Here is a 265,339-nt window from a genome sequence, read left to right on the forward strand (position 1 = left end):
GACGGGTGGTGCTGAGTGCAGCGGATGACGGGTGGTGCTGAGTGCAGCGGATGACGGGTGGTGCTGAGAGCAGCGGATGACGGGTGGTGCTGAGAGCAGCGGATGACGGGTGGTGCTGAGAGCAGCGGATGACGGGTGCTGAGTGCAGCGGATGACGGGTGGTGCTGAGTGCAGCGGATGACGGGTGGTGCTGAGAGCAGCGGATGACGGGGGGTGCTGAGAGCAGCGGATGACGGGTGGTGCTGAGAGCAGCGGATGACGGGTGGTGCTGAGAGCAGCGGATGACGGGTGGTGCTGAGAGCAGCGGATGACGGGTGGTGCTGAGTGCAGCGGATGACGGGTGGTGCTGAGAGCAGCGGATGACGGGTGGTGCTGAGAGCAGCGGATGACGGGTGGTGCTGAGAGCAGCGGATGACGGGTGGTGCTGAGAGCAGCGGATGGCGGGGGGTGCTGAGTGCAGCGGATGACGGGTGGTGCTGAGAGCAGCGGATGACGGGTGGTGCTGAGAGCAGCGGATGACGGGTGCTGAGAGCAGCGGATGACGGGTGGTGCTGAGAGCAGCGGATGACGGGTGGTGCTGAGTGCAGCGGATGACGGGTGGTGCTGAGAGCAGCGGATGACGGGTGGTGCTGAGAGCAGCGGATGACGGGTGGTGCTGAGAGCAGCGGATGACGGGTGCTGAGAGCAGCGGATGACGGGTGGTGCTGAGTGCAGCGGATGACGGGTGGTGCTGAGAGCAGCGGATGACGGGTGGTGCTGAGAGCAGCGGATGACGGGGGGTGCTGAGTGCAGCGGATGACGGGTGGTGCTGAGAGCAGCGGATGACGGGTGGTGCTGAGAGCAGCGGATGACGGGTGGTGCTGAGAGCAGGGGATGACGGGTGGTGCTGAGTGCAGCGGATGACGGGGGGTGCTGAGAGCAGCGGATGACGGGTGCTGAGTGCAGCGGATGACGGGTGGTGCTGAGTGCAGCGGATGACGGGTGGTGCTGAGAGCAGCGGATGACGGGTGGTGCTGAGAGCAGCGGATGACGGGTGGTGCTGAGAGCAGCGGATGACGGGTGGTGCTGAGAGCAGCGGATGATGGGTGGTGCTGAGTGCAGCGGATGACGGGTGGTGCTGAGAGCAGCGGATGATGGGTGGTGCTGAGAGCAGCGGATGACGGGTGGTGCTGAGAGCAGCGGATGATGGGTGGTGCTGAGAGCAGCGGATGACGGGTGGTGCTGAGAGCAGGGGATGACGGGTGGTGCTGAGTGCAGCGGATGACGGGGGGTGCTGAGAGCAGCGGATGACGGGTGCTGAGTGCAGCGGATGACGGGTGGTGCTGAGTGCAGCGGATGACGGGTGGTGCTGAGAGCAGCGGATGATGGGTGGTGCTGAGAGCAGCGGATGACGGGTGGTGCTGAGTGCAGCGGATGACGGGTGGTGCTGAGTGCAGCGGATGACGGGTGGTGCTGAGAGCAGCGGATGATGGGTGGTGCTGAGAGCAGCGGATGACGGGTGGTGCTGAGAGCAGCGGATGACGGGTGGTGCTGAGTGCAGCGGATGACGGGTGGTGCTGAGTGCAGCGGATGGCGGGTGGTGCTGAGAGCAGCGGATGACGGGTGGTGCTGAGTGCAGCGGATGACGGGTGGTGCTGAGTGCAGCGGATGGCGGGTGGTGCTGAGAGCAGCGGATGACGGGGGTGCTGAGTGCAGCGGATGACGGGTGGTGCTGAGTGCAGCGGATGACGGGTGGTGCTGAGAGCAGCGGATGACGGGTGGTGCTGAGTGCAGCGGATGACGGGTGGTGCTGAGTGCAGCGGATGACGGGTGGTGCTGAGTGCAGCGGATGACGGGTGCTGAGTGCAGCGGATGATGGGTGGTGCTGAGAGCAGCGGATGACGGGTGCTGAGAGCAGCGGATGACGGGTGCTGAGAGCAGCGGATGACGGGTGGTGCTGAGAGCAGCGGATGACGGGTGCTGAGTGCAGCGGATGACGGGTGCTGAGAGCAGCGGATGACGGGTGGTGCTGAGTGCAGCGGATGATGGGTGGTGCTGAGAGCAGCGGATGACGGGTGCTGAGTGCAGCGGATGGCGGGTGCTGAGAGCAGCGGATGACGGGTGGTGCTGAGTGCAGCGGATGGCGGGTGGTGCTGAGAGCAGCGGATGACGGGTGCTGAGTGCAGCGGATGACGGGTGCTGAGAGCAGCGGATGACGGGTGGTGCTGAGTGCAGCGGATGACGGGTGGTGCTGAGAGCAGCGGATGACGGGTGGTGCTGAGTGCAGCGGATGACGGGTGGTGCTGAGAGCAGCGGATGACGGGTGGTGCTGAGAGCAGCGGATGACGGGTGGTGCTGAGAGCAGCGGATGACGGGGGTGCTGAGAGCAGCGGATGACGGGGGGTGCTGAGAGCAGCGGATGACGGGTGGTGCTGAGAGCAGCGGATGACGGGTGGTGCTGAGAGCAGCGGATGACGGGTGGTGCTGAGAGCAGCGGATGACGGGTGGTGCTGAGTGCAGCGGATGACGGGTGGTGCTGAGAGCAGCGGATGACGGGTGCTGAGAGCAGCGGATGACGGGGGTGCTGAGAGCAGCGGATGACGGGGGGTGCTGAGAGCAGCGGATGACGGGTGGTGCTGAGAGCAGCGGATGACGGGTGGTGCTGAGAGCAGCGGATGACGGGTGGTGCTGAGTGCAGCGGATGACGGGTGGTGCTGAGTGCAGCGGATGGCGGGTGGTGCTGAGAGCAGCGGATGACGGGTGGTGCTGAGTGCAGCGGATGACGGGTGGTGCTGAGTGCAGCGGATGGCGGGTGCTGAGAGCAGCGGATGACGGGTGGTGCTGAGTGCAGCGGATGACGGGTGGTGCTGAGAGCAGCGGATGACGGGTGCTGAGAGCAGCGGATGACGGGTGGTGCTGAGTGCAGCGGATGACGGGTGGTGCTGAGAGCAGCGGATGACGGGTGGTGCTGAGAGCAGCGGATGACGGGTGGTGCTGAGAGCAGCGGATGACGGGTGGTGCTGAGAGCAGCGGATGACGGGTGGTGCTGAGAGCAGCGGATGACGGGTGGTGCTGAGAGCAGCGGATGACGGGTGGTGCTGAGTGCAGCGGATGACGGGTGGTGCTGAGAGCAGCGGATGACGGGTGGTGCTGAGTGCAGCGGATGACGGGTGGTGCTGAGTGCAGCGGATGACGGGTGCTGAGAGCAGCGGATGACGGGTGGTGCTGAGTGCAGCGGATGACGGGTGGTGCTGAGAGCAGCGGATGACGGGTGCTGAGAGCAGCGGATGACGGGTGGTGCTGAGTGCAGCGGATGACGGGTGGTGCTGAGAGCAGCGGATGACGGGTGGTGCTGAGAGCAGCGGATGACGGGTGGTGCTGAGAGCAGCGGATGACGGGTGGTGCTGAGAGCAGCGGATGACGGGTGGTGCTGAGAGCAGCGGATGACGGGTGGTGCTGAGAGCAGCGGATGACGGGGGGTGCTGAGAGCAGCGGATGACGGGTGGTGCTGAGTGCAGCGGATGACGGGTGCTGAGAGCAGCGGATGACGGGTGGTGCTGAGTGCAGCGGATGACGGGTGGTGCTGAGAGCAGCGGATGACGGGTGGTGCTGAGAGCAGCGGATGACGGGTGCTGAGAGCAGCGGATGACGGGTGGTGCTGAGTGCAGCGGATGACGGGTGGTGCTGAGAGCAGCGGATGACGGGTGGTGCTGAGAGCAGCGGATGACGGGTGGTGCTGAGTGCAGCGGATGACGGGTGGTGCTGAGAGCAGCGGATGACGGGTGGTGCTGAGTGCAGCGGATGACGGGTGGTGCTGAGTGCAGCGGATGGCGGGTGGTGCTGAGAGCAGCGGATGACGGGTGGTGCTGAGTGCAGCGGATGACGGGTGGTGCTGAGAGCAGCGGATGACGGGTGGTGCTGAGTGCAGCGGATGACGGGTGGTGCTGAGTGCAGCGGATGACGGGTGGTGCTGAGAGCAGCGGATGATGGGTGCTGAGAGCAGCGGATGACGGGTGGTGCTGAGAGCAGCGGATGACGGGTGCTGAGTGCAGCGGATGACGGGTGGTGCTGAGAGCAGCGGATGACGGGTGCTGAGTGCAGCGGATGACGGGTGGTGCTGAGAGCAGCGGATGACGGGTGGTGCTGAGTGCAGCGGATGACGGGTGGTGCTGAGTGCAGCGGATGGCGGGTGCTGAGTGCAGCGGATGGCGGGTGGTGCTGAGAGCAGCGGATGACGGGTGGTGCTGAGAGCAGCGGATGACGGGTGGTGCTGAGTGCAGCGGATGACGGGTGGTGCTGAGTGCAGCGGATGACGGGTGCTGAGAGCAGCGGATGACGGGTGGTGCTGAGAGCAGCGGATGACGGGTGGTGCTGAGAGCAGCGGATGACGGGTGGTGCTGAGTGCAGCGGATGACGGGTGGTGCTGAGTGCAGCGGATGACGGGTGGTGCTGAGTGCAGCGGATGACGGGTGCTGAGAGCAGCGGATGACGGGTGGTGCTGAGAGCAGCGGATGACGGGTGGTGCTGAGTGCAGCGGATGACGGGTGGTGCTGAGAGCAGCGGATGACGGGTGCTGAGAGCAGCGGATGACGGGTGGTGCTGAGAGCAGCGGATGACGGGTGGTGCTGAGAGCAGCGGATGACGGGTGGTGCTGAGAGCAGCGGATGACGGGTGCTGAGTGCAGCGGATGACGGGTGGTGCTGAGAGCAGCGGATGACGGGTGGTGCTGAGAGCAGCGGATGACGGGTGGTGCTGAGTGCAGCGGATGACGGGTGGTGCTGAGAGCAGCGGATGACGGGTGCTGAGTGCAGCGGATGACGGGTGGTGCTGAGAGCAGCGGATGACGGGTGGTGCTGAGTGCAGCGGATGACGGGTGGTGCTGAGTGCAGCGGATGACGGGTGGTGCTGAGAGCAGCGGATGACGGGTGGTGCTGAGAGCAGCGGATGACGGGTGGTGCTGAGTGCAGCGGATGACGGGTGGTGCTGAGAGCAGCGGATGACGGGTGGTGCTGAGAGCAGCGGATGACGGGTGCTGAGAGCAGCGGATGACGGGTGGTGCTGAGTGCAGCGGATGATGGGTGCTGAGAGCAGCGGATGACGGGTGGTGCTGAGTGCAGCGGATGACGGGTGGTGCTGAGTGCAGCGGATGATGGGTGGTGCTGAGTGCAGCGGATGATGGGTGGTGCTGAGAGCAGCAGATGACGGGTGGTGCTGAGAGCAGCGGATGACGGGTGGTGCTGAGAGCAGCGGATGACGGGTGGTGCTGAGAGCAGCGGATGATGGGTGCTGAGAGCAGCGGATGACGGGTGGTGCTGAGTGCAGCGGATGATGGGTGGTGCTGAGAGCAGCAGATGACGGGTGGTGCTGAGAGCAGCGGATGACGGGTGGTGCTGAGAGCAGCGGATGACGGGTGGTGCTGAGAGCAGCGGATGACGGGTGCTGAGTGCAGCGGATGACGGGTGGTGCTGAGTGCAGCGGATGACGGGTGCTGAGTGCAGCGGATGACGGGTGGTGCTGAGTGCAGCGGATGACGGGTGCTGAGTGCAGCGGATGACGGGTGGTGCTGAGAGCAGCAGATGACGGGTGGTGCTGAGTGCAGCGGATGACGGGTGCTGAGAGCAGCGGATGACGGGTGGTGCTGAGTGCAGCGGATGACGGGTGGTGCTGAGAGCAGCGGATGACGGGTGGTGCTGAGAGCAGCGGATGACGGGTGGTGCTGAGTGCAGCGGATGATGGGTGCTGAGAGCAGCGGATGACGGGGGGTGCTGAGAGCAGCGGATGACGGGTGGTGCTGAGAGCAGCGGATGACGGGTGGTGCTGAGTGCAGCGGATGATGGGTGCTGAGAGCAGCGGATGACGGGTGGTGCTGAGAGCAGCGGATGACGGGTGGTGCTGAGTGCAGCGGATGATGGGTGCTGAGAGCAGCGGATGACGGGTGGTGCTGAGTGCAGCGGATGACGGGTGGTGCTGAGTGCAGCGGATGACGGGTGCTGAGAGCAGCAGATGACGGGTGGTGCTGAGTGCAGCGGATGATGGGTGGTGCTGAGAGCAGCGGATGACGGGTGGTGCTGAGAGCAGCGGATGATGGGTGGTGCTGAGTGCAGCGGATGACGGGTGGTGCTGAGTGCAGCGGATGATGGGTGGTGCTGAGAGCAGCGGATGACGGGTGGTGCTGAGTGCAGCGGATGACGGGTGGTGCTGAGAGCAGCGGATGACGGGTGGTGCTGAGTGCAGCGGATGACGGGTGCTGAGTGCAGCGGATGACGGGTGGTGCTGAGAGCAGCGGATGACGGGTGCTGAGTGCAGCGGATGACGGGTGGTGCTGAGTGCAGCGGATGACGGGTGGTGCTGAGAGCAGCGGATGACGGGTGGTGCTGAGAGCAGCGGATGACGGGTGGTGCTGAGAGCAGCGGATGACGGGTGGTGCTGAGAGCAGCGGATGACGGGTGGTGCTGAGTGCAGCGGATGACGGGTGGTGCTGAGAGCAGCGGATGACGGGTGGTGCTGAGAGCAGCGGATGACGGGTGGTGCTGAGTGCAGCGGATGACGGGTGGTGCTGAGAGCAGCGGATGACGGGTGGTGCTGAGAGCAGCGGATGATGGGTGCTGAGAGCAGCGGATGACGGGTGGTGCTGAGTGCAGCGGATGACGGGTGCTGAGTGCAGCGGATGACGGGTGGTGCTGAGTGCAGCGGATGACGGGTGCTGAGAGCAGCAGATGACGGGTGGTGCTGAGTGCAGCGGATGACGGGTGGTGCTGAGAGCAGCGGATGACGGGTGGTGCTGAGAGCAGCGGATGACGGGTGGTGCTGAGTGCAGCGGATGACGGGTGGTGCTGAGAGCAGCGGATGACGGGTGGTGCTGAGTGCAGCGGATGACGGGTGGTGCTGAGAGCAGCGGATGACGGGTGGTGCTGAGAGCAGCGGATGACGGGTGGTGCTGAGTGCAGCGGATGATGGGTGCTGAGAGCAGCGGATGACGGGTGGTGCTGAGAGCAGCGGATGACGGGTGGTGCTGAGTGCAGCAGATGATGGGTGGTGCTGAGTGCAGCGGATGACGGGTGGTGCTGAGTGCAGCGGATGACGGGTGGTGCTGAGAGCAGCGGATGACGGGTGGTGCTGAGTGCAGCGGATGACGGGTGGTGCTGAGTGCAGCGGATGACGGGTGCTGAGAGCAGCGGATGACGGGTGGTGCTGAGTGCAGCGGATGACGGGTGGTGCTGAGAGCAGCGGATGACGGGTGCTGAGAGCAGCGGATGACGGGTGGTGCTGAGTGCAGCGGATGACGGGTGGTGCTGAGAGCAGCGGATGACGGGTGGTGCTGAGAGCAGCGGATGACGGGTGGTGCTGAGAGCAGCGGATGACGGGTGGTGCTGAGAGCAGCGGATGACGGGTGGTGCTGAGAGCAGCGGATGACGGGTGGTGCTGAGAGCAGCGGATGACGGGTGGTGCTGAGTGCAGCGGATGACGGGTGGTGCTGAGAGCAGCGGATGACGGGTGGTGCTGAGTGCAGCGGATGACGGGTGGTGCTGAGTGCAGCGGATGACGGGTGCTGAGAGCAGCGGATGACGGGTGGTGCTGAGTGCAGCGGATGACGGGTGGTGCTGAGAGCAGCGGATGACGGGTGCTGAGAGCAGCGGATGACGGGTGGTGCTGAGTGCAGCGGATGACGGGTGGTGCTGAGAGCAGCGGATGACGGGTGGTGCTGAGAGCAGCGGATGACGGGTGGTGCTGAGAGCAGCGGATGACGGGTGGTGCTGAGAGCAGCGGATGACGGGTGGTGCTGAGAGCAGCGGATGACGGGTGGTGCTGAGAGCAGCGGATGACGGGGGGTGCTGAGAGCAGCGGATGACGGGTGGTGCTGAGTGCAGCGGATGACGGGTGCTGAGAGCAGCGGATGACGGGTGGTGCTGAGTGCAGCGGATGACGGGTGGTGCTGAGAGCAGCGGATGACGGGTGGTGCTGAGAGCAGCGGATGACGGGTGCTGAGAGCAGCGGATGACGGGTGGTGCTGAGTGCAGCGGATGACGGGTGGTGCTGAGAGCAGCGGATGACGGGTGGTGCTGAGAGCAGCGGATGACGGGTGGTGCTGAGTGCAGCGGATGACGGGTGGTGCTGAGAGCAGCGGATGACGGGTGGTGCTGAGTGCAGCGGATGACGGGTGGTGCTGAGTGCAGCGGATGACGGGTGGTGCTGAGAGCAGCGGATGACGGGTGGTGCTGAGTGCAGCGGATGACGGGTGGTGCTGAGAGCAGCGGATGACGGGTGGTGCTGAGTGCAGCGGATGACGGGTGGTGCTGAGTGCAGCGGATGACGGGTGGTGCTGAGAGCAGCGGATGATGGGTGCTGAGAGCAGCGGATGACGGGTGGTGCTGAGAGCAGCGGATGACGGGTGCTGAGTGCAGCGGATGACGGGTGGTGCTGAGAGCAGCGGATGACGGGTGCTGAGTGCAGCGGATGACGGGTGGTGCTGAGAGCAGCGGATGACGGGTGGTGCTGAGTGCAGCGGATGACGGGTGGTGCTGAGTGCAGCGGATGACGGGTGCTGAGTGCAGCGGATGACGGGTGGTGCTGAGAGCAGCGGATGACGGGTGGTGCTGAGAGCAGCGGATGACGGGTGGTGCTGAGTGCAGCGGATGACGGGTGGTGCTGAGTGCAGCGGATGGCGGGTGCTGAGAGCAGCGGATGACGGGTGGTGCTGAGAGCAGCGGATGACGGGTGGTGCTGAGAGCAGCGGATGACGGGTGGTGCTGAGTGCAGCGGATGACGGGTGGTGCTGAGTGCAGCGGATGACGGGTGGTGCTGAGTGCAGCGGATGACGGGTGCTGAGAGCAGCGGATGACGGGTGGTGCTGAGAGCAGCGGATGACGGGTGGTGCTGAGTGCAGCGGATGACGGGTGGTGCTGAGAGCAGCGGATGACGGGTGCTGAGAGCAGCGGATGACGGGTGGTGCTGAGAGCAGCGGATGACGGGTGGTGCTGAGAGCAGCGGATGACGGGTGGTGCTGAGAGCAGCGGATGACGGGTGCTGAGTGCAGCGGATGACGGGTGGTGCTGAGAGCAGCGGATGACGGGTGGTGCTGAGAGCAGCGGATGACGGGTGGTGCTGAGTGCAGCGGATGACGGGTGGTGCTGAGAGCAGCGGATGACGGGTGCTGAGTGCAGCGGATGACGGGTGGTGCTGAGAGCAGCGGATGACGGGTGGTGCTGAGTGCAGCGGATGACGGGTGGTGCTGAGTGCAGCGGATGACGGGTGGTGCTGAGAGCAGCGGATGACGGGTGGTGCTGAGAGCAGCGGATGACGGGTGGTGCTGAGTGCAGCGGATGACGGGTGGTGCTGAGAGCAGCGGATGACGGGTGGTGCTGAGAGCAGCGGATGACGGGTGCTGAGAGCAGCGGATGACGGGTGGTGCTGAGTGCAGCGGATGATGGGTGCTGAGAGCAGCGGATGACGGGTGGTGCTGAGTGCAGCGGATGACGGGTGGTGCTGAGTGCAGCGGATGATGGGTGGTGCTGAGTGCAGCGGATGATGGGTGGTGCTGAGAGCAGCAGATGACGGGTGGTGCTGAGAGCAGCGGATGACGGGTGGTGCTGAGAGCAGCGGATGACGGGTGGTGCTGAGAGCAGCGGATGATGGGTGCTGAGAGCAGCGGATGACGGGTGGTGCTGAGTGCAGCGGATGATGGGTGGTGCTGAGAGCAGCAGATGACGGGTGGTGCTGAGAGCAGCGGATGACGGGTGGTGCTGAGAGCAGCGGATGACGGGTGGTGCTGAGAGCAGCGGATGACGGGTGCTGAGTGCAGCGGATGACGGGTGGTGCTGAGTGCAGCGGATGGCGGGTGCTGAGTGCAGCGGATGACGGGTGGTGCTGAGTGCAGCGGATGACGGGTGCTGAGTGCAGCGGATGACGGGTGGTGCTGAGAGCAGCAGATGACGGGTGGTGCTGAGTGCAGCGGATGACGGGTGCTGAGAGCAGCGGATGACGGGTGGTGCTGAGTGCAGCGGATGACGGGTGGTGCTGAGAGCAGCGGATGACGGGTGGTGCTGAGAGCAGCGGATGACGGGTGGTGCTGAGTGCAGCGGATGATGGGTGCTGAGAGCAGCGGATGACGGGGGTGCTGAGAGCAGCGGATGACGGGTGGTGCTGAGAGCAGCGGATGACGGGTGGTGCTGAGTGCAGCGGATGATGGGTGCTGAGAGCAGCGGATGACGGGTGGTGCTGAGAGCAGCGGATGACGGGTGGTGCTGAGTGCAGCGGATGATGGGTGCTGAGAGCAGCGGATGACGGGTGGTGCTGAGTGCAGCGGATGACGGGTGGTGCTGAGTGCAGCGGATGACGGGTGCTGAGAGCAGCAGATGACGGGTGGTGCTGAGTGCAGCGGATGATGGGTGGTGCTGAGAGCAGCGGATGACGGGTGGTGCTGAGAGCAGCGGATGATGGGTGGTGCTGAGTGCAGCGGATGACGGGTGGTGCTGAGTGCAGCGGATGATGGGTGGTGCTGAGAGCAGCGGATGACGGGTGGTGCTGAGTGCAGCGGATGACGGGTGGTGCTGAGAGCAGCGGATGACGGGTGGTGCTGAGTGCAGCGGATGACGGGTGCTGAGTGCAGCGGATGACGGGTGGTGCTGAGAGCAGCGGATGACGGGTGCTGAGTGCAGCGGATGACGGGTGGTGCTGAGTGCAGCGGATGACGGGTGGTGCTGAGAGCAGCGGATGACGGGTGGTGCTGAGAGCAGCGGATGACGGGTGGTGCTGAGAGCAGCGGATGACGGGTGGTGCTGAGAGCAGCGGATGACGGGTGGTGCTGAGTGCAGCGGATGACGGGTGGTGCTGAGAGCAGCGGATGACGGGTGGTGCTGAGAGCAGCGGATGACGGGTGGTGCTGAGTGCAGCGGATGACGGGTGGTGCTGAGAGCAGCGGATGACGGGTGGTGCTGAGAGCAGCGGATGATGGGTGCTGAGAGCAGCGGATGACGGGTGGTGCTGAGTGCAGCGGATGACGGGTGCTGAGTGCAGCGGATGACGGGTGGTGCTGAGTGCAGCGGATGACGGGTGCTGAGAGCAGCAGATGACGGGTGGTGCTGAGTGCAGCGGATGACGGGTGGTGCTGAGAGCAGCGGATGACGGGTGGTGCTGAGAGCAGCGGATGACGGGTGGTGCTGAGTGCAGCGGATGACGGGTGGTGCTGAGAGCAGCGGATGACGGGTGGTGCTGAGTGCAGCGGATGACGGGTGGTGCTGAGAGCAGCGGATGACGGGTGGTGCTGAGAGCAGCGGATGACGGGTGGTGCTGAGTGCAGCGGATGATGGGTGCTGAGAGCAGCGGATGACGGGTGGTGCTGAGAGCAGCGGATGACGGGTGGTGCTGAGTGCAGCAGATGATGGGTGGTGCTGAGTGCAGCGGATGGCGGGTGGTGCTGAGAGCAGCGGATGACGGGTGGTGCTGAGTGCAGCGGATGACGGGTGCTGAGAGTAGCTGAGTGCAAACCCGAAGATGGAATGCTAATTCGTGCTCTGGCGGGAAAAGCCAGTCTAGCCAAGTCGCACGGTCCATTGCATTGTCCGTCACGGCATCTCACGTTACCTTCCCGCACGGCGAAACGATTACAGTTCTCTCCTTTCACGGCCTAGCTGTTGGCAGCTGGGGCTGGGTCCTGGCGGAGCTGCGGCCTCTCTGCCTTTCTCGGGGCAGCGGGGGCTTTTCCAGCCTGGCTCTCTGTGGCGGGCCTGCCACGGGAGGTGACCTGCTGGCCAGCCCCACCACACCGCAGGTGGAGGCCTGCCCGGGGCTGGGAAAGGTAAGCTAATGCTTCTCCGCTAGCCAGCACCTCCCTCCCTGTAAAATGTGCCTTGTTCTGCTCTCAGTTGGTCTGACTTCAGCTTGTGACCATTGATCGTGTCCTGCCGCGGCCTCCTGGTGTCCACTCCCCTCCCCACAGGTACTGACAGACACTGGTGCTGGGATGGGGGGAGAGGAGGCCATGGGCCAGCCCGCCCCCTTTTTGCCAGGCCTCCCGCCTCCCACGCCAGCTGGCAGCTGGAGCCCAACCTGAAGAGCTGCCCTGCCTGTGCTGCGGTGGGCCCAAGGGTAGGCGAAACGTCTGTGACTCCTCAGAGCTGCCTGGCCACAGGGTCTGACCATGGCTGGGCTGCAGCTCCAAGGCCGGAGCCAGGTCAGGGTAAGAGCCGTGTGGACAGCCGTGGGGAGCCATGAACCCTGTGGTGACCCTCAGGACAGGGACCTGGGCCAGGGGCTGCTCCCGGCCCCCCACCCTGCTGGCTCCCAGCTTTGTGGGGTGAGGCCTCAGGCTGAAGGGGCATGTCAGGGGGCAGGGTCCCCGGCTCCCTCACCCTGCTGGGGCTGGGCTTCTGGATTTTCCAGAGCTCGGCCTGTTCCTGTAGCTCTGTTCTGACCCCTTTCCAGTGGGGCCGTGTCCTGTTGGAAATGTGGGCCCCAGAAACGGGCACTGTCCGTGAGCGAGCTCAGTCCTGCCAAGCAGTGCGGAGTAACTCCGCTCCCGCCACTCCCCACGGCCTCCTGCGGCCACTCTCTGTTCTGGGACTGCGGCTTGAGCATGTAACCCAGGACTCCCAAATCCTTCTCCGAGCCATTGCTTCCCAAAACGCACCCCCAGCCATTGGGGGCCCACCGCTGCTTTTGTAATGTTAAGCTGCGTGAAAACGCGGGTCATTCTCGCGAGTCCTGCTCCGGCTGGCTTGGTAGCACTGAGCAGTGGAGTTTTGTCTTGTGCACCAGGACTGAGGCCCCGTGGCACCCCCAGTTGCTAACAAAGCTTTTCTATAGTTTGAAATGACTTTTCCCGCATCCAGAAGCAAAGCTAGCCCTGTAGCTCACACCCCGCTTTACAACGGGGCCACGGCCAGCTCCACCTCCAGGGCTAGAACCCAGCTCTCCTAAGCCACCAGCCCATGCAGCACCATTGGGTGGAGCTTTGTGGTGTAGTGGGGGGCTGTCTGCTCTGTAACCCCGTGTCCCCTGCTCTGGGATGTGAGATTCTCACTGACTCACCCACATGTGTAGTAACCCAGACACCTGAGCTCAGCCTCCCAGGGAGAGAGGCAAAGGCAGGGAGGTGGAGACCAGCACCAGGTTTCGGGTGAAGGGGCAGTGGCAGTCTGGGGCTGGAACCATGAGGGAGAGAAACTGAGGTTGTGGGGCTGAGGGCTGGGGGTGATGGACCCCTAACCCAAGGGGTCTGAAACACCCTGGCCCTGTATCACACCATGTCTGTGCTGGGCTGTATCCTGGAGGGGCCATACACCCCCCTATTCTACTGCTGGCGGAGTCTGTTCTGGCTGCCATGGTGGTGCAGGACCGGGGGGATCCTGACGTGCCGTCACAAGGTTTTCAAAGTCAAATGACTGAATCCAGGGATGTTCAGAACCCGCATCTCCCCCTGATTTCCGTTCCTGTGTTTTTCAGAGGCTCCCTTTCCCTGCCTGCCAGTGCCAGGTTCTTGTGACCAAAGCACAGTGGGTCTGTCTACACTAACACCCTAGTTCGAACTAGGGTGGTAATGTAGGCAACCGGAGGTGCAAATGAAGCCTGGGATTTGAATTTCCTGGGCTGCATTTGCATAAAGCCGGGCGCCGTTGTTTTTAAATGTCTGCTAGTGCGGACTCCGTGCCGCGCGGCTACATGTGGCACAGACTAGGTAGAAGTCTAGTCCGAACTACCTAGTCCGTGCCGTGATTTGAAATGTGCAGTGTTACCTGCTTTCACTAGGGGTTGCAGCTCCTTTTCCTGGGGGCGGTGGGTGCTTTCAAAACCACCCATGCCAATGAATTAACCCTGTGTCCTCCCAACCCGGCTCGGCATCAGCTTATGCTATATTTCCCACGCCAGCCCCTGCCTTTCCCCTTGCAGCATCTTTCATGGGCGTGCTTAGCATTGCTGCACTCCTGCACAGCTCAGCTAGCATCGAGACTGTCATGTGCACTGCATGATTCACACTGCATGTGCGACTTGGCCAGTGGCACGTACTAGCACCACCCCATTTCCCCAGGCGCCCAAATGTTTGGAAGAAAGTCAGTTACCTGTCTGCACAACCAGCTGTCACATGGCCGCATGAAACCGGGGCTCCCCTTGGCTGCAAATGGCAAACCGGAGCCGCAAGGCTCCATGGCCAAGGTGCTGCTAAGTAAACAAACCAGCGCAGCCAGTTAACAGGTTTCTCAAAGGGTATCCCGATACCAGAGGTATCCTGAAATAGCTACCCCACGCCTGAACAAATTCGAAATGCGCTATTTCGGAATCCCCATAACCCTCGTTCCACCAGGGTTAAGGCATGTCTCGAAATAGAGCGTTATTTCAGAAGTCGGTGCTGTGTAGCACACCAAATTGCAAATAAGCTAATTCGAAATAGAACCAAAATAAGAGACGCAATTTGTGTTGCTCAGTGGTTCTCAACTTGTTTCAGTCCATGGACCACCAGGCCAATCAAAAACTGTTCGTGGACCACCTCCTTTTGGAGACACAATGAAAAAGAGCAGACAACAAACATTTTGGTTTGAAGTTTATTTCTTACTAACAGATTTTTGGATTCTCTTCTCACTGACAAGCTTTTCAAAGTTTGGCGTGGTACTTGCTAATGCCCAATGAAGATCACTTTCCACTGCAAGCCGATTCCTCTGTTTGGACTTAACGTGCAACAAACACGAAAATCCAGTCTCACACATAGAAGTTGATGCAAATTGCAAAAGAAATCTGAGTGCGTGTGCTGACAGATTTGAGTAACTCCCAGTCACGCTGACCCAAAATTTCTCTATGGGAGACGGCTGGTACATGTCTTGAGCCGCAAAATCATTTTTCAGATCCAAGAATTCCTCCTGCAGGTCACGCTATGGATGACGCGCTGCGTGCTTGTGAACACGGCGTAAAACAGCCCAACGGCAGCGCTTGCTCATGCCGTGAGACTTTGGACAATGTTCCTGTGGACCACCGAAAAAGTCACCATGGACCACCAGTTGAGAGCCACAGGGGTAGCGCAACGTGCACATCTTATTTTGAGATGCACCCAAAGTGGTTTCACGGACTCCAGCGGACGTTGTAGGTTTCACTCTCCCCAGGCACTCCCTCAAGGACGTTCAATTCACTTAGCAGGCTCCCATAGGCAGACAGGCTGAAAAGGCTCAGACAGGGTCTGTCCATGGACTGGTCCCCCCCAACATGACAGCACCTCACACTTGATTTCTTTGGCGTGTCATTTGGGGTGAAAGGAACTGACATTTCCCTCAGGTACTGTTCTAGTCCCCTCTGCGGGGCGCAGGGTCAGAGCAGGGGGTGGGGGGTTGCAATATGACAGTACCTTTCAGAAATGTAAGTGTGGGGTGTAGTGTGGGAGACTCAGGGCAGGGGACTGGGGTGTGCATGGGTGTGGGGGGCTCAGGGAAAGGGTTGGGGTGTGCGGGTGTGAGGAGGGACATGGGCAGGGGGTTCAGATGTGGAATACAGGAGGCAGGGTTGGGGGTGCGAGGAGAGGATCCGGGCAGGGTTGGGGTGCAGGAGGCAGGGTTGGGGTGCAAGGAGGCATAGGCAGAGGGTTGGGGTGTGGGGGTGCAGGGGGCAGGGTTGGGGTGTGAGAGGATCCAGGCAGGGTTGGGGTGCAGGAGGCAAGGTTGGGGATGCGAGGAGAGGATCCGGGCAGGGTTGGGGTGCAGGAGGCAGGGTTGGGGTGCAAGGAGACATGGGCAGAGGGTTGGGGTGTGGGGGTGCAGGGTGCAGGGTTGGGGTGCGAGGAGAGGATCCAAGCAGGGTTGGGGTGCAGGAGGCAGGGTTGGGGTGCGAGGAGGGACATGGGGGTTGGGGTGTGGGGGTGCAGGAGGTAGGGTTGGGGTGCAAGGAGGGACATGGGCAGGGGGTTGGGGTGTGGGGGTGCAGGAGGCAGAGTTGGGGTGCAAGGAGAGATGGGCAGGGGGTTGGGGTGTGGGGGTGCAGGGGGCAGGGTTGGGTGCAAGGAGAGGATCCGGGCAGGGTTGGGGTGCAAGGAGGGACATGGGCAGGGGGTTGGGGTGTGAGGGTGCAGGGGGGCAGGGTTGGGTTCAAGGAGAGGATCTGGGCAGGGTTGGGGTGCAAGGAGGGATGGGCAGGGGGTTGGGGTGTGGGAGTGCAGGGGGCCAGGGTTGGGGTGCAAGGCGGGATGGGCAGGGGTTTGGGGTGTGGGGGTTGTCAAATTACCGAATTGGGGGGAAGCAGCCAGATCGCTGCTGCACCCGTAGGTGGGGGTATTGGCCCCAGAAATTGGAATAAAAGGGAGCCATGTGGGGTATTGAATGGGAGCTTGTTGTTTTCTGATCCTGTGTACACTGTTTATGTGAGTGTATAATGTCTGTGTGTGTAGGTAGGAATCTGTAATCTGTGTGGAAGCTGAATATTTCTTGGAATGTGGTTAAGCATGGCTATGGACAGGCTGAGTAGCGAAGCCCTGTGGAACAATGGCTCTCAATAGGCTATGGACACACCCAAAGAATGGGGTTTGTCACCTGAGGGCGGCCAGCAGAGAGAGGCTGAGGACCAGGTGACAAGCTGCATACCAGAAGAGGCCAGGAAGGGGGTATAAAGAGGCCATGTGGTTGATGCCATTTTGTTCTCAGCTCAGCACTTCATCCCAGAGGCAGCACTGCAGGGATTGAAGAGCCCGGAGGACCTGTGAACCCATCCTGATCGTAGGATGTGCAATAAGAACTTTTAAACCAGCAGCTGCAACATCTCTGCTAGAGCCTGCATCGAGAACTGGGAGATTCGGTGCATGTAACGTACTGTACTTTAATAACCTTACTCTCATGCTTTTCTTTCTTGTGATAATAAACCTTTAGATATATATCCTAAAGGATTGGCCCAGCGTAATTTGTGGGTAAGGTCCAGAGGGTAAATTGACCAGGGATTTGTGGCTGGTTTCTTGGAACCGGACAGGACTTGTTCGGGGTAGGTGGGATTGGGTGTTAGGACCCCCCACCTGTGTATGAGGCCCGGGGCCATCTGGGGCACGGATATTGCTGGGGTGTCGGAGGGGTTTTGCTCGGGAGGCTTCAGGCAGGCAGCTGAAGCGCTCTGTGAGACTGGTTTGTGGCCTATTTGGAGAGGTCACCAGCCACGGGGGGCTGTAAGGAGCCCCGGATTTGAGCAATTCGCCCTGACCGGGCGCCCTCAGCTGTGCCCAGACACGGCCCGGTCCGTCACAGTGGCGTAGTCGGCAGGATCCACAGATCTTGGTCAATTGAGCTTTGGGATCAGGACCCCACGCTGTCTAAATTTGATTTTTGGTGTTGAGAGTTTGGTTGATTAAAGAGCCGCTGCGATGATCCCGGAATTATATGAGAGTCTGAGCAAAAGTGCTCTGAAGGATTTGTGCGTGGGGAGAGGCATTGCCTTTAGGAAAAGGGCCTCTAAACTAGATCTGGTAGTGTTGTTATTAACCAGAGATGTGGATGAAAAGGAGCAGAAGCAAGCCAAGGAGGCTGCTGAAAGAAGGAGGAAGGCAGATGAAGAAATTGCTAAGAGAAAGCAGGAGATGGATCGGGAACTTGAGATGAGAAAAGCAGAACATGCAGAGAGAATGGCAGAACATGCAGAGAGAAGGGCAGAGCATGCAAAGAAGATGGCCCTAGCCAAGGAGGAACATGCTAGACTTGACCTCCAGCTTAAGAGACTAAAAGAACAAGAGAGACTGTATTCTCCTGAAGGTTCAATGTATAACTCTGTGGGTGTGCGGTGTGCTTATGATATGGCAGACGTATTTTACCCAGCTGATGTGAAAACCCAACCCCAAAGCATGTGTAAATGCAAACCTTTTGTGTTACCTGTAGCTAGCAGGGAGGTTTGGGAAGGGGGTGCATGTGGGTATGGAAAGTTTCCTGGAGCTGGTCAGTCTCCCTGTAACCAAGGGGAAAGTGTCTCTGCATGGGTGCCTGTGGCAGATGGCTGTGTGTCTGTGCAGGGGGGCGGTGAGCCTGGGGGTGAGGGCCCGTCTGATGCCTCAAAGGTGAGGCTGGAATCAGAACCGGGGCAGGAAGAGCCCAGAAGTCAGGGAAATGTTTCTCTGGGGCAGCCTGGAGTGGCTGGCCAGAGTGAAGTCTTAGTTGAGGAGTTGGTGGCTGGTGAGGTTTGTGGAATTGAACCTGCACAAGCTGAAAGTGATTTGTGTGAAGCACAGTGTGTGCAAGCTGGCGATTTGGCTGGTGGAAGTAGCAAGGGGGCAGTAAAGGAAGCTGTCCCAGTGGCTAGCTGTATGCCTGGGATTAGCCAGGAGTGTTGGGACAAGGGAGAAGCTGTCTCTGGTTGTCTGTCCGTGTGTGGGGAAGAGTTTCTTCCTTTGTCTGAGGAAGGTGCCCCACAGCCTGTGAAGGCTGAGAGCAGGACTGTTGTCCCAGAGTGGGGTCTGGATATGGCAAAGGCCCAGGAAGGGGGTGGCCCAAGGTTTGTGTCTGCTGGGGAGAGGGATGAGGTGACTCAGGTAGAGTCAGTCAGTGTTTTGCCAGAACCCCAGAGACCAGACAGTGGTGACCCTGATATTGTGCCTGATACTGCTGTGTTGCTGGAAGAGGGGGGAGCAACTCTGTGGGACCAGGGTGACCCCTTAGCCCAGGCACAAGGAGAGATTGAGGGCATGTTAACTCTGGAGCCTAATGATGGTGTGGAAGTTTACAGCCATCTAGAGAGTTGCACAGGGAGTGAAGGTGCTTCTGACCCTGTCTCTTGTGGGTCTGTCTGTGTGCCTGAGAGGGGATTATCTGTGAATCCACCTGAGGGGCCAGAGATAACTCAGGGAGTAAGGGAATTGCGGGAGGAGTTGGTTGTGGCTCAGCAGAGTAATGCTGCTGTGCAGCCAGAGGAAGGTGAACTGTTTCCTAAGGAAGCTCATAGGGAAGAGAGTCCTGGCAGTGCTTGTAGAGAGCAGTTTGCTGTGACTGAGGGAGGTGACAGGGCCTTGCTGGGAGAAGGCATTCAGGAGAAAGCTCTCCCTGTAAAAGGCAGCAGCTTGTTGTGTGAGGCACTTGTTGCAGTGCCTGGCAAACAGAACTTGTCTGTTAGCAGTGACTCCACTGACTTGGGTTTAGGGAAACCCAGTGTGGATGGTGGTGGAGAAGTCTCGGAGCGACTGAGGGTTGTTCCAGAGGAGGCAGGAACAGCCAGAGAATTGGAGCAGGCTGCTAACCCACTGACTGTGTGTGACCAGCTTGCTGGGAAGTCAGTGTGTGTGGGACAGGATTGTTCCCAGGTGAAGGAGGAGAGTGGGAACTTAGTGTCTCAGATTCAGGAGAAGGGCTGGGTAGCTAAGTATGCAGAGCAGAACAGCTGTGTGGTCACTCTCCCTAGGATGCAGGAGATGGCAGTTATGCTCCCATCTCTGGACACGGTGGACACTCATACTTAATCAGGGAAGTGGATAGCTGGTTCCATGTGGAAACAGAGGTTAGAGAGGGACAGAGGAGAGACTTGGGAGTCTACAGCTCACTGCTGTTACCCCACTGAGTGGGGGAAGGGGGAGAATTCCAGGGCCATTGTGAGCCAGGGAGTCACGCCCAGCCAGCCCTTTGTCTTGGGCAGGCCAGAGGTTTCAGGCCTGGAGCCCAGAGGACAAGGGGGAGGGGCAGGACTTGCTTTGGCCAAGAAGATTTGCAGTTTAAACCTGAAGGGCCAAAACTGCAATGGTGTGGGGCCAGAGAAGGGGCCTGACGGAGAATTTCAGTATACACCTGAGATAGGATTGTTCTTGTTACTGATGTTAATTCTTGTAACCAATGTATTATTGTTGCAGAGAATTGTAACGGTTTACAGGGTGCATGAGCTTATGAAAATACCATGTAATCTGTCTGGAGATGTACCAAACGACAGACAGTATGTAGGGGGACATTGTGATGTTGCTACTTCGTGGTTAACACTTGTAACTGGTCTTGGAACTTCTTACAGGACAAACAGGGTTCCCGCCAGAAGGTCCTGTATGAGAAGGGAAACTGAGGCACGCCACCATTTTGGTTGGGGAGGCCTGTGATGCCCTCAGTGATGTTACTGGCATCACTTCCTGCATCAATTTTGCGTTGGGGGTGTCACATTACCGAATTGGGGGGAAGCAGCCAGATCGCTGCTGCACCCGTAGGTGGGGGTATTGGCCCCAGAAATTGGAATAAAAGGGAGCCATGTGGGGTATTGAATGGGAGCTTGTTGTTTTCTGATCCTGTGTACACTGTTTATGTGAGTATATAATGTCTGTGTGTGTAGGTAGGAATCTGTAATCTGTGTGGAAGCTGAATATTTCTTGGAATGTGGTTAAGCATGGCTATGGACAGGCTGAGTAGCGAAGCCCTGTGGAACAATGGCTCTCAATAGGCTATGGACACACCCAAAGAATGGGGTTTGTCACCTGAGGGCGGCCAGCAGAGAGAGGCTGAGGACCAGGTGACCGGCTAAGACCAGAAGAGGCCAGGAAGGAGTATAAAGAGGCCATGTAGTCGATGCCATTTTGTTCTCAGCTCAGCACTTCATCCCAGAGGCAGCACTGCAGGGATTGAAGAGCCCGGAAGACCTGTGAACCCATCCTGATCGTAGGATGTGCAATAAGAACTTTTAAACCAGCAGCTGCAACATCTCTGCTAGAGCCTGCATCGAGAACTGGGAGATTCGGTGCATGTAACGTACTGTACTTTAATAACCTTACTCTCATGCTTTTCTTGCTTGTGATAATAAACCTTTAGATGTTATATCCTAAAGGATTGGCCCAGCGTGATTTGTGGGTAAGGTCCAGAGGGTAAATTGACCAGGGATCTGTGACTGGTTTCTTGGAACCGGACAGGACTTGTTCGGGGTAGGTGGGATTGGGTGCTAGGACCCCCCACCTGTGTATAGGCCCGGGGCCATCTGGGGCACGGATATTGCTGGGGTGTCGGAGGGGTTTTGCTCGTGAGACTTCAGGCAGGCAGCTGAAGCGCTCTGTGGGACTGGTTTGTGGCCTATTTGGAGAGGTCACCAGTCACGGGGGGCTGTAAGGAGCCCCGGATTTGAGCAATTCGCCCTGAGCGGGCGCCCTCAGCTGTGCCCAGACACGGCCCGGTCCGTCACAGGGGTGCAGCTAGCAAACTCCATCCCCAGTCCTGTTTGTGCCCCCCCCCCCGCTCTGTGGGGACCGGAGACGGGGGGGATCCCTCCTCTGCCCGGCCCAGCAAGCAGGAGGCTCCTGTGAGTCAGATTTGGCAGCTCCAAGGCAAAGGGTAGGAGGTGCACAGCAACGGGGGGACGGGGCAGCTGACGTGCCATCACTTGACAGGCTCTTGGCCAAACCAGTCAGGCTCCCCTAGCTTGGGGCGGGGGCAGCTCAGAGGTTGGAGCACTGGCCTGCTAAACCCAGGGCTGGGAGTTCAACCCTGGAGGGGCCACTTAGGGATCTGGGGCAAATCTGCCAGGGACGGTGCTGGGTCCTGCCATGGGGGCAGGGGCTGCACTCGATGACCTCTCGGGGTCCCTTCCAGCTCTAGGAGATGGCTGCATCGCCACCTGTCAGAGGCTCCAAGCCCTGCCACTAGATCCCCATCCATCAGGGGTGAGCACTGGCCTACAGGGCCTCTGCTCCATGCCCAGAGCTCCAGCCCCAGTCAGCTGTGTGGGTGCTGGCCTCTGCACTGTGGGGGGTGAGTGAGCAAGGGGCAGGGGCGGATCCCAGGTCAATTTACCCCCTGGATCTTACCCACAAATCCCGCTGAAAGAAAAGCAGGAGCGTGAGGCTGGTAAAGGATCACACGTTCCATGCACCGAATCTCCTAGTTCTCCTAGTTCTCCATGCAGGCTCTAGCAGAGATCTTCCAAAGTGCTGGCTCACAAGTCTCTGGTTACATCCCATGTCAGGAGGGGCCAGCGGGTCTTCCTGGCTCGCTCAAGGCTGCATCTGGGATCAGGAGCTGAACTCGAGACCAGACGGAGGGGGCCACGTGGCCCCTATATACCTCCCCTGGCATCCTCCCGGCCAGAGCAGGTCACATGGTCCAGGGCCCGACCCTGCCAGCGTCTCACTCCACACACAGCCAGCGTACAAGTACACGAGGCGCACACCCAGAATCAGCACCGCACACGGCCCCCGTGCACGGCCCTTTGGGGTACCCCATACGCGGCAGTCCCCTGGCTGAGCCCTTCGCCACCATACGCGGCAGTCCCCTGGCTGAGCCCTTCGCCACCCACCAGGGCTCGGCCACTAGGGGCCTCCCCGCCCTCTGGCAGCCCAAGCGCCTGCACCCGGCCCGCAGTCAGCAGAGGTCCCAGCTCACGGCCTTTGCCCTGAGGGGCGGGACGGCAAGGAGGCCCTGACCGGCCAGCTACTGTCAGCTGCAAGGGCAGCAAGAGCCCCCCAACCCTCCGCCCTGAGCCCCTCGCCCCCACCTGGACTCCTGCCCCCCAACCCTCGCCCCTCACCCACACCCGGACTCCTGCCCCCTAACCCTCCGCCCTTAGCCCCCTTCACTCCACCCTGACTCCTGTCGTGATGGCGCGTTGGGGGTCCCCCGTCTCCTGCACCCCGAAATGGCACGAACAGACTGCCCCAGCCGGTGGAATAGAGGAAGTTTATTGCCTCTCCAGGATACAGCACAGCACAGATGGAATCTGGTCACAGAGCTGGGCTAGGATGCCTCAGGCCCCCTTGAGATGGGGGAGACTGGGCCCCTAAACTCCAGCCCCTCTCCCTAGGCTGTCTCCTCCATGCTCCCAGCCTGCAACCCAAAAACCCTCTCTTCCAGCCCTGCCCCCCAGCCAGGGCAGCCTCCACCTTCCTTTGTTCCTCTCCATGGGGGGTGTGTGGTTCAACCAGTTTGGCATCACCTTTGCATAGTGAGGTTTTCCCTGCTGGGTCTTGCTCCAGACAGCAGGGGTCACCACAGCCCAGCAAGTACCCCCACTACGTCACAGTTCTCACCCCTCCGAGAGTGAACTGAGCAGGGTCACTCCGCTCGTGACCTGGGGAAGTTCGGGCCCCTCGCTACGGGACAGCGCGTCGGCGATGATGTTGGCCTCCCCTTGACGTGGATCACTTCCATGTCGTAGTCCTGCAGGAGCAGGCTCCACCGCAGCAGCTTGGCCTTGGTCCCCTTCATCTGGTGCAGCCAGGTCAGGGGGCAGTGGTCGGTGAACACCGTGAAACGCCGGCCAAACAGGTACGGCTGCAGCTTTTGCAGGGCCCACACCATGGCCAGGCATTCCCTCTCTACGGTCGCGTAGCTCCGCTCCTGGGGCAGCAGCTTCCTGCTCAGGTACACGATGGGGTGACGTTCCCCTTTCTCATCCGCCTGCATCAGCACCGCCCCCAGCCCGGTGTCCGAGGCGTCCGTAAACACGATAAAGGGCTTGTCGAAGTCTGGGTTTACCAGCACTGGAGCCTTGGCCAGGGCTTCCTTCAGTGCACAGAGAGCCCTCTGGCACTGCTCCGTCCAGACCACCCTGTCTGGCCTCCCCTTCCTGCACAGCTCTGTGATCGGGGCAGCGATGGAGCTGAAGTTGGGCACAAACCTCCGGTAGTACCCGCCATCCCAATGAAAGCCTGGACCTGCTTCTTGGTCTGGGGCACAGGCCAGTCCCGGATGGCCTCCACTTTGGCTGGCTCTGGCTTCAAGCAGCCGCTTCCCACCTTATGTCCCAGGTAGGACACTTAGGCCATTCCAACCTTGCACTTCCCAGCCTTTACGGTCAGCCCAGCCTCCCTCAGCCGATCTAGTACCTGGCTGACCTGGGCCACATGGTCCTCCCAGGACTGGCTGAAGACGCAGATGTCATCGATGTACGCTAGGGCACAGTTCTCCATTCCCCGCAGCAGCTGGTCCACCAGGCGCTGGAAGGTGGCCGGCGCCCCTTTGAGGCCAAAGGGCAGGACCAGGAACTCATAGAGCCCCAGCGGCATGATGAAAGCCAATTTCAATCTGGCCTCCTGGTCTAGCGGCACCTGCCAGTAGCCCTTGGTGAGGTCCAGGGTGGTGAGGTAGCGAGCTCCCCCCAGCTTGTCCAGGAGCTCGTCGGGCCTTGGCATCGGGTAGGCGTCAGACACCGTGATGGCGTTGAGCTTCCGGTAGTCCACGCAGAACCGGATCGACCCGTCCTTCCACGGGTGAGGCCCAGGGGCTGGAGGACGGCTGGATCACCCCCAGGGCCAACATGTCCTGGACCTCTCTCTCCAGGTCCTGGGCTGTTTTCCCTGTGACCCTGAATGGGGAGCAGCGCACCGGGGGGTGAGTGCCCGTCTGCACCCGGTGGACAGCCAGGCTGGTGAGACCCGGCTTGTTGGAGAACAGCTGCTGGTGGGAGCGCAGCACCTCCCGGATCTCGGCCTGCTGGGCCGGGGTGAGCTGGTCCGAGAGGGAAATTGACTCCAGCGAAGAGTCCTCTCCGGTCCCAGGGAACAGGCCCACCAGGGGATCCTCCCCCTGCTCCTCCCAGGGCTTACACACGGCCAGCACCAAGTTCTCCCTGTCCCAGTACGGCTTCATCATGTTAACATGATATACCCGCTGGCCGCACGTCCGGCCCGTCAGCTCCACCACGTAGTTCACCTCGTTCAGCTGCTTAACCACCTTGAAGGGGCCGTCCCAGGCGGCTTGCAGCTTGTTCTTCCGCACGGGGATCAGGACCATCACCTGGTCCCCAGTAGCATAGGCGCGAGCCCGTGCATTGCGGTCGTACCAGACCTTCTGCTTCCTCTGGGCCCTGCTCAGGTTCTCTCTGGCCAGGCCCATGAGCTCAGCAAGTCTTTCCCGGAATGTCAGGACGTATTCCACGACCGGCTCACCCTCTGGGGAGACCTTCCCCTCCCACTCGTCTTTCAGTAAGTCCAGGGGGCCCCTCACTCGCCTCCCATATAACAGCTCGAACAGCGAGAACCCCGTGGACTCCTGGGGCACTTCCCTGTACGCAAACAGCAAGTGGGGTAGGTACTTGTCCCAGTCCTGCGGGTGTTTGTGCATAAAGGTCCGTAGCATCTGCTTCAGAGTCCCATTGAACCTCTCCACCAACCTGTTGGTCTGGGGGTGATACGCTGAGGCCCAGGTGTGTTGCACCCCACTCTTCTCCCACAAGCACCGGAGCAGGGCCGACATGAAGTTGGATCCCTGGTCCGTGAGAACCTCCTGGGGAAACCCCACCCTGCTGAAAATGGTCAGCAGTGCGTCTGCCACCGTGTCTGCCTCGATGGAGGGCAGGGCCACGGCCTCGGGGTAGCGGGTGGCGAAGTCCACCACCACCAGGATGTATTTCTTCCCTGTCCGGGTCGCTTTGTTGAAGGGCCCCACAATATCCATCGCCACCTTCTGGAAAGGCTCCTCTATGATGGGCAGGGGTCTCAATGCAGCTTTCCTCCTGTCTTGGGCCTTCCCCACTCGTTGGCAGGAGTCGCAGGACCGGCAGTACCGCTGGACAGCTGCAAACATCCCCGGCCAGTAGAAGTTTTGGAGCAGCCTCAGCCGCGTGCGCCGGATCCCCTGGTGTCCCGAGAACGGGATGTCATGGGCCAGGTGTAGCAGCTTGCGGCGATACCTTTGGGGAACCACCAGCTGCCACTGGAGCCCCCACTTGCCTACCGTCCCGGGGGAAAGCCATTCCCGGTACAGAAATCCCCTCTCCCACCGGAACTTCTCCTGGCAATCTCCTCCTAGGGGTTGAGCGGCACCCAGGTCAGCCCGGTCCCTCAGGGCCTCCAGGGAGGGATCCGCCCGCACCTCCGCCTGGAATTCAGCGGCTGGGGCTGGGACAGGGCCGTGGTTCCCCCCACTGCCTAGGTCCAACTCTAGGTCTGCTGGGACGGGGCCCTGGGCCCCCTGTTGGGGAACCTCCTCGAGTTCCAGGTCGCCAGCCCCTCGCTTGCTCTGGCTACGGGTGGTGACCAGCGTCCTGTGGGGTCCGTCTGGCCACTCCTCTAGGTCACTCCCCATTAGCACGTCGGTGGGCAAGTGCGGGTGCACCCCCACTTCCTTGGGGCCCTCCTTGGCCTCCCATTTCAGATGCACCCTTGCTACGGGTACCTTAAAGGGGGTGCCGCCTATGCCCCTCAGTGTCAGCTGAGTGTCGGGTAGTATCCGCTCTGGGGCCACTATGTCGGGCCGGGCCAGCGTCACCTCCGCCCCCGTGTCCCAGAAACCCGTCACCTTCCTACCATCCACCTCCAAGGGTATGAGGCAGTCCCTCCGTAGGGGCCGCCCCGCCCCCACCCGGTGCACAGATAAATCTGTCTCCCGAGTGTCAGACCTCCCAGGGGAGGGGCACTGAGCATCCTTCCCCCCTCCCCGAGCGGAGGTTTGCCTGCCAGCCCCTGCCTCTGGGGCAGCCTGCCCTTCCTCCCGCCCCAGCCAGTTAACCCTGGAAAGTCCCAGGTCATGGGACCTGTTCTTGCGCCTGGTGCATTGAGCCCTCTTGTGGCCTTGTTGCCCACAGCGATGGCAAGTTAGGTTCTGTGGGCCCATTCGGGTCGGCTCTGCCCGGGCCCTGGCTGGTTTTCTGGGGCATCGATGACTGGTCCTAGTCCCTGGGGCTCGCCTCGGAGGTGTCTCCCTCCGTTGCTCAGCCGAGATCCGGTCTCTGCGCGATTCTCTTTCTCTCCGGGACTCCCGTTCACACCTGGACCGGCTCTCCGTGAACTCATCCGCCAGAGGCCTCCTGGGAGTTCTCTGGTCTCCGGTCCTTGAGCCACAGCCTCAGTTTGGGTGGGCACGCTTCATAGAACTGCTCCATCATGACCAGCTGGAGTAGCTCCTCTGGGGTCTGGGCTCCGACTCCAGACACCCACTTGCGGCAGTATTGCGCCAGGCGGGAGGCCAGGTCCACATAGGTCTCCCGTGGCCCTTTCTGTACCCCCCGGAACTTCTTCCTGTACATCTCGGGGATCAGCCCGAACTTGTGCAGCAGGGCCTCCTTGACTCAGTTGTAATCCCCTGGCTGTAGGTCCTCCAGCTGACTGAGCACTCCGGCCGCCTCCTGGTTCAGTGCGGGGATGAGCTCCTGCAGCCAGTCAGCTGGGGGGACCCGCTGCAGTCCACAGGCCCCCTCAAAGGAGCTGAGGAACCCGTCTATGTCACCCATGTCCTTCAATTGAGCCACCGCGAGCCTCTCCAAGCGTCTTGCAGCCCCGGGACCCTGGGGCCCATCCGCACTTGGCGCAGCCGGGGCCCCGCAGGTTCTCCGCTCTGCCATGGCCAGCTCATGCTGTCGCTGCCTCTCTCGATCCTCGCGCTCCTTCTCTCGATCCTGGCGCTCCTTCTCTCGATCTTGGCGCTCCTTCTCTCGGTCCTGGCGGTCCCTCCCTCGGTCCTCTACTTCCAATTCCTTGATCCGCAGCTGGATCTCCAGCCGCCGCAGCTCCGCTGGGCTGGCCTCTGCCCTAGATGGGCTACGGCTTGCAGGCCTCCCGGGAGACGCTGTCTCATCTCTCCGGTGGGTTCCAGCGCTCCTCCTCCTCTCTGAGACTGACACACTCTCAGGGGGGGTCTGGCTGCCTCCCCTGGGGACAAGATCCTGGCCCTGTGGCTGGTCATTCTCTTCCAGCTGGGCAATCAGCTGGGCCTTGGTTGCTTTCCGCACAGGCAAGCCCCTTTCTCTGCACAGCCCCACCAGCTCTGCCTTCAAGAGTCGGGCGTAGGCCATCTGCCCACTGGGCCTCTTGGTGCAGACTCACCAGTCTAGTGCTGCAGCGCCCACGATCCCCAGGAACCGCTTTGCTCTGTCTCCAGCACACCTGGCTCCAGGGCTCTTGCTTCTACAGCGCCTTGTCGCTCGCCGCTGGAAGCTCCATCCACGGGGTGTAGTGCATCCCACTTCTGACACCAGTGTGACGGCGCGTTGGGGGTCCCCCGTCTCCTGCACCCCGAAATGGCACAAACAGACTGCACCAGCCGGTGGAATAGAGGAAGTTTATTGCCTCTCCAGGATACAGCACAGCACAGATGGAATCTGGTCACAGAGCTGGGCTAGGATGCCTCAGGCCCCCTTGAGATGGGGGAGACTGGACCCCTAAACTCCAGCCTCTTTCCCTAGGCTGTCTCCTCCATGCTTCCAGCCAGCAACCAACTAACTCTCCTCCAGCCCTGCCCTCCAGCCAGGGCAGCCTCCACCTTCCTTTGTTCCTCTCCATGGGGGGTGTGTGGTTCAACCAGTTTGGCATCACCTTTGCATAGTGAGGTTTTCCCTGCTGGGTCTTGCTCCAGACAGCAGGGGTCACCACAGCCCAGCAAGTACCCCCACTACGTCACAGTCCTGCCCCCCAACCCTGCACCCTTAGCCCCCTTCACTCCACCCTGACTCCTGTCCCCCAACCTCCACCCTGAGCCCCCTCACCGCCACCCTGACTCCTGCCCCCCAACCCTCCGCCCTGAGTCCCCCTCACCTCCAATCCTGACTTCTGCAGGCCCACACTCCTGAGCACCACCCCCGACACTCCCCAGCCCCCAGCTTTGAGCCGTCTGTGCTCCACCTGCGTTATGACGTCCCTGCCACCTGCTGCCGGAGGGCCCTGGGGGGCGTGGGTAGGAGAGCGCGTGGAGAAACCAGGCACCTTGCCCTGGTTGCTGGCAGGAACGAGCTGATGTCGGTTTCCTTGGGCTGCGTGAGCGTGCAAGCGCGCTTGGCTCGTTAGTGCCGGAGGCGCCTCTAGTCGTGCTGGTGCCATTGCTACCTAGTGAGTTCCCGAGGTGGCGGTGTTGGCTGCGGTTCTCTTCAGGGCCGGGCCGCATGAGGCAGCATTGCTCAAGGCCGTCGCCACCTTGGGAATTGCGGAGCGGGGCGTGCTGGGACGCCCACAGCCCCGGCACGGCGCAGAGCTGAGCCAGGGCCCGCTGCGGCCCTGCTCCTGTGGGCCACAGGCCTGCGTGCCTGGGGCTCCCAGCTACGGAGCCATGTGGCATGAAGGACGGGGGTGTGGGGGGGGGGGTGTTTGCACCATGCAGCCGGTCTCTCTGTGCTCCGGCTGGCTGGGGGCTTGGGGCGGCCCTGCTGTGTTAGTGCAGCAGGCCCAGGTCTACCTCCTTCCCGTCCCCTGCCCCCTCAGAGCCCCACGTGCCCCCCGGGGCACACCCCTCTAGCTCTGCTCCGGGAGTCCTGTGCTAACCGGGGCGCTGCTAGCCCCCTGCCTGCTCCTCTGCCCCCCGCCCCTTTCCTGCAGCCGCTCACACCACGCCCTCTGCCAGGGCTTGCCCGCCCACCTCCCTGTCGGCTGGAGGCAGCCCGGGCCGGCGGCGAGAGCTCACCTGAGCGAGCAGCACCTGCACAATGAGCGTCGCTCGCGCCCAAAAGCCGGCTGGAGATACCCAAGTGTGACTTAGCTCGGCTGCCCCATGGGCCCCTCTGACGGATGCGTCTGCCTGCGGTGACCCCTGGAAGCATCAGTCAGCCCCCCGGGTGCTCTCCTTCCCTCCCCCGCCAAGTGGGGCAGGGCCATGGGGCCTTGTCTGAGCGGCAGGCTCGGGGTGGTGTTACCCACCAGCTCTGTGATTCTTGGGGAACCAGAACATGGTCGCCTGTCAGCCTTGTGCTCTTGGGGAGTCAGGGAGTGACATTCATGGAAAACCATCCCCCTCCCTCAGGCCTCTGCTAGAATCAAAGACAAAGCAAAGAAAAGGCCGGGGAAGACACACCTAAACTGCTTCAGACAAGGGTGATACAATTAAGGAAACACCCCAGCCTCATTTGCATTAAAGATGGAACAGAGGGACATCTCATTAGCATACAGAATGGAGAGCAGCTCTTCCAAGGCAGGAACCGCACTGAACTATGGGACACCGAAAGCAGAGAAGCACTGCCTGATGGGAAATCCCTGCTCCAGATGCTAATGAACCTAGGCCTGCTCACACCCAAATTAGTCATTATCAGACCAATTCTAGTAACGATCCTATTGACATCTAAAATACTGAAACTGCCTAGTTGCATTGTGAGCTCGTTCAAGGAACATCACCCATAACCAGGGGTGATCAGTCTCTATTGTCTCTCCTCTTTCTCTTTGAACTATCCCTATAAAACTCCTATCCTTGCCCCAAGAAAACTGTTCTGATACCTGGACTTAAACTGCATCAGTTCCATTGAGACTTCTTCATCTCCTGTCTGATCGTGCTGGGGGCTCTGTCCTGCTTTTCTCCTGCCCTCTGGACCCCCGGCTACCATCATCATCTGGGAACCCCGATCAGTGCAAGCTCCGTGGAGTGGTGAGGTCTCTCTCTCTCTCTCTCTCTTTTTCTCTCTCTCTCAACTATCTCTCTAAGCATAGCCTCCTGACCCTGCCCTGTGTAAACTGTTATATGGTTACCTAACATTTGTAAGCAGCTTCAATTTAGATTTAATATTGTAATTGTTAGATTTAATATTGTAACTGTTTGATATCTATTCACTACTCAGAAATAAATCACTTTCATTGTTAAGCTGGTTGCTTCTCTCTCTTTCTTTCTCTTTTGCTCACTCTTCCTTAAGGGGTGTTGTTTTGGCTTCCCCATTCGCTCTGCAACAACGCTTCTTGTACCCAAGCAAAAGATCCCTGTAGTGCCCAAAATCCTGTGGGGTTTGCTCATCGTGTGGTTTACCAGTGAATGACTGTGGTGTGAAAGTGGGGATAGGGGGTGCTGAACCTGGGGGCTTATGAGGATGGCAGCTTAAAGTGCTGTTTAATCCAGCCCACGGAGTCCAAAGGCACATGAGGGTGCAGTGTGGCATTGCTGTGAAACCCAGCCAGCTGAGTCCAGGGACATATGAGGGGGTCAGCTTGTGAGTGCTGAGTACCCAGTCCTCTCAGACGTGCTCTGACTAGTGTGTGTGAGTGTCTGTGTGTGTTGCTAAGGTGGGAAGAACCCCATCCTGAGGAACCTAGTTCCTGCAGGAGAGCTCCAGTGGGAGGGGGAATTGGCAGCAGGGAGAATTCAGCTCCATATGAGAGCCCCAGTAAGCACCAACAGCACACTGATAGAACTGTTAACCTTCCCCCAGTCCCATAAGGGTAACCCTGATAAATGAGCATACCCCAGAGTATTGGGCAAATCTGGTAACAAATTGGTGGAGAATGCGGGCAGCACGTGATCCTGATCACGGGGTACTTGTTGAGTAGTTGCTGCAGAGTGGGGAAACTGAGGCACAGGTTTTTTTTTTTTTTTGTTTCCTCTTTTCTCTTTCCTTTTTGTTGTTGTTGTTGTTTTTTAGTGAGCTGCTTCTATCATTTCTATAGACTACTTGGTAAAGTTCTGAGTAGTTGCTCCAGAGTGGGGAAACTGAGGCAGGGGCCGGAGTCAGTTTTTTTTTCTATTTTTTTTAAGCCTTTTATTGAGCTCCTTCTATTATTCACATAGAATACTTGAAAAAGTTCTGAACTATGCTTGGAATTATTGTAGCTGAACTGTGCTTGGAATTAATGTGGTAACTGGTCAGAATTGTGCTTGGAATTATTGTAGAATTATTGCAGAGTTGTGCAAATAGGACTTAATGTGGTAAAGTTTCTGAATTGTGCTTGGAATTATTGTAGAACTGGGACTAGGAATTAATGTGGTAACAGTTCTGAATTGTGCTTGGAATTTTTGTAGCTGAACTATGCTTGGAATTATTGTAGTACTGTGCATTTAGGAATTATTGTAGAACTGGAACTAGGAATTAATGTGGTAACAGTTCTGAATTGTGCTTGGAATTTTTGTAGAACTGTGCGAATAGGAATTAATGTGGTAAAGTTCTGAATTGTTCTTGGAATTATTGTGGGACTGTGCAATTGAAAGTTAAATATTGGGCTTGAAAGTAAATATTTTAGAGTTATATTGACTGCAGGTAAAAGATAACTAGTGCAGTAAGGAAAGTAGAGATGTCTGAGAGAACCCCTTTGGCTACTCGCTTGAGACAGGAGAAAACCAATAGGATAGAGAGATGGGTAATGAAGAAGGGGAAATGTCCCTGGGAGAGGGGGTGCTTTAAGGGTGAGGATCCCCTGCTTGAAGCAAGTTTGAGCTTTGAACAATACTGCACAACCATTAAGCCACGAGGTAGTGCAAAAGATGCAGCTGCTGCATGGGCATTGTTTTATGCATGTCTAGACATGGCTGAAATGGTAAAGGGAAGGCAGGAACTGGAGCTGGAGAAAAAGCAGTTACAACAGTGTTTGGATAAAAGTGAGATGGATGGATGTGAATTTATAGCAGAAAAGCTTAAAATGGTGACTTTACTTAGAAATATGCAAGAGGAAAGGGACAAGGCTAATATGGCTGCAGAACAGTACAGAAAAGAGTTGTCTCACACTAAAATGTTGTTAGAGGAAGCACGAGCAGCAACTCGCTTTCTAGCAGATGAGAACAAGGCAGCTAAGGCAGCAGCCAGCCATCAGAAGTGTGAGGCAGAGATCAGTAAACTGCATGCCCAACTTAGTGCCCATAAGGGGGTGGTAGCAGCTGTAAGGTTAAGAGAGGACTGTGATTGGGAACCTCCTACAAAAATAGAAATACTCCCTGATACTGAACCCCAAGCCCCATTTAACCCTCAGTGGTCTCACAGGCACAATGTTGCCCCTGTTTCCACAAGGGAAGTTAAACACATAGTTGCAGGAGCTGACCTTCCCACAACAGAGCTGGTCACCGATGTAACAAGGTGGTCTCCTAGCCAGGCCAAGGCTATTGCTGAGAGGCTGGGACCACTGAACCGTGACACGGCTGTGGCATGGTTGGCTCGCATTTGGCAAATGTACCCCTCTGCTGATGGCATGGACCTTACCCAGTTGGCCCAGTTATGTGCTTCTCCTGGTGATGCAGATGCTCTGGACATAGGCATAGGTTCATGGGAGCGGACTGCCCCTGGGCCCCGGGAATGGATGATAAGTGCTCTCAAAATATTACTGCCTGCTTCTTCCCTTAAAAAACTCTATATTCTGGAAGAGCAGAAACCTGGAGAGGCCCCTGAAGCTTACCTAATTCGCAAAAAGATGCTGGCAGCTCTCTCTGATTCATTGCCCCAGACAGAAGAGAACGGAATTATCACTTACCAGTATCAAGGACATGAATTGGTACAGAGCACATATGCAGGTCTGAATTCCCAGGCAAAAATGACCATGGGGGCTGTGGATTTGGAACACCTTACATGGAATGAGCTAGTGGCAAAAATTAAACAGGTAGGAGATTTGTTAAGAGAGACTGGTGTTTTAAAAAAACAGATCAGCAAAAAGACTAACTGTGAGCCTGTACAGGCTATTACTTTTGCAAATAATGGTCCATATTCTGCCAGTCGCACTCCCAGTGGTAGTCCCCCTACTTCCCACCGTATTGGGCAGCGCCGACCCAAGGAGACCCTTAGGAATGTGATCTGGATGGAGCTAGTAAAGTTAGGGGAAGACATGAGGAAATATGACCGCCAGCCCCTTAGCACTCTAATTAATGCTTTGTCTCAGGTTACGCGGAGAACAGAGTTGATGGAGGGAGCCCCACCTCGGCCCACTGCTCCAGTGAGGAGTGAGTCCCCAACACTCACTCCCTGTCAAAACCAGAATCCTGCCTCCTCTTCTGAGTGCAGGCTTTCAAGGGAGTCAGCTAATCAATAGAGGTGCCCTGTTCCCCGTGGGCCTCCCCAGCTGATTGCAAGACTTCATTGTGACAGGTGGGGGAGACCAACTGTAAGGGCTACAGTGGGGAATCCAGGGACGTTAGCCCAGCTGCTAGTGGACACAGGAGCCTCAGTAAACATTCTGAGTCCTCGGTGGATCTCGGGAGGGAGACCCACCACTACACAGGCTCAGCTCAGTGGGTGTGGGGGAGAAATCCAGGAAGCACCTGTTTGGCAGGATGGTCCCTTGCTAGTAGGCAGACTACAGGGACAAGTAGAATGCTGTGCTCAGGAGGGAAAGGACATGGAAAGAACTGGAGACACTTGGGTGATTCACACAAAGGAGCATCAGAAAAATCCCTCAGAGGAAGCACACTGGAACAACAGAGCTGTTGCCTTAGCCAAAGCTGCTGCTATCAGTGACCATACCAAAGACACAGACCAGGTGGAACAAACAGAGGCAGGAACTACTCAGGGAAAACCTTTAGGCCACGGAATAGATGCCTTAGAGTTAGGTACTTTTCAAGATGGGGATACAGAAATTCAGTCCTTAGCCAGGAAAAGGAAAGAGCACACAGGAAAATCCAGGATGGAGCAGGTTGAAGATGTCTGGTGGGCAGAGGGTGCAGGCAGTGAAAGGCACTGGATAGTCCCCAACCAGATACAGTGGGACCTGATTCAATTTGTGCATGATCAGGGACATAAAGGGAAACAAGACAAAAAAGTACATTGGGGAAAACCTCTGGTAGTATGGGAATTAGGCCAACCAGTAATGTACAGAAAGTTTTCAGCAAAACAGCATTCTCTGACACACACCCTCTGCAGGATTGTGAATTGGGCTAGCCCCAGTGTTGACCAGGTAGAAATTCTGAATTGGAAAAATGGGAAACCCTGGCAGAAATGGTTTCATTCTTCACAAATCAAAGAGTGGAAAGATAAACCACCTGACCTGCAAGGAATAGCATAACTGACTTCTCCGTCCTGCCAGCCACCCTTCTTGACTAGCAAGAAGGAACAGCTTGGGGCTGTTAAAAAAAAATACATGTCAGCTAGGCTTGTCAGTGCCTACCCTGATGCTGAAGCAGGAACAGGCCAAAGAAGTACTGGACTTATTATGGCCATTCTTATATAGGCCACTATTTCATGTTCACTCTGTAATAATAATTCCCGATTCTCCCCGTATATACGGGGGGAGTGTGGAGTTTGTTTTCTCTTTTCTGCCCTTTCACAGATCCTGAACAAGAGCCATGACAGCCCACTGTTGCCCCAGCACTCTGCTGGCCCTAAGTATCTGGAGTCTGATGCTACCCAAGCTCTATGCTGGACCTGTGATCCCCCTGAATCTATGGAGGTGCCTGCCTGCTGAAATGGGAGCAACCCCCTGGCCCTGCAGTGTCACTATCAAGTCCATGCTATTGGCAACTCCTCAGGGTACTCCTGGGAAAGTATGGCCAATTGTACACAGGTTGCCACCGGAAAGTCACTCAAGTTTTGCTATGAAACTAAGACCACACCGGACTCCATCCCCTTACTCTGTAAGCCGTTGTGGTCTCGAAAGGGACACCTACCATCTGATGCCACTAATGACAGCCTTCCAGGTGGTGAAAGGTACTGAATAATCCTGGTTTCTTCAGAAGTTTGGGTACTAGCCATGCTGCAGCTGTCTCTAATCACACCCATCAGCAAGAATATCACACGGTCCCTTGTAAACTGGGAACCACTGAACTGGACTGTAGCGGGGCATGACCTCATTCAGCAAGGTCCCCCAAACGGGGTTGTGGAGACCAAGCATTGGAGGAACATGATTGTTTCTTCCCACAACTGGGAAATAAAATCTCACTGTTCCTTTGATGTTATCTAGAAAGATGGGTTTGTTATTGTCTATTGTTAAAGCATGTGTGCGTGTAAAAACAAGACTGTACTAATTACTTTTGTAATTATGGTACTATTGTATTAATTAATGGACATTGGATCCAACTCATGGTGCCTTACATTAATCACCATTTCTGTGATATAACCACAATTGTTAGATGTAACCACAATGGTTAGCTGCGATAGCAAGTTTACTGTGCCTATATGGACTGTACAGCATCTCAAAGCCTACCCTGAGTTATACAAGGAGATCTCTCCCATTGCACTGGGAATGGGTCTCAATGTTATTAAGGTACTATTAAATCATCTCTCCTTACAACACAAGCTTCAGAAGCTCCAAACTCTGGATATCTCTAGGCTAGCAGCTGCAGCTGCAGACACAGGCCATCACTCCTGGTCGGAGACATTGCTTGGGTGGAGCCCCAGTGCAACTGGTCTTTTAAATATTATGCTTCACCCCATTGTGGTGATCATTGGTTTCCAAATTATACTAGTAATTGGTCTGATTCTACTGGTTTGCTGGATCCAACGACTGATGCGACAACTACAATGGATTGAAGACCAGACTCACTACCATGGACTAAGGATGTGATGGGGATACTTGCTCAGCGCAAGCACCCCATCAACGGGGGGACTTGTTACCCACCAGCTCTGTGATTCTTGGGGAACCAGAACATGGTCGCCTGTCAGCCTTGTGCTCTTGGGGAGTCAGGGAGTGACATTCATGGAAAACCATCCCCCTCCCTCAGGCCTCTGCTAGAATCAAAGACAAAGCAAAGAAAAGGCCGGGGAAGACACACCTAAACTGCTTCAGACAAGGGTGATACAATTAAGGAAACACCCCAGCCTCATTTGCATTAAAGATGGAACAGAGGGACATCTCATTAGCATACAGAATGGAGAGCAGCTCTTCCAAGGCAGGAACCGCACTGAACTATGGGACACCGAAAGCAGAGAAGCACTGCCTGATGGGAAATCCCTGCTCCAGATGCTAATGAACCTAGGCCTGCTCACACCCAAATTAGTCATTATCAGACCAATTCTAGTAACGATCCTATTGACATCTAAAATACTGAAACTGCCTAGTTGCATTGTGAGCTCGTTCAAGGAACATCACCCATAACCAGGGGTGATCAGTCTCTATTGTCTCTCCTCTTTCTCTTTGAACTATCCCTATAAAACTCCTATCCTTGCCCCAAGAAAACTGTTCTGATACCTGGACTTAAACTGCATCAGTTCCATTGAGACTTCTTCATCTCCTGTCTGATCGTGCTGGGGGCTCTGTCCTGCTTTTCTCCTGCCCTCTGGACCCCCGGCTACCATCATCATCTGGGAACCCCGATCAGTGCAAGCTCCGTGGAGTGGTGAGGTCTCTCTCTCTCTCTCTCTCTTTTTCTCTCTCTCTCAACTATCTCTCTAAGCATAGCCTCCTGACCCTGCCCTGTGTAAACTGTTATATGGTTACCTAACATTTGTAAGCAGCTTCAATTTAGATTTAATATTGTAATTGTTAGATTTAATATTGTAACTGTTTGATATCTATTCACTACTCAGAAATAAATCACTTTCATTGTTAAGCTGGTTGCTTCTCTCTCTTTCTTTCTCTTTTGCTCACTCTTCCTTAAGGGGTGTTGTTTTGGCTTCCCCATTCGCTCTGCAACAACGCTTCTTGTACCCAAGCAAAAGATCCCTGTAGTGCCCAAAATCCTGTGGGGTTTGCTCATCGTGTGGTTTACCAGTGAATGACTGTGGTGTGAAAGTGGGGATAGGGGGTGCTGAACCTGGGGGCTTATGAGGATGGCAGCTTAAAGTGCTGTTTAATCCAGCCCACGGAGTCCAAAGGCACATGAGGGTGCAGTGTGGCATTGCTGTGAAACCCAGCCAGCTGAGTCCAGGGACATATGAGGGGGTCAGCTTGTGAGTGCTGAGTACCCAGTCCTCTCAGACGTGCTCTGACTAGTGTGTGTGAGTGTCTGTGTGTGTTGCTAAGGTGGGAAGAACCCCATCCTGAGGAACCTAGTTCCTGCAGGAGAGCTCCAGTGGGAGGGGGAATTGGCAGCAGGGAGAATTCAGCTCCATATGAGAGCCCCAGTAAGCACCAACAGCACACTGATAGAACTGTTAACCTTCCCCCAGTCCCATAAGGGTAACCCTGATAAATGAGCATACCCCAGAGTATTGGGCAAATCTGGTAACAGTGGGCCCCGTCTCTCCTGCCTCCTTCCTTGGCTCCAACCTGCAAGGGCCCTTCCTCCTGGGGTCGGCTCCGGGCGGGTCCTGAGGCTGGGGGTGCCGGGACTCACAGGCCCGTGGGGCTCTCGGCCCTGCCCCGCCCCCGCGCGACAGCAAAAAGGACCAGGTGTCGCTATCGCGTGGCAAGACCTACAGGACAGCGGTGCTGAAGCCGGAGAGATTGGCTGCGGATCCGTTTGCTCACTCGGCCACTCGCGAGAAGCCCACTTCAGACGTGCATGGAGCTGAATCTGGACTCTAACGAGTTCTCAGGCAGCGGTTTCCTTGCTGTCCCTGTCTGTGCACTTCACTCGTTACTGATGCAGGCTGCTCGTGGGTTTGTGCGCCACCCCGGGGCTGTCTGAGCCCACGTGTGCCCTGGAGTCACCGCGAAGGGCCCCATCCGAAATGGCACCCGGCGAGCCCAGAGCCAGAGGGCCGTGGGCCCTGGCTCGGTGTCGCTCCGTCTGACAGCCGCCAGAATGGACCAGGCACGGGGAACCCCACACCGAGCACCGGCCGCCCATGTTCTGCGCTGCTGCGGGCAGGGGCGGTGCCCTCAGAGCTAGGTGCCTGGCTGGTGCACACGGGTGTCGGGTCGTCCTGCCAGGCCTTGTGCCAGGGCTGAGCTCTGGCGTCGCTCTCGATACAGATGAGGGAGGCGGTGGAGCCCAGTGGGGAAGCCCAGAGGCCCTTGGAGCCCCGGAGTGAGGGGGGGCATCAAAATCCAGGTTCATGGGGGGTGCATTTTCCCTAAGGCCGGCCCTGGCTTGGCCAGCTGCTTTCTCCGCAGCTGTGCTCCGGCTGGGCTGGGTCTCTGCGGCGGCTGACGGTGCGTGACTGCTCCAAAGCTCCCTTCTCCGTGGGCGGAGACGCGCAGGAACAGCCGCAGGCTCCTCTGCGTGCACAAGGCGCCGCGCCGCAGTCCCTGACAGTGCCTTGGGCGTTCCCATGCATGGGGCCTGCCAAGGGGCATGGCTGCGTCCATCCAGTGCCGGTCGGGCTGCACGCGTGAGCAGCTGGGCTCTGTCGCTCGCACCAGAGGCGCTGAGGCCAGAAGCAGGGAGCCGTGGCCAGCGCCCTGGCTGGACGGGCCCGTTTGAGTCTATGGAGGCTGCGCTCTCAGGCTCTGCTCCTTACCCCCAAGCCGTGCAGGCACCAACCTGTCCGACCTGTTGAGCCGCTCTGCTCCCTCCCACTCGCAGGTGCCCTGGAGCCGAAACCGGAGCCGCCGAGATCCTGTTCTGGGGTTTGCAGGAGGGGAGGGAGCCTGGTGGCCGATCTGGGCTCGTGGCTCCTTGCCGGGTAGGCCGGGCCCAGGTGTGGCCTCCCTGCCTGATTGTTCCCAGTGCTGGGCGCGCTGGCCCTGCGCCTGCCTGGCCTCAGGTGGGGAGTCCCATTTCTGCACCTGTGCGGCCTAACCCGCCCCACCGTGCAAGGCTCCTGGCCCAGGCAGAGACCACGTCGAGCCCTCCGGGGCCGTGCGAGGAGGTGGCTGGGCGCAGAGGTGGCACATGGCAGTGACAGGGCACACCTGGGCACTTGTGCTCCCAGCGACTTCATGGGCACAAGGGAGCATCACGCCCCGGTCTGACCTGCTTCCCCCCACAGGCTACAGACCCCGCCCCCGGTGCCAGACCCCGTCGCCGGCTGCTATCGAAACCCTCCGTTGGGTCCCGGACAGGCGCCAGGGAGCAGAGACGCTGCCCCTCATCCCAGGAACCCTCCAGTGCCCCCTGTCCCCTGGGCCGAGTCCGGCGAGAAACCTCCAGAGTCCCTGCCAATCTGATCCGAGGGAAATTCCTTCTCGCCCCCAAATGCCTCCCCTACTGGGCTCTGGGCCGTCAGTGGAAGCAAGCCCCCTGCCACGTGGATTGGCCGGACTGGAGTCTCTACGGGAGTGTGAACGGACACAGCTCAGACATGCGAAAGGCTGGAGCATGTCACCCTGCCTGGCGCTCACTAACGGGTCTCCAAGCCACGGGGTTGTTTCAGGCCAATTCCACAAGCCAAGCACACAGGGAAGGGTTGGAACTTAGCTTCATTCACAAGTCTGGGATCCATCACAAAGGCGTGAATGAAGACAGCCCCTGGCTCGCCCACGCCCTTCCGCATCCTGATGACTTAACCGACCAACCAACGGGTACGTCAGAACAACTTGCACCTTCTCTATCTGCTTCATGCAACATGCAGGCTCTACCTCTCTGCTTCTCCCTTCCTCCTCCCCATCTCCTATTTATTTTGGAACTGGACTTGCAATACTCCAGTCAACTGAAGAGGTGGGCCGTGCCCAGGAAAGCGCATGATCCCAGCCTCGTGGGCTGTTAGTCCTTGAGGTGCTGCAGAACTATTCCTGGGCTGTGTCTAGACTCGTCAGTTTTTCCGGAAAATCAGCCACTTTTCCAGAAAAACTTGCCAGCTGTCTACACTGTCCACTTGAATTTCCGCAAAAGCACTGACTTCCTACTGTCTGAAATCAGTGCTTCTTGCGGAAATACCATTCTGCTCCCTTTTACAAAGCTTTTGCGCAAAAGGGCCAGTGTAGACAATTCAGATTTGTTTTCCGCAAAAAAGCCCCGATGGCAAAAATGGTGATCGGGGCTTTTTTGCGGAAAAGCACGTCTAGATTGGCCACGGACGCCTTTCCTCAAAAAGTGCTTTTGCGGAAAAGCGTCCTGCCAATCTAGACGCTCTGTTCCGAAAATGCTTTTAACGGAAAACTTTTCCGTTAAAAGCATTTCCGGAAAATCATGCCACTCTAGACGCAGCCCTGGTGTTTTAAGTTTTTCCAAATAGGATGGGTAGTTGGACCCTGAGCGTGTCAGCAAGGCCCCCGGCCAGCCCCGGGGAAGGGTTCTCAGCAGTAATTGGCCATCACTGGCCGTCGGAGCTCTTTGCTGCTGGCATTCACAGCTAGGCGTTGCCCGTGGAGCTGACCGGCTTGCTGCCTCTATGGTTTCTCTCACAGAGTTCTTGTTTCCATCCGGCTTTGATGCGTTTGCTCCATTCTATGAGCTTTCCATGAAAGCCCTTTGGCTGTGACGCAAAGGGCTTGGAAGTCCCCTCCCGCAGGCGGAGCTAGGGAAAGTCTGGGCCCTTCTCCCGGGGGCACATTGGGCGCGCGCCTGTCACCCTCGTGGCTGTTGATGAGCGCAGGGCTGTGGCCAAGCCGCGTTCCCAAGGGCGTACCCGGCTACGCTGGGCAGGAACCGGGCGGGAGGGACACAGCGCGGCGCAGAAGGGCCGTGAGCTGAGAGCGGCGATGGCGGGGGACAGGCGCCCGCAGCAGCGAGGTGAGGGAAACCCCTGCAGAGCGCACATCACCCTGAAGGGCACCAGCGCAACCTCGGCTCCGAGTGGCGACGCGGTGGGATCCTGGGGGTGCTGGGCGCGTGGGCAAGGCCACGTGCTGAAGAAGATGGTGACTAACACCTCCGGTCAGAGCTGCTGACTTCTCACCTGCCCCCCTCCCCTCCAGGCCCTTGGCCTGGCCCCTCGGGGGTCTCAGTGCCTCCGGGCACAGACTAGCCACAGCCGAGGAAGCGCATCCCATGCTTCAGAGACCTCCCAGATGTTCATTCCGGGCAAGCCCCCACTTGTAGCGCCCACAGACCCAGATCCTCACAGGCAGGATTGAACCAGGGACCTTAGGGGCTAAAGGCTTGAGCCTCTACCATGGGGTGGGCACAAGGGGCCCCACGGGCCACATTCAGCCTGGCAAGCGGGTTGATCTGGCCCACGGAGGCCCTGCTGCTCCCCTGCCCCGAGGGCAAGTAGGGCCTGGGGCAGGGGGAAGCGCACAAAGCTTCCTCCACCCACGAGCCCTGATGGGCCTGGGGGCAGGGAAGTGCACAACCTCCCCCCCCCCCGCCCTCCCCCCACCTCCACCATGCAAGGACCACGCAGCACTTAGAAGTTCCACGTGCTCCTGGCAGGGCAGAAGGAGGCTTCGTGTGCTCCCAGGCCCTGATCTGCCTGGGGGCAGGGGGAGCGCATGAAGTCTCCCCCCACTACCAGGGGCCTAGGCTCCCCCACCCCTAGGCCAATCAGGGTCTGTGGGTGGGGAAGCAGGGAAAGGTCCTGGCCCCGCCCCTTGGGGTGCAGCCCCCAGGAGGGCCTCTTGCCCACCCCTGCTTGCCACGGGCAAGTAGGTCGCCTATTTGTCGAGCCCTGCTAATAACACCACAGCGTCTATTTACGCTAGTGATGAGCTCTGCGCCAGCAGCCACGCGGAGTGAACCCGTAAATACGGTACGTGCCAAAGCAAGTCAGAGACGATTTAGTATGTTACAGTCATTAAGCCTCGTTCACTCACTTCACCGTGTGCCACCTGCAGTGCCCGGCGGGAGAGCGCAGTCCCTTGGATTCCCAGCTGCTGGGACGCCAGGCGCTGGGGTCGCCCGTGGGAACGGTCTATCACTTCTAATTACCTGGAGCAGGACGCGAGGGTCGACCCTGCCCATTCCCTCCCACCCATTATTCTTACTGAGCCCATTTTAGAGCCAAGCGAGCCTGGGTCCTTCCGATGATAGTTGCCAATTGATGGCGTGTTGGGTACGATCCCTACAATGCCCAATGCCCCCGCTTGGGGTACATCCTGCTACTCAGGGTGGTGCACAAGCTACGTGTGGGTCCCTGTCCCAAGCAGTGGCACCTACACCACGGCAGCAGATAAGAACAGGAGACCTCCAGTCTACAGCATGGGCTGAGAGCCAGCAGGCTTTATAGCTCCAGCTGCAGAGGCTCCTATACGAAGGCGATGTCTAGACTGCAGGCGTCTTTTGGAAGAAGCTTTTCCGGAAGAGATCTTCCAGAAAATCTTCTTTTGAAAGAGAGCATCCACACAGCCAAAGCACATTGAAAAAGCCATCTACTTTCTGCAAATGTCATTGAGGATGTGACGGACCGCGCCGTGTCTGGGCACAGCTGAGGGCGTCCACTCAGGGTGAATTGCTCAAATCTGGGGCTCCTTACAGCCCCAGACTGGTGACCTCTCCAAACAGGCCACACACCAGTCCCACAGAGCGCTTCAGCTGCCTGCCTGAAGCCTCACGAGCAAAACCCCTCCGACACCCCAGCAATATCCGTGCCCCAGATGGCCCCGGGCCTATACACAGGTGGGGGGTCCTAACACCCAATCCCACCTACCCCGAACAAGTTCTGTCTGGTTCCAAGAAACCAGCCACAAATCCCTGGTCAATTTACCCTCTGGACCTTACCCACAAATCACGCTGGGCCAATCCTTTAGAATCTATAGCTAAACGTTTATTATCACAAGAAAGAAAAGCCTGAGAGTAAGGTTATTAAAGTACAGTACGTTACATGCACCGAATCTCCCAGTTCTCGATGCAGGCTCTAGCAGAGATGTTACAGCTGTTGGCTTAAGTGTCCTTGTTGCACATCCTAGGATCAGGATGGGTTCGCAGGTCTTCCGGGCTCTTCAATCCCTGCAGTGCTGCCTCTGGGATGAAGTGCTGAGCTGAGAACAAGGTGGAGACCACCACATGGCCTCTTTATCCCTCTTTCCTCGTCTCTTCTTGGCTATCGCAGGTCACCTGGTCCCCGGCTTATTCCTGTGTTCACTGCTGGTAGCCCTTAGGTATGAGTCACCCTCATTCTTTAGGTGTGTCCTTGGCCCATTGAGAGCCATTGTCCCACAGGGTCTTGCTGATTAGCATGTCCATAGACCGGGCTCTGCCCACTGCTCAACCACATGCAGGGAAATATTCAGTGTCCATACAAGTACATGCTTATAATTGCACACACAGGCATTATACAAACACATAAACAGTGTACACAGGATCAGCAGACAGGGAGCTTCTATTCAACACCCCACATGGCCCCCTTTATACCATTTTCAGGGGCCAACACCCTCACCTATGGGTGCAGCAGCAATCTGGCTGCTCCCTTCAAAATCCAGTAACGTGACACCCCCAACGCAAAATTGATGCAGGAAGTGATGCCAGTAACATCACTGAGGGCATCACAGGCCTCCCCAACCAAAATGGTGGCGTGCCTCAGTTTCTCTTCTCACACAGGACCTTCTGGCTGGAACCCTTTTTGTCCTGTAAGAAGTTCCAAGACCTGTTACAAGTGTTAACCACGAAATAGCAACATCACAATGTCCCCTTACATACCGTCTGTCGTTTGGTACATCTCCAGACAGATTACATGGTATTTTCATAAGCTCATGCACACTGTATACCGTTACAATTCTCTGCAACAATAATACATTGGTTACAGGAATTAACATCAGTAACAAGAACAATCCTATACCAGGTGTATACTGAAATTCTCCGTCAGGCCCCTTCTCTGGCCCCACACCATTGCAGTTTTGGCCCTTCAGGTTTAAACTGCAAATCTTCTTGGCCAAAGCAAGTCCTGCCCCTCCCCCTTGTCCTCTGGGCTCCAGGCCTGAAACCTCTGGCCTGACCAAGACAAAGGGCTGGCTGGGTGTGACTCCCTGGCTCACAATGGCCCTGGAATTCTCCCCCTTCCCCCACTCAGTGGGGTAACAGCAGTGAGCTGTAGACTCCCAAGTCTCTCCTCTGTCCCTCTCTAACCTCTGTTTCCACATGGAACCAGATATCAAACTCCCTGATTGAGTATGAGTGTCCACCGTGTCCAGAGATGGGAGCGTAACTGCCATCTCCTGCATCCTAGGGAGAGAGACCACACAGCTGTTCTGCTCTGCATACTTAGCTACCCAGCCCTTCTCCTGAATCTGAGACACTAAGTTCCCACTCTCCTCCTTCACCTGGGAACAATCCTGTCCCACACACACTGACTTCCCAGCAAGCTGGTCACACACAGTCAGTGGGTTAGCAGCCTGCTCCAATTCTCTGGATGTTCCTGCCTCATCTGGAACAACCCTCAGTCCCTCTGAGACCTCTCCAACACCATCCACACTGGATTTGTCCACATCCAAGTCAGTGGAGTCACTGTTAACAGACAAATTCTGTCTGTCAGGCACCAAAACAAGTGCCTCACACAAGAAGCTGCTGCCTTTTACAGGGAGAGCTTTCCCCTGAATGCCTTCTCCAAGCCAGACATTGTCTCTTCTCTCTCAGTTACTGCAAACTGCTTGCTACAAGCACTGCCAGGACTCACTTCCCTATGGGCTTCCTTCGGAAACAGTTCTCCTTCCTCTGGCTCCACAGCAGCATTACCCTGCTGAGCCACAACCAACTCCTCCCGCAATTCCCTTACTCCCTGAGTCATCTCTGGCCCCTCCGGTGGATTCACAGACAATCCCCTCTCAGGCACATAGACAGACCCACAAGAGACAGGGTCAGAGGCACCTTCACTCCCTGTGCAGCTCTCTAGATGGCTGTAAACTTCCACACCATCATTAGGCTCCAGAGTTTACATGCCCTCAATCTCTCCTTGTGCCTGGGCTAAGGGGTCTCCCTGGTCCCACAGAGTCGCTCCCCCCTCTTCCAGCAACACAGCAGCATCATGCACAATATCAGGGTCACCACTGTCTGGTCTCTGGGGTTCTGGCCAGACACTGCCTGGATCTACCCAAGTCACAGCATCCTCCTCCCCAGCAGACACAAACTTAGAGCCACCTCCTTTCTGGGCCTTCTCTGTACCCAGACCCAACTCTGGGACAACAACACTGCTCTCAGCCAACACAGGCTGTGGGGCACCTTCCTCAGACAAAGGCAGAAACTCTTCCCCACACACAGACAGACAACCAGAGACAGCTTCTCCCTTGTCCCAACACCCCTGGTTACTTTCAGGCATGCAGCTAGCCACTGGGACAGCTTCCTTTACTGCCCCCTTGCTACTTCCACCAGCCAAATCGCCAGCTTGCACACACTGTGCTTCACACCACTCACTTTCAGCTTGTGCAGGTTCAATTCCACAAACCTCACCAGCCAACAACTCAACTAAAACTCCGTTCTGGCCAGCCACTCCCGACTGCCCCAGAGAGACATTCCCCTGACTTCTGGGCCCTTCCTGCCCTGGTTCTGATTCTAGCCTCACCTCTGAGGCATCAGACGGGCCCTCACTCACAGGCTCACTGCCCCCCTGCACAGACACACAGCCATCTGCCACAGGCACACATGTAGAGACACTTTCCCCTTGGTTACAAGACTAACCAGCCTCAGAGAACTGACCAGCCTCAGAGAACTTCTCAGAGTCACCTGTACCCCCCTCACAGCCCCCATACATGCTTTGTGGCTGGGTTACAACATTAGCTGGGTTACAACCATTTGCCATGTCATAGTCACACCACATACCCACAGAGTTATACATCAAACTTTCAGGAGGATACAGTCTCTGTTGTTCCATTAGTCTCTTAAGCTGAAGTTCAAGTCTAGCATTTTCCTCCTTGGCTAGGGCCATATTCTCTGCATGCTCTGCCATTTCCTTCAGCTGACGTCTGGCCCTCTCTGCCCTTCTCTCTGCATACTCTGCTTTTCTCTTTTCAAGTTCCCGATCCATCTCCTGCTTTCTCTTAGCAATTTCTTCATCTGCCTTCTGCCTTCTTTCAGCAGCTTCCTTGGCTCGCTTCTGATCCCTTTCATCCACATCTCTGGGTAGTAACAATACTACCAGATCTAGTTTAGAGGCCCTTTTCCTAAAGACAATGTCTCTCCCCAAGCACAAATCCTTCAGAGCCTCTCTACTTAGGCTCTCAGACTGGTGCTGACTCGTTTCAGCTGCCCTTTAACCAACCGCACTCTTAGTACCACAAATCAAATTTAGACAGCGTGGGATCCTGATCCCAAAGCTCAATTGACCAAGATCTGTGGATCCTGCCGACTACTCCACTGTGACGGACCGGGCCGTGTCTGGGCACAGCTGAGGGCGTCCACTCAGGGCGAATTGCTCAAATCCGGGGCTCCTTACAGCCCCCAGACTGGTGACCTCTCCAAACAGGCCACAAACCAGTCCCACAGAGCGCTTCAGCTGCCTGCCTGAAGCCTCACGAGCAAAACCCCTCCGACACCCCAGCAATATCCGTGCCCCAGATGGCCCCGGACCTCATACACAGGTGGGGGGTCCTAGCACCCAATCTCACCTACCCAGAACAAGTTCTGTCTGGTTCCAAGAAACCAGCCACAGATCCCTGGTCAATTTACCCTCTGGATCTTACCCACGAATCACGCTGGGCCAATCCTGTAGCATCTAACAACTAAAGGTTTATTATCACAAGAAAGAAAAGCATGAGAGTAAGGTTATTAAAGTACAGTACGTTGCATGCACCGAATCTCCCAGTCCTCAATGCAGGCTCTAGCAGAGATGTTACAGCTGCTGGCTTAAGAGTCCTTGTTGCACATGCTAGCATCAGGATGGGTTCACAGGTCTTCCGGGCTCTTCGATCCCTGCAATGCTGCCTCTGGGATGAAGTGCTGAGCTGAGAACAAGATGGAGACCACCACATGGCCTATTTATCCCTCCTTCCTGGTCTCTTCTTGGCTATCACAGGTCACCTGGTCCCCGGCTTATTCCTGTGTTCACTGCTGGTAGCCTTTAGGTATGAGTCACCCTCATTCTTTAGGTGTCCCCTATAGAGGGGTCTGGTATTTGGACCCAGGCTGCAGGGCCGTATTAATCCCTATAGAAGGGCTGGTATTTGGACCCAGGCTGCAGGGCCGTATTAATCCCTATAGAGGGCTGGTATTTGGAGTTCCATTGAGTGCCATTGTCCCACAGAGTCTTGCTGATTAGCATGTCCATAGTCCGGGCTCTGCCCACTGCTTAACTACATGCAGGGATATATTCAGTGTCCATACAAGTACATGCTTATAATTGCACACACTGGCATTCTACAAACACATAAACAGCGTACATAGGATTAGCAGACAGGGAGATTCTATTCAACACCCCACATGGCCCCCTTTATATCATTTTCTGGGGCCAACACCCTCACCTATGGGTGCAGCAGCAATCTAGCTGCTCCCCTCAAAATCCAGTAACGTGACAGAGGAGCCTTTGGCCATTATTTTTGAAAAGTCGTGGAGATCAGGGGAGATCCCGGGTGATTGGAAAAAGGCAAATGTAGTGCCCATCTTCAAAAAAGGGAAGAAGGACGATCCAGGGAACTATAGACCGGTGAGTCTTACCTCAGTCCCTGGAAAAATCATGGAGGGGATCCTCGAGGAATCCAGTTTGAAGCACTTGGAAGAGGGGAAGGTGAATAGTCACATGGATTCACGAAGGGCAAGTCGTGCCTGACCAATCTGATTAGCTTCTGTGATGATGTAACTGGCTCTGTGGACATGGGGAAGTCAGTGGATGTGATAGACCTTGACTTTAGCAAGGCTTTTGATTCGGTCTCCCACAATATTCTTGCCAGCAAGATAAGGGATTGTGGATTGGATAAATGGACGGTAAGATGGATAGAAAGAGGCTAGAAGGTCGGACCCAGCGGGTAGTGATCAACGGCTTGGTGTCAGGATGGCGGTCGGTTTCTAGGGGAGTGTCCCAAGGTTCGGTTCTAGGACCGGTTTTGTTCAATATCTTTATTAATGACCTGGATGAGAGGATGGATTGCACCCTCAGCAAGTTTGCGGATGACACTAAGCTAGGGGGAGAGGTAGATACGCTTAAGGGCAGAGATAGGGTCCAGAGTGACCTAGACAAATTGGAGGATTGGGCCACAAGAAATCTGATGAGGTTCAACAAGGACAAGTGTAGAGTCCTGCACTTGGGACGGAAGAATCCCAAGCATAGTTACAGGCTGGGGACCGACTGGCTAAGCAGCAGTTCTGCAGAAAAGGCCCTGGGGGTTACAGTGGATGAGAAGCTGGATATGAGTCAACAGGCGCCCTTGTAGCCAAGAAGGCTAATGGCATATTGGGTTGCATTAAGAAGAGCATTGCCAGCAGATCCAGAGAAGTGATTATTCCTCTTTACTCGGCTCTGATGAGGCCACATCTGGAGTATTGTGTCCAGTTCTGGACCCCCCACTACAGGAGGGATGTGGACACATTGGAGAGGGGACAGTGGAGGGCAACCAAAATGATTAGGGGGCTGGAGCACATGACCTACGAGGAAAGGCTGAGGGACTTGGGTCTGTTTAGTCTGCAGAAGCGAAGAGTGAGGGGGGATTTGATAGCAGCCTGCAACTCCCTGAAGGGAGGTTCCAAAGAGGCTGGAGAGAGGCTGTTCTCAGCAGTGACAGATGGCAGAACAAGGAGCAATGGTCTCAAGTCGTGCTGGGAGAGGTCCAGGTTGGATATTAGGAAAAACTCTTTCCCTAGGAGGGTGGGGAAGCGCTGGGATGGGTTCCCTAGGGAAGTAGTGGAGTCTCCATCCCTAGAGGTGTTTAAGTCTCGGCTTGACAAAGCCCTGGCTGGGTTGATTTAGTTGGGATTGGTCCTGCCTTGGGCAGGGGGCTGGTCTTGATGCCTTCTGCGGTCTCTTCCAGCTCTGTGGTTCTGATTCTATGCTTTTTCGACAGAAAGTGTCCACAATCATTGGACACTATCTCACATTTTAGTTGTGATTACTGTGGACGGAGTGGTCACCAGGGCACCTGTGCATTTTCCTGGAGGCCACTTCTTTTGAAAAACCCCTCTTCCCCATCCACACGCGCCTTTCCCCAAAAGAGCGCTTTCCGAAAAAGGCTTCTTCCTCCTAGAACGAGGTTTACCGCTGTGCTTTCGACTGTCTGACGCAAGAAGGCAATAGCGGTGTGGACATGAGTGTTTTCCAGATAAACTCTGCAGCGTAGACATTCCCTAAGCTGCAGCAGCGCCAGGTTCAAATCCGCCTGCTGCGGTGATGTGTAGTTGTGACGGGGCGGTCCAGCCCCGCACCGTAGAACAGACTGTGGGCGGGGCCCCTCCCCCACGGCCCTGCTGGGCATGCTCGCAGCTGAGCCTGAGTATAAAAGGCCCGGAGGCGGCTCATTCCGGGTGGGCTGCTGAAGGAGAAGGACCTGCAGAGAGCGCTCCAGAGCTGGAGGAGCAGGCCAGCCCGACCCGATGCGGCAGCCACGGCCAGGGGGGCAGGCTGGAGGTGGGGGGATGCGCAGGGCGGTAGCAAGTGACCCAGGGCAGGGGTCAGACCCCCGAGTGCTCAGCATGTTGTGGTGGGATTCCCCGCTGAGCAAGCAGTGGGCTCAGCCACTGCCTACAGGGCCCTGGGCTGGGACCCGGGGGAGTGGGAGGGCCTGGGTTCCCCTCCCCAGCGCTCCTGGGCAGAGATAATTTCCTAGAGGCCTGTGGGTTGGGCCTCAGGGCTGCATTTAGCTCAGCACAGGAGGAATTGCTACTGTGCACTAGGCCACTAGACCATATTGACCCTAGAAGGGCTGGTATTTGGACCCAGGCTGCAGGGCCGTATTAACCCCTAGAGAGGGGACTGGTATTTGGACCCAGGCTGCAGGGCCGTATTAACCCCTAGAGAGGGGACTGGTATTTGGACCCAGGCTGCAGGGCCGTATTAACCCCTAGAGAGGGGACTGGTATTTGGACCCAGGCTGCAGGGCCGTATTAACCCCTAGAGAGGGGACTGGTATTTGGACCCAGGCTGCAGGGCCGTATTAACCTCTATAGAGGGGACTGGTATTTGGACCCAGGCTGCAGGGCCGTATTAACCCCTAGAGAGGGGACTGGTATTTGGACCCAGGCTGCAGGGCCGTATTAACCTCTATAGAGGGGACTGGTATTTGGACCCAGGCTGCAGGGCCGTATTAACCCCTAGAGAGGGGACTGGTATTTGGACCCAGGCTGCAGGTCTGTATTAACCCCTAGAGAGGGGACTGGTATTTGGACCCAGGCTGCAGGGCCGTATTAACCTCTATAGAGGGGACTGGTATTTGGACCCAGGCTGCAGGGCCGTATTAACCCCTATAGAGGGGCTGGTATTTGGACCCAGGCTGCAGGGCCGTATTAACCTCTATAGAGGGGACTGGTATTTGGACCCAGGCTGCAGGGCCGTATTAACCCCTAGAGAGGGGACTGGTATTTGGACCCAGGCTGCAGGGCCGTATTAACCCCTAGAGAGGGGACTGGTATTTGGACCCAGGCTGCAGGGCCGTATTAACCTCTATAGAGGGGACTGGTATTTGGACCCAGGCTGCAGGGCCGTATTAACCCCTATAGAGGGGCTGGTATTTGGACCCAGGCTGCAGGGCCGTATTAACCCCTAGAGAGGGGACTGGTATTTGGACCCAGGCTGCAGGGCCGTATTAACCCCTAGAGAGGGGACTGGTATTTGGACCCAGGCTGCAGGGCCGTATTAACCCCTAGAGAGGGGACTGGTATTTGGACCCAGGCTGCAGGGCCGTATTAACCCCTATAGAGGGGACTGGTATTTGGACCCAGGCTGCAGGGCCGTATTAACCCCTAGAGAGGGGACTGGTATTTGGACCCAGGCTGCAGGGCCGTATTAACCCCTAGAGAGGGGACTGGTATTTGGACCTAGGCTGCAGGGCCGTATTAACCCCTAGAGAGGGGACTGGTATTTGGACCCAGGCTGCAGGGCCGTATTAACCTCTATAGAGGGGACTGGTATTTGGACCCAGGCTGCAGGGCCGTATTAACCCCTATAGAGGGGCTGGTATTTGGACCCAGGCTGCAGGGCCGTATTAACCCCTATAGAGGGGCTGGTATTTGGACCCAGGCTGCAGGGCCGTATTAATCCCTATAGAGGGGCTGGTATTTGGACCCAGGTTGCAGGGCCGTATTAACCTCTATAGAGGGGACTGGTATTTGGACCCAGGCTGCAGGGCTGTATTAACCCCTATAGAGGGGACCACTATTTGGCACCCTGGCGGTCATGCCGTATATACCCTGGTAAGGGGGAACTGAGACTTGGATTCTGGCCATTGGGCCGTACAGGCCCATGGTGGGGCTTTGATCATGGGATCCCGCTCGAGGGGAGAGGTCCAGGTTGGATATCAGGTGGGGAAGCGCTGGGCTGGGTTCCCTAGGGAGGGGTAGAGTCTCTATCCCTAGGGGTAGCTGAAGCAAAATGCAGGACAATGTAGCACTTTAAAGATGGTTTATTAGATGATGAGCATCATCTAATAAACCATCTTGTTAGTCTTTAAAGTGCTACATAGTCCTGCATTTTGCTTCAGCTACCCCAGACTAACACGGCTCCATTTCTATCATACCTAGGGGTGTTTCAGTCCCGGCTGGACATAGCCCTGGCTGGGCTGGTTGAGTTGGGCTGGCCCTGCTTTGGGCAGGGGCTGGACTGGATGATGCCTGAGGTCTCTGCCAGCCCCGGGTTCTCTGATTCTAGCAGTTGTCAAAGTTAGACAGGACTCACAGATTTGTCAGACCGCTCTGTTTATTCAGCAAAGCTCTGCTAAAATGCATCCAGAAAATGTGAGCACCATAAAATGTTTAAACCCCTTGATTTATACAGTCAAAAAAAGTCAAGTTAACAGGATTAAAAGAAGGGGCAAAACTTCACATGATTAGTGTGAGACTTAGTTAAGTATCTTCATTTCCACATCAAGCACACAGCAATCTCCTGTCCATATCTACTTGGTTCTCAATTGCTTTCTCCCTAACACCTAATGTTCCTTTTCCTATTAACTCTGGCTAGCACATTGATCTGCATACCTACAAACAACATTAACATACTTTTCTTCTTCCTGTTCAGAGACAAACAGTATTCCTTCAACTTATTCAATTATTACAGCACAATTCATCTTTCTCTTACAGTATAATTCTTTCTACTTTCACAATCCCTCCTTTTGGTCAAGCCACGCCTATGACCAACAATTACTGGGTTCCTTGCATTAACCGTTCTTTGTCTCTCTGTTCGTCAGTGATATTTAAAATCATCAGATTAGCACTCTGGTGAGGGGACAGGTCTGTGACATGTCTTGCACAGTTTTGGATACAACAGGAGATTAACTGAAAACATACAAAAATCATTAAGATCCCAAATAGGATAGTCAGGGCTCCCTGAAACAGCCAGTTTCCTATGCCAGAGAAATTGGACAAGTTACTTAGCCATTTCCACAGGGAACTTGGCTCTTCGTGGGAAGATATGCAATCTGTTCCAAGTGGCTAGCGCGGTCTATTACATCATTGGTGTTATCAGGTATATACACACAACATTCTTTGCCAATGAGAGCACAGGTCCCTCCTTTTGCTGCCAGGACTATATCCAATGCCTGACGGTTTTGGAGGGCCACCTGTCGGATCGCTCCTGGTTTTTTTTTGGCCAGGGCCCTTAAACTTTCTCCAGTTTCATTTGCCATGATTTCAACTACTGCTTGTAACCTTAGAAGCCTTTTTGCATGATGTATTACTCCCCCAAGTGGGATAAAGGAACCACCAATAGTCTCTTCCCAAGTTAAGGGGCTTATGTGATTCACATACCATTGGGCATCTGACAAATCCCTTTTTTTTCGCCTAAAATGACGGAGGCGTTCTCGTGGGAAGGACTCTAACACTCGGAATTGTGGGAAGAGTTGGGCGGGATAACAGATACCTGACCAGTTAACTGGTAACGCAGTATAGGCTTTTGTCCCGCAGACCCACTGAGGCCCTATCAAAGCTGGGAAGGGTCGGTTGCACCCCTTTGCCATATAGGTGTCTACAAAGGAGGAGTAATATCCCCCGAAGGGCACACGGTGATTCTCCTTACGGGGAGTGGTGTTATTTGCATGGCATTGAAAGAGTGTACTGTTCTCACTAGGGTGGCTGTAGGGGGAGCATGAGAGTGATTTTATTTTCCGATCTTAGACAACTGCTCCTCCCCAGATTCAGCCCCGTCCCATTACACACCCAACACCAGTGACCTTTTCCCTCCTCCACACTTATCCATTTAGATACAATTATTCCCACTGCTTCCCAAGTGTCATTACTGTTCCATGTCTTGTTAAACGGATGAGGTCCTCCGGTGAGGCCTGGGGAATTAAGTGGGATTGCCAAGACAGGAACCAGCTTGCGAGTGGGCTGGGATGTGGCTGCAGACCCAGCAATTAGAGATATTAAGGGTCTGAGCGATCCATACTTGCTGGTGGATAAAAGAATTGTCATTGTCATTGTGGATTCCCCAGACCACCAGTGGCCGAGGAACAGGCCCCTCCAGAGGCACATGTTGGAGGCAAGACCCTTTTTGGTTCTGGCAACCTCAGCTGAGGGAACCGCAGTCACGGTTTTATGTCCACCAGGCAGCAGGCGCTAGGCTCACTACTGCTTCTTCTTGGGCCTTGCTTTTGGTCCTTGTCTGCTTCAGGCAACCCTTACGTGAACGTAGGTTGTAAGGTATTGCAGGCTGTTCCTCTACGTCTTCTTCTGGAGTCAAAACTGACTCTGCGTGGTCCTGAGGCGATGATTGGTCTGCAGGGGGTGGTGCCTTCTTACACTGAGAAGCCTGTATCCATGCTGCTATGCCGGATAGCTTAACAGCCGTCCGGGTAGTGAGCAGCACCTGATGCGGGCCCTTCCACCAGGGTTCCAAGGCGAGTTTGATGGTGATGTCGTACGTAGACCCAATCATCTGTCTCGAGAGCGTGGCAGGCATCCGAGGTGGGTTCCGTCAGCCAGGCAGCTTGAACCTGTGAATGGAAGTGACTTATAGCTTGCATTAGTCCCTTGCAGTACTGAAGGAGTGTACTGTGAGTCAAGTTCAAGTCTGAGACTGGAGTAATGGTAGCCATTGTTCGCATAGGGCGCCCCATAACAATTTCAAAAGGACTTAATTTATGTCTTTGGGATGGGGTGGATTGAATTTCCATAAGGGCCAACGGTAAGGCTGCTGGCCAGCTTAACCCTGCAGAGTCACAAATTTTTGCAAGCTTAATTTTTTTTTTGCACACCACTCCATTTTTCAACTGCACCTGCGCTCTGTGGTTGGTAGGGACAGTGCAGCAGGTGCATGACATGTAATACACGATCCAGGCGCTGAACAAGTTGTCCAGTGAAATGTGTACCCCGGTCACCGGACAGAGTGGCAGGAATTCCTTTGGCAGGCATAATATGATTTAACAAACATTTGGCAACAGACAGTGAATCAGCTTTGCGACAAGGAAAGGCTTCAATCCAATCTGAAAATAAACATACCATAACCAAAATGACTTAGGTATTTGTACAGAACCCCTGAGCTACCTTTACAGGTTTGCCAATATTGTAGCTTTGGCAAGTGGTACAGGCGGCACAGTGGTGGGCTGCAAAACAGCTGAAATGTGGGGCTCACCGTCCTGCCTTAGTTACAGCAGAGACCATCCCCTCCTTTTCGACATGCGAAACATCGTGAAGCAGGGCGGCCAGAGAGGGGTAGAGTGAAAAGGGGGCCACAAAGGCAGCAGTAGGTGAGCACCAAAGGGAATCAGGGTATAGAGAGCAACCCTGGGCGATCCAGGAGTCTTTTTCTGCTTCTGGGGCAGAGTCTTGGAGCAGGGTGAGGTCAGAAAGGGACGGCGGTGGTACAGAAACAGAAAGGGAACCGAGAAACGCACCTGGGGAAGGTTCTATGGCAGCATTACCCTTAGCAACATCAGTATCTGCTGTGGAGTGGCCAGGGCACTTAACAATAGCTAATGCAGATGGGAGTGCATACAGGAGAGCAGCAATGTACAACCCCAAAAGCATAACGAGAATCAGTAGAAATGGTGGTGGAGTGCCCCTCAGCCAGAAAGCAAGCGCGGGTTAGGGCAACTAGTTCAGCGACTTGCGCTGTCACAGAAGGTAACGGCGCAGCTTCTAGGGCTTCAGAGAGCGATACCGCAGCATATCCTGTGAGGAGACGACCTTGTCTATCTCGAAAGCAGGAACCGTCAGTGACTAACACAAGGTCGGAGTTAGAGAGAGGGACATCAGAAAGGTCAGGGCATGAGACGGTGACAGCAGAGACAGTTGCAAGGCAGTCGTGGGGTTCACCGTCATCGGACAGAGGAAGGAGAGTGGCAGGGTTCAACTGAGAACAGCGCTTTATGGTGATATGCGAAGCCGAAAGCAGTAAAAGTGAGGCGGGCGGAGGAAAGGTGAGCTGTGTTACATTGTAGCAGGAGAGTTTCTATAGAGTGAGGGACCATGAGAGAAACAGGAGAGCGGAGGACAAGGGACTCAGACATTTCAATTAGGCGTGCCGCGGCAGCCACAGCACGCAGGCGGGGTAGACCTTGGGCAACAGGATCCAAGGTGGCAGAGAAATAAGCTACTGGATGATTTTTGTCACCATGCTCCTGAGTAAGAACCCCAAGTGCACAACCAGATTGCTCGTGGCAGAGAAGGGTAAAAGGCTTAGAGTAGTTAGGTAACCCTAAGGTGGGGGCAGAGAGAAGCACTAGAGGGTCGGTTTCTGAGGCCGATAATGAAGGGGAACAGAGGAGTAAATCATTTACACATTGGACCAATGTGGACCCAGAGGGGAAGACCAGGTCAACGAGGTCTCTGGCTAATGCTTGGGAAAAGAAAGACGGGCTTTCTGTGTACCCCTTGGGAAGCATGGTCCATGTGTACTGCTGCCCCTTGTAAGAAAAGGCAAAAAGATAGTGGGACTTAGGGTGAACCGGGACAGAAAAGAAAGCAGAACACAGATCAACAACAGTAAAATGAGTTGCATCTGGCAGGATAGAAGCCAGAATAGTTGCTGGGTTAGGGACTACAGGAAAGGTGGGTACAACAATGCAGTTAATGGCTTGTAGGTCCTGAACAAACCGCCATGATTTACCATCAGCTTTTCGAACTGGGAGGATAGGAGTGTTACAGGGGCTGGAATGCCTTGTTCCCACAGGGTGGATATGACCGGAGCTGAAACCTTTAAATCCCAAAAATCCGGTGCCACGACCCCTTCTCCGACCTCATTCCCATTCTTGGTACCCTCCCCGTTCCCGGTACTGTCTGCCCTGCCCTGAATAATGCTGTATTTGCAGAGCCATTAACTTTTGTGAGGACTGCTTCTCTTTCCTTTTAGAGTGCAGTGGCAATGCTCTGCCACTGCTTGCAATTTGTCCATGGTCTTGGCCTCCCATCCAACACTTATTTGCTTTAACATACTGCTAATAGCAGATAGGCGCCCTGTCCATTTTTACCTGATTGCTGTATACCAGAATGTTGTAAAAAAAAAAAACGTCAGTCAGTCTGTGTGATAGTTGCCTGGGTTTTTTTTTTCTCTGTTGCTGTGTGATAGTTGCCCCAGGTTCTCTGATTCTAGCAGTTGTCAAAGTTAGACAGGACTCACAGATTTGTCAGACCGCTCTGTTTATTCAGCAAAGCTCTGCTAAAATGCATCCAGAAAATGTGAGCACCATAAAATGTTTAAACCCCTTGATTTTTACAGTCAAAAAAAGTCAAGTTAACAGGATTAAAAGAAGGGGCAAAACTTCACATGATTAGTGTGAGACTTAGTTAAGTATCTTCATTTCCACATCAAGCACACAGCAATCTCCTGTCCATATCTACTTGGTTCTCAATTGCTTTCTCCCTAACACCTAATGTTCCTTTTCCTATTAACTCTGGCTAGCACACTGATCTGCATACCTACAAACAACATTAACATACTTTTCTTCTTCCTGTTCAGAGACAAACAGTATTCCTTCAACTTATTCAATTATTACAGCACAATTCATCTTTCTCTTACAGTATAATTCTTTCTACTTTCACACAGTTAACAGTTTTATGGCTGCATCTGGAATTTCTGTTGATGAGACATAGAAGGGGCAGTCCAAGGTTCCTCCCGATGTCCTTGGCGTGGTCTCACAGTACCCTGCTGCATCTGCATGATTGTGCAACCCCCCATCCCTGCGTCTCGGCGCTTCCCCACAAGCCATGCCGTGGTGCTAGGTGCGCCAGACTGGAAACAGGCCTGGCTCTGCTTTCAGAGCGCTGTGCTTTGGGCGAGGCAGACACTATTATAATTGTCACGGCAGGGCCATCTGGGCTCCCTGTAGTGGGGATATCTGAAAACAGGGGAAGGTGGGTGGACGAAGCCCCTCCTCCAGCCTTACGGGAGGGACCCGTGTCCAACTAATTACTGGGGACAAATAATGACAACCGGGGGCAAGGGGTGCAGGCTAGAGGTTTATAACAAGGGAACCGGACAGGGACACCGAGCAGAGAACCCCGCCAGCGCCCACTGCTCCTCAAAGCTGTCCATGGAGCCAGCGGACACCGCCCGGAGGAACTCTGCTCGGATACGTGAAACCAGGGAGGAGCGGAAGTAGGCCCCACAGTCGCAGAGCCCCCCTCGCCCAGCATCCTCCTCCTGGTGTTGTATATTGCGGTTTTTGCCAGGGCCAGGCGCAGGCTGACGAGGTCTCGCGACTCTGTGGGGCCACGGATGGGGTGTGCGTACAGGAAAAGGGGAGGGGAGAAGTGCAGCCAGAACCTCAATAAGAGGTTCTGGAGAAGCCGGAATAGGGGCTGCAGCCCGGGGCGTTTAAGATAAGTGTGCGCCAGGTTTTCCCTTGCGCCGCAGAAGGGGCAGGTGTCTGGGATGGGGGTGAACTGCCCCATGTACACGCCCGTGCTCACGGCCCCGTGAAGGAGCTGCCAACTGATGTCCCCGAAGGGCCGTGGGATTAGACTGGAATACACGCTGGCCCATCGGGGTTCCCCGCCCTCTCTAGGTCTCAAATAGTCCTGCCATGTAGTGTCGGGGCAGGACGCCAGGGTGGGGAAATGCAGGGTGTGGAGCACGAGCTGTGACGGGCCGGGTCTGGGCACCCCTGAGGGCGTCCACTCAGGGCGAATTGCTCAAACTAGGGGCTTTGTACAGCCTTGGACTGGAGATCTTCCCAAACAGGCCACAACCAGTCCCACCGAGCGCTCCTGCAACCAGCCTGGCCAGCCAGAAGCCTCACGAGCAAAACCCCTCTGATACTCCAGCGCTCTCCCTGCCCCAAACAGCCCCGGCCTGCCCACAGGTGAGGGGTCTTAGAACCCAACTCACCTTCCCCGAACAAGTTCTGTCCGGTTCCAAGAAACCAGCCACAGATCCCAGGTCAATTTACTCCGCTCTACTCTGCACTAGTTAGGCCTCAGCTGGAGTACTGTGTCCAGTTCTGGGCGCCACATTTCAAGAAAGATGTGGAGAAATTGGAAAGGGTACAGAGAAGAGCGACAAGAATGATTAAAGGTTTAGAGAACATGACCTGTGAAGCCAGGCTTCATGAACTGGGCTTGTTTAGTTTGGAAAAAAAAGATCAAGGGGGGCCATGATAGCAGTTTTCAAATATCTAAAAGGGTGTCACAAGGAGGAAGGAGAAAATTTGTTCCTCTTGGTTTCTGAGGACAGGACAAGGAGTAATGGGCTTAAAGTGCAGCAGGGGAGGTTTAGATTGGACATTAGGAAAAAATTCCTAACTGTCAGGGTGGTCAAATATTGGAATAAATTGCCAAGGGAGGTGGTGGAATCTCCCTCTCTGGAGATATTTAAGAACAGGTTAGATAGACATCTGTCAGGGATGGTGTAGACGGAGCTTGGTCCTGCCTTGAGGGCGGGGGGCTGGACTTGATGACCTCTCGAGGTCCCTTCCAGTCTTATGATTCTATGATTCTATACCCTCCGGATCTTCCCCCCAATCACACTGAGCCAATTCTTTAGCATCTAACATCTAAAGGTTTATTGCTACAAGAAAGAAAAGCCTGAGAGTGAGGTTGTTAAAGGATAGTACATTACATGCATTGAATCCCCCAGTCCTCGATGCAGGCTCTAGCAGAGATGTTACAGCTGCTGGCTTAAAAGTCCTTGGTGCACATCCTATGGCAGGACGGGTCCACAGTTCTTCTCGGCTCGTGATTTCCTGTGAGGCCGCATCTGGGATCAGGAGCAGATCTGAAGACAAAATGGAGGATGCCACATGGCCCCTATATCCCTCATTCCTGGTCTCTTCTTGGCTGCAGCAGGTCACCTGGCCAGCGTCTTATCCCTGTCTTTCCTGCTGGTAGCCCTTAGGTATCAACCACCATTCTTGAGGTGTGTCCTTGGGCTATGAAGGGCTGTTGTTCCACAGAGACTTGCTCATTAGCATGTCCATAGGCCAAGCTTCCTCGCCCGTTGCTCAACCACGTACAGAGAAACTTTCAGTATCCACAAAAAGGGCAGACAAATAAGCAGTGGCAAATTTTAAAGTGCTTCTACACAAATGCTAGGAGTCTGACTAATAAGATGGGTGAACTAGAGTACCTCGTATTAAATGAAGAGATTGACATAATAGGCATCACTGAAACCTGGTGGAATGAGGAAAATCTGTGGGACACAATCATAGCGGGATATAAAATATATAGAAAGGATGGAGCAGGCCGGGTGGGTGGCGGAGTGGCACTGTATGTGAAAGATAATGTAGAATCAAATGAAATAAAAATATTAAGCGAATCAACATGTTCACTAGAATTGCTATGGATAGAAATTCCATGCTCCAATAATAAGAAATTAGCAGTAGGGATATATTACCGACCACCTGACCAGGACAGCGATACTGACATAGAAATGCTGAGGGAGATTAGAGAGGCTACCAAAATAAAGAACTCTCTAATAATGGGGGATTTTAATTACCCCCATATTGACTGGGTACATGTCACCTCAGGAAGAGAAGCGGAGATAAAATTTCTCAATGGCTTAAATGACTGCTTCCTGGAGCAGCTGGTACAGGAACCCACAAGGGGAGAGGCAATTCTCGATTTAGTCCTGAGTGGAGCGCAGGATCAGGTCCAGGATATAACCGTTACAGGACCGCTTGGGAATAGTGACCATAATATAATAACATTCAACATTCCTGTGGTGGGAAGAACACCTCAGCAGTCCAGCACCCTGGCATTTAATTTCAAAAAGGGGAATTACACAAAAATGAGGAGGTTAGTTAAACAGAAATTAAAAGGCACAATGACTAGAGCCAAATCCCTGCAAACTGCATGGAAACTTTTTAAAGACACCATAATAGAGGCCCAACTTAAATGTATACCCCAAATTAAAAAACATAGCAAGAGACCTAAAAAAGAGTCACTGTGGCTTAACCGCCATGTAAAAGAAGCAGAGAGAGACAAAAAGGCATCTTTTAAGAAGTGGAAGGCCAATCCTAGTGAGATAAATAGAAAGGAGCATAAACACTGTCAAATCAAGTGTAAAAATGTAATAAGAAAAGCAAAAAAAGATTTTGAGGAACAGCCAGCCAAAAACTCAAAAAGAAATAACAAAATGTTTTTTAAGTACATTAGAAGCAGGAAGCCTGCTAAAAAACCTGTGGGTCCCCTAGACGATCGAAATATAAAAGGAGCAATCAAGGATGATAAAGCCATTGCGGAGAAATTAAATGAGTTCTTTGCTTCAGTCTTCACAACTGAGGACATTGGGGAGATTCCCAAATGTTCACTGTCCTTTGTGGATGATGAATCTGAGGAACTGTCCCGGATTGAAGTGTCATTAGAGGAGGTTTCAGAAGAAATAGAAAAACTTAATGTTAACAAATCTCCGAGACCGGATGGCATTCATCCAATGGTTCTAAAAGAACTCAAATGGGAAATTGCTGAGCTATTATCTGTGGTTTGTAACCTATCCTTTAAATCGGCTTCCGTACCTAATGACTGGAAGGTAGCCAACATGTCACTAATATTTTAAAAGGGCTCTAGAGGGGATCCTGGCAATTACAGACCGGTAAGTCTAACTTCAGTACCAAGCAAATTAGTCAAAACAATAGTAAAGAATAAAATTGTGACGCATGTAGAAGAACATAATTAGTTGGACAAAAGTCAACATGGTTTCTGTAAAGGGAAATCCTGTCTTACTAATCTATTAGGGTATGTCTACACTAGCTCATTAGTTCGAGCTAGGTAGGCAAATGAGGGCAACCTTAAATATCCTGGGCTTCATTTGCATCTTGCCGGGCACTGCCATTGTTAAATCCCCCTTAGTCTGAACTCTGTGCCCGCGGCTACACGCGACACAGAGTAGGTAGTTCGAATTAGGATCTCTAATTCGAACTACCATTACTCCTCGTGGACTGTCATTATGCCATCACTTTATTAGACTATTTCAGTAAATGGCCTGAGGTAGCGTTTACGTTGCAAATCTCTTCTGCTACAGTAATTAAGTTCTTCTCTACAGTTTTTAGCAGGGAAGGAAACCCCAAAGAACTGGTGTCAGATAATGGTAGTCAATTTACTTCCCTGGAATTTGAAACTTTTCTAGCAGAGAGGAACATTTTACATAGAAGATCATCCCTGTATTACCCTCAAACCAATGGGGAAATCGAAAGGTTTAACAGAAGTTTGAAAGAGAGTTTGCAAACGGCTAAACTGGAAGGGCATTTGTGGATAACCTTCACCACTGATTTCTTGCAAGCTTACAGGGCTACCTGACATGCCATAACTCAAAGATCACCCGCAGAGTTACTGCATGGAAAACAGATGAATACTAAACTGAACATTGCTGGATTGTTAAAGGCAAGACCCGATGAATCAAAAGAGGATGTTGTGAGAAAAACAGTTGAACAGAAGCAAGCAAAGTACAAGGCTTTCACAGACAAACGGTGGGGTGCTAGGGAACTGAAGTTTGAGTGTGCTTCCTTCGTTAGAGTAAGAAAACCTGAATTTTATGCAAAGGGGACCATAAATTCACATCTCCTCTTAAAATCATAGAGAAGAAGGGACCTTACGCCTATCGACTTTCTGATGGGGGGTATGGAATGCTTCTTATCTTGCACCTGCCTATGCACCAAGTGGAGATGAAGCCAACACCCAGCCCGCACTGCACTGGAACTGGGGTTTGAGAGACGGTCTGTCAGACCCAGACGACCACCTGTCTGGACTAGAGACTATGTCATGAGGTATTGACAGTGTTCTCAGTGTCATATTTCTGCCAACAGTCTAGTGGCTTGTTCCATATTTGTTGCTGTGGTTAGAACAACAATGTTTATTTTATAATCGGGAGAGCTTCTTAAGAGAGGAGGGAATGTGGTGTTTTCGATGCTGCTTGTGAGGATTAGAACTGGAGCATTGGCTGTTGGGAATCTGGACGCACAGGAAACAGGAAGGATGGGGGAGGAGATGGGCCAGGCTGAGTGAGAGCTACAGAGGGAGCAGCAGCTTTGTGAAGAGGTTTCACCTTTGGTAAATCAAGGCGTCGTCACAAGAGGCTGAGGGATTGGGGCTTGTTCAGTCTGCAGAAGAGCAGAGTGAGGGGGGATTTAAGAGCAGCCTGCAGCTCCCTGCAGGGGGGTTCCCAAGAGGCTGGCGAGAGGCTGTTCTCAGTGGGGGCAGATGCAGAACAAGGAGCAACCCCGGAGGTGTTTAAGTCCCGGCTTGACAAAGCCCTGGCTGGGATAATTGGGTCGGGGTTGGTCCTGCCTTGATAGAATATCTGGACTCAGTGGATCCTGAGTGCTCTGCCAGCCCGGGGATTCCATGGGTCTAAAGCAGGGGTCGCCCACCAGTGGGTCGGGATCTACTGGCAGGTCTTGGAGCCCCTCCTACAGCCTCTCCCTCAGTCCAGAATCTCTTGCACCCATAGCCTCTCCTGGACTTTGCACCCCAAGCTCTGTCCCAGATAACAACCCCCTTCACCCACTGTGACAGTGCGTTGGGGGTCCCCCATCTCCTGCTCCCCTGAAATGGCACAAACAGACTCCACCAGCCAGTAGAACAGAGGGGGTTTATTGCTTCTCCAGGATACAGCACAGCACAGATGTAATCTGGTTACAGGGCAGGTTTAGGATGCCTCAGCCCCCCTTGAAATGGGGGAGACTGGGCTCCTAACCCCCAGCCTGTTGCCTAGGCTGCTTCCTCCATGATACCAGACAGAGACTAACTAACTCTCCTCCAGCCCTGCCCCCCAGCCAGGGCAGCATTCACCTTCCTTTGTTCCTCTCCCTGGGGGGTAGCTGGTCAGACAGGTTTGGAGCCCTCTTTGCATAATGACTCATCCCCTGCCCTGCTGGGCCGCGCTACAGCCAGCAGCCAGTGGGGGTCACTCACAGCCCCAGCAAGGTACCAACACTACATCACACCCACACTCCCCCTCAAACTCCACACCCCTTCCTGCACCCAGTCTCCTACCCTAAGCTCCCTTCTGCACCCAACCTCTGTCCCAGACCCCAAACCCCCTTGACCACTTGCTAAAATCTTGGAGTGGCCCCTCCATTAAAAATTATTGTATGCCCCTGGCCTAAGGCTAGTGTGGGGGAAGACCCTGCATATGAATCACATTATGCAAAACAATTCTGAAATCATCAAACATCCATCTATATATTCACATGGAATTCATGCATTTCTTTGACTCTCACCACTCAAACCTGTTTCCCCAGTTCAGCTGGGGCAAAGTCACAGGTGCGGTCATCACCGTTCAGCGACTTGCCAGTTACATTCTCAGCGACCATGAGGGACAAGTGCGGAGCTGCTCCGCAGTGGTGGTGGACAGGAGAAAGTCGTGACCTTGGTTAGAAGAGAAAAGGAACGCTCTCCTCTCTAGTCAGCATCACGCTCTACACCAGGGAGTTATTTTGAAATAACCCCCTCTAGGCTGAATTTACAAGTGGAGTGTCCACATGACCACGCCCGTTCTTTTGAAATCTGCACTCCTGCTTTCCTCAAAACACAAGGCTAATTTGGAAATAGCAGCAGTGTGCTCCGGTGTTGCAATTTCGAAACCATGACTCCCCAGCGCCACCGGAACTAACCCTCCCCACAGCCACCGGAACTAACCCTCCCCAGCGCCACTGGAACTAACCCTCCCCAGGGCCTCCGGAACTAACCCTCCCCAGCGCCACTGGAACTAACCCTCCCCAGAGCCACTGGAACTAACCCTCCCCAGAGCCACTGGAACTAACCCTCCCCAGGGCCTCCGGAACTAACCCTCCCCAGAGCCACTGGAACTAACCCTCCCCAGAGCCACTGGAACTAACCCTCCTCAGAGCCACCGGAGCTAACCCACCCCAGAGCCTCCAGAACTAACCCTCCCCAGAGCCACTGGAACTAACCCTCCCCAGAGCCACTGGAACTAACCCTCCCCAGAGCCACCGGAACTAACCCTCCAGAGCCACTGGAACTAACCCTCCCCAGAGCCACCGGAACTAACCCTCCCCAGGGCCACCGGAACTAACCCTCCCCAGAGCCACTGGAACTAACCCTCCCCAGAGCCACTGGAACTAACCCACCCCAGGGCCACCGGAACTAACCCACCCCAGAGCCACCGGAACTAACCCACCCCAGAGCCACCGGAACTAACCCTCCCCAGAGCCACCGGAACTAACCCTCCTCAGAGCCACCGGAACTAACCCTCCCCAGAGCCACCGGAACTAACCCACCCCAGAGCCACCGGAACTAACCCACCCCAGAGCCACTGGAACTAACCCTCCCCAGAGCCACCGGAACTAACCCACCCCAGGGCCACTGGAACTAACCCTCCCCAGAGCCACCGGAACTAACCCTCCCCAGCGCCACTGGAACTAACCCTCCCCAGAGCCACTGGAACTAACCCTCCCCAGCGCCACTGGAACTAACCCTCCCCAGAGCCACTGGAACTAACCCTCCCCAGAGCCACCAGAACTAACCCTCCCCAGAGCCACTGGAACTAACCCTCCTCAGAGCCACTGGAACTAACCCTCCTCAGAGCCACCGGAACTAACCCACCCCAGAGCCACCGGAACTAACCCTCCCCAGCGCCACTGGAACTAACCCTCCTCAGAGCCACTGGAACTAACCCTCCCCAGAGCCACTGGAACTAACCCTCCCCAGAGCCACCGGAACTAACCCACCCCAGAGCCACTGGAACTAACCCTCCCCAGCGCCACTGGAACTAACCCTCCTCAGAGCCACTGGAACTAACCCTCCCCAGCGCCACTGGAACTAACCCTCCTCAGAGCCACTGGAACTAACCCTCCTCAGAGCCACTGGAACTAACCCTCCTCAGAGCCACCGGAACTAACCCACCCCAGAGCCACTGGAACTAACCCTCCCCAGCGCCACTGGAACTAACCCTCCTCAGAGCCACTGGAACTAACCCTCCCCAGAGCCACTGGAACTAACCCTCCCCAGAGCCTCCGGAACTAACCCTCCCCAGCGCCACCGTAACTAACCCTCCCCAGCGCCACTGGAACTAACCCTCCCCAGAGCCACTGGAACTAACCCTCCCCAGGGCCTCCGGAACTAACCCTCCCCAGAGCCACTGGAACTAACCCTCCCCAGAGCCACTGGAACTAACCCTCCCCAGAGCCTCCGGAACTAACCCTCCCCAGCGCCACTGGAACTAACCCTCCCCAGAGCCACTGGAACTAACCCTCCCCAGAGCCACTGGAACTAACCCTCCCCAGAGCCACCGGAACTAACCCTCCCCAGCGCCACCGGAACTAACCCTCCCCAGAGCCACTGGAACTAACCCTCCCCAGAGCCACCGGAACTAACCCTCCCCAGAGACACTGGAACTAACCCACCCCAGAGCCACTGGAACTAACCCTCCCCAGAGCCACCGGAACTAACCCTCCCCAGAGCCACTGGAACTAACCCTCCCTAGAGCCACCGGAACTAACCCTCCCTAGAGCCACCAGAACTAACCCTCCTCAGAGCCACTGGAACTAACCCTCCCCAGAGCCACCGGAACTAACCCTCCCCAGCGCCACTGGAACTAACCCTCCCCAGCGCCACTGGAACTAACCCTCCCCAGCGCCACTGGAACTAACCCTCCCCAGCGCCACCGGAACTAACCCTCCCCAGAGCCACTGGAACTAACCCTCCCCAGCGCCACTGGAACTAACCCTCCCCAGAGACACTGGAACTAACCCTCCCCAGAGCCACCGGAACTAACGCTCCCCAGAGCCACCGGAACTAACCCTCCCCAGAGCCACCGGAACTAACGCTCCCCAGAGACACTGGAACTAACCCTCCCCAGAGCCACCGGAACTAACCCTCCCCAGAGCCTCCTGAACTATCCCACCCCAGGGCCACTGGAACTAACCCTCCCCAGAGCCACTGGAACTAACCCTCCCCAGGGCCTCCGGAACTAACCCTCCCCAGAGCCACTGGAACTAACCCTCCCCAGAGCCTCCTGAACTATCCCACCCCAGGGCCACTGGAACTAACCCTCCCCAGAGCCACTGGAACTAACCCTCCCCAGAGACACTGGAACTAACCCTCCCCAGAGCCTCCTGAACTATCCCACCCCAGGGCCACTGGAACTAACTCTCCCCAGTGTCCCTCGGGCTCTAAGTCCTCATCAGGGCTGTCTGCCCCAGACTGATTTCGAGCCCCCCCGTAGCGGGGACACGCCCATTGGCATTGGTGCAATGGGGAGTTAGGTCGAGGGTGGCTGTTTGGAAGTGGGTTGCTAGTGTAGACACAGTCTTAGTGGCCGCGAGTGGCAAGAGCAGCTGTCCTGCGGTCAGCGTTTGGGCCAGTCCCCTGGAATTCAGCCAGACCGAGCAGCTTTCGGCGTCTTTTGTCTCCGAGAGGGAGACGAGTCGAAGGCGCTGGAGAGATTCTTTAGCAAAATCTCCCTGGGAGATCACCTGGGCACTTGTGACACGGACGTTTGGTGTAGACACTGGGCTCTGTGCGGGGACCCACCTGGTGGCTTTTGGTTAGTGTGGGAGCTAGAAAACCAGGGGGTCCTAAAACCAGTGGGGCGGGGAGGTGTGCGGAGCAGGGGGCAGGGTGGTGCCAGGGGCGGCCGGCGGGGCGGGGAGGTGTGCGGAGCAGGGGGCAGGGTGGTGCCAGGGGCGGCCGGTGGGGTGGGGAGGTGTGCGGAGCAGGGGGCAGGGTGGTGCCAGGGGCGGCCGGCGGGGCGGGGAGGTGTGCGGAGCAGGGGGCAGGGTGGTGCCAGGGGCGGCCGGCAGGGCGGGGAGGTGTGCGGAGCAGGGGGCAGGGTGGTGCCAGGGGTGGCCGGCAGGGCGGGGAGGTGTGCGGAGCAGGGGGAAGGGTGGTGTGCGGAGCAGGGGGCAGGGTGGTGCCAGGGGCGGCCGGCAGGGCGGGGAGGTGTGCGGAGCAGGGGGCAGGGTGGTGCCTGGGGCGGCCGGCGGGGGGGGGGGGGGGGGGAGGTGTGCGGAGCAGGGGGCAGGGTGGTGCCAGGGGCGGCCGGCGGGGCGGGGAGGTGTGCGGAGCAGGGGGCAGGGTGGTGCCAGGGGCGGCCGGCGGGGCGGGAAGGTGTGCGGAGCAGGGGGTAGGGTGGTGCCAGAGGCGGCCGGCGGGGCGGGGAGGTGTGCGGAGCAGGGGGCAGGGTGGTGCCAGGGGCGGCCGGCGGGGCGGGGAGGTGTGCGGAGCAGGGGGCAGGGTGGTGCCAGGGGCGGCCGGCGGGGCGGGGAGGTGTGCGGAGCAGGGGGCAGGGTGGTGCCAGGGGCGGCCGGCGGGGCGGGGAGGTGTGCGGAGCAGGGGGCAGGGTGGTGCCAGGGGCGGCCGGCGGGGCGGGGAGGTGTGCGGAGCAGGGGGCAGGGTGGTGCCAGGGGCGGCCGGCGGGGCGGGAAGGTGTGCGGAGCAGGGGGTAGGGTGGTGCCAGAGGCGGCCGGCGGGGCGGGGAGGTGTGCGGAGCAGGGGGCAGGGTGGTGCCAGGGGCGGCCGGCGGGGCGGGGAGGTGTGCGGAGCAGGGGGCAGGGTGGTGCCAGGGGCGGCCGGCGGGGCGGGGAGGTGTGCGGAGCAGGGGGCAGGGTGGTGCCAGGGGTGGCCGGCGGGGCGGGGAGGGGAGGTGTGCGGAGCAGGGGGCAGGGTGGTGCCTGGGGCGGCCGGTGGGGTGGGGAGGTGTGCGGAGCAGGGGGCAGGGTGGTGCCTGGGGCGGCCGGCGGGGCGGGGAGGTGTGCGGAGCAGGGGGCAGGGTGGTGCCAGGGGCAGCCGGCGGGGCGGGGAGGTGTGCGGAGCAGGGGGCAGGGTGGTGCCAGGGGCGGCCGGCGGGGCGGGGAGGGGAGGTGTGCGGAGCAGGGGGCAGGGTGGTGCCAGGGGCGGCCGGCGGGGAGGGGAGGTGTGCGGAGCAGGGTGGTGCCTGGTGCGGCTGGTGGGGTGGGGAGGTGTGCGGAGCAGGGGGCAGGGTGGTGCCTGGGGCGGCCGGCGGGGCGGGGAGGTGTGCGGAGCAGGGGGCAGGGTGGTGCCAGGGGCGGCCGGCGGGGCGGGGAGGTGTGCGGAGCAGGGGGCAGGGTGGTGCCAGGGGCGGCCGGCGGGGCGGGGAGGGGAGGTGTGCGGAGCAGGGGGCAGGGTGGTGCCAGGGGCGGCCGGCGGGGCGGGGAGGTGTGCAGAGCAGGGGGCAGGGTGGTGCCAGGGGCGGCCGGTGGGGCGGGGAGGTGTGCGGTGCAGGGGGCAGGGTGGTGCCAGGGGCGGCCGGCGGGGCGGGGAGGTGTGCGGAGCAGGGGGCAGGGTGGTGCCAGGGGCGGCCGGTGGGGCGGGGAGGTGTGCGGAGCAGGGGGAAGGGTGGTGCCAGGGGCGGCCGGTGGGGTGGGGAGGTGTGCGGAGCAGGGGGCAGGGTGGTGCCTGGGGCGGCCGGCGGGGCGGGGAGGTGTGCGGAGCAGGGGGCAGGGTGGTGCCAGGGGCGGCCGGCGGGGCGGGGAGGTGTGCGGAGCAGGGGGCAGGGTGGTGCCAGGGGCGGCCGGCGGGGCGGGGAGGTGTGCGGAGCAGGGGGCAGGGTGGTGCCAGGGGCGGCCGGCGGGGCGGGGAGGTGTGCGGAGCAGGGGGCAGGGTGGTGCCAGGGGCGGCCGGCGGGGTGGGGAGGTGTGCGGAGCAGGGGGCAGGGTGGTGCCAGGGGCGGCCGGCGGGGCGGGCAGGGGAGGTGTGCGGAGCAGGGGGCAGGGTGGTGCCAGGGGTGGCCGGCAGGGCATGTCAGCCCTGCCCATCCCCTGGTGGATTGTTCTTGCTCAGCCCGGTCTCTGGCACAGCGAGCCTGGGGTGCTCGCTATCTGCCCGTCGGTGGCCTGTTGGGCTCGGTGTGCCAGAAGCCCAGGCCTGGCTTGGGGTCCGCCCGACGTGCACCGTTGCGGTTGCATGGCTGAGTCTCACAGACAGACGTAGCAGGCCGGGTGAGAGTGCCAGGGTGGGTGAGATTCTGTGGCCTGCACTGTGCAGGGGGTCAGACTAGATGATCATAATGGTCCCTTCTGACCTTAAGGTCTATGGGTCTGTCTACACTACAAAGTTAGTTCGAACTAACTTTCCTAGGCGCTACACTAGCGCTCCGCTAGTTCGAATTTGAATCAAACTAGCGGAGCGCTTAGTTCGAACTAGGTAAACCTCATTTTACGAGGATTAAGCCTAGTTCGAACTTACTAGTTCGAATTAAGGGCTGTGTAGCCCCTTAATTCGAACTAGTGGGAGGCTAGCCCTCCCCAGGTTTCCCTGGTGGCCACTCTGGCCAACACCAGGGAAACGCTATGCCCCCTTCCCGGCCCCGGACCCCTTAAAGGGGCACGGGCTGGCTACGGTGCCCATGCCAGGTGCAAGCCTGCCAGCACCCAGCCAGCAGACCCTGCACCTGGCACGGCACAGAGCCACCCACCCGATGTCCCCCAGCCCACCCCCTCTTCCCGGGACCAGGCTGGCAGCTCCCGGGAGCTTGCCCTGGACCGCAAGAGGCGGGCACCTTCCTGGTCTAGTGCGGACATCGTGGACCTCATCCACAATCTCCGCACTAGGCACAGGAAAGTGGCCATCTAGGGCAGGAGAGCTGCCAGCCTGGCCACCCAGGAGCAGGTTGGCATGAAAATCAAGGGGGTCCACTGAGACCCCCGACCCTGAGCCCTGAGCTTACAATGGCCGTCCTGGGTCAGACCAAAGGTCCATCTAGCCCAGTAGCCTGTCTGCCGACAGCGGCCAACCCTAGGGACCCTGGAGGGGATGGACCGAAGACAGTGACCAAGCCATTTGTCTCGTGCCATCCCTCTCCAACCTTCCACAAACTTTGGGCAGGGACACCACTCCTACCCCCTGGCTAATACCACTCCATGGATCCAACCTCCATGACTTGATCTCACTTCCCTTTCAACTCTGTTCTAGTTGTAGCCTTCACAGCCTCCTGCATCAAGGAGTTCCACAGGTTAATTATTTGCTTTGTGAAGAACAACTTTCCCTTACTAGTTTGAAGCCTGCTACCCATTCCTTTCCTTTGGTGTCCTCTAGTCCTTCTTTATGGGAACTCAGGAAGAACTTTTCTGAATACACCCTCTCCACCCAACCCCTGCTTTTAGAGACCTCTATCCTGTCCCCGCTCCATCTCCTCTTCTAAGCTGAACAGTCCCAGTCTCTGTAGCCTCTCTTCATCTGGGACCTGTTCCCAACCCCTGATCATGTTAGTTGCCCTCCCCTCTCCCAGCCTTTCTCTTCCCCTCTCCCACCTCCTTTTCCCAGTCTCCCCCAGTTTTGTTCAATAAAGACAGAGTCAATGTTGGAAGAAACATTATCTTTATTTTGTACATCAATAAGAAGCGGGGCTAGGGATGGGTAAGTGGAAGGAGGTGAGGGAGGAATGGGGTACGAGCCCCCGATGGGGAGGACTGGGCTGGCTCTGTGGGCTTCTGGGGGTGGAAGCTCTCCTGCAGCCCCCCAATTGCCCCCTCTCCCCAGATGGCAGCCTGCGGCAAGTACAGCCGGGCTGATGGCCGAGTGGTGTGATGTGCCCAGTGTGGGCACTCTGGGCACTCCAAGCCAGGACTGCTTTGCAAGCGGGGCACCCCTGAGAACTGTGTGTCCGGGGTGGGGGTCGGGACCCTTTAAGCGCAGCCCTCGGCTAGCCTGAGACAGCATCTCCACGCTCTAAGTCCTCCTCTGATGCCCTGCCGGCACTGCTTCCGGCCATCCTTAACCTCTGTTCAGAGTCCACTTAATGTGGACTTGCTAGTTCGAATTAGCAAAACGCTAAGTCGAACTAGTTTTTAGTTCTAGACGCGTTAGTTCGAATTAGCGCTGTAGTGTAGACGTACCCTTTGAGTCTATGAGTGTGCGTCGCAGCCCTGCCCGGCGCCTTGTCGCGCCAGGCTGGAGGGGCCGCAGAGCCCCGTGGAGAAGGCCGACCTCCCCAGTGGCTGCCGCGGCTCGGTGTCCAGCCTCGCTCTCCCACAGAAGCGGACGCGATCCAAGCCCCTCGGGGTGCGGCTCTTGCCCCAGCTTGGGGTGGCCGAGTCCTGGACGGGAGGTTTCCCGAATCAACGCCGAGTTCCTCCCCCCTCCCTCCGGCTCCCGGGCAGGATTCCACACCCAGCTCACCGAGCCGGCGCGGCTGGCAGGGATGGAGAGCGGCCCCTGGCACAAGGCCACCCACAGGAACTGATTAAGAGGGGAAGGGCCGGGGCCTGTGCGCTCCCAGAAGGGGGCTAAGCTGGCTGGGAACCATCCCCAGGGGAAGGGCCGGGGCCTGTTCTCCCAACCGGAGGGGCAGGGGCGAGCTGGGAGACGTCGGTGGGCCCTTTGTGTGGGGCAGGGGCTGAGCCGGGGGACCTGCGTGCGGGGTGGGGGCCGGGCTGGGGGTGGCCGTGGGCCGTGCGGGGCGGAGCAGGGGAGGGCCGGGGGCCCGGCGGGCGGGCGGCTATGGCAGAAGGCCGGTGTAGAGCTGAGCTCGGCTGCCGCCTGCCCTTTGCCCCCCGACGGCCCGGCACTTCCCTCGCGGGGCGGGGCCGGGGCCGCGGCCGCGGGGAGGCGGCGCTGGGTGCAGCAGGGGAGCGGCGCTCCCGGCTCCAGACGGCCGGAGACCCGAGCGCGGCGCTGCCATGGAGCTGCTCTGCTGGGGCTGCGCCCTGGCCCTGGCCCTGGCCCTGCTGCTCCGCGCCCGGAGAAGCGGCTCCTGGCACCCCCGCCTGTGCCCCGCCGACCTGAGCGGCAAGACGGCGCTTGTCACCGGAGCCAACTGCGGTGAGCGCCCGGCGTCGGGCGGGGCTGGCGCTGCTCGGTGCTCGGCGCTGTACCGGCTCTGCGCACGGCCTGCCGGGGCGCGCGGGAAGGGCTGGCGGGGGGCGCAGCGGAGTCTCCCGACGCGGCGAGCGGGGCACCCGGCGGACTCGGGCTGGGCTCCGAGCGGCTGCGGGCGGGCTTGGGGAGCGGGCAGGGGGCGGTGCCGTCGGGCGGGTGCAGCGGGGTCGGGGCTGCTCCTGCCTCCGGCCCCGGGTCTCTGCACGGCGGGGACAGAGCAAGCCGCGAGGGGTGCGCGGCGGGTCCCTGCGCTGCGGGGCCGGCCGGCTCACGAGGGCTCTCGCCCCGCAGCTGCCTCTTCCGGCCGGCCGGGAGCCCCGGGAGCCCGAGGCCACTTTCACCTTCCCCCAGGGACCCAGTGAGCGACCCCCCCCCCCCCGCGCCCCGCAAAGGCTTGTCCTGTGGTTAATGACTGACTTGCTAAGGCCATTGCCCGGCCGCCCGGCTCTGACCTCCACGGGCAGGGCCCCCCCCGGCTCTGACCTCCACGGGCAGGGCCCCCCCCCCCCGGGCTCTGACCTCCACGGGCAGGGCCCCCCCCCCCGGGCTCTGACCTCCACGGGCAGGGCCCCCCCCCCCGAGCTCTGAAGTCCACGGGCAGGGCAGGACCCCCCCCCCCCCCGCAGGATCTGAACTCCACGGGCAGGGCCCCCCCCCGCAGGATCTGAACTCCACGGGCAGGGCCCCCCCCCGCGGGCTCTGAACTCCACGGGCAGGGCCCCCCCCCCGGGCTCTGAACTCCACGGGCAGGGCAGGACCCCCCCCCCCCCGCAGGATCTGAACTCCACGGGCAGGGCAGGGCCCCCCCCCCGCAGGATCTGAACTCCACGGGCAGGGCAGGGCCCCCCCCCCGCAGGATCTGAACTCCACGGGCAGGGCAGGGCCCCCCCCCAGGCCGCCTCTCCACCTACGCCCCAAGCCTCGTGTTGGTCTCCACCTCTCTCCCTTTGTCTCTCCCCCGGGAATCCCCCGTTATCGCCTCAGGCTGGGCCCCGGTGCCTGGGTTAGTGCACACGTGGGGGAGTCAGTGGGGCTCACACAGTGCAGCGCAGGGGCCCCGGGTTACAGAGCAGACCCCCCCGCTACGCCACAGCGACGAAGGGGCCGATTTGCGCGGCTACAGGAAGAGACCTGAGACAGAAGGGCTTATGTCATGGGGTGTTCCCTCCACAGCGGAAGAGAAGGGGTTAACAGGGCCCTGGAGGCAGTCCAGGAAGCAGCCAATAGAAGAGGGGCTATGAGAGGTGCGGGGCCAATCAGGGCCCAGTTGGTCCAGATAAAAGGGAGCTGCAGGGCCAAACAGGGTCAGTTGCTGCTGGGAGTCCAGGGAGGAAGGAGTGACCCCGACCTGCCCCTGAGAGTGCCGTGCCCCCAAGTGTGCCCCGGCCCCACCTCATCTGCCGCTGAGCATGCCCCGGGCCTGCCCTGCCTGCCCCATAGCGCCACCGTGCCCCTCCCTCCCAGAAGTCCTGGCATACAAGCACCTGTGCCGGCTTGGGGGCCCCAAGCTTTGAGAGCTGGATCAAGCCAAGGCCGGGGGTGCAGGAAGGCCCCTGGCAGGGCGAGGACGTGTCCGTCCCTGCGCTCGTGTGCCAGCCCCGCCCACTGGCCGGGGCGTCCCCGTCCCCCCCCAGGGCCCCTCGACTCGGAATTCCACGGAGCTTCAGGGGAGCCGAGTGAGTCCGAAGAGGAAAAGCCGCCAGTGGGCTGGTAGCGCTTTAGATGGACCGAGCGTGTCGATGGGATCCTGAGCTCTCGTGGGCACACGTGGCCCCTCGGCTCCGGGGCGGGCCCCCCCTCCAGTGCGGCAGTGAGATGGCCCCTTCCCAGAGAGTCCACTCCAGCGCGGCGACCCTCGGGGGGGGCCCACTCTCGCCGGGGGGTCTGCCCCCCACCTCCAGGACGGCACCTCTCAGGGCCTCCAGCCGCCTGCTTCTGCCGTGAGCCCCCTTGGGGGTCCCCTCCCTCGGCCCCCGGGGCCTCCCCTCCCAGAGGGAGCAGGGCCCCCGTTCTCTAGAGCAGAGCGACTCAGCCAGCACCCAACAGGAGGGTCTATGGGGCTTTGAACAGCAACGGACCCTCAGCCTGGGCCCCAGCCCCCGTCAGTCTCCCCCACAGCCGGCTGAGTCCTGCCTGCCCTGCCCTCAGTCCCCCAAAAAACCACCCCCCGTCTCCCAGCAGAGCCTCAGTACCCCAGCCACAGCCCCTCCCCCGCCCATTCTCTCTCCCCAGGTAAGAGGGTCGCCTGGGCCCCTCTTCTCCCCCCTCCCCGTCCAATGTTCCCCCCTCGCTGGGCTCAGCTGGGCCGGTCGCCGGGTTCCCTCTGCAGCCCCTTGTCTGTCTGGCCAGAACCGGCCGTGTCCTCTGAGCAGGGCCGGGGCACCAGGGCACCAGACCCCCCGGCTCCAACTCTGGGCTGTTCTCTGACACCACAAACTGCCCCCCCGGTCACATTGAACCAGTAACCGCTGGGCACTGAGCCCCCCCCCCCCGTGTGCAACCCCCCTTTGAACCCCAAAACTCCCCATTCCTCACACAGCCCACTTGTTCAGATGCCCGGAGTTTTGAGTTCAGGACGTCCAGACCCGAAATCAATAGGAGAGAGGTGGGGGGATCCTTCCTGACACAGGAGCTAAGTATCAGAGGGGTCGCCGTGTTAGTCTGAATCTGCAAAAGCGCCGAGGAGTCCTGTGACTAACTGAAGTGTAGGAGCATCTGACCAAGTGGGTCTTTGCCCTCGAAAGCTTCTGCTCCTGCACTTCAGTTAGTCTCTAAGGTGCCGCGGGACTCCTCGCCGCTTACACAGGAGCTGTTTGCACCGTCGCTGTACTGTTAGGTAGCCAGTGTCCCAGCCATCCCTCCTCGCGACTGAGTCCGGTAGCGTGAGAACTGAATGTGCGGATGAGCTCTAATCCCAGTGCGTCTCTGTGCATCTGGCTGGTAGAACTGGTCTGTGACAAGATCTTTTAAACAGCGATTGGGAAGATTAAAGCGTCCCGGGCAGGTTTCTGTGCTCCCTTTACGTGTCTGATTTGTGAGAACCTGAGAGCATCAGACCAGCCGGGCTGGGTCAGGCCAACGGTCCATCCAGCCCGGGGTCCTGTCGCCCACAGCGGCCAACGCCAGGTGCCCCAGAGGGAGGGAACAGAACCGGGAACCAGCCAGTGACCCCTCCCCCGTCACCCATTGTTTTAAACCTATTAATTTCATTTGGTGACCCCTAGTTCTTTTATTATGGGAACAAGTCAATCACTTTTCCCTATTCGCTTTCTCCACCCGTCGTGAGTTATAGCCTCTGTCCTAGCCCCCTTTAGTTTCTTTTCTAAGCTGAGAAGTCCCCGTCTTTTTAATCTCTCTGCATATGGGCCCCTTCCAAACCCCTCATCAGTTTTGTTGCCCTTTCCTGAACCTTTTCCAAGGCCAAAATATCTTTTTTGAGAGGAGGCGACCACATCTGTGCGCAGGATTCCAGATGTGGGCGTGCCATGGATTTATGGAGGCAGGAAGAGAGTCTCCGTCTTATTCTGTCCCTGTTTTAATGCCTCCTAACACTTTTTGCCTGCTGCTGCCACTGAGAGGGTTTGCAGAGAACTCTCCACAGTGACCCCAAGATCTCGCTCCTGAGTAGTTGTAGCTGAATTAGCCCCCATCGGATTGTCTGTACAGTTGGGTTCCACTCTCCAACGTTCATCACTTGACATTTACCAACATCCAGTTTCATTTGCCATTTTGTTGCCAAATCACCCACTTTGGTGAGATCTTCTTGAGGCTCTTCACAGGCTGCTTGGGTCTGAATGATCCTGAGCCGTTTGGGATCATTGCAGATTTTGCCACCTCCCTGTTTACTCCTTTCTGCAGATCGTTTATAAAACATTTGACTCGGATGGGTCCCAGGACAGCCCTAGTTACCCCTCTCCACTGGAAAACTGGCCATTTATTCCTCCGACCCTTTGTTTCCTGTCTAACCAGTTACCAAGCCACGAAAGGACCTTCCTTCCCTCCAATACAGGCAGTCCCCGGGTTACGTACAAGATAGGGACTGTAGGTTTGTTCTTAAGTTGAATCTGTATGTAAGTCGGAACTGGCATCAGCCGCTGCTGAAACTGATCAGTTTCAACAGCCACTGAATCTGGACACCAGTTCCACTTACATACAGATTCAAGATAAGAACACCAGGCGTCCCCAAGTCAGCTGCTGCTGAAACTGATCAGCAGCTGATTCCAGGAAGCCCAGGGCAGAGCAACTCTGCCTCGGGCTTCCTGTAGTCAGCGCTGGTCAGTTTCAGCAGCGGCTGACTTTGGGACGCCTGGGGCAGAGCAGCTCGGGTGCTGCTGGCTTGGTCCAGTAGCAAGGCTGCTCCTCGGAGCTACTGGACCAACCCAGCAGCACCCCAGCTGCTCTGCCCCAGGCATCCTGATTCAGCCACTGCTGAAACTGATCAGCAGCTGAATCAGGACGCCTGGGGCAGAGCAGCTGGGGTGCTGCCGGGTTGGTCCAGTAGCGCCAAGAAGCGGTGCTGTGGGACCAACCGGCAGTGCCCCACCTGCTCTACCACAGGCCCCCGGCTTTGCTCCACGTCTCCCTGGTCTGCTGGGGGGGCACTAGCTGCGTCCGCCCCCAGCAGACCAGGGAGACGTGGAGCAAAGCTGCGGAGGACCCGGGCCGAACCGTGGCGCTTCCAGATCAGCGCCGCGGTCCGGCCCGGGTCCTCCGTGGCTTTGCTCAGTGTCTCCCTGGTCTGCAGACCAGGGAGACGCTGAGCAAAGCCACAGAGGACCTGGGCGGACCCGCAGCTTCCAGATCAGCTGAAAGCGCTGCAGGTCCTGCCCGGGTCCTCTGCTGCTCTGCTCAGCGTCTCCCTGGTCTGCAGACCAGGGAGACGCTGAACAGAGTGGCGGAGCACCCGGCAGGACCCGCACTGCTTCCAGCTGATCTGGAAGCGGCCGTGGGTCCGGCCTCCGGTGCTCCGCTGCTTTGCTCCCGTCTCCCTGGTCTGCTGGCTCCGCCAGCAGACCAGGGAGACGGGGAGCAGATTTCTTGCCCCGGAGAAGGCGGGCGGCGGGACCAGGCGTCCCGCTGCTCTAGTTCTCCGGGGCGAGAAATCCCCGTTCGTAACTACGGATCCGACATAAGTCGGATCCGCGTAACTCGGGGACTGCCTGTACCTTACTTAAGAGCCTTTTGGGAGGGGCCTTGTCAAAGGCTTTCTGGAAATCTAAGTGCACTGGATCCCCCTTGTCCACATGTTTGTTGACACCCCCAAGAGGCCTAGCAGATTGGTGAGGCAGGATTTTCCTTTACAGAAACCATGTTGACTTTTCCCTCGCAATTTATGTTCATCCATGTGTCTGACAACTCTGTTTACTGAAGTTTCAACTCAGTGGTCCCCAACCATTTGGGGTTGCCAGGCGCATGGGGGCGTGGCCGTTCGCCCACCGGGCGCCCGGGGGGCAGGGCCCCCCCGAGCAGGGCCCCCCCCATAGCCGCATTCCCGGGGCCGGTGCTGGCGCTCTCCCCCCCACTCACCCATGCGCCGCGGGGGATCAATCCGCGGCGCCCCCGGGGCGGGCGCTCACCATGCGCCACGTGCCCGGGGCCGGCTCTGGCACCGCGCATCCGCCACGTGCCTGGGGCCAGGCCAGCCCTGAGCACTTGGCGGGCGCAGACAAATGCCCCCGCGGGCACCGTGTTGGGGACCACGGTTGCAACTAATTTGCCCAGAATTGACATCAGACTTACCGGTCTGTAATTGCCGGGATCGCCTCTAGAGCCCTTTGTAAATATCGGCGTCACGTTGGCGTCCGCCAGTCGTTAGGTACGGAAGCCGATTTAAAGGACAGGTTACAAACCACAGTTAACAGTCCTGCAATTTCCCATCTGAGTTCTCAGAACTCCTGGGTGATGCCATGTGGCCCCGGGGACTCGTCACTGTTCAGTTCATCAGTTTGTTCCAAAACCTCCTCTAATGGCACCTCAATCTGGGACAATTCCTCAGATTTGTCACCTACAAAGACTGGCTCCCGTGTGGGGATCTCCCCAATGTCCTCAGCCGTGAAGACGGATACAAAGAATTCACTGAGCTTCTCCGCCATGGCCCGATGGTCTTTGAGTGCCCTTTGGCATCTCCATCGGCCAGGGCTCCCACTGCTTGTTCAGCAGCTTCCTGCTTCTGATGGGCTGAACGTTTTGCTGATACTTTCTGAGGTTTTGGCTCGCTGCTCTTCAGACGCCTTTTTGGCTTTTCTTATATTTTTACACTTCACTTGGCAGAGTTTCTGCTCCTTTCTCTTTTCCTCACTAGCATCTGACTTCCGCTTTTTAAACGATGCCTTTTTATCTCTTACTGCTTCCTCTACTTAGTTCTTTTTACTCCCCCCTGCCTTCTGGGGACCCGTCTGGCCGTCCTCTCCCCCCACCCTCAGGGCCCCGTCTGGCCGTCCTCTCCCCCCACCCTGCAGGGCCCCGTCTGGCCGTCCTCTCCCCCCACCCTCCAGGGCCCCGTCTGGCCGTCCTCTCTCCCCACCCTCCAGGGCCCCGTCTGGCCGTCCTCTCCCCCCACCTTCCAGGGCCCCGTCTGGCCGTCCTCTCCCCCCACCCTCCAGGGCCCCGTCTGGCCGTCCTCTCCCCCCACCCTCCAGGGCCCCGTCTGGCCGTCCTCTCCCCCCACCCTGCAGGGCCCCGTCTGGCCGTCCTCCCCCCCCCCCGCCAGGGCCCCGTCTGGCCGTCCTCTCCCCCCCCCCCCGCCAGGGCCCCGTCTGGCCGTCTCTCCCCCCACCCTCCAGGGCCCCGTCTGGCCGTCCTCTCCCCCACCCTCCAGGGCCCCGTCTGGCCGTCCTCTCCCCCCACCCTCCAGGGCCCCGTCTGGCCGTCCTCTCCCCCCACCCTCCAGGGCCCCATCTGGCCGTCCTCTCCCCCCCCCCCGCCAGGGCCCCGTCTGGCCGTCCTCTCCCCCCCCCGCCAGGGCCCCGTCTGGCCGTCTTCTCCCCCCACCCTCCAGGGCCCCGTCTGGCCGTCCTCTCCCCCCACCCTCCAGGGCCCCGTCTGGCCGTCCTCTCCCCCCACCCTCCAGGGCCCCGTCTGGCCGTCCTCTCCCCCCACCCTCCAGGGCCCCGTCTGGCCGTCCTCTCCCCCCACCCTCCAGGGCCCCGTCTGGCCGTCCTCTCCCCCCACCCTCCAGGGCCCCGTCTGGCCGTCCTCTCCCCCCACCCTCCAGGGCCCCGTCTGGCCGTCCTCTCCCCCCACCCTCCAGGGCCCCGTCTCGCTGTCCTCTCCCCCCACCCTCCAGGGCCCCGTCTGGCCGTCCTCCCCCCCCGCGCCAGGGCCCCGTCTGGCCGTCCTCTCCCCCCACCCTCCAGGGCCCCGTCTGGCCGTCCTCTCCCCCCACCCTCCAGGGCCCCGTCTGGCCGTCCTCTCCCCCCACCCTCCAGGGCCCCGTCTGGCCGTCCTCTCCCCCCACCTTCCAGGGCCCCGTCTGGCCGTCCTCTCCCCCCACCCTCCAGGGCCCCGTCTTGCCGTCCTCCCCCCCCCACCCTCCGGGGCCCCGTCTGGCCGTCCTCCCCCCCCCCGCCAGGGCCCCGTCTGGCCATCCTCTCCCCCCACCCTCCAGGGCCCCGTCTGGCCGTCCTCCTCCCCTCCCCCGCCAGGGCCCCGTCTGGCCGTCCTCTCCCCCCACCCTCCAGGGCCCCGTCTGGCCGTCCTCTCCCCCCACCCTCCAGGGCCCCGTCTGGCCGTCCTCTCCCCCCACCCTCCAGGGCCCCGTCTGGCCGTCCTCTCCCCCCACCCTCCAGGGCCCCGTCTGGCCGTCTTCTCCCCCCACCCTCCAGGGCCCCGTCTGGCCGTCTTCTCCCCCCACCCTCCAGGGCCCCGTCTGGCCGTCTTCTCCCCCCACCCTCCAGGGCCCCGTCTGGCCGTCCTCCCCCTCTCCCCCGCCAGGGCCCCGTCTGGCCGTCCTCTCCCCCCACCCTCCAGGGCCCCGTCTGGCCGTCCTCCCCCTCTCCCCCGCCAGGGCCCCGTCTGGCCGTCCTCTCCCCCCACCCTCCAGGGCCCCGTCTGGCCGTCCTCCCCCTCTCCCCCGCCAGGGCCCCGTCTTGCCGTCCTCCCCCCCCCCACCCTCCGGGGCCCCGTCTGGCCGTCCTCTCCCCCCACCCTCCGGGGCCCCGTCTGGCCGTCCTCTCCCCCCACCCTCCAGGGCCCCGTCTGGCCGTCCTCTCCCCCCCCCCCGCCAGGGCCCCGTCTGGCCGTCCTCCCCCCCCCCGCCAGGGCCCCGTCTGGCCGTCCTCTCCCCCCACCCTCCGGGGCCCCGTCTGGCCGTCCTCTCCCCCCACCCTCCGGGGCCCCGTCTGGCCGTCCTCTCCCCCCACCCTCCAGGGCCCCGTCTGGCCGTCCTCTCCCCCCACCCTCCAGGGCCCCGTCTGGCCGTCCTCTCCCCCCACCCCTCCGGGGCCCCGTCTGGCCGTCCTCTCCCCCCACCCTCCGGGGCCCCGTCTGGCCGTCCTCTCCCCCCACCCTCCGGGGCCCCGTCTGGCCGTCCTCCCCCCCCCCCCTCCGGGGCCCCGTCTGGCCGTCCTCTCCCCCCACCCTCCGGGGCCCCGTCTGGCCGTCCTCTCCCCCCACCCTCCGGGGCCCCGTCTGGCTGTCCTCCCCCCCCCCCGCCAGGGCCCCGTCTGGCCGTCCTCTCCCCCCACCCTCCAGGGCCCCGTCTGGCCGTCCTCCCCCCCCCCCCGCCAGGGCCCCATCTGGCCGTCCTCTCCCCCCACCCTCCAGGGCCCCGTCTGGCCGTCCTCTCCCCCCACCCTCCAGGGCCCCGTCTGGCCGTCCTCTCCCCCACCCTCCAGGGCCCCGTCTGGCCGTCCTCCCCCCCCCCGCCAGGGCTGACTTTACCATGGGGCAAACTGAGGCAGCCGCCTCAGGTGCCAGACTGTGTGTGTGTGGGGGGGGGGCACCGCTAGGACCCAGAGTGGAGAAAATTGTGTCTGTGCTGGTGCAGATGGATTCTCTCTGCTCTAGAGTAGAACAGGAAGGAGGCCTTGAGACCTTTCAAAGTTTTGGCCCAAAGTTTTGGCGTCATTTGAGCTCCCCGCCTCAGGTGCCCCAATGTTGTGGGCCAGACCGGCCCTGCCCCTTGTGTTCCGGGGTCCCTAGGGTCTGCGGAGCTCCAGCTACTCCGGCCCCTCGAGTCAAACCCTTCCTGCAGACCCAGGGCTGCTGCAGGAAAACAGCTACCCCCCCCCCCCGTCCGTCCGTCCGTCCGTCCGGCGAGGCCCTGGTCCTTTCCCTGGGGATGGGGCAAGAAATGGGCAGCCGAGGGGCTGACCTGGGGAGGGAGAAGGGGCAGTCGGCGTGTTGCATGTACCCAGCCTGCAGCCGGCATGACACTGGCCTGTGTGCGCAGGAATCGGGAAATGCGTCGCCCTGGACTTGGCGCGCCGCAACGCCCGCACCATCCTGGCCTGTCGCAGCAGGGAGCGGGGCCAGGCGGCTGTGGAGGAAATCCGCCAGGCCACCGGCAACCCGCACGTCAGGCTGTGCATTGTGGACACCAGCAGTATGGCCTCCGTCCGGCGCTTTGCTCAGCAGATCCAGCAGGAGGAGAAGCGGCTAGACATCCTGGTGAACAACGCTGGAGCCACAGGTGGGTGGGGACAGGCCTCAGCTGAGTGTGCCACGTCCCGCCTGCAGAGCCATCTTCCCTGTGCCACGTGCCAGCCACGTCCCGCCTGCAGAGCCATCTTCCCTGTGCCACGTGCCAGCCACGTCCCGCCTGCAGAGCCATCTTCCCTGTGCCACGTGCCACCACGTCTGCCCCGCCCCGCCTGCAGAGCCATCTTCCCTGTGCCACGTGCCAGCCACGTCCCGCCTGCAGAGCCATCTTCCCTGTGCCACGTGCCAGCCACGTCTGCCCCGCCCCGCCTGCAGAGCCATCTTTCCTGTGCCTTGTGCCAGCCACATCTGCCCCGCCCCGCCTGCAGAGCCATCTTCCCTGTGCCACGTGCCAGCCACGTCTGCCCTGCCCCGCCTGCAGAGCCATCTTCCCTGTGCCTTGTGCCAGCCACATCTGCCCCGCCCCGCCTGCAGAGCCATCTTCCCTGTGCCACGTGCCAGCCACGTCTGCCCTGCCCCGCCTGCAGAGCCATCTTCCCTGTGCCACGTGCCAGCCACGTCTGCTCCACCCCACCCCACCTGTAGAGCCATCTTCCCTGTGCCTTGTGCCAGCCATGTCTGCCCCACCCCACCTGTAGAGCCATCTTCCCTGTGCCACGTGCCAACCACGTCTGCCCCACCCCGCCCCGCCTGCAGAGCCATCTTCCCTGTGCCTTGTGCCAGCCACGTCTGCCCCACCCCACCTGTAGAGCCATCTTCCCTGTGCCACGTGCCAGCCACGTCTGCCCCGCCTCACCCTGCCTGCAGAGCCATCTTCCCTAGTTGGAGCCTGTGACGGCGCGTTGGGGTTCCCCGTCTCCTGCACCCCCGTAATGGCATGGACAGACTCCCCCAGCCAGTAGAACAGAGGGAGTTTATTGCTTCTCCGGGATACAGCACAGCACAGATGGAATCTGGTTCAGGAACTGGGGCTAAGAGGCCTCGGTGCCCCCCTTTGAGAAGGGGGTGGCTGGGCCCTACAATCCCAGCCCCCCTCCCCAGCTCCTTCTCTCCTGATCCCCAGACAGAAACTACCTAACTCTCTTCCAGCCCTGCCCCCAGCCAGGGGCGGCATCCCACCTTCTTTTGCTTCTCTCCTTGGGGGGTAGCTGGTCAGACAGGTTTGGAGCCCCCTTTGCATAATGACTCACCCCCTGCCCTGGTGGGTCGTGCTACAGACAGCAGAGGTCGCCCGTAGCCCCAGCAAGGTCCCAACACTACGTCACAGAGCCCTTGGCGTCACTCAGAGTATGAATGAAGGCCAGGAGGCCTGGGCGGGACAGGTATTAGCCACACCAGGGAGCACGTTCCCGATTGGCAAGGATGCTGCAGGAGGTCCCCAGCAATGGCCTGAAGGCATCCCTAGGAGTGGGACAGGCCCACGGACAAAGGGGGCAGCAGGCTAATGGGTGGGCGTTTTCCCCAGGCATGAGGTGCAGGGCAGGGGTGCAGTCCGGCCCTGCTGTATCCTTGTCTCTAGGAGGGATGGGGCCAGGGCTGCGGTGTCCTGACTGAGCCGGCCCCACTGGTGCAGGCATGCATGCGTCAGGGCCCTGTGGCTCCAAGGGGGGCTAGCGCCGTGCTCCAGTGGCCACGCGCCCGGCTGGGCGCCTTGGCTGCTGAGCTCAGCCCGTGTCGTCCTGTGCCGGGGCGGGGAGGCCGGCGCGCCATGACCCGCCGTACTAACCCTGCTGGGCAGGGACCCGGCCGATGGTCTTGACAGCCCCGATTTTCCACAGAGCCACTAGCTGCTCTCTCTCCAGCCTGGCCCAGCATCACCGCCAACAGGTGGGTGCTGGAAATGAGCAAGACGGGTTCCTGCCTCCCGCCGCCAGTCATCCCCGCTTCCCGGGACCCCCGAGCCGGCACTCAGACGAGAGACGCCCGGGGGACGGCCCCTCATTCGGCCCATTCTTCTCCCTCTGCCGCGTGACTCGGTTTTTAGAGCCAAGGGAAATCGGAACAGTCCAGAGAGACGGAACCGGCTCCTCGCGTATTGCCAGCTTTAAACAGTTCAGTTATGGAAGGCTGACAAGCAATCACCAGACAATTTAAAATATGTAAGGGTTAAAATCGAAAGCAATAATAAAGCACAAAGCAAGTCCTAGAAAATGATTCTAATACAGTAATTAACCCTAGTTCACTCGCCCGTCGCCCGTCCGCCACCGCCAGGGCCTTTGTTTCCCGTGCGTCAGAACGCCAGGCACTGGGCTCGCCGGCGGGAGGGGTCCGTTCCTGCTTGTTACGCCGAAAGCAGGGCCTGTGGGGCAGTGCTTCTCGCCTCCCACGGATTGTTCTCACTAGATCCCCCCAGCCCTGATCACCAGAGACACTGCCCAGCGCCCACGGACCAGGCAGTACCCCCCCCCCCGGCCCTACTCACCAGAGACCCCGCCCAGCGCCCACGGACCAGGCAGTACCCCCCCCCCCGGCCCTACTCACCAGAGACCCCGCCCAGCGCCCACGGACCAGGCAGTACCCCCCCCCCGGCCCTACTCGCCAGAGACCCCGCCCAGCGCCCACGGACCAGGCAGTACCCCCCCCCCCGGCCCTACTCGCCAGAGACCCCGCCCAGCGCCCACGGACCAGGCAGTACCCCCCCCCCGGCCCTACTCACCAGAGACCCCGCCCAGCGCCCACGGACCAGGCAGTACCCCCCCCCCCCCGGCCCTACTCACCAGAGACCCCGCCCAGCGCCCACGGACCAGGCAGTACCCCCCCCCCCCGGCCCTACTCACCAGAGACCCCGTCCAGCGCCCACGGACCAAGCGGTACCCCCCCCGCCCCTACTCGCCAGAGACCCCGCCCAGCGCCCACGGACCAGGCAGTACCCCCCCCCGGCCCTACTCACCAGAGACCCCGCCCAGCGCCCACGGACCAGGCAGTACCCCCCCCCGCCCCTACTCGCCAGAGACCCCGCCCAGCGCCCACGGACCAAGCGGTACCCTCCCCCCGGCCCTACTCACCAGAGACCCCGCCCAGCGCCCACGGACCAGGCAGTATCCCCCCCGGCCCTACTCACCAGAGACCCCGCCCAGCGCCCACGGACCAGGCAGTATCCCCCCCGGCCCTACTCACCAGAGACCCCGCCCAGTGCCCACGGACCAGGCAGTACCCCCCCCGGCCCTACTCACCAGAGACCCCGCCCAGCGCCCACGGACCAGGCAGTACCCCCCCCGGCCCTACTCACCAGAGACCCCGCCCAGCGCCCACGGACCAGGCAGTACCCCCCTCGGCCCTACTCGCCAGAGACCCCGCCCAGCGCCCACGGACCAGGCAGTACCCCCCCCGGCCCTACTCGCCAGAGACCCCGCCCAGCGCCCACGGACCAGGCAGTACCCCCCCCGGCCCTACTCGCCAGAGACCCCGCCCAGCGCCCATGGACCAGGCAGTACCCCCCCCCCGGCCCTACTCACCAGAGACCCCGCCCAGCGCCCACGGACCAGGCAGTACCCCCCCCCCGGCCCTACTCGCCAGAGACCCCGCCCAGCGCCCACGGACCAGGCAGTACCCCCCTCGGCCCTACTCGCCAGAGACCCCGCCCAGCGCCCACGGACCAGGCAGTACCCCCCCCCCGGCCCTACTCACCAGAGACCCCGCCCAGCGCCCACGGACCAAGCGGTACCCTCCCCCCCCGGCCCTACTCACCAGAGACCCCGCCCAGCGCCCACGGACCAGGCAGTATCCCCCCCGGCCCTACTCACCAGAGACCCCGCCCAGCGCCCACGGACCAGGCAGTATCCCCCCCGGCCCTACTCACCAGAGACCCCGCCCAGTGCCCACGGACCAGGCAGTACCCCCCCCGGCCCTACTCACCAGAGACCCCGCCCAGCGCCCACGGACCAGGCAGTACCCCCCCCGGCCCTACTCACCAGAGACCCCGCCCAGCGCCCACGGACCAGGCAGTACCCCCCTCGGCCCTACTCGCCAGAGACCCCGCCCAGCGCCCACGGACCAGGCAGTACCCCCCCCGGCCCTACTCGCCAGAGACCCCGCCCAGCGCCCACGGACCAGGCAGTACCCCCCCCGGCCCTACTCGCCAGAGACCCCGCCCAGCGCCCATGGACCAGGCAGTACCCCCCCACGGCCCTACTCGCCAGAGACCCCGCCCAGCGCCCACGGACCAGGTTGCTTGGGGCTAGTGGGCCCCGGGGAACAGCATGCGGCATCCCAACCTCTCGTGCTCAGCGCCCGCGCCCCCATGCTCCCAGAGGTCCTCACCTAAACGCTCGGCCACTCTCGGCCGCCATCTTGCCGACGCAGGGCAGCCCAGTGCTGTCAGCGCTGCCGGGACGTGGGTCATGGAACAGTCCACAAAACATGGTGGCAACCTAGCTCCCTGGCAGACAGCCGCAGCAGCACTGCCCTCGGCAGCTCCCCCATGGTGACGCAGGTCTTCCTCAGGTCGGGTTCCCCGCCGGGGACCCGTGTGTGTCGGGCCGGGGCTGGGCACCGCTCAGGGCGAATTGCTCAGACTCAGGGCTCCTTACAGCCCCGAACTGGAGACCTTCCCAAATAGGCAACAAACCAGTCCCAGAGCGCGTCAGCTGCCTGCCTGGCCAGGAGCAAAAACCCCTCGACACCCCAGCTCTCCCTGTGCCCCAAACAACCCCTGGCCTAACAGAGGTGCGGGGTTCTAGAACCCGATCTCACCTCCCCCGAACAGGTCCTCCCGGTCCCAGAGAACCAGCCCCAGGTCCCCGGTCCGTTTACACTTCAGGTCTTACCCACAAGAGCGCGCCGGGCCAGCCCTCTAGAATCTCACTTCTGAAAGCTGATTAACAGGAGAAGGAAAAGGCTGAGTGAGGCTGTTGAGGGTACGTCCCACGCACCCGTCCCCACGGTCTCGCTGTAGCTCTCCGCAGATGTTCCACACGGGCAGCTGCACAGCAGCGATTTCTAGCCTGTACGAGGACGGGCCAGCGACCCTTCCCGGCTCTCCCTCGCGAGGCTGCGAGAATGGAAGACAAGCTGGCGTCCGCCTCCTGGCACTTTCTGTGCATCCCTGTGTCCCAAGCGGGAGCGGGTTAGCACAGCCCTTCGCCGGACAACCCTCCTCACAGCAGGCCGGCCAGGCCGCTGCTCTCAGGCAGAGCGTTCACAGCACGCACCCAGAGCCCACTCAGACCTCGCACCCGCACGATCCGTGGGACCTGTCTGCCCCCTTAAAATCCAGTCACGTGACACCCACGGACACTCGTTGCCGCATCCGCCCCGTTCCCTGGGGACGGGCCCCTCCGTGCACATTCCCACCTGCCCCACGCGAGTCTCAAACTCGTACCGGGCAGGGCCAGGTCCTGTGCGTGGCCCCAGAGCGGTGACAGGCGGGGCCCGGGCCCCCTGCATGTCAGAGCGTAGCCAGCGTCTCAGCTCAGCCGGGACTGTGGGGGCCTGTGAGCATGGATCCAAATGGCCCCCCCGCTGCCCTGCCAGGGCCTGCTGCACCAGCCCTGCCTTCTCTTCCAGGCATCCCCTTCTCCATCACCGCCGAGGGGCTGGAGCAGATATTTGCCACCAACTACCTGGGCCCTTTTCTTCTTACCAATTTGCTGCTGGGTAAGGAAGGGCTCCCTGGGCTGGGGGAGGGGCCGCCCCGGGTTGTGGGCGCTGGCTGGGCTGGGGGAGGGGCCGCCCCGGGTTGTGGGCGCTGGCTGGGCTGGGGGAGGGGCCGCCCCGGGTTGTGGGCACTGGCTGGGCTGGGGGAGGGGCCGCCCTGCTCCTCCTCGGCCATCTGCCCCTGGGGCTGGCTGAGCTGGGGCTTCTCCCTGCCCCCCCTTGCCATGTGGGAGCCCCCTGCACCACTGCCAGGCTCTGCCCCTCCCCCCAGACACCATCAAGGCCTCGGCCCCCGCCCGCATCGTGAACGTCTCGTCCTTCCGGCACGTGGGCGGCAAGGCCGACGTGAGGCTCCTGACGGGGCAGGAGAAGACCCGGGGCTTTGACCAGACCTACTGCAGCACCAAGCTCATGAACATCCTCTTCACCCAGGAGCTGGCCAGGAGGCTGCAGGGCACAGGTGAGGCCCCCGCGGAGCCCCCAGCCGCCCCCGCCCGAGTTCCCTGCCAGGCCGGCTCCTTTCCTCGCAAGCTCTGCTGAGCCCGAGGGCCTGCCCCGCAGCCGGGCGTCTTCTAGGGCGGGGGGAGGGGTTGCCAGGGGCTGGGCTGCTCCGGCTGTCCCCGGGCTTGTTCCCAGCGGCGCGTGACGCTCCGGCCCGTTCTCCATGCCCCGCAGAAGTGGAGGCCTGGCCCCGGCTGAGCTCTGGACCCGGAGGACCCGGACGTCAGAGGAGCCGGGGCGTCGGGGTTTCTTTGGGGCTGACGCGGCGCAGCCTGTGGGCTTGGCAGAGCCGCGGGGAATGGTTCACTGGCGGCAAAGGGAGAGTCTCTGTGTGGAGGGGCTGGGTCTCAGGTGGCTCCCCAGGGCTCCGGCCTGGGCCGGGTGTTGAACAGGCGGCAGGACTGGAGAGCACCCTTGTGCCGGGGAGGCTGCCCCGCCCTGGCGTGTGAAGGGTTAAAGCAGTCCTAGGCAAGGGAGCCAATCGGGAGAGGGCTGGTGGCAGCCAATCAGAGCCCAGCAAGGCTGCATATAAAGGTGGCTGGCCAGGGAGTGCTGGAGGCAGAAGGAACCTTGGACAGAGCCGTGCTAGGGGAAGGCAGGGAGCCCGGGGCGCTCAGGCCGGGATAGCCCCGGGGCGAGGCCCAGCGACAGAGCCCAGGGAGGCCGCAGGTCCACCCGCCGCTGTTTGCCCTGAGTGGAGCGAGATGGCCACTGAGGTGGGTGGGATCCCTGGGGGGGGTGACCCCAGAGTGTGGGGCACTGCCCTGGGGAATGGGGGTCTGGACGAGTAAGGCACCTGAGAGTGGAAGAGGGAGAGGGAGGGGGTGGTGCTCTCCAACGGGCGCGGGTCCGGGTCCCGGTCGCAGTCGGGAGATGGGGCAGAGCGCGTGGGAGCCGGAGGGCGGGCCGAGAGAGAGAAGGGGTGTGGTGGTGCAGGGGTGTGTGAATTGGCTGGAGGGGTGTTGACTCACCATGCTGCTTCCCTACGCACTGGAGGCTCTCCGGCTGTTCCTGCATCCCCCTGGCCGTGCGCTGTGGGGCCTGCAGGCCTGGCCACGCTCAGCTCCCGCGCCCAGCAGGTTCCCAGGGCCTGCACTCGCCTGTGAACCAAAGCTGCCTCCTTTCCCGGACCCCTCCCTACTCCGCCGTGGTCCGTGGCGGGGCGGCGGGTCCCTGCGTTCGGCACAGGGCGCCCAGGGGATCGGCACCGTCGAGTGCTCCGCTGGAGCATTTCACCGCCGCGCCCCTTTCCAGCCGGCCCCCTCGCTTCCCGCGGACCCTGGCGCGGGCGCTCTCCGCGAGCAGCCGAGGGAGGCCGGCGCTTGTGCATCCGGACAAACGACACTCCGGCCGCGGGCTGACAGTGCCCTGGGCGGGGTCGCAGCCACAGTGATGCCGCACTCCCCCCAGGAGGGGAACGCGCTGGCTGACCCGCTGCTCAGGGCCCATTGTCTCCCGGCTCGTGGCTTCCCCCTGCCCCTCGTGCAGCCTGCCTGCCTGCCACTGTGGTGCCTGCGCGAGCGCCCGGTGAACGGGCCAGCGCCCTGCACGGGGGGCGGACAAAGCGGCTCGGCTGTGGAATCTGCGGCAGAAATACCAGCAAGTCCCTCTCCGGCAGCCTGTCTCTGTGGCATTCCCTCGGACCGCGGGAGCATCAGCCTCCCGCTTGGCCAGCTGGACTAGCTACGCCGGGCTGCGCGCAGCTCCTGGGAACCCAGCCAGCCCTCCGCTCTCCCGTAGCCCAGCCCTGCGCGCCACGAGCCATGGCCACCTCCCGGTGCAACGGGGCACCGCTCCCCTCCCGCAGCGCCCGCCCGGCCGAGTGCCCGTGCTCCCCGAGGCCGAAGCCTCTTCGGCGACTCGCTCAGAGCCCCTTCCGGGCTCCGCCCTCTCGGTGCCTCGCAGTGTCCCTCCTGGCACAGTGGGGCCTTCAGGGCGCTCCCCCCTTACCGCCAGCCTTGCTCCAGCTGGCCCTGGGAGCTCTCCAAGGTGCTGCTGCGCTCTCAGCCAGCCAGTCACCCTGGTCGTCTTCTGCTCTGCACTGCAAGGAACGCTGCTGGGCTTTGCGGTGCCTTTTGCAGCCGGCCGGGCCCTGGCTGACTGGTGCCTCCCACGGGCCTTCTGCCTGGCTTGTCTCGGCTCTTTGCCCAGACGCCGATCGGACCCAGCGGCTCCCCGAGGGCCCAAGCGAGGGGGCCTCTGGGCGACGGCTGTGAGACTGCTGTGCACTGAGCCTGCCCGGAGTACCCAGGGGCTCAGGCAGATGGAAAAGGGATTTTATTTTCATGGGGCAGGTAGCTGGTCCCCCGTCCTCCCTGGCTGCTCCCCTTGGCGCTGCCCGTTGGCTCCCTGGTGAATGCCCCCCGCTCAGGCGCCGCCTGACTCCGTAGGCAGAGGAGAAGCCGACGGGGCTCTAGGTCATTGTCACGGGCTGCGGGGGAGTCCCCAGCCCTGCCCCCCTCCGCAGCCAGTGGACTCTCGGCAGCTGGTAGAACGGGAGGGTTATTGGTTCCCAGCATGGCGTGGGACGCTGCCAACACAGGGACCGAGAGAAGCCTCAGGGGAAGGGTCCCGGGCCCTTCTCCCCCCTTTCCTGCTCTAAGCCCCCTCTCCTCCAAGCCCAGCAGAGAATAACCCTCCCCTGGGGCCCTACTGCCCAGCCTGGAGTCAGCCCCGCCTGCCCTTTGTCCCCCGGCCCTCGGGCTGCACATTCCTCCCCAGTGAGTCCTGCCCGGCCTCCCGCTCCTCATCCAGACAGTGCTGCAGCGCCGAGGGCAGGGCACCGAGGCGCCCCCCCCACCCAGAGTCATTACAGCCCAGGACAGCAGCATCCCACACACCCCACAAGGCAAACACAATTTGGACCCTCGCAGGGAGCCACGTCTCCAGCCCCCGGAGTGTCCTGGGCGCGCAGGGCCCTGCTTCCCAGCCTGTCTCGGTGGCACCGGGCAGGAGAGCCCCACCATCGGCCTCTCTAGCCAGAGAACTGCCAAGAGCGTGTCACGTTACTGGATCTTGAGGGGAGCAGCCAGATCACTGCTACACCCATAGGTGGGGGTGTTGGCCCCAAAAATGGTATAAAAGGGGCCATGTGAGGTATTGAATAGGAGCTTACTGTCTGCTGATCCTATGTACACTAGTCAAGTGATTGTATAATGTCTGGGTGTGGAGTTAGGAGTCTGTGTAGATACTGAATATTTCCCTGCATGTGGTTGAGCAGTGGGCAGAGCCCGGTCTATGGACATGCTAATCAGCGAGGCCCTGTGGGACAATGGCGCTCAATGGGCCAAGGACACACCTAAAGAATGAGGGTGACTCATACCTAAAAGCTACCAGCAGGGGCACAGGAATAAGCTGTGGACCAGGTGACCTGCTATAGCCAAGAAGAGACCAGGAAGGAGGGATAAATAGGCCATGTGGTGGTCTCCATCTTTGTTCTCAGCTCAGCACTTCATCCCAGAGGCAGCACTGCAGGGATTGAAGAGCCTGGAAGACCTGTGAACCCATCCTGATCGTAGGATGTGCAATAAGAACTTTTAAACCAGCAGCTGCAACATCTCTGCTAGAGCCTGCATCGACGACTGGGAGATTCGGTGCATGTAACGTACTGTACTTTAATAACCTTACTCTCAGGCTTTTCTTTCTTGTGATAATAAACCTTTAGATATAGATTCTAAAGGATTGGCCCAGCGTGATTTGTGGGTAAGGTCCAGAGGGTAAATTGACCAGGGATCTGTGGCTGGTTTCGTGGAACCGGACAGGACTTGTTCGGGGTAGGTGGGATTGGGTGCTAGGACCCCTCACCTGTGTATGAGGCCCGGGGCCATCTGGGGCACGGATATTGCTGGGGGGTTGGAGGGGTTTTGCTCGTGAGGCTTCAGGCAGGCTGCTGAAGCGCTCTGTGGGACTGATTTGTGGCCTGTTCGGAGAGGTCACCAGTCTGGGGGCTGTAAGGAGCCCCGGATTTGAGCAATTCGCCCTGAGCGGACGCCCTCAGCTGTGCCCAGACACGGCCCGGTCCGTCACAGTGGTGTAGTCGGCAGGATCCACAGATCTTGGTCAATTGTGGTTTGGATCAGGACCTCACGCTGTCTAAATTTGATTTTTGGTGTTGAGAGTTTGGTTGGTTAAAGAGCCGCTGCGATGAGCCCGGGATTATATGAGAGTCTGAGCAAAAGTGCTCTGAAGGATTTGTGCTTGGGGAGAGGCATTGTCTTTAGGAAAAGGGCCTCTAAACTAGATCTGGTAGTGTTGTTACTAGCCAGAGATGTGGATGAAAGGGAGCAGAAGCGAGCCAAGGAAGCTGCTGAAAGAAGGCAGAAGGCAGATGAAGAAATTGTTAAGAGACAGAAGGAGATGGATCGGGAACTTGAGGAGAAAAATGCAGAATATGCTGAGAGACGGCGGAGGCAAGAGGCAGAACATGCAAAGAGAATGGCAAGCCTTGAACTTCAGCTTAAGAGAACAAAAGATCAAAAGGGACTGTATCCTCCTGAAAGTTCGATGTGGGTATGTGGTGTGACTCTGACATGGCAAAACAGGTATGGGGGCTGTGATGGGGGTATAGGTGACTCTGGGAAGTTTCCTGGAGCTGGTCAGTCTTACTGTAACCAAAGGGAAAGTGTCTCTACATGTGTGCCTGTGGCAGATGGCTGTGTGTCTGTGCAGGGGGGCAGTGAGTCTGTGGGTGAGGGCCCGTCTGATGCCTCAGAGGTGAGGCTTGAATCAGAAACAGGGCAGGAAGGGCCCAGAAGTCAGGGGAATGTCTCTCTGGGGCAGTCGGGAGTGGCTGGCCAGAACGGAGTTTTAGTTGAGTTGTTGGCTGGGGAGGTTTGTGGAATTGAACCTGCACAAGCTGAAAGTGAGTTGTGTGAAGCACAGTGTGTGCAAGCTGGCGATTTGGCTGGTGGAAGTAGCAAGGGGGCAGTAAAGGAAGCTGTCTCAGAGTCTAGCTGTATGCCTGAGATTAGCCAGGGGTGTTGGGACAAGGGAGAAGCTGTCTCTGGTTGTCTGTCTGTGTGTAGGGAAGAATTTCTTCCTTTGTCTGAGGAAGGTGCCCCACAGCCTGTGTTGGCTGAGAGCAGTGCTGTTGTCCCAAAGTTGGGTCTGGATACAAAGAAGGCCCAGAAAAGAGGTGGCTCTAAGTTTGTGTCTGCTGGGGAGGAGGATGCTGTGACTTGGGTAGATCCAGGCAGTGTCTTGCCAGAACCCCAGAGACCAGACAGTGGTGACCCTGATATTGTGCCTGATGCTGCTGTGTTGCTGGAAGAGGGGGGAGCGACTCTGTGGGACCAGGGTGACCCCTTAGCCCGGGCACAAGGAGAGATTGAGGGTGTTTTAACTCTGGAGCCTAGTGATGGTGGGGACATTTACAGCCATCTAGAAAGCTGCAAAGGGGGAGAAGGTGCCTCTGACCCTGTCTCTTGTGGGTCTGTCTGTGTGCCTGAGAGGGGATTGTCTGTGAATCCACCGGAGGGGCCAGAGATAACTCAGGGAGTAAGGGAATTGCAGGAGGAGTTGGTTGTGGCTCAGCAGGGCAATGCTGTTGTGGAGCCAGAGAAGGGTGAACTGTGGCTTAAGGAAGCTCATAGGGAGGAGAGTCCTGGCAGTGCTTGTAGCAAGCAGTTCGCTGTGACTGAGGGAGGTGATGATGCCTTGCTTGGAAAAGGCATTCGAGGGAAGGCTCTCCCTGTAAAAGGCAGCAGCTTGTTGTGTGAGGCACTTGTTTCGGTGCCTGACAGACAGAATTTGTCTGTTAACAGTGACTCCACTGACTTGGGTTTAGGGAATCCCAGTGTGGATGGTGGTGGAGAGGTCTCGGAGGGACTGAGGGTTGTTCCAGATGAGGCAGGAACAGCCAGAGAATTGGAGCAGGCTAATAACCCAGTGACTGTGTGTGACAAGTTTGGTGGGAAGTCAGTGTGTGTGGAACAGGATTGTTCCCAGGTGAAGGAGGAGAGTGGGAACTTAGTGTCTCAGATTCAGGAGAAGGGCTGGGTAGCTAAGTATGCAGAGCAGAACAGCTGTGTGGTCACTCTCCCTAGGATGCAGGAGATGGCAGTTAAGCTCCCATCTCTGGACACGGTGGACACTCATAATCAATCAGGGAAGTTGATATCTGGTTCCATGTGGAAACAGAGGTTGGAGGTGGACAGAGGAGAGACTTGGGAGTCTACAGCTCACTGCTGTTACCCCACTGAGTGGGGGAAGGGGGAGAATTCCAGGGCCATTGTGAGCCAGGGAGTCACGCCCAGCCAGCCCTTTGTCTTGGGCAGGCCAGAGGTTTCAGGCCTGGAGCCCAGAGGACAAGGGGGAGGGGCAGGACTTGCTTTGGCCAAGAAGATTTGCAGTTTAAACCTGAAGGGCCAAAACTGCAATGGTGTGGGGCCAGAGAAGGGGCCTGATGGAGAATTTCAGTATACACCTGAGATAGGATTGTTCTTGTTACTGATGTTAATTCTGGTAACCAATGGATTATTGTGGCAGAGAAATTTAAAGGTATACAATGGGCATGAGCTTATGGAACCACCTTGTAACTTGTCAGGAAATATGCCCGGTGACAGACTGTACATTAAGGTACATTGTAATGTTGATATTTCATGCTTAAAACTAGTAACTGGTCTTGGAACTTCTTACAGGACAAAAGGTTCCAGCCAGAAGGTCCTGTGTGAAAAGGGAAACTGAGGCACGCCACCATTTTGTTTTCGTGGCTAAATGCAAAAATGCCTACACGATTTGGGGTGAGAATACCTGCATTCACACCGTGTTCATTGTTGTTCAGAGAGTTGCCAGAGCTGGCCTGGATAAATTCACTATTTTCTTCAGCTTGGGGTAAAATCACCTGACACACTTAGGGATCATGCCGCAGAAGCAGATCCAAGTAGCTGTGGTTTTTACCAAGTTCTACCTTGGGTTGGTGAGACAGTGCAAGGACATGGTTGTCAATAGGGCAGACCTTGCAATAATGAAGCCTATTTTAGGCTCACTGGGTTCTCATACTGTCATTCAGCTCTGTACTGTTGTTTCTGCCATTGGGTTAGAACATGTGATGACACGGAGCCAAAGCATGGGGAGGCCTGTGATGCCCTCAGTGATGTTACTGGCATCACTTCCTGCATCAATTTTGCGTTGGGGGTGTCACGTTACTGGATCTTGAGGGGAGCAGCCAGATCACTGCTGCACCCCTAGGTGAGGGTGTTGGCCCCAAAAATGGTATAAAAGGGGCCATGTGAGGTATTGAATAGGAGCTTACTGTCTGCTGATCCTATGTACACTAGTCATGTGATTGTATAATGTCTGGGTGTGTAGTTAGGAGTCTGTGTAGATACTGAATATTTCTCTGCATGTGGTTGAGCAGTGGGCAGAGCCCGGCCTATGGACATGCTAATCAGCGAGGCCCTGTGGGACAATGGCACTCAATGGGCCAAGGACACACCTAAAGAATGAGGGTGACTCATACCTAAAAGCTACCAGTAGGGGCACAGGAATAAGCTGTGGACCAGGTGACCTGCTATAGCCAAGAAGAGACAAAGAGGGATAAATAGGCCATGTGGTGGTCTCCATCTTGGTTCTCAGCTCAGCACTTCATCCCAGAGGCAGCACTGCAGGGATCAAAGAGCTTGGAAGACCTGTGAACCCATCCTGATTCTAGGATGTGCAACAAGAACTTTTAAACCAGCAGCTGTAACATCTCTGCTAGAGCCTGCATCGAGGACTGGGAGATTCGGTGCATGTAACGTATCATAGAACTGGAAGAGACCTCAGAAGGTCATCATGCTCTAGGCAGGACCAATTCCAACTAAATCAACCCGGCCAGGGCTTTGTCAAGCCGAGACTTAAACACCTCTAGGGATGGAGACTCCACTACTTCCCTAGGGAACCCAGCCCAGTGCTTCACCACCCTCCTAGGGAAAGAGTTTTTCCTAATATCCAACCTGGACCTCTCCCAGCACGACTTGAGCCCATTGCTCCTTGTTCTGCATCTGTCACTACTGAGAACAGCCTCTCTCCATCCTCTTTGGAACCTCCCTTCAGGGAGTTGAAGGCTGCTATCAAATCCCCCCTCACTCTTCGCTTCTGCAGACTAAACAGACCCAAGTCCCTCAGCCTCTCCTCATACGTCATATGCTCCAGACCCCTAATCATTTTGGTCGCCCTCCGCTGGACCCTCTCCAATGCGCCCACATCCTTTTTGTAGTGGGGGGCCCAGAACTGGACACAGTACTCCAGATGTGGCCTCACCAGAGCCAAATAAAGGGGAATAATGACATCTCTGGATCTGCTGGCAATGCTCCTCTTAATGCCACCTAGTATGCCATTAGCCTTCTTGGCTACAAGGGCCCCTGTTGACTCATCTCCAGCTTCTCCTCCACTGTAACCCCCAGGGCCTTTTCTGCCGAACTACTACTTAGCTGGTTGGTCCCCAGTTTGTAACTTTGCTTGGGATTCTTCTGTTGAACCTCATCAGATTTCTTGTGGCCCAATCCTCCAATTTCTCTAGGTCACTCTGGACCCTATCTCTGCCCTCCAGCGTATCTACCTCTCCCCCCAGCTTAGTGTCATTGGCAAACTTGCTGAGGGTGCAATCCATCCCCTCAGCCAGGTCATTAATAAAGATATTGAACAAAACCGGTCCTAGAACCGAACCTTGGGGCACTCCGCTAGAAACCGACCTCCATCCTGACATCGAGCCATTGATCACGACCCGCTGGGCCCGGCCCTCTAGCCACTTTCTATCCATCTTACCGTCCATTTATCCAATCCACATTCCCTTAACTTGCTGGCAAGAATATTGTGGGAGACCGAATCAAAAGCCTTGCTAAAGTCAAGGTCTATCACATCCACTGACTTCCCCACGTCCACAGAGCCAGTTACCTCATCACAGAAGCTAATCAGATTGGTCAGGCACGACTTGCCCTTGGTGAATCCATGCTGACTATTCCTGATCACTTTTCTCTCTTCCAAGTGCCTCAAAATGTTAGACTGGGCCCGCCGCTCTGCCAGTGTGTGGCTCCACCCAGCCCACGGCTCACCGCCCCCCCCCCCCCCGGGGGAGCTAGCTGGCAAGGAGGAATGGCGTGGGGCTGGGCCCGTGAGTCGGGGTCCCCCCCATCCTGCAGCAGCAAGAACTCTCCACCAGCCAGTAGAATGGGGGGGGGGGGGGTTATTGCTTCTCCGGGATACGGCGCAGCCTGGACGTGATGTGGGTACAGGAGTCGGGGCCAGGTTGTCTCAGCCCCCTTGCGTTAGGGGGTCCATTGCCCTCCCCTCAGCTTCGGCCGTGTCCTTCATGGTTCCCAGCCAGCCACTGTCCCTTCCCCCAAAAGCTGGTGTTTGTCTGCCCTGCTGCTGGGAAGAGCCTTGTTAACTGCTCAGGCTGGGCTGAGGTGTCTGGGCCATACACGCGTGGGTGAGTCAGTGGGAATCGCACCGCGCAGCCAGGGGACCCCGGCTGCCCCCCGCTACGGTGCTGCGGGGCACCCCTGTGGGAGGTGCCGGGAAAAGCCTGCCACCCACGGTGCACGCGGCTTCTTGGAACGGCTGCCAGCTGCGCTCCTGGAAGACCCGCTGGGAGGCGAGTGCCGACAGGCCCGAGGGGTGGGGGCAAGGGCCCGGCCAGCCTCCGCGGCTTAGCTGGGCTGCCCACTCTCCGTGCCTGCGGCAGGCTGCGTTGGCAAAAAGAACGTCTTTCCCCTGCCGCCTCTGCCCTGCGGGAACCCGGCCGGGGTCAGGCCCTGGCACGTTACCTTGGGACGCGCAGAAGCCAGGTCTGTGGGGGGGGTTCTTGGGCCCCACCGCGTGTCGGAGGGAAGGCTGGGCCGGGGTGCTGGAAGCCGGCTAGCTGGGTGCAGCTGGGAGGCGGGGGGTGGTCCCGTTTGCCTCCCTCTGGAAGCAAGAGGAAGGGATGGGACGGGTGTCGCCTCATCTGGGCCAGCCCTGTCTCCTTGCTGCCCGACAGGCCACAGGGCCTGGGAGTCTCTCGTCTGGCAGGGCCTGTGCATGGGCATGAAGAGTGGGCCCCAGCCACGCGCCCCGTGGAGGGCTCCAGGCTGGCTGGCGAGACCAGCTGTGTCCTGGCCCCGTGTCACCGTCTGGCCGGGCAGGGAAAGACCATGGGGAGTTTCTGGCTGTCCCTGCTGGAAGAATATTCAGCCCTGTGCTCTAGGCCCCCACCCACGCGGGACCGGGGCTCTGCCTGCAAGGCCCTGCCCCCTCCCGGCCCAGAGCCCCGGCACCGACCGGCCTGGCTGCTCTGCTTCCCGGCAGGGGTGACGGCCAACGCCCCGAACCCCGGCATCGTGAAGACCGAAATCATGCGCCACTTCAACTGGCTGGTTCGCCTGCTGTTCAGCATCAGCAGCCTCTTCATCTCGGTACGTGGCCGGCGCCCTGCCCCGGGGTCCAGCTCAGCGGGGGCCGGGCAGCCCTACTGTGAGCGCCAGGGGCCGCAGGGAGGGCTTTGCGGGGCCCCCGGGGCTGGGGCAGGCCCAGGAGATGGGCGGGAAGCCCGGGGAGCAGCAGCCGCTGTACGGGGAAGCTTTTCCCTCCTGCCGGCCCGCAGCCGCTGTTCCCCTCTCAGCCCAGGCACGAGTGGGCCGCTGTGCTGGAGCAGGGCAGACCCTGAGCCAGCCCCTGGTGCATGGGGGTCCTGGCCCCTCATCGCAGCCCAGCCCCCACTGGGTCCAGAGCAGCCAGCGAACGGGCCTTGGCCGAGCGGGGCTCCCCCACACCCCACCCAGGCCTGGCTCCTGCAGCCACCCAAAGGAGCCAGCCCCAGCCCGCCAGGAACCAAAGCACCCTTCCCTCAGCTCTCGCCCCACGTTGTCACCCCCGGCCTGCCCCACAAGGCCGCCCCGGGCCCGCCCCACGTCTTTACCCCCGCCCCATGTTGTCACCCCCAGCCTGCCCCACAAGGCCTCCCCGGGCCCGCCCCACGTCTTTACCCCCGCCCCATGTTGTCACCCCCGGCCTGCCCCACGTCTTTACCCCTGCCCCATGTTGTCACCCCCGGCCTGCCCCACAAGGCCTCCCCGGGCCCGCCCCACGTCTTTACCCCCGCCCAATGTCATGAAGCAGTCACCGCCCCATGTTATCACCCCAGGCCCGCCCCACGTCTCTACCCCCGACCTGCCCCCGCCCTATGTCTTCCCTCTGGGCCTGCCTCCCGCAGCTTCAGCTACTGCATCGCTGCCCCCACCCTGGGACCCCACTCTCCCGGCCCCCGGCCCTGCTCCCGCTGATGTGGGTCTGCGATGGCAATAAAGCCTGGGGGCGGCCTGGGGTGACGCTGTGCCTTGCCCCGCAGTCGGCCGAGCAGGGAGCGGTGAGCACCATTTTCTGCGCCGTGGCGGAGGAGCTGGAGGGCGTCTCGGGGAAGTACGTGGACAGCGACTGCCGGCTGGTGCTGCCCTCTGCGGCCGCCCGCGACCAGGGCCTGGCCCGCAAGCTGTGGGAGGAGTCGGAGCGGCTGACGGGCCTTGCCAAGGGCAGCGGCATGTGACCAAGGGGACCCACCGCCCGGCCCGAGGGCCGCCAGCTCGTCCTGGGTGCAGGAATCGGGTGAGCCATTGCGGTGCCGGTGCCACAGGACTGGCACGGGAGGGCCTGGCAGCCGGGACCTTCACTCGCCCCCCCCAGGAGGCTGGGCCGAGCCGTCTGCCAAGGGGAGGCGCAGCCGCAGGGGTGACAGATGCTCTGTTGCAGGCGCTGTGCTCCCTTGGGGCCTCAGCTTTATTAAATGCAGCTCTCTGGTGCCAGCGCGTGGGGTGGCTCCTTCCGCTCACTGCCACGCGAGGGCCAGGTCCAGCCGCTGCTCGCGGACGGTGCGCAGCAGCTGGTCGTAGTGGCGCCGGTGGATGTCCGGGCAGCCGGCCACGTTCAGGGAGCGCAGCCCGTTGTCCAAGGCCAGCAGGCAGCGCAGGGTGGGGCTGGTCACCTGGCTCCCGGCCAGCGAGAGCTCCCGCAGCTGGGGCAGGGCCCCGGGCGCCGCCAGCACCTGCTGGAACACGCCGTCCAGGGAGAAGGGGAGGCTGAGCAGGGCCACGGTCTCCAGGCTGCGGGAGCGGTGGAGGAGGGAGGCCAGGCTGGCCCCCAGCACAGCGGCATGCAGGGACGGGAGAGGCCCACCCAAGCTGTCCAGGCCCAAGCTGAAGTGCCGGAGCTTGGGGAAGGGGTGGCGGAGCAGGTCCAGCTCCCAGGCCTGTGGCTCCCCGTCGGGCTCGGCTGGCGGGGCGGGCCCGCGGGGGGCGCTCAGGTGGCAGCTGAAGGCACAGAGCTGGGGGCAGCAGTCCAGCAGGGCGCAGAAGGAAAACGCCTCGTCGTAGGAGAAGCCGTGCAGGGAGAGGGACTGCAGCTGGGCTCCCAGGCTCCGGGCCACAGGGAGCATCTCTGCCAGCCCCCGGCCCTGGTGCCCCGTGCAGTGCACGGCCAGCTGGGTGAGGCGGCTTCCGGCCAGGCTGGCCCAGCCGGTGCCAGGGCAATCGCTGAGGGACACGGCCACCTCTGCCACCTCCGGGCACACGGCGCAGACCACGGCCAGGAACGGCTCCTCCAGCTCGTCCACCCGCCGGAGAGGCAGCGTGAGCCAGGAGTCGGCCGCGCAGGGAGCCGGCCTGCCCCGGGCCAGCTCCTCCAGCGAGGGGAACCCCGCCTGGCCCTGCGGGCCGTGGAGCCGCTGCGTGTGGATGAGACCCAGGGCCTCTGGGACGTGGCTGTTGGCCAGGAACTGCAGGCTGGGCAGGGCCAGCAGCACGAAGGCCAGGGCTCCCACCAAGTCCTGGCCGTGGCCCTGGGGCTCTACCCCACGGGCCAGCAGCACCCGCAGCGCCGGGCAGCCCCAGGTGCGCTCAGTCTGGTCGTAGGCCAGGTGCAGCAGGGAGCCGGGCCCCACCTTGGGGCAGTGCGAGACGTCCAGCTCCCGCAGCCGCCGGCAGTTGGCGCCCACGGCCGCCAGCACCTGCGTGTTGGCCTGCGTCTCGGCCAGGCCCAGCTTGCTGAGACCGGGCAGCCCTTCCACCAGGTCCACCAGCGCCGACGCCGGCACCCGGCTGCAGCCGCCAAGCTCCAGCTCCGACAGGGTCTGCAAGGGGAGAGGAGACAGACCCTGCCCTCAGGGGGCCTGATGCCATCGCCCGGGGCACCTGGCTCTAAGACGCGGGCGGGGCGGGCAGGTCCTCCCTCAGCCGGGCCCCTGCTGTGCTGAGCATCCCTCCCGCCCCCGGCTCTATCTGCCCTGGACGCTCTGCTCCCCTGGCTGCTCCGCAAACACTGAGCCCAGGGCAAGCGCCTGTCCCGGCTACCCAGCAGCCCCGAGGCCAGAGCTCAGCTCTGCCTCCCAGAGCTGGGGCCCGAGCCACAGACCCCGGAGCCCTGCCTCCCAGCCAGCAGCTCCGTCCCTGCTCTGAGCAGCAGGCATCATTCCCCTCGCAGGAGTCCTTAGCTCTGACCACTAGACCCCACTGCCCTCCCAGGGCTGGGAGAGAGCCAGCCGGGCGCCCGCAGGAGGCTGCTCTGGCGGGTGTGACAGCAGGGGCCAGGCTCCGCCTACCTGGCACCGCACCGCGATCAGCTGGGCGATGGCGTGGCTGACCAGGCCCGGGCAGGAGCGCAGGCTCAGCGCCGTCAGGTGGGGCACCAGCAGCAGGTGGAGCATGGCCCGCGTCAGGCGCCGGGTCTCGCCAAGGAGCTGGAGCAGGTCCTGGACCAAGCAGCCGGCTGCGTGGGAGACACGCGGTCAGCGGCCTCGCTGGGCCGGGGCAGAGCCGACGGGGGCGTCTGCACCGTGAAAAGGCCAGGCCGGAAAGCCGGCGGCGAGCCCAGCCACAGCCGCGGGGGGGGGGGGGGCTGGCGTGGGGGGGGTCCAGCGAGCCCAGCCACAGCCGCGGGGGGGGGGGGGCCAGCGAGCCCAGCCACAGCCGCGGGGGGGGGGGGGCTGGCGTGGGGGGGGTCCAGCGAGCCCAGCCACAGCCGCGGGGGGGGGGGGCTGGCGTGGGGGGGGTCCAGCGAGCCCAGCCAGAGCCGTGGGGGGGGGGGCCAGCGAGCCCAGCCAGAGCCGCGCGGGGGGGGGGCAGCGAGCCCAGCCAGAGCCACGGGGGGGGGGGGCTTGCGTGGGGGGGGTCCAGCGAGCCCAGCCAGAGCCGTGGGGGGGGGGGGGTCCAGCGAGCCCAGCCAGAGCCGCGCGGGGGGGGGGGGGCAGCGAGCCCAGCCAGAGCCGCGGGGGGGGCTCACCCAGCTCGTTGAAGGGCCCCAGGATGTAGCGGAAGTGGTACTCGTCCAGGTAGTTCTCGCTGTAATCCTTGGCCCACACGCTCTGCATGTTCCCGGCCACGCTGCCCAGGCAGAGGCGGCTCAGCGGGGCGACGCCCTTCCTCCGGGGCATGGGCTGCGGGCAGGCAGGGCCAGATCAGAGGGGAGATCCGCGCCCTGCTGCCCCCAGCACCCCCATGTCACGCACTGACGGAAGGGGGGGAAAGGCCAGTGGGGGTGGGAGCAGCTCCCCGTCCACCGCAGGCAGGGGCCGCTCCCGCCCCACGGGCCCCGCAGGCAGGCCCCCCGCACGTCCCCTCCCGCTCGCCTGGCTTCTTTCCTCCCTGCCCCACTGCCCTGCCTTTGCCCCGAGCTTTGCTCTCCTCTGCGCCCCCCTGCCCGGCATTTCGCCTACGCCCCCACTAGGGCAGCCTGCCCCACAGCCTGCCCCACAGCCGGCTGCTTCCGAAGCCGCCGGGACTGAGGTGGGTCCCGCCGGGTGGGTTCGCACGGCAGGGTGAGTTTAAATCCTGCCCAAAGCTACAGGCTGCTGTGACGGCGAGTTGGGGTCCCGATCCTGCACCCCCGCAGCAGCCAGTAGAACAGGGGGGTTATTGATTGTCCGGGAGGCGGGCACCGGGGCGCAGGGCCAGGCCCTAGGGTTGGGGTCCATCGCCCCTAGTCCCAGCCTAGCCTCTTCTCTCCATGCACCTCCCCTGCCCGCCAGTCCTGTCCCCCCTCCGTAACTTGGAGAACTGGTTTTGCTCCTGGGCACCCCCGCTTGGACAGCCCCCACCGCCGCGCTCAGTAACCAGCAAGGTACTGACACTGCAGCACAGCGGCCCTGGGCCCAGCGGGAGGGGAGGACCCAGGCCCCAGGAAATGCTGGGCCAAGGCGGATTGGGCATGAGGGCGGAAGGCAGCAGGAGCCGGGGCCACGGATGGGGCGGTGCTGAGCGAAGGGGCTGGGGAGAAGCGAAGCCAGAATCTCAGTCAGAAGCCGCCCCCCCCAGACACTGGCCGGGGACCAGATGCCGGGGTGCGGGCAGCCCCCCTCGCTGGAGCTGCCAGGCGATCGCCCTGCAGGGCGTGGGGCAGGGGGGAGCGGGGCAGGGCCGGAGCAGAGCCTGTCCCGATGTTTCCGGGGCGCTGGCTGTCATCCGGCGGGCTCAAGGGGAGTGCTGGGGCGCGGGCAGCCAGGGAGCCCCCTCCCTGAAGAGAAGCTGCCCCACTTCCTGAACCCCCCGGGTCCCCACGTGCTGGTCCCGCGTCCTGGGCGCCCTGCCGGAGCCAGGAACCGAGCCGGACTGACGCGCTCTCGCAGCCTCTGGGCCCCCGGGACCGCCGCCCAGCAGCAGGCCGGCTCCCTGGCTCCAGCTGTCCCGGCAGCGCCCGGCCCCGCCTCAGGGGCACCCCGCCGGCGTGTACGGTGGGGCAGAGGCTGGGCGGGCCGGGGCCGGCTCTGGAGAGGGCGCGGAGCTGCTACGTGGGAGTCCCCGCGGCCGCTGGCGTTTCACCGGCCATGGCTCGGGTCGGACACTCCCGCCCGCCGCCCCAGCCCTTCCCGCTCCCGCCTTCCCACCTGAGCTGCCGGAGCCGCGGCGGGACCCGGGAGCGCGACTCGGAGCGCGGCTCCTTCCTCCAGAGCCAGCGGAGTTCCCCGGGACGGCCCCTGCCAGCAGCGGCCCCACCCCTCGGGCCCGGCCGTCAGCGGGGCGCCTCCCCGAGGGCGGGCAGAGCAGCGAGGTCTCCCCGGATGTCGAGGGGCCGGGCGGGCGAGGGAACGTTTCGCTGGACCCGCTCAGGCGGCGAGCGGCGAACCCCGGGCCCCGGCCCTTAGAGTGGACTGCCGGATCCCGCGGGCAGCTCGGCTCGCCAGGGCCCCTCGGGGCAGCGAGTGGCACCGGACGCTGCAGCCGGGACTTGGAGCCAGGCACGTTACGAGCGCAGGCGCGCAGGCTCGGCCTCTGCCGGCCGCCTGGGGGTCAGGCCTGGGGGTCGGGCAGGTGTTTGCCAGGCACTCGCCATCAGCGGGCACAGCCGCGTGGGAGCCGAGGAGCAGAGCTAGCGCCGCGCTGGGCAGACAGCTGGGGCCGCAGCCCTGCCCCTCCCAGCTCCCTGGTGCCAGCCCCCCATGCACCGAGCGCAGCCGCGACCAGACCCCTGCCCCTCCCAGCTCCCTGGTGCCAGCCCCCCATGCACCGAGCGCAGCCGCGACCAGACGCCTGCCCCTCCCAGCTCCCTGGTGCCAGCCCCCCATGCACCGAGCAGAGCCGCGACCAGACCCCTGCCCCTCCCAGGTCCCCTGGTGCCAGCCCCCCATGCACCGAGCAGAGCCGCGACCAGACCCCTGCCCCTCCCAGGTCCCCTGGTGCCAGCCCCCCATGCACCGAGCAGAGCCGCGACCAGACCCCTGCCCCTCCCAGCTCCCCTGGTGCCAGCCCCCCATGCACCGAGCAGAGCCGCGACCAGACCCCTGCCCCTCACCAGCTCCCTAGTGCCAGCCCCCCATGCACCGAGCAGAGCCGCGACCAGACCCCTGCCCCTCACCAGCTCCCTAGTGCCAGCCCCCCATGCACCGAGCAGAGCCGCGACCAGACCCCTGCCCCTCCCAGCTCCCTGGTGCCAGCCCCCCATGCACCGAGTGCAGCCGCGACCAGACCCCTGCCCCTCCCAGCTCCCCTGGTGCCAGCCCCCCATGCACCGAGCAGAGCCGCGACCAGACCCCTGCCCCTCCCAGCTCCCCTGGTGCCAGCCCCCCATGCACCGAGCAGAGCCGCGACCAGACCCCTGCCCCTCCCAGCTCCCTAGTGCCAGCCCCCCATGCACCGAGCAGAGCCGCGACCAGACCTCTGCCCCTCCCAGCTCCCTAGTGCCAGCCCCCCATGCACCGAGCGCAGCCGCGACCAGACCCCTGCCCCTCCCAGCTCCCTGGTGCCAGCCCCCCATGCACCGAGCAGAGCCGCGACCAGACCCCTGCCCCTCCCAGCTCCCCTGGTGCCAGCCCCCCATGCACCGAGCAGAGCCGCGACCAGACCCCTGCCCCTCCCAGCTCCCTGGTGCCAACCCTCAGGGCCCCAAGGATCGGGCCCCCAGCTGCTCCCTTGGTGCCGCTAGCAGCGCCCCTGCTCCTGAGCTCTCGAGCCCCAGCCGCTCGCGCCTGCCTTTATGCCCCGCCCCTCCGTGTTCTAGGCCCCGCCCCCTATGTCCCCTTCCCCGTGCCGTAGGACGCTCTGACGCCCGCGCCGACTCGGCTTCAGAGCGCCTGCGTGACGCTCCCCGTAGGCCCCCTGCGGGCTGCCCGCGGCGCTGCCTGACCGGAAAGTTCTGCGCTGAGGAGCCCGGCGCCTGTGGGTGCGTCAGGCGGCGCGAGCGCCAACGGCGGGCGGGGGCGGCGGCAGCGGCAGGTAGCGACCCCCCGGCACCGGGCGGGCGCCTCCCTTCTGCGAGGGGGGCCACTTGGGGCAGGGAGGGGGCGGGGCGGGGGGGTAGCAGGGCCGGGGGCTGGGGGGGGCAGAGCCTGGGGCAGGGCGGGAGGGGGGCGGGGGGGCAGAGCCTGGGGCGGCGGGAGGGGGGCGGGGCGGGGGTAGCAGGGCCTGGGGCTGGGGGGGGCAGAGCCTGGGGCAGGGCGGGAGGGGGGCGGGGCGGGGGTAGCAGGGCCTGGGGCTGGGGGGGGCAGAGCCTGGGGCAGGGCGGGAGGGGGGCGGGGGTAGCAGGGCCTGGGGCTGGGGGGGGCAGAGCCTGGGGCAGGGCGGGAGGGGGGCGGGGGTAGCAGGGCCTGGGGCTGGGGGGGGCAGAGCCTGGGGCAGGGCGGGAGGGGGGCGGGGGTAGCAGGGCCTGGGGCTGGGGGGGGCAGAGCCTGGGGCAGGGCGGGAGGGGGGCGGGGGGGCAGAGCCTGGGGCGGCGGGAGGGGGGCGGGGGGGCAGAGCCTGGGGCGGCGGGAGGGGGGCGGGGCGGGGGTAGCAGGGCCTGGGGCTGGGGGGGGCAGAGCCTGGGGCAGGGCGGGAGGGGGGTGGGGCGGGGGTAGCAGGGCCTGGGACTGGGGGGGGCAGAGCCTGGGGCAGGGCGGGAGGGGGGCGGGGGGGCAGAGCCTGGGGCAGGGCGGGAGGGGGGCGGGGGTAGCAGGGCCTGGGGCTGGGGGGGGCAGAGCCTGGGGCAGGGCGGCAGAGCCTGGGGCAGGGCGGGAGGGGGCGGGGCGGGGGTAGCAGGGCCTGGGGCTGGGGGGGGCAGAGCCTGGGGCAGGGCGGGAGGGGGGTGGGGGGGCAGAGCCTGGGGCGGCGGGAGGGGGGCGGGGCGGGGGTAGCAGGGCCTGGGGCTGGGGGGGGGGGCGGGGGGGCAGAGCCTGGGGCGGCGGGAGGGGGGCGGGGCGGGGGTAGCAGGGCCTGGGGCTGGGGGGGGCAGGGCACCGGGAAGTTTCTCTTTGCAGCCGGTTGCCTCGCTGGAGCCGAGGCCCGGCCTTTTGTCTGGTGGCTGAGTTTGGCAGCCAGGCCTGGCTGTGCCCCGCCCTGTCAGCCCGGGAGGTGCCCAGCCAGAGGGAGGATGCAGGCTCCCTTCCTGGCCCCAGAGCCTCCCGCACTAAGGGTTTGCTTTCAGGAGCGTAAAGAGGCCACGCGCCAAGGAAAGGCGCGACCCTTGGTGTTGCTTGTGCCTCGGCTTACCCTGACATCTCTGCAGGAGGGGGGCATGGTAACCCAGCAGGTGTTCCTTGCCTCCCTGAAGACGAGTAAAGTTCCCTCGAAATAAACTGTGTGGTCACCAAATGCTTCGAGAAAAAGCACGGATTTGCCCAATGTTTTGGCAGCTGTTCTCTCTGATGGGGCAGCAGTGCAGACAGCAGGACTTTGTCTAGTGTTTTACTGTAATTTATTTGTAATTCCCTCCTTAATGGAAATGCACTTAGCCGCTAGGATAGTACTTTTCATGGTGTAGTGTAAGACTTGATAGAGCCTGCATTTCCCCTAAGAGGTAGGTAGGTGGCAGAATTCCCATTGACAGATCAGAAACCTCAGGCACAAAGAGGTGAAATAAGGTTCCCAGTTGCACGCACTTTGAGTTATTGGCATAGTTAGAATTCAGACTCTGGAGTTTCAGGTTCCCAGCTCTCCTCTAAGATCACAACCAATGTGTGCTCAGAAACAATTCTGCTTTATTTAAACTTTATAGTCCCCATTAATAATGTTGCTAGGGTTACATTGTTTATTAAGTTGCCTGCTTTCTGCCCTACCTGGAGACCCAAATGTTAGTTGTTGTATATTAATTTTGCAAAGCCCTTTCCAATTGTATCAGTGCTATCCAGGTAGCATTTGGATACAGTTCTCACACAGCCAGCAGTGTCACTGTTAGCGGGAGGTGGAAAGGGGTTTTCTTTCACAGTTTAGGAAGAGAAATGCTAGTACAAATGTCAATGAATGAACAATCGCCACAGTCTGTTACTGTGAAAATAATTGTCACTAAGCAGGTGACTCGTTTGTAGAAACACAGATTTTGTTTTTGTGCAGTTGTTCCCATCCGCAAACTTACAAACAAATGACAGCATATCCAGAAAAGCTCAAATGCCTCAGAGACTCAATGACACCTTCATAAAGCACTTTAAAAAATGCAGGATTTTTCAGTTTACTCCAGATGCTGCTTGTTGCTACAATTTTTGTTTTAATGTCCATGCAATTAACCGTTTTTTCTCTGGAGGAATGCTGGCAACTTCCACGTAGGGCATGGAAGCAGGTTTCATTTTGCAGTCTTTAGTTATACGTCTTTCAAGTATTTTGCATGTGTTGAAAAGAACCCTACAGAATATAATATAGTTACAAAAAAGCAAAATTGTTATCTATTGCTCATAGAAACCAAAACCTGATTATGGCATCTCTTATACTAAAGGTGTCCCAACTCACTTCACATCAATAACTCTTATAACATCTTCAGAATACTTTAAGCAACAAATTTTGGACTGTATCTGTGAAATGTGTATAAACATTTTTCCTGATGCAGGTGCTGATTTAGAAAACTTTGTTTCAGTGTTTTATGCACTCTGTTATGATTACAGTGTTCTAGAACTACAGATGCTCTTGTCTCCTAGTATGAAAACGTTCTAAGGGACAAAAAATGAGTCATTGGCCCACATCTTTGCCAGCATAAGTTCCCTTTTGTTAGACTTCCATCTGAAAGCCCATTCATAAGGCGGGCAAGCTTTAAAAATATGCTTTTTATGGAGGGAGCCTTCCTGGGAGGTGTATGGGTTGTGGGGGCAGGATCATCTGCAGAGAAAAGTCTCTGCTATCAAGGGCAGTAACAAATCTGAGCCCTCGGATAACATGCCATCACTACGAGTGGATATGCGCTCGTTGAGACTCTTCATGCAAATCCCTGCTTTCTTGTTGGCCTCTGGTGTATTTTTCAAGGACTGCACTTCCTACAGGTACAAGTCATAACGGCAGTTTACTCCTCTGAGAATTGTCAGAATTCTGTCAGTCATATGTTCCCTAAGGCACAGGTTGGCGTCCTAGTTAGCCAGTGGCATTGATTGCTCGGGCCTATGTATTTTTCTAGATGAAGCCACTCTGTCAGACGCTACCGTTTCTTGGGCACAAGAACAAAACACACCACACAGTCAACCTGTGAAACTATTGCCAGGGGATGTTATAAGGTCAAAACTATAATGCTGCTCAAAAAAGAATGAAATCAATTTGTGGCAGGATAGATCCATCAGTGGCTGTTAGCCAAGCCGGTCGGGGTGTGGCCTAGAGCGCTGAGTGTCCTTTGACTGATTCCCAGAAGCTGGGAGTGGATGGCGGCAGATGGATCACTCACTCGGTTCCCCTCTTTTGTTCGTTCCCCGGAAGACACCTGGCATTGGCCATGGTCTGAAGAATATCAGAACGGCCACACTGGGTCAGACCAATGGTCCAGCCAGCCCAGTGTCCTGTCTGCCGACAGCGGCCAACACCAGGTGCCCCAGAGGGAGGGAATGCAACAGGGAATCCTCATGTGATCCCTCCACTGTCACCCACCCAAGACAGGACATCGGTCTGACCTACTGTGGCTGCTGTTATGCTCTAAAGTAGGTGTCTGAGAACTGGGTCTCTGTTGTTAGCTCTGTAATTTTGTGTTGATATTTGGGAATTAGGTAAATAGTGGTGCTTGTTGAGACTGCTTAATGTTACTGAGCAGTAGGGATGTTAAGATGCGGTTAATTGGCTAATCGATTAGTCAATAGAACTTTTATTGGTTAGTCGATAGGGGAATGCAGCCTGGCTCAGTTCTGTCTCATGCCGAGTTTGGGACCTACCCCCAAAGTCTATGCTTATCGGATAGTCGACTAGTCACTTACAGCCCTAGTCTCTCTCTGCCCGCTGCCGAGTCTTTGGTTGCCTGCTTTTTCTCCTCCACCCTCCAGACAACATCCCATTTAATTGGGTAACTGGTTAACCGATTAAAGGGAGTTGGCAGCAGGCCCCCACCGGTTGACTGGAGCTAGTAAACCTCACCCATTAAGGGAGGGGCTTACAAGTAACCCTTTCACATCCTAGGTAGGCACTTTTCCTTGGCAGAGATTGCTTCCCTGGGTTTCTTTGCTCAGAGCAGCCCTGTGTCCTTCTTACTTCCTGTCTCTCTGAGGTACCTATGCACATCCTCTTGGTCTCCAGCCCTTCTATTGGGAGAATTAGCCTCTGTTACCAGCTCTCCCCCAAACCCTTGAAAGAGCAAGTTAGAGAACAGAAGCTCCCCTCTGCTTTCTTCAGTGTCAGATGGGACACAAACAGCACTCATTTCTGAATGGAAAACTTTGCCCAGGGCTGTAACAAGGGCCAGGCGAATGAGGCCCTTGCCTTGGCCGCGTAGCTGAGGGGGTGCAGAAAAGACAGCTACTGCGCTGTCTTCCTCATGCCTCATGCCACGTCAGCACCCCGCCTGCGCCAAGGACGGTCTTGTCTCAGGCGCCAAATTAGCTAGTTACGACTCTGACTTTGCCTGATGATGTTCTGGTCTTTACATCAAAGATAAATTACTACTCGTCACTGTCCCCAATTATCTTGCTTACTGTGGTCATGCTGGGTGAATGCCTTTACTGACTTTACAGCGTATTACAAATGACATCTTTCCTCCAGGTAGCACTGATGGCAGGGAACAATCTCAGCAGCACTTGTTCCAGACAGAACCAGGCTATCTCATAATTCCAGTAAGCTGCCCAAGGACGGCCAGCCTGGATAGCACCTCTGACAGAATGGTCGCCTTTTAGAATACTGAGCCAGTGACTAAGCAGAACTCAGAGTGCTCTTATTGTGAGCCGAAATTCAGTACTTCTCCCCGTTTGGGCACGTGCAGCCCAGTGGGCTTGCTGGCCATGTTCGGTGGAGTCCTGTAACATCACACCGTTTATTAGGTAGGCAGGAGGGATAGCCTCAAGCGAAGAGCAGCCTACAGTACAGAGATGGGTCAAGCGAAGCTGTGTAATTTGAGTTTAGTAGCGTAACTCAGTTCAACATAGCTTTGCTCAAAGCTTACCGCAGGTCTGCACCGCACTAGGTCCCCATCGACTCCCCTTGCTCATCTCATTCTGGTGGAGTATCAAGAGTCAGCGGCAGAGTGATCAATGGTTGGTTGTGTAGGCATACTAAATCGACCCCCACTAAATCACTTTCCCCATTGATCCAGCCTGTAGAGAGGACACGCCCTAAGACGTGGTCAACCTGGGTTTTGTTTGGCTCTGCCAAAGGCTTGCTGTGTCATCTCGCGTAAGCCACTTTTCAGCCTCTGTTGTTTCCCCTGACTTAAAACCAGGACAATTATATTGAAGCTCTTCCCAGTGGTTTGGGGAAGATTCATTGCAAAATGAAATGCAGAGGACTTCCAGACTAAGGTTTAGCAGTGTGCAGTAGAACCGGTTATTAGGAGGGAGGTCACTGGAGCTGCTGCTTTGGTGGTTTGGGCCTCCATGTGTGAGAGGGAGGATTGTCTGGTGCAATATGAAGACCGAAATGCCTTCTGGGACCGCTGAGTGTGGAATTACAGGGATTTCTGCACTTACCCTCGGAGGGCGTGGGAATTGTATTCTTCTTTCAAATGCCATTGTGATAAAATGAGTAAGGACAGAGAGAATTTAGAAAATACAGGAGGATCGCTATGAAACTAGCCTTCAGCCACACCTTCCAGCCAGCACCCTGCAGAATGCTCTTCACCTATCTGGATTTTAAGTGACTTGCCCGTAGGCGCTAATGCTACAGTGTGAGCTATTCCTTAGTGTTCTGTTGCGTCTCTTCCTAGGGACCTTTGCAAACAAGCTTTAATTCCAGTTGTGTGGAAGTGAGAGCGAAAGGGTAATGTTGCGTATCAGAAAATGAGCAATGCACTGAATGAGATGCATTGAATTACGAAATGTCTATTCACCATTCTGAGTGGTATGACGGGAGTGCAGCTAATAGGTAAAAAGCAGTTCTGTTTTGTCGACAGTATTGTTTACATTGTTCCCTCCTTATTTCACTTAAGCATGTCGCTGCTTTAAATCTCTGAGTGAGAGCGGGCATCTTTTAAACGGGCTCACCCTTGATGCAGTTAGAAACAATGAAGGCTAATGGTACATGCAGGGAAGAGCTGGTTGATCGCCAGAGCTATGGATGACTGTGGAGAGGTGTTCTGCTGTGAAATAATGAGCTGTTGTTCTGATGGAGATGATCTTGAACTGAAATTGACTAACCTGCTCCTGTTACCAGCAGATGTAGCTTGGATACGGCATCCCGTGGTCCTCTGTGTTGCTATGGTTACCTTTTCAGTGAGGTGCTTTTGATGTATTGATTGCAATCTTGATCGCTTCAGTTTTAGGCAAATAGAAGGGATGGGTGGCGAAGGGCTATAGAACAAGTCCGAAGACCCCTCTCACTGGCCTTGGGTGCTTGCTGCCTGGTGTTGCTGCAGCTGCTGCTCTGCGACTGCTGAACGTGGGCAATGGTGCAGGTTTTCAGGGCGCAGCCGCGGCACTCCCCATCTGCAGGGTCCTAATGCCCAGTGGCTCGGTTCTCAATTGCAGAAGGAGTTGGAGTTTCCTGCAGCGAGCAAAGTACCTGCCCTGAGTGTCTGACTTGTAGCTAATCTCTGAGACCGAGCCTCTTGTGTGCTGGCTGCTTGCAGGTCAGAGCTGGCAGTGACGGCGTAAGTGTGCTGAGATGCATTTCTTCGCCTAGTCCCGGCGCTTGAATGGCAGAGAGGGTCCCAGGAACTTGCCTGCCGGTGTTTGATGGCAGTGGCCTCTCAGCCTGCTGAACTTTCAGCAGGTTCCTTTGCCCACTAGCTGCTGTCTGCTGGACCAGGCATCACCTGACTCCCCCCCTCGCCCCCTTGGGAAGGGGTGGGGGCCTGCCCTGCTCTGGCACCAGTTCCCTCCCGTGGAGGGGAGTGGCAATTGTAGGGGTTGTTGCTCAGCAGATTGGGGCTTATTCGTTCTTGTATCGCAGTAGTGCCTAGAAGCTAGCCAGGCTGGGGCCCCAGAGGCTGTACTGACATCACTGACTTGTGCTTTTCAGTCTGAAAACTGACTGTACAATACTTTAACTGTATTACTGAAGCAAGCACCTATGAGATGCCAGGCACAGACCAGCGCCCGCTTGTGCTAGTTTCTGTACAATGTTAAATTTCGATGAGTTAATCGAATAGTTGATGGGATTTCCATCAACTATTGGACTAGCGTGTTCTGCCTTTGAAATGTACAAGAGCCCCAGCACAGGCTTCTGTTCATTTCAAAGATTGAAACGCCGCATGGAGCCAGTGGGGAGTCCCCCGCTGACCCCTGCTGGGGCTCTTGTACATTTCAAAGCGGAAGCACCGCATGGAGCCTGAGGTCAGCTTTCGCTTATTGGATAGCTGACTAGTCGCTTACACCCCTTAGTACAAACACAGAATAAAAGGAATATCCCAGCTTCAAAGGACTTACAAGCTAAATGCAAGGCAAGAGCCAACCGGTAGTCTGTCTGTAACCAAATGCAAAGAAGCAGTTAGGCAGTAGTGGTCAGCATGATGAGGGGCCATGGTCTCAGCACAGTAGACACACAGCTACTCTCAGTGTTTTGTGGGCATCATGGAAAAGTGTTGCATTTTAACCCTCCTTAAAACTTCCTGACTCAGCAGATCTACTCCTTGTACGTATTGGGGCCAGAGCTACACACTGAGGGCGGGGGGGAACAAAAATACTATTTTACACTTCAAGTATCAGAGCGGTCGCCGTGTTAGTCTGAATCTGCAAAAGCGGCGAGGAGTCCTGTGGCACCTTATAGACTAACTGAAGTGTAGGAGCATAAGCTTTTGTGGGCAAAGGCCCACTTCGTCCCATGCATCTGACCAAGTGTTACCTCAGACCATTTCTCCAATTTGTCCAGATCATTTTGAATTATGACCCTGTCCTCCAGAGCAGTCGCAACCCCTCCCAGCTTGGTATCATCTGCAAACTTAAGCGTACTTTCAATGCCAATATCTAAATCATTGATGAAGATATTGAACAGAGCCGGTCCCAAAACAGACCCCTGTGGAACCCCACTTCTTATGCCTTTCCAGCAGGGTTGAGAACCATTAATAACTACTCTCTGAGTACGGTTATCCAGCCAGTTTTTACACGGCTTTGCACGGCTCTGTGCGCTGCAGGGAAGCAGGCACCAGCCCTCTACTGCTCCCATTGGCTGGGTTTCCTGGCCAATGGGAGTGACGGGACGGTCCCTGCAGTGTGCAGTGCCACTTCCTCCCCCCAGGGGTTTGGTCCATGCTGTGGCTTGCCTTGTTTGGCCTGTTGAGGCTTTGGGCTCTTTTCTCTCCCCCACGCTGCAGGGAGCTGGCATTAGCACTTCAGCCATGGTCCCAGCGCCCTCTCATGTGGCTATAATGCCAGCACTGGCTCACCCTGCTGTGTGCGGGGGAACCCTGAGCCTCGTGGGCTGGACCAAGGCACACCACGGGCTACGCTGTAGGTCCTCTTCCCTGGCTTATGCCTTTATAAAATGGTGAGTCTTTACGGTGCCACCGGACTCCTTGTGGTGTTCTATACAACTCCGAGCAGGCTTTAAACAATACAGGGGCATTGCATACATGTACTTGAAGGCAGACTCTTACTTGATTTGAAGCATGAGCAAGCAAGAAACCAGCTTGACTTTGAGTTCCGCAGGGGAGTACGAAAAACCATCGTCTTGCTTGCAAATTGATCAGGCTTGATCTGGAGTCAGATTGACACAGCACAAGTGGAAACGCTCAGGGCCCTTTTTAGACCAGCTTTTCACGCCAGCCCCTCACTGCAAGACTCCACGCGCTGGGCGGCCAGCGGGAGGTTCGACACGCGCTGAAGCTATTTCGAGGGGCCCTGATCGCGTGTTGCGTGCTAGACGTGCTACGCCAGGCAGGGTCTTGCTGTTTGCTGATCAGTTGTACTGGCGCCTGAGGAAGAGCTCACATTTTTGCTCAGTTATCAGGTTGCTCTTAAAATGTGCTAGCTGCTCCCTCCAGTGAATGTCCCGTGGGCTGTGAATGGCCCACTGACCTTCCCAAGGGCAGTCGGTGGTAGAGCTACAAATTGACCCCTTTGTTCACTGCTTGAACTGCAAGACCCCTTGCTCCCTCATGGAGTAGTTAGTGACGGTGCAGTAGATGATTCACGTCCATAGCATGGGTGGACAAACACCATTCGACATGGGTCTAACCTGGTGACCTCCTGGCTGTGTGCCGAGAATGTGGCCTGGTTTGTGCCTCACGTCCTGTCACGTTCCTCATGTTGGGGGGGGTCTGCCCCTGCTTGCCAGCAAACCGAGGAGCTGTCATGCCTATCCCCTTGCCAGAGCCGAATGGGTCCCTACCACATGTCTTCTCTTTCACCTCTTTCCAAGGTCTTTGTTGCCAGGTCAGTCTGCTGTTCCGTCTAGTGCTCCATTAAAAGACACGGGTAGATCCTGCTTCAGAAATTGACGTCTTGACTCAGGAAACCTTGCATGCACAGCGAACATTCAAGACTTGTATCAAGATGCTTGGACGTGGCAGAAAATCCTCTCCCTCGCTGGGAGAACTGTGGCTTTTGCCACCCCCCTTTACTAGCACTGTGCCGAAGGTAGCAGTGCTCCTTTGCGAACAGGTTCAAGTCATGGCAGACTCCTCCCAGACGACCTCCTTGCTTGTGTTCTGCCCAGTTGGTCTAATTCAGGAGTGAATGCACGTAAACCCGTGTGGTAAATACGTTTTGTTTTCACTTGGGTTTTAAGGATCATGGGAAATGTCCCATAAATAAAATAAACCTTTGTGTATTTCATACTGAGCTCCCCATGAATATCTGCAGAGCAACTGTGCTAGCTTCTAAAGCTCTTCTTCAAGGGTCCCGCTGCCATGAGACCTGCAAAGCGCAAGGCAGGTAGAGCGCTGTTGGCGGCTGCTTGTTACGCTGATGGTCCCTGTTACCTCGTGGTCTCTCCCTAATCTCTATCCGTCTCTGTCCGATTTTATCCCTGGATTGTAGGCTGGTTGGCGCAGTGCACCCGTGTGCGTGTGAGGCATGGCTGGGGCCTCGGTGGCTGCTGTGTTACAAATAGGACATACAATGCTTGAAGCAGGTTCTCCAAAGTTCCCATAGGGTAGCCCACATCCAGAAACGATTTTATGGGTGTGTCCCCTCCCGAAGCTGGTGCTGTCGCTCGTTAACCCGTGCCTGTTGTGGAGCACGTCGGCCCTCTGGCTGCCCAGGGCTTCTTGGCAAGTGGCCAATAGGCTGTGGAGCCCCAGCAGGTGCTTGAGACCTACCTGGTAGAAGGCTCGCTCCCTGGGTGCACTCGGAGGGGCCCGTTGGGCTAGGAGTCCCTGGCTTCAGTCACCTGTGCTGGGCATGGAACAAGGAGGACTCGGGGGGGGGGGGGGGGCATGGTCATCTGTTTAGGATCCCCGAGTCAAAGCAAAGCTCTTTGGGAATGTCTGGACTGCCGTCGCTGGGCGTGACTGCACAGTGTGGAGCCAGGCCGCAGCCAGCACTTCTCAAACTGTGGGTCAGGATCCCAAAGAGGGCTCTGGCCTGGCACTGGAGCTCTGGGGCTAGGCTTCAGCAGCACAGAGGCAGTGGGGGACACTGCCTTGCCGAGCCTGTAGAAGTGGGAGGTGCTGCTTGGGCATGGCCCGAGGGTTCAGGTGTGTAGAACGTGTGTCCCACCCTCGTTTAGACTGCTCATCCAAACCACGGCTCAGCGGGCGCAGGGCCACTGGTACTGCACTTGCTGGGTGTGCGGTGCCTGCACGAGGTGTCCCCAGCAGAGTCGAGGAGCCTGTGGCTAGGGTGCTCCACAGTAGATACCTCTGGCAGACTTGTTCTGCCTCCTCCACCAGTTGGTTTGTTGCTTCTGCCTGAGCATTGTAATGGATCAACACTTACTGACAGACGCCTTTCTGCCTCCCTGGGAACCCTCTGTTCCTTGAGACTGCGGGTCTCTCTGTAGGTGCTTAGCAGGGAAGACAGGACAGTGCTTGCTAGCTAGCCTTGCTTGGCTCTGCTGACTACAATTCCTGGATCTTCTGGGTTTTCGGCCACTTCTCCTCACGCAGTCTCCTCCATGCTGATCTCGGGGCTCTGGCGCTGGGCTGTGATTGAAATGTATTCAGGTTTGGAATCCCTCAAGCCTCGGCTCTTGAGACACGTGCTTGAAGTGGCAAAGACTTTCCCTAAGTATGAGACACAGATGGCTCTGTTCTCATTCTTGACCTATTTCAATAGCTGTGGCAGGATTTCAAGGGATTTTGTTGAAGGCTCATTTGGCAGCCATTGTGGCTGCTCACGTTCTAGTCACTTGATGGTGTCACTGTTTGAAGAGGCTGTCACAGAGGAGCAGAACTTTGATTGTCAGGTCCAACTGGAGAGCCCTAAAAATGCGGAAGGAGTGCCCTGTTGGTACTGGGTGCCAGTGCGGACAGGTTCCCTTCAGTGATCTGGAAGACAGGGCCACCACCTCTTCCTTTGTAAAAGGAAATCCTTCAGGTTTTGTGTTTAGATTTTTGGGATTTAAAAACTGAGTGATACCAGTAGCAATTTTGGGGCTAATTGTGTTTTTTCCTCCCAGGTTTTCATATAAATATCTTCAGCTTACATACATTGTCACAAGTTGAGCCTCTCTGGTCCGGCAACATGCATGGCCCGGCAGGATTTTAGTTCGCCAGATGTCCACCTGTCATGGGTGTGGCCAAGTTTCCCTCAGTCCCATAATGTTTGTTTACAGCCTCCAGTCCTAGCGCTCAGGGTTCTGTGCTGTGGTTTAGCTCTCGTTTACCCCTCGTGACTTCTAAGAGCCCAGTGAGCGGTGGCAGTGCTGGTAATGCTGCTGGCCGATATTGACCTCCCGTGGTTTGGCAAATGTTCTGGTTCGGCACTGGTCAGGTCCCGAGGGTGCCGGACTGGAGAGGTTCAATCAGTATTAATGTCTCCAAGGAGCTCATAGTATATCATGCATTTGAATAGCTATCTGCCTCCTATTAAACTGAAAGGAATGAGGGTATGTCTACACTACAAAGTTAATTCGAACTAACGGACGTTAGTTTGAATTAACTTTGATAGGCGCTACACATGCAAACCGCTAGTTCGAACTTAATTCGAACTAGTGGAGCGCTTAGTTCGAACTAGGTAAACCTCATTTTACGAGGACTAAGCCTAGTTCAAACTTATTAGTTCGAATTAAGGGGTGTGTAGCCCCTTAATTAGAACTAGTGGGAGGCTAGCCCTCCCCAGGTTTCCCTGGTGGCCACTCTGGGCACCACCAGGGAAACTCTATTGCCCCCCTCCCGGCCCTGGACCCCTTAAAGGGGCACGGGCTGGCTATGGTGCCCGTGCCAGGTGCAAGCCTGCCAGCACCCAGCTAGCAGACCCTGCACCTGGCACGGCACAAGCCAGCCACCCGATGCCACCCAACCCTCCGCCTCTTCCTGGGACCAGGCTGGCGGCTCCTGGGAGCTTGCCCGGGACCGCAAGAGGCGGGCACCCACCTGGTCTAGTGTGGACATAGTGGACCTCATCCACGACCTCTGCACTAGGCACAGGAAAGTGGCCTTCTAGGGCAGGAGAGCTGCCAGCCTGGCCACCCAGGAGCAGGTGTGCATGAAAATCAAGGGGGTCCACTGAGACCCCCGACCCTGAGCCCTGAGCTTACAATGGCCATCCTGGGTCAGACCAAAGGTCCCATCTAGCCCAGTAGCCTGTCTGCCGACAGCGGCCAACCCTAGGGACCCTGGAGTGGATGGACCGAAGACAGTGACCAAGCCATTTGTCTCGTGCCATCCCTCTCCAGCCTTCCACAAACTTTGGGCAGGGACACCACTCCTACCCCTGGGCTAATACCACTCCATGGACCCAAGCTCCATCACTTTATCTCACTTCTCTTTAAACTCTGTTCTAGTTCTAGCCTTCACAGCCTCCTGCAGCAAGGAGTTCCATGGGTTGACTCTTTGCTTTGTGAAGAACAACTTTCTCTTACTAGTTTGAAGCCTGCTACCCATTCCTTTCCTTTGGTGTCCTCTAGTCCTTCTATTATGGGAACTAATGGAGAACTTTTCTTGATGCACCCTCTCCACCCAACTCCTGCTTTTAGAGACCTCTATCCTGTCCCCCCTCTGTCTCCTCTTTTCTAAGCTGAAAAGTCCCAGTCTCTTTAGCCTCTCTTCATATGGGACTTGTTCCCAACCCCTCATCATTTTAGTTGCCCTCCCCTCTCCCACCCTCTCTCTTCCCCTCTCCCACCTCCTTTTCCCAGTCTCCCCCAGTTTTGTTCAATAAAGAGATTCTATTTTTGAACACAATTGTCCTTTATTTTGTACATCAGGAAGGGGGGCTAGGGAGGGGTAAGTGGAAGGAGGTGAGGGAGAAATGGGGTACGAGCCCCCGATGGGGAGGACTGGGCTGGCTCTGCGGGCTTCTGGGGTGGAACCTCTCCTGCAGCCCCCCAGTTGCCCCTTTTCCCCAGATGGCAGCCTGTGGCAAGTGCAGCCGGGCTGATGGCCGAGTGCTGTGATGTGCCCAGTGTGGGTACTCCGGGCAATCCAAGCCAGGACTTCTTTGCAAGCAGGGCAGCCCTGAGAACTGTCTGTCCGGGGTGGGGTTCGGGTCCCTTTAAGCACAGCCCTCGGCTAGCCTGAGACAGCAGCTCCAAGCTCTAAATCCTCATCTGATGCCCTGCCGGCACTGCTTCCAGCCATCCTTAACCCCGGTTCAGGGTCCACTCCGTGTGGACATGCTAGTTCGAATTAGCAAAATGCTAATTCGAACTAGTTTTTTAGTCTGGATGCGTTAGTTCGAATTAGCTTAGTTCGAATTAACTAATTAGCTTAGTTAATAAGCTTAGTTATAAGCTAATTAACTAATTAGCTTAGTTTGAATTAGCGCTGTAGTGTAGACATACCCTGACAGCCGTTACGTGGAGATAGTGACACAGAACGGGTGAATCGATTCAGGGGGGTCAGTTCTACGTCAAAAGTCATATGTTGGATCTGTCGTGCCTCAGTGGCATTTGATAGTTTTCACAAGCCGCTGTCTGGCTGGTGGGGAGGTCTGTGTGAGGAGCAGCGTGTTCAAGTCTAGTGATTTGTACGAAGCAGAAAGATGGCACTTAGAACAGCCGAGGAGAGGAAACCAAACAGTTGTCAGTATTGAAATTACAGCAGATTCTTCAGTGTCATCTGATTTTTGTCACACATGAGGAGATATTTAGACGATTTCATAAGAACGGCCAGGCAGGGTCAGACCAAAGGTCCATCCAGCCCAGGGGCCTGTCGCCCACAGGGGCCAAGGCCAGGTGCCCCCGAGGGAGTGAACAGAACAGAGAATCATCACGTGATCCCTCCCCCGTCACCCATTCCCAGCTTCTAGCAAACAGAGGCCAGCGACACCAACCCTGCTCAGCCTCTCCAATAGCCATCGATGGACCTGTTCTTCATGGATTTACCGAGCTTTTTTTTTTTTTTTTTTTAACCCGGTTATAGTCTTGGCCTTCACAACATCCTCTGGCAAGGAGTTCAACAGGTTGATTGCGTATTGGTTGAAGAAATACTTCCTTTTGTTTGTTTTAAATCTGCTACCTATTAGTATCATTTGGTGACCCCTAGTTCTTGTGTTATGGGAACAAGTAAATCAGTCACTTTCTCCACACCTGTCATGATTTTATAGACCTCTAGCCTATCCCAGTCTCCTCTTTTCTAAGTTGAAAAGTCCCCGTCTATTCATATAGCAGCTGTTCCAAACCCCTAATCACTTTTGTTGCTGTTTTCTGAACTTTTCCTAGTGGCAAGGGATCTTTTTTGAGATGAGGCCACCACATCTGCATGCAGCATTCCAGATGTGGATGTGCCATGGATTTATATAGAAGCAGTAGGGTATTCTCTATCCCTTTTTTGGTGATCCTAACATTATTTGCTTGTTTGATCCTAACATTATTTGATTATTTGCCCATCGAGTGAATGTTTTCAGCAAAATATCCACACTGACTCCAAGATCTTTCTCTTAAGTGATAACATCTAATTTAGTCCCCAACATTTTGTATGTGTAATTGGGATTGTTTTCCAATATGCATTACTTTCCATTTATTGACATAAAAATTGATCTGCCCAGTTGCCTAGTTTTGTGAAATTTTTGAAGCTCTTCACTGTCTGCTTTGGACGTAACCATCTTGAGCAGTTTAGAATCATCTGCAAATGTTGTTTGCCCCTGTTCGCTGTTTACCCCTTTCTCTAGAGCATTTTTGAATCAGTTGAATAGGATGAGTCCCAGGACAGATCCTTGCAGGGCCCACTAGTTACCTCTCTCCATACTGAAAACTGACCATTTATTCCTACCTTCTGTTTCTGTCTTTTTACCAGTTACCAGTCCATGAGAGGACCTTCCCTCTTACCCCTGACAGCTTACCTTGCTTAAGAGCTCAGTGAGGGCCTTGTCAAAGCTTCCTGGAAATCTGAGTTGTCTCCCAAGTCGTGCTCTTGAATGAGTTGTGAACATTCAAGTGCGGTAGTGGGGCCACGTCCCGTGTGCGGGAAGAGGTGCTTTCCAGAAGGGTTATGGACTCGGGTTAAAGGCAGAAGAGCAACAAGGCCAGCTGAGAGTGAGGTTGGAAGGTGCCATTTGGAAGGGTTTAGGAAACCCAGCCCCTCCTATTGACCCTTGCTGAAGGACGAAGGCTTGCCTGGGGCTGTTCCAGATGGACACGGGTTCTGTGTGCTCCCATGGCTACCTCAGAGCCCTGTGACTCTGCTGTTACTGCCCATAGCAATGCATTGTTGCTTGATCTGTACCCACACTGACAGTGTGTGCTGCACTGGTGGGCGTGGAACTGTGGGCTCGGTGTGGGCTTCCGTGCCAGCACCGTCAGCAGGTGCTCAGTGGCCCGCAGATGGCGTGGGCCATATTCTTTGCAGAGGGGCCAGCAGCTGTTGACCATTTGAGCAACTGGGTTTTTAATTGGAGGATTCTGCAACACCCCCAGCAGAGTTGGGGTCTGGTTCCAGGGGGAAATAGAAAAGGATTTTGCCTTCTCTTTGAACTTGCTCTTCAGGGAAGTGGGGCCTTTTTTTCTGCTTTTAGGTCTAAGTCCTAAAGTAGCAACCCAGCTGTTCCCGCCTGCAATTGACCTTTGAGTAGGGAAGACTTCCTGATGTTCCGCCTGACCTGTCCTTCGTGTTGTTACGTTGCGTTACTCCTGGGACTTTGTGGTCCTCTCAAACTCAGCTGTGTGGCTGCTAGAGCGAGAAAACGGGGTGTCCTCTAGTTCTTGCTCAGTGGTCAGCTCACGATGGGTCACTGCTGTGCACGTCCCAATGTCTTGCTCAGTCTGGCTTTTAATGAGCAAAGGTCCACCTAGCTCAGTGTCCTGTCCGCCCACAGTGGCCAGGGCCCGGTGCCCCTGAGGGGATGAACAGCTCTGCTCTCCTCCTGCTGGGATGGGATTCTACCCGCAGATCTGTTCATTACCGGACATTCAACCCACACGTTGCTTCGTGGATGGTTTGTCCCAGCCTGTGTAGTTCTGCCTGCCATGGGCTCTCGATGGTCCCTCTCTCTGTGTGGGATACACACTCTGACTTTCTCTTAGTAGTCCTTGTTTGGACTAACGGCTGGGCCCGTGCTGAATTCTGGTAACCCTTTCTCCCAGCGCCAGCCCCGCCACTCTACCATTGTTTAACGCTCTTCTCTGAGCTCTCAAACCCAAAGGGCTGAGTTGGGGCCGCCCAGTGAAATCTGTACAGGGCCAGGAATTGGAACTCCTGTCTCCTGACTCTTAGTCCTGTGCCTTCGCCTCAAGGCCATTCTTGTGCTTTAATTAACGTCTTTGTTAAATCAGCCAGACTTCTGGGGCAGCTCCCTGACGTCCTCCTTGCCCGACTCCAGACTGCTAGTTTATCCTTACTCTGGTAATAGGCTTTAGCTCCGTTCTCAGCCCTTGTGACCATGCTTAAACGCCAGGCACTTTTGCTAAACGAGGGAGTTACATGAGCCACTGCACGGTTGTGTGGGGTTACGCACCTCCAAATCGTGGCAGCCATTTCCCGCCACGGTGGAACATGGTGTGTGGCTCACCGTTTGAAAACAACAGTCCTAGTGAATGGGCTCTGAGACCTGCAGAGGTGAAGTGACAAGACCAAGCAGAGAGAGCAAATCTTTGGCTGAATTAGGAGCACACACCCTGGTATTCCCCATTCTCAGCCTTTGCCACAAGTAATCCTCCTCAGTGTTTGGGCCTGCTGAGACTCTTAGGGAAAGGTGCTGAAGATGTACATTGTGTGGTAGTGTGTATAAAACCCGAATGCTTAGGGGTTTGGAACGGTGAGGAGAGATCAGTAAGACTGGGACTTTTCAGTTTGAAAAAGAGGTGACTAGGGGCTATGCTAGAGGTCTCGAAAATCATTACAGGTATGGAGAAAGTGAATAAGGAAAAGTTATTTACTTATTCCCACAATATAAGAACTAGGGGTCACCAAATAAAATGAATAGGTAGCAGGTTTAAAACAAACCAAAGGAAGTTTTTCTTTACTCGGCGCACAGTCAACTTGTGGAACTCCTTGCCAAAGGAGGTTATGAAGACCAGGACTTCAACAGGGTTCAAAAAAAAATCTAGATATGTTCACGGAGGCTAGGCCTGTCAATACTTATTAGCCAGAATGGGTAGGAATGGTGACCCCGGTCTCTGTTTGTCAGGGGCCAGAAATGGATGAGAGGAGAGGGCTCACTTGATGGCATTGTCTGACAGGATATTGAGCTAGATGGACCCTTGGTCTGACCCAGTCTGGCAGTTATGTCCTTATGTTCAAAGTGATGCAGTGGCGAAAAAGGCTAATGTATTCTGGGATACACTAACAGAAGTGTTCGTAAGATGTGGGAGATAATTGACGCACTCTGCTTGGTACTAGTGAGGCCTCAGCTGGAGTCCTGTGCCCATATTGGGGATTCACACTTTAAGAAAGATATGGCCAAACCAGAGAGAGGAACAAATAAATTAATAATAATAAATAATAATCACTGGAACAGATTACCAAGGGAGATTGTGCACCTGTGCAGGTGGAGGTTTTTAAGAACAGGTTAGACAAACATGATTTAGGGGTACTTGGTCCTGCCTTAGCATGGTGGGGTGGACGAGACGGCCTCTGTGTTCCTTGTAATTCAGTATTTCTGTGTTGTGTTGTCCCCTGGGGTGGTGGAGATCAGGCGGTGTGGCGCTTGTTGGCCTATACGTTCTGTGCCCTGGCCTAGGAAGGAATGGGACTTCCTCCTTTCCACATACTTTTCTGTCAAAGGCAGTGCAGAACATCAGCTGCACCTATTTAGGATTCCTGCTACTTCAGGAGCTGAAGGGCTGGACTTGAATGATCCAGATGTGCCGTTGGGAGAGCAGGAGTGTGTTTGAACACACCTGGGGTAAGAATGGAATGAAGTTAAGGGAAGCTTTAGTAGGCGGTGGAGGTGGAGCTGCATCTGCCGAGTGAGCACAGGAGAAGCCAGGTCCCAGGCTGCCGTGTGCGTGGGGGTCGGGGTGAGCACTGGAGGGTGATTACTGGAACCCCAGTGCTGCTGTGCCGGGGGAAGTGGAAGGAAACACACCCAAACCTCCTGTCAAGCATGTTCTCCTCTCCCCAACCTCTCTTGCTGTTGGAGGCAGCAATTACTGCTGCAGACAGCCTTGAAGAGCCGTGCTGATGACTTTAATTAGACGTCTATTCAGATCAGCCATAGGAAGAGCAATTATTGATTTAAAAAATGCTCCACGATTAACTGTTTGGTCTCCATCCTTGTGCTCCTGTCCCAGCCAGGCTGCAGCTTGCTTGGTTTTATGCCTTTCTTTGGGCCCTGGAGGGGCGCGTGTGTGGGCCCTTGGCTCTGTAATGACTCGTGTAGGTAGCAAGTTAGTTTTGCGTGTGGTGTGTAGAGGTGTAAGCGACTGGGTGACTAGCCGATGGGCATAAGCTTGTCGAGTAGTCGCTTCGCCCCCCTGCCCCAGTGGCTCTATCCGAGAGAGGCAGCAAAGGGGGAGCAGGAGCCAATGCTGGGGGAGCGGGCCTAATAGCTGCTTTCCCCCAGCCCCGTCTGTGTGGGGCAGCCCTGCTGTGCCTCTCCCTTTGAAATGTACAAGAGCCCGGGCTGCGCAGCGCGCTAATGAGCGCTCCCTTCTCCACTACTTGATTAGTCGATTAATCCAAGTGTAACGTCCCTAGTGGTGCGGCTCGCACTCCTCTTTGTTACCTTGTCATCGTTGGGGACCGTAGGGCAGAAGCTGGGCCAGAGGAGGCACAGACTGGGCAGGAGGCAAAGCTGATGGGTAAACAAGAACCTGAGGAGACAGCAGCTCGGGGGGGGGGGCCTGACCGAAACTCCCTGGTTTTGGGAGAAATGCACTGCCAGGCTGCCCTCTCCGTGCTGGGAGCGTCCCACCCCGGCGAGCAGGCGTGCGGCTGGCCCTGCCTGGCAAGGCCAAGGCTGGGCTGTGTTCCGGGGAGGCGTTGGGGCTTGGGGTAGCTCACTGGCGTCGTTTCGTGGCCTTTGTATCTCCAGGGCCCAGCCTAGGCAGCTTGCCTGGCTTCTCTCGCTAGCTCTGACTCGGAAACTGCGTAGCATTAGGACCCAGCGGGCTGGCAAAATCTGTGACAAGAGTCTGGAGCAGCACTAGCGCAAAGTGAGTCTCGTCAGCTGGGCTGGATTTTTGTGTAGCCCTGTATTCAAGAATCCTCTGACAGAAAAGGGCTTTTCCCTCTGGGCAGCTGGACGGAGCGCAGCTTGCGGGGTATGGTCGGATCAGCTGCAACATAATGGCCAAATCCATCCTGACCTACCACTAGCCATGAACTGAGAGCGTCGTTGAAAACCCCTTAAACCAGAGAAACGGCATCATGGCCCAGAGCAAGAGACACGCATATAGCCGGGTAAGTGTGTGCGTGGGGCGGGCTGGCCTGATTTACCTGCTCCTTGCATTTGTTCTCCGTTAGACCTCGCTGTAGCTGAGCGGTCTCTGTTGTGATGAAGGCTAGAGATCGGTTGTTTACTGTGTCTTCCCCTCTTTCTGAATTGGCAGCCTGGCTAGTAGCCATAGCGCACTTGTTAATGTCTACCAAGGTGTGTGTGCGGCGGGGGTAGAGAAATAGCCGGAATTACATTGTCAGCCCTTCCCTTTTGATTGAAATGAGTCTTTCTTGTGAGTTCTCACTGGCAGTGTAAGGAGGTCTCCAGCCACCACAGAATCTTTCTAGGGCTTTTTCATCTCTCAGATTCTGGGTGGTTGTGCCCCCCCCTTTGTTTTTCTATTTGGCTGGCTTTGGACTTGCATTGTGAGGTGGGGAAATGCTTCTCCCCGGAAGAGGAAGCCCAGGGTTTTACCATGTAGCTCGGACGGTGCCGTCAGCGCTAGAAGTTCAAACCAACGGTGGCTTTGCCGTGAGGCTGGCCTTGGCGTCCCTTTGCGGTTTTGTTCTTTCTCCAATCTCGTGCTGTTCCCAGGGCGCTAAGTGTTGCAGAGGCTGCACTGGTGCATTTTCAGGCGTCTCTGTTCCAAGTTGGCAAGCACCTATAGTGCTAGCTTGGTCACCAGCACCCGGAGCTTACACAGCTCAAGGCAGGCCGAGGGTTTTCTCCTCCCTGCTTTTGAAGGAAAAAGCACTGGTCAGACCGCACTGGCTTCCCTGCAAGGGTCCTTGCCAGGGGAGCTGAGACTAAGGCACCATGGGTTGATTTTTGTGCTCAACTGCAGAGTCTCTGGTCAAAACGACTTGATGGCTTTTGTTTCTTTTCTGCTTGGCCCGGTTATCTAGGAGCTGGAAACAGCAGAGGCCATGGTGCATAGCAGCTGCCATCCAGTCAGGTTCATGATCACATAGGCCTCATGTCTGAAAAGTTACTTACAATGTTTCAGAAACGGCGAAAGAAGGGGGGGGTTGCTGCTGTAGAAGCCTTCTTCTTGACAAGGTCTCCTGTTCTCGTCCTCTGCTCTTGACAGCCAAGCCTTGGAGTGTGGGCGGCTCATGAGCTCCCTGCTGTTGGGAATTTCTGGTCCATGAGTTGGCTCCGAGGCTTTCCCGCCAGCGTTCGGTTAGCTGGGTTCAGTTCCGCTCCCTGGCTAGGCCAGGCGTACTTGTACCGTGGGGGATTTGACTAAACCTCATTTTGAGACTCCGGTGTCAAGAGAACCACATCTGAGAGCGCCCCTCTGGAGAGGACCACTCTCCTCCGGGCCCGATACAACTCCTAGACATGACTTGGTTGGATGACTCCTCGGTCGTGCTGGCAAAGCTAGAAAAAGCCAAGCCCTTTGCACAGAACACTGCGTTAACCACCCGCGTCCTGCAGGACTCCTATTCCCTCCTTTTGTGGGGGCTAGTGGGTTCAGCTCAGGGTGTGTTCACACTGTCAGAGCGGACAAGCGTTCCTGGCCTTTTCCTCCCGCCCCAGCCCCACCCGGACTTGTCATCTTACTTGAATTGGCACTGCTTGCTTAGTGGGCGTCACAGAGGAGTCCAGCTCCTGCATGCTGCTGTAGCATAGGAGCGTCGTCACGGCAGTGCCTGCTCGTTCAGCTACCTCTCACCGCAACGGAGCCCTTCTGCTGGAGATTCAGATGAGACAGCAGCCGCCCGCACTGTCACTGGCTGCTGTGTCTGTTAATCCTGGAGCCATCTCCTTTGAGGCCCGAATATGGCAGCCCCACGGGGTACGTATTCAGTAAGAACTAGACTTACAAATCATTCTAGTCTGTGTTTGGGTAAGTTTCTCCTGCTTCAAGGCCTCTTTGCTGCCTCTCACATTGGAGGCAAAGAGGGCTTCAGTTTGCAGCTGCGAGTCTCTTCACCGGAGGCTTCCCGAGGAGGTTTGCCCCAGCCCTTTGATCTGTGCTTTGAGTGGCAGTGGGAGGTGCAATTAATCACATCTGCAGGTAGGGAGGTGTCACTGTGCATCCACGTGATCCCGGCTTCAAAAAGTAAAACCGGTGTTTGTGGGGAGGGGGTGACGTGCCATGAGGACACACAGCTCCACAGTTGTGTGCAGGCGACACATGCTGGTGACGGAAGCACTTGTGCTGAAATCCTAAGTACGTTGAAATGTATCCGGTTTTGGTAGGGTCTAACGCTGGGTGCCGGTGGGTGTGTCACCCTGCCCAGGCCAGTCTGTCTGGGAGCGAGACACGCTCTGTCCCATCCACAGGTACCGGAGCCACAGCGGGGTGACCCCTCCCCGAGGTGAGAGTTGGCAGGGATCCTGCGGCTGGGCGAAGACTGGTCTAGCCGGGGGGGCGAGCGTAGGGGCTTCCGGAGCAGTGTGTCTCCTCGGGCTGGCCTGAGCTTGCTCCCCCCTTGGCCACAGCCGCGCCTTGAGCTGATGCCCTGACTGAGCTGTCCACAGTGATGTTGAGAGCTGTTCCCTCAGGCGCTCTAGCTAATTTCGAGCCATTGGCGCTCGTGGCTGGTCGGAATTATCCCTTCCCCAGCGAGCCGCCCTGGGAGTCAGCGGGCTCCATTCTGGTCCGTGCCTTGCTTTTGCTTAAATCCCCCGAGAATTTGGCCCAGCCCTGACTTTGTAAATGGCACCGGCGCCCCCTTGGCTCTGCGTCCCACCGCCCAGCCGCGCCCGGCACTGCGCTTCTCCTAGGCTGGCCTTTGGGAAGATGCCTGAGCTCCATGGGTCCCTTCCACTGGCAGACAGGGAGTGCCCTGTCTGACCCGCCATGCCCCCTCCCTTGCTGCAGGGAATGCCAACCTTGAGTCCACCTTTCTCACTCACTGCTTAACCCCTAGGGCAGGGCTGGGGAGCCCAGGCCCAGGGGCCCGATGCAGCCCTGGATTGCCTGGGTCCGGCCCCGAGGCTCAGGGCTCCCTCCCCAGCATTGGGGAGCCTGCGGGGCTGGAGCGCACAGTCTGCTAGCCCGGCCCCCAGGCTCTGCTGAACGAGGGGAATGTGGGGAGGGTCTTTCTCCTCCGTCAGTGGGGGTTTGGTTGGGTTTTTGCATCTCGTGTGCGGCCCCCAACTGATTTTTCTTTCGGTCAGCGGCCCCGACCCGTAAAAGATCCCCCCCATAGGGGGTCCGTCCAGTTCCCAGCTGCACCCCAGGGCTGTGCTTGCCCTGGGGGGTTTGTTCCCGGGGCTCTGCTCTCCCTGCTCAGGTGTCTGCGGTGGCTGGTTCTCTGCGGACTCCAGGGAGCGCTCTGGTGAGTGGAGCCAGAGGCCGAAGGCTGCAGGGGCAACAGGAGACAGCCGTGGAGAGCCTCAAGGCGGCTGACCAGCTCTGGTTGGCAGAGCGCACTTCCCCTCCTGTGGGTCAGGCCCTGCCAGGGCACCGCTGCCTCCGTTAGGCGGGAAGGGAGACCTGCAGTGTTGGAAACCAACCGGCCTTGGGCCAAGCACCGCCTGCCAGATGGAAAAGTGCACTGAGCCCGTAGAGCCTGCACCAACAGCGGGCAGAGCTCAGCTGCCCCCTTCCCATGGGCCACAAGGAGAGGGCACTGGCCTCCTTATGGACACACCGTCAGGTCATCCTCTCGCCCGTTCCCAGCTTCTGCCAAACAGTGTCTAGGGACACGTCCCTGCCCAGCCTGGCTAATCGCCGTGGATGGACCTAACCTCCATGAATCCATCTAGTCCCTGTCTGCAGTATCCTTCCTAGACAGTCGCTTCCCATTCTGTGCGATAGACACGGATTGCTCCTTCCTCAGTGGAGCACTTGCCATTTGTCCTTATGAAACTTCACTCTGTTTTCCTCAGAGCATTTCTCCAGTTTGTCCAGATCATTTTAAAGTCTGCTCCTCTCCTCCAAAGCACGTGCAAGCCCTCCCAGCTTGGTATGACCTGCAAACTTCATAAGCCTCCTTTCTGTGCCAATGTCTAAATCGTTGGGGATGGATTGGGCTGCAGGGTCTGGTTTGGGTTATGTGGGGTAGGATGTAGGAGTGGGTCGCAGAGAGCTGGGGGTGAGGGAGGGGCTGAGGTGCCAGAGGCAGGCTCTGGCTGGGAGACTTACCTGGGAGACTCCCAGCCAGCAGCCCAGCACCTTTCTCAGGAAGGAGTCTGCCCCGCCCCCACACAGGCTGCAGGGGCCATGTGCTCTGAGTATGAGCCTGAGATGAAGGGGGAGTGGTGCTTTGCAAACAGGCAGCTCCCATTGGCCAGAAACCAGCCAATGGGATTGTGCTGGGGGCAGGAGCAGTGTGTGAAACACCACTTCCCACTCTCCCTGCTCACAGCTTGTCAAACACAAACATCTCAGCAGCTGCTTTTCTGAGTGGCATGCAGAGGCGGGGCAAGCAGGCGGGGTCCGCCTGAGGCTCCCTGCTGCCTCGTGGGCCAGATCCAGTGGCTTGGCAGGCCGGAGCCGGCCCGGCCCGTGCAGGGTGTTTTGCCCTTGCTAGATTGAGCTCGTTTTGTGCCTTCGTCTTTTTAATTTCACTCCTACATACTTGTGTTATTTGCTTATTGCATCCTTTGTACGCTGACCTAGTTTCCACTGTTTATATAGCTCCTCTTGATTTTGAGATCATTTAAGATCTCCTGCCTTGCCGTACTTCCTATCACTCCTGTGCAGTGGAATAGTTTGCTCTTGGGTCTTTAGTAGTGTCCCTCCCAAAACCACCAGCCTCTTCAGTTGTTTTTCCTCCTAGTCTTGTTCCCATGGGACCTCACTTGGATTCTTCCATCCCAAGAGCAGGACTCTGCACTTTTCCTGTTGAACCTCATCAGATTTATCTTGGCCCAATCCTCCACTTTGTCTAGTCACTCTGGATCCTGTCCCTGCCTTTGAACGAATCTACCTCTGCCTGTAGTTAAGTATCACCTGCAAGCTTGCGGAGGGTGCAATCCATTCCCTCATTCAGGTCACTAATAAAGAAGTTGAACAGAACCGATCCTTGGGGCACTCCGCTAGAAACCGTCTGCCATCCTGACATCGAGCTGTTGATCACTACCCGTTGGGTCCGACCATCTAGCCAGCTTTCTACCCATCTTACAGTCCAGTTATCCAATCCATAGTTCCTTAACTTGCTGGCAAGAATATTGTTGGAGACCGTATCAAAAACTTTGCTAAAGTCAAAGTCTATCACATTCACCAACTTCCCCGTGTGCACAGAGCCAGTTACTTCATCATGGAACCTAATCAGATTGGTCGGGTATGACTTGCCCTTCATGAATCCATGTTGACTATTCCTGATCACCAGGGCTTGCTGAACCGTGGCGAGCCCCGCTCGCCAGCTGCGCTGTCCGGCGATCTGCGCATGCGCAGATCTCCCGAACCCGGCTCTTCTGGGTTACAATCTACTCGCCACAGACGAGTAGATTGTATTATTTGTCGAGCCCTGCTGATCACTTCCCCTCTTACAGGTGCTTCAAAATGGATTCCTTGAGGATCCCCTCCACGATTTTTCCAAGGACTGAGGCGAGGCTGTCTGGTCTGTAGTGTCCTAGATTGTCCTTCTTCCCTCTTAAATATGAGCACTACATTTGCCTTTTTCCAGTCATCCGGGATCTCTCCCGATCTCCATGAGTTTTCAGAGATAATGGCCAAGGCTCTGCAATGACATTTGCCAACTCCCTCGGTGCCCTCGGATGCATTCAATCTGGACCCATGGATTTGTGTATGTTTAGCTGTTCTAAATAGTTCTTAACCTGTTCTTTCTCCCCCAAGGGTTTTCAGAGATAATGGCCAAAAGCTCTGAAATCCGGTCTCTCTCTTGCTGTTCTCTCTTCTCCCATTCCTTGGAATCATGAACTTGGATCTCAGGGTCACTTTCACATACCCTGGCATAAGAGTCACAGCGGGGGAGCCATGTTAGTCTGTAGCTTTAACAACAGAGTGGTCTTGGAGCACCTCAGAGACTCACTTTAGCGCTGGTCTGACCACACTTCACTTCTCGGTGCAGTCCCCTCCCATCTCCGTGGAAACTTGAGAGAGGAGCTGAGTGAGCTGCTGAAAATGGGATTTCCGGGTGCTTGCAGTAGGAAGGTGCCTGTGGAATGGATTCAGCGTGTGGATTTTGCCTGGAGAAAATCTTGTTGCAGCCATTGCCGTTGAGCAGGTTTTGTGGCTGATCTCGATTGGCATTTCGGAAGCGGTGGTGGGGGGTGACTTGGCTAGGCCTTGGGCGGCGTTGGTGTCAGAATTAGCCTGGGGTGGAGCTTCTGGATTTTGGAGCATAATTCTTTGCTGCTTATGTCTCCACTTTGGTAAATGGTGCCAGCGGCAGCGTTTCCTCTTTGAAAGGGCTCCTGGCTATGCTGAGAGCCGTTCGCCACCATCATCAGGGTTGCACCCTGGACACGTCCATTGTGAGATGTTGGCTGGGGGCGGGTTCGGGAAAAGAGCGCTAACGTTTACAATGTGAGCAACAGCTTTCAGAGCTGCTGTGTGGAACTCCTCGCGGCATGGGCACGGCCTCAAACGTCACACCTTTCCGGCCACTTTCTTCTTCTCTTTATTTTGTGAACTGATTTAAAAAAATAAACACCCTGTACCTCAAACTGTGAGCCCCTTTTACTTCCCCCCAGGCTTGTCTTCCCTCTTTCTGTACTGATGACGCTTGCATGGATGATGTGAGCGTCTTGGATGATTAATCACTTGGGTGACACATACCCTAGGACAGCAATTGACTGCAGTGTTAATAATTACAGCAACCAACTATTTTCTCTAAGTGAGAAGCGCACTAAGAAACTGATGCCTTATTTTCACGCTAGATACTTTTTTGCAAGTGCATTAACCCGAATGAGAAATTAAGCAAAGTAGGGCAAGCTCTTCCTAGATGCCATTTTATTCATTAGACTCTTGTTTGCAAATACCATTAAGTGAATCTGCAAGGGAGAGTGCCTCTTCTCTCTGCTTTCCAAACTGAGCTCCACAGATGCAGCTGCTGCTTAAATAATGAAATCGAATGTTTTAGTTAAATCGAGTATTTGGAACTGATCAAAAATAGAGTTGTTACCAGTTTTTCATAGAATCCTAGAACACTAGAACTGGAAGGGAGTTTGGGTGTCATTGAGTCCAGTCCCCTGCCCTCACGGCAGGACCAAGCACTGTCTAGACCATCCCTGACAGGTGTCTGTCCAACCTGCTCTTCAGTATCTCCAGGGATGGGGATTCCGCAACCCCTCTCGGCAATTTATTCCAGTGTTTAACCACCCTGACAGGCAGGAAGTTTTTCCTAATGTTCAACCTAAACCTCCCCTGCTACAGTTTGAGCCCATTGCTTCTTGTCCTGTCCTCAGAGGCAAAGGGAACAATTTTTCTCCTTCCTCCTTGTAACACCCTTTTAGATACTTGAGAACCACTAGCATGTCCCCCCTCAGTCGTCTTCTTTCCAAACTAAACAAGCCCAATTCTTTCAGCCTTTCCTCCAAGCTTATGTTCTCTAGATCTTGAATCATTGATGTTGCTCTTCTCTGGACCTTTTCCAATTTCTCCACATCTTTCTTGAAATGTGGTGCCCAGAACTGGACACAATACTCCAGTTGAGGCCTAATCAGTGCAGAGCAGAGCGGAAGAATGACTTCTTGTGTCTTGCTCATAACACACCTGTTAATGCAGCCCAGAATCATGTTTGCGCTTTTTGTGTGTGTTTGCAACAGCATCACACTATTGGCTCATATTTAGCTTGTAGTCCACTATGACCCCGAGATCCCTTTCTGCAGTACTCCTTCCTAGACAGTCACTGACTTCCCATTCTGTGTGTGTGAAATGGATTGTTCCTTCCTAAGCAGAGCACTTTGCATTTGTCCTTATTAAACGTCATCCTATTTACCTCAGACCATTTCTCCAATTTGTCCAGATCATTTTGAATTATGACCCTATCCTCCAAAGCACTTGCAAGCTTGGTATCATCTGCAAACTTAATAAGCGTACTTTCTATGCCGATATCTAAATCATTGATGAAGATATTGAACAAAGCCAGTCCCAAAACAGACCCCTGCGGAACCCCACTTGTTATACCTTTCCAGCAGGATTGTGAACTGTTAGTCTTTAAAGTGCTACATAGTCCTGTTTTTTGTTTCAGCTACCCCAGACTAACACGGCTACATTTCTATCATGGCTACATTTCTATTCTCAGAGTAGTTATTATCCAGCCAGTTATGCACCCACCTTATAGTAGCCCCATCTAAGTTGTAGTTGCCTAGTTGATTGATAAGATCATGCGAGAAAGTATCAAAAGCCTTACTAAAGTCTAGGTATACCACGCCCACTGCTTCTCCCTTAGCCACAAGACTCGTTATCCTATCAAAGAAAGCTATCAGATTGGTCTGATGTGATTTGTTCTTTACAAATTCATGCTGGTTGTTACCTATCCCCTTATCTTCCAGGTGTTTGCAGATGGATTCCTTAATTACTTGCTCCATTATCTTCCCTGGCACAGAAGTTAAATTCACCGGTCTGTAGTTTCCTGGATTGTTCTTATTTCCCTTGTATAGATTGGCACTAGATTTGCCTTTTTCCAGGCTTCTGGAATCTCTCCTAATTTGCATAGTTTTCCAAAGATGATAGCTAAAGGCTCAGTGCCTCTATCAACTCCTTGAGTATTCTAGGTACATTTCATCAGGTCCTGGTGACTTGCAGACATCTCACTTTTCTAAGTGATTATTAACTTGTTCTTTTTTATTTTATCTTCTAAACCTACCCCCTTCCCACTAGCATTCACTGTTTGGCATTCCTTCATCAGACTCCTTCATCAGGGGCAGGGCATGCGGCTCTGCAGGGAGCCGGCTGGTGCAGAGGCAGCAGCGTGGAGGGGTAGGGCATGGGCCTCTGCAGGGAGCCGGCTGGTGCAGAGGCAGCAGTGTGCCAGGGTACTTCCATGGTTTCAGTTTTACTGGTGTTTGGTTGGGGTTTGTTGGGAGAGGGTTTTCTGAAAGAAGGCCATTGACGGGAAGGAGGAAGAGGAGAGAGACGGGAGGGGTGAAGACAGGAATGAAGTTTGCCTTTTGAATTGATCCGTCACCGATTTAGTGCTTACAACCCTTCGCTGAGCCTGGTCGCCCCACCAGGCTCGGTGCAAGCTTTGCCTCCCCATTAACGGAGGGGGAACTGAGATCCAAAAGTCCAGCATCAGCCCTCCCTCACGCCGAGCCGACTGCACTGGTCTCGGAGGGTTCATCAAGACTTGCAAAGTCCCCAAAAGTGAGCAGTCAGCTTTCAAGGGCTGTGATTGTACAGGGGACTAGAGAAGTTACAAACCGTAAGGCTTTTGAGGGCTTTTACTGACTGGGAAAAGCCCCTGCGATTGATCAGCAAAGCCACTAGGGCTTTCCTTTCAGAACAGCACAGACAATAATCGTGTTCTGCAAGCGTGTTCCTTCTGCAGCGGGTGTGCGCCAGACGAGTCGGGCCGGGACACCGAGGCTCAACGTTTCCAGTCGGCTCACTTGGCTTTTCCAGTTGTGTAGTGCTGCGCTACGGCCGGGGGCATCTGGCGATGAGCGCGGGGCACAATGCTAGCGAGCTGCAGACCATTGGGGAGCGTGCAGGATCCTCTCCGGTAACATCGGTGGGATTGGTTTCTCCCTGCTGCGTTGCCTGGATGATTGTTGCAGTCTCAGGAGGGGCTTCGTCGGCTTGGGGAAAGGCCCCGTCGCTGGGCGGCAGTGACTGTGGCAGGGGTCGGCGTCCGGGCGGGGCGGGAGCGCCACACCGCGCCGCCCTTGCCAAGTTTGGCGAGAAGGGCTGGCTTGCTTTGAGGGAGACATGGAGCTTGCTGTGTGTTGATTTGAAGAGGTGGTTTTTCAAAGAGGAAAACAAATGGGCCTGCTCTTTCTCTCCATGCGCCCCCTGCTCTGCAATGCAGGCTATGCGGCTCTGCTGAGGGGGTGGGCGGGACTGAAGTTCTTGGTGTGTGCCCGTACAGGCGCACACCTTACAGGGAACCCTGGTGTCAGACTAGAGAGGTCCAACCTGTATTACCAAAAACAAGCGGGAAGCAGAGCTGGGAGGTGTTGTGTGACTTCGTGTTTAAGAGATCCCCCCTCCGCCCCCAGGCTCTCTTCTGCTACAGAGGAGTCTCTGGTGGTCAGGGAGCTGATAAGACAGGGCTCGAGACTGGGGCTGGCTGTGTGATCAGATGGCTTCAAATGCTTGTTGGACCTCTCTAGTCTGACACCAGGGTTCCCTGTAAGGTGTGCGCCTGCGCGGGCACACACCAAGAACTTCAGTCCCACCCACCCACCCCCTCAGCAGAGCCGCGGCTCCAGCTGCTCCCAGGGGTGGGGCCGGGTGGCAGTCCTGCCCCAGGAGCAGCTGGGCAGCCACCATGCAGCTGCCGGAGATGGGCTGGTGGCTGTAAACAAACTTTCTGGGACTGTGGCAAACTGGGCCACACCCATAAGTGGACATCTGGACCAGGGATGTTGCCAGGCTCGAAAGGTTCAATTTCCCTGCTTTATCCCAGTGCCTACTGAAGACTTTGGAGAAAGGGGTCTGTTCATGATGAAACGTCTGAGGGTAGCCGTGGCAGTCTGTAACTTTCAAAACAACAGGTAGTCCTGTGGCCCCGTAGAGACTCTCAACAAGACTTTAATTAAGGTGTAATGAAATATTAAGGTGCAATAAATAGCCGAGATACTGAGACATTCCTCCGGCAAACCCAGACTCCATGCTGGTGATCTCGCTAATGTAAAAGGAAGTGCAAACACTTGTTTTAAGAGCAACATTTCAGGTCCTCTTTATACATCAGAAACCAGTTTTAGGGAAACAATTGTAACACCTTTTAAACTTCGGGGAGTGCCATACCCTCCTGCTCTCAGCCTCAGGCACTCTCACTTCCACCCACGTGGGTCCGTCCAGAACTCTGCAGGCATAATATACCTTGCCCCCTTCCAGTCACATCTGGCCTTTCCTTTTCTTTCACTGCCTGATTCCTTGGTGTCCATCATGGCTGTCTCCGTCGCTCTTGTGCCGTTGGATCACTGTCTTGTTCGTGTCCTTCTTGTGCTCTTATCTCCACCTCTCTCGTCTGTCCTTGTGTTTTCAGAGAATCCCAGAACTGGAAGAGCCCTCAGGAGGCATTGAGTCCAGCCCCTGCCCAAAGCAGAGCCACCCCAATCCAATTCATTCATCCCAGCCAGGGCTTTGTCAAGCCGGGACTTAAACACCTCTAGGGATGAGATTCCACCCCTCTCTAGGGAGCCAGCCCAGGGCTTCCCCACCCGCCTAGGGAAAGAGTTTTTCCTAATGTCCAACCTAGACGTCCCCCACTGCAACTTGAGCCCATTGCTCCTTGTTCTGCCACCTGCCCCCACTGAGAACAGCCTCTCTCCATCCTCTTTGGAACCTCCCTTCAGGTAGTTGTAGGCTGCTCTGAAATCCCCCGCCCCCCCCTCGCTCTTCTCTTCTGCAGAAGAGAACAAACCCAAATCCCTCAGCCTCTCCTCATAGGTCATGTGCTCCAGCTCCCTCAGCAATTTGGTTACCCTCCACTGGCCCCTCTCCAATGTGTCCACATCCTTTCTGTAGTGGGGCGCCCAGAACTGGACACAACACTCCAGATGTGGCCTCACCAGAGCCGAATAAAGGGGAACAATCACTTCTCTGGATCTGCTGGCAATGCTTCTTCTAATGCAACCTAATATGCCATTAGCCTTCTTGGCTACAAGGGCGCCTGTTGACTCATCTCCAGCTTCTCATCCACTGTAACCCCCAAGTCCTTTTCTGCAGAACTTCTGCTTAGCCAGTCGGTCCCCAGCCTGTAACAATATTTGGGATTCTTCCGTCCCAAGTGCAGGACTCTGCACTTCTCCTTGTTGAACCTCATCAGATTTCTTTTGGCCCAATCCTCCATTTTGTCTAGTCACTCTGGACCCCTATCTCTGCCCTCCAGCACATCTACCACTCCCCCCAGCTTAGTGTCATCTGCAAACATGCTGAGGGTGCAATCCATCCCCTCAGCCAGGTCATTCATACAGATGTTGAGCAAAACTGGCTCTAGAACCGATCCTTGGGGCACCCTGCTTGAAGCCAACCGCTAGCCAGACATCGAGGCATTGCTCACTATCCATTGGGCTTGACAGTCTAGACAACTCTCTATCCACCTTACAGTCCAGTTATCCAATCCAGACTTCCTTCACTTGCTGGCAAGAACATGGTGGGAGACTGAATCAAAAGCTTTGCTCTGGTCAAGGTAAATCGCATCCATGGACTTCCCCATGTCCACAGAGCCTCATCACAGAAGCGAATCAGGTTGTTCCGGCAGGACTTGAACAACCCGTGGTGAATCTGTGCTGACTGTTTCGGAACGCCGCTCCTAAGAACATGCTTTTATCCAGGAGTCCTGCTCCTCCCTTCAGAGCCGCTCACTAATGGGAAAGGCTAAGCAAAAGTCTCTCCCATCATCCTGGTGAGCTGGTTCCATGTGCCTCTACCTGTCCGTGGAACGCAACTGGGATGGCCTCCTGCCTGTGTATCTGACGGAAGAGGGTTGTACCTGATTGGGGGCCAGCCTGTGTCCATGTGCCCAGTGAGAGTTGGGGCAGTCTTTGTTTTTGGGCTCTGTGTCCCAGGGAGGGAAGCTCCAGCCGAGGTCACGGAAAGCTCAACTTGGAAGAGGTGGCCACGTCGCCTGCGAGGGCACCACTTGGACTGAACATGTCTTAGCCGGTAAAACGGTGGAGGGCTCGGGCGCAGCTCGCCAGCCTTGGGGATCGTTCCCCGGTGAGGGCCATAGGCTGTCACGGAGTGGGGGGTCCCCGGGCCCCTGCAGCAGACGGGACTCTCAGCCGCAAGCAGAACAGAAGGTTTATTGGTTCCCAGGGACACAGCGTAGCTTGGGATCGATGCTAACACAGGGACCGAGAGCAGACAGCCTTCTTCCTCTTGGGGGAAGGGGTCCCGGGCCCTTCTCCCCCCTTTCCTGCTCTAAGCCCCCTCTCCTCCTAACTGCGCCAGGACTGCCTCATCCCCCCAGATCCTACCCGCCCCACCTCCCCTCTGGGCAGGAGTTAGCTCCTGTCTGGCCCTCCGGTGGCAGGCCGAAGACGCTCCTGTCCCCTCCAGAGAGTGGGACCCACGCAGAGCACAGTACAGCAACGAGAGGACAACACCCCGCTGTGTCACATGGGCGCTGTGTGCAGCTCGCCTGTGGTGCAGAGCAGTACAGTAGCCTCGGGGGCTGGAAGACAACCCGGAGCCGAGCTTGGGTGACAGCGTGTCGCGTCGCTGGACTACGAGTGGAGATGGAAATGCTGCGTGGCGTGCAGATGCTCATGCTAGTCCTTGCTTGAGCTGCAAGTATGGCTGGTACAAGATGGCCGCCCTTCCTGTGGGCTGGGCTGATTGAGCGATGTGTGCTCCTTCAGCCCTGCAGCAGGACGTCCCGCGGGCTCTCGGCACTGCTGGAACGTGGGTGCGGCTGAGGCAGTGTCTGATCGGATCCCGCGCTCATCCCTTCCCTCTAGGCCGGCTCTTTCTCTTGCTTGTGCCCGTTGTACGGCCGAGTCCCAGTGTGCTGATCACCCGTTGGGGTGCTGTGTGAGCGCTTGCACGGGGATCCTTCTGAGGGCAGCGCCCCTGCTTTACACAGTTGGGGAGCCTAAGGCTGGATGTGCCCCCCCAGGCTCAGGGCTCCCCCTCAGCATTGGGGAGCTTACACTGGTGCTCCAACCCCCTCCCCCACCGCCTCCCTGTGGGGCTGGAGCAGCCAAATCTACTAGCCTTGGCCCCCCAAGGCCCTGGTGTGTGAGGGGACTCGGGGGAGGGTCTTTCTCCGTCCCACCTGGGGGCTGCTTCAGTGAGGGTGTTCTTTTTTCTCCTCATTGAGTGCCACCCCGACTGATTTGTCTGTAAAGCTGGGGGGGGAGGGGGGCTGCTGATCTAAACTCCTTTTTGTCCTGGGCACAGTCTGAGTGCCCGAGGAGACCCATAACATGTGACTGCAACATTGTCATCTAGGCCAGCGATGCTGGACCTCGGCTTGTCAGCGAGTGCCCCTCATAGAGCTGTGCCATGGCGCTGGCCCACGGAGGCGTGTGCTTCACGGGTACACCACCACACGTATTCCCGGGGAGGCTGAGCGTCTAGATTGCGTGTAGCCCGGCCTTGTGCTCCCGGGTGGGAGCCTCTGAATGCATTACGTGTGCGAGGTGCATCCTACAAAGGCATGGTGCACATTAGCCTGTAACGAGCATGGGTGGGAAATTCGGAGGACACTGCATGTCTTGAAGGTGCGAGTGAGGGTCTTTTCTGACTCTCTGCTTCGTTCCGGATTTGGGGAGCTGGGGATGCTGGCCGAGGGAGGCTGCTAGTTCTCATGTACAAGACGTGGACCAGCCAGGCTTCTTGGAAGAGGAGTAGGAGAGCATGGTGCTGGGGAACAGGAGGTTCACAAACCCAACAGCCCTGCTGATAGGCAGCAAGGATGTTAAATTTCCAGTAATCAGCTAATCAAGTAGTCGATGGAATTTCCAGTAGGAAAGTCGATGGAATTAGTCAGTAAAGGAGGCACTTGCTAGTCCTCTGCGCCTCACCCTTTGAAATGTACGTGACCTCCTGGGGCCCTTGTATGTTTCAAAGGGAGAGGTGCAGCGGTTGGATGCTCAAGAAAGATGTGGAGAAAGTCCAGCGAAGGGCAACAAGAATGAGGAAAGGTCTAGAGAACATGAGCTGTGACGGCAGACTGAAGGAATTGGGCTGGTTTAGTTTGACAGGAGAAGACTGAGGGGACATGAGCGTGGGTTTCAGGTACCTAAAAGAGAGTTACAAGGAGGAGGGAGAAACATCGTTCTCCTTGGCCTCTGAGGATAGAACAAGCAGCAAGGGGCTTAAACTGCAGCAGGGGAGGTTTAGGTTGGACATTAGGAAACACTTCCTGCCTGTCGGGGGTGACACACTGGAATAAATTGCCCGAGGGGTTGTGGAATCTCCGTCCCTGGGGATATTGAAGAGCAGGTTGGACAGACACCTGCCAGGGATGGTCTAGACAGTGCTTGGTCCTGCTGCGAGGGCAGGGACTGGACTTGATGACTCTCGAGGGCCCTGCTCGTTCTAGTGTGCTGTGATTCAAAGGGAGAGGCGCAGCGGCAGGGACCCCTCTGCACCTCTCCCTTTGACACGTGCAAGGGCCGCGGTGCCTCGTGTACGTTTCACAGGGAGAGGCGCAGCGGCAGGGACCCCACTGCACCTCTCCCTTTGACACGTGCAAGGGCCGCGGTGCCTCGTGTACGTTTCAGAGGGAGAGGCGCAGCGGCAGGGACCCCACTGCACCTCTCCCTTTGACACGTGCAAGGGCCGCGGTGCCTCGTGTACGTTTCAGAGGGAGAGGCGCAGCGGCAGGGACCCCTCTGCACCTCTCCCTTTGACACGTGCAAGGGCTGCGGTGTCTCGTGTACGTTTCAGAGGGAGAGGCGCAGCAGGCGGGACCCCACTGCACCTCTCCCTTTGACACGTGCAAGGGCCGCGGTGTCTCGTGTACGTTTCACAGGGAGAGGCGCAGCGGCAGGGACCCCACTGCACCTCTCCCTTTGACACGTGCAAGGGCCGCGGTGCCTCGTGTACGTTTCACAGGGAGAGGCGCAGCGGCAGGGACCCCTCTGCACCTCTCCCTTTGTCACGTGCAAGGGCCGCGGTGTCTCGTGTACGTTTCAGAGGGAGAGGCGCAGCGGCAGGGACCCCACTGCACCTCTCCCTTTGACACGTGCAAGGGCCGCGGTGCCTCGTGTACGTTTCAGAGGGAGAGGCGCAGCGGCAGGGACCCCACTGCACCTCTCCCTTTGACACGTGCAAGGGCCGCGGTGCCTCGTGTACGTTTCAGAGGGAGAGGCGCAGCGGCAGGGACCCCACTGCACCTCTCCCTTTGACACGTGCAAGGGCCGCGGTGCCTCGTGTACGTTTCAGAGGGAGAGGCGCAGAGGCAGGGACCCCTCTGCACCTCTCCCTTTGACACGTGCAAGGGTCGCGGTGTCTCGTGTACGTTTCAGAGGGAGAGGCGCAGCAGGCGGGACCCCACTGCACCTCTCCCTTTGACACGTGCAAGGGCCGCGGTGTCTCGTGTACGTTTCACAGGGAGAGGCGCAGCGGCAGGGACCCCACTGCACCTCTCCCTTTGTCACGTGCAAGGGCCGCGGTGTCTCGTGTACGTTTCAGAGGGAGAGGCGCAGCGGCAGGGACCCCACTGCACCTCTCCCTTTGACACGTGCAAGGGCCGCGGTGTCTCGTGTACGTTTCAGAGGGAGAGGCGCAGCGGCAGGGACCCCACTGCACCTCTCCCTTTGACACGTGCAAGGGCCGCGGTGTCTCGTGTACGTTTCAGAGGGAGAGGCGCAGCGGCAGGGACCCCACTGCACCTCTCCCTTTGACACGTGCAAGGGCCGCGGTGCCTCGTGTACGTTTCAGAGGGAGAGGCGCAGCGGCAGGGACCCCTCTGCACCTCTCCCTTTGTCACGTGCAAGGGCCGCGGTGTCTCGTGTACGTTTCAGAGGGAGAGGCGCAGCGGCAGGGACCCCACTGCACCTCTCCCTTTGACACGTGCAAGGGCCGCGGTGCCTCGTGTACGTTTCAGAGGGAGAGGCGCAGCGGCAGGGACCCCTCTGCACCTCTCCCTTTGACACGTGCAAGGGCCGCGGTGCCTCGTGTACGTTTCAGAGGGAGAGGCGCAGCGGCAGAGACCCCACTGCACCTCTCCCTTTGTCACGTGCAAGGGCCGCGGTGTCTCGTGTACGTTTCAGAGGGAGAGGCGCAGCAGGCGGGACCCCACTGCACCTCTCCCTTTGACACGTGCAAGGGCCGCGGTGTCTCGTGTACGTTTCACAGGGAGAGGCGCAGCGGCAGGGACCCCACTGCACCTCTCCCTTTGACACGTGCAAGGGCCGCGGTGCCTCGTGTACGTTTCACAGGGAGAGGCGCAGCGGCAGGGACCCCACTGCACCTCTCCCTTTGACACGTGCAAGGGCCGCGGTGCCTCGTGTACGTTTCACAGGGAGAGGCGCAGCGGCAGGGACCCCACTGCACCTCTCCCTTTGTCACGTGCAAGGGCCGCGGTGTCTCGTGTACGTTTCAGAGGGAGAGGCGCAGCGGCAGGGACCCCACTGCACCTCTCCCTTTGACACGTGCAAGGGCCGCGGTGCCTCGTGTACGTTTCAGAGGGAGAGGCGCAGCGGCAGGGACCCCTCTGCACCTCTCCCTTTGACACGTGCAAGGGCCGCGGTGCCTCGTGTACGTTTCAGAGGGAGAGGCGCAGCGGCAGGGACCCCTCTGCACCTCTCCCTTTGACACGTGCAAGGGCCGCGGTGTCTCGTGTACGTTTCACAGGGAGAGGCGCAGCGGCAGGGACCCCACTGCACCTCTCCCTTTGACACGTGCAAGGGCCGCGGTGTCTCGTGTACGTTTCACAGGGAGAGGCGCAACGGCAGGGACCCCACTGCACCTCTCCCTTTGTCACGTGCAAGGGCCGCGGTGCCTCGTGTACGTTTCAGAGGGAGAGGCGCAGCGGCAGGGACCCCTCTGCACCTCTCCCTTTGACACGTGCAAGGGCCGCGGTGCCTCGTGTACGTTTCAGAGGGAGAGGCGCAGCGGCAGGGACCCCACTGCACCTCTCCCTTTGACACGTGCAAGGGCCGCGGTGCCTCGTGTACGTTTCACAGGGAGAGGCGCAATGGCAGGGACCCCTCTGCACCTCTCCCTTTGACACGTGCAAGGGCCGCGGTGCCTCGTGTACGTTTCAGAGGGAGAGGCGCAGCGGCAGGGACCCCTCTGCACCTCTCCCTTTGACACGTGCAAGGGCTGCGGTGTCTCGTGTACGTTTCAGAGGGAGAGGCGCAGCGGCAGGGACCCCACTGCACCTCTCCCTTTGACACGTGCAAGGGCCGCGGTGTCTCGTGTACGTTTCACAGGGAGAGGCGCAGCGGCAGGGACCCCACTGCACCTCTCCCTTTGACACGTGCAAGGGCCGCGGTGCCTCGTGTACGTTTCAGAGGGAGAGGCGCAGCGGCAGGGACCCCACTGCACCTCTCCCTTTGACACGTGCAAGGGCCGCGGTGCCTCGTGTACGTTTCAGAGGGAGAGGCGCAGCGGCAGGGACCCCTCTGCACCTCTCCCTTTGACACGTGCAAGGGCCGCGGTGTCTCGTGTACGTTTCACAGGGAGAGGCGCAGCGGCAGGGACCCCTCTGCACCTCTCCCTTTGACACGTGCAAGGGCCGCGGTGCCTCGTGTACGTTTCAGAGGGAGAGGCGCAGCGGCAGGGACCCCACTGCACCTCTCCCTTTGACACGTGCAAGGGCCGCGGTGCCTCGTGTACGTTTCAGAGGGAGAGGCGCAGCGGCAGGGACCCCTCTGCACCTCTCCCTTTGACACGTGCAAGGGCCGCGGTGCCTCGTGTACGTTTCAGAGGGAGAGGCGCAGCGGCAGGGACCCCTCTGCACCTCTCCCTTTGACACGTGCAAGGGCCGCGGTGCCTCGTGTACGTTTCAGAGGGAGAGGCGCAGCGGCAGGGACCCCTCTGCACCTCTCCCTTTGACACGTGCAAGGGCCGCGGTGCCTCGTGTACGTTTCAGAGGGAGAGGCGCAGCGGCAGGGATGTCCCGCGCAGACGGGGCTGGGGGGAAGCGGCTATTAACCCGGCTCCCTCAGCACTGGCTCCTGCTCCCCCCGCTTGCTGCTTCTCTGTGATAGAGGCTGCAAGGGGGGTGGGGGTGAAGCGACTAGTCGCGTGACTACTCGACTCCTGATAAGCTCATGCCTGTCGGCTAGTGGCTTGCCTCCCTGCGAGGCAGTGTTCCCTATAAGCTGGGCACTTGGGTAGCCGCTTAGGAGAGTCCGATGCCACCCAGCTGACTGGCAGAGCGCCCGCAGCCAGGTTTTGTGTTTCTGCTGGTGCTGTGCATTCCTGCGGGCCCTGGTATTCTGCACATGGATGGAAAAATCCACCCGCGGCTGGAAAAGCTTAGAGGGACCACTGGCTATAGGAGCATCCCTAGCCTCTAGCAGGAGAGGCCAGGGATGCTGCAGATGAGTCACACTTTCTCAAAGCTGCGTGGCTCTTCCAGAAATATCAGCTGTGCTTAGTGCGCGCGTTGAAACCCAGGAGGAGCAGTGACCGCTAGCTAACGGGGTGTATGTGGTGTTTCACACGGGTGGCCGCCCCAAGGTGTATGGGCTTATATCAGGGGTGTCCAAACTTTTTTCAAAGAGGGCCAGATTTGATGAAGTGAACATGCATGAGGGCCGACCATTTTGCCTGACATTCTTTGAACCATTAAAATTAAATGCAAATTAACTATTTTATGCAAAGTTTATTGCAAACGGCATGCTTTTCATTTCGTCACATGGATGACAAATCTAAACAGGTGTTAAATCACTCTGCCTTTCATATCTGAAGCCCAAACGAAAAAAAAATCCAGGAAGCTGAAATATATGTCAGGAACATTGTAAAGTACATGACATATTATTGGTAATAAAGGTTGTCCGTCAACTTTTAAGTTCAAAAAATATGAACAGGAACATAACACCAAGTATACATGTTGTGTCCAAATACATTTATAACTGATTTAGACCAACTGACTAACTGAGATTTTACAATGTATTCATCTCAATACATATGGATTCGTTGGGGGCCATAAAAGATAGATATTGCCAAATTACCTGGGGGGCCGTATTAAACCGGAACACGGGCCGCAATTGGCCCACGGGCCGGACTTTGGACATGCCTGGCTTATATGATGATTGCTCCTGAAGATAATGAATTGTAGCAACGGCTGTTTTGATCAGTCATCTGCTTCACTTAAACCCTTTTCCACTGTCTCATCTGACTGGAAGCAAACCCCCACGCGGGAGAGGCGGTGTCCTCGCAGAGGCCATGGCCGACAGTGCTGCTTTCCAGCCGAAGGAGGAGATCTCAGTCTCCTCCCCAGTGAGGACAATGCAGTTGAGGGTAGCTGGAGATGTTCACTTCTTTTCCTGCTGTTCCTCTAGGTGTCAAGCACCGGAGCCAGGATGAGTGTGGAAGCCAGCGGCAAGCCCTTGAAAGTGGGCTCCCGAGTGGAAGTCATCGGGAAGGGACACCGTGGGACCGTGGCCTACGTCGGTGCCACTCTGTTCGCCACAGGAAAGTGGGTCGGAGTCATCCTGGATGAAGCAAAGGGCAAGAACGATGGAAGTGTGCAAGGCAGGAAGTACTTCACCTGCGAGGAGAACCACGGCATCTTTGTGCGACAGTCCCAGGTACAGCCCCTGGCCAGCTTGGCCTGCTCTGTGCTCGCCAGCCTGCCGGGGGTGGGGAGGGCGTTACGACCGGCCCGCAGGTGAGTATGAGCGAGGGGACCTCCGCAGGAGGCTGGCTGTGGCAAGGCACATGGAGAATGGCAGTCGTGTAGTAGAGGAAACGAGGGAGTCGGGGGGGATTTGTTCCGCATCTTAGATGACTGTCCGCACGTCCAAGGAGTAGGGGGAGTAAACAGGAAGAGCTAGAAGTACTGGGACCCAACCTGAGTTATGACCGACTTGCCCTCAGACTGGGCGGGCTCCTCCTCCTGCCTGGCCTATCGGTAGAGATGGGTATAGCTCAGGGCTGGGCAAAACACGGGCCAGATCCAGCCCCCCCAAGCCACTGGATCTGCCCGCGGCCCCCCCTGCCGGGGCCTTCAGGCATGCAGCTGCTGCAGTTTAAAACCCAGTCCCTGCTGCTCTCTGCTCTGCAGGCAGGGGGGGCTTCATGCAGTGTCCCCACCCCCAGCCCAATCCTCAGCTCCTATTGGCCAGAAACAACCAGCCGATAAGAACTGACCTCAGCCAATCTCTCAGCTTGTATTGGCAGGAAACAGCCAGCCAGTCGGAGCTGCGAGATTGGCCTGAGAGCCAGGGGCAGTGCAAGGGAGGGCACAGGCTGCATTTTCCAGGGGGCGGGGGCTGCAGCAAGCGGGGAGCCAGGCCTGCCTTGGGGTGCTGCAGCCTGCTGGCCAGGAGACACTTAAACTCCTCCCAGCCAGCGCCTGCCTCTGGCACCCAGCGCCCCACCCTGCTCCCCAACCCCTCCCCCAGGTCACTGCCCAAACCCCCTGCACCTCCTGCCCCCAGTGACAACTCCCTCCAGGCCCTGTCCCCCCCCCCCGGAACCCACACCCCCTCCCTGACCCTACATCCCAATCCCTGACCCAGGTCACAACCCCCTCGTCCACGCAAACACCTTCTCGGACCCCACGCCCCTCCTGCACCCCAGTCCCTTATCTGGTGCGCCCTTCTGCACCCACCCTAGACCTGGCACCCCCTCCACAGAAAAGTGCGGCCCTTGACCACTTTCCAAAACCTTGGAGTAGCCCCCCCACCAAGAATTATTGCCACCTGTGGTCTAGCTCGTTCAGGAAGAACAGCCAGGCAGGGCGCAGATGTTGTGTGGTACGCTGCAAATACGTATACTTGTTCTGAGGCCCAGAAGGAAGTGCAACACCGACCAAGCCAGTCTCTTGGTAAAGATAATAGGGGTGAAGTCATGGTAGGGGCTCTACTACAGACCACCAAGTCAGAAAAAAGGGTGAATGAGGCCTTTGTAGAATGAATAACAGAAATCTCGAGAGGAGGACCTGGGAGGAATGGGGGATTTAGCTCCCTGCACACCCATTGGAGAGTAATATGGCAGAACACGACATGTCGGTCAGTTCCGGAAAGGTGTCTGGGTTGCGCAGTGGGGAGGGTGAAGCAGCAGGACAGCCAGTTCAGACTTGCCTCTGACCAGCGGCCTGCGGCGGAGAGCAGGGCGGGGTGGGCGAGGTGATGAGATGGTTTGGAGGCAGGGAAGCAGAGCAGGGACAAAGCAGGTTTTAACTGGCAGCGAGAGCTGGTAGCTGTGGTCCTGTGCGGGGCAGGGGAGGACCAAAGTACTTCAGGAGGCCTGGCAGTTCCTCAAGATGTTGTTAAAGGCCCAGCTTCGCTCTCCCCTGACGTGAAGGGAAACTAGGAGAACTAGTAACCGGCCAGGGTGGAAGCTCCAGGGCCCTGGAAATCCAGTGGAGTTCTGCAAGTGCAGCCGTGGGCAGATTGGTGGTAGCCACGGTAACCCCAGGTCCTTTTCTGCAGAACAGGTACTTAGCCAGTGGGTCCCCAGCCTGTACCAATGCCTGGGATTCTTCTCTCCCACGGGCAGGACTCTGCACTTGTCCTTGTTGAACCTCCTCAGATTTCTTTTGGCCCAACCCTCCAATTTGTCCAGGTCACTCTGGACCCTGCCCCTGCCCTCCAGCGTATCCACCTCTCCCCCCAGCTTAGTGTCATCTGCAAACCTGCTGAGGGTGCAATCCATCCCCTCAGCCAGGTCATTAATAAAGCTGTTGAACAAAACTGGCCCTAGAACAGATCCTTGGCACTCCACTAGAAACGGACCGCCAGCCTGACATCGAGCCATTAATCACTACCCGCTGGGCCTGACAGTCTAGCCAGCTTTCTATCCATTTTGCCATCCATTTATCCAATCCGTACTCCCTTGGCTTGCTGGCAAGAATATTGTGGGAGACGGAATCAAAAGCCTTGCTTAAGTCAAGGTCAATCACATCCATGGACTTTCCCATGTCCACAGAGCCAGTTACCTCATCATAGAAGCTAATCAGGTTGGTCAGGCACGACTTGCCCTTGGAGAATCCATTTTGACTATTCCTGATCACTCTCCTCTCTTCCAAGTGCTTCAAAATGGATTCCTTGAGGATCCCTTCCATGATTTTTCTGGGGAGTGAAGTAAGGGTGACTGGACTGTAGTTCCTTGGATCATCCTTCTTCCCTTTTTTTAAAGATGGGCCCTACATTTGCCTTTTTCCAATCATCCGGGATCTCTCCCGATATCCATGAGCTTTCAAAGATAATGGCCAAAGGTTCTGCAATGACATTTGCCAACTCCCTCGGTACCCTCGGTTGATTTAAATCTGGACCAATGGATTTGTGTATGTTTAGCTTTTCCAAATAGTTCCTAACTTGTTCTTTCCCCACCAAGGGTATGTCTACACTACCCCGCTAGTTCGAACTAGGGGGTAATGTAGGCATACCGCACTTGCAAATGAAGCCCGGGATTTGAATTTCCCAGGCTTCATTTGCATAAGCCGGGCGCCGCCATTTTTAAATGTCCGCTAGTGTGGACTCCGTACCGCGCGGCTACACGCGGCACAGACTAGGTAGTTCGGACTAGGCTTCCTAATCTGAGCTACCGTTACTTCTCATTCCACTAGGAGGGTAGTGTAGACATACCCCAAGGGCTGTGCACCTCCTTCCCATACTGCGTTGCCTAGTGTAGTAGTCTGGGAGCTGCCCTTGTCCATGAACACAGTCAAAGAAAGCATTGAGTACTTCAGCTTTCCCCACATCATCTGTCACTAGGTTACTCCCCTCAGCCAGTAAGTGCCCCACCCCCTCTCTGATCATCCTTATTGCTAACATGCCTGCAGAGACCGTTCTTGTTCCCCTTCACATCCCTTGCTAGCTGCAGTTCCAACTGTGCTTTCGCCTGCCTGATCACTCCCCTGCATTCCCGAGCAATATATTTATATTCCTCCCTAGTCATCAGTCCAAGTTTCCCCTTCTTGTCAGCTCCCTTTCTGTGTTTAAGCTCCCCGTGGTTGCCCCTGGTAAGCCAGTCTGGTCACCTGCCGTATTTCAAGAAGTAAGAAAAGCAAATACTAGGCGGACGACACAAAGGAGCATGTAGGAGCTCTGCACAGCAGAGAGGGTGAGCCCGTACTCACTGGGGTCTTCAATGCCGCTTTGTTTAGTCTTCACTAAGAAGGTTAATGGGGACCAGATACTCCACCCGAATGACATGAGCCAGCGGAGGGACGGGGTGCGAACCCAGAGAGCAGGCTGAAGGACGCTTAGCAGAGCTGGATGTATGCCGGTGGGGAGGGCTGGTGGAATTCGTCCGGGGCACTAACTGAAGCAGTGCTGGAACCACTGGCAGGTGTGGTGGAGATCTACTGGACAGCAGATGAAGAAAGGAGTTGGGCAGCCCTAGTACCTGCCTGAAAGGGGGGGCAAAGAAGACCTAGAGAATTAGACCAGTCCTCCTCACTTTGACACCTGGAAAGATACTAGAACAATCTCTTGTAAGCACCTAGGAGTGACGGGTTAGAAGCAATAGCCAGCATGGATTGGTCCAGAACGAGTCATGCCAAACCAGCCTCGCTTCCTGCCTTGACAGAGTTACCGGCCTCAAGGATTGGGGTGAGCTAAGCAACAGGTGATGCTACGTCTTGGATTTAGTGAGGCTTTAGAGACCGTCCCATCTGGAAACAAGACCAAGGAACCCTGTGGCACCTTAAAGACCCGCAGATTGATTCGGGCACAAGCTTGCGTGGGTGGGAGCCCACTGTTAGGTGCATGGACTGGAAGCGTCAGCTTGGCAGGTGTACACGCGTATGCAGAGATGGGCAAGGCGTTACCACACGGAGCCCTGGTGCGAACAGGGTCAGGTCACTCGGGTAGACGTGCCCCGTTCCCAGCAGTTGATGAGAAGTGTGACTACCGAGAGAGGGGATGCTGCTAGCCGTGGTTGCGTGGCCTGGACTCTTTCTGTGCCGTGTGGTGTACCCTAAATGACTTCAGCGAGGAAAACGGGACTGGAGCCTGGGCAGGTGCCTTCAAGCGAAGCGGGAAATTGCATCATTTAAAAGGAAGTGAGAATTAAAATATGTCCGGCTAGATACTTGGATTTAAAACTTTCACCTTTAATCGCTAATGTTAGAGCAGGAACGGCCACAGACCCCATCGGCAGCGTATTCGTGTTCGGCTGGAGGACGGAGCTACTTCTCAGACCACTGGAAAGCTCCTCAAGAAGTCATCCGATCCAGTCCCCTGCCCTCATGCCGGACCAAGCGCCATCTACAGCCGGGTGTCCAGCCAGCTCCGAAGCAGTAGCTGTGCTAGTGGCTATGGCTGTAGCGAACTAGCCACCCTCAACTGGACTAATAGCCGCTAGTGAGTCGGGCTCCACGGACCTAGGCCACCCTGACAAGGGTTTGTCTAACCTAATCGAGCTCATCTTCATGGCGCAGAATCCACAGCCTCCCTAGGCAATTCATTCCCCTGCTCAACTGTCCTGACAGGCAGCGTTTCCTACTGGCCAACCTAACCCCCCTCGCTGCAGCTTAAGCCCCTTGCTGCTTGTCTTCTCAGAGGCCAAGGAGAGCCAGTTTTCTCCCTCCCCTTTTTACAACCATTCGGGTACTTGAAAACCGCTGTCATGTCCCTTCTCAGTCTGCTCCTTTCCAGACTAAACAAGCCCAGTTCTTCAGCCCTGCCTCAGAGCTCCTGGCTTCTAGACCGTGAATCATTCTTGTTGCTCTTCTCCGGACTCTCTCCAGTTTGTGCCCATCTCTCCTGAAATGTGGCACCCGGGCGCAGGACTTCCATTGAGGGAGCACAGAGCAGAGCGGGAGACTGGCTTCTCGTGTCTCACTCACCACACTCCTGAGCCTTGTTTGCGATAGTTGCAACAGTCGCACTGACTCTGTTAGCTTGTGGTCTGCTCTGACCCCAGATCCCTTTCTGCGGGACTCTCCTAGACCGTCGCTTCCCGTCCTGTGAGAGACGGATGGCTCCTTCCTCAGCGCAGCACTTTGCATTTGTCCTTATGAAACGGCATCCCGTTTACCTCAGACCATGTCTCCAGTTTGTCCAGATCAGTTTGAAATTTGACCCTGTTCTCCAAAGCAGTTGAAGATCTTCCCAGCGTGGTATCAGCTGCAAACTTCATAAGCGTACTCTGTATGCCGTCGTCTAAATTGTTGATGAAGATATAGAACATGAGAACGGCTGTGCTGGGTCAGACCAAAGGTCCCTCTAGCCCAGTGTCCTGTCTGCCCACAGTGGCCAGTGCCGGGTGCCCCAGAGGGGGTGGACCGAAGACAATGATCAAGCGATTTGTCTCCTGCCATCCCTCTCCAGCCTCTGACAGACAGAGGCCAAGGACACCATTTTATCCCCTGGCTAATAGCCTTTTATGGACCTAACCGCCATGAAATTATCTAGCTTCAGCTTGAACAAAGCTGGTCCCAAAACAGCCCCCTGTGGAACCCCACTTGCTGTGCCCTTCCAGCGGGATAATAACGACTCTCTGAGAGTGGTTCTCCAGCCAGTTATGCATCCACCTGATAGTAGCCCTGTCTAGGGTGCATTGCCCGAGTGTGAGACTGTGTCAAATGGCTCACTAAAGTCCAGGTGTCCCACGCCCACCGCTTCTCCCTTAGCCACAGGCCTTGTCACCCTAGCAGAGAGAGCGATCCGATTGCTCTGACATGATTTGTTCTTTACACATCCAGGCTGGCTGTTACCTATCTCCTTATCTTCCAGGTGTGTGCAGATGGATTCCTTAATTACCTGCTGCATTCTCTTCCCTGGCGCAGCGTTAAGCTGACTGGGCTGGAGTTCCCTGGGTTGTTCTTATTTCCTGTTTGTAGGTGGGCGCTAGATTTGCCCTTTTCCAGCCTCCTGGAATCTCTCCCCACTTCCGCGACTTTTCAGAGATGACGCGAAAGGCTCAGCTGCCCCCTTTCGGCTCCCTGCGTGTTCTAGGTGCATTCGTCAGCCCTGGGGACTTGCAGGCCTCTCACTTGCCTTAGTGATGTTTCACTTGCTCTTTTTCTATTTTAATTTCTGAACCGACCTCACTCCCCGCTGCTGGTTAGAGGAGCTGAAGACACGATGCAGGTCAGACATCGGAGCCAGGGTTAATCGCCCTTCCCTGGGGCTTTACGCGGGAGTGTCTGTATGGGTTAGCTGTGTCACCAGCCCTCTTGGCTCAGGGACCCTCTGCTCCTCCATCCCACTCGGCAGTTGATCTGACTCCCAGGAGCCATTGCAGGCCTGACCTGCTCTGTGTTGTCCTGCGGGAGCTCGACACACCCTGCTGCGCCCCCAGGCAGGTCTGGGAGGGCTCCTTGTGGGGCTGTTGGGAGCACAGGCAGCCTTCCGCCTCCATCTCTCTCCTGTGGCATGGTGCACCCGGCCCCAAGTGCGGGGCATTGCCTGTGCTGGCTACCCGGCGCACGCACTCCTGTTACGGCGAGTGACCCCTCTCCCCGCACTCCAAACCCTCCCAGCCTGTCCCTCTGCCAGTGGCGCTCTGAGGCGGCCGCAAGGGCGCTGATCCCTCTCCAGGGGCAAACCCAGCAGGCAGCTGAGAGCGGGGGGGAGGGTGCCAGAGCCATCCGTGTTTGGAAATGTCGGCACTGGCCCGTGGCAGCATGCTCCTAAATAGCCTCTCGCTGCCTGCCCTGATCCCTGCCCCCGTGAGTATGCGCTGGCTGGCTCCTGTGGGGGGGAAAGGGGCAAGCGGGGGGGGGCTTGGACCGAGGGCCTGGGGGGGGGGAAGGCGAGCAGCAGCAGCAGCGGGGGGGGTGGCTTGGACCGAGGGCCCTGGGGGGGGGGCGAGCAGCAGCATCAGCATCAGGAGGGCCCTAGTGTGGGGGGGGGGGGGGGAAGGTGAGCAGCAGCCTCAGGAGGGGGCTTGGACCAAGGGCCTTAGTGTGGGGGGGGGGAGGCGAGCAGCAGGAGGGGGCTTGGACCTAGGGCCCGGGGGGGGGGGAAGGCGAGCAGCAGGAGGGCCCTTGGACCTAGGGCCCGGGGGGGGGGGAAGGCGAGCAGCAGGAGGGGGCTTGGACCGAGGGCCCGGGGGCGGGGAAGGCCAGCAGCTGGAGAGGGCTTGGACCTAGGGCCCTGGTGGGGGGAAGGCCAGCAGCAGCAGCAGGAGGGGGCTTGGACCGAGGGCCCTGGGGGGGGGGAAGGCCAGCAGCAGGAGGGGGCTTGGACCGAGGGCCCTGGGGGGGGGAAGGCCAGCAGCAGCAGCAGGAGGGGGCTTGGACCGAGGGCCCTGGGGGGGGGAAGGCCAGCAGCAGCAGCAGGAGGGGGCTTGGACCGAGGGCCCTGGGGGGGGGAAGGCCAGCAGCAGGAGGGGGCTTGGACCGAGGGCCCTGGGGGGGGAAGGCCAGCAGCAGGAGGGGGCTTGGACCGAGGGCCCTGGGGGGGGGGGGAAGGCCAGCAGCAGGAGGGGGCTTGGACCGAGGGCCCTGGGGGGGGAAGGCCAGCAGCAGTAGCTGGAGGGGGCTTGGACCGAGGGCCCGGGGGGGGGGGGAAGGCCAGCAGCAGTAGCTGGAGGGGGCTTGGACCGAGGGCCCTGGGGGGGGAAGGCCAGCAGCAGGAGGGGGCTTGGACCGAGGGCCCTGGGGGGGGGGAAGGCCAGCAGCAGGAGGGGGCTTGGACCGAGGGCCCTGGGGGGGGGAAGGCCAGCAGCAGCAGCTGGAGGGGGCTTGGACCGAGGGCCCTGGGGGGGGGAAGGCCAGCAGCAGCAGCTGGAGGGGGCTTGGACCGAGGGCCCTGGGGGGGGGAAGGCCAGCAGCAGCAGCTGGAGGGGGCTTGGACTGAGGGCCCTGGGGGGGCGGAAGGCCAGCAGCAGGAGGGGGCTTGGACCGAGGGCCCTGGGGGGGGAAGGCCAGCAGCAGGAGGGGGCTTCGACCGAGGGCCCTGGGGGGGGGGGAAGGCCAGCAGCAGGAGGGGGCTTGGACCGAGGGCCCTGGGGGGGGGAGGCCAGCAGCAGGAGGGGGCTTGGACCAAGGGCCCTGGGGGGGGGGGAAGGCCAGCAGCAGGAGGGGGCTTGAACCGAGGGCCCTGGGGGGGGAAGGCCAGCAGCAGCAGCTGGAGGGGGCTTGGACCGAGGGCCCTGGGGGGGGGGGGAGGCCAGCAGCAGGAGGGGGCTTGGACCGAGGGCCCTGGTGGGGGAAGGCCAGCAGCAGGAGGGGGCTTGGACCGAGGGCCCTGGTGGGGGAAGGCCAGCAGCAGGAGGGGGCTTGGACCGAGGGCCCTGGTGGGGGGAAGGCCAGCAGCAGGAGGGGGCTTGGACCGAGGGCCCTGGGGGGGGGGGGAGGCCAGCAGCAGGAGGGGGCTTGGACCGAGGGCCCTGGGGGGGGGGGGGAGGCCAGCAGCAGGAGGGGGCTTGGACCGAGGGCCCTGGGGGGGGGAGGCCAGCAGCAGCAGCTGGAGGGGGCTTGGACCGAGGGCCCTGGGGGGGGGAAGGCCAGCAGCAGGAGGGGGCTTGGACCGAGGGCCCGGGGGGGGGGGGGGAAGGCCAGCAGCAGCAGCTGGAGGGGGCTTGGACCGAGGGCCCTGGGGGGGGGGGAGGCCAGCAGCAGGAGGGGGCTTGGACCGAGGGCCCTGTGGGGGGGGGAGGCCAGCAACAGGAGGGGGCTTGGACGTAACTTGCTGGCAGGAATGCAGTGGGAGACCGTATGAAGCGCTGTTGGTCAGCCGAGAGCCTGGCCGAAGCAGATGGCTTCAGAGGCCCCCTGCAGCCCCGGCGCGTCCGTTTTCCTCGCGCTGTGCCCTCTCGCAGTGCTGGAATGGCCCGGCGGGCTGGCAGCGTCACAGGCCGCGGGCTGGTCACTGCTGCAGCGTGTGTGGCTGCAGCGTCCCGTCGGCCAGACAGCGTGCTCAGAAAGGCCCCCCGGCCGAGTCCAGCCTGACCCATCGCGACCTGGGAACGGCTGGGCCCCAAATCCACGCTGGGCTCCGTTCCCTCTGAGTGGCGGGGCAGGGAGGCACACCTGGGACTGGGCTGATGAGCAGCACACAGTGAAGTCTGTTGAAAGGGGCTGCTGTGTGCTCACTGGTGATGCTGCGTTTGCTCCATTTCCTCAGATCCAGGTGTTTGAAGATGGAGCTGATACCACGTCTCCAGAAACCCCAGAGTCTTCTGTCTCCAAGGTCCCCAAGAGAGGTGAGGGCTGCCTGTCTGTCCTCCCCTTCCCTTCGTTCTAGCCCAGGAGGGATGCAGTGCCAGGCCTCCAGCACGGCCTAGAGTCGGTGCTCCGGGGCACAGGGCGGGTGTCTCCCGTTGGCATTTCGAGCCACGTGTCCGGTGCCCAGGGGGATCCTGTGCTGCTCGCTGGCCCGATGCCGTCCCTCGCTCCCCGAGAAGCGCTGCAGCCCCTCCGTCTTTCCCTCCAAGGTGGGACGCAAGCACCACGGCTGCCCCTGCCTCGAAGCGCTAAGTAAACCCCTCGGGCGCCGAGTGCCGTGTTTGGGGACACGCGGTCTGTCCAACAGCTCGCTGGCCAGCTGCCTCCAGAGGAGGGGTACTATCCCTTCCCGCTGCTGCTGAGGCCCGATCCAAGAGCAGGGCCGAGCGATGGCACCGTCCCGGGAGTGGCAGGGCCTGTAGCGGGCGTGTCTTGCGGCACTCCGCTCTCGCCCCCCCGGGAGTCGTTCCCGGCGACGCGGTTCCAACCTCCATGAACTCAGGCAGTGGGAAAGGCTGAGGCCAGGCAAGCCCGAATACATTTCCCTTCCCTCGTCCCTCGCTGCCTGGCCGGCCTGGCTCTGTTCTGCAAGCCAACAGACTAGAGTCCGTGTAACTTGGAGGTTTCCAGGGCTTTGTCGTGGCTGAGAGGCCTGGCCATTTGCACCCAGAATCTTGCCCGTTCCCCCAAGGTCCCTGACTTGCAGTGAATACGAAGGTTTCCCCGTTTCTCAGGTCCTTGTTCTAGCTTCAGCACCAGCCCCTCCCGCACTGCTGAGCCCTAAGGCTGCCCATCCCCCCGGCCTTTCCTGTGCGCCAGAGGGGAGCTCGTGGAGGTGCATGTGTAGCACTTCTGGGGCGCCGCTCCTGAGGCTCCGAGCACATCTCCGTGCGCCCCGGGGGAAGGCCCCAAGGCCGGGCAGGGTCCTCGCGACACCCTCATGCAGCTGCGGTTAGGAGTCCAGTCCAGGGCGGCGCGGACGTCGCTGGCCACAGGCCTGCTCTGCGCTTCCTTGTGAGTTCCCCGTTCCCCTGTAGGGCGGCAGGCCCTTGTCTGTGCGCGGGAGGCCTGGGCTGCACAGCTGCCACTTGCTGGCTGGGGAGTGTTTCCAGAGTGAGTCCCAGCACCCCTGCTTCACGCCAGGGAGCGGAGATCTCGCCCCACTGCTTCGAGAGCACCCCGAGGCGTCGGCCTTCCTCCCGTCACCCGGGCCAGCCCAGCACCTCCTGAGCCCGGCAGCTCCTGCTGCCGCTCTTACCCCGCCGCGCTGCGCGGTCAGTAGGGCTGTTCCCGGCTCCCTGGTTTGCATCCCCCGCGAGTGGGGCCGTCTCTGCTCTACTGGTATGAAAACCTTGTTCCCTGGGCCTTTGTCCTCCTGTCCTGCCCCTCGCCCTGCGCTGGCTCTTTCCAAGCAGTGAGGTGCCTGCGAAGGCCCAGGCTGCTCTTGGCAGCCCGTGTGCCACTGGGGGTTGCTTTATCTAGGCGTGAGGCCTGTCTGTCTGCACGGCGCCGTGGCTGGTGGGTGGCAGGTCCCAGGCGTGCGCGTGCTAGCGTTGCCTCACTCAGCAGGCAGGCTGTGGCCTGCAAGTCCTGTGGGTTACCCCAGGCTGCCAGACTGCTGTAAGCCATGGCACGGAACATCTGATCAGTCCCTAAGGAAATAGCCACTCTCTACGAATGTCACTGGGCAGCAAGCAGCTCGGCCCGACGACTCTCCCCCCCGGTCTGTGAGCGCTCGGTGGCATTGGCCTCTGCCCCGGCTTGGGCCCAGCTGGAAGGATGGGGGTTGGAAGAGGCGAGAGGTGATGTCTGGTACTGCTGGGGGAGCCGGCCAGAAACAGTCTCCAGTGGTACGGGGAGGGGCCGGCGGGCAGCTTGCTTATTTTAATTGCTGCTGCCTCCTCGAGGAGGGGAGAAATTGTTCCCCTTGGCCTCTGAGCACAGGGAAGAAGCAAGGGGCTTAGACTCAGCAAGGGAGGTTTAGGTTGGACAGTAGGAAAAGGTTCCTACCTGTCGGGGGGTCAAACACTGGAGTCAGTTGCCGGGGAGGTTGTGGAATCTCCATCCCTGGAGACATGGAAGAGCAAGTGGGACAGACACTGCCAGGGCTGGGCTATCTCGGTGGCCCTGACCTTTCATGGCTGCCGGGCGCCCGGGGGCGGGGCCACTCACGCGCAGGGCGCCCGGGGGTGGGGCTGCTCACGTGCTGTGTGCCTGGGGGCAGGGCTGCCCACGCGCCATGCGCCCGGGGCTGGCACTGCACATGTGCTGCGTGCCCGGGGGCGGGGCCAGCCCAGACATGGCGCCCACGGGCACTGCGTTGGGGACCACTGGTCTAGCTGGTGCTTGGTCCCCGCTGTGGGGGCAGGGGACTCGCGAGTCCCTCCCAGCTCTAGGATTCCCCTTGTCCCTGTGTGGTGAGTCTGCCAGCCCTTCCTTTCTGAACGCTCAGGCTTTCCCACTGCCTCCATCTCTGCTGCAGACTTCTTGAGATGGGACCAGCACTGAACCTTGTTGCCGGGGAGAGTCCGCGGCTGCGTTGTACTTCCAGCCTCGTCCCAATGCCCTGTCTGCCGGGCGCCCGCAGCCCCTCCGGCTCTCCCTCTGCGCCCGGTGGCCAGCACCGCAGCGAGCTCCCCGTGCACCACTGCGCTGGGCCCTGCTGAATCCCCTTGTCGGAGGCTGGTGGAGTGGGAGTTGGCTCCGAATGGGGGTGCTCCGAGCGTGTAGCCGTGGCGGGTGGAGATGCTAGGCCAGGAGGGTAGCGGGAGCTGGGAGGGGTCTGATCTGCTTGCTCAAAGGGATGAGCCGTGGAGGTGGTGGATGGAGGGGCCAAAGCACCCGGTCGGCATGGCTGACTGTGCCCTTCGGAGACACGGTACAGACACGCCAAGACTGGCTCCCAGCCAGGGTGTTTCCATAGAAACAGCAGCGCCTGCCGCAGTCTCGGGTCCCATCAGTCCAGCTCAGGGAGTAAAGCTGTAGGAGGCCCAGTGCGTCTTTGATTGATGAGCTGCCTCGCTAGTGTCTGGGGGATGTGGGCGGGGGAGGGCGCTCCCCCAGTGAGTGCTGCCGGAGCTGTAAGCCACAAGAGCAGAGCAGCGACGGCCAGGAACGGAGCCAAGGGTGCAATGTACCCAAGCAAGTCGCCGCCCTCCGGACACACCCCTCCGCCCTCAGACCAAGGCGGTGCGCTACACACGCGCATCTGGGCGTTGGAATGGCCTTGCTCACCCCTACACTGCAGCTGTCTCTGGGGTGGAGCGCAGCCGCTGTGTGACTGGGCTAAAACACTTTGGGAGAGGAGGTGGCCGAAATACTGAATCCAAGTGCAAGTGCCAGGGCCCTGTAAGCAGCATTGGATTTTAGCCCGGACGCTGGCATTTGCACCTGCCCATTTGAATGCCAGGACCCTGCCTGTCAGAGCTGGTGAGGGGCCGGTTTGCCGTTTGCCAGAGGAAGCAGCCAATAAGCTGCCGGCAGCCCCTCGTCTCTGTCAGAACGGGGCAGAGCACTGGCCACAGCGCAGTCACCGTACGGCGCCGGGGCGAGGAGGGAAGTGAAACCCCCCGGGACTGGCTGCTGACGCTGCATTGACCGCTTGCTCTCTAAAGGAGCAGGCAGTGGATGGCCCCCACGCCGCAGGCAGGGCTGCTCCAGTCCAGCTGCTCCCCCTCCGCCCGGTGCAGGGGCTCTTGGCAGCCCATGTTGTGACGTAGTGGGGGTACTTGCTGGGCTGTGGTGACCCCTGCTGTCTGGAGCAAGACCCAGCAGGGAAAACCTCGCTAGGCCAAGGTAATGCCAAACTTGTTGAGCCAGGGGCCAGACACCCCCCATGGAGAGGAACAAAGGAAGGTGGATGCTGCCCTGGCTGGGGGGCAGGGCTGGAAGTTGGTTAGTTGGTTGCTGGCTGTCGGAGAGCATGGAGGAGACAGCCTAGGGGAAGGGGCTGGAGTTTAGGGGCCCAGTCTCCCCCATCTCAAGGGGGCCTGAGGCATCCTAGCCCAGCTCAGTGACCAGATTCCATCTGTGCTGTGCTGTATCCTGGAGAGGCAATAAACTTCCTCTATTCCACCGGCTGGTGCAGTCTGTTTGTGCCATTTCGGGGTGCAGGAGACGGAGGACCCCCAACACGCCGTCACACTGGTGTTTGAAGTGGGATCCACTGCACCCCGTGGATGAAGCTCCCAGCGGCGAGCGACAAGGCGCAGTAGAAGCAAGAGCCCTGGAGCCAGGCGTGCTGGAGATAGAGCGAAGCGGTTCCTGGGAATCGTGGGGCGCTGCAGCACTAGACTGGTGAGTCTGCACCGAGGGGCCCAGCGGGCAGATGGCCTACGCCCGACTCTTGAAGGCAGAGCTGGTGGGGCTGTGCAGAGAGAGGGGCTTCCCTGTGCAGAAAGCAACCAAGGCCCAGCTGATTGCCCAGCTAGAAGAGAACGACCAGCCACAGGGCCAGGATCTTGTCCCCAGGGGAAGCAGCCAGACCCCCCCTGAGAGTGTGTCAGGCTCAGAGAGGGGGAGGAGTGCTGGAACGCACCGGAGAGATGAGACAGCTTCCCCCAGGAGGCCTGCAAGCTGCGGCCCATCTAGGGCAGAGGCCAGCCCAGCGGAGCTGCGGCGGCTGGAGATCCAGCTGCGGATCAAGGAATTGGAAGTAGAGGACCGAGAGAAGGAGCGCCAAGATCGAGAGAGGCAGCGACAGCATGAGCTGGCCATGGCAGAGCGGAGAACCGGCGGGGCACCGGCTGCGCCAAGTGCGGATGGGCCCCAAGGTCCCAGGACTGCCAGGTGCTTGGAGAGGCTCACGGTGGCCCAATTGAAGGACGTGGGCGACATAGACGGGTTCCTCAGCTCCTTTGAGAGGGCCTGTGGGCTGCAAGAGGTCCCCCCAGCTGACTGGCTACAGGAGCTCGTCCCCGCACTGAACCAGGAGGCGGACGGAGTGCTCAGTCAGCTGGAGGACCTACAGCCAGGGGATTACAACCGAGTCAAGGAGGCCCTGCTGCACAAGTTCGGGCAAACCACCGAGATGTACAGGAAGAAGTTCCGGGGGGTACAGAAAGGGCCACGGGAGACCTATGTGGATCTGGTCTCCCGCCTGGCGCAATACTGCCGCAAGTGGGTGTCTGGAGTCGGAGCCCAGACCGCAGAGGAGCTGCTCAAGCTGGTCATGATGGAGCAGTTCTATGAAGTGTGCCCACCCAAACTGAGGCTGTGGCTCAAGGACCGGAGACCAGAGAACACCCAGGAGGCCGGGAGACTGGCGGATGAGTTCACGGAGAGCCGGTCCGGGTGTGAACGGGAGTCCCGGAGAGAAAGGGAATCGCGCAGAGACCGGATCTCAGCTGAGCGGTGGAGGGAGTCAACTACGGGGCGAGACCAAGGAACAGGTCGTCTGCGCCCCAGAGAACCAGCCAGGGCCTGGACAGAGACAGCCCAAAGCCTAACTTGCCATCGCTGTGGGCAAAAAGGCCACAAGAGGGCTCAGTGCACCAGGTCCCAGGACCGCGGACTTTCCAGGGTTAACTGGCTGGGGCGGGAGGAAGGGCAGGCTGCCCCAGAGGCAGGGGCTGGCAGGCAAACCTCAGCTCAGAGAGAGGGGAAGGATGCTCAGTGCACCTCCCCTGGGAGGTCTGATTCTCAGGAGGCGGATTTCTCCGTGTACCGGGTGGGGGCAGGGCGGCCCCTGCGGAGTGAGTGCCTCATACCCCTGGAGGTGGATGGTAGGAAGGTGACGGGCTTCTGGGACACGGGGGCGGAGGTGACTCTGGCCCGATCCGACATAGTGGCCCCGGAGCGGATACTACCCCACACCCAGCTGACCCTGAAGGGCATAGACGGGTCCCCGTTTAAGGTGCCTGTAGCCAGGGTGCATCTGAAATGGGGGGCCAAGGAGGGCCTCAAGGAAGTGGGGGTGCACCCGCACTTGCCCACCGAGGTGCTGATGGGGAATGACCTAGAGGAGTGGCCCCATGAATCCCAGCGGGCTCTAGTCACTACCCGGAGCCAGAGCCAGCGGGGGGCTGACAACCTGGGTCCAGGGAAGGACTCCAGGCAGCGTCCTCAGGGTCCCATCCCAGTGGACACGGGGTCCAGCCAGGCTGGGACTCCGGACCTAGGCAAAGGTGGGGAACAGGTCCCGATCCCTGCCTCAGCAGCTGAATTCCAGGCTGAGGTGCAGGCAGACCCCTCCTTGCAGAGGCTGAGGGACCAGGCTGGCCTCCGTGCAGCTCGGCCCCGGGGGAGAGGTGGCCAGGGGAGATTCCTGCGGGGGCGTGGACTCCTGTTCCGTGAATGGCTTCCCCCCAGGAAGGCGAGGCATGGGGGGTCCAGCGGCAGCTGGTCGTCCCCCGAAAGTATCGCCTCAAGCTGCTGTATTTGGCCCACGATGTCCCCGTTGGGGGCCACCGGGGGATCCGGAGCACCCGGCTGCGGCTGCTCCAGCACTTCTATTGGCCGGGAATCTTTACAGCCGTGCAGCGGTACTGCCGGTCCTGTGACTCCTGCCAGAGGGGCGGGAAGGCCCAAGACAGGAGGAAAGCAGCTTGGGGGTCTCTACCCCAGATAGACCCTCTGGGCTTGTTGAGAGAGTTATGGGAGGGGAAGACCTCCCTGGATGGAGCTTCGGGGGTGGAAGCCGCCCTGGCTGTCCAGAGAAGGCTCACTGGGCTCATGGCCCCGGCCCGAGAGACCCTGGCCAGAGATCAAGGCCAGCGGAAGGGTGGGTGTGACCCCCGAGGACAGGCCTGGGCCAGTCGCCCTGGAGTGGGGTGGCGAGTGGACGGAGGAAAGCCAATTCATGTGGGGCCTTGCCACGGCCGGCCCGAGTCAAGGGGAGCACCCATGGCCCCAGGGCGGGTTCCCACGCAGAGGACCCGAACTTCCCTAGGTCATGAGCGGAGTGACCCTGCTCAGTTCGCTCTCGGAGGGGGGAGAACTGTGACGTAGTGGGGGTACTTGCTGGGCTGTGGTGACCCCTGCTGTCTGGAGCAAGACCCAGCAGGGAAAACCTCGCTAGGCAGAGGTAATGCCAAACTTGTTGAACCAGTGGCCAGACACCCCCCATGGAGAGGAACAAAGGAAGGTGGATGCTGCCCTGGCTGGGGGCAGGGCTGGAAGTTGGTTAGTTGGTTGCTGGCTGTCGGAGAGCATGGAGGAGAGCCTAGGGAAAGGGGCTGGAGTTTAGGGGCCCAGTCTCCCTCATCTCAAGGGGGCCTGAGGCAGCCTAGCCCAGCTCTGTGACCAGATTCCATCTGTGCTGGGCTGTATCCTGGAGAGGCAATAAACTTCCTCTATTCCACCGGCTGGTGCAGTCTGTTTGTGCCATTTCGGGGTGCAGGAGACGGAGGACCCCCAACGCGCCGTCACACATGTAATGTCCCTGGTAGGGGCAAGCCTGACAAGATGAGCCCCAGGCTCCCCCCACGCTGCGTGCTCGGGAACCTAGATCTGTGCAGTTGCACCGGGCGAGTGCGGTGCAGCGAGCGCTCTCCCGCGGGGTCGGCAGGCATTGGCTGCTGGCCAGAGGGGAGAAACGCCCTGCAAGTGCGGAGGTGCCCTCGAGAGCCGCTCAGAGGCAAGACCCTGTCTCCGCGCACTTCACCCGTAGCTGGCTGACTGGTGCCCCCGGCAGCCTGGGGAGAATCCCCCTGGCTAGCGGCGGCAGCGTATTTTGGTTACGGGCCGCTCTTGTATGGCGATAGAATCGCCTTTGGCTACTGGCGGGAATCTGACCGCTGAAGACGGCCAATAACCGTCTGTGCTTGCAGGCCCCTAGAAGGGGGCTTTGTAGGCTGGAGATGATCCAAAGTGCTGGGAAGTCGTGTTCGCCTGGCCAGAGGAGCGGGCAGACGCGTGGGCCTGCCCCTCTGTTCTGAAGTGGTCGATACTCCCCGTGCACTGCACCTGCTGCCCCAGACACGGCCACCTCCTTCGGCACGTGCATTGCAACGTGGCCGCTCCCTGCCCGGAGCCACGGCTGGGGACTTCAGCCAGCTGAGCCTTGGCACTGAGGGTGCCAGGGTGTGAGCCGGGGGTGGCTGCTGCCCTGCTGGTAGGTGCTGGGAGCTGCGCTTTGGATCCTCTCCAGCCGCGAGAGGGTGAGGGCTGCGTGGGACGTGTGACGAGACTCACGGGTCTTTGTTTTTCTGCCTTCTTTCCAGAGTCGTTGGAAGCTGCCAAAGCCAGCAAACTGGTGAGTACTTCAGCTGGAGCGCCTGCCGCCGCTGCCGAGGGCTGGCTTTGGGAGGGGAGGGTCTGCGCGCACTCCTCTGCTGAATCCACTTCCCGAGCGTAGCAGTGCTCCGGCGGCCGCCTCTCCCGGCTGGAGCAGGGCCAGCTCCGGGCAAGGGGAGCCCCCAAACACAGTGGCCTGGGAGGCAGGCCCGAGCTTTTGTCAGTGGGGTTACAGCTCCGTGGGGCCAGCCCTGGGCTCCAGGGATCCCTCCTGGACAGCGGGCAGCCTGTCCCGTCGAACGGTCCCAGTGTCGTACCCCGCGGCGACGCCTCCTGCGCACTGCCTGTGGCCCTTGCCTGTGCCCCGTGGTCCGGAGGGCTCTCTGCCTTCTCAGCTGCCTGCCAGGCTGCAAGACGCCCACCGACGCCAGCGAGGGCAGGTCCCCGGGCGCCTGTTTCCACCCGCAGTGTAGGCTGGGCCCTGCCCGCTGAGACTGCCCTGCTCTCGCCTCCTTGGGAGCTGCCCCTGTGCAACGGGGCATCCTTTGTGCTGCCGGCCCGGCGTTGCCAGGAGCGGGCAAGCTGTGCGTGGAGCTTGCTGGCGGGCTCAAAGGCTCAGACACTTAGACTGGGGCTTGCTTTAGGGCGTCCGGTTACCGTTCCGGCTGCCCCCTGCCCCCTGTCTGCGCGTGGCAAGCCTGTGCCCAGCCCCCGCCAGCCTGGCCCCATGTTGACATCCACGCCTAAGCGAAGGAGCCAGAGCTCTGTCCCTCCCCCCCCCCCCCCCCCCGGTCTAAGGTAGTGCCTTTGGTGGGGGCCACTCCAGGGTTTGGTCAGTGGGTAAGGGAGGGGGCTGGGTGCAGAAGGGAGTGTGGGGGTGGGGCAGAGTGCAGGGGCGGGGCAGAGAGGGAGTGTGGGGGAAGCAGAGGGTTGTCCTGGGTAGGGGAGAGGATTGTGGCCTGGAGGGAGTGTAGGCCGAGGTGCAGAGGATTTGGGTGGTGACCGGGTAGCTGGGGGAGGGGTAGCATGGGGTGCCAGAGGCAGCTCCTGGCCAGCAGCCCTGCAGGACCTGAGACAGGCTCCCTGCCTGCCACAGTCCCAGGCTGCTCAGAACGGCTGGCTGCTCCCTGCCCTGGGTGTTGGGGGAGGGGAGGCTTCGCGCACTGCCCCCACCCCTCAGCAATGTTTCTCTGCTCCTATCGACCTGAAACTACCCCAGTGGAGTAGAGAGATTTTGTGGGGGGCAAAGCACCCCCCGCCAGTGCCTGGAACAGAGAGCCCCTGGGAGCAGCCAGCTGCTTAAAGCAGTGTGGGGCTGCTCTGTGCCTGAGGGTCCCGGTGGGGTGGCTTGCGGGCTGGGTCGGGCCAGGGAGGCATATGTGGCCCCCCGCATGCACGGAGCCGTGGCCCGTTCCTTCCATGCTGTGGGGCCGAGGGCCCGATGGGCACAGGACACGCGTCCCTCCAACGCACGTGAGTTCACCTGAGCATTGGGTCCCCGGCATTGCTGCTGGGCCTGAGGCCGCTCGGCACGCCGGTGCCCCGCGCTGCAAGGGGTGGGGTCCTACAGGCAGGCCGTGTGCGCGCTGCCCCCGCCCTCTGGCCAGCGGCTGCCATCGGAAGGGCGCTGCACGTCTCTTGCGAAGCCGGTTCCCTTCTCCTCGTGCGACGGCCCTTCCCTGGGCCAGGCCAGCCGAGCTGCCACTCGAGGGCTTCACAGCCAGTCTGCAGCAGCCCCAGCCCCTTTGGGGCCACTGTGCTTGCAGCCCCTGGGCGTGTCCGCGAAGCCCGTCCCGTCCGCTGCGCTGCTGCCCTTCCTCCCAGCCCTGGGCTGAGCGCGGTGCGCAGCACGCTCACTGTGCACCACCTGCCCGTCAGTGGAGGGAGCGTCCGGTGAGAACAAGCCAGGCCTGTGCGGAGCAGCGTGGGCGAACGCCACCCCCGCTAGCACGCTGTGGTCCGTGGCCTGCTAGCCCCGCCGGCCTGCTAGCCCGTGGGAGTGGCCTCGCCTGGTGGGAGTGTCCACGCAGCAGGCAGGCATGTTGTCAGTGCGGATTCCTTAGGAATCACAGGAGCGGTCTCTGAGCCGTGGCTCTGCTGTGCCACGGCATCTCTGGCAGCGCCAAGACCAGCACGCTGTTCTCCCCGCGAGCACGGCGCCTCCCCTTCTCTGCTCCGCCACCTTCCTTCAGCCCTCCCCCTTTCCTGGCGAGCGTGGGCCAGAGCGCGCAGTGAGGTTCTGGCTCGGGGAGGCAGGGTGGGGCCGGGAGGAAGGGGGTTTCCCGGCGCCCCCGAGGTTCTGGCTCGGGGAGGCAGGGTGGGGCCGGGAGGAAGGGGGTTTCCTGGCGCCCCCGAGGTTCTGGCTTGGGGAGGCAGGGTGGGGCCGGGAGGAAGGGGGTTTTCTGGCGCCCCCGAGGTTCTGGCTTGGGGAGGCAGGGTGGGGCCGGGAGGAAGGGGGTTTCCCGGCGCCCCCGAGGTTCTGGCTTGGGGAGGCAGGGTGGGGCCGGGAGGAAGGGGGTTTCCCGGCGCCCCCGAGGTTCTGGCTCGGGGAGGCAGGGTGGGGCCGGGAGGAAGGGGGTTTCCTGGGCGAAGAGGGGACTCGAGGCCGTTTCACAAAGGGGGTGAAATGTTCCGAGTGGGAAGGGTCCGTTCACGCCGGCTCTCTGCAGGGCAAGGCCACGCCTGGCTCGCCGCCCGCCCGCCCGCCCGCCTGCGGCGCTCAGCCCCTGCAGCTCCTCTCCGCAGGGACGGGTTTGCTTCAAGCGAGCGCTGTTTCTGCAGCGGGGCTGGCACGCGGCCAGTGAGTGGGGCTAGCTGCTCTGCTTTCGGTTCCGACCCTGCCTTAGTCCACATTCACTCTGCGGAGACAGGCCGGCTCGCTGACCCCGTGTGACTCGGCAGATCCCCCGCCTCTCTGCCTGGCTTAACACATCTCGGCGTGGTACTTCCTGCCGAATGCATCTGACAGCCGCTCCCGGCCCGTGGCAGCCTGCTCGTGGCTTGAGGCCAGCCTGAGGCACTGCCCCTCCGAGCGAGGAGCTGCATGGAGCAGCGTTCGGCCACTCGAGGGAGGGAAGGAAGGTGCGGCCATGCCCCACGTGCCCGGGCAGGACAAGCACTTTGGCTTTCCGTCCTGTGGGGACTCCTTTTGCCCCCCTCGAGTTGCATGGCCAGCCATGCCTGTGAGGCGGCTCCTTGGGCCCCCCAGACAGAGCGCAGGGATAACGGAGCCCTCCCCTTGCTCTGTGAAGAGCTTACAGACAGCTGCTTCCATCCAAGGCTCCTGTGTCTTCTCTCCACTACGCCGGAGCCGGTGTCCCGGGGGGAAGGCAGAGTGAGAAGGGTTAACACCTGCACCCCGCCCCCGGGAGCACGGGGCCGGCTGTTAACAGAAGCCAGGACCTCTGGTTCCAGGGGCAGTCGCTGGGAGAGGTGCTCCCGCAGTAAGTGTGGCCTCCAACGCCGGCTTGGGGCTTGCTGTGGAGAGTCCCCAAGGAGCGGGAATGCTGTTTCCCTCCAAACCACTCCATGTGAGCTGTGAGCCAGCGCGGCAGTGGCCGGGTGTTCGCACGCGGGGGTGGCCCAGGTAACCAGGCCTGCCCACGGGCAGCGCAGGCAAAGAGGGCACTTGCCTGTGCCCTTCAATCGCTGCCAGAACACCACTTCAGCTCCTAGGGCTGCCTGGGGGGGAGTGGGGGAATGCCACGTGGGGCGCTCCGGGCGGCTCTCAGGGCTGCCTGGGGGGGAGTGGGGGAATGCCACGTGGGGCGCTCCGGGCGGCTCTCAGGGCTGCCTGGGGGGGAGTGGGGGAATGCCACGTGGGGCGCTCCGGGCGGCTCTCAGGGCTGCCTGGGGGAGCAGGGGTGCTGCGTGGCACGCTCCGGGCGGCTCTCAGGGCTGCCTGGGGGGGAGGGGGGTGCTGCGTGGCGTGCTCTGGGCGGCTCTCAGGGCTGCCTGGGGGGGGGGTTCAGCACAGTGCACTCTAGGCAGCACTGGAGGGTGGGGCATTGCAATCCAGGTGGTGCTGAGGCCCCTTCCACCTGAGGGCGCCCCCTTTCCAGGAGCATGGAACCGGCTCCCCCCACTTGCCAGGGGCCGGGTGCGGCTGCCAGCTGCCCGGCAGCAAGCACAGGGAAGGAGATGGCTCCGATGTGTCTGTGCGGGGGCGGGTTTCCTGGGAGTGTTCTCCCCACGGCTCTCAGCTCATCCAGGGCTAAATGCTGCTAATCCGGGACTGCGTCAGGGTAATCCAGCCACTTAGACATGGGGGAGGGGCAGGGGGCAGGGGAGCTCAGGACAGAGGGTGGGGAGTGCAGGAATCTGGCGGGGGGGAGAGCTTAGGGCAGGGGGTGGAAGGCTCAGGGCAGGCGATGGGGTAGTGCAGTCTGGGGAGGGATGTAGGCGGGGGGCTCAGGGTAGGAGTGAGGGCAGGGAGGGGGCTTCGCGGGATTGCTCATGTGTGCGCGCAGCGTGCAGGCATCGTTGGAAGTTTGTCCCTCAGCAGTACCCGTAGGGCCGGCGGGGAGCCCCCTGGAGTGGCGCTGGTATAATGGTGCATATATACCCCTGCTGGCCCCGCCCCACTCGGTCCAGCTCCTACTTGGGTTGCTTTCCTTGCTCTCCATTGTTATCAGCGTCTTCTGTTACGCGCCTGCAATTTAGTTAAAGGTTTCTTTGTTAGCACTTCCATGGCAGGGCATGCCTGGCCCGCAAGGCTTTAAGCCCTGTAGGAAGTGCACTGAGCCTATGCCCTGCAGTGACCCGCACTCCGTGTTTGCAGTGCCTGGGGGAGTCACATCACAGCCCTGGGGAAGATCTGCAAAGCCTTTAAGCCCAGGACTAAGCGGGAACGGGAATCGCAGCTTAAGGCTATCCTGGTGGAGGCAGCGCTCCGTCCGGCACCGGCATCGGCGCCGGGACCCAGTAGTGCACCAGCCTCGGTGCGGGACAGCTCTGTGCACCGGGCCTCCCCAGCGCCGCGTAGAGCTAGACGTTGCTCCTAGTCGCCGGCTCTGTTCAGGAAGAAGTGGCCCGACGGGTCGGTCCCCCTCCATGCACTCTCCAGTGGGGCATGTGGTGCCGGCCAGTCCTCAGCCCGGGCCTCCCAGGTCAGGCGATTACCCTTCTCGCTGGGAGGATGTCAGCCCCCCGGAGGACTTCCCAGACCCTTCCGCCCCGGAGGCGCTGGAGGCTGCTACAGGTCTCATTGACTCGTCACCCTCCCCTCCGCCAGTTCCGGCATCCTTCAGATGGCACGGGGACACCCGGCAGCACTCTCCCTTGAGGGCGATCCGGGAGACGGCCCCCGACCTGCGAAGCCACGTACTGCCCACAGCACCGCAGACACTCAAGTGGCAATAACGCCGGCACCGGGCCCAGTGCCAACAATAACACCAACTCCGGCACCGGAGGCGGTGCTGTTACTCCACCCGGCCCCCCTCCTGGGCCCCGGCACCTACTCCAATTGGGGGCCTCACCTCACCCATGCCACCTCCTCCACCCCGACACCGTGGTAAACCAGAGGCCATGGCCCGGCACTCCACAGAACAAACAACTTCGGCACCGCCACGGTCAGCCTCAGAATACTCATCTGACTCTGATGCGGAATCGGCATGGTCGTCAAGGGGCACCAGTCCCGGCGTTGATCCTCGTCACAGCGGTACCAACAGCAGTGGGTCCAGCTGCTGCAACAGACGTGGCCTCCCCAGCCGTCTGGGCAATGGCCTTTTTGGACACCCTGGGCTTATCAGAGCCAAGGTGCCGACCCTCCCAGACCAGCCTCAGTCACCTCAGGGCCACGAGTTCCACCGTCGGCGACCCCCTTAACCCAGTTCCCCACCTGGACTCGCTCACTGCCTCCAGGACAGTTGTCCCCAGGCCCGGGGCGGGGGGGTGGGGAGACAGCTCCAGTGAGCCCTGCTCCTCCTCCCCACTCTTTATCCACCTCAGATGGCGCGGGCCAAACGGATGCCCAGGCGAGTGGCCTGGCGAAGGGGTCATCGTCCTCATCCCTGGACAAGACATTGGCCAATTCCGCGCCTTCTATGCCCTCCGCGGACGCCAGGGCTCATCAAGACCTTCTCTGCCGTCTGGCCCAGAGCCTGGGCATCCAGGCAGATAAGATCCCGGAGGACTCGGACCCAACCGTGGACATTCTGCACGCCGACACCCCCTCTAGAGTGGCGTTACCACTTAACAAAATGGTCGCCAGGATTTCGGCGACCGTGTGGCAAACACCAGCGTCCATCCCGCCAACAGACAAGCGTGCAGAGCGCAGGTACTTGGTCCCGCAAGAGGGGAACGAGCACCTCTTTTCTCACCCTCCCCCGGTTCTCTTGTCGTCCAGGCAGTCAACCAGAGGGAGAGGCAGGGACAACCTGCGGCCACCCCGGAGAACAGGGAGGCCAAAAAGTCCGACTTACTGGGTAGGAAGGTCTATGCTTCCGGGGGCATGCAGTACCGGATTGCGAGCCAGCAGGTCCTCCTCTCTAGCTATGCCTATAATACCCGGGTGTCAGTGGGCAAATTTGCCGATATGCTCCCCGGGGACTCCCGAGCAGAGTACAAGGCGCGCCAAGAAGAGGGAGGAGCCATTTCTCGAGCGGCACTACAGGCAGGGCTCGATGTGGCCGATGCGGCGTCCTACGCTGCAGTTCGTGGCTCCAAGGGTCGGGTGCCGCCGGAGGTCCAGAACACCCTGCAGGACCTCCCCTTCAAGGGCAACTCACTCTTTTCAGAGCAAACTGCCCAACAGCTCCATGGTCTGAAGGACACAAGGGCCTGCATACACCTGCCAGCCAGAGGCGTTCGTATACCAACAGGAACGCCCCAAGAATGCCCCCGCAGAACCCCCGCCCTGCCTTCTCCCGCCGCAGGGGTAACAGACGCTATTCCCGTCTCGCCCAGGACTCGAACCAGGGGCCTAACAACAAGCCCCCCGGCCCCTTACGGGGGTTTGATGGGACCCTCGAGGGCTCCTTACCAGTCTCCCCATTGCCCTTCCAAGACTGTTTATCTTGCTTCCTCCAGGCCTGGCGGTCGATTACGTCGGAGCACTGGGTCCCGGAGATAGTGGGTACGGGATACGTTATTCCTTTCCATTCGACCCCGCCTTCCCACTCCCCTACCCCGTCCCTTTTCAGGGACCCCTCTCACGAACCTCTGCTATGGGAAGAGGTGAACCATCTCCTCTCACTAGGGCTGGTGGAACGTGTTCCCTCCGAGTTCGGGAACAGGGGCTTTTACTTCCGTTACTTCCTGGTCCCAAAAGCGAAAGGGGGCTTCCGCCCCATCTTGGACCTCAGAGCCCTAAACCTCTTCATTGTCAAAACAAGATTAAAAATGGTCACTCTGGCGTCCATCATCCCCTCCCTAGCTCCCGGAGACTGGTACCCTGCCCTCGCTTTAAAAGACGCCTATTTCCATGTTTCGATCGCCCCCTTCCACTGAAAGTTCCTCTGATTTGTCATAGGCCAGGACCACTACCAATTCACGACTGTCCCCTTTGGTGTCTCCACGGCCCCCCGAGTCTTCACCAAATGCATGGCGGTGGTGCTGCTGAACTCAGGAAGCGGGGAGTCCAAGTGTTCCCGTATCTGGACGATTGGCTCCTAAGAGGGGGGTCAGAAACCCGAGTGAAAGACCATATCACAGTCTGCAGACTTTCAGGAACTTTGCCTTCTTCTAAACCTGGACAAATCCACTTTGACTCGCACCCAGTCAATAGAGTTCGTGGGTGCTACCCTGGACTCTCGCTCCCAGAGAGCCTTCCTGCCCAGTTCCAGGTTCCTCACGCTGCAGTCGGTGGTCCGGTCACTCCAGTGTTTCCCGATGACTATCGCCCGGGCTTGCATGCGCTTGCTGGGCCTCATGGCCGCCTGCACGTATGGAGTGCAACACGCCAGGCTGCGCATGTGCCCGTTTCAGATGTGGTTGGCACAGGTTCACTACCTGACCATTCATTCATGGGACAGTGATATCCGTCCCCGCGCTGGTCCTCCTTGCGCTGGGGTGGTGGACCCGCCAAGTGGAGGTCTGTGCAGGGGTTCCGTTCTCCCGACCGGTCCCGTCCATCCGACTGGTCACAGATGCATCGGATGCAGGCTGGGGAGCACACCTGGGAGAGTGCACACCCAGGGTACGTGGTCTCCCCAGAAACTTCCCTGCATATCAGTGTCAGGGAACTCAGGGCGGTCCGTTTGGCCTTGCGGTTTTCCTTCCCCGTTTAAGGGGCAAGTCTGTGCTCATCTGTGGGACAACACGCCAGCGGTGGCATAGGTAAAGAGGCAGGGCGGAGCCCGCTCACCCCGGCTGTGCTTGGAAACAGTCCGCCTGTGGAGCTCTGCATCGGGGCAGACATCCACCCGAGGGCCTCGTCTCTCCCAGGCTCCCAGAACGGCCTAGTGGACACGCTGAGCAGGTCGTTTGCAAGCCGCAAGCGGTCGCTGCATTGGGACGTTGCCCAGTCCATTTCCTGAGTTGGGGGGTTTCCCCACCTGGACGTGTTTGCCACGGGGCAGAATGCAAAATGCCCCCGCTACTGGGACGGGGGCGGGGCTCTCTGGGGGACGCTGTCCTCCTCCACTGGCCACAGGCTCTGCTGTGCGCCTTCCTGCCCCTTCCGTTCCTGCACAGGGTCCTGCTGTAAGTGCAGAAGTTCAGGCGTCGCTGATCCGAATCGCCCCAGCGTGGCCCAGGCAGCCCCTTGTCGATCTCTCCTGCGAGCTGATATCGCAGGACTCGGGCAGCTTCACCACCCAGACCTACAGTCCCTCCACCTGATGGCATGGAAGCTCCGTGGCTAATGGCAGCGGAGCTCCAGTGCTCCCAGGAGGTCTTACTGGGTAGCCACGTGCCTGGCGAAGTGGAAGTGGTTCTCTTGTTGGGCGTCCCACAAAGGGGTGCACCCAAGGTGGGGGCCAGTCCCTCTGGTCCTTGATTACCTGCTGGAACTCAGACTCCACCTTTCCTCCTCCTCTGTTTCGGCCTTCCACCCAGGGGAGGGGAAACGCTGTTCACCAGCCCAGTGGTCAGTAGGTTCCTGACAGGCATGGACAGACCCTACCCGCATGTCCATGAACCTGTCCCCCAGTGTGATCTGAACCTGGTCCTGTCCAAACTCATGGGGGCCCCGTTGGAGCCGCCAGCCACCTGCTCTCTCCTCCACCTGTCCTACAAGGTATCCCTCTTAGCGGCCCTCCCCTCCGCGGGACGGGCGTCTGAGCACCGGGCGCTGACATCGGATCCCCCTTGCACGGTATTCTTTAAAGACGAAGTTCGTCTCCGACCCCACCCAGCCTTCCTGCCGAAGGTTCCATACCGCTCAGGGCATCTTCCTGCCGGTTTTCTACCCAACGCCCCATGCGTCTGGGAAAGAACAGGCTTTCCACACTGGATGTACGTAGGGCATTAGCCTTTTCTTTGGCCAGGACCACACCATTCCGAAAATCACCTCCACTTCTCGTAGCCATCGGAACGCATGAGAGGCCAGCCCGTATCCGCACAACGGAGCGCCTCGTGGATAGCCGCCTGCATCCGGGAATGCTGCTCCCTGGCGGGCACACTCCACGAGGGCGGTGGCGGCATCTACCGCTTTCGCAGCGCAGGTTCCCATCCTGGACACCCGTGGGGCGGCCACGTGCTCCTCAGTCCATGTGTTTGCTAACCACTACGCCCTGCACCCCCAGGCCAGGGGTAGGGTGGTCCTTAACTCCTGTGTAGTCTCCTCGGCCGGCCCGCCGCCTGCTTAGGTTCTGCTGGGGAGTCACTGTGTTGGAATGCACGTGAGCAGTCACTGAGAACGGTCACTGACCTCTTCGAGATGTGGTGCTCATGTCCGTTCCAAATCCCCTCCCACCGCCCTCATCCGGGAATACGCCGGTAAGCAGGCACTGAGTGGGGAGGGGCTACGCACCCTGGTACCAGCGCCACTCCAGGGGCTCCCTGCTGGCCCTACGGGTACTGCTGAGGGACAAACTTCTGACGGCACCTGCACGCTGGACGCTGCACGCACACACCTCTGTTGGAATGCACATGAGCCGTCCCTCGAAGAGTCACCGTTACGAGGTAAGTAACGGTTCTGTACCAGGGCTGCCCATGCTAGCAAGGGTGGTGCTGCTCTGGTGGTGGCTGTGCTACCCGGCCAGTGGCTTGTCCTGGGGGACCAGGAGGGGCTGAACCCGGCTTCCAGCACCCCCCTGCAGCTGCCCCGAGGGGGGTTGCGGGGAGTGTCTCTGTGTCCCCGGTCCGCAGGTGACACTGTGGGAAGTTCCGTCCCAGTGGGCACTTGGCAGCATCGCTCGCCTCTTTCGCGTGCCTTACAGAAACAAGTCCATTTCCTGGCCCCGCAGTCCTGGGACCCCCCCTCTGCCCGGCGTGGGCGGCAGCCTCGATACTGCCCGTGGGGAAACCAGTGATCCGAGTCCCGCTCCCCTCCCCCTGGGTGTAATGGGGGTGGGTGGGTTACCGCCTGCCCGCACCTAAGCCCCTTGCCTCTGACTGGACACTGTGCTGGGCAGAGGCCCAAAGGAGTAGCAGGGGTAGTGCTGGGCTTTCCCACCCCGCAGGCCTGAGTAGATGGCTGCACCGGGCAAGTTAGAATATGAACACGATTGCCAGGCTGATCTCAGGCTTCTGGGGCACACGCAGAGACTGAGAACCCTGGAAACCAAACGATACCCAGCTTTAGAGCTTGCTGCCCTTCACAGGGGAGGGTGGGACCCACAGCATTAGGGTTTGTTTTTTACAGGTGGGGAAACTGAGGCACGAAAGGGCAGTGACTTGCCCAGGGTACCTGCGGCTGGGAATAGAGTCCAGTCCAGCCCTTTCTCCACTAGGCTCCACTACCTCCCAGTTAACTAGCCAGTGAAGAGCAGCCCTAGGCCTTTCAGAATGCTCTTTGCTGGCACCCCAGGAGCAAAAGCCGGCTTGCAGCCGCTCCGAGAGAACCCCAAAGCCTCGAGGCAGTTACCTGCTCCGTGCCGGCAGGACGTGGCACGGTTGCCGATTGTGCATAGTGTTGAGTGTGGCTGCCGCGGAGCAGCGGGGGAAGCTCTGGGCCCTCGGATCGGCCCCCTCCAGCCGGGCGGAGGGGTGACGTCTGTTGTCCTGCGGCGCAGACGCTAACTTCTAACCTTTGTCCCCTCCTCATGCAGCGCGGAGCGAAGCCGAAAAAGGTGGTGCATTTTGTTTGCAATTAATCAGTGCTTGGCAGAGCCTCCTGGCCGCATGAAACGCCCCAGTACATCTCGGCTCATTGTCACTCATTGCTGCTGTGTCCTCCATTGTATGGTCGCATGCTCGCTCATTGCATGTCCTCCCCCCGCCAGCGCCTCGGCTGCCCCAGCTTGCTTACCAGACCAGACAACTGCTCCGGGGCGGGTGTCCTGTGCCACTCTGCAGCCTTGGAGGCTCTCTGCTGGCTCTTTGCCGCATCAGGGCCACGCCCGCTGTCGCGCTGGGTGTGAGTTAACGATCTGCACTTCGTATTCCTGGGGCACGGATTGAAGTTCTCCATCGCTTGAGAACCCGCAGGCCCAACACGAGGATTCTTCATCCCCTCACTAGACGCGTGCCCCTTGGCTTGCACGTTCTGCCTCGTGTCCGCCCAGCTCTGGTAATGGAAATCTCCCGTGCGTGCGAATTTCTAACGCGCCGCCAAGGTGCCCGGAGCTGTACACGATAGGCGCAGGCAGGCTGGCTTCCCCGTAGCATTCCCTGTCTCCAGGGCGGGATGAGAAGGCCACCATTGCGTGGGTGGCTGTGGGGCGTTGTTGTAGGGCGGGGTGGCTGCGCATCGACGTGTAACAGTTGTGAAGGGAAGTGGGCTGGCCCGGGAATAGTGTGTGCCAGGTATCAGAAACAGACAAACGGAATCCATGTGTCAAAAGGGGCAGAGAGTCCGTTTGGAAGCAGGTAGCGCCGGCTGCTCCCCCCTTTGCCAGACGAATAGTGTAACGAGGCTGTTCTTCTCGAGGACTCTCCTCTCGAGCCACCTCCCCGCCCCCGCCAGCCGCATGGGCACGAAGGCCAGACAGTCCCTGCACCTGCGCGGGTGCTTCAGAAGGAAGTGGCTGGCTTGCCTTCGCACTGCTTAGCAGGTTGGGCTGGGGTGTTGGAGCATTGGCAAGGGAAGCCTTTAGATCTCCCGCCGCCCAGACACCACGGCGATGGGCCCCAGAAATGCCAGCGAGAGTAAGAGCGGTAGTGCGACAGTTCCTGCGGGCGAGCCCTTGCCGGCTGCCAGTGCCTGGCCCGTCCAGTGGAAATGTTTTGGCTCTGGTGGGCGGTGTTCACCAGACTGTGCCCCTGGGAGTTCGGCGTTCTGGGGATCCCGAGAGAGGCTGGGACCCGCCTGCGTCCAGTCTGCAATCTCCGGGTGTCTGAGCGCACTGCCCTGCCGGCTCCCTGCAGGCCGCTGCCCCGGCTCCATGGCAGGACCCGTGCCGGTGGGCACTGCTTTCTTTCCAGGTCTCTGTACTTGGCTGTGAAGATTGCAGCTGGATTGTGCTGGTGGCGGGTGGGGGGTTTAATCGTCTGTCAGACGGGACCCAGCACTTTCCTCGCTGATGGCGTGGGACTGACCTGGGCTGGGCACAATCAGAAAGCTTGTCAGCCTTGCGCTTGTGGCCCTGGGGGCCGTTCCAGGACTCCCGGTTCCCTGGGTAAAAACAGGGCCTAAGGAGAAGTGACGCTATTTGTAGGCAAACCGCCTCAGTGAGATGGGCAGCTCTCGGCAGAGCATGGTGTGTGCTGGCCTTCGATCGGCTTAGAGCCGTTTCCTCCTGCTCCTTGGGACGGCAGCTGGCCCCCACTCGGAGATTGCACTTGGGCCAGTGTGAGGGAGCAAACCAGCCAGCTTCTCCCGCTCTGTGCCTGCCACCTGGATCCGGGCGCTCAGCAGGGCGGGCAGGTGCTGCCTCTCCATGACCAGTCGCTCCCTCTGGCCTACGGGGAGTCAGCTGGCCCCTCACAGGGCTCCCAGGTGCTCGAGGACCAGGACAGCTGCGGTTCCCCAGGGCATCTCGAACTTGTGCTGCACCTTCAGGCTGGGTTCCCTTCGGGCTGCTGACTTGGTGTGGGGCAGCCAGCTCCCGCTGGCCCCCAAGGTCCCCACGGCTCGTGCCATCCGGCATCCGTCCCGCCAGCCGCTGACTTGGCCCTTGCTGTGTGTGCACAGCGGCCAGCTGGCGTGAGCCTGGCCCTGGGCGCCAGGGGGAGCGAGAGAGCTGGGGGAGGCCGGCAGAGTGGCCGTTCTCTCCCGGTTTGGCACGGCGTGCTGTGCACAGACCGAGGGGCTGGCTTGGAGCTACATGGTGCATTGAGCTGACAGTTACACCCTGCAGCACACCGGCTGACCGAGGCAGCCCGAGCAGCGGGCTCCGAGCTGGAGAGAGGCAGCAGGTGTGCAGGGCAATGGGCTGTCTGAAGCTGAACCCAAGCGTTCCTGGTCCAGTGGCCACCTGCGACCCTTGGCGGGAGCATGGCTGCCTCGTGCTCCGTCCGCTTCACACGCCGGCTTTGGTTCCGCGCACGCGGCTGGGAGGAGTCTCCGGGTGTGTCTGCCTGTAGCAGCAGGCGTCACTTTGTTCCTGCTTGGAGCCTCGCTCGGCCACCTCTGCGGGCGGAACCTGCCGCAGCCGCATCCCGTGGCCTGGAGGAGCAGCCCCGGCGGGCACAGCCAGCGGCACGACAGCCAGGGCTCGGGTCTCTGTGTTCTCAGCCCAAGCACAGAAACCTTTAGCATGTCCCAGGCCTGCCCAGCTGCTGCCGCTTCGTCCATCTCCCCACAGCCTGGCCTCTCTGTTTCCCCCTCGGGCGGCCGTGGGCAGGAGTGCTCCGCCCTTGTGCGGGGTTGGCTGCAGGTCGGCTTCTGGATGGTGCGAGTTTGGTTTGGCACCCGCCGGGCTTCGAAATGAAGGCCGAATGCCATGCTCCATCTGAAGCGCCCACGGCCGTTTTCCTGAGCCTTTCCTCCCTTGCCCTGGACCGGCGAGGTCTGCGTGTAGGCTGGCTGAGGGCAGCCTTGCCAGGGCGGGCGGGACTGGCCGCTTAGCACCTAAGGAAGGCGCGCTGGCACCCTGCAGCGACTTGGCAGCGGGAGGGTGACTCCATATTCCACAGGGAGAGGACTGCTGGCCCAAGAGGAGCAGTGGGTGTTGGGACAAGCCGGCTGTTGCGAGTGTGTAACGGTGTTGTCCTAGCGCTGTCCCGGCACCGACTCCTTCCTTCGACTCCGAGAGAGCCTGGCTCCTCCAGGCGGGTCTGTGTCTGGCCTTAGGCGTCCCCTCTCGCTTCTGTGACCGTAACATCTGGGACCCTGTGTGTGACGGGCCAGGTCTGGGCACTGCTGAGGGCGTCTGCTCAGGGCGAATTGCTCAAAACCAGGGCTCCTTACAGCCCCGGACTGGAGACCTTCCCAAACAGGCCACACGTCAGTCCCACAGAGCGCTTCAGCTGCCTGTCTGGCCAGCCAGAAGCCTCGCAAGCAAAAGCCCTTGGACACTCCAGCTACGTCCACGCCCCAGATGGCCCCAGGCCTGCCCACAAGTGAGGGGTTTTAAAACCCAATCTCACTTTCCCCAAACAAGTTCTGCCCAGTTCCAAGAAACCAGCCACAGATCCCTGGTCAATTTACCCTCTGGATCTTACCCACAAATCTCGCTGAGCCAATCCTTTAGCATCGAACATCTAAAGGTTTATTATCACAAGAATGAAAAGCCTGAGAGTGAGGTTGTTAAAGTATCGTACATTACATGCATCGAATCGCCCAGTCCTCGATGCAGGCTCTAGCAGAGATGTTACAGCTGCTGGCTTTTAAAAGTCCTTGGTGCACATCCTGTGTCAGGATGGGGCCACAGTTCTTTCTGGCTCGTCAATCCCTGCAACCCTGCATCTGGGATGAAGAGCTGAGCTAAGCACCAAGATGGAGTCGGCCACGTGGCCTATTTCTATCCCCTCCTGGCTTCCTCCAAGCGGGAGAGAGTCACGTGGCCAGGGGTGTCTTTGGCCTCCAGAGGTCCATTGTTCCCTGGAGCTTTGCTCATTAGCACGTCCATGGGCAAACATTCCCAGCCCATTGCTCTGCCTCAGAGAATCTTTCAGTATCAACACAGAGTCCATGTTTATAACTCCACACACAGACATCATACAGGTATCTGAAGAGCAGGTACAGAATCCGTAGACAATAAGCTTTTGTTTGACACCTCCATGGCCCCCTTTGTACAAACTTTTGGGGCAAACACCCCCCCCATGGGTGCAGCAGTAACGTGACAGTTCCCCCTTGTGTCCAGACCCCCTCCCCCAATCCCGTCACTTCCCTCCCCCTCCCCAAGACCTGGCACCCCCAGCTTTTACCGACACCCTCCCTTGTTCATGCTCCCTCCACCTTGCCAGACCCCCTGCTCCCAGCCTGCTTCTGCACCTTGCCTCCCTCCCAGATCCGGCACCCCATCCTTATCCTACGTGCTGGCAGCCCTGTCTCCCGCACCCTACCCCTCCTTTTTGTTCCTCCCCCAGAGTCTAAGGGGGTCCATAAAATCCACTAACTCCAGAACCCCAGAAAAGTCAGTCTGGTCTATGGGCAGCCCTGAACCTCTGGCCCCACTCCCCTCCCCTTCCCCGTGAGGCTGGGCCACAGAGGAGGGCGGCGTCTCAGTTGGGACCACATGAGTGAGCGTTGGGGGGCTTTGGAGGAGTTTTTGGGCTTCTCACTTGTGTGGTGCCAACTGGTTTATTTGTGCGCTGGTGACCCCGACCCAAAAAGGGTTCCCTGCCCCCGCCATGCCATAACGAAAACATCGAAACCTCGTGTGTGTGTGGGGGGGGGGGAGGGGGGCATAATATTTTATTTTATTTAAAATGAAGTTTATTAAACTAACATGAGTTAAAACATTTAATCTGTTTCATAATTTAAATTAAACGGTTCTCGCTGGCTGCAGCTGGTTCCAAAAACAAGGGCACTGTACCCAGCAGCACAGTTCTCAACCCCGCCCCTTCCGCCCGAGGCCCCGCCCCTTCCGGGTCGGCCTGCGGCCACTTCCAAAATTTGCAGTGACCCCCGCCCGGGGGGCTAGCCCATCCCTGGCAGGTGTCTGTCCAACCTGCTCTTCAGTATCTCCAGGGACGGAGATTCCACAACCCCCGCTCCCCCCGGCAACTTATGCCACTGTCCCACCCCCCTACTGTCCAACCCAAACCTCCCCTGCTGCAGTTTAAGCCCCTTGCTCCTTGCCCTGTCTTTAGAGGCCAAAGGGAACAAGTTTTCTCCCTCCTCGTGACACCCTTTTAGTACTTGCTAGCTGCTCTCATGTCCTCTCTGTCGTCTCCTTTCCAAGCTAAACCAGCCCGGTTCCTTCAGCCTCCCTCTGAGCTCCTGTTCTCTAGGCCCTTCTGTGACGGACCGGGCCGTGTCTGGGCACAGCTTAGGGCGTCCGCTCAGGGCGAATTGCTCAAATCCGGGGCTCTTTACAGTCCCCCTGACTGGCGACCTCTCCAAACAGGCCACAAACCAGTCCCACAGAGCGCTTCAGCAGCCTGCCTGAAGCCTCCCGAGCAAAACCCCTCCGACACCCCAGCAATATCCGTGCCCCAGATGGCCCCGGGCCTATACACAGGTGGGGGGTCCTAGCACCCAATCCCACCTACCCCGAACAAGTCCTGTCCGGTTCCAAGAAACCAGCCACAGATCCCTGGTCAATTTACCCTCTGGATCTTACCCACAAATCACGCTGGGCCAATCCTTTAGAATCTAAAACTAAAGGTTTATTAACACAAGAAAGAAAAGCATGAGAGTAAGGTTATTAAAGTACAGTACGTTACATGCACCGAATCTCCCAGTTCTCGATGCAGGCTCTAGCAGAGGTGTTGCAGCTGCTGGTTAAAAGTCCTTATTGCACATCCTACGATCAGGATGGGTTCACAGGTCTTCCGGGCTCTTCAATCCCTGCAGTGCTGCCTCTGGGATGAAGTGCTGAGCTGAGAACAAAATGGCATCGACCACATGGCCTCTTTATACTCCTTCCTGGCCTCTTCTTGTATGCAGCAAGTCACCTGGTCAGAGGCCAATCTCTATGTTCCCTGCTGGCTGCCCTCAGGTGACAAACCCCATTCTTTGGGTGTGTCCATAGCCTATTGAGAGTCATTGTTCCACAGGGCTTTGCTACTCAGCCTGTCCATAGCCATGCTTAACCACATTCACAGAAATATTCAGCTTCCACACAGATTACAGATTCCTACCTACACACATAGACATTATACACTCACATAAATAGTGTACATAAGATCAACAAACAATAAGCTCCCATTCAATACCCCACATGGCTCCCCCCACACCAATTTCTGGGGCCAACACCCCCACCTAGGGGTGCAGCAGCGATCTGGCTGCTTCCCTCCAATTCAGCAACGTGACACCTTCAGCGTTGTTGCTCTTCTCCAGCTTCTTTCTCCAGCATCCCTGCACGGCAGCGCGCTAGTGAGGAGTCCATCGGAGCAGTCTCTGGGCTGTGTGCTCTTGGCCCTGGCAGTGCCTGAGCGGCTGTGCCGCCCTTGTGCACACTGGGCACCGCCCGTGCCAGCGGGAGGAGTGCCGCTCAGGAGAAGAGGTTCCGTCCCAGGGCACCGCTGGTGTGAGCGAGGGCCTCGTGCCTGTCATGCTGCTCTGAGAGCCGCTCCGGGGGACGCGCTCCTGAGCCCTGCGAGGACACAGAGGTGGTATCTGCACCTGCACACGTGAGCCGCAGATGGCTGCCTGTGGGCCCCGGGGAGAGCTGCCACGTGTTCACAGCCGTGCCGGTCCCTGCCCTCACGTGCGCGGCCGTGGGTACCCGCAGAGAGACCTCAGGCCCTGCTCGTACGCGGGGCGCAGTGTCTGGACTCCCCTGCCCCCGGCTGGCTCTTGGGGCAGACTCTTCAGTGTGCCCTGCCATAGCGGGGGGTTTGAAACATTCGCCACGGAACCCACCTGTCGAGCCCTCCCCAGTCCCTGGCAGTGGTGGGGCTGCGTTTCCCGTGGAATAGCGGAGGCGGGAGAGGCTGGCACGTGGGCATCGCCTTTCATAGAATAATCATAGAATAATAGGACTGGAAGGGACCTCAAGAGGTCATCGAGTCCAGCCCCCCGCCCTCAAGGGCCTTTGGCTCTGGGCAGCCTGGCTGGGGTCCGGCCTGAGGCGGAAGGGCTTGTCGCTGCCGAGCTGTCTCACAGCTCTGTTGCCACAGCTGTGGGGCGAGTCCCAGCCAGACCTGGAGTCCGCCCGTGGGGCCTGGACAGCTCCGCAGCCCCGCCTTGCCCGACGGCGCAGAGCCGGCTGCTCGTAGCCATGTGCTGAGTGCTTTCCCTGACAGCCCTGCCTCCGGCGCCCACGGCCACCAGAAGTGGATCGGCTGAGCCCGGTTGAAGCCCCTTTCTCCGTAGCCAGGCTCAGCCCAAGCGCTGCTGCAGCGCACGCTGGGTGGGGTGGGTCGGGCCCCGGGGCGGCAGTAGCACCTTTATCGGGCCCTCCGGGGACCCTGCCGTAAGAACTGCCTGCTGCCAGGCTCCGGCCGGGCTGCGCGTGGGCCTGGCAGTTGACCCCCGTTGGGTGGATGAGGCGGCCGAGGGCTTTCCGGGAGGCCTGTCTCTACGTTTTGGGTCCTGCGGCGATGGGGACCTGCTGATGGTGAGGTGCAGCCCCTCAGGGTCCAGCCTCCTGGCCAGGACGAAAACAGCTCGCTAGAACTGCGGGGTTTAGTTGTGTGGGGTCACCCGGCGAACTAAGGGCCAGAGTGCCTCCCCGCAGAAGGGTCATGCTGCCAGCTGCGTCTCCCAGCCTCCGTCCTGCGGCAGAGCGAAGGGGTGGCGTATCTCATGGACTGGAGGCGCTGCGGGGAGAGTGCTGGCCTTCGAGTGCTGGTTCCACAGCACGAGGCAGGTCTAGGTGGGACCAGCGCTCCTACCACGGCCAGGCAGCCAGGGGTTTGGCCTTGGCCTGGCCCCACACAAGCACGATGCCTTCTGGAGAGATGGACGCCCAAAAAGACTCTGGTGTTGGTCCGGAGACGCTGCAGGACCTCGTCTTGCCAGGGAAGCCCTGCTGCGGCCGCTCTCCGGAAGGGACGCGACCGAGGCTGCTGCTGTTCCTGGCTCGTCCGCACCCTGCTGCCGCCGAAGCATTGCGCACCGGGCTACGCGCCAGGGCTCGCATCAGGCCGTGTCTCCATGGCCGCCCTCGCTCTGGCTGCTGAGACGCCGAGCCCGAGCCCCAAGTGCATGGCGCTGAGCACGGGCCTCGCAGCGCACCGGGCTCTGGAACGCGTCTGTCCCCCATAGTCTGGGGCTGTGCGTTGCCAGGACGGGTCCCAGGTCTTCCATGCTGCTAGAGGGAATGTTTGAATGGCCGATCCCCCGCTGGAACCTGTGGCCGCGTTCCACGTGCGCCTGCCTAACCCAGCCCCGACACTGCCCCGCGGCTCCTCTGCTGTAGGCCTGCCGGTAAAGCAAGTCCTGAGGGATCTTGGCTCTCACAGCGGCTCCCCCAGTGGAAGCACAGTCCCTGGCCTGGCAGCTCTGCACCTGTTCCTTAGTAGCAGAAAGGTGGCCACGTGGGCCTGCGTTCTCGGCAACCTCTCCGTGCCCTGCCCCTCCGACTTCAGCCCTGCTCTGCCGCACTGCCTCCCTGCCACGGCTTGCCCGGCCCGGCCCGAGCCGGATCCAATCTGGCCTGAGGGCTGCAAGCTTTGCCTGGGCTCCGCACCCTGCCCGGTGTCAGCCTTTCCTGCCTGCCGCCGGAAGCAATCATAGAATCATAGAATAATAGGACTGGAAGGGACCTCGAGAGGTCATCGAGTCCAGCCCCCCGCCCTCAAGGCAGGACCAAGCGCCGTCTACACCATCCCTGACAGATGTCTATCTAACCTGTTCTTAAATATCTCCAGAGAGGGAGATTCCACCACCTCCCTTGGCAATTTATTCCAATATTTGACCACCCTGACAGTTAGGAATTTTTTCCTAATGTCCAATCTAAACCTCCCCTGCTGCACTTTAAGCCCATTACTCCTTGTCCTGTCCTCAGAAACCAAGAGGAACAAATTTTCGCCTTCCTCCTTGTGACACCCTTTTAGATATTTGAAAACCGCTATCATGGCCCCCCTTAATCTTCTTTTTTCCAAACTAAACAAGCTCAGTTCATGAAGCCTGGCTTCATAGGTCATGTTCTCTAGACCTTTAATCATTCTTGTCGCTCTTCTCTGTACCCTTTCCAATTTCTCCACATCTTTCTTGAAATGTGGCGCCCAGAACTGGACACAGTACTCCAGCTGAGGCCTAACTAGTGCAGAGTAGAGCGGCAGAATGACTTCACGACTTTTGCTAACACACCTGTTGATACAACCTAGAATCATATTTGCATTTTTTGCAACAGCATCACACTGTTGACTCATATTCAACTTGTGGTCCACTATGACCCCTAGATCCCTTTCCGCCATGCTCCTTCCTAGACAGTCGCTTCCCATCTTGTATGTATGGAACTGATTGTTCCTTCCTAAATGAAGCGCCCCAGCAAGGGGGCTGCGCGGGGGTGAGCCGTCGCTTCCGCCGCTGTCCCACTGGCCTCGCTCGGCGCTATATTCTTAGCGTACCAGCACACCACACAGAATCGGCTGCTTTTTCCTCCAGCCAGTGCTTTTCAACCCTGGGTCCCGGGGGACCCACGTCGCCTGAGATTTCTAAAGGCACCCCCGTCCCGCTGACATTTGCTACGGGTCTTCTCTTGACAGAAGGCGAAGAGCCCTGTGTTCGGCCCCTGAACGGTGTCGGGAAGCTGAGCCCAGAGCACTTGCTCGTGCTTTGAAATCCTCGCCCAGTTCATGTGGGGGATGGGCTGCTTGGGGCCACAGGTGTGCTGTTCCGCTCACAGAGCTTTTGGCATGGCCAGGCCGGAGGAGGAGCTGGGTTATTGCTAAATAGACAGATGCTCCCCAGAGAATGTTTTCCCTCTGGAAGGTAACACAGTTAGGAGTCAGGCCTTGAGATGGGAATGTTACAGCCCCTGGGAAAGACACGGTGCCGTGGTGACACTTGCCCTCTCGAGTTCACACGGTTACCTGCTGGCTCCTTGGCCTGGGCCTGGCTGGGGGGAGCTGTGACGGAACTAAAAATCTGTCTCCAGGCTGCCAACAGCAAAGCCCGGGAGCTTGCCCCGGTCTCGTTTCCAGGGGCGCTGTCAAAGTGAGTGGGACACCGACACCCTTTGCTCTTGCACACTGCCTGCGGGGAGCCGGGCTGCTCTGTGGCTACAAAACCAGCCAGGAGTCCTGGGCCCCGGAGAGACCAAGAGGCTTCCACCGCCGTGGTAAAGCGTGTGCCCCAATAGCTCTTCCCCCCGCGGTGCCCCAGGCCTCCAAAGCAGGTGCAGTGAATGCCGGATCATACAGGTCTTTCCTGTAGCTTACGGGCACAGCAGCCCGGTGCCAGGACTGCTGCAATTGCACTTTGCAGGCGCAGCTCTTACGGTTCCTGTCCCGCGCAGGGACTCTGTGCTGACGGGCTGGCAGGCCCAGATGCTGCAGTAGTGGATTGTCACATCCAGGCAGTTGGTGTGTTAACGCATTCACAGCCTGCTTTTGGAACCGCGACTCCGCTACCTGCGTGTTCCCAGCCGTTCCGGCATCCCATTCAAAGCTCCGTGTTCAGCCTGTTTTCCTTTGAAAATCTGTTTCCTCCCTCCCTCTCCAACTGGATCTTCCCCCAAGCGTGTCTGCTGGCCACGAGATGACTCCAGCGCGCTCTCCGGCACAGAGGAGAACGTCCCGTGTTCCTGAAGTGACTGACCCACCCTGGAAGAATGCACGTGCCGGCAGAGCCTCTGCCTGGAATTGAGGGCGCCTGTCGGGAGGTGCTGGACAAGGGTCACTTTCCCAACTTAAAGTGACGTAAGGTCAGAAATTCCCAGAGCTGTGACTTCCACAAGCATATCTGGAGAACGTCGCCCTGTAAAACCGGAGCCCCTCCGGTCGGCACCGGCGCTCTCTTCTTTCACCACTCTCCAGCGGCCGGCCGCAGCTCCCCACTGGCTCTCGGCAGCCCAGGGCCGGCCCATAATATTTTGGCATCTGAGGCGGGGAGCTCAAATGTCCTCTGGCTTGGGCCAGCACTTTGCAAGGTCTCGATTCTGCCTCCTTCCTGGTCCACTCCCCACGGGGCTGCTCAGCCACCTACACAGGCCCCAGCAGCGACAGTGTTCTACACCCTGGGCCCTAGTGCCCCCCGGTCTGGCACCTGGGCATTCGCCTCAGGGTAAGGCCAGCCCTGTGTCATCCCAACCTCCTGCACCTTCCGGCTCCAGGGTGAGATACCAACAGCTTGTCCTGCTCTGCGGGCCAGTTTGCCTCCTCCGAACGCAGGCGCAGGGTGCTGGCTGGCTCGCTCGCTCGCTCAGTCTGTGGGAACGAGTGTCCTTGCGAGATACAGCTCAGAAATAGCCCCCCCAGGTCCTCGTACAGGCTGGGACTCGCAGGGGCTCTGGCCTGATGGGGAAGGCTGTTATCACGGGGAGCGGGGGATGAGTGGACAGAACTGGGCTTGGCCTGAAATCGTAACCTAGATTTTCGGGGCTGCCGCAGCTTTCAAGTTGCCATGTTGCAGCATGGAAGAGGGCTTTGCCTCTGTTCTCAGCCCCCGCCTGGGGGTGGTGTGAGCCTGGAATGGCCGACAAGGCCACAGGCATTCCCCTTGTTTTACTGCCCAGGTGTCTGCTTCGCTGCGGTGCCCACCGGGGCGGGACAGGTGGCCTTTTGGGGGCAGACTCTCCAGGCAGGCGGCGCCCTGAGGGGATGGGTCTCTGGTGTGGGCTTCACTCCGGGTTTGCTTTGGGGGCACAGAGATTCAGCTGCATTAACCTTTGCAACCCAACCCTCAGTGCTGCAGATTTCCTGTGTGCATATGCGCCCTCGGGGGAGAGAACGAGCAGGGGGGCTGGGACCAAGGGAGATTGGGGGGGGCGTGGGAGCGGTGGGAGATGGGGAGGACGAGCGGGGGAGGACGAGTGGGGGGGCTGGGGTCATAGGAGATGGGAGGGGGGAGCTGGGACCGTGGGAGCGGCAGGAGATGGGCGGTGGGAGCTGGGGAGGACTTGTGGGGGGGCCATTGACCTCTCAGCGGCAGGAGGCAGAGGCGGCCCTGCCGTGTCCGGGCTGGCAGAAGCCAGCGCGCCCGCCCCTGGAAGCAGCGCGTTAGGCTCCGGTGGCGCCCGGGCCGGCTGGCTGGCTGGCTGGCTGGCTGGGAAGGGATTTGCAGGGGCTCTGCGTGCATGCGTGGCGGCCGGAGGAGGGATGAAGAAGTGTTCCAATTAGCCAGTGAGACAGCTGAGCCTAAGGCGTTGCTAGGCTACGGAGGCGCACGGGCCTCCCTGTGCATCCCTCCTCCCTGTGGAAGAAAAGCGTCGGCTCCGTCCCTGGTGCTGTGCCTGGCTCCAAGGGCCGCGAGGACCTCGGCGAGGGGAGGGGAGATCCAGAAGTGATGATGTAATGAGGCGCCGGGGCGGCGGTGGGAGAAGGGAGTGTGGCGAGGATGGCCCCGCGCCCCAGCGCCCCGGAGTCCTGCTAACCAGCGGTGTCCTGGGCTCCCGGAGAAGCGGGGCTGGATTCTCGGGGTCCCGCTGGCAGAGGAAAGGAAAAGCTGCAGCCATTTGCAAGTGCTGCTGGGCAGACTGCATGAGAGACTCGTCGCAGGGAGCTGCATTGTTGTGATTGAATGTTTAACGCTCTCTCTCTGCCTCTCTCTCTCTCTGCCTCTCCTCTGTCTTTTCCGCAATGATGAGGCAGGCCCCGGCAGCACGGAAGGTACAATCCGCGGTAGCCACGTGACTGTTGTTAACGCTGCTTCCCAACGGTTTTGGTTGCTTTTGTGTGTGTGTGACGACTGCAGAGCTGTCATGCCGAGTCTCCCACTCGGTTTCGAGGTGTCTGGGGGGCAGGGCGGGTGGATGCAGTGGAATCGAGTGTCTAGTCTTTGGAGTTTGTGTTCCCGTCCTGTTTCCATTTCACCTGGCAGCCAGCTGCTTGTGTTGCATGCAGTGCCTCTGCTCGCAAATCAGAGGGCAGGGGTCTGGCGTTCCCCTTGCATGCTAATAATAGTTTGTGTGTCCCTCCCGAGCCGTGCGGGCTGACTGCCTTGCTGCTTTTCACCTGTGCTTTACCAATTTCAAATGAGGATGGAAACGAGGATTTTCTATAGTTTCTGTAGGGTACAGTGTGGATGTTTGGTCTCTGGGTGGCCTTACGTGTGTGCGTAACCGGGATGTCCGGTTCCTGCTCTAACGGGCACTAGGAGGCTTTACGCCTGGTCTGCTAGAAATCGGTGAAAACCAGAAATGGCCCGGAAGCCTGTGGACGGCGCTCCCTGCCACTCGGAGAGCTTTGGCTGCAGCAGACAGAAGGTGTTTTCTTCCAGTAACTGCACCTGGCGGATGGAGCCTTAAGCTGACGTGAGGGAGAGGCCCCACTGCACTGTGGCGATTAACGTAACAGCCCTTTTTAATCCCTTCCACACACTAAATCCGTGCCGCTCCTGCGGACAGGCGGGAGCCAAGGCTCATGCTGCTCCGTCCCTAGTGATTGCACAGGGGCCAGGGCCAGCTTGCACGGCAGCCGGGGAGCTGGGGTCTTCCCTCGCTACTGGGTTGACGTGCAGTTTCCCTGTATCACAACTTCTCTCGTGCGGTTGCTCTGCAGTGAGCTGCTTCTGCGCCAGTGCGCGGGCTCTGCACCGGGGCCACGGGCCGCTGACGGGGGCTGTAAGGTCTCGGCACTGCCCAGAGCGTGAGGCTGCCACGCAGAGCCAGCGAGGGGGCCCTGAGCTCGTGTGACGGGAGAATGGGGCAGCCTGGGGTCACGCAGCATGTACGTGGAACCTGGGCTGGGCTCTGGCCCAGGCGCTGCCCTCCCGGAGGGCTCGTGTCCTGCGATCCCTGTGCCAGCAGGGCTCCTCGCAGTGTGGGGCCACGAACCAGTTCCAGCCCGGAGCCCCCCACTGTGTGCTGGGATAACTCGGCCACGCCTGCCGCTCTTAGTGCCCAGAGAATGGTGCAGCACCCCCACCGCTGCCAGCCTGCAGCCCTGCTCTCCTGGCCCACAGCGCGGCCAGCCTGCTCCCGGGGGAATGGTGGGGCCTGGGACCAGGAGCCTGGGAGCTGCTCCTTCCCTCGTGCGCTGGGAGTGCTCTTCCGGCCGTTGGTAGCTAGCCGGCGGCTCTCCTCACGTCTGCTGCCAGTGAGGTTTGCCCAGCGTGGGAGCTTCTCTGGGGGGTCCCCGGCGCCTCTCTTGCTGTTGAACGTGGCCTGGAGGCTCATGCGCATGACGCAGGCGCGCTCAGGGCCGCTGGCGGCCGGATGCTCCCGCGAGCGCCAGGATCTCGAGCCGTCTCCAAGGTCTGCGCTGGGCTGGAACTGGACTCCAGCGAGCTGTAGGACAGGCTGCCCGGCGCTTTCCTAGCAATGACTGTGTCTCCTGGAGTGCCACCTCCTCTCTGTTCGTGGCCATACCGAGCCGCCCTTCCCCCCGCACTCCCGGGGCACTCGACTGGCTGGAGGCGCCCAGACCTAGTTGGCTCTGCTCCTTCGACCCCCCAGGAGATGTCTGCGCTGCAGCCTGGCGCAAGACTCCCAGCCCAGGTACTCGCCCTCCTGCGCTAAAAATAGCAGCCCGGTGGTTGCGGGCTGGGCTGGCGCTCGGGCGAGGGAGCTGCGGCCGGAACGGTCGTGAGAAGAATGGAGCAGTGTTCTGCAGGGCCACCCCCACCCCCACCCAGGCAGCATCGGGACGTCGCTTCATGCCTGGGAGGCCAGCGACCCACGGTTAGGACCGGCATCTGCAAGTGAGCTGTGCCTGGGGCCGGCGCCTCGGCTGTAGCCTCGGCACAAATCCGGGCAGGCGGGCGGAACCGAACGGCCGACCTTGGCATCGAACTAGGCCGAGCTGGCCCCGGAGACACCGCCCAGGATTCCAAGTGGGACTGGCGGACCGAGTCGCGCCGGCGCTCCTGGGGGCAGGCTGGAGGCGAGCGGCTCCCCTCCTCCGGGCCCCTGGCTGCTGGAGCCGAGGGATTCGGCAACCCCTGCGGCTGTGGATCGGCAGCGTGAAGCCAGCAGAGCAAGCAGCACGAACGTATTTTTCAATGAGCAAAGTTGGTTGCCAGTGTAAAATATTCCAGCCGCTGGCTACTGATTAGTGTCAAGGACCAAGAAGTCCTGCTCACAGCCTCGTGTCAGCCAGAGCCCGTTCAGCTAGCGTGCCCCGGCTGGCTGGGACTCGCCGTCCAAAGTGGGCCGGGGGCCGTGTTCGAAGCAAGTAGAGACTTTGGGGAGTTCCTCTTCGCTGTGCTGGGCTTGGCAGGGAGCGAGATGGCTCAGCGTGCCCGGATTGCTAACCCCTGGGGAGGGAGCAGGGCTGCTTGACGGAAGCTCCTCTACAGCTCCCCTCCCCTCCTCCTCCAGGGCGGGTCAGTGCTGTCGGGTCACCACGTGAAATCTTAGCAGTTGCACAGTGATCGGTAGCCCCTGGGGGCGGGGCTGGCCCCACCCCGAGGAGCCCCCTGCCTCAGAGGCAGCAGCGCGGGATGGCAGGGGCGCCAGTCTGCGAGGGCAACCAGTTTCAAAACCAGCTCCCCTCGCGGCTGGCTGCCCGGCCCCGCGCTGGTACCTCTGATACAGAGTCAGCAGCACAAGGTGGCAGCAGCCCCTGTCCGGGGGGTCTGAGCGCCCCACAGACCGGGGCTGTCCCTGTGGGGCGCCCCTCCCCCCCCCCCCCCGCTTCTGCCTCTGATAGCCGCACCAAGTGAGGGGCCAGGGGGGTGGTATCACGGAGACAGTGCTGGGCAGAACCAGCTTTTAAACCAGCTCCCTCCGGCACTAGCTCCTGCTCCTCCCTCCTTGCTGCCTCCGCTACGAGGCAGCGGACAAGACTAGCTGCGAAGCCCAGGCTCCGGGTCACTCGTGTGGTGGACGGTACGTCGGCGTCCCCGGCGGCAGCGGACAGTGCGTCGGGTTCTCAGGCGTTCTGCAGCAGGAGGTTTCTTGTGGACGTTTGAAGGACTCTGGACGCCCTCGCATCCTGCCCTCCCCGCCAGACTCCCCGGATGAGTGGGCTGTGGAGCAGGAGCGTGCTCTGGAGGGCGCACACCTCTCCCTTCGGCGGAGCAGCCAGCCAGAGTTCCACCCTCCAGGGCGAATTGGGAGCAAAGTGGCTCAGCCGCAGGCCAGGTGCCAGAAGGGGCCTGCGTTCCAGGGGGTGTCACCGGATTGTTCTGTGCAGGTCACACGGTGACCAGGAATGAGACTCGGACCCCTCGCTTACCAGAGTCCTCTGCACACGAGCCCCTCGCCCCGGTACGCGTGGGGAGCCGTGCCTGGCTCGCGGGCAGGCCGTACGCTGGCCATGGCTGTGCTCCTGGCAGCCGCCTTCCTCTTGCCAGCCGGTGGGGGTAGAGTGCGGGGGCTGGGCCTCGCGTGGCCTGCTGTGGCCCTGCTGACCATCAGGCTGCCTGGCGGCATGTGACCGTTTAATGCTGGGGCGGGGAGGGAACCTTTTCTGGGGCGGGGCTGCTGACCCCCAGGCAAGTAGATTTGTGTGCACCAGCCCCACAGCGGGATAGTGGGGGGCTGGATCCGGGCCAGCCGGGGGCTGCAGGTCCCCAAGCCTGCTCTGATGGGAGAGGACAGCCAAGCGTGAAAGGCCTCTGGGGGAGACGGGAGGTGTGGCTCTCCTTGTCCCAGGAGCCCAAGGATGGGGAACTGCATGCCCCCCGACTCCCTGCGCCAGCGACCCAGTGTGACGGGACAGTCCTGGGCTGCAGTCGCCCCGCCCGGAGACGCTCGGGGTGGAATGTTGCTACTTGGTTGTATCCACATGTGAGATTTGTGAGACGGGTGTGGGGCTGAACAGCCACCAGCCACGCCGCCGTGGGCAGCCTGTGGCCTGCAAGAGCGTTTGACTGGTGTCCATGGCAGGGCTGCCTCCCAGTGTTACTAGTGACCCACGCAGAGCTGCGGTGCAGGCGAGCCGGGCGCCGCCGCCGAGTGGCGCCCCCTCCAAGCGCAGTGAGCAGAACTCCCCTCCCGCAGAGCGTCTGGGCTGCGACCGGCCTTGCAGCCCGCGGAGACGGAGGGCCGCACACTAGCCTCAGCTGCCCTTCGCTGGGCGACGGGGCTTGGTGCCCAACGGAAATGAACTTGCTGCCTCGGAGGCCTCTGCTGGAGATGAAGGTTCCCAAACTGCAGCACCTGTGGCAGTAACGCTGGGAGCAGAGCCCGCTTGGGCCTGCTGTTCTCTGGGCAGCCAGCAGCCCCCCCCGGAGTGAAATCCAGGCTCCGGACGCGGAGAGCCCTGGGCAGTGCGACACTCATTCGGCGGGGGGCTCCTCCGGCTAAGCTGGCCCCCACGCCACGCCCTTCCCAGGGCTCTGTCCGCCACGGGATGGATCAGGGTGTGGGGGCCCAGAGACAGCAGGACATCCCACTGGCCCAGCGCCAGGCCCCTTGGCTCGTGCCGGAGGATTATTTGCAGCCCTGCATTTGCCTGTTCAAGCCGGGGGAGGCCAGGGCCGGCGCTCCCCGTCAGCAGGGCCGGCCGGCTGCTCAGCAGAGCGCTGTGGCGAGGGGTTCTGTCCACTGGCGGTGCGCGTCCTCTGCCTCGGGGCTTGTCAGACGTATCCCGCGCATGGCTGGCGGGGAGCAGCGGGACAGTGGCCGAGGCAGAGCCTCTGGCTGGGGCGAGGTGAGCCGCCTCGGGCATGGGACGGGCCAGCCTGATGCGACGCGCACTAACAGCGGCAATGTCTCTGTTTCCTTTCCTTCCTTCTTTGCTGCATCTGCTGCTGCCGCTGCTGTCTGTGTGTCTGTTCCTGTCTCCTCTGTGTGAATGCTTCTCTGCCTCTGCTCCCGCTGCCCTCCAGACCACCGCCCGGCGGGCCAAGGTGAGAGCCAGCCCGTGGCCAGTGGGCATTGCTCGGGCTCCGTTCGCGGATCTGTGTCCGGCAGCCCCCCTGCCCGGAGTGCAGCCTGGGGCAGCCGCCTCCGGGGGGCCCGGCTAGTCCTCCGCTCGCCCGGATGGGTGCGGTGGAGTGTCCCGCCTCGGGGCTCGGATTGCCACTTGCCACCGGCGCGCCGCTCGGGCCAGCCCCGAGCCAATCTCGGCCCTCGGGCCGGTTCTCCGCTGCAAGGGGCGACCTGGCGTCATCTCCACCAGCCTCTAGTCGAGTGACCCGGGGCTTTGGCTGGCACTGCCCAGAGCTGTTGTGCGACAGCCCGCTCCTCGCAGGGCGGGGGGCCGGGCTGGGCCCAGCCATGGGAGAGATGGGGTGGGGGAGGGAATATCTTGCACTGGACTGACTTCTATGGGTCAGAGGACAAGCGTACGCGAGGCGGAGCTCATCTCTGGCCGGCCGGAGGGTCTGGGGAGTCTGGGGGGCGGAGCGCGTCTGTGGCCAGCTGGAGGGTCCGGGGGGCTCCGAGGGTCTGGGAAGCGGAGTGCGTCTGTGGCCAGCTGGAGGGTCCGGGGGGCTCCGAGGGTCTGGGGAGCGGAGCTCGTCTGTGGCCAGCTGGAGGGTCCGGGGGGCTCCGAGGGTCTGGGGAGTGGAGCTCGTCTGTGGCCAGCTGGAGGGTCCGGGGGGCTCCACGGTGCTTTCTTTCGCCAAGGCGAGGTGCCAGTGAAAGCTGCTGCCCCCCGCGTCTCCCTGCCCGGTCGCAGTGGTCCCTGGGCGGTGGGCTCTGCTGCGGGCTGAGCTCACGGGTGAGGAAGATGTTCGTTCACCTCAGTTTCTAGAAGGTTGCTCCACCTGGAGGCCCCGTCCAGCGCTCTGCCAATACAAAAACCTTGGGCCGTGCCTCTCAACAGCGTTTGTCCTTGTGGCAGTTACCCCCGTGGTCCTAGGGCACCCTGGGGTCCCACCAGCTGGCTTCTGCTTTCAGGAGCCGACAGTCCAGCCAGTGCCACAGACTGCAGCCCCAGCCCCCCAAAGTCAATCCACTGGAGACCGTCACTGCCCCTCCAAGGGTCCTTCCCTAGATGCCAAGGAGTAGCCCTGGGCCTCCGGGATCTAGAGAGGTCCCTGTGACGGACCAGGCCGGGTCTGGGCACCGCTGAGGGTGAATTGCTCAAATTCGGGGCTCTCTATAGCCCCCAGACTGGAGAGTTTCCCAACCAGGCCACACACCAGTCCCACCGAGCGCTTCAGCTGCCTGCCTGAAGCCTCGCGAGCAAAACCCCTCCGACACCCCAGCAATATCCGTGCCCCAGATGGCACCGGGCCTCATACACAGGTGGGGGGTCCTAGCACCCAATCCCACCTACCCCGAACAAGTTCTGTCCGGTTCCAAGAAACCAGCCACAGATCCCTGGTCAATTTACCCTCTGGACCTTACCCACAAATCACGCTGGGCCAATCCTTTAGCATCCAACATCTAAAGGTTTATTACTACAATAAAGAAAAGCAGGAGAGTAAGGTTGTTAAGGAGAATACGTTACATGCATCGAATCGCCCAGCTCTTGATGCAGGCTCTAGCAGAGATGTTACAGCTGCTGGCTTAAAAGTCCTTGGTGCACATCCTATGCCAGGATGGGTTCACAGGTCTTCCCGGCTCTTCGATCCCTGCACTGCTGCCTCTGGGATGAAGTGCTGAGCCGAAGACCAAGATGGAGTCCACCACATGGCATCTTTATCCCTCCTTCCTGGTCTCTTCTTGGCTGCAGCAGGTCACCTGGCCAGCGGCCTATCCCTGTGTGCCCTGCTGGTAGCCCTTAGGTGTCAGGCCTCATTCTTGAGGTGTGTCCTTGGGCTGTAGAGGGCTATTGTTCCACAGGGCCTTGCTGATTAGCATGTCCATAGACTGAGCTGTGCCCATGGCTCAACCACATACAGAGAAACATTCAGCACTCTCACAAAGTCCATGCTTATGACGTCACACACAGACATTATACAATCACATGAATAGCACATACAGAATCGGCAGACAGTAAGCTTCTATTCGACACTTCACATGGCCCCTTTGTACCACTTCTGGGGCCAACACCCCCCGAGTGCAGAAGTGATCTGGCTGCTCCCCTCAAAATCCAGTAACGTGAAAAGTCCCTGGGTACCCTGCCCGTGGCAGGCTGTGGCCCGGGCGGATCGCTGCTGCGGTGGAGGGGCGCAAGGGAGGGGCGGCTGCTGGGGTCCCCGTGGGACTGGGCGTCTAGGGTGGCTGGGGAGCCGGTGCCCCCGGCAAGAGGCTGCCCGTGTGGATCACCCCCCGGCTGCGGGAGCCACGCCGAGGATGCTCTGATGGGCTGGCGTGGAGAACTTGCGGTCACACGGGCCAATAGCGTCTGGCGGTCCAGAGTGAGCCGCGACCGCCAGCGCCTGTGCCAGAGAGCGGGCAGCAAGCACAGTGCGCATGGGCGGGGAATTGCCCTGCCCGCCGAGGGGACCGATCGACGGCACCGCCCAGTTCATCTCCCTGGGCCTGGGCCAGCTGTGTGCACCCCAGCAGGACTTACAGGGGCCGCCCGGGGCCTGTGGCCCTCGCTCGGTGTGCCAGGCGGGGCTGTGCGGAGCTGTGTGGCTGGCCCCGCCTGGGCGGCTTGCCGGGTTTGTCCAGGGGCAGGCGCGCTTCTCGCTCCCTCGTGTCTCTGTGTGACCGTTGCCAGATGATAGCAACCCCCCCCCTTCATGTAGCGTGGCCCGGGGAGCTGCCCTGGGCTTCCCCAGCATTGGCCCATTGCCCTCGCCTAGTCTGAGCGCCTGCACGCCGCAGGGCCGCTCCTCTGTGCTCTGGCTTCCCAGCCCCTCTGCCGGGCGGAAGAGCCCCGCTCTCACCCGTGTGTTCCCCTGGGGCCAAAGCTCCCTTCCCCTACACCCCCCCCCCGCCCCCCAGAGCTCAGGCCGTTGGGTCTGAGCCTCCCGCTAGCAGGGCTACCGCCGGCGCTGCCCGTCCCCTCTGGCCGGAGCCAAGTGGGCTCTGCCGGCCACGTGGCAGCCCCTTCCCCAGGCAGTGCGTGGCTACAGCTGGGCCTCGCCCCTGGCTCCATCGCCCTGCCGGAAGGTCCCAGGTGTGCGTGGGGGCTGTGTTCTCGTGCCCAGCCCGGGCCCTGGCGGGTATAGCCTGTGCCACTGGGTCTGCAGGAATCGCCCTGCTGGGTTCACCGGGGCTGGACCCGCCCGGGCCGGGGAGGGGTTGCTTGAGTCACCCGGAGGCCAAGGGAGACGGAGGCGAGGGGCGGCAGAGCCTGCCCCAAGCAAGCGCTAGTCTGACTCCCCCGGCCGTGTTGTTTTGCAGCCTGCTCGGACGCCCACCTCCGCAGCATCCAGCGGCACGGCTGGGCCCTCCGGCTCGGCATCCGCCTCGGGGGGCGAGATGAGCAGCAGCGAGCCCAGCACCCCTGCCCAGACGCCTCTGGCGGCGCCCGTCATCCCGACGCCTTCCCTGACCTCGCCGGTGGCTCCCTGCGCCCCCTCCCCCACCAAGGTACCGTCTTTGCTTTGGGGGGTCTGGCCGGGGAGGGGGGACCGAGGCCGGGGACCCATCGCGCCCTCCCCACCCAGCACTCGTGTGGCTGCGCCTGGAATGCCCCGTTCAGGTCTGGGCACTGCCCTGAAAGCACGGAGACCGGGGCTTGGGGCTGAGGTGCCTGTGCCGGGCCAGGCGCCCCCAGGACGGAGGTGAGGTGACTGGGTCCAGGCACTGAGCACCCGGCTGCTTAGCTCCGGACAGCCAAGCACGGACCTCTCCGGTATCTCCGTCCGAGGAGCTGCAGGCCCAGGTCCCCCAGCTTGGAGCCAGGGCGAGGCCCACGGCTGGGCGGGGAAATGCAAAGAGCTTTCGGTTTGGGTGCCGTCCACACTGATCTCCTGCCTCGTGAGGGTGCTAGGCCCCTTCTCTGGCATGGGCCAGACTCTAGGGACTGTCATGTGGGGAGCAGCCCTGCCCTGGCCGCAAGGGACGCTGGGCGGTTTAATGGGTGTCTGTCATTACTGTCTAGAGCGGGGTGGGCAATAACCTTTGGTGGGGGGCTACTCCAAGGTTTTGGTAAGTGGTCAAGGGCTGCACTTTTCTGTGGAGGGAGTGTGGGGTCTAGGGGGGGTGCGGGAGGGCGCCCGGGGTAAGGGACTGGGGGGCGGGGTTAGGGAGGGCGCCCGGGGGCGAGGGACTGGGGGGCGGGGTTAGGGAGGGCGCCCGCGGGCGAGGGACTGTGGGGCGGGGTTAGGGAGGGCGCCCGCGGGCGAGGGACTGTGGGGCGGGGTTAGGGAGGGCGCCCGCGGGCGAGGGACTGGGGGGGCGGGGTTAGGGAGGGCGCCCGGGGGCGAGGGACTGGGGGGGCGGGGTTAGGGAGGGCACCTGGGGTGAGGGACTGGGGGGTGGGGTTAGGGTAGGTGCCGAATCACCAGGTGAGCAGGTGGAAAACCCCACGGTAGTAGCAGCTGTTGAAACCGGGCTATGATCTGTGCCCCATGCTACAGAGGAAGGCGAAAAACCTCCAGGGTCTCTGCCAATCTGCCCTGGAGGAAAATTCCTTCCCCACCCCAGATATGGCGACCAGCTAAACCCTGAGCATGTGGGCAAGACTCACCAGCCAGACACCCAGAAAGTTCTCTCTAGTAACTCCTATCATCCCTCCATTGACCTATTTACCTCTGATAATGAATGGTCAATTAGTTACCAAGATCCTGTTATCTCATCAAACCATCCCCTTCATAAACCCATCTAGTTTAATCTTGAAGCCAGCTAGATCTTTTGCCCCCACTACTTCCCTTGGAAGGCCGTTCCAGAACCTCACTCCTCTGATGGTTAGAAACCTTCGTCTAATCTCAAGTCTAAACTTCTGACTAGCCAGCTTATATCCATTTGTTCTTGTGTCCACATTGGTATTAAGCTTAAATAATTCCTCTCCCTCCCTGGTATTTATCCCTCTAATATATTTAAAGAGAGCAACCATGTCCCCCCTCAGCCTTCTTTTGGTTAAGGTAAACAAGCCAAGCTCCTTGAGTCTCCTTTCATAAGACAGGTTTTCCATTCCTCGGATCATCCTAGTGGCCCTTCTTTGTACCTGTTCCAGTTTGAATTCATCCTTCTTAAACATGGGAGACCAGAACTGCACACAGTATTCCAAATGGGGTCTCACCAATGCCTTGTATAATGGCACTAACACCTCCTTATCTCTACTGGAAATACCTCGCCTAATGCATCCCAAGACCGTATTAGCCTTTTTCACGGCCATGTCACAATGGCGTCTCATAGTCATCCTATAATCAACCAGGACTCCAAGGTCCTTCTCCTCCTCCGTTACTTCCAACTGATGTGACCCCAGCTTATAACTAAAATTCTTGTTATTAATCCCTAAATGCATAACCTTACACTTCTCACTATTAAATTTCATCCTATTGCTATCACTCCAATTTACAAGATCATCCAGATCTTCCTGTATGATATCCCGATCCTTTTCTGAATTGGCAATAGCTCCCAACTTTGTGTCATCTGCAAATTTTATCGGGACACTTCCACTTTTGGTGCCAAGGTCAGCGATAAAAAGATTAAATAAAATTGGCCCCAAAACTGATCCCTGAGGAACTCCGCTAGTAACCTTCCTCCAACCTGACAGTTCACCTTTCAGTATGACCCGCTGTAGTCTCCCCTTTAACCAGTTGCTTATCCACCTCTCAACTTTCATATTAATCCCTATCTTTTCCAATTTAACCAATAATTCCCCATGTGGTACTGTACCAAATGCCTTACTAAAGTCGAGGTAGATTAGATCTACTGCATTTCCTTTATCTAAAAACTCTGTTACTTTCTCAAAAAAGGAGATCAGGTTGGTTTGGCACGATCTACCTTTTGTAAAACTGTTGTAATTTGTCCCAATTGCCATTAGCCTCAATGTCTCTAACTACTTTCTCCTTCAAAAATTTTTCCAGGATTTTACATACTACAGATGTCAAACTAACAGGCCTGTAGTTACCCGGGTCGCTTTTTTTCCCTTTCTTAAAAATCAGAACTATATTAGCAATTCTCCAGTCAAATGGTACAACCCCTGAGCTTAGAGATTTATTAAAAATTTTTGCTAATGGACTTGCTAGTTCATGTGCCAGTTCCTTTAATATTCTTGGATGAAGATTATCTGGGCCCCCCGATTTACTCCCATTAAGCTGTTCAAGTTTGGCTTTCACCTCAGATATGGTAATATCTACCTCCATATCTTTAGTCCCATTTATTAACTTACCGGTATTTTTGCCTCCTGGTCGGGGAAAAAAATTCAGAAAATACCGGACACCTGAAATGTGCTACAGTGTCCGGTGTTTTCTGGTTGTTTAGTTTTCCCTGCCAGGAGGTGAAAATACTGGACACCTGGCAACCCCAGGACACACTCAGCAATGGGGCCCAGCCCTCAGGTCCCTCCCGCACCCCCCCCCCACCCCGCTCACCTGGTTCCACAGGGGCTTGTCTTGTGGCTGGAACAGAAAAACAAGATGGTCGCCGGCAAAAAAGCCTCTTCTTAAAGGGGCCATGCTGATTTTTATTTTTTTTTTATTTTTTTTATTGCTGTCGGGGGCCCTGTTTTTGCTCAACAACTTCTGTTGTTTTCTCAACAGAATATTTTTCCCGGTGTTTGTTTGTTTCTTTGTTTGGCGGGGGGTGTGTGGTTCGATATTTTTGGTTAAACCGTCTGGCAACCCTAGTTCCGTGGGGCAGTGAATCTCAGGGGCTTCATCCCGGCTTTTAGGGGATGCGATTGTTCCGAGGGCGTTAGCGGGGCTGCTCGGGTTGGGAGGCGGGGCAGGCTTTCCTTGCCGGCCAGCCTCGGCCCCGCTCACTCCCGTTGCCCCGGCGCAGGAGGAGGAGAACCTGCGTGCTCAGGTGCGAGACCTGGAGGAGAAGCTGGAGACGCTGAAGCTGAAGCGCAGTGAGGACAAAGCGAAGCTGAAGGAGCTGGAGAAGTACAAGATCCAGCTGGAGCAGGTGCAGGAGTGGAAGAGCAAAATGCAGGAGCAGCAGGCTGACCTCCAGAAACGCCTCAAGGAGGCCAGACGGGTGAGCCCCGCGCAGGGCGGGCCCAGGCTGCTGGACTGCTGGAGCACAGCCTGGGGAGTTCGGAGACTCAGACTCTGAGCCCCGGGGCGGGCAGAGCCCTCAGCAGGCAGGGAGCCCAGCCCCAACTCAACCAGCCCAGCCAGGGCTTTGTCCAGCCGGGGCTCCAACACCCCTAGGGATGAGATCCCCCCTCCCCAGGGAGCCCAGCCCCAACTCAACCAGCCCAGCCAGGGCTTTGTCCAGCCGGGGCTCCAACACCCCTAGGGATGAGATCCCCCCTCCCCAGGGAGCCCAGCCCAGCGCTTTCCCCCCGCCAGGGACATGGTTGTCCCTAAGATCCAGCCTGCCTCCCCCGAGTTCCTCGCTTGTATCTTGATGCGGCCGCCCGCAGACGCGTGGACTCCCCCACGGCCTGTCCTTCGGCGAGGTGCGGGCCCTGGCGCTACCGGAGCAGCCGTCGGCTCTGCCGGCTGGGGAGGGATTTCTCAGCCCAGGCTTGTCTACTGCCTGGGGCCTTGCAACGGGCCCTTTTGTCTGGCTGCGACGAAAGCTCCTGCCGGGCCGTGGCCCCGCCGGGCTGGAGAGGGCTGGGTCCACATCCTGCCTTTAGAGCAGTGAGCCAGCGGGCAGGCTGCCCGGTGTGGGGTGGCCCCGTCAGCTTCCTCGGGGGCCCAGGCCCGAGGCCAGGGTCAAACCCGCGCCGTGGGCATTCCCCCGGCAGCCAGTGTGGGACTGGCACGCCTGCCTCTCGCCGGCTGCCACGGTGCACTGGGGGCCGGCCCTGCCCCCACCTGCACCCGGCCGGGAGGGTTATTGGGCCCAGGGACCCCAGGTAGCGCGAGATCCACGTGAGCACAGGGACCCAGGGCAGGGCCGGCCCTTCTCTCCTCCTAACCCAGCTGAAACCGACTCGTCCCCCAGCCTGGGGCAGCCCCACCTGCCCTCTGTCTCCCTGCCCTGGCAGGTCTCTCCTGTGCCTGGCCCAATACACATGTGCAGGGAGCCAGGCCCAGCCCCCTCCTCGTGCTGAGGGAAACTGAGGTACACGCGCACACCCGCACCCAGCACAGTACGGCAGTGCGTGTGACAACCGAGCGAGCACAGGACTGCGGGAGTGGGCAGCACCCCGCGGTGTCACACCTTGGATTTCAGTGACCCTCCGGACCCCTCCCTTGCTCACGAGAGCTGCGCTCCTGGGCAGCGTCAGGCCGCACGCAGGCGGGCGGGTTCCTGGGCCGGTTCTCTCCGCGTTCCTGCCCTGGGAGGCTGGGCGGGAAGAGGCACAAGTCGGCCCAGGACAGTGGCCATCTGCCCGCCCCCGGGGAGCGCTTGCTGCCTGGGATTTGACTGCCCGCGGCCCCGCGGCTGGGGAGAAGTCCCGGCTAGCGCCGAGTCGGGTGCTCTGACCCCCCGGCAGCCGGCGCGAGGGGCTCACCCCCTTCTCCCTGGCGGCAGGAAGCCAAAGAGGCGCTGGAGGCCAAGGAGCGCTACATGGAGGAGATGGCGGACACGGCCGATGCTATCGAGATGGCGACGCTGGACAAGGAGATGGCGGAGGAGCGCGCCGAGTCCCTGCAGCAGGAGGCGGACTCGCTGAAGGAGAAGGTGGAATATCTCACCATGGACCTGGAGATCCTGAAGCACGAGATCGAAGAGAAAGGTGAGCGAGCGGCGCAGCCCAGGCCGTGGCCGGCGGGTCCCATCTCCCACAGACCTCCGGGGGGAGCAGAACCCCCGGCCCCAGGCTGCCCTGCGACAGCCCCCCCGCCGTCACCCCCCTTGCACAGAACCCCCTGGGCCCCAGGCTGCCCTGCGACAGCCCCCCCGCCGTCACCCCCCTTGCACAGAACCCCCCGGGCCCCAGGCTGCCCTGCGACAGCCCCCCCGCCGTCACCCCCTTGCACGGAACCCCCCGGGTCCCAGGCTGCCCTGCGACAGCCCCCCCGCCGTCACCCCATGGCACAGAACCCCCCGGGCCCCAGGCTGCCCTGCGACAGCCCCCCCGCCGTCACCCCGTTGCACGGAACCCCCCGGGTCCCAGGCTGCCCTGCGACAGCCCCCCCACCGTCACCCCGTTGCACGGAACCCCCCGGGCCCCAGGCTGCCCTGCGACAGCCCCCCCGCCGTCACCCCATTGCACGGAACCCCCCGGGCCCCAGGCTGCCCTGCGACAGCCCCCCCGCCGTCACCCCCTTGCACGGAACCCCCCGGGCCCCAGGCTGCCCTGCGACAGCCCCCCCGCCGTCACCCCCTTGCACGGAACCCCCCGGGCCCCAGGCTGCCCTGCGACAGCCCCCCCGCCGTCACCCCCTTGCACGGAACCCCCCGGGCCCCAGGCTGCCCTGCGACAGCCCCCCCGCCGTCACCCCCTTGCACGGAACCCCCCGGGCCCCAGGCTGCCCTGCGACAGCCCCCCCGCCGTCACCCCCTTGCACGGAACCCCCCGGGCCCCAGGCTGCCCTGCGACAGCCCCCCCGCCGTCACCCCATGGCACAGAACCCCCCGGGCCCCAGGCTGCCCTGCAACAGCCCCCCCGCCGTCACCCCCTTGCACGGAACCCCCCGGGCCCCAGGCTGCCCTGCGACAGCCCCCCCGCCGTCACCCCCTTGCACGGAACCCCCCGGGCCCCAGGCTGCCCTGCGACAGCCCCCCCGCCGTCACCCCCTTGCACGGAACCCCCCGGGCCCCAGGCTGCCCTGCGGCAGGCCCCGCGCCGTCACCCCCTTGCACGGAACCCCCCGGGCCCCAGGCTGCCCTGCGACAGCCCCCCCGCCGTCACCCCGTTGCACAGAACCCCCCGGGTCCCAGGCTGTACTGCGACAGCCCCCCCGCCGTCACCCCCTTGCACGGAACCCCCCGGGCCCCAGGCTGCCCTGCGACAGCCCCCCCGCCGTCACCCCATGGCACGGAACCCCCCGAGCCCCAGGCTGCCCTGCGACAGCCCCCCCGCCGTCACCCCGTTGCACGGAACCCCCCGGGCCCCAGGCTGCCCTGCGGCAGCCCTCTCCCCCCCGCCGTCACCCCCTTACACGGAACCCCCCGGGCCCCAGGCTGCCCTGCAGCAGCCCTCTCCCCCCCGCCGTCACCCCCTAGCACAGAACCCCCCGGGCCCCAGGCTGCCCTGCGACAGCCCCCCCGCCGTCACCCCCTTGCACGGAACCCCCCGGGCCCCAGGCTGCCCTGCGACAGCCCCCCCGCCGTCACCCCGTTGCACGGAACCCCCCGGGCCCCAGGCTGCCCTGCGACAGCCCCCCCGCCGTCACCCCATGGCACGGGACCCCCCGGGCCCCAGGCTGCCCTGCGACAGCCCCCCCGCCGTCACCCCGTTGCACGGAACCCCCCGGGCCCCAGGCTGCCCTGCGACAGCCCCCCCGCCGTCACCCCATTGCACGGGACCCCCCGGGCCCCAGGCTGCCCTGCGACAGCCCCCCCGCCGTCACCCCCTTGCACGGAACCCCCCGGGCCCCAGGCTGCCCTGCGACAGCCCCCCCGCCGCCGTCACCCCCTTGCACGGGACCCCCCGGGCCCCAGGCTGCCCTGCGACAGCCCCCCCGCCGTCACCCCCTTGCACAGAACCCCCTGGGTCCCAGGCTGTACTGCGACAGCCCCCCCGCCGTCACCCCCTTGCACAGAACCCCCCGGGCTCCAGGCTGCCCTGCGACAGCCCCCCCGCCGTCACCCCGTTGCACGGAACCCCCCGGGCCCCAGGCTGCCCTGCGACAGCCCCCCCGCCGTCACCCCGTTGCACGGAACCCCCCGGGCCCCAGGCTGCCCTGCGGCAGCCCCCCCGCCGTCACCCCCTTGCACGGAACCCCCCGGGCCCCAGGCTGCCCTGCGACAGCCCCCCCGCCGTCACCCCGTTGCACGGAACCCCCCGGGCCCCAGGCTGCCCTGCGACAGCCCCCCCGCCGTCACCCCATTGCACGGGACCCCCCGGGCCCCAGGCTGCCCTGCGACAGCCCCCCCGCCGTCACCCCCTTGCACGGAACCCCCCGGGCCCCAGGCTGCCCTGCGACAGCCCCCCCGCCGCCGTCACCCCCTTGCACGGGACCCCCCGGGCCCCAGGCTGCCCTGCGACAGCCCCCCCGCCGTCACCCCCTTGCACAGAACCCCCCGGGTCCCAGGCTGTACTGCGACAGCCCCCCCGCCGTCACCCCCTTGCACAGAACCCCCCGGGCTCCAGGCTGCCCTGCGACAGCCCCCCCGCCGTCACCCCGTTGCACGGAACCCCCCGGGCCCCAGGCTGCCCTGCGACAGCCCCCCCGCCGTCACCCCATTGCACGGAACCCCCCGGGCCCCAGGCTGCCCTGCGACAGCCCCCCCGCCGTCACCCCGTTGCACGGAACCCCCCGGGCCCCAGGCTGCCCTGCGACAGCCCCCCCGCCGTCACCCCATTGCACGGGACCCCCCGGGCCCCAGGCTGCCCTGCGACAGCCCCCCCGCCGCCGTCACCCCCTTGCACGGGACCCCCCGGGCCCCAGGCTGCGCTGCGCCGCACTCTGCCTGCGGCCCCCCAGCGCCGCCCTGGCCCTGCCCTGGCCCTGCCCTGGCCCTGCGGCCCCCGAGCCGAGGCTGTGGCTGTGCCGTCCAGGCAGCAGTTTGCTTTGAGTCCCTGGCCGGTGGCTCGGCTGGGCGCTAGGGCTGAGGGCTGCTCTGAGCAGGTGTGATGCTGGCTGGGGAGCCCCCGCGTGTTAGCCCCCCCGCCGGCCCTTCGCAGCCCCCCCCCACCTCCAGCCAGAGTCTTGGCTGCACCGGGGCGAGCGGCCCGAGGCTTTCCCGGCCCATCGGGTGAGTCTCTGCTTCTCCTCCCCAGGCTCGGACGGGGCCGCCTCCAGCTACCAGGTCAAACAGCTGGAAGAGCAAAACGCGAGGCTCAAGGAAGCTCTGGTCAGGTACAAGGCTCCTCCTGCCATCTCTGCAGAGCCCTCCGACCCCCGGGCCTGTCTCCCCCCCAGCGCCCCCCCGGGCCTGTCTTCCCCCCCCCCCCCGGGCCTGTCCCTCCCCCCCCCCGGGGTGCAGCTCCAGCCCTGCGCGGTCAGTGGCTCCAGGGAGCGTGGCTCTGTGCAGGCTGCTTAGCACGCCGGCCGCTAGGAAGGGGGCGCTTCCCATAGTGACCAGCTGGGCTGGCCGGCCGTGCCCTGGGCCCCCTGCCAGGCTGCCCCAGCGTCTCCGCGCAGGGACGGGGCAGGCGCCCGAGCCCCGCTGCCTCGGACGGGTGGGGTGGCAGGGCCAGGGCCCGGGGCCGTCCCTTGGTTCTGAGGGGGTGCTCGGCACAGGATGCGGGACCTGTCTGCCTCAGAGAAGCAGGAGCACGTGAAGCTTCAGAAGCACATGGAGAAGAAGAATTCGGAGCTGGAGGGCTTGCGCCAGCAGAGGGAGAAGCTGCAGGAGGAGGTGAAGCAGGCGGAGCGAACCATCGACGAGTTGAAAGAGCAGGTGAGTCCGTCCGGAGGGGCCCGGCGTCTCCTGGGAGCCGTGGGGGCTCTCGCTGGCAGGCGAGGCTCTTCAGCGTCAGTGGGCACGGCCCCACCGCTGCGTGCCTGGCGCCAAGGCGGGGAGACCTGGCTGGGAGCCGTGGGGGCTCTCGCTGGCAGGCGAGGCTCTTCAGCGTCAGTGGGCACGGCCCCACCGCTGCGTGCCTGGCGCCAAGGCGGGGAGACCTGGCTGGGAGCCGTGGGGGCTCTCGCTGGCAGGCGAGGCTCTTCAGCGTCAGTGGGCACGGCCCCACCGCTGCGTGCCTGGCGCCAAGGCGGGAGACCTGGCTGGGAGCCGTGGGGGCTCTCGCTGGCAGGCGAGGCTCTTCAGCGTCAGTGGGCACGGCCCCACCCCTGCGTGCCTGGCGCCAAGGCGGGGAGACCTGGCTGGGAGCCGCGGGGGCTCTCGCTGACAGGCGAGGCTCTTCAGCGTCAGTGGGCACGGCCCCACCGCTGCGTGCCTGGCGCCAAGGTGGGGAGACCTGGCTGGGAGCCGTGGGGGCTCTCGCTGGCAGGCGAGGCTCTTCAGCGTCAGTGGGCACGGCCCCACCGCTGCGTGCCTGGCGCCAAGGCGGGGAGACCTGGCTGGGAGCCGCGGGGGCTCTCGCTGACAGGCGAGGCTCTTCAGCGTCAGTGGGCACGGCCCCACCCCTGCGTGCCTGGCGCCAAGGCGGGAGACCTGGCTGGGAGCCGTGGGGGCTCTCGCTGGCAGGCGAGGCTCTTCAGCGTCAGTGGGCACGGCCCCACCCCTGCGTGCCTGGCGCCAAGGCGGGGAGACCTGGCTGGGAGCCGCGGGGGCTCTCGCTGGCAGGCGAGGCTCTTCAGCGTCAGTGGGCACGGCCCCACCCCTGCGTGCCTGGCGCCAAGGCGGGAGACCTGGCTGGGAGCCGTGGGGGCTCTCGCTGGCAGGCGAGGCTCTTCAGCGTCAGTGGGCACGGCCCCACCCCTGCGTGCCTGGCGCCAAGGCGGGAGACCTGGCTGGGAGCCGCGGGGGCTCTCGCTGGCAGGCGAGGCTCTTCAGCGTCAGTGGGCACGGCCCCACCCCTGCGTGCCTGGCGCCAAGGCGGGGAGACCTGGCTGGGAGCCGCGGGGGCTCTCGCTGACAGGCGAGGCTCTTCAGCGTCAGTGGGCACGGCCCCACCCCTGCGTGCCTGGCGCCAAGGCGGGAGACCTGGCTGGGAGCCGTGGGGGCTCTCGCTGGCAGGCGAGGCTCTTCAGCGTCAGTGGGCACGGCCCCACCCCTGCGTGCCTGGCGCCAAGGCGGGGAGACCTGGCTGGGAGCCGCGGGGGCTCTCGCTGGCAGGCGAGGCTCTTCAGCGTCAGTGGGCACGGCCCCACCCCTGCGTGCCTGGCGCCAAGGCGGGAGACCTGGCTGGGAGCCGTGGGGGCTCTCGCTGGCAGGCGAGGCTCTTCAGCGTCAGTGGGCACGGCCCCACCCCTGCGTGCCTGGCGCCAAGGCGGGAGACCTGGCTGGGAGCCGTGGGGGCTCTCGCTGGCAGGCGAGGCTCTTCAGCGTCAGTGGGCACGGCCCCACCCCTGCGTGCCTGGCGCCAAGGCGGGGAGACCTGGCTGGGAGCCGCGGGGGCTCTCGCTGGCAGGCGAGGCTCTTCAGCGTCAGTGGGCACGGCCCCACCCCTGCGTGCCTGGCGCCAAGGCGGGGAGACCTGGCTGGGAGCCGCGGGGGCTCTCGCTGGCAGGCGAGGCTCTTCAGCGTCAGTGGGCACGGCCCCACTCCTGCGTGCCTGGCGCCAAGGCGGGGAGACCTGGCTGGGAGCCGCGGGGGCTCTCGCTGGCAGGCGAGGCTCTTCAGCGTCAGTGGGCACGGCCCCACCCCTGCGTGCCTGGCGCCAAGGCGGGGAGACCTGGCTGGGAGCCGCGGGGGCTCTCGCTGGCAGGCGAGGCTCTTCAGCGTCAGTGGGCACGGCCCCACCCCTGCGTGCCTGGCGCCAAGGCGGGGAGACCTGGCTGGGAGCCGCGGGGGCTCTCGCTGACAGGCGAGGCTCTTCAGCGTCAGTGGGCACGGCCCCACCCCTGCGTGCCTGGCGCCAAGGCGGGGAGACCTGGCTGGGAGCCGCGGGGGCTCTCGCTGACAGGCGAGGCTCTTCAGCGTCAGTGGGCACGGCCCCACCCCTGCGTGCCTGGCGCCAAGGCGGGGAGACCTGGCTGGGAGCCGTGGGGGCCAGGCCTGCGGGCACACCCGGCCGGGCTCTGGGGGAGGGAATCTCACCGCAGAGGAAACGTGCGGTGGATCAGTGTGGCGAGGCACGTGGCAGGCTGCAGCCCCGCTGCGTGTCCGCGCTGGGGCCTGAGAGGGGCTGTTCTCCCGGGGGGGGCAGAGCGCTCCCCTGACCGCCCATGCGCGTGCGGCCGCGATTCGGAAAGGCATCGGGAGCAAGGCGGCAATGCTGCTCGGTGGCTCTAAAGCCAGCGCGCCCGCACCCTGCCGCCTCTCACGCCGGGCTGCTCGGCTTGGGACCGGCGGGGCCACGTTCGGCCGGGCCCGCGCCGCGCCGGCAGGGGGCAGCGAAGGGATCACGTCGCGGCCCGTAGACGGGAAACGTTCCCTGCTCCCTGGAGCACACGGCCCGGCGCCCGCTCGGGGGAGTTCCTGGGCGGCCGGTTCCAGGCCCAACGCCCACCGGCCGAGGTGCGCTGGCAGGGGCGCGGCGAAGGCCCCAAGCGCCCCGGGGCTCACGAGGGCAGGTCCATCGATGGCCGAGAGCCAGGAGGGGCGGAGCGGCAGCCCCAGGGCCCTCGCTTTGGCTGCCAGCGGGGCCGGATCGCTCATCCCCAGCCCAGGGCAGAGCGCGGGGGCTCGCCGGAGCACGGGCCTGACCCCTGCCGTGCTGCGGGAACGGGGCCGGGTCAGGGCTAAGCTCTCGCGCCGTGTCCCCAGGTGGACGCTGCCCTGGGTGCGGAGGAGATGGTGGAGACTCTGACGGAGAGAAACCTGGACTTGGAGGAGAAGGTCCGGGAGCTGCGGGAGACTGTCGGTGACCTGGTAAGCCCTCCGCGGGCGGGCGGCTGGCTCGGCTCCCCGGCAGGGCCTGGCTGGAAGGGCTCGGGCCCCTGCGGCCTGGCAGGCCACGCTGGGTAGTGGCACCTCCCTCCTCCTGCCAGGAAGCCATGAACGAGATGAATGACGAGCTGCAGGAGAACGCCCGGGAGACGGAGCTGGAGCTGCGGGAGCAGCTGGACATGGCCACGGCCCGGGTGCGGGAGGCGGAGAAGCGCGTGGAGGCGGCGCAGGAGACGGTGGCCGATTACCAGCAGACCATCAAGAAGTACAGGGAGCTGACCGCACACCTGCAGGTGCAGTGCTGGCGGGGGGCAGAGGGGATGGGGCCACGCCTCAAAGCCAGCTCTCCTGCCCGAGCAGCACCCGGCTGAGCCGATGCGGCTGTGGGCTGCCCGGGGGCGCAGGCTGCGAGCGGCCAGGTCCGGCGGGCCAGCGCGTTCACTTGGGGCCCGAGGCGTCCTGGGGCCAGCGCAGCACGCGGCTGGGGAGACGGGGTTACGCCCCCAGCCCTGTGCCGAGGGCCAGCGCGTTCACTTGGGGCCCGAGGCGTCCTGGGCCCGGGCAGCACGCGGCTGGGGAGACGGGGTTACGCCCCCCGCCCTGTGCCGAGGGCCAGCGCGTTCACTTGGGGCCCGAGGCGTCCTGGGCCCGGGCAGCACGCGGCTGGGGAGACGGGGTTACGCCCCCCGCCCTGTGCCGAGGGCCAGCGCGTTCACTTGGGGCCCGAGGCGTCCTGGGGCCGGGCAGCACGCGGCTGGGGAGACGGGGTTACGCCCCCCGCCCTGTGCCGAGGGCCAGCGCGTTCACTTGGGGCCTGAGGCGTCCTGGGGCCAGCGCAGCACGCGGCTGGGGAGACGGGGTTACGCCCCCCGCCCTGTGCCGAGGGCCAGCGCGTTCACTTGGGGCCCGAGGCGTCCTGGGCCCGGGCAGCACGCGGCTGGGGAGACGGGGTTACGCCCTGTGCCGAGGGCCAGCGCGTTCACTTGGGGCCCGAGGCGTCCTGGGGCCCGGGCAGCACACGGCTGGGGAGACGGGGTTACACCCCCAGCCCTGTGCCGAGGGCCAGCGCGTTCACTTGGGGCCCGAGGCGTCCTGGGGCCGGGCAGCACACGGCTGGGGAGACGGGGTTACGCCCCCCGCCCTGTGCCGAGGGCCAGCGCGTTCACTTGGGGCCCGAGGCGTCCTGGGGCCCGGGCAGCACGCGGCTGGGGAGACGGGGTTACGCCCCCCGCCCTGTGCCGAGGGCCAGCGCGTTCACTTGGGGCCCGAGGCGTCCTGGGGCCAGCGCAGCACATGGCTGGGGAGACGGGGTTACGCCCTGTGCCGAGGGCCAGCGCGTTCACTTGGGGCCCGAGGCGTCCTGGGGCCCGGGCAGCACGCGGCTGGGGAGACGGGGTTACGCCCCCCGCCCTGTGCCGAGGGCCAGTGCGTTCACTTGGGGCCTGAGGCGTCCTGGGCCCGGGCAGCACGCGGCTGGGGAGACGGGGTTACGCCCCCCGCCCTGTGCCGAGGGCCAGCGCGTTCACTTGGGGCCCGAGGCGTCCTGGGGCCGGGCAGCACACGGCTGGGGAGACGGGGTTACGCCCCCCGCCCTGTGCCGAGGGCCAGCGCGTTCACTTGGGGCCCGAGGCGTCCTGGGGCCAGCGCAGCACACGGCTGGGGAGACGGGGTTACGCCCCCCGCCCTGTGCCGAGGGCCAGCGCGTTCACTTGGGGCCCGAGGTGTCCTGGGGCCGGGCAGCACGCGGCTGGGGAGACGGGGTTACGCCCCCCGCCCTGTGCCGAGGGCCAGCGCGTTCACTTGGGGCCCGAGGCGTCCTGGGGCCGGGCAGCACGCGGCTGGGGAGACGGGGTTACGCCCCCCGCCCTGTGCCGAGGGCCAGCGCGTTCACTTGGGGCCCGAGGCGTCCTGGGCCCGGGCAGCACGCGGCTGGGGAGACGGGGTTACGCCCCCCGCCCTGTGCCGAGGGCCAGCGCGTTCACTTGGGGCCGGAGGCGTCCTGGGGCCAGCGCAGCACGCGGCTGGGGAGACGGGGTTACGCCCCCCGCCCTGTGCCGAGGGCCAGCGCGTTCACTTGGGGCCCGAGGCGTCCTGGGGCCGGGCAGCACACGGCTGGGGAGACGGGGTTACGCCCCCCGCCCTGTGCCGAGGGCCAGCGCGTTCACTTGGGGCCCGAGGCGTCCTGGGCCCGGCAGCACACGGCTGGGGAGACGGGGTTACGCCCCCCGCCCTGTGCCGAGGGCCAGCGCGTTCACTTGGGGCCCGAGGCGTCCTGGGGCCAGCGCAGCACACGGCTGGGGAGACGGGGTTACGCCCCCCGCCCTGTGCCGAGGGCCAGCGCGTTCACTTGGGGCCCGAGGCGTCCTGGGGCCAGCGCAGCACGCGGCTGGGGAGACGGGGTTACGCCCCCCGCCCTGTGCCGAGGGCCAGCGTCCCCCGGGCGGAGCGTGGGCGCCGGCAGCACCGTCCCTGTCCCAGCCCTCCTCTTGCCCGGCTGCCCCTCCCCCCTTGTTCCGCCGCACTCCTACCTCGCCCTGCTCCTGCCTCAGGACGTCAACCGGGAGCTCATGAGCCAGCAGGAGGCTTCTGTGGAGAGACAGCAGCAGCCGCCACCAGAGACGTTCGACTTCAAGATTAAATTTGCAGAGACGAAGGCCCATGCGAAGGTAGGGGGGGCGTAGTGGGTTGGGGCTCCCGGGGCAGCGTGCCGGGGGGGGGGGGCGTAGTGGGTTGGGGCTCCCGGGGCAGCGTGCCGGGGGAGGGGGGGCGCGTAGTGGGTTGGGGCTCCCGGGGCAGCGTGCCGGGGGAGGGGGGGCGCGTAGTGGGTTGGGGCTCCCGGGGCAGCGTGCCGGGGGGGGGGGGGGGGTGCGTAGTGGGTTGGGGCTCCCGGGGCAGCGTGCCGGGGGAGGGGGGGCGCGTAGTGGGTTGGGGCTCGCGGGGCAGCGTGCCGGGGGAGGGGGGGCGCGTAGTGGGTTGGGGTTCCCGGGGCAGCGTGCCGGGGGAGGGGGGCGTAGTGGGTTGGGGCTCCCGGGGCAGCGTGCCGGGGGGGGGGGGGGCGCGTAGTGGGTTGGGGCTCCCGGGGCAGCGTGCCGGGGGAGGGGGGGCGCGTAGTGGGTTGGGGCTCCCGGGGCAGCGTGCCGGGGGGGGGGGTGCGTAGGGGGTAGGGTAGAGGTTCCCGGGCACCGCGCCGGGGTGCCGTACTCTGGCACGGCAGAGCTCAGGCAGCTTTCAGAGGGGACCAGGCCGGTGGGGCGGGGCGGGGTGTGGGCCTTGCTGAGGGCTGGGTCGCCCTGGCGCGAAGCAGCAGCCAGTCTGCAGAACGCCGGAGTGCGGAGAGACGCTGCTCTTGCCCGTCGGCGCCAGGGCGAAGCAGCGCGGGCTGCAAACGCGCTCCCCCCACCCTGCTGCTCTGGGGCAATAACCGCCTGGCCTGCGTTCCCCTCAGTGCGAACAGTACGGAGCGGCGCAGCACGGGCTGGGGGGGCGAGGGTCCGGCCGTAGCGGAGGCTGGGGGGGCGGGGTGAGGGCTGGGCTGTGGCGACGTGGTGCGGGCTGGAGGGGTGAGGGCTGAGCCATGGCTGTGTGGTGGAGACTGGGGGTGGAGGGCTGGGCCATGGCTGCATGGTTGGGGCTGGAGAGGGGAGGGCCGGGCAGTGGCTGCGTGGTTGGGGCTGGAGAGGGGAGGGCCGAGCCGTGGCTGGGGGTGGAGGGCCGGGCCGTGGCTACGTGGTGGGGGCCGGAGGGGGGAGGGCCGGGCCGTGGCTGGGGGTGGAGGGCCGGGCCGTGGCTACGTGGTGGGGGCTGGAGGGGGGAGGGCTGGGCCGTGGCTGGGGGTGGAGGGCCGGGCCGTGGCTACGTGGTGGGGGCCGGAGGGGGGGGGCCGAGCCGTGGCTGGGGGTGGAGGGCCGGGCCGTGGCTACGTGGTGGGGGCTGGAGAGGGGAGGGCCGAGCCGTGGCTGGGGGTGGAGGGCCGGGCCGTGGCTACGTGGTGGGGGCCGGAGGGGGGAGGGCCGGGCCGTGGCTGGAGGGCCGGGCCGTGGCTACGTGGTGGGGGCTGGAGGGGGGAGGGCCGGGCCGTGGCTGGGGGTGGAGGGCCGGGCCGTGGCTACGTGGTGGGGGCTGGAGGGGGAGGGCCGAGCCGTGGCTGGGGGTGGAGGGCCGGGCCGTGGCTACGTGGTGGGGGCTGGGTGGGGGAAGGCCGAGCCGTGGCTGGGGGTGGAGGGCCGGGCCGTGGCTACGTGGTGGGGGCTGGAGGGGGGAGGGCTGGGCCGTGGCTGGGGGTGGAGGGCCGGGCCGTGGCTACGTGGTGGGGGCTGGGTGGGGGAAGGCCGAGCCGTGGCTGGGGGTGGAGGGCCGGGCCGTGGCTACGTGGTGGGGGCTGGAGGGGGGAGGGCTGGGCCGTGGCTGGGGGTGGAGGGCCGGGCCGTGGCTACGTGGTGGGGGCTGGGTGGGGGAAGGCCTGTCGCGGCTGGAGAAGTGTTGGGTATTAACGGGGGCTGTTCCACGTGAGTGTTCAGCGCAATGGCCCTGGCAGTGCCACTTTTCACACGGTGGCAAGTACTTGAAAATGGGGTTTTGTGGCCCCGTCGTGACCTTGTGCCGCCTGGGAGGAGCAGCCGAGTGCAGAGCCGGGGAGTCCCGCAGGGCCGGCGCCGGGGAGCGAAGCAGCCGTGGGCGCGGGGCGTGGGGCAGAAAGGGGCTCGGCGGCTCCGCTGCTGGCTCGTGGGCCCAGCCCCCCAGGGCCACGAGCAGGCCGGGCCCTCTCCCGCAAGCGCCGGCTGACGGGTCCGTCTCCCTCAGGCCATCGAGATGGAGCTGCGGCAGATGGAGGTGCAGCAGGCCAACCGGCACGTGTCCCTCCTCACCTCCTTCATGCCCGACAGCTTCCTGCGCCACGGCGGGGACCACGACTGCATCCTGGTGCTGCTGCTCATCCCCCGCCTCATCTGCAAGGTGGGTCCGCGGGCCTGCCTCCGAGCCGGTCTCTGTGCACGAGGGGGCTGCTCTCCTCTCCCTCGGGCCAGGCCAGCCCCCTGCCCCCCAGGGCTCCCCGTCGGGCCTCAGCCGCGCCGTACCCCTCCGGGGGCAGCATCGCCGCCCTTCGCTTCCCCGCACTGCCCAGCAGCCAAGGGCGCCCCTGCCCCTGCCCCTGCCCCTCCCCCTCCCTGAGCCGCTTCGAGACCTGGCCCCCTGTGAGTTTGCTGCTCCCTCCCTCCCTCCCCGGCAAGTCCTCTCCGCAGCCCTGGGCTCCGACTGGGCTGCTACAGGAACCTGGCGCCTGCCCACCGCGAGCGTGAGGTGCCCGGGTGCCAGCAAGCCCAGACTGACGGCGCGCTGCCCTGCCGCAGGCGGAGCTCATCAGCAAGCAGGCCCAGGAGAAGTTTGAGCTGAATGAAAACTGTGGGGAGCGCACGGGCCTGCGGGGCGCCCCCGGGGAGCAGCTGAGCTTTGCCGCGGGGCTGGTGTATTCGCTCAGCCTCCTGCAAGCCACGCTGCACAAATACGAACAGTGAGTCCCCTGCGCCGGGGGGCGGCGGAGCGGGCGGGGGCTGGGGTGGGGCGGGCAGGGGCCAGGGTGGGGGCGGCGCAGGGCCAGGGCCAGGGGAGGGGCTGGCGCAGGGCAGACGGGCTGGGGCTGGGGTGGGGGCCAGGGTGGGGGCGGCGCAGGGCTGGGGCTGGGGCGGGGTGGGCAGGGGCCAGGGTGGGGGCGGCGCAGGGCCGGGGCCAGGGGAGGGGCTGGCGCAGGGCAGACGGGCTGGGGCTGGGGTGGGGGCCAGGGTGGGGGCGGCGCAGGGCCGGGGCCAGGGGAGGGGCTGGCGCAGGGCAGACGGGCTGGGGCTGGGGTGGGGGCCAGGGTGGGGGCGGCGCAGGGCCGGGGCCAGGGGAGGGGCTGGCGCAGGGCAGACGGGCTGGGGCTGGGGTGGGGGCCGGGGTGGGGGCGGCGCAGGGCTAGGGCCGGGCGTCGGGGCGGGGCAGGGCAGGACGGGCTCCAGGACGCTGCTTGGGAACAGCCACGCAGGGAGCCGCAGCCCCCATCAGACCAGTTCCCACCATTGCGGCTGGCCAGGCCGCGCTGCCCTGCCCTGGAAACTCTCCAGCTCCCCCTGTGGGCACTAGGTCCCTGCTGCCCCGGACAGTGAGAACGGCCGAGTCCTTCCATGCACCCCGGGCCGCTGCCTCCTGGGGGCCCCAGTGCCCTCGGGGCCGGGTGGGGAGGGCGATGGCCGAGCCCTGGGCTGTGCCGAGCTGGGGCAGGGCCCAGGCCCGTGGAGCGGCAGGCAGGGTGGCAGCGCTGGCTCCTCCCCAGGGCCCTGAGCAAGTGCAGCGTGGAGACCTACAAGAAGGTGGGGCTGCTCTACCCGGAGATGAGCGTCCACGAGCGCTCGCTGGACTTCCTCATCCAGCTGCTGCACAAGGACCAGCTCGACGAGACCGTCAACGTGGAGCCGCTGACCAAAGCCATCAAATACTACCAGGTAGGGCGCCGGGTCTGTGCCGCGGGCGGGCGCCGGGCTGGGCTCGGAGAGCGCTGTGTGTGTGCCATGGGCGGGCGCCGGGCCGGGCTCGGAGAGCGCTGTGTGTGCGCCGCGGGCGGGGGCCGGGCCGGGCTCGGAGAGCGCTGTGTGTGCGCCATGGGCGGGCGCCGGGCCGGGCTCGGAGAGCGCTGTGTGTGCGCCGCGGGCGGGCGCCGGGCCGGGCTCGGAGAGCGCTGTGTGTGCGCCGCGGGCGGGCGCCGGGCCGGGCTCGGAGAGCGCTGTGTGTGCGCCGCGGGCGGGCGCCGGGCCGGGCTCGGAGAGCGCTGTGTGTGCCGGGCTCCAGGCTGGGCACTGCCATCCCACAGGGCCCTGTCCCCACATCAGGCTGAGCTAGACCCACTAGGGGTGTCCGATATCGGTTACCCGACTAGTCTATAGTCCCTGGGGGCAGGGCAGCAGCCAGTGCTCTCCAGCCCCACTGGCAGCAGTGCGGGGGCCAGGCAGGAGCTGGTCCACGAGGGAGCCGGTTTGAAAACCAGCTGCCTGGCCCCGTGCTGGTACCTCCCGTACTGACACCGCAGCCCCCGTCTGGGGGGGGCTCTGAGCCCGTGGAGCCGGCGCGAGCCAGGACTGAGCCGGGCTGCCTGCTGAAAGGCGAGCTGGCGGGGGCTGCGCTTCTCTATCTACAGCGTTAACCTAGAGCTTTTGCTTCTTGCTTAGTCAGTCGCCTGCACTCTTGTGTCCCTCAGCCCTGCAGAGCTGCCCCTCAGCCCTGCAGAGCTGCCCCTCAGCCCTCTGGGCTGGCAGAAATCCCCGCCCCTCCAGGCCTGCTGTCCCCAGCACAGGGGTCTGCTGGGGCAGCGGGTTCCGCTAAATCCACCACAGCCGGCCCCTGAGCATCTGCTACGGCAGCCAGGCTGCCCCAAGCGTCCGGTGCCGGGGCAGGTGGGCGCCGCGGGCTGGCTGGTCGGAGAGGCAGCCGCCCAAGCCGGCTCTACCGCCCGCGGCACGGCCTCGGCCTCCCTCCGGCTCCCGCTGGTAGCGCCTCCTCTCCTTCCAGCACCTGTACAGCATCCACCTGGTGGAGCAGGCCGAGGACTGCACCATGCAGCTGGCGGACCACATTAAGGTAAGGGGCGGGTGGCCCTCCGGGCGTGACGGGCCGGGCCACAGACCATCACGCCGAGCCTTCAGCCAGAAGCCTCACAAGCAAAACCCCTCGGAGACCCCAGCTCTGCCTGTGGCGTCTGATAGCCGTCCCGGCATCCTCCTGGCCCAGCAGCCTGGCCTTGTGCCCGCCGTCAGTCACCTCCCTGCGGTGCGGCTTGGCGCCTAGAGCCCGTGCCCCTTGCTCGTCGGCAGAGCCGCTGGCTGAGCGTTCCTGGCCCTTTGCTCGGCCACAGCCAGAGACGTTCCCAGCGTCCACACGGAGCACGTCTGGATGTGGGGCGATAAGCACACGAGCAGCACGTGCAGATCAGAGCACGAGCTTTCGTCTGAGCCCTCACCCGGCCCCTTTGGACCCACTTTGGGGCAAACACCCCCCATGGGCGCAGCAGGGATCTGGCTGCTCCCCTTAGAGTCCAGTAACACGACAGCGGGGCCTTGGGACGACTCCGGGCCTGGCCGGCTCCTTGGCGGGGGGGTCGGAAACCCTCGTCCTGAGCTGCAGCCCTGCCTCCCCTGCTAGCTGGGCTCAGCCGCCCCCCCCCCCCGCCGCAGGGGAGGGGCTGCCAGGCGCGGGGCCAGCCCCAGGCAGAGCGAAGCGACCGTGCGCCCTGGAGCCCAGCCCCGTGCCCGGCCCGTCCGGCTGCGTCTGCTGTGCCCTGAGCTAACGGCGCTCGCGCTCGTCCGCAGTTCACCCAGAGCGCCTTGGACTGCATGGGCGTGGAGGTGGGCCGCCTGCGATCCTTCCTGCAGGTGAGCAGCGCCCCCCGCGCCCTCCCCCGCGCCCGCTGGGCCTGGCCGCCGGTCTCCAGCGCTGAGCTCTCCCCTCCCCCTCGCAGCCCGGGCAGGAGGCGTCGGACCTCGCCATCCTCCTCAAGGACCTGGAGACCTCCTGCAGCGACATCCGCCAGTTCTGCAAGAAGATCAGACGCCGCATGCCCGGGACAGACGCACCAGGGATCCCAGCAGCACTGGGCTTCGGGCAGCAGGTGGGGCAGGGAGCGCCCCAAGGCGCCACGGGCTCTAGGCCCCTCCCGCTCCTGTGGCTCCGGCATGAGGCGGGTTTTCTCTGCCCGGCGGGAGAGGGGATGTGCCCAGCGTGCGGGGGCTACCGCTGTCCGTGCCGGCGTCTGTCCGGCTGCGCTGCCCTGAGCCCGCGTGTCTTGTGCTGGCCAAGAGCAGGGGTGGGAGCAGCTGGGGGCCCCCAGCGATCTGGGGGTGCACCAGGAGGCTGGTGACGCAGGGCGAGTGGTGTGGGCTGGGTGGCAGGTGGAGCGCTGGGAATCCAGGTGGCGTGTGCTGGGTGGCGGGGGGCGCGCCGGGACACCAGTGGCACCAGGAGGCCGGTGGGAGGAGATGGGGGCGCGCTGAGAGGCCAGTGGCACCGGGAGGCTGGTAGCACAGGGCGGGGGGGGCACTCAGGGAGGCCAGTGGCGCCGGGAGGCCAATGGTGGGGAGCAGGCTAGGAGGCCGGTGGCGCGGGGCGGCGGGCGCGCCAGGAGGCCGGTGGGGCGGTGCGGGGGGCCGGTGCGGGGTGGGAGGCCGGTGGGGCGGGGCGGCGGGGCGTGCCAGGAGGCCGGTGGGGCGGGGCGGGGCGGGAGGCCGGTGGGGCGGGGCGGGGGGGGGCGCGCCGGGAGGCCGGTGGGGGGGGGCGGGAGGCCAGTGGGGCGGGGCGGGGGGCCGGTGGGGCGGGGCGGGGGGGCGCGCCAGGAGGTCGGTGGGGTGGGGCGGGGCGGGCGGGGCGGGCGCGCCGGGGCGGGGCGCCTCCCTTTGTCCTGCCGGGGGGCGACCCCTCTGACAGCCGTGCCCCCCGCCCAGGTGTCGGACACGCTGCTGGATTGCCGCAAGCACCTGACCTGGGTGGTGGCCGTGCTGCAGGAGGTGGCGGCCGCCGGGGCCCAGCTGATCGCCCCGCTGCCGGAGAACGAGGGGCTGCTGGCCGTGAAGCTGGAGGACCTGGCCTTCAAAGCGAGCGAACAGGTGGGGCCATTCCCGGCGCCCGCGGGCTGCCCTGGGGAGCACCCTGAGCGCGTCTTGCTGCTGCCCGTGGGCGCCGGGCCGGGCTGTGGGGGCGGCCACGCGCCTGCTCCACCTGCGGCCTGGGCGATGCGGGGGGGGGCCTGGCAGGGCAGCTGGCTCAGCGGGAGCCGAGCAGACTCCGTCCCTTCCCGCAGATCTATGGCAGCCCCGGCGTCAACCCGGCCGAGTGCCTGCGCCAGTCCTGCAGCGTCCTCATCGCCACCATGAACAAGATGGCCACCGCCATGCAGGAGGGCGAGTACGACGCCGACCGGCCCCAGGGCAAGGTGGGTTCTGAGCGCACCGGCCGCTCCCCCGCAGGCCGGGTTCCCTCGGGGCCGGGTTCCCCTGGCGGAGTCGGCTGACCCTGGGCCGGGTTCCCCTGGCGGAGTCGGCTGACCCTGGGCCGGGTTCCCTCGGGGCCGGGTTCCCCTGGCGGAGTCGGCTGACCCTGGGCCGGGTTCCCTCGGGGCCGGGTTCCCCTGGCGGAGTCGGCTGACCCTGGGCCGGGTTCCCCTGGCGGAGTCGGCTGACCCTGGGCCGGGTTCCCCTGGCGGAGTCGGCTGACCCTGGGGCCGGGTTCCCCTGGCGGAGTCGGCTGACCCTGGGCCGGGTTCCCTCGGGGCCGGGTTCCCCTGGCGGAGTCGGCTGACCCTGGGCCGGGTTCCCTCGGGGCCGGGTTCCCCTGGCGGAGTCGGCTGACCCTGGGCCGGGTTCCCCTGGCGGAGTCGGCTGACCCTGGGCCGGGTTCCCCTGGCGGAGTCGGCTGACCCTGGGGCCGGGTTCCCCTGGCGGAGTCGGCTGACCCTGGGGCCGGGTTCCCCTGGCGGAGTCGGCTGACCCTGGGGCCGGGTTCCCCTGGCGGAGTCGGCTGACCCTGGGGCCGGGTTCCCCTGGCGGAGTCGGCTGACCCTGGGCCGGGTTCCCCTGGCAGAGTCGGCTGACCCTGGGCCGGGTTCCCTCGGGGCCGGGTTCCCCTGGCGCAGTCGGCTGACCCTGGGCAGGGTTCCCTCGGGGCCGGGTTCCCCTGGCGGAGTCGGCTGACCCTGGGCCGGGTTCCCTCGGGGCCGGGTTCCCCTGGCGGAGTCGGCTGACCCTGGGCCGGGTTCCCCTGGCGGAGTCGGCTGACCCTGGGCCGGGTTCCCCTGGCGGAGTCGGCTGACCCTGGGGCCGGGTTCCCCTGGCGGAGTCGGCTGACCCTGGGGCCGGGTTCCCCTGGCGGAGTCGGCTGACCCTGGGCCGGGTTCCCTCGGGGCCGGGTTCCCCTGGCGGAGTCGGCTGACCCTGGGCCGGGTTCCCTCGGGGCCGGGTTCCCCTGGCGGAGTCGGCTGACCCTGGGGCCGGGTTCCCCTGGTGGAGTCGGCTGACCCTGGGGCCGGGTTCCCCTGGTGGAGTCGGCTGACCCTGGGGCCGGGTTCCCCTGGCGGAGTCGGCTGACCCTGGGGCCGGGTTCCCCTGGCGGAGTCGGCTGACCCTGGGGCCGGGTTCCCCTGGCGGAGTCGGCTGACCCTGGGGCCGGGTTCCCCTGGCGGAGTCGGCTGACCCTGGGGCCGGGTTCCCCTGGCGGAGTCGGCTGACCCTGGGCCGGGTTCCCCTGGCGGAGTCGGCTGACCCTGGGCCGGGTTCCCCTGGCGGAGTCGGCTGACCCTGGGGCCGGGTTCCCCTGGCGGAGTCGGCTGACCCTGGGCCGGGTTCCCCTGGCGGAGTCGGCTGACCCTGGGGCCGGGTTCCCCTGGCGGAGTCGGCTGACCCTGGGGCCGGGTTCCCCTGGCGGAGTCGGCTGACCCTGGGGCCGGGTTCCCCTGGCGGAGTCGGCTGACCCTGGGGCCGGGTTCCCCTGGCGGAGTCGGCTGACCCTGGGCCGGGTTCCCCTGGCGGAGTCGGCTGACCCTGGGGCCGGGTTCCCCTGGCGGAGTCGGCTGACCCTGGGCCGGGTTCCCTCGGGGCCGGGTTCCCCTGGCGGAGTCGGCTGACCCTGGGCCGGGTTCCCTCGGGGCCGGGTTCCCCTGGCGGAGTCGGCTGACCCTGGGCCGGGTTCCCTCGGGGCCGGGTTCCCCTGGCGGAGTCGGCTGACCCTGGGGCCGGGTTCCCCTGGTGGAGTCGGCTGACCCTGGGGCCGGGTTCCCCTGGTGGAGTCGGCTGACCCTGGGGCCGGGTTCCCCTGGCGGAGTCGGCTGACCCTGGGGCCGGGTTCCCCTGGCGGAGTCGGCTGACCCTGGGGCCGGGTTCCCCTGGCGGAGTCGGCTGACCCTGGGGCCGGGTTCCCCTGGCGGAGTCGGCTGACCCTGGGCCGGGTTCCCCTGGCGGAGTCGGCTGACCCTGGGCCGGGTTCCCCTGGCGGAGTCGGCTGACCCTGGGCCGGGTTCCCCTGGCGGAGTCGGCTGACCCTGGGGCCGGGTTCCCCTGGCGGAGTCGGCTGACCCTGGGCCGGGTTCCCCTGGCGGAGTCGGCTGACCCTGGGGCCGGGTTCCCCTGGCGGAGTCGGCTGACCCTGGGGCCGGGTTCCCCTGGCGGAGTCGGCTGACCCTGGGGCCGGGTTCCCCTGGCGGAGTCGGCTGACCCTGGGGCCGGGTTCCCCTGGCGGAGTCGGCTGACCCTGGGCCGGGTTCCCCTGGCGGAGTCGGCTGACCCTGGGGCCGGGTTCCCCTGGCGGAGTCGGCTGACCCTGGGCCGGGTTCCCCTGGCGGAGTCGGCTGACCCTGGGCCGGGTTCCCTCGGGGCCGGGTTCCCCTGGCGGAGTCGGCTGACCCTGGGGCCGGGTTCCCCTGGCGGAGTCGGCTGACCCTGGGCCGGGTTCCCTCGGGGCCGGGTTCCCCTGGCGGAGTCGGCTGACCCTGGGCCGGGTTCCCTCGGGGCCGGGTTCCCCTGGCGGAGTCGGCTGACCCTGGGCCGGGTTCCCTCGGGGCCGGGTTCCCCTGGCGGAGTCGGCTGACCCTGGGTCGGGTTCCCTCGGGGCCGGGTTCCCCTGGCGGAGTCGGCTGACCCTGGGCCGGGTTCCCTCGGGGCCGGGTTCCCCTGGCGGAGTCGGCTGACCCTGGGCCGGGTTCCCCTGGCGGAGTCGGCTGACCCTGGGCCGGGTTCCCCTGGCGGAGTCGGCTGACCCTGGGGCCGGGTTCCCCTGGCGGAGTCGGCTGACCCTGGGGCCGGGTTCCCCTGGCGGAGTCGGCTGACCCTGGGGCCGGGTTCCCCTGGCGGAGTCGGCTGACCCTGGGGCCGGGTTCCCCTGGCGGAGTCGGCTGACCCTGGGCCGGGTTCCCTCGGGGCCGGGTTCCCCTGGCGCAGTCGGCTGACCCTGGGCCGGGTTCCCTCGGGGCCGGGTTCCCCTGGCGGAGTCGGCTGACCCTGGGTCGGGTTCCCTCGGGGCCGGGTTCCCCTGGCGGAGTCGGCTGACCCTGGGGCCGGGTTCCCCTGGCGGAGTCGGCTGACCCTGGGGCCGGGTTCCCCTGGCGGAGTCGGCTGACCCTGGGGCCGGGTTCCCCTGGCGGAGTCGGCTGACCCTGGGCCGGGTTCCCTCGGGGCCGGGTTCCCCTGGCGGAGTCGGCTGACCCTGGGGCCGGGTTCCCCTGGCGGAGTCGGCTGACCCTGGGCCGGGTTCCCTCGGGGCCGGGTTCCCCTGGCGGAGTCGGCTGACCCTGGGCCGGGTTCCCTCGGGGCCGGGTTCCCCTGGCGGAGTCGGCTGACCCTGGGCCGGGTTCCCTCGGGGCCGGGTTCCCCTGGCGGAGTCGGCTGACCCTGGGTCGGGTTCCCTCGGGGCCGGGTTCCCCTGGCGGAGTCGGCTGACCCTGGGCCGGGTTCCCTCGGGGCCGGGTTCCCCTGGCGGAGTCGGCTGACCCTGGGCCGGGTTCCCCTGGCGGAGTCGGCTGACCCTGGGGCCGGGTTCCCCTGGCGGAGTCGGCTGACCCTGGGGCCGGGTTCCCCTGGCGGAGTCGGCTGACCCTGGGGCCGGGTTCCCCTGGCGGAGTCGGCTGACCCTGGGGCCGGGTTCCCCTGGCGGAGTCGGCTGACCCTGGGCCGGGTTCCCTCGGGGCCGGGTTCCCCTGGCGCAGTCGGCTGACCCTGGGCAGGGTTCCCTCGGGGCCGGGTTCCCCTGGCGGAGTCGGCTGACCCTGGGCCGGGTTCCCTCGGGGCCGGGTTCCCCTGGCGGAGTCGGCTGACCCTGGGTCGGGTTCCCTCGGGGCCGGGTTCCCCTGGCGGAGTCGGCTGACCCTGGGGCCGGGTTCCCCTGGCGGAGTCGGCTGACCCTGGGGCCGGGTTCCCCTGGCGGAGTCGGCTGACCCTGGGGCCGGGTTCCCCTGGCGGAGTCGGCTGACCCTGGGCCGGGTTCCCTCGGGGCCGGGTTCCCCTGGCGCAGTCGGCTGACCCTGGGCAGGGTTCCCTCGGGGCCGGGTTCCCCTGGCGGAGTCGGCTGACCCTGGGCCGGGCTCCCTCGGGGCCGGGTTCCCCTGGCGCAGTCGGCTGACCCTGGGCCGGGTTCCCTCGGGGCCGGCTGGCCTGGTTTCGGGCGGGACCTCTGGGCGCCTGCCGTGGGCTGTCAGGGCCGTGGGGAGCCCTCAGCAGGCAGGATCCCAGCAGCCCCCTCTGCTCCCCCGCCAGCCCCCTCCGCCCGTCACGCTGCGGGCCGCCGCGCTGCGGGCCGAGATCACCGACGCCGAGGGCCTGGGCCTCAAGCTGGAGGACAGAGAGACGGTTATTAAAGAGCTGAAGAAATCGCTGAAAATCAAGGTGAGCTCTTCCCTGCGTGTTCCCTGCGCCCCCGCCTCCACCCCCGCTGCCACCCCGCCCCCGCCCCTCTCTGCAGCCCCCTCCCACGCCTCACGCCCCCGCTGCCGCCCCGCCCCTCTCTGCCGCCCCCGCCCTCTCTGCCGCCCCCTCCCACGCCTCACGCCCCCGCTGCCACCCCCACCCGCGCCCCCTCTGCCGCCCCGCCCCTCTCTGCAGCCCCCTCCCACGCCCCCACTGCCACCCCCACCCATGCCCCCTCTGCCGCCCCCTCCCGCACCTCACGTGCCCGCTGCCACCCCCACCCATTCCCCCTCTGCCGCCCCGCCCCCCTCTGCCGCCCCCTCCCGCACCTCACGTGCCCGCTGCCGCCCCCACCCATGCCCCCTCTGCCGCCCCGCCCCCCTCTGCCGCCCCCTCCCGCACCTCACGTGCCCACTGCCGCCCCCACCCATGCCCCCTCTGCCGCCCCGCCCCCCTCTGCCGCCCCCTCCCGCACCTCACGTGCCCGCTGCCGCCCCCACCCATGCCCCCTCTGCCGCCCCGCCCCCCTCTGCCGCCCCCTCCCGCACCTCACGTGCCCGCTGCCACCCCCACCCATGCCCCCTCTGCCGCCCCGCCCCCCTCTGCCGCCCCCTCCCGCACCTCACGTGCCCGCTGCCGCCCCCACCCATTCCCCCTCTGCCGCCCCGCCCCCCTCTGCCGCCCCCTCCCGCACCTCCCACCCGCGCCCCCGGTGCTCTGCCCCACCCACACCCGTGGGGGCGGGATGGCGTGCAGGACACCGGCCCATCCCCCGTCCTCTGCCGCCCAGGGCGAGGAGCTGAGCGAAGCCAACGTGCGCCTGAGTCTCTTGGAGAAGAAGCTGGACAGCGCCTCCAAGGACGCGGACGAGCGGGTGGAGAAGATCCAGACCAAGCTGGACGAGACCCAGGCTCTGCTCAAGAAGAAGGAGAAGTGAGCGGGGCTGGCAGTGGGGGCCTGGGGGCAGCGCGGGTGGGGGGGGCCTGGGGGGGCCAGAGGGGCCACGCCGGGGCCAGGCTGCTTGTGGCTCTTTCCCGGCGGGCAGGTCACTCGTTTCACACTCTGGCTTTGCTTCGGCTGCCACTGGGCCAGACCGGGTCTCAGCGCCGGGCCAGCCATGTGCAGGGGGATGTTCTAGGCGCTGGGGGGGCCGACAGGGCCGGGGGAGCTGCACGGCAGCAGAGCTGGGCAGTGGGGGCCGATGAGGCCAGGAGAGCTGGGCGGGGGCCGGCGGGGACAGGGGGAGCTGGGAGGCTGTGGGGCCGGGCAGTGGGAGGCTGGGGGAGCCGGGAGGCTGCAGGGCCAGGCAGTGGGGGGCCGGGGGAGCCGGGAGGCAGCGGGGAGGGGCGGGCGGGAGGGCCGGCTGGGAGCCGGGAGGCAGCGGAGGTGGTGGGGGAGGGGCGGGCGGGAGGACCCGCGGGGAGCTGGGAGGCGGCGGGGCGGGGCGGGCGGGCAGGGCCGGCTGGGAGCCGGGAGGCGGCGGGGCGGGCGGGGAGGGCCGCTTGGGAGGTGGCGGGGCGGGGAGGGCCGGCTGGGAGCTGGGAGGTGGCGGGGCAGGGAGGGCCGGCTGGGAGCTGGGAGGCGGCGGGGCAGGGAGGGCCGGCTGGGAGCTGGGAGGTGGCGGGGCAGGGAGGGCCGGCTGGGAGCTGGGAGGCGGCGGGGCAGGGAGGGCTGGCTGGGAGCTGGGAGGTGGCGGGGCAGGGAGGGCCGGCTGGGAGCTGGGAGGCGGCGGGGCAGGGAGGGCCGGCTGGGAGCTGGGAGGCGGCGGGGCAGGGAGGGCTGGCTGGGAGCTGGGAGGTGGCGGGGCAGGGAGGGCCGGCTGGGAGCTGGGAGGCGGCGGGGCGGGCGGGGAGGGCCGGCTGGGAGGCGGCGGGGCGGGCGGGGAGGGCCGGCTGGGAGCCGGGAGGCGGCGGGGCGGGCGGGCAGGGCCGGCTGGGAGCCGGGAGGCGGCGGGGCGGGGCGAGTGGGCAGGGCCGGCTGGGAGCCGGGAGGCGGCGGGGGCGGGCAGGGAGGGCCGGCTGGGAGCCGGGAGGCGGCAGGGCGGGCAGGGAGGGCTGGCTGGGAGCCGGGAGGCGGGGCGGGCGGGGAGGGCCGGCTGGGAGGCGGCGGGGCGGGGCGGGCGGGGAGGGCCGGCTGGGAGCCGGGAGGCGGCGGGGCGGGTGGGGAGGTGGCGGGGCGGGGCGGGCGGGCAGGGCCAGCTGGGAGCGTGCCCGCTGGCGGAGGTGGCTCCGGGGCCCGCGGTGTCGGCGCTCGCCAGGAGGGGCTCATGCCGGTGCTCGCTCCGCGCCCGCAGGGAGTTTGAGGAGACCATGGACGCGCTTCAGGCTGACATTGACCAGCTGGAGTCGGAGAAGATGGAGCTCAAGCAGCGCCTGAACAGCCAGTCCAAGCGCACCATCGAGGGGCTGCGGGGAGCCCCTGCCTCCGGCATCGCCTCCATCGTCTCGGGCATTGCGGGAGGCGAGTGACCCGCTGGAGCAATGTCACAGGCCTGGGGAAGAGAGGGGGAGCACGGGAGTGAAGGGGGAGGAGCTCCCTGTGCTCCGGGCTCTGTCCCTCGAGCTCCGGGTTCCCCAAGGGGCAGCTGGCTGGGGATTCCAGAGCCCGTCCGTGGTGTCCGGCCTCGGCCCAGTGACCGGAGAGCCGGGGGGCTGCTGGCTTTCCCTCTGCGCCTCCCCCGCTCCCGCGGCCGGGCTGGGTGTGGGGCCGGGCTGCTCCCCGCGGGCTCTGACGCGGCGCCTGAGCCATGAGAGTCTCAGCCGCCCACGTTTCACACCAGCCCAGACCTGGGGCTGGCCAGCAGCTGGCTCTGCTCGGCGCCCCGTTCCTCTGGCCCGGACGTGGGTGCGGACACCCGAGCTGCGTACTGACCCCGCGGCCTGGCCCGCCCCTTTCCCCAGGGCGAATGGCCCTCCCTTGGTGTGCTTGGCAGCCGCAGCCTCTGCCCGGGGCGGCTGCAGTAGCCACAGACCCCGTGATCCGGCAATGGGGCTGGTGGCACTTGGCTCCCGTGTGCCAGCTGGCCAGTGCCCGCCATGCGGCAGCCGGGGAGGCCAGGCCCTGCCTGAGCAGGGGGAGCCAGAGGACAGACAGGGCAGCAAAGGGACTTTTCCAGGGCCCCAGGGCAAGACAGTGGCAGAATCTGTGGCCCGGTTCTTTCCTTTCCCGCGGGCGTACGGCTGCCCCTGCCCTCTCCCGGGGCCGGCCCGAGATGCAGCTGCTCTGGGAAGGGCTCAGTGAGAGGCTCTGCACCCGCCGGGCGGTCTGGGGAGGGCTCTGGAGTGGGGCAGCCGTGGGGCCACTGCACGGGGAGCAGGGCTGCAGGGCCAAAGGTTCCCGGGCTTCTAACTCTGTTCTCTCCCTGCTGGCGGCGCTGCAGAGGAGCCGCAGAGAGGTAGGTGCGGCGGGCGGGCGGGCAGGGGCTGCTGAGGCTCTGGGAACTGCGTGGCACCCGGGCTGTGGCAGGGCGCTGAGCCGCCTGGCGTGCTAGCTCCGGGCGTGGGTTTGGCGCCGGGCACTGCCCCCGGCTCTCCGGCTCCGGCTCCAGCTCCGGGCGTGGGTTTGGTGCCGGGCGCTGCCCCCGGCATTCCGGCTCCGGCTCCAGCTCCGGGCGTGGGTTTGGTGCCGGGCGCTGCCCCTGGCATTCTGGCTCCGGCTCCAGCTCAGGGCGTGGGTTTGGCACCGGGCACTGCCCCCGGCTCTCCGGCTCCGGCTCCAGCTCCGGGCGTGGGTTTGGTGCCGGGCGCTGCCCCCAGCGCTCCAGCTCAGGGCGTGGGTTTGGTGCCGGGCGCTGCCCCCGGCATTCTGGCTCCGGCTCCAGCTCAGGGCGTGGGTTTGGCACCGGGCACTGCCCCCGGCTCTCCGGCTCCGGCTCCAGCTCCGGGCGTGGGTTTGGCACCGGGCACTGCCCCCGGCACTCCGGCTCCAGCTCCGGGCTGCTCCTTAGCACAGCGGCCTCGGTCTGTGGGCGGAGCTGGAGCCCACCGCGCTGCCTGGGCCCTGCTGGCCAGCTCTCACCATGGCTCCCCGCCCGTGTGCAGGTGGCAGCGCTGGCCAGGCACTGGGGGGCGGCTCTGGCCCCGTCCAGGTGAAGGACTCCCCTCTGCTCCTGCGACAGATCGATGCCATGCGGCTGTCCATTGAGCGCCTCAAGGCGGAGAACGACCGGCTCAAGGTGAGAGGTGGCTCCCCTGGCGGTCGTGCGCCGAGCCAGGGCTGCCGCTGGGCAGAGGCAGGCACGTCGGAGTTGGGTGCGTCAGCCTGGAGCTGGTGAGACTGGAGGGCCCTGGCTGGCTGGGCTCCTGTTGCTAGTGGTGGAGCGCAAAGGGAACGTGTGTTAACCTGTGGGCCTCCCTGCTGCAGGGCCACAGTGAAGCACCTGGCTGAGTGACACTCAAAGGCACGTCAGGCCCCCGGCTCCACGCAGGGCACCTGGATCCAGAGCCCAGGCCCTCCCTCCCCCACCCCTCCGCCAGGCCTAGGGCAGGGTGCTGTGCCCTGAGGCGGCTCGGCAGGATGCCACCCCAGGCAGCTGATCCCTGCTTCGGGGCCCGGCTCCTGCTCTCCCTTGCTGGCCCCTGCTGGGTTCCCAGTGCACCGGGCGCTGGGGGCGCCCCAGGGGAGAGTCCAGGGCTGCCCAGCTGACTGCCCGCAGCCTGTGGTCCTGTTGGGGGTGCCCTTCCGCACCTGCAGAGGGCAGACAGTGAGGGCTCCGGTGCGCGGGGCCGGGTGCCCCCATGCCGGGTTCTGCGGCTGGCCCAGCAGCTGGCCGGAGAAGGGACCGGGCCCCTGGGCTCTGCGGGGCGGGGCGGGGCGGGGCGGGGCGGGGCAGGGCGGGGCGGAGCCGGGGCTACTCCAGTTGCTTGTACCGCAGGGAGCCCAGATGAGAACGGAGCTGGCAGCCCTGCCCCCGCTGCACGTGCCCAAGCTGACCCTGCCCCGCGACCGGCAGGGGGAGGGGCAGGGGGTGGCCTCGGGCAGCCTGTACCGGAAGACGAGCCAGCTGCTGCAGACCCTCTACCAGATGAGCGCCAGCGCCAGGGTGGTGGACGTCACGCGCGGGAGGTCGGGTACGTCCCAGCACGCGGCTCCCTGGGGAGGCTGCCAGCGCGGGAACGGGCCCAGCACCCCCAGGCCCGGCGGGAACGGCCCGGGGCTCGTGGCCTGTCCTGGGGGGTGGCGCGTCCAAAGCCCTCTGCTGGTCCTGGCGCACAGCGTGCCCCCGCCTCCCTGCGGCGTCTGTGGGCGGGGGGGCGCCGAGCCGGAGTCCTGCCGGGTGGTAGCTGTGTGGCCCAGCGCAGGGCCCTGGGGCGGGGGGGCCGAGCCGGAGTCCTGCCGGGTGGTAGCTGTGCGGCCCAGCGCAGGGCCCCGGGGCGGGGGCGCCGAGCCGGAGTCCTGCCGGGTGGTAGCTGTGCGGCCCAGCGCAGGGCCCCGGGGCAGGGGGGCCGAGCCGGAGTCCTGCCGGGTGGTAGCTGTGCGGCCCAGCGCAGGGCCCCGGGGCGGGGGCCACACCCTGCCCCCCCCACGATGGCTCCGAGCATCGGCGAGGTGCCCGCAGGTTGCTGGGCTCCCACAGCCAGCCAGGCCACGCCTGGGCCACGAGCTCTCCTGTCCAGGGGTCTGCTCAGCTGCTGCCGCGCCCCTCCGAGGGGACTGGGGGTTCGGGCTGCGCTGCTCGGTGACGTGGGGCTGGGGGTTCGGGCTGCGCTGCTCGGTGACGTGGGGCTGGGGGTCGCTGCAAACGGCCCGTGTGCTTTGTGTCTGCCACAGGGAGCCCGGGCGCCCAGCTGCTGGAGCAGACGACCCGCCTGAAGGCCCTCGGCAGCGCCGTCGACAAGCTCAAGGTAAACACAGCCCAGCCTGCGCACCAGGCACTCGGCAAACGCCCACAGCCCGGCCTGCGCACCAGGCACTCGGCAAACGCCCACAGCCCGGCCTGGCGCCAGGCGCTCGGCAAACGCCCACAGCCCAGCCTGCGCACCAGGCACTCGGCAAACGCCCACAGCCCGGCCTGCGCCCCAGGCGCTCGGCAAACGCCCACAGCCCGGCCTGCGCGCCAGGCGCTCGGCAAACGCCCACAGCCCGGCCTGCGCGCCAGGCGCTCGGCAAACGCCCACAGCCCGGCCTGCGCCCCAGGCGCTCGGCAAACGCCCACAGCCCGGCCTGCGCCCCAGGCGCTCGGCAAACGCCCACAGCCCGGCCTGCGCGCCAGGCGCTCGGCAAACGCCCACAGCCCGGCCTGCGCGCCAGGCGCTCGGCAAACGCCCACAGCCCGGCCTGCGCCCCAGGCGCTCGGCAAACGCCCACAGCCCGGCCTGCGCCCCAGGCCCTCGGCAAACGCCCACAGCCCGGCCTGGCGCCAGGCGCTCGGCAAACGCCCACAGCCCGGCCTGCGCCCCAGGCGCTCGGCAAACGCCCACAGCCCGGCCTGTGCCCCAGGCGCTCGGCAAACGCCCACAGCCCGGCCTGCGCCCCAGGCGCTCGGCAAACGCCCACAGCCCGGCCTGCGCCCCAGGCGCTCGGCAAACGCCCACAGCCCGGCCTGCGCGCCAGGCGCTCGGCAAACGCCCACAGCCCGGCCTGCGCGCCAGGCGCTCGGCAAACGCCCACAGCCCGGCCTGCGCCCCAGGCGCTCGGCAAACGCCCACAGCCCGGCCTGCGCGCCAGGCGCTCGGCAAACGCCCACAGCCCGGCCTGCGCGCCAGGCGCTCGGCAAACGCCCACAGCCCGGCCTGCGCCCCAGGCCCTCGGCAAACGCCCACAGCCCGGCCTGGCGCCAGGCGCTCGGCAAACGCCCACAGCCCGGCCTGCGCCCCAGGCGCTCGGCAAACGCCCACAGCCCGGCCTGCGCCCCAGGCCCTCGGCAAACGCCCACAGCCCGGCCTGCGCGCCAGGCGCTCGGCAAATGCCCACAGCCCGGGCTGGCGCCTGCCTCTGCCCCGAGTGTGGGGAGCTCCGCCTGGGGCGCTGGCCCCTGTCCTGTGCTCTGGGCGCGCCCCGTCTCTGCCCCGGGTGTGGGGAGCTCCGCCTGGGGCGCTGGCCCCTTGTCCTGTGCTCTGGGCGCGCCCTGCCTCTGCCCCGGGTGTGGGGAGCTCCGCCTGGGGCGCTGGCCCTTGTCCTTTGCTCTGGGCGCGCCCCGTCTCTGCCCCGGGTGTGGGGCGCTCCGCCTGGGGCGCTGGCCCTTGTCCTTTGCTCTGGGCGCGCCCCGTCTCTGCCCCGGGTGTGGGGAGCTCTGCCTGGGGCGCTGGCCCCTTGTCCTGTGCTCTGGGCGCGCCCCGGCTCTGCCCCGGGTGTGGGGAGCTCCGCCTGGGGCGCTGGCCCCTTGTCCTGTGCTCTGGGCGCGCCCTGCCTCTGCCCCGGGTGTGGGGAGCTCCGCCTGGGGCGCTGGCCCCTTGTCTTGTGCTCTGGCCGCGCCCTGCCTCTGCCCCGGGTGTGGGGAGCTCCGCCTGGGGCGCTGGCCCCTTGTCTTGTGCTCTGGCCGCGCCCTGCCTCTGCCCCGGGTGTGGGGAGCTCTGCCTGGGGCGCTGGCCCCTGTCCTGTGCTCTGGGCGTGCCCCGTCTCTGCCCCGGGTGTGGGGAGCTCCGCCTGGGGCGCTGGTCCCTGTCCTGTGCTCTGGGCGCGCCCTGCCTCTGCCCCGGGTGTGGGGAGCTCCGCCTGGGGCGCTGGCCCCTTGTCCTGTGCTCTGGGCGCGCCCTGGCTCTGCCCCGGGTGTGGGGAGCTCTGCCTGGGGCGCTGGCCCCTTGTCCTGTGCTCTGGGCGAGCCCTGCCTCTGCCCCGGGTGTGGGGAGCTCCGCCTGGGGCGCTGGCCCCTTGTCCTGTGCTCTGAGCGCGCCCTGCCTCTGCCCCGGGTGTGGGGAGCTCTGCCTGGGGCGCTGGCCCCTTGTCCTGTGCTCTGAGCGCGCCCTGCCTCTGCCCCGGGTGTGGGGAGCTCTGCCTGGGGCGCTGGCCCTTGTCCAGTGCTCTGGGTGCGCCCTGCCTCTGCCCCGGGTGTGGGGAGCTCTGCCTGGGGCGCTGGCCCCTTGTCCTGTGCTCTGGGCGCGCCCTGCCTCTGCCCCGGGTGTGGGGAGCTCTGCCTGGGGCGCTGGCCCCTTGTCCTGTGCTCTGGGCGCGCCCTGCCTCTGCCCCGGGTGTGGGGAGCTCTGCCTGGGGCGCTGGCCCTTGTCTTGTGCTCTGGGCGCGCCCCGCCTCTGCCCCGGGTGTGGGGAGCTCTGCCTGGGGCGCTGGCCCTTGTCCTTTGCTCTGGGCGCGCCCTGCCTCTGCCCCGGGTGTGGGGAGCTCTGCCTGGGGCGCTGGCCCTTGTCCTTTGCTCTGGGCGCGCCCTGCCTCTGCCCCAGGTGTGGGGAGCTCTGCCTGGGGCGCTGGCCCCTTGTCCTGTGCTCTGGGCGCGCCCTGCCTCTGCCCCGGGTGTGGGGAGCTCCGCCTGGGGCGCTGGCCCCTTGTCCTGTGCTCTGGGCGCGCCCTGCCTCTGCCCCGGGTGTGGGGAGCTCTGCCTGGGGCGCTGGCCCCTTGTCCTGTGCTCTGAGCGCGCCCTGCCTCTGCCCCGGGTGTGGGGAGCTCCGCCTGGGGCGCTGGCCCCTTGTCCTGTGCTCTGGGTGCGCCCTGCCTCTGCCCCGGGTGTGGGGAGCTCCGCCTGGGGCGCTGGCCCCTTGTCCTTTGCTCTGGGCGCGCCCTGCCTCTGCCCCGGGTGTGGGGAGCTCTGCCTGGGGCGCTGGCCCCTTGTCCAGTGCTCTGGGCGCGCCCTGCCTCTGCCCCGGGTGTGGGGAGCTCTGCCTGGGGCGCTGGCCCTTGTCCTGTGCTCTGGGCGCGCCCTGCCTCTGCCCCGGGTGTGGGGAGCTCCGCCTGGGGCGCTGGCCCTTGTCCTGTGCTCTGGGCGCGCCCTGCCTCTGCCCCGGGTGTGGGGAGCTCTGCCTGGGGCGCTGGCCCCTTGTCCTGTGCTCTGGGTGCGCCCTGCCTCTGCCCCGGGTGTGGGGAGCTCCGCCTGGGGCGCTGGCCCCTTGTCCTGTGCTCTGGGCGTGCCCCGTCTCTGCCCCGGGTGTGGGGAGCTCCGCCTGGGGCGCTGGCCCCTTGTCCTGTGCTCTGGGTGCGCCCTGCCTCTGCCCCGGGTGTGGGGAGCTCCGCCTGGGGCGCTGGCCCCTTGTCCTGTGCTCTGGGTGCGCCCCGTCTCTGCCCTGGGTGTGGGGAGCTCTGCCTGGGGCGCTGGCCCTTGTCCTTTGCTCTGGGCGCGCCCTGCCTCTGCCCCGGGTGTGGGGAGCTCTGCCTGGGGCGCTGGCCCCTTGTCCTGTGCTCTGGGCGTGCCCCGTCTCTGCCCCGGGTGTGGGGAGCTCCGCCTGGGGCGCTGGCCCCTTGTCCTGTGCTCTGGGTGCGCCCTGCCTCTGCCCCGGGTGTGGGGAGCTCCGCCTGGGGCGCTGGTCCCTGTCCTGTGCTCTGGGTGCGCCCTGCCTCTGCCCCGGGTGTGGGGAGCTCCGCCTGGGGCGCTGGCCCCTTGTCCTTTGCTCTGAGCGCGCCCTGCCTCTGCCCCGGGTGTGGGGAGCTCCGCCTGGGGCGCTGGCCCCTTGTCCTGTGCTCTGGGTGCGCCCTGCCTCTGCCCCGGGTGTGGGGAGCTCTGCCTGGGGCGCTGGCCCCTTGTCTTGTGCTCTGGGCGCGCCCTGCCTCTGCCCCGGGTGTGGGGAGCTCTGCCTGGGGCGCTGGCCCCTTGTCCTGTGCTCTGAGCGCGCCCCGCCTCTGCCCCGGGTGTGGGGAGCTCTGCCTGGGGCGCTGGCCCCTTGTCCTGTGCTCTGGGCGCGCCCTGCCTCTGCCCCGGGTGTGGGGAGCTCTGCCTGGGGCGCTGGCCCCTTGTCCTGTGCTCTGGGTGCGCCCTGCCTCTGCCCCGGGTGTGGGGAGCTCTGCCTGGGGCGCTGGCCCCTTGTCTTGTGCTCTGGGCGCGCCCTGCCTCTGCCCCGGGTGTGGGGAGCTCTGCCTGGGGCGCTGGCCCCTTGTCCTGTGCTCTGAGCGCGCCCCGCCTCTGCCCCGGGTGTGGGGAGCTCTGCCTGGGGCGCTGGCCCCTTGTCCTGTGCTCTGGGCGCGCCCCGTCTCTGCCCCGGGTGTGGGGAGCTCTGCCTGGGGCGCTGGCCCCTTGTCCTGTGCTCTGGGCGCGCCCTGCCTCTGCCCCGGGTGTGGGGAGCTCTGCCTGGGGCGCTGGCCCCTTGTCCTGTGCTCTGGGTGCGCCCTGCCTCTGCCCCGGGTGTGGGGAGCTCCGCCTGGGGCGCTGGCCCCTTGTCCTGTGCTCTGGGCGCGCCCTGCCTCTGCCCCGGGTGTGGGGAGCTCCGCCTGGGGCGCTGGCCCTTGTCCTGTGCTCTGGGCGCGCCCCGTCTCTGCCCCGGGTGTGGGGAGCTCTGCCTGGGGCGCTGGCCCTTGTCCTGTGCTCTGGGCGCGCCCCGCCTCTGCCCCGGGTGTGGGGAGCTCCGCCTGGGGCGCTGGCCCTTGTCCTGTGCTCTGGGCGCGCCCTGCCTCTGCCCCGGGTGTGGGGAGCTCTGCCTGGGGCGCTGGCCCCTTGTCCTGTGCTCTGGGCGTGCCCTGCCTCTGCCCCTGGTGTGGGGAGCTCCGCCTGGGGCGCTGGCCCCTGTCCTGTGCTCTGGGCGCGCCCTGCCTCTGCCCCGGGTGTGGGGAGCTCTGCCTGGGGCGCTGGCCCCTTGTCCTGTGCTCTGGGCGCGCCCTGCCTCTGCCCCGGGTGTGGGGAGCTCTGCCTGGGGCGCTGGCCCCTTGTCCTGTGCTCTGGGCGCGCCCCGTCTCTGCCCCGGGTGTGGGGAGCTCTGCCTGGGGCGCTGGCCCCTTGTCCTGTGCTCTGGGCGTGCCCTGCCTCTGCCCCGGGTGTGGGGAGCTCTGCCTGGGGCGCTGGCCCCTTGTCCTGTGCTCTGGGCGCGCCCTGCCTCTGCCCCGGGTGTGGGGAGCTCTGCCTGGGGCGCTGGCCCCTTGTCCTGTGCTCTGAGCGCGCCCTGCCTCTGCCCCGGGTGTGGGGAGCTCTGCCTGGGGCGCTGGCCCCTTGTCCTGTGCTCTGGGCGCGCCCTGCCTCTGCCCCGGGTGTGGGGAGCTCTGCCTGGGGCGCTGGCCCTTGTCCTGTGCTCTGGGCGCGCCCTGCCTCTGCCCCGGGTGTGGGGAGCTCTGCCTGGGGCGCTGGCCCTTGTCCAGTGCTCTGGGCGCGCCCTGCCTCTGCCCCGGGTGTGGGGAGCTCTGCCTGGGGCGCTGGCCCTTGTCCTGTGCTCTGGGCGCGCCCCGGCTCTGCCCCGGGTGTGGGGAGCTCTGCCTGGGGCGCTGGCCCCTTGTCCTGTGCTCTGGCCGCGCCCTGCCTCTGCCCCGGGTGTGGGGAGCTCTGCCTGGGGCGCTGGCCCCTTGTCCTGTGCTCTGGGCGCGCCCTGCCTCTGCCCCGGGTGTGGGGAGCTCCGCCTGGGGCGCTGGCCCCTTGTCCTGTGCTCTGGGTGCGCCCTGCCTCTGCCCCGGGTGTGGGGAGCTCTGCCTGGGGCGCTGGCCCCTTGTCCTGTGCTCTGAGCGCGCCCCGCCTCTGCCCCGGGTGTGGGGAGCTCTGCCTGGGGCGCTGGCCCTTGTCTTGTGCTCTGGGCGCGCCCTGCCTCTGCCCCGGGTGTGGGGAGCTCTGCCTGGGGCGCTGGCCCCTTGTCCTTTGCTCTGAGCGCGCCCTGCCTCTGCCCCGGGTGTGGGGAGCTCTGCCTGGGGCGCTGGCCCCTTGTCCTTTGCTCTGGGCGCGCCCCGTCTCTGCCCCGGGTGTGGGGAGCTCTGCCTGGGGCGCTGGCCCCTTGTCCTGTGCTCTGAGCGCGCCCTGCCTCTGCCCCGGGTGTGGGGAGCTCTGCCTGGGGCGCTGGCCCCTTGTCCTGTGCTCTGGGCGCGCCCTGCCTCTGCCCCGGGTGTGGGGAGCTCTGCCTGGGGCGCTGGCCCCTTGTCCTGTGCTCTGGGCGCGCCCTGCCTCTGCCCCGGGTGTGGGGAGCTCCGCCTGGGGCGCTGGCCCCTTGTCCTTTGCTCTGAGCGCGCCCCGTCTCTGCCCCGGGTGTGGGGAGCTCTGCCTGGGGCGCTGGCCCCTTGTCCTGTGCTCTGGGCGCGCCCTGCCTCTGCCCCGGGTGTGGGGAGCTCCGCCTGGGGCGCTGGCCCCTTGTCCTGTGCTCTGGGCGCGCCCTGCCTCTGCCCCGGGTGTGGGGAGCTCTGCCTGGGGCGCTGGCCCCTTGTCCTGTGCTCTGGGTGCGCCCTGCCTCTGCCCCGGGTGTGGGGAGCTCTGCCTGGGGCGCTGGCCCCTTGTCCTGTGCTCTGGGCGTGCCCCGTCTCTGCCCCGGGTGTGGGGAGCTCTGCCTGGGGCGCTGGCCCTTGTCCTGTGCTCTGGGCGCGCCCTGCCTCTGCCCCGGGTGTGGGGAGCTCTGCCTGGGGCGCTGGCCCCTTGTCCTGTGCTCTGGGCGTGCCCCGTCTCTGCCCCGGGTGTGGGGAGCTCCGCCTGGGGCGCTGGCCCTTGTCCTGTGCTCTGGGCAAGCCCGGGGGAGGGGGAGGCTGCTCCTGCCAGCGGGTGTCCCAGGCCAGGAGCGCGGCGCCCACCGTGGGCTGACCTAGGGGGCTGATTCCGCCCCGCTCCCCTTGCAGGATGACGTGATGAAGGAGACGGTTCTGCAGCACTCTGGGGCCAGTGTCCTCACCGACTTCGCCACCTTCCCCTCCACGGCCTTCCTAAAGGTGAGAGGCCGCTGGGCCAGGGCCTGCACCGCGGCTGTTGGAGGCCAGGGCCCTGGGGCCGTGCTGGGCGAGCGGGTCCCTGCCCCAGACGGGCTCCCGGAGGCGGGGGCCCTGAGCGAGACCCTAGGGGGCATGTGGCCGGGGGCAGTCCTCACCACACCCCGGGAGAGCGTGCACCGGCGCTCCCTGGCCCTGCCTGGAGGGCTCTGTTGGCAGCCTGGGGCCCAGGCCCCCGGCCAGGGGAGCTGGTGGCTGGCCCTGGGACTGCGGCGCACTCGCCCTGGTGTGGCGCGGACCCGGCTGCCCGTGGCCCTGGCCGGGGGGCAAAGGCGACCAGGCCCTGGGTGCAGGAGGCTCCCCTCGGGCGACTGGCTCTGGAGCTGCCCCGGGAGTTAGCTTGGCCCCCGGCACCGGCAGCGCGGGCCCATCCCAGCCGCGTCCCACCACCCTGACCCCTCTGCTCTTCCAGGCCGCCGAGGAGAAGAAGGCCGACACCGTTTATGTGGGCAAAGTGACCGTCCCCTGCCAGCCTGGCCACGGCCAAGTGCACAAGCTGGTCCTGACGCCGGAGCAGCTGTGCCAGCTGCACGGCCGCCTCATCTCCTAACCCGCCCAGCCCCCTCGCCGGCCCGCTGCTGCGGCTCCTCCCCGCCTCCCTCACCACACCGGGACCTCGGCCAGCGGCTCCCTCCTGGGGCCCCGGGGTGAGGTGTCAGGGCCGGCCCAGGCAGACTGCACGTTGCACTCTGCAGTGAAAACTCCCAGTGCCCACGCCCACAGCTCCCTCCTAATGGCCCTGAGCCCCCGGGGCTCTGCAGGGAGCACCATTGGAACCTGCCCCGTTCTGCCCCACCTGGTGCGGAGGGTTGGGCTCTGGCCAGCTCAGGCTGGGCCTTGCTCCGGCCCATGGGGAAGGGAGCCTGTGAGCTGCGCCGGGCTCTTAATGCTGCAACCCCCCCAGTGGGCTGAGGTCACCCCCTGCCCCGCCAGCTGCTGGGTCAAACCCTGGGCGTCTGCGCCAGGCCAGGCGCTCGCTGCCCATGGCTGGCGGGTGAGCCAAGGGAGCTGCGGGGCTGCTGCGTGCGCTTGCTGCTGCCCACCCCTCCTGTAACCAGTCCCCAGCACAAATAAACCCCAGCTGTTGGAGCCGGCGTGGTCTGGTGCGGTTATTCTCTGCCCGCCGCCGGCGCCTCCAGGCCTGGAGCTCCCAGGGCCCCGGCAGCTGAGCGAGGCAGCTTGCGCTGCTTGCCGGGGAGCTGGCCGGCTGTGCGTTGCTGGTGGCCCTCTGGGATGTGGCCGGGGGGCTGGGAGGGTTCAGTGTTGGCACCGTGTCCGTTCGCACGAGAAGCTCCCCACCGTCTTGGCAGGCGCGAGCCGGGGGATGCGCGTGGGGACCGGACAGGGGGCTGCTTGTGTGAACCTCAAAGTACGGGAGAAAATGATTCTCCAGCCGCTGCCTTGCCCGGGGGGAGCCCAGAGCCTGGACCCTCCAGCATGTGAACCCCGTGGCCTGCCAGGCGGCCTCAGTGCGGGGGCAGAGGGACGGGGCTGGCGGTGGCTGGTGATCCCAGAGCAGAGGGAGGGGTTGCTCTGTGGGTTACTCTGGGGCCCTCGTGTAGCGCATTGGCCAAGTTCCCTCTAAGCTGGGCGGCCACGCAGCTGCTTAACAAGCCCCGCCCGGGGGCACAGGGCTGCTGACAGGAGGCCTGACCCTCTGCCCCCAGCCTCAGAATGGCTCCAGCACTGCCGGGGGCAGGAGCCACATTTCCCCCCGAGCGTGTGCCTGCAGTGGCGCGCAGCAAGAATTACAGTCATCACAGAGCTGCGCCGCAGCACTGCCCTTCCGCCTGGGGAGCCAGTGGTGCTGGGCTTGGCAGGGGAATGTGGGGCCACGGCCATGTGGCGGCTGCCCAGCTGCTCCCGGGGCGGGGCTGCATGAGGGGCGGCTGCCCCTTGTGTTGGGGCTGGGGCCGTGGGGCAGCTCTCCCCATTGCAGAGTGCCCCATTTGGTCACCTGCAAGGCCCCGAGTCTGCAGCTGGTGCACCCAGGAGCTAGCGGCGGCGCGAGGGCAGAGCCTGCAGCACAGCTATGGGGAGCTGCCCAGTTCGGTGTATCGGGCTCAAGGGCTCTCAGGCGAGAGGGTTTTCTAAGGAAGGGTCCGTGCCCCGCCGGGGAGCTTGGGGCAGAATCCGGAGGAGCCAGCTGGCCAGACCAAACCTGGCTTGGTGAGCACGTGGGTGAGTGGCTGGCGTGCGAACGCCGGTCCGCGCTTCTGACTCGGCTGCAGCAAGTCAGAGTGAGAAGGTTAGTCAACAACTAACCTGACAGATCATAGAGCTCACGATTCTGAGGTCGGGTAGAACGGAGAACGGCCAATACACACAATGGATTTCGGGAAGGCGGATTTTGGTAAACTCAGAGAGCTGGTAGGTAAGGTCCCAGGGAAGCAAGACTGAGGGGAAAACAACTGAGGAGAGTTGAGAGTTTTTCAAAGGGACGTTGTTAAGGGCCCAAAAGCAAACAATTCCGCTGTGTAGGAAAGATAGAAAATATGGCAAAAGACCAGCTTGGATCCACCAGGAGATCTTGCATGATCTAGGAATAAAAAAGGTGTATACAGAATGGAAAGTAGGACAAATGACAAAGGATGAATATAGGCAGACAACACGGGAATGCAGGGGCAAGTTAGAAAGGCAAAGGCACAAAACGAGCTCAGACTAGCTACAGGCATGAAGGGAAACAAGACGACATTCTACAAATAAGAGCTGTAGTTCCCCGGCGTTGCTCAGGACAGTTGATATCACTGAGGTGAGGAGCCAGAGGGGAGGGAAGTGTCCGTCTCTCATCCCTTCCCTCCCACAGTCCCTTAAACCCTCTCCTGGAGGAAAGGTTAGCCCATGCAGTTTGGTTGTGGTTGGTCTTATAGGCTGCGTCTAGACTGGCATGCTTTTGCGCAAAATCTTGCCACCTGTCTACACTGGCCGCGAGTATTTGCGCAAGAACACGGACGTTGTACTGTACAAAATCAGTGCTGCTTGCGCAAATACTCTGACGCTCCCGCTCAGGGATACGCCCTTTTGCACAAGTATTCTTGCACAAGAGGCCAGTGTAGGCAGGCAACGTTAATTTCTTGTGCAAGAAAGCCCGATGGCTAAAATGGCCATCAGAGCTTTCTTGCACAAGAGAGTGTCTACACTGGCACAGATGCTCTTGTGCAAAGGCACATGCCAGTGTAGACGCTCTCTTGCGCAAATACTTTTAACGGAAAAACTTTTCCATTACAAGTATTTGTGCAAAATCATGCCAGTCTAGACACAGCCATAGTGTCCAAGTTATTAGAGCACAAACATACAAACACTCTCCTTTATACATTAGACTAACTGAAGTTACCCGACGTTGCTTGAGAAACTGGAGGAACAAAATTTAGGAAAGGAGGGAACCCTGAGCCAGGGGACCTCCAGAGCCTCAGACCCTGGGGGCTGATGGCTCCTGGCCCACACCTGACCCTGTGAGAGCAGCAGGGCCCTCTTCCCCACAGGACCGAGCAGCCAGCCCCCAGGAGAACAGTACACAGCCATGTGGCCAGTAGCAAGGGGACTTCTTTTTGCAATTTAGATTAGAAGCAAGAGGAAGACCGAGGACAGGGTAGGCCCATTGCTCAGTGAGGAGGGGGAAACTTGGAAATGGCAGAGCTGCTTAATGACTTCTTTGTTTTGGTCTTCACCGAGAAGTCTGATGAAGGATGAAATGCACCTAGAATATTGAAGTTGCTGATAGAGGAGGTGACCTGGTGGCCCCTGAGAACTGTCGTTGACCTGGTGACCAGTTAGAGCCCAGGCTGACTCGGTGGCTTCTTAGATGTGAGGTTGATCTGGGGGCCAGTCAGAGCCCGAGCTCACCTGGTGGCCCCTGAGACTTGAAGTTGACCTGAGGGCCCTTGAGACCTGAGGCTAACCTCCTGGCCAGAGCCTGGGGTCATTTGGTGGCCTCTGAAATGTGAGGTTGACCTGGTGGCCAGTGAGAACCCAGGCTGACCTGGTGACTCCTGAGACCTGTGGTTGACCTGGTGGCCAGTGAGAGCCTGGTTTGACCTGGTGGCCTCTGAGACCTCAAGTTCACCTGGGGAACAGTGAGTGCCAGGGTTGACCTGGTGACTCTGGAGACCTGAGGTTGACCCAGTGGCCAGTCAGAGTTTTGGTTCACCTGGTGGCCCCTGAGACCTGAGGTGAACCTAGTGGCCAGTCAGAGCTTCAGTTCACCTGGTGGCCCCTGTGTGACGGACCAGGCTGGTTCTCGGCACGATTAAGGGCATCCACTCAGGGCAAATTGCTCAAACTTGGGGCTCCTTACGGCCCCAGACCAGGGACCTTCCCAAATATGCCACAAACCAGTCACACTGAGTGCTTTAGCTGCCAATCTGGCCAGCCTGAAGCCTCAAGAGCAAAATCCCTCAGACACCCCAGCTCTCTCCATGCCCCAAACAGCCCCGGGCCTGCACACAGGTGAGGGGTTATAGAACCCAGTCTCACCTCCCCCAAACGGGCTCTTCCAGTCCCAAAGAGCCAGCCACAGTTCCCAGGTCATTTTATACCCTGGATCTTACCCACAAGACCACGCTGAGCCAGTCCTGTAGAATCTAAAATCTCAAAGTTGATTACTAAAAGAAAGAAAAGCCTGAGAGTGAGGTTGTTAAAGGATAATACATGACATGCATCGAATCTCCTAGTTCTTGATGCAGGCTCTTAGCAGAGATGTTATAAACTGCTAGTATAAAGGTCTCGGGTTACATCCTATGTCGGGACGGGTCCACGATTCTTTCTGGTTCGTTGTTTCCTGCAAGGCTGCATCTGGGATCAGGAGCTGAACTGAAGACATGATGGGGGGGCCACATGGCATTTATAAACCTCTCCTGGCTTCCCTTGGCTGCAGCAGGTCACCTGGTCAGTGGCCTATCCCTGTGTTCCCTGCTGGCAACCCTTAGTGTCAGTCACATTCCTGAGACGTGTATCAGCACCTAGAGATCCATTGTCTCCTTGCTAATTAGCATAGCCATAGGCTGAGCTTTCCTTGCTCCTTTGCTCAGCCACAGACAGAACATTTTCCAGCAACCACGCAGAGTATCATATCTATAGTAGCACAATGTCTGTGACTCTGTAACGCTGAAATCCTGGCTGTTGCCTCAGTCACGTGCTTCGCCTCCCACCATGGCACTCGTGACTTCTGCACCGCTCAGCTGGGCCACCACGGGGGAGGTGGGGGAACGCAGCACCCAAATGGCCGCTTGCTCCTGTGTGGCGGCCCGGCTGAGCGGCGCAAAAGTCAGCCGAGCGCCAGGGCGGGAGGCGAAGGACGGGACGGTGGTGACGTACATGGCCAGGCCCTGCCCCCGGCCGTGTACGTCACCGCCCCGCTCCCCTTCGCCTCCCGCCCTGACGCTCAGCTGACTTCTGTGCCGCTCAGCCAGGCCACCGCGCAGGAGCAAGCAGCTGTTTGGGCTATGCGCTCTGCATGCACAAGAAGGAGGAGCAGAGAAAGAGAAAGTGAGAGGCAGGAGGGGGAGGAGAGCTGAGAGAGAGGGGCGGGGAGGCAGGAGAAGGAGGAGAGAGAGAGAGAGAGAGAGAGACCAGAGGCTCAGGAGAGAAGAGTGAGATAGAAAGGGAATAGAATATGGAGGAGAGACCTGAAAATCCCGTTTTATGACAGGCTATTGGCTAGTATGTTTATAACTCCACATACAGATATTATATTGTTACACAAATAACACATACAGAGCCAGTAGAACAGAAGCTTTCATGTGACACCTCACATGGCCCGCTTTGTATACACTTTGGGGCAAATACCCACCCATGGGTGCAGCAGTGAACTGGCTGCTCCCCTTAAAATCCAGTAACGTGACACCCTGAGACCTGAGGTTGACCTGGTGGCCAGTGAGAGCCAGGTTTGACCTGAGGGCCCTTCAGACTTGAGGTTGACCAGCTGACCAATCAAAGCCTGGGTTCACCTGGTAGTCCCTGAGATGTGAGGTTGACCTGGTGGCTAGACTGAGCCCAGGTTGTCTTGGTTGCCCCTGAGACTTGTGGTTAACCAGGTGACCCCTGAGACCTGAGGTTGACTTGGTGACCAGTCACAGCCCAGGCTGATTTGGTGGCTCTGGAGATGTGAGGTTGACCTGGTGCCCAGTCAGAGCTTGGGTTCCCCTGGTGGCTCCTGAATCCTGAGGTTTACCTGGTGGCCAGTCAGAGCCTGGGTTCACCTGGTGGCCCGTGAGACCTGAGTTTGACCTTGTAGCCAGTGAGTACCAGGGTGGACCTGGTGGTCCCTTACACCTGAGGTTCATCTGGTGGCCAGTGAGAGCTCAGGTTTACCTGGTGGCCCCTGAGGCCTGAGGTTGACCTAGTGTCCATTCACAGGCTAGCCTGAATTGGTGGCTGCTGAGATGTGAGGTTGACCTGGTAGTCATTGAGAGCCCAGATTGACCTCATGACCCCTGAGATCTGAGATTGACCTGGTGGCCATTCACAGCCCAGGCTGAGTCGGTGGCTCCTGAGATGTGAGGTTGACCTGGTGGCCAGTCAGAATGCAGGTTGACCTGGTGGCCACTGAGACCTGAGTTTGACTTGCTAGCTAGTGAGAGCTTGGGTTGAGCTGGTGGCCAGGTAGAGCCCAGGCTGTCATGGTGGGCCCTGATACCCGAGGTCGACCTTTTCCTTTTCCTATACGCACACCCTATCCGTGGCCCCACAAAGTCGCGAGACCTCCTCGTCAACCTCCTCCTGGCCCTGGCAAAGACTACCATCTATAATACCAGGAGGAGGATGCTAGACGAGGGGTTCTCTGCGACTGTGGGGCCTATTTCTGTTCCTCCCTGGTTTCACGAATCCGGGCAGAGTTCCTCTGGGCGGCGTCCACTGGCTCCTTCGATAGCTTTGAGGAGCGGTGGGCGCTGTCCGGGGTTCTCTGCTCGGTGTCCCCATCCGGCTCCCTAGTTTTAAACCTTTAGCCTGCACTCCCTGATCCTTTTTTCATTATTTGTCCCCCGAAATTAATTGGACATGAGTCCAGTGTCCCTCCCATAAGGCTGAGGAGGGGCTTTTAGAAGCTTCGCCCGCCCACCCTCCCATGGTTTTTCAAATAGACCTGAGGTCGACCTGGTGGCCAGTCACTGTCCAGGGTGACTTAGTGGCTCCTGAGATGTGAAGTTGACCTGTTGTCCAGTCAGAGCCCAGGTTAACCTGGTGGTCCCTGAGACTTGAAGGTCACCTGGTGGCTAGTGAGTGCCCGGGTTGACCTGGTGGCTAGTTAGAGCCCAGTCTCACCTGGTTGCCAGTGAGAGCCTGGGTTGAGTTGGTGGCCCCTGAGATCAGAGGTTGACCTTGTTACCTAGGGGGTCTTCTTCCATTTATGCTCCTGTCCATATCAGACCACCACAGCTGAGGAAGGGAGAAGAGTTACCATCCACGATCAGTGATCCACCTCCGTCACAGCAGTTCTCCACAGGGATCTCCCTGAGAGCTTTCAATTCGCTCCAGGGTTGTAGGTCCCGGGCCTTGTCAGCACAGCACCATCCAGCTTGATACCACCAGCACCTCTGAATGGAACAGGGGTTTACCTTCTTGGGGTTCTTTCTTCTCTTTTCCTCCTGACCAACGGGAACATTTGGGCTCAGTCTTCCTGCCTCCCTGATGAAATCCCTACACTGCTACGTACAGTCACACTTGAACAAGGATGCTCACTATCATTGGCGTTATTGTTTTAGTTCTTATGTGAAATCCCCATTTTTCCCAGTTATTGTTATTTAATTCCCTAGTACATTTGTTATCTTATTTCAGAGTGTCCTTCTTTATTTATTCATCACACTGGGAGGGCACACTGAGAGGTTACACCAACCAGTGATAGTTATGGGAAAAGGGGTCCCCTCGAAATAAGGGGTCACTTTTTAATTTCTATTCTCTTAGTTGCCCTTGTCCCTAGGTAAGAGTATGTCTACACTACAGCACTAATTTGAATTAACTTAATTTGAATTAGTTAATTTGAACTCATAGACTTTAGGGTCAGAAGGGACCATTATGATCATCTAGTCTGACCCCCTGCACAGTGCAGGCCACAGAATCTCACCCACCCCTTCATAGAATAATCCTCTCACCTATATCTCAGATATTGAAGCCTTCAAATACTTTGAAGGCCCCAAGATGCAGAGAATCCTCCAGCTGTGATCTGTGCCCCATGCTACAGAGGAAGGCAAAAAACCTCCAGAGCCTCTGACAATCTACCCTGGAGGAAAATTCCTTCCCAACCCCAAATATGGCGATCAGCTAAACCCTGAGCATGTGGGCAAGACTCACCAGCCAGACACCCAGAAAGTTCTCTATAGTAACTCCTATCATCCCTCCATTGACCTATTTACCTCTGATAATGAATGGTCAATTAGTTACCAAGATCATGTTATCTCATCAAACCATCCCCTTCATAAACCCATCTAGTTTAATCTTGAATCCAGCTAGATCTTTTGCTCCCAGTACTTCCCTTGGAAGGCCGTTCCAGAACCTCACTCCTCTGATGGTTAGAAACCTTCATCTAATCTCAAGTCTAAACTTCCTACTAGCCAGCTTATATCCATTTGTTCTTGTGTCCACATTGGTGTTAAACTTAAATAATTCCTCTCCCTCCCTGGTATTTATCCCTCTAATATATTTAAAGAGAGCAATCATGTCCCCCCTCAGCCTTCTTTTGGTTAAGGTAAACAAGCCAAGCTCCTTGAGTCTCCTTTCATAAGACAGGTTTTCCATTCCTCGGATCATCCTAGTGGCCCTTCTTTGTACCTGTTCCAGTTTGAATTGATCCTTCTTAAACATGGGAGACCAGAACTGCACACAGTATTCCAAATGGGGTCTCACCAATACCTTGTATAACGGCACTAACACCTCCTTATCCCACTGGAAATACCTCGCCTAATACATCCCAAGACCATATTAGCCTTTTTCACGGCCATGTCACAATGGCGGCTCATAGTCATTCTATAATCCACCAGGACTCCAAGGTCCTTCTCCTCCTCCGTTACTTCCAACTGATGTGTCCCCAGCTTATAACTAAAATTCTTATTAATCCCTAAATGCATAACCTTACACTTCTCATTATTAAATTTCATCCTATTGCTATCACTCCAATTTACAAGGTCATCCAAATCTAGATTGCCATACCATATCATAGAGTCCTAGAGCTGGAAGAGACCTCAGGAGTCCATCAAGTCCAGCCCCCTGCCCGAGGCAGGGCCAATCCCAACTCAATCATCCGAGCCAGGGCTTTGTCAAGCCGAAACTTAAACACCTCTAGGGATGGAGACTCCACTACTTCCCTAGGGAACCCATTCCAATGCTTCAGCACCCTCCTAGGGAAATAGTTTTTCCTAATATCCAACCTAGATCTCTCCTACTGTAACTTGAGACCATTGCTCCTTATTCTGCCATCCGTCACTACTGAGAACAGCCTCTCTCCATCCTCTTTGGAACCCCCCTTCAGGAAGTTGAAGGCTGCTATCAAATCCCCCCTCACTCTTCGCTTCTGCAAACTAAACAAACCCAAGTCCCTCAGCCTCTCCTCATAAATCATGTGTTCCAGCCTCCTGATCATTTTGGTTGCTCTCCGCTGAACCCTTTCCAATGCGTCTACATCCTTTTTGTAGTGGGCAGCCCAGAACTGGACACAATACTCCAGATGTGGCCTCACCAGACCCGAATAAAGGAAAAAAATCACTTCTCTGGATCTGCTGGCAATGCTCCTCCTAATGCACCCTAATACGCCATTAGCCTTCTTGGCTACAAGAAGCACTGTTGACTCATATCCAGCTTCTCATCCACTGTAACCCCCAGGTCCTTTTCTGCCCAACTGCTACTTAGCCAGTGGGTCCCCAGCCTGTAACAATGCTTGGGATTCTGCACTTGTCCTTGTTGAAACTCATCAGATTTCTTGTGGCCCAATCTTCTAATCTGTCAAGGTCACTTTGGACCCTATCCCTGCCCTCCAGCATATCTACCTCTCCCCCTAACTTAGTGTCATCTGCAAACTTGCTGAGAGTGCAATCCATCCCCTCATCCAGGTCATTAATAAAAATGTTGAACAAAACTGTTCTTAGAACAGATCCTTTGTATACACCTCTAGAAACCGACCACCAACCTGACATCGAGTCGTTGCTCACTATCCATTGGGACCAACAGTCTAGCCAGCTTTCTATCCATCTTACCGTCCATTTATCCAATCCATACTCCCTTAACTTCCTGGCAGGAATATGGTGGGAGACCGTATCAAAAGCTTTGCTAAAGTCAAGGTCTATCACATCCACTGACTTTCCCATATCCACAGAGTCAGGGTTTACCTGGTGGAGTCAGGGGCCTCAGGTTACCTTTGTGGTCTTTGAGAGCCATGGGTTGCCCTCGAAGCCCCTGGAACTAGAGGTTGACCGGGTGGCCAGATAAACCCAGGGTTCACCTGGTTACCCCTGAAATCTGAGGTTGACCTGGTGGCCAGTGAGAGCCTGGGTTGACCTGGTGGTCCCTAAGAGCTCAGGTCAACCTGGTGGTTAGTTATAGCAAGGGTTGACCTGGTGACCTCTGAGGTTGACCGCGTGGTCGGTTAGAGTCATGGTTCACCTTGTGATTCCTGAGAGTTGAGGTTGACATGGTGGACGGCGAGTGCCAGGGTTGACCAGGTGACTCCTGAGACCTGATGTTGACCTGAGGGCCAGTCACATCTTGGGTTCACCTGGTGGCCCCTGCTAAATGAAGTTTACCATGTGGCCTGTCAGGGCCCAGGTTCACATTGTGGCCCATGAGACCTCAGGTTGACCTGGTGGCCAGTCAGTGCCCAGGTTTACCTGCTTGCCCCAGCGACCCAAGGTTGACCTTGTGGCCACTGAGAGCCTGGGTTGACATGGTTAACCCTGAAATCTGAGGTTGACCTGGTTGCCAGTCACTGCCAGGGTTGACCAGCTGACTTCTGCGACCTCAGGTTCACTTGGTGGACAGTGAGAGACCGGGTTGACCTGGTGGCACATGAGACCTCAGGTTGCCCTGGTGGTCAGAGTCAGGGTTGACCTGGTGAACTCTTGAGACCTGAGGTTGACCAGGTGGTTAGTAAGAGCCTGGGTACACCTGGTGGCCCCTGAGACCTGAAGTTGACCTGGTGGCCAGTCAGAGCCTGAGTTGACCTGGTGCCCCTGAGACCTCAGGTTGACACGGTGGTCAGTTAGTGTCAGGGTTGACCTGGTTACTGCCACGCATCCTTCTCCGCCGGAAAACTGGCAAGGTTTGGAGGCCAGGGTGGGTGAGCGGCTGCGGAGATGGACAGGACTGCTCCGGTGTCTCTCCCTTTGCGGGAGGGCGCTGGTGTTGAATCAGCTGGTCCTGTCCATGCTCTGGCACCGGCTCAACACCCTGTGCCCGGCCCCGGAGGTCCTGGCCAAGCTCCAGAGGACAGCTTTGGGGTTCTTTTGGCCAGGACTGCACTCGGTCTCTGCAGGGGTCCTGTCCCTCCCCCTGGAGGAGGGGGGTCAGGGCCTGGTCTGCGTGCGCAGCCAGGTCTGGACCTTCCGCCTCCAGGCCCTGCAGAGACTCCTCTTCAGTGCAGGTCGTCCGGCATGGGGCACCTTGGCATGCGCCTTCCTCCGCCACCTCCGAGGGCTCCGATACGACCGGCAGCTCTTCCTTATCCACCCGAGGGGCCTTCCGCGAGACCTCTCAGGGCTGCCGGAATTCTACCAGGACCTCCTCCAGACCTGGAAGCTGTTCTCGGCGACCAGGTCCATTGTGGCCTCCGAGGGAGCAGATCTCCTCGCGGAGCCCCTGCTCCACAATCCAGCCTTGTGCGTGCAGGTGGCGGAGTCTCCCTCGGTGCGCCGGAGGCTGATCCTGGCAGAAACCACCAGGGTCGGAGACCTCCTGGACTACGACAGGGGGGACTGGGTGGACCCCCGGGCGCTCGCTCAGCGCATGGGGCTCTCCACCCCTCGAATCCCCCTGCGCCTACTCCAGGAGGTGAAGGCGACTTTGCCGCGGCCCGCTCTCGATTTCCTACAGAGAGCCCTGCGAGAGGGTATGCCCCACCCCTCACCTCCTGCAAAGCCTCCGTCCCTTATTATTGGGCCCCTGTTCCGCGGGCCACCCCGGCCTCCTCATCCTTGGACCCCCAGCCGGCTGCAAAAATTGCAGCCGGTCTGCTGCCGAACCGCGCCCAGAGAACATCTGTACACGCTCGTGTTCCACACCCTGCATCTCCCCACCCTCGTGTCCCGCCCGACTCTAAATGGCGGGACCACTTAAGACCTATAGAGGGTGGGAGACCCCGATGGGCCAGCGTCTAGTCCGATCTAATTCCACGGCCCATCGGGGACATCAGTTGGCGGCTCCTCCACAGAGCCGTGAGCACGGGCGTGTACTTGGCGCGGTTCACCCCAATCCCAGACACCTGCCCCTTTTGCGGCGCGAGGGAGAACCTGGCACATGCATGTCTGGAATGCACCAGGTTGCAGCCCCTATTCCAGCTCCTCCAGAACCTCTTATTGAGGTTCTGGCTGCACTTCTCCCCTCCCCTTTTCCTGTACGCACACCCAATCCGTGGCCCCACAGAGTCGCGAGACCTCATCAGCCTGCGCCTGACCCTGGCAAAGACTACCATCTATAATACCAGGAGGAGGATGCTAGACGAGGGGGTTCTCTGCGACTGTGGGGCCTATTTCTGTTCCTCCCTGGTTTCATGAATCCAGGCAGAGTTCCTCTGGGCAGCGTCCACTGGCTCCTTTGATAGCTTTGAGGAGCAGTGGGCGCTGTCTGGGGTTCTCTGCTCGGTGTCCCCATCCGGCTCCCTAGTTTTAAACCTTTAGCCTGCACTCCCGGATCCTTTTTTCATTATTTGTCCCCCAAAATTAATTGGACATGGGTCCAGTGTCCCTCCCATAAGGCTAGGGAGGGGCTTTTAGAAGCTTCGCCCGCCCACCCTCCCATGGTTTTCCAAATAGACCTTTGACACCTTGAGTATACCTGGTGGCTAGCTACTGCTAGGGTTGACCTGGTGGACTCAGAGAACTCAGGTTGACCTGCTGGCCAGTTAGGGTGTGTCTAGACTACAGAGTTTTGTCGACAAAAGTGGACTTTTGTCGACAAAACTATACCTGCGTCTACACTACCGCTGAGTTCTGTCGACATAACGTCGACAGAACTCAGCAGTTTTGTCGACGCTGGTAAACCTCATTGTACCAGGCATAATGCCTTCTGTCGACAGAAGGTGTTATTGCATGTAGGTTTGTGTCTAGACTACAGGGTTTTGTCGACAAAGCAACTTGCTTTGTTGACAGAACTGGATGTAGTCTAGACGCTCTTTGTCGACAGAAGCTTTGTAGACAGTATCTGTCGACAAAACTTCTGTCGACAAAACCCTGTAGTCTAGACGTACCCTTAGAGCTTGGATTGACCTGATGGCCAGCTGAGACCTCAGGTTGACCTGGTGGTCAGTGAGAGTCGGTTGACCTAGTGACACCTGAGACCTGGAAGTTGATCTGGTGGCCAGCTAGTGCCCGCTTTGACCTAGTGGGACCTGAGTCCAGTGGTTGACCTGGTGGCCCCTGAGACCCCAGGTTCAACTGCTGACCAGTGAGAGCTGGGGTTCACCTGGTGACCAGCTGAGACCTCAGGTTGACCTGGTGGTCAGTGAGAGTCAGTTGATATGGTTCGACCTAAGTCCAGAGGTTGACGTGGTGGCCTCTGACACTTGTAGTGGACCCCTTGGCCAGTAAGAGCCCAGGTACGCATGATGGCCTCTAAGACCTCATGTTGACCTTGTGATCAGTTAGAGTTAGGGTTGAGCTGGTGAATTGAGACCTGAGATTTACCTGGTGGCTACGTATTGCCAAGGTTGACCTGGTGGTCCCTGAGTCCAGTGGTTGACCAGGTGTCCAGTGAATGCCAGGGTTGACCTGGTAGCCTCTGACACCTGCAGTTGACCTCTTGGCCAGGAAGAGCACAGGTACACCTGGTGGCCCTTTAGACCTCAGGTTGACCTGGTGGCCCCTTAGACCTGAAGTTGAGCTCATGACCAGTGATAGCCTGCTGGCCCCTGGAATTTGAGGTTCATCTGCTGTCCCGTTAGAGCCAGGGTTGATCGCCTTTTCTCTGTAATCTGAAGTTGACCTGGTGGCCTGTAAGACCTCAGGTTGAACTGGTGGCCATTGACACTTTGGGTTGACCTGGTGGCTAGTGAGAGCCTGGGTTTACCTGGTGGCCCTGAGACCTCAGGTTGATGTGCTGATAGGTTAGTGTCGGGTTTGACCTGGTTACATCTGACACCTGAGGTTTACCTGGTGGCTAGCGAGTGTGAGGGTTGACCTGGTGGCCCCTGAGACCTCATGTTGACCTGGTGGTCAGTTAGAGCTTGGGTTGACTTGGTGGCCAGCTGAGACTTCAGGTTGTCTTGGTGTTCAGTGAGAGTCAGGGTGGGCCTTGTGACCCCTGAGACCTGAGTTTGATGTGATGGCCAGCTAGTGCCAGGTTTGAACTGGTGGGACCTGAGTCCAGAGGTTGACCTGGTGGCCCCTGAGAACTCAGGTTGACCTGCTGACCAATTAGAACTGGGGTTCACCTGGTGGCCAGCTGAGACCTCCGGTTGAGCTGGTGGCCAGTGAGAGTCAGTTGACCTAGTGGGAACAGAGTCCAGAGATTGATCTGGTGGCCCCTGTGACCAGTGGTTGACCAAGTGTCCAGTGAATGCCAGGTTTGACCTGGTGGCCTCTGACACTTGTAGTTGACCCCTTGGCCAGTAAGAGCCCGGGTATGCGTGATCGCCTCTAAGACCTCATGTTGACCTCGTGGTCAGTTAGTTAAGGTTGAGCTGGTGAATTGAGACCTGAGATTTACCTGGTGGCTACATATTGCCAGGGTTGACCTGGTGGTCCCTGAGACCTCAGGTTGACCTGCTGACCAGTTAGAAGTGGGGTTCACCTGGGGGCCAGCTGAGACCTGAGGTTGACCTGGTAGTCAGTGAGAGTCAGGGTTGATATGGTGGCCTCTGACACCTGTAGTTGACCCCTTGTCCAGTAAGAGCCCGGGTACACGTGATCGCCTCTAAGACCTCAGTTTGACCTGGTGGTCAGTTATAGTTAGCGTTGAGCTGGTGATCTGACATTCTATCATAGAATCATAGAATACTAGGACTGGAAAGGACTTTGAGAGGTCATCGAGTCCAGCCCCCTGTCCCCATGGCAGGACCAAATACTGTCCTAGACCATCCCTGGTAGGCATTTATCTAACCTGCTCTTCAATATCTCCAGAGATGGGGATTCCACAACCTCCCTGGGCAATTTATTCCAGTGTTTGACCACCCTGACAGTTAGGAACTTTTTCCTAATGTCCAACCTAAACCTCCCTTGCTGCAGTTTAAGCCCATTGCTTCTTGTTCTGTCCTCAGAGGCCAGGATGATCAAGTTTTCTTCCTCCTCCTTATGACGCCCTTGTAGATACCTGAAAACTGCTCTCATGTCCCCCCTCAATCTTCTCTTTTCTAAACTAAACAAACCCAATTCTTTCAGCCCATCCTTCATAGGTTATGTTCTCTAGACCTTTAATCATTCCTATCACTCTTCTCTGGACCCTCTCCAATTTCTCCACATCTTTCTTGAAATGCGGTGCCCAGAACTGAACACAATATTCCAACTGAGGCCTAACCAGCGCAGAGTAGAGCGGAAGAATGACTTCTCGTGTCTTGCTCACAACACACCTGTTAATGCAGCCCAGAATCATGTTTGCTTTTTTTTCAACAGCATCACACTGTTGACTCGTATTCAACTTGTGGTCCATTATAAACCCTAGATCCCTTTCTGCCGTACTCCTTTCTAGAGAGTCGCTTCCCATTCTGTATGTGTGAAACTGATTGTTCCTTCCTAAGTGGAGCACTTTGCATTTGTCTTTATTAAACTTCATCCTGTTTACCTCAGACCATTTCTCCAATTTGTCCAGATCATTTTGAATTATGACCCTGTCCTCCAGAGCAGTCGCAACCCCTCCCAGCTTGGGATCATCTGCAAACTTAATAAGCATACTTTCTATGCCAATATCTAAAGCGTTGATGAAGATATTGAACAGAGCCGGTCCCAAAACAGACCCCTGCAGAACCCCACTTGTTATGCCTTTCCAGCAGGATTGTGAACCATTAATAACTACTCTCTGAGAATGGTTATCCAGCCAGTTATGCACCCACCTTATAGTAGCCCCATCTAAGTTGTTTTTGCCTAGTTTATTGATAAGAATATCATGCGAGACCGTATCAAACGCCTTACTAAAGTCTAGGTATACCACATCCACCGCTTCTCCCTTATCCACAAGACTCGTTATCCTATCAAAGAAAGCTATCAGATTGGTTTGACATGATTTGTTCTTTACAAATCCATGCTGGCTGTTCCCTATCACCTTGCCACCTTCCAAGTGTTTACAGATGATTTCCTGAATTACTTGCTCCACTATCTTCCCTGGCACAGAAGTTAAATTAACTGGTCTGTAGTTTCCTGGGTTGTTCTTATTTCCCTTTTTATAAATGGGCACAAGATTTGCCCTTTTCCAGTCTTCTGGAATCTCTCCTGTCTCCCATGATTTTTCCAAAGATGATAGCTAGAGGCTCAGATACCTCTTCTATCAGCTCCTTGAGTATTCTAGGATGCATTTCAACAGGCCCTGGTGACTTGCAGGTATCTAACTTTTCTAGGAGATTTTTAACGTGTTCTTTTTTTATTTTATCTTCTAAACTTACCTCCTTTCCACTAGTATTCACTATGTTAGACATTCCTTCAGACTTCTCGGTGAAGACCGAAACAAAGAAGTCATTGAGCATCTCTGCCATTTCCAAGTTTCCTGTTACTGTTTCTCCCTCCTCACTGACCATTGGGCCTACCCTCTCCTTGGTCTTCCTCTTGCTTCTAATGTATTTCTAAAAAGTCTTCTTGTTTCCCTTCATTTCCATAGCTAGTTTGAGCTCATTTTGTGCCTTTGCCTTTCTAATCTTGCCCTTGGATTCCTGTGTTGTCTGCCTATATTCATCCTTTGTAATTTGTCCTACTTTCCATTTTTTATATGACTCCTTTTTTATTTTTAGATCATGCAAGATCTCATGGTTAAGCCCAGGCGGTCTTTTGCCATATTTTTTAATCTTTCTGACGCAGCAGAATAGCTTGCTTTTGGACCCTTAACAGTCTCTCTTTGAAAAACTGCCAACTCACCTAAGCTGTTTTTCCCCTCAGTCTTGATTCCTATGGGACCTTACCTATCAGCTCTCTGAGCTTACCAAAATCCGAGCTGGTGAACTGATACCTGAGGTTTACCTGGTGGCTAGGTACTGCTAGGGTTGACCTGGTGGCCCCTGAAATCTGAGGTTGACTTGGTTGCTAGTTGGTCTATTTGAAAAACCATGGGAATGTGGGCGGGCAAAGCCCACCCATGTTCTAAAAGCCCCTCCCCAGCCTTGCGGGAGGGATGACTGAACCCATGTTCAACTAATTACTTGGGACAAATAATGACAAAAGGGGCAAGGGGTGCAGGCTAAAGGTTCATAACTAGGGAGCCGGATGGGGACACCGAGCAGAGAACCCCGGCCAGCGCCCACCGCTCCTCAGAGCTATTGAAGGAGCCAGTGGACGCCGCCCAGAGGAACTCTGCCCGGATTCGTGACACGAGGGAGGAGCGGAAATAGGCCCCCCAGTCGCAGAGCCCCCCTCGTGCAACATCTCACTCCTGGGGTTCTAGATGGCGACCTTTGCCAGGGCCAGGCGCAGGCTGACGAGGTCTCGCGACTCTGTGGGGCCACGGATGGGGTGTGCGTACAGGAAAAGGGGAGGGAAGAAGTGCAGCCAGAACCTCAATAAGAGGTACTGGAGGAGCCGGAATAGGGGCTGCAGCCTGGCGCATTCGAGATATGCCTGTGCCAGGTTCTCCCTCGCGCTGCAAAAGGGGCAGGTGTCTAGGATGGGGGTGAACCGCGCCAAGTACACGCCCGTGCTCACGGCTCCATGAAGGAGCCGCTATCTGCAGTTTAACAATGAACACAGCATTTGGTTGCTAGTTGGTGCCCGGGTTGACCAAGTGACTTCTGCGATCTCAGATTCAGTTGGTTGCCAGTGAGAGCCAAGGTTGACGTGGTGGCCCCTGAGACCTCAGGTTGACCTGATGGCCACTTAGACTTCACGTTGAGCTCTTGGACAATGACAGTCTGGCATGACCTGGTGGCCCCTGGAACTTGAGGTTCACCTGCTGTCCTGTTACAGCCAGTGCTGACCGGGTTACCTCTGAAATATGAGGTTGAAGTGGTGGCCCATAAGTGCCAGGGTTACCCTAGTGGCCAATGAGACCTCAGGTTGACCTGGTGGCTAGTGAGAGCCTAGGCTGATCTGGTACATAAGAACATAACATAAGAACATAAGAACGGCCGTACTGGGTCAGACCAAAGGTCCATCTAGCCCAGTATCCTGTCTGCCCACAGTGGCCAGCACCAGGTGCCCCAGAGATTTGTCTCCTGCAATCGCTCTCCAGCCTCTGACAAACAGAGGCCAAGGACACCATTTTATCCCCTGGCTAATAGCCTTTTATGGACCTAACCTCCATGAAATTATATAGCTTCTCTTTAAACTCTATTATAGTCCTAGCCTTCACAGCCTCCTCTGGCAAGGAGTTCCACAGGTTGACTACACGCTGTGTGAAGAAGAACTTTCTTTTATTAGTTTTAAACCTGCTACCCATTAATTTAATTTGGTGTCCTCTAGTTCTTCTATTTAGAGAACTAATAAATAACTTTTCTTTATCAGCCCTCTCCACACCACTCATGATTTTATAGACCTCTATCATATCCCCCCTCAGTCTCCTCTTTTCTAAACTGAAAAGTCCCAGTCGCTTTAACCTCTCATCATATGGGAACTGTTCCAAACCCCTAATCATTTTAGTTGCCCTTTTCTGAACCCTTTCCAAGGCCAAAATATCTTTTTTGAGGTGAGGAGACCACATCTGTACACAGTATTCAAGATGTGGGCGTACCATAGTTTTATACGGGGGCAGTAAGATATTCTGGGTCTTATTTTCTATCCCTTTCCTAATAATTCCTAGCATCCTATCTGCCTTTTTGACCGCTGCTGCACTCTGTGTGGAAGTTTTCAGAGAACTGTCCACGATAACTCCAAGATCTCTTTCCTGATTTGTCGTAGCCAAATTAGCCCCCATCATACTATATAGTTGGGGTTATTTTTCCCGATGTGCATTACTTTACACTTATCCATATTAAATTTCATTTGCCATTTTGCTGCCCAATCACTCAGTTTGGTGAGATCTTCTTGGAGTCCCTCACAGTCTGCTTCTGTCTTGACTATCCTAAACAGTTTGGTATCATCTGCAAACTTTACTACCTCACTGCTTATCCCTTTCTCCAGATCGTTTATGAATAAGTTGAAAAGGATTGGTCCCAGGACTGACCCTTGGGGACACCACTAGTTACCCCTCTCCAATCTGAAAATGTACCATTTATTCCTACCCTTTGTTTCCTGTCTTTTAACCAGTTCTCGATCCAAGAAAGGACCTTCCCTCTTATCCCATGGCCATGTAATTTACACAAGAGCCTTTGGTGACTGATCTTGTCAAAGGCTTTCTAGGCCCATGAGAGCCCAGGTTGACGTGGTGGTCAGTTAGTGTCATGGTTGACCTGGTGATACCTCAGAGCTGAGGTTGACCTGGTAGCTCCAGAGACCAGCAGTTAACCAGGTGGCTAGCGAGTGTCAGGGTTGACCTGGTGGACCCTGAGACCTCAGGTTCACCTGGTTGTCAGTTAGAGCTCAGGTTCACCTAGTGGCCAGCTGAGACTTCAGGTTGTCTTGGTGGTCAGTGAGAGTCAGGGTGGGTCTGGTGACCCCTGAGACCTGAGTTTCATGTGATGGCCAGCTAGTGCCAGATTTGAACTGGTGGGACCTGAGTCCAGAGGTTGACCTAGTGGCCCCTGAAATTTGAGTTGACCTTGTCGCCAGTCAGTGCCTGGGTTCACCAGGTGAACTTTGCGACCTCTGGTTCATTTGGTTGCCAGTGAGTGCCCGGGTTGACCTGATGGCCCCTGAGACTTCAAGTTGAGCTCTTGGACAATGACAGTCTGGAATGACCTTGTGGCTGATGGAACTTGAGGTTTATCTGCTGTCCTGTTAGAGCCAGAGCTGATCTGGTTACCTCTGAAATATGAGGTTGAACTGGTGGCTAGTAAGTGCCAGGGTTGCCCTGGTGGCCCTTGAGACTTCAGGTTGACCTGGTGGCTAGTGAGCACCTGAGTTGACCTAGTGGCCCGTGAGACCTCAGGTTGACATGGTAGTTAGTGTCATGGTTGACCTGGTGATCCCTCAGAGCTGAGGTTGACCTGGTAGTGCCTGAGACCAGTGGTTGACCAGTTGGCCAGTGAGTGTATGAGTTAACCTGGTGGACCTTGAGATCTCAGGTTGACCTGATGGCCAGTCAGAGTCTGATTTGATCTGGTGGCCCCTAAGACCTCAGGATGATGTGGTGGTCAGTGAGTGTCATGGTTGTCCTGGTGATCCCTCAGAGCTGAGGTTGAGCTGTTAGCCCCTGAGACCAGTGGTTGACCAGGTGGCTAGTGAGTGTCGGGATTGACCTGGTGGCCCCTGAAAGCTCAGGTTGACCACCTCACCAGTTAGAGCTTGGGTTCACCTGGTAGCCAGCTGAGACTTCAGTTTGTCTTGGTGGTCAGTGAGATTCAGGGTGGGCCTGGTGACCCTTGAGACCTGAGTTTGACGTGATGGCCAGCTAGTGCCAGGTTTGAACTGGTGGGACCTGAGTCCAGAGGTTAACCTGGTGGCCCCTGAAATCTGAATTGACCTGGTCTCCAGTCAGTACCCGGGTTGACCGGGTAACTTTTGCGACCTCATGTTCAGTTGGTTGCCAGTAAGAGCCCCTGGTTGACCTGGTGGCCCCTGAGACCTCAGGTTGACCTGATGGCCCCTGAGACTTCAAGTTGAGCTCTTGGCCAGTGACAGTGTGGTTTGACCTGGTGGCCCCTGGAACTTGAAGTTCACCTGCTGTCCTGTTAGAGTGATGGTTGACCTGGTTACCTCTGAAATATGAGGTTGACGTGGTTGTTAGTAAGTGCCAGGGTTACCCTGGTGGCCCTTGAGACCTCAGGTTGACCTGGTGGCTAGTAAGTGCCAGGGTTCCTCTGGTGGCCCCTGAGAGCTCAGGTTGACATGGTGGTCAGTTAGTGTCATGGTTGACCTGGTGCTCCCTCAGAGTTGAGGTTGACCTGGTAGCCCCTGAGATCAGTGGTTGACCAGGTAGCTAGTGAGTGTCCAGGTTCACCTGGTGGCCCCTGAGACCTCAGGTTGACATGGTGGTCAGTTAAAGTTGATCTGGTGAACTGAGTATGACAGCGCGTTGGGGTTCCCCCGACTCCTGCACCCCCCGTAATGGCACGAACAGATTCCACCAGCCAGTAGAACAGAGGGAGTTTATTGCTTCTCCAGGATACAGCACAGCACAGATGTAATTTGGTTACAGGGCAGGCCTAGGATGCCTCAGCCCCCCCTTGATATGGGGGGGGTCTCGGCTTCTAAATCCCCAGCCTGTTGCTTAGGCTGCTTCCTCCATGTTCCCAGACAGAGACTAACCAACTCTCTTCCAGCCCTGCCCCCCAGCCAGGGGCAGCATTCCACCTTCCTTTGTTTCTCTCCCTGGGGGGTAGCTGGTCAGTCAGGTTGAGACCCTCTTTGCATAATGACTCATCCCCTGTCTTGCTGGGCCGAGGTACTGACAGCAGTCAGTGGGGGTTACCATAAAGCCAGCATAGAAACCAGCCGGATACCCCCACTACGTCACACTGAGACCTGAGGTTTACCTGATGGCTAGGTACTTCCAGGGTTGACCTGCCAGCCAGTTACAGCTGGGGTTCACCTGGTGGCCAGCTGGACCTCAGGATGACCTTGGTGGTCAGTGAGAGTTAGTTGATTTGGTGGGACCTGAGTCCAGATGTTGATTTGGTGGTCCCTGCAACAAGTGGTTGACTAGGTGTTCAGTGAATGCCAGGATTGACCTGGTGGCCTCTGACACCTCTTGTTGACCCCTTGACCAGTAAGAGCCTGGGTAAGCATGATGGCCTCTAAGACCTCAGGTTAACCTGGTGGCCACCTATAGACCCAGATGTCCTTTTGGCCTCTGAGACCTCAGGTTGCACTCGTGGCCAGTGAGAGTCCGAGTTGACCTGGTGTGCTCCGAGTCCAGAGCTTTACCTTGTTGAAGCAAAGGCCTCAGTCAGTGTAGGTGGCTAAACAGACAGCTTTATTGATCAATAAAATAAAGTGAGCCAAAGGTGGTCCCAGCAGAGCCGGGCCCAGTAAGGCTGGCTAATACAATCAATCCTAGAATCTTTATACCCCTAACCAAACAGTCTCACGTCAGGGCATCCAATTACAGAAATCCTCAATTAAACTAGAAAAAACAAAGCCTTATCAGCAAGATGGTGGGCACCTACTAGGGAGTGCATCTCCTGTCCCAACCAGCCCAATTAACACATTCCAATAGCCCATCCAGTAGGTCTCTCTCACGGGGTGACAGACAGTTCACTCTGGTCTACGTGCTAAAGCAAGAAGCTGAAATGGTTTCTGTTATAAAACATGGCTTATAGCTAAATATGACAATGGTTCCCACAACTTGGTGGCCCATGAGTGCCCAGGTTTACCTGGTGGCTCCTGAGACCTACAGTTGACCTGGTGGTCAGTTATAGCCTGGGTAGACGTGGTGGCCCTTGAGACCTCAGGTTGAGCTGGTGACCCCTAAGACTTTAGGTTTATCTGGTGGCTATGTACTGCCAGGGTTGACCTGGTGGCCCCGACACCTCAGGTTGACCTGCCAGCCAGTTACAGCTGGGATTCACCTGGTGGCCAGCTGAGACCTCAGGTTGATCTTGGTGGTCAGTGAGACAGAGTTGACCTGGTGACCCCTGATACCTGAGGTTGACCTAGTGGCCAGCTATTGTCAGGGTTGACATGGAGAGCCCTGAGTCCAGAGTTCCACCTGGTGGTCCCAGAGTCCAGTGGTTGGCCAGGTGGCCAGTGCATGCCAGGGTTTACCTAGTGGCCCCTGAAACTTCAGGTTGATTTGGCGGTCAGTGAGAGTCAGGGTTGACCTAGTGACACCTGAGACCTGAAGTTGATCTGGTGGACAGCTAGTGTGAGGTTTGACCTAGTGGGACCTGAGTCCAGAGGTTCACCTGGTGGCCCCTGAGCCGAGTGGTTGACCAGGTGTCCACTGAGTGCCAGGTTTTACGTGATGGCCCCTGAGACGTCAGGTTGACCCACTGACGAGTTAGATCTGGGGTTCACCTGGTGGCCAGCTGAGACCTCAGGTTGACCTGGTGGTCAGTGAGAGTCAGTTGATGTGGAGGGACCAGAGTCCAGAGGTTGACCTGGTGGCCACTGTGACCAGAGGTTCACCAGGTGTCCAGTGAATGCCAGGGTTGACTGGTTCACCCCTGAAACCTCAGGTTGACCTGATGACCAGTTAGAACTGAGATCCACCTGGTGGCCCCTGAGATGTCAGGTTGACGTGGTGGTCAGTTACAGTCAGGAATCACCTGGTGACCTCTGACACCTGAGGTTTACCTGGTGGCTAGCGAGTGTCATGGTTGACCTGGTGGTCCCTGAGACCTCAGCTTGACCTGCTGACCAGTTAGAGGTAGGATTTACCTGGTGGCCAGCTGAGACCTCAGGTTGACCTGGTGGTCTGTTAGGGTGAGTTGCCCTGGTGGACTTGAGTCCAGATATTGATTTGGTGACCCCTGTGACAAGTGGTTTACCAGGTGTCCAGTGAGTGCCAGAGTTGACGTGGTGGCCTCTGACAGCTGTAGTTGACCCCTTGGCAAGTAAGAACGTGGGTATATGTGATGGCCTCTAAGACCTCAGGTTGACCTGGTGGTCAGTTAGAGTTAGGGTTGAGCTGGTGAATTGTAAGACCTGAGGTTTACCTGGTGTCTAGGTACTTCCAGGGTTGACTTGGTGGCCCGTTACACCTGAGGTTGACCTGCCAGCCAATTACAGCTGGAGTTCACCTGGTGCCCCGCTGAGACCTCAGGGTGACCTTGGTGGTCAGTGAGAGTCAGAGTTGACCTGGTGACCCCTGAGACCTGAGGTTGCCCTCATGGCCAGCTAGCGCCAGGGTTGATCAGGTGGGGGCTGAGTCCAGAGTTTGACCTGGTGGCCCCAGAGTCCAGTGGTTGACCAGGTGTCCAGTGAATGCCAGGGTTGACCTGAAGGCCCCTGAGACCTCCAGTTGACCATTTAGCGCTGGGGTTCACCTGGTGGCCAACTGAGACCTGAGGTAGACCTGGTGGTCAGTGAGAATGAGAGTTGACCTGGCGACCCCAGAGACCTGAGGTTGACCTGGTAGCCAAATAGTGCCAGGTTTGACCTGGTGGGACCTGAGTACACAGGTTGACCTGGTGGTCCATGAGACCAGTGGTAGACCAGGTGTCCAGTGAATTCCAGGGTTGACCTGGTGGCCTCTCTCACCTGTAGTTGATCTCTTGGCAAGTAAGAGCCCATGTACACGTGATGGCCTCTAAGACATCAGGTTGACCTGGTGGTCAGTTAGAGTTAGAGTTGAGCTGGTGAACTGAGACCTGAGTTTAACCTAGTGGTTAGGTACTCCCAGGGTTGACCTGGTGGCCCCTGACACCTGAAGTTGACCAGTCAGCCAGTTACAGCTGGGATTCACCTGGTGGCCAGCTAAGACTGCAGGTTCACCTTGGTGGTCAGAGAGCGTCACGGTGGATCTGGTGACTCCTGAGACCTGCAATTGACCTGGTGCCTAGCTAGTGCCAGGTTTGAACTGGTGGGACCTGAGTCCAGAGGTTGATCTGGTGGATCCCTGAAATCTGAGGTTTACCTGGTCGCCAGTTACTGCCAGGGTTGAACAGGTGACCTTTAGGACCTCAGGTTGTTGGTGGCCAGTGAGAGCCCGGGTTGACCTGATGGCCCCTGAGACCTCAGGTTGACCTGGTGGTCAGTTAGAGTTACAGTTGACCTGGTGAACTCTGAGACCTGAGGTTTACCTGGTGGCTAGCTATTGCTAGGGTTGACCTGGTGGACTGAGAGAGCTCAGGTTGACCTGCTGGCCAGTTAGAGGTTGGGTTGATCTGCTGGCCAGCTGACACCTCAGACTTGCTGCTCAGTAAGAGTTACAGTTAACTTTGTGACAGCTGAGTCCTGAAGTTGATCTGGTGGCCAGATAGTGCCAACTTTGACCTAGTGAGACCTGAGTCCAAAGGTTGACCTGGTCGCTCCTCAGATGAGTGGTTGACAGGGTGTCCAACGAATGCCAGGGTTGACCTGGTGGCCCCTGAGACTTCAGGATGACTAGCTGACCAGTTAGAAATGGGGTTCACCTGCTGGCCCCTGAGACCTCAGGTTGACTTAGTGGTCAGTTAGAGTTACGGTTGACCTGGTGAACTCTGAGACCTGAGGTTTACCTGGTGGCTAGCTACTGCTAGAGTTGACCTGGTGGACTCAGAGAGCTCAGGTTGACCTGCTGGCCAGTTAGACTTTGGGTTGACCTAGTGACACCTGAGACCTGAAGTTGACCTGGTGGCCAGCTAGTGCCAGCTTTGACCTGCTGGGACCTGAGTCCAGAGGTTGACCTCATGTACCCCGAGACAAGTAGTTGACCTGGTCGCCAGTCAGCCAGGGTTGACCTGGTGACCAGTTAGAGCTGAGGTTGACCTGGTGACCAGCTGAGACCTCAGGTTGACCTGGTGGTCACTGAGAGTCAGTTGACCTGGTGGGACCTGAGTCCAGAGGTTGACCTGGTGACCCCTGCGACCAGTGGTTGACCAGGTATCCAGTGAATGCCAGGGCTGACCTGGTGGCCTCTGACACCTGTAGTCAACCTCTTGGTGAGTAAGAGCCCGGGTAAACCTGGTGACCCCTACTAGGTTAATTTTATGGCCCCTTGGACCACAAGTTGAGCTCTTGGCCCATTACAACCTGGTTTGACCTGGTGGCCCCTGGAATTTGAGGTTCACCTGCTGTCCAGTTGGAGTCAGGGTTGACCTGGTTACCTCTGAAATCTGAGGTTAATCTGGTGGCCAGTAAGTGCCAGGGTTGACCTGGTTACCTCTGAAATCTGAGGTTGACCTGGTTTCCCGGGAGACTTCAGGTGGACCTGGTGGAGAGCCACATCCCAGGTTCACCTTGTGGCCCCCGAGACCTGAGGTTCACATATGGGCCAGTGACTCCCAGGATAGACCTGGTGGCCCCAGAGACCAGTGGTTGACCAGGTGTCTAGTGAATGCAAGGGTTGACCTGGTAGCCTGTGATACCAGTGGTTGATCAGGTGTCCAGTGAATGCACGGGTTGACCTGGTGGCTCCTGAGATCTCAGGTTGACCTGCTGGCTTGTTAGAGCTCAGTTTCACCTTGTGGCCAGCTGATACCTGTAGTTGACCTCTTGGCCAGTAAGAGCCCGGGTGCACATGATTGCCTCTAAGACCTCAGGTTGACCTGGTGGCTACGTAGAGACCTGGCTGTCCTCTTGGCCCTAAGACCTCAGGTTGCACTCGTGGCCAGTGAGAGTCCGAATTGACCTGGTCTACCCCGAGTCCAGAGGTTCACCTGGTGGCCAGTGAATGCCCAAGTTTACCTGGTGGCATCTCACACCTATAGTTGACCTGGTGGTCAGTTACAGCCTGGATTGACCTGGTGGCCCCTGAGACCAGAGGTTTACCAGGTGTCCAGGGAATGCCAGGGTTGATGTGCTGGCCTCTGAGACCTGTAATTGACCTGTTGGCCAGTAACAGCCTGGGTTGTCCTGCTGGCCCTGGAACTAGAGCTTGACCTGGTGTCCTGTCAGAGCCAGGGCTGATCTGGTTACCCCTGAAATCTGAGGTTGACATTGTGGCCAGTGAGTACCAGGGTTGTCCTGGTGGTCCCTGAGACGTGAGGTTGACCTGGTGGTCAGTCACATCCTGGGTTCACCTTGTGGCCTTGAGACCTGAGGTTGACATGGTTGCCAGTCTGTGCCAGGGTTGACCTGGTGGCCCCTGAGACCTTGGGTTGACCTGGTGGCCCTTGAAATCTGAAGTTGATCTAGTGGACAAGCAGAGCCTGGGTTTCTATTTTGAGGCCATGCGAGGGGATGAGGCCACTTCTCAAAGCCCCTCCTCCAGCTGTGTGGTAGAGACAATTAGATCCAGGCTCAACTGGTCAAGGGGGACAAATAATGTCTAATGGGGAGGGGTTCGGTTCACAGGTTCAACACAAGGGAACCGGATGGGGACACTTGGCAGGGAACCCCGGCCAGCGCCCACTGCTCCTCAGAGCTGTCGATGGAGCCAGTGGATGCCACCCAATGGAACTCTGCCCGGATACGTGACACAAGGGAGGAACAGAAGTAGGCCCCACAGTCACAAAGAACCCCTCGTCCGCCATCCTCCTCCTGCTGTTGTATACGGCGGCTTTAGCCAGGGCCAGGAGCTTGACGAGGAGGTCTCACGACTTTGTGGGGTCACGGATAGGAAGTGCATAAATAAAGAGGTGAGGGGAGAAGTGCAGCCAGAACTTCAGTAAGAGGTTCTGGAGGAGCCAGTATAGGGGCTGCAGCCTGGTGCATTGCAGATACGCGTGCACCAGGTTTTACCTCATGCCACAAAAGGGGCAGGCATCTGGGATGGGGGTGAACTGCCCCATGTACACGCCCCTGCTCACGGCTCCGTGAAGGAGCCGCCAACTAATGTCCCTGATGGGCCGCGGAACTAGGGTGGAATACACGTTGGCCCATCGGGGTTCCCCAGCCTCTCTGGGTCTTAGATAGTCCTGCCACTTGGTATCAGGGCGGGACGTGAGGGTGAGGAGGTGAATCGTGTGAAGCTCGAGCGCGTACCGATGTTCTCTAGGTGCAGTTCGAAAGCAGCTGGCTGCAGGTCCAAGGATGGGGACGCCAGGGGGGCCCGCGAAACAGGGTCCCAATAACAAGGGATGGAGCTTTTGCAGGAAGGGAGGGGCGGGGTGTACCCTCGTGCAGGGACTGCTGCAGGATATCGAGAGTGGGCTGCGGCAAAGCCGCCTTCACCTCCTGGAGTAGGTGCAGGTGGGTTCAAGGGGTGGAGAGCCCCATGTGCTGAGCGAGCACTTGGGGATCCAACCAGTCCCCCCCTCACACCCCGGGTTGACCTGGTGGCCCCCGAGACCTCAGGTTGACCCGGTGAACAGTTAGTCAGGGTTGACCTGGTACGACAGACCGGGCCGTGTCTGGGCACAGCTGAGGGCGTCCGCTCAGGGCGAATTGCTCAAATCCAGGGCTCCTTACAGCCCCCAGACTGGATACCTCTCCAAACCAGTCACAAACCAGTCCCACAGAGCACTTCAGCTGCCTGCCTGAAGCCTCCTGAGCAAAACCCCTCCAACACCCCAGCAATATCCATGCCCCAGATGGGCCTGGGCCACATACACAGGTGGGGGGTCCTAGCACCCAATCCCACCTACCCCGAACAAGTCCTGTCCGGTTCCAAGAAACCAGCCACAGATCCCTGGTCAATTTACCCTCTGGATCTTACCCACAAATCACGCTGGGCCAATCCTTTAGAATCTAACATCTAAAGGTTTATTATTACAAGAAAGAACATAAGAATGGCTGTACTGGGTCAGACCAAAGGTCCATCTAGCCCAGTATCCTGTCTGCCGACAGTGGCCAGCACCAGGTGCCCCAGAGGGGGTGGACCGAAGACAATGATCAAGCGATTTGTCTCCTGCCATCCCTCTCCAGCCTCTGACAAACAGAGGCCAAGGACACCATTTTATCCCCTGGCTAATAGCCATTTATGGACCTAACCTCCATGAAATTATCCAGCTTCTCTTTAAACTCTGTTATAATCCTAGCCTTCACAGCAAGGAGTTCCACAGGTTGACTACACGCTGTGTGAAGAAGAACTTTCTTTTATTAGTTTTAAACCTGCTCCCCATTAATTTCATTTGGTGTCCTCTAGTTCTTCTATTTAGGGAACTAATAAATAACTTTTCTTTATCAGCCCTCTCCACACCACTCATGATTTTATAGACCTCTATCATATCCCCCCTCAGTCTCCTCTTTTCTAAACTGAAAAGTCCCAGTCGCTTTAACCTCTCCTCATATGGGACCCGTTCCAAACCCCTCATCATTTTAGTTGCCCTTTTCTGAACTCTTTCCAAGGCCAAAATATCTTTTTTGAGGTGAGGAGACCACATCTGTACATAGTATTCAAGACGTGGGCGTACCATAGTTTTATACAGGGGCAGTAAGATATTCTGGGTCTTATTTTCTATCCCTTTCCTAATAATTCCTAGCATCCTATCTGCCTTTTTGACCGCCGCTGCACACTGCGTGGAAGTTTTCAGAGAACTGTCCATGATAACTCCAAGATCTCTTTCCTGATTTGTCGTAGCCAAATTAGCCCCCATCATACTGTACGTATAGTTGGGGTTATTTTTCCCGATGTGCATTACTTTACACTTATCCACATTACATTTCATTTGCCATTTTGTTGCCCAATCACTCAGTTTGGTGAGATCTTCTTGGAGTCCCTCACAGTCTGCTTCTGTCTTGACTATCCTAAACAGTTTGGTATCATCTGCAAACTTTACTACGTCACTGCTTACCCCTTTCTCCAGATCATTTATGAATAAGTTGAAAAGGATTGGTCCTAGGACTGACCCTTGGGGGACACCACTAGTCACCCCTCTCCAATCTGAAAATTTACCATTTATTCCTACCCTTCTTTCCTGTCTTTTAACCAGTTCTCAATCCAAGAAAGGACCTTCCCTCTTATCCTATGGCCATGTAATTTACACAAGAGCCTTTGGTGAGGGACCTTGTCAAAGGCTTTCTGAAAATCCAAGTATACTATATCTACTGGATACCCCCTTGTCTGCATGTTTGTTAACCCCTTCAAAGAACTCTAACAGATTAGTAAGACAGGATTTCCCTTTACAGAAGCCATGTTTACTTTTGTCCAACAAATTATGTTCTTCTACATGCTTCACAATTTTATTCTTTACTATTGTTTCTACTAATTTGCCCAGTACTGAAGTTAGACTTACCGGTCT

At 60.7% G+C, this 265,339-nt stretch overlaps 4 protein-coding genes and 1 long non-coding RNA gene across 11 annotated transcripts; 3 read left to right on the top strand and 2 right to left on the bottom strand.

The window, feature by feature from the left end:
* Nucleotides 1–72,020: 72,020 nt before the first annotated feature.
* On the top strand, nucleotides 72,021–99,774 carry LOC142824307 (retinol dehydrogenase 13-like). The gene is made up of 6 exons (XM_075916081.2): nucleotides 72,021–72,269; nucleotides 81,718–81,957; nucleotides 87,432–87,521; nucleotides 87,793–87,981; nucleotides 98,289–98,395; nucleotides 99,328–99,774. The coding sequence occupies exons 1-6, from the start codon at nucleotides 72,128–72,130 to the stop codon at nucleotides 99,520–99,522; spliced, it is 963 nt and encodes a 320-aa protein (XP_075772196.2). The 5' UTR covers nucleotides 72,021–72,127; the 3' UTR covers nucleotides 99,523–99,774.
* On the bottom strand, nucleotides 99,732–103,981 carry LOC142824306 (uncharacterized). The gene is made up of 4 exons (XM_075916080.2): nucleotides 103,849–103,981; nucleotides 102,249–102,402; nucleotides 101,569–101,735; nucleotides 99,732–101,100 (listed from the first exon to the last, which is right to left on the bottom strand). Exons 2-4 carry the CDS (start codon nucleotides 102,397–102,399, stop codon nucleotides 99,802–99,804), a joined length of 1,617 nt encoding a protein of 538 aa, XP_075772195.2. The 5' UTR covers nucleotides 102,400–102,402; nucleotides 103,849–103,981; the 3' UTR covers nucleotides 99,732–99,801.
* LOC149524471 (uncharacterized) lies at nucleotides 103,298–105,425 on the top strand. Its single transcript, XM_089777653.1, has 2 exons — nucleotides 103,298–103,337; nucleotides 103,591–105,425. Exons 1-2 carry the CDS (start codon nucleotides 103,298–103,300, stop codon nucleotides 105,075–105,077), a joined length of 1,527 nt encoding a protein of 508 aa, XP_089633779.1. The 3' UTR covers nucleotides 105,078–105,425.
* On the top strand, nucleotides 104,060–236,358 carry DCTN1 (dynactin subunit 1). 6 transcript variants are annotated; one of them, XM_089777695.1, is made up of 29 exons: nucleotides 104,060–104,199; nucleotides 145,624–145,872; nucleotides 155,311–155,389; nucleotides 163,574–163,605; nucleotides 192,508–192,528; nucleotides 195,869–196,057; nucleotides 199,418–199,615; nucleotides 201,071–201,275; nucleotides 204,429–204,507; nucleotides 204,892–205,051; nucleotides 207,986–208,090; nucleotides 208,210–208,401; nucleotides 210,658–210,774; nucleotides 212,909–213,061; nucleotides 213,457–213,617; nucleotides 214,416–214,584; nucleotides 215,645–215,713; nucleotides 216,442–216,504; nucleotides 216,591–216,740; nucleotides 217,570–217,731; nucleotides 217,926–218,057; nucleotides 222,364–222,492; nucleotides 223,304–223,446; nucleotides 224,807–224,973; nucleotides 226,554–226,687; nucleotides 227,387–227,582; nucleotides 228,283–228,356; nucleotides 235,123–235,212; nucleotides 235,682–236,358. In XM_089777695.1, exons 2-29 carry the CDS (start codon nucleotides 145,645–145,647, stop codon nucleotides 235,817–235,819), a joined length of 3,735 nt encoding a protein of 1,244 aa, XP_089633821.1. In that variant the 5' UTR covers nucleotides 104,060–104,199; nucleotides 145,624–145,644; the 3' UTR covers nucleotides 235,820–236,358. The 6 variants fall into 6 exon arrangements, with proteins under 6 accessions (XP_089633821.1, XP_089633822.1, XP_089633823.1 ...); XM_089777696.1 differs by lacking the exon at nucleotides 104,060–104,199 and adding an exon at nucleotides 105,488–105,620; XM_089777697.1 differs by lacking the exon at nucleotides 104,060–104,199 and adding an exon at nucleotides 105,542–105,665 and having other exon boundaries at nucleotides 145,622–145,872.
* Nucleotides 107,866–110,649, bottom strand: LOC142824308 (uncharacterized). 2 transcript variants are annotated; one of them, XR_012899229.2, is made up of 2 exons: nucleotides 110,334–110,649; nucleotides 107,866–108,049 (listed from the first exon to the last, which is right to left on the bottom strand). It is a non-coding gene; the product is annotated as an uncharacterized LOC142824308 (long non-coding RNA). The 2 variants fall into 2 exon arrangements; XR_012899228.2 differs by having other exon boundaries at nucleotides 110,302–110,649.
* Nucleotides 236,359–265,339: the final 28,981 nt, after the last annotated feature.

The sequence above is a fragment of the Pelodiscus sinensis genome, chromosome 4, assembly GCF_052426305.1.
Source record: "Pelodiscus sinensis isolate ZL-2025 chromosome 4, ASM5242630v1, whole genome shotgun sequence".
NCBI classification, from domain to species: Eukaryota; Metazoa; Chordata; order Testudines; family Trionychidae; genus Pelodiscus; species Pelodiscus sinensis.

Excerpts from the sequence above, each read along its gene's own strand:
- LOC142824307 (XM_075916081.2), top strand. The coding sequence starts at position 72,128 with ATGGAGCTGCTCTGCTGGGGCTGCGCCCTGGCCCTGGCCCTGGCCCTG. Across the intron at positions 81,958-87,431 it reads GAACAACGCTGGAGCCACAG|GCATCCCCTTCTCCATCACC; the intron begins GTGGGTGGGGAC and ends CTTCTCTTCCAG. Across the intron at positions 87,982-98,288 it reads CAGGAGGCTGCAGGGCACAG|GGGTGACGGCCAACGCCCCG; the intron begins GTGAGGCCCCCG and ends GCTTCCCGGCAG.
- LOC142824306 (XM_075916080.2), bottom strand. The coding sequence starts at position 102,399 with ATGCCCCGGAGGAAGGGCGTCGCCCCGCTGAGCCGCCTCTGCCTGGGC. Across the intron at positions 101,736-102,248 it reads GGGGCCCTTCAACGAGCTGG|CCGGCTGCTTGGTCCAGGAC; the intron begins GTGAGCCCCCCC and ends TCTCCCACGCAG. Across the intron at positions 101,101-101,568 it reads TGATCGCGGTGCGGTGCCAG|ACCCTGTCGGAGCTGGAGCT; the intron begins GTAGGCGGAGCC and ends CTCCCCTTGCAG.
- LOC149524471 (XM_089777653.1), top strand. The coding sequence starts at position 103,298 with ATGCCGGGGTGCGGGCAGCCCCCCTCGCTGGAGCTGCCAG. Across the intron at positions 103,338-103,590 it reads CCCCTCGCTGGAGCTGCCAG|CCTCTGGGCCCCCGGGACCG; the intron begins GCGATCGCCCTG and ends GCGCTCTCGCAG.
- DCTN1 (XM_089777695.1), top strand. The coding sequence starts at position 145,645 with ATGAGTGTGGAAGCCAGCGGCAAGCCCTTGAAAGTGGGCTCCCGAGTG. Across the intron at positions 208,402-210,657 it reads AGCTGACCGCACACCTGCAG|GACGTCAACCGGGAGCTCAT; the intron begins GTGCAGTGCTGG and ends CTCCTGCCTCAG. Across the intron at positions 235,213-235,681 it reads CCTCCACGGCCTTCCTAAAG|GCCGCCGAGGAGAAGAAGGC; the intron begins GTGAGAGGCCGC and ends CTGCTCTTCCAG.